The 288,358-nt window shown below is 45.9% G+C and overlaps 4 protein-coding genes and 1 long non-coding RNA gene across 8 annotated transcripts; 2 read left to right on the forward strand and 3 right to left on the reverse strand.

The window, feature by feature from the left end:
• The first annotated feature begins 6,229 nt into the window (after nt 1–6,229).
• Nucleotides 6,230–96,934, forward strand: ENPP2 (ectonucleotide pyrophosphatase/phosphodiesterase 2). 4 transcript variants are annotated; one of them, XM_081012549.1, is made up of 26 exons: nt 6,230–6,504; nt 40,254–40,356; nt 47,513–47,668; nt 49,918–50,043; nt 51,348–51,408; nt 52,962–53,059; nt 53,789–53,868; nt 55,459–55,578; nt 58,206–58,261; nt 60,508–60,573; nt 61,675–61,747; nt 68,596–68,748; nt 70,908–71,016; nt 72,396–72,521; nt 74,472–74,503; nt 76,344–76,471; nt 77,773–77,860; nt 78,469–78,556; nt 79,487–79,659; nt 81,374–81,422; nt 82,814–82,953; nt 86,078–86,213; nt 88,560–88,637; nt 91,268–91,400; nt 92,230–92,386; nt 96,253–96,934. In XM_081012549.1, exons 1-26 carry the CDS (start codon nt 6,484–6,486, stop codon nt 96,424–96,426), a joined length of 2,724 nt encoding a protein of 907 aa, XP_080868675.1. In that variant the 5' UTR covers nt 6,230–6,483; the 3' UTR covers nt 96,427–96,934. The 4 variants fall into 4 exon arrangements, with proteins under 4 accessions (XP_080868675.1, XP_080868674.1, XP_080868677.1 ...); XM_081012548.1 differs by lacking the exon at nt 6,230–6,504 and adding an exon at nt 39,785–39,949; XM_081012551.1 differs by lacking the exons at nt 6,230–6,504; nt 47,513–47,668 and adding an exon at nt 39,785–39,949.
• Nucleotides 96,935–113,438: 16,504 nt separating this feature from the next.
• CCN3 (cellular communication network factor 3) lies at nt 113,439–129,270 on the reverse strand. Its single transcript, XM_081012750.1, has 5 exons — nt 129,133–129,270; nt 128,776–129,001; nt 123,190–123,441; nt 117,384–117,592; nt 113,439–116,209 (listed from the first exon to the last, which is right to left on the reverse strand). Exons 1-5 carry the CDS (start codon nt 129,253–129,255, stop codon nt 115,928–115,930), a joined length of 1,092 nt encoding a protein of 363 aa, XP_080868876.1. The 5' UTR covers nt 129,256–129,270; the 3' UTR covers nt 113,439–115,927.
• On the forward strand, nt 124,769–136,511 carry LOC308480951. The gene is made up of 4 exons (XR_013988347.1): nt 124,769–127,019; nt 133,207–133,287; nt 134,115–134,260; nt 136,155–136,511. It is a non-coding gene; the product is annotated as an uncharacterized lncRNA (long non-coding RNA).
• Nucleotides 136,512–164,638: 28,127 nt separating this feature from the next.
• MAL2 (mal, T cell differentiation protein 2) lies at nt 164,639–187,747 on the reverse strand. The gene is made up of 4 exons (XM_081012928.1): nt 187,587–187,747; nt 183,430–183,600; nt 173,826–174,014; nt 164,639–166,876 (listed from the first exon to the last, which is right to left on the reverse strand). Exons 1-4 carry the CDS (start codon nt 187,719–187,721, stop codon nt 166,805–166,807), a joined length of 567 nt encoding a protein of 188 aa, XP_080869054.1. The 5' UTR covers nt 187,722–187,747; the 3' UTR covers nt 164,639–166,804.
• A 13,569-nt stretch (nt 187,748–201,316) lies between these two features.
• On the reverse strand, nt 201,317–231,193 carry COLEC10 (collectin subfamily member 10). Its single transcript, XM_081012841.1, has 6 exons — nt 230,852–231,193; nt 221,060–221,131; nt 216,784–216,855; nt 208,344–208,397; nt 203,274–203,369; nt 201,317–202,720 (listed from the first exon to the last, which is right to left on the reverse strand). Exons 1-6 carry the CDS (start codon nt 230,988–230,990, stop codon nt 202,329–202,331), a joined length of 825 nt encoding a protein of 274 aa, XP_080868967.1. The 5' UTR covers nt 230,991–231,193; the 3' UTR covers nt 201,317–202,328.
• Between the last annotated feature and the right edge of the window lie 57,165 nt (nt 231,194–288,358).

Here is a 288,358-nt window from a genome sequence, read left to right on the forward strand (position 1 = left end):
AAAAACAAGATTAATACAATATTAAAATGCAGCCTCATTTCAGCAGAAACTCAAAAATCTTTTTGGGCATGAAAACGTCAAGTCTTCACCAAGGCTAACTATCCAGACTGGTCCTATGTGGGCCAGAAAAAGCCCAAGTAGGAGTTCCATCACAGAAGGAAAAAGGAAAAAAGAAAGAGGGGGAGGGGATCAAGTTAATTCCAAGCCAAAGGCCAGGCGGAACAACTCTGTCTTACAGGCCCTGTGGAAAGAAATCAGATCCTGCAGGGCCCTGGTCTCATGAGACAGAGCATTCCACCAGGCTGGAGCCAGTGTTGAAAAGGCCCTGGCTCTGGTTGAGGTTAATCTGACTTCCTTAGGGCCCGGGACCACTAGAGTGTTGCTATTTATGGACCTTAAGGTCCTCCGTGGGGCAGAAAATAGCAACACAGCAGAGTCTGTCGGTTTGTCTTAATATAGCTGAGACATTGCTGCAACAGACCCTTTCATTCTGGATCCCTCCCAAGCGGACGAAGACTGTGTCGTGGGAGTGAGCTCCTCCTCTGGGCCTGTTTGGTCCGTTGCTCAGCAATGTGCATAACTATCCTCAAGTGGGGTGTCGGAGGGGAGGGGAGTCAGCAGGACTGGGACTGACTGCACTCACACCATGGCTAATGGCCTGTGACTCTGTTCTGGAAGTCCCTCCTTCTCCCGATGCCCCTTGATCGCTCAAACCCCCTGCTTCTAGCAGTTCCCAGCTCATCCCTTCTTCAGAATGGTCTTCAGTTTCCCACCACCAGCCACCAGGCTTTAAGGTGTTGTCTTCTGAGCCCTCCCTGGGGAGCTCTTGGGCTGGTAGCTCCCACCACTCCTCCTCATCCAGCCAGTCCCTGACAGATACCCTTAGGGAGTAGGGTCCCAGTTGCAGAAGATGTATGTGTCCACTCACCAATCAGGACTGGATTACAGAGGCAGCACCCTCCAAACAAACCAAGGCCAAGCACAGAGAATCCATCTATGTCCCAACGTGATCCCAAGGCAGCCAGGCAACCGTCCAAGGTCAATATCACAAGGAGTTCAGGCAAGGTACAACACAGCAAGGCAGGGGGAGTAGCATCAGGAACTATGAGCCAGGGACCTGTATTGATTCCAACATCTAGGAGACACAAGTGGGTGACCTAAACCACAACCTAATCACAGCTGCTGACACTGAGGAAGTAGAAGGGACTCATGAGTAGGGATAGGGAAGAACTTGAATTCAGGTCTCATTTTTAAAAGTGGATCTACCAAATTTGCACTTTCTGAAACAATACGCAAACCGAAACTCAGCCATCCTTCAAAATTTGCCCTTCTCTGAATTTTGTACACATATTAGGGTACACTGTGCAATTGCACACACACAAAAAAGTATTATATTATAAGGCTGTTTGTCATAATGCTTTTTATTATGTTTTTATCATTGATGTTCTGTAATGTGTTTTTAATGCTGACAACTACCCTGGGATCTTTAGATAAAGGGTCTTGCTGCCACGATAGTAGCAGAACAGTTTCCTACTAGGAGGGATAATCCAAAATATCTATAAAATGAGGTTGTTTGTTTATACTGTATAGTGTCATCAGTCCACATGGCATTTTAGCAAAGTAAGTGGGGCAAAAGGAGATAGATGCCCCAATACGTTTACAGTATAAATTCCAGTAGTCAGGAAGACCATGAAAGTAGGGAAAGAATGGAAGCACAGAGAGAGATTGGATGTGTGCAATTGCAGTTAAAAGTATTTACGATTTCATTCCTGGGATGGGACAAAGTCAAAAAGTGTTAAACCAAAGGCTTTGTGGGAAAGATCAGTTTCAAGGAAGGATTTGTTTACTGTAAAATGAGCGGCTGTGCAATTTTGGCACACTGAGGGCATGTTTATGGGTGGACTTAACAACATAATATGAATATATTCGAACGATGATTCACACTGGAAGATTGAATATGGAATTGTTCCATAACACTGGAAGAATATGCATTGACTGTAAGACACAGGCTTGGTTTACTCCACTACAGTGGTACCTTGGGTTACATACGCTTCAGGTTACAGACTCCGCTAACCCAGAAATATTACCTCAGTTTAAGAACTTTGCTTCAGGATGAGAACAGAAATTGTGCTTCGGCGGCGCGGCAGCAGCGGGAGGCCCCATTAGCTAAAATGGTGCTTCAGGTTAAGAACAGTTTCAGGTTAAGAACGGACCTCTGGAACGAATTAAGTACTTAACCCGAGGTACCACTGTACTTTGGGAAGTAAGGCCCCGCTCTGGTATTTTGCTGCCTGAGGCAAAGGAGAAGATACATACAGAATACAATCACAACCTCCTACAGAAACTGACTAGACTGGCAATTGAATTTTATTTCGACACTGGTGATGGGGCAACCATTTCCACCTCACCTGAGACAGTAGGCTAGCTTAGGAGATGCAAAGCAGACTAACTTAGGGGAATTATGGCAAGTGGCCTGTCCCCTCCCACCATCTGCTGCCTGAGGCAGCTGCTTCGCTCTGCCAAATGGTAGGACCAGCTCTGTTATTTCATTTTTCGAATTAAATATTCAAGAGATGGAAGGCATATCCAAGGCCTGTACTATAAAAGCATGAGTGTAAACATTGGGGGGGGGGGGGACAGAAGCAATGGGGTGATACTTTTATGTGAAAATTGTCCAGTCTTAATTGTCCAAATTAACAAAACAAATGGCAACTTTCAAGCACCAGCTCGACTCTTTGTTTGCTCTTCATGGTTTTGCAGACCACAACTACTATATTCCCAAGTCTGTATAAGGCTTCCTAATAAACAGTTGGATTCGAGTTACAATATTGCTGCAGGTCCCTCCCAGCTCCAAAAATTAATAATAACAATAATTTTATTTGTATGTTGCACACCTGACGGGGGTTTCCCAGGCACTCTGGGTGGCTCCCAACAGAATATTAAAAACACGATAAAACTTTGAATTATTAAATACTTCCCTAAACAGGGCTGACCTCAGAAGTCTTCTAAATGATTCTATAACCCCATTCAGGCACCCTAGGTGCCTCAAAGGGAGAGGATGAGCGTCCTAGCTCCGCCCAGTGTTGCCAGCCCTGTCATACTTCACAAGTTGAAGGGATAACTTGGGCTCCATCAGGACTATAAAATTAAAGCAGGATCATGCCACTTTATGGCTTCCCCAAAAGCATCTCCCAGTATGCTAAGAGTGCTGGGAGATGTTAGGAGACCCCCCAGTCCCCTAACAGAACTATAATTCCCAGAGTTTCTCGGGAAGAGGGATTAGCTGTTAAACAATTTCTGCGGAAAGACATCCATGCCGCTCATATTTCACATGTAAGCAGTTTTCAGAAAGAAACTGTGACCTTGTGATGCCTTCTCCAAATATGCAGCTCTGAGTATATTTTGCTCTGCTTCTCAAAATATCACAATGAGTTGGTGACTCATAAATAAAAACAAGATAAGGCAGGGGTTGGAATTTAGTTCCATGTTTAACTCACAAGTCCCTGGAAAACCAGCAGCCACCATGTACTGAAACTGGGTACAAATGCAATGTTCATTCAGCTTTCATGTTTTTCCTTTTTAAGATAGCAAGTTTCTAGCTCTCATGTTTGCAAAGCTAGTAGTGCCTGTTGAAACCTCAAAAGCCAGAGAGGCATGGGCGAACGAGGTTTCCAGGGATTGGGGCTTCGATGCCATACATGGCTGCTTGCCTCTATCCATGACTGGCAAACAAACCCCTTCCTTTTGCACGCCTGGAAGAAGCGGACCATTTGGATCCCTTCCAATCGGGATTCAGGCCTCATCATGGGACTGAAACTGCCTTGGTCGCACTGGTTGATGATCTCCGGCGGGCTAGGGACAAAGGTGAGAGCTGTTTCCTAGTTCTGCTGGATCTCTCAGCGGCGTTTGATACCATCGACCATAACATCCTTCTGGACCGTCTTGAGGGGCTGGGAGCTGGGGGCACTGTCATACAGTGGTTCCGCTCCTTCCTCCTGGGCCGTGTTCAGAAAGTGGTGGTGGGGGATGAGTGTTCAGACCCCTGGGCTCTCACTTGTGGGGTGCCTCAGGGTTCTGTCCTCTCCCCCATGCTTTTCAACATCTACATGCAGCCGCTGGGAGAGATCATCAGGGGGTTTGGGCTGGGTGTTCATCAGTATGCAGATGATACCCAGCTCTACCTTTCTTTCAAATCAGAACCAGTGAAGGCGGTGACAGTCCTGTGTGAGTGTCTGGAGGCGGTTGGAGGATGGATGGCGGCAAACAGATTGAGATTGAATCCTGACAAGACAGAAGTACTGTTTCTGGGGGACAGGAGGCGGGCAGGTGTGGGGGATTCCCTGGTCCTGAATGGGGTAACCGTGCCCCTGAAGGACCAGGTGCGCAGCCTGGGAGTCATTTTGGACTCACAGCTGTCCATGGAGGCACAGGTTAAATCCGTGTCCAGGGCAGCTGTGTACCAGCTCCATCTGGTACGTAGGCTGAGACCCTATCTGCCCGCGGACTGCCTCGCCAGAGTGGTGCATGCTCTGGTTATCTCCCGCTTGGACTACTGCAATGCGCTCTACGTGGGGCTACCTTTGAAGGTGACCCGGAAACTACAACTAATTCAGAATGCAGCAGCCAGACTGGTGACTGGGAGCGGCCGCCGAGACCATATAACACCGGTCTTGAAAGACCTACATTGGCTCCCAGTACGTTTCCGAGCACAATTCAAAGTGTTGGTGCTGACCTTTAAAGCCCTAAACGGCCTCGGTCCAGTATACCTGAAGGAGCGTCTCCACCTCCATCGTTCTACCCGGACACTGAGGTCCAGCACCGAGGGCCTTCTGGCGGTTCCCTCACTGCGAGAAGCCAAGTTACAGGGAACCAGGCAGAGGGCCTTCTCGGTAGTGGCGCCCTCCCTGTGGAAAGCCCTCCCACCAGATGTCAAAGAGAACAACAACTACCAGACTTTTAGAAGACATCTGAAGGCAGCCCTGTTTAGGGAAGCTTTTAATGTTTGATGTAACATAGTATTTTAATATTCTTTTGGAAGCCGCCCAGAGTGGCTGGGGAAACCCAGCCAGATGGGCGGGGTATAAATAATAAATTATTATTATTATTATTATTAATTTATGCAGGTTGCAGAATTCCAACTTCTCTGCAGAACCGGGATTGTGCAGAATTGGTTTCCTTTGGGAAGGAAGGGTGGGATATAAATTTAATTAATCTATCTATCTATCGTTTATGCAGCTAGAAGAAAACAGTGCCACTGAAGCATCACAAAAGCACAACATAACGTTTACTGAGCCTAGTCTGCCCCTAAAGTTGACTTCACCCATGCTTTTAGTTTCTGTCTGGTACTTGCTAACGCACCAAGAGGCGAATGCATGGAGCATCTCCTCTCATCCTCCCCCCTTTTCTATACAGGTCCAGCTCCTGTGCTTTTAAGAACAGCTTGGCAGGCAGAAAGCCAGGTGGTAAGGGGGTAGGGGAAAATCCATCTCTGCACCAGCAAAAAGCATCACCTGCTTATTTTCTGCAGGTGCAAGTCCGACTGCTACTAAGACCCAGGGACAGGTGGCTGTTATAAAATGCTTGCAATCCTAGGGGCATTATCAGATCTGCCTCATCACATTTCTGTGTGCATAGGGTTGTAGCCTTAAGCCTTACTTGGTAGTAAATACCACTGAACAGAGTGCAACTTAAAGAGAGCACACCCTATGTTTAAACCAGGTCGCCTGCTGAGAAAATGCGGGGAACTGCAGTTTACCCCTCACCGTGCTACAGTTCCCCAGTGTGTTTGGGGTTTTTTTTGCAGGGAGGGGATGCTCTAAATGTATGGTGTGTGCGTGGCCTGAGTAAACACGCGTAGGGTTGTGCTGTTCAGGTACTTTTGGTTCCCTCTACAGGGAGGGTCTGCTATAAAGCAGTCTTTGCATTTTTCAGTCTGGGCTGTTGATAAGTTGAGGACATTTTACCACAAAAAAAGGGCTTTGAGCAATTCTACCAAAGGTCATCCCGTGAAACTATTCCAGTGGAATCCGGCTAGCTATGCATTGTGTTACCTCTGGATAAGAGACCCTCCCTTGAATTTTGCTCCTGCTGCTGTTGCTGGTGGTGGTCAAACTCATTAAACTTGCCTAGCCAGCTTATGCTTTCAAAAGCCGGCCTCTGTGGGGGGTGGGAAGCGATGACACTTTTTTCCACGGAGTCATTTCAGGGAAAGGTTGTGTGTGGTGTGGGTCTGGGGAGAGCGAGTGAATCAATCCTGCAAGCAGCTCCTTTGTTTGAAAGACATCTTCCCATTGAACCATTGTCCTTCGGGGACAGCTGGCACCCTGAGTTCATCTGCACCGGACCAGTCTCAAACGCAAACGATACACTGGACAAAACAACACAAGCCAGACTCAGGGTGGCCGCATCTCACACGAGGAGAGGGAAAGCTTTCGGAGACCACCAGAAAGAGAAAATAGGGCTGATCAGCCTTTTGTTCAACCCATGGATAAGAAAAGCAAACTGGTAAGACACACATATGTCTTTTGCCTTGTTCTGTTTTTCGTTTAATTGCTACACCATGAATATGTGATGCTGGGGGGGGGGGGGTATTGCCTGTTTTACTGCTTTGAAGCGGCACTCTTATTACACCCCTACTTTGGGATTTACTTTTGAGGAAATGTTAGGTGGCTTGCAAGCAGACCTCTGCATAGGCAGAAATGGCTTTAGGCTAAGAGGCAAGGCAGGAAGCATTTACAATTGTGGGGATTGCTTATTGCATCACGAATATGTGGAGAATTTAAGGCAAGCCACATCTAATTGTAGCGTAGTATTAAGAACAGTAGTCAGAAAAGCATTCCACGTTGGATACAGTGAATGTCGCAAGCCTAAGTAGGCTTATTAGGGACGGAGTCCAAACTATTGGAGAGAAATTAATCTTTTCCGAGTTGATTGTGACTTTTAGATTTATATCACTGGCTTCGAAACAACTTTCTTGCAGAGCACAAAGAATTTGGAGGCAATGTTCTGGAGTAAAATTGCTTTAAAGGTGGTCGGCCTATATCTGCTATGTCTGATGTTGGAGGGTTTAATTTGCGCAAGAGCTGAGTCGGTGATCCCTTGTAGTTAAGCTTATTTTATCAGAGAAATGTGTGCGGACTTCCTTCCCAAAGTGATAATGCCTTCAAACAGCAGTTAAGCCTCTTTCCTACCCTAATATTGTGCTCCTCTGATTGCTAGGAAGCACAGGAATCCTTATTCTAAAGTTTTTTTCACATAGGTACCCATGTAAGGAGAATCTGTCAACATTTGCATCTGTCCTTAAATTGCGGTTTCTCGCCAACACACTGCTTAAGTAATTAGCAGTGGTGATGTGTGCCCCTCCTTTCTTTACAAGAGAAGACCAAGGATAGCTTCATAAGCTATTTATCAGCAAAACCTGAGAAGCTGGTGGGAAATAGAAAAAGAAAGAAATTTTTAAAAAGTGTAGAAAAGAGGTTAAAAGATCAAGATAGAAAAATAATATTCAAGAAACAAAGAACTTCTGATTCTTTATGTGTCCACTATTTTTTAAAAATAAACCACTTCATCCAATCCATTGCAACACTCAACAAAGGCACTTCCTATAAACAAACATGATCTCCACTCCTCAAATCCAGATATCATTATTTCCATTTTTTTCCCACGCAAAAAGTCTATGAGAGGTTTCCAATCTTTAACAAATGTTAACTGTGACTTTTCTCTGATTTAAACATGTCGGCTTTGCCATCTCATTGAAGTCCCTGCAGAGTTCTTAACCACCCATTTTCATGGCCCATCACTGGGTGTAGCGCCGGCCCACCCATGAGGCGAGTTGAGGCAGTTGCCTCAGGGGGCAGATCTGGGCCTGAGGAGCACACTGCTCACTGCTGCCGGCTCCTCCTTTGCTGTGGCAGCGGTGGCATGGCTTTGGCAGGGCAAGCTTGTGGCGATGGAGGACGGGGCAGGAGGCAGCAGCAAGGCATTTTGCCTCCAGCAGCACAACATCCAGGAGCTGCCCCTGTCTGGGTGGGTTACCTCACCGGTAAGCTGTGCTGACATCATGTCTACTACTCCCTTGGTATTTTCCATCATAGGAAAATTCCTTACGAAGGGGAACTCCAAATTGCTTCTTGCTAAGGGACTGGTTTGCTCTGCTACCCAGTTCTTAAATAATGCCTTTTCCGTTGTTCTCTTGGAGCCCTTGTCCCGAAAGATGCAGTGCAGCACTTTGGTTAAAAGCTATGAATCATATCCAGGAAACTCCTAGTTACCCTCAGAAGTAGATTGTGTTTCACAATAAACATGAGTTTGATCCGCAAAGAGTAATTTTTTAAAAACTCCCAACTCTAGAGGTGCTGTATGTTTTTTACTGGATGGATTTTTTGGGGTGTGGTGTGGGTGTGAGGACTTTACCTGATGATGTCTTTCCTCAGCAGCTAAATAATAAGTGGCCTAATTTGTAATGACTTTTTGCTACCAGATATAACCACATGGCATGGGAGAGAAGGAAAACCTGAGCACAAAACAGCAATTATACTCAGAGTAGACCCGTTAAAATTAACAGGCACATCTACATTAGGTAGATTAGTTTCAGCAAGTCTAACTTAGTTCTTAGTGGAACTGGGCCTTTAAAATATTTATTACTCTCATAAAGGAATCGTACAGTATGAGTGATTCTTCGCATGTTTATTTTTTTAGGAATTCAGTGGGACTTGTTCCCAAAACGGCACGCAGCCTTTCAGCTCGGAAGACTGCTATTATACCAGAGCTTGGGCTAGCAAGAAATGCTGCTTCCCTTGCTGCTCTAGCAGCTATGTGAAAGCACAATAGCCACAGTTTCCAGTGTAGGCTGAAAAGGGCAACTGTGTGTTTCCATCCACCGATCACAATAGCACTTGCTGAGGGTGCCTAGGAAGCACTAGTCAAAACAGTGGTACCTTGGGCTACATACGCTTCAGGTTACAGACTCCGTTAACCCAGAAATATTGCTTCAGGTTAAGAACTTTGCTTCAGGATGAGAACAGAAATTGTGCTCTGGCGGCGCGGCAGCAGCAGGAGGCCCCATTAGCTAAAGTGGTGTTTCAGGTTAAGAACAGTTTCAGGTTAAGTACGGACCTCCGGAACGAATTAAATACTTAACCCGAGGTACCACTGTACATGGTGAGGGCAGGAAATCTGTGGAGATGTTGGAGTTCCTGTTTCATCCATACCTCTCCCACACAGTCCATGCAATGTTTCTCAAACTTGGGTCCCCCAGCTGTTGTTGGACTACAACTCCCATCATCCTGGACCGCTGGCCCTGCTGGGGACCCAGGTTTAAGAAACACTGGTCCACAAGTATGCTGCCAGGAAGAGGAATGTAGGAAACTGCCTTAATCTGAGTAAGACCGCTGGTTCTCTCTAGCTCAGCATTGTTTACACTCATTGGCAGTGGCCTCCAAGGTTTCAGGTATGGGGCCTTCTCTCTCGTACCTGAAGATGACTGGGGATTGAACCTGGGACCTTCTGCATGCAAAGCAGGTGCTTTACCACTGAGCTAAGAGCCTACATTGCGCCCACTGAGATACCCCAGCATAGGCTCTATACACATTTTAACTTCAAAGCATTTGAATCACCTTATTTCCTTCAAGGGACGTGGGTGGTGCTGTGGGTTAAACCACGGAGCCTAGGACCTGCCGATCAGAAGGTGGGCGGTTCAAAACCCCGTGATGGAGTGAGCTCCTGTTGCTCGGTCCCTGCTCCTGCCAACCTAGCAGTTCGAAAGCACGTCAAAGTACAAGTAGATAAATAGGTACCACTCCGGTGGGAAGGTAAACAGTGTTTCCGTGCGCTGCTCTGGTTCGCCAGAAGTGGCTTAGTCATGCTGGCCACATGACCAGGAAGCTGTACGCCGGCTCCCTTGGCCAATTAAGCAAGATGAGAGCCGCAACCCCAGAGTCGGTCACGACTGGACCTAATGGTCAGGGGTCCCTTTACCTTTTTTATTTCCTTCAAAGAACTCTGGGCACTGTAGTTTAAGGGTTGCTGGGTACTGTAGCTGTGCAACAGGTAAACTACAGTAGCCAGAGTTCTTTGAGGAACAGAATATGATTTGAATGTGTTCTAAAGGTACAGTGCACACAAAGTTGAACAACTACAGACATCTCCGACAGCAGTGCAAGTCCCACTGTGGTTCAAATACATCCACTCGCATGGAAGGGAGAGAGGGATGGGAGCCACATGGGCAAGGAGGAAAGCGCTTTACAAGCACATGGGCATAGGAGAAAATATGGACCCAGCTTAGTAACTCAGAGGGAAGTAGCAGCGTGTGAAGAAAAAGGGGGGGGGGTGTCAAGTGGTTGTGTGGGTGCTTCTGGCCTGGTTAGGCTCCCCACTTTCTCCAGTTCAAGTGTGCTTCTAATGCCTAATTAGCCCAGGCTCCCAGCACACCCCTAAAAATGTCAGAACAACATAACAATGTAGACTTCAAACAAAGGTTAGTTCTGTTTCAGCACCATGCAACCAAGTAAAACGACAGGTAGGATAGTTCTTTACAATACAAAACACTGGAACGTGCAGAAAACTTTAATAAAAGTAATGGGCGATAATCCAAAAAAAGGGGTAAACTGGGAGGTGACAAGGCCATAGGAACAATCTGAAGCTGACAATTGTTATACAGCGTCAGGTTACAGATGCTTCAGGTTACATACGCTTCAGGTTACACACTCCGCTAACCCAGAAATAGTACCTCGGGTTAAGAATTTTGCTTCAGGATGAGAACAGAAATCATGCTCCAGCGGCGCGGCGGCAGCGGGAGGCCCCGTTAGCTAAAGTGGTGCTTCAGGTTAAGAACAGTTTCAGGTTAAGAATGGACCTCCAGAACGAATTAAGTACTTAACCCGAGGTACCACTGTAAAGTGAAAATGCAAAAAAGAAGAAGCAACTATTTACTTCAAAAGAAGATATATTCTTTTCTTGGCTTGGCCAAGTGGAATATAACACAGTTTACTCATTGCAAATGGATAGCTGCACTCATTTACCCAGGGAGTCCCTCACCAGGTGAGCAAATTACTTAGTCCTTTGACCATACTTGTTTTATAAGCAAAACCCACACATTTTTTGAATTTTAAAGGTCTTACCACTCAAGTGAAAAAAGATTTAGAAATTTGGTCAAATTTGAAGCTTTCACTGCTGAGCCGTATTGCTGCGATAAAAATGAATGTATTGCCTAGAATGTTGTTTTTGTTTCAAACACTGCAAATTGTGGACAAAATGGATTGTTTCAAGAGGTGGCAGAAAGATATTTCTAGATTTGTCTGGCAGGGCAAGAAGCCCAGAATAAAATTTAAAATATTAACGGATGCAAAGGAAAGAGGTGGATTTGCCCTGCCAGACCTCAAACTTTATTATGAATCAGCAGCTTTTTGCTGGTTGAAAGAATGGCTGCTTCTTGAAAACACTGACATTTTGGACTTAGAAGGTTTTAACAATGTATTTGGATGGCATGCATATCTGTGGTATGATAAGATCAAAGCACATAAAGCATTTAAAAACCACATTGTCAGGAAAGCACTGTTTAATGTTTGGATAAGATACAAGGATTTATTAGAAAACAAAACTCCAAGGTGGCTGTCACCAATGGAAGTGAAAGCCTTGAAAAAGCTCAATATGGAGGTCAAATGGCCGAAATATTGGGAAATTTTGGAACAAGATGGAGATAGACTGAAATTGCAGAGTTTTGAAAAACTAAAAAACAAAGTGCGAGACTGGCTTCATTATTTTCAGATAATGGAGGCATTTAAATTGGACAAGAAAATTGGCTTCCAGGTGGAAAAATCAAAATTAGAAACTGTTAGAACCCAAAACTAAGAATTTGTCAAGAATGTATAACTTGCTGCCAGACAAATCTAGAAATGTCTCTCTGCCACTTCTTGAAACAGTCCATTTTGTCCAAGATTTGCAATGATTGAAACAAAAATAACATTCTTGGCAATACATTCATCTTTATAACAGCAATTCGACCTAACAAGGAAAGCTTCAAGTTTGACCATATCTCTAAATCCTTTTTCACTTCTGACCAACATTTCTCATAATTGTCTTTAAATAGGTTTAAATTCTTAGCAGTCATGTTAACCCCCAGGTATTTTACTTTCTTAACCAATGTTAAACCTGTCTCCTTCTGAAACCTCTCTTTCTCAATCAGTGTTAAATTTTTCTCAAGCACCTTAGTTTTTAACTTGTTCAACTTAAATCCTGCCACATGACCAAATTCCTGAATCAATTCTAATACTCTTTTAGTACTAGATTCTGGCTCCTGTAACATCAATACTAAATCGTCTGCAAAAGCTTTCAATTTGTACTGTTTAGCTCCAAACTGTATACCTTTAATCAGACGGTCCCTTCTGATCATATTTAGTAAAACCTCCAGGACCGAAATAAAAAGCAATGGGGAAATTGGGCAGCCTTGTCGTGTCCCTTTCTCTATCTTAAACTCCTCTGTCACCACATTGTTAACTATTAGTTTAGCCTTTTGTTCTGAGTAAATTGCACTTATACCATTTTCAAACCCTTGACCAACCCCCATCCCCTGAAGATTTTTCTTCATAAAACTCCAAGAAATATTATCAAAGGCTTTCTCCACATCTACAAAAATTAAAACAGCTTTAGTATTAATATTCACTTGTAGCATCTCCAAAATGTTGATTATATTCCTCGTATTGTCAGACAAGTGTCTACCCGGGAGAAAGCCAGCTTGGTCTTTATGTATCTCCTCCACTAATACTTTTTTTAACCTTTTAGCCAAAATATCTGCAAAAATTTTATAATCCACATTAAGCAGGGATATGGGGCGGTAGTTCTTAAGTTGTGTCTTTTCAGACTCATTTTTCGGTATTAGTGTAATATAAGCTTCCTTCCACGACTCTGGCGCTTTTTTCCCCTCCAAAATTTCGTTGCAAACCTCCTTTAATGGTTGAATTATCCAATCCTTCAAGGACCTATAATATTTTGAGGTTAAGCCATCTGGCCCTGGAGATTTGCCCAACTGCATGTTCTGAATGGCACCTTCCACCTCCTGTTCTGTTATTTTGTAATTCAACATTAACTTATTTTCTTGAGAAAATTTTTGAAGTCCATTTGTTTTTAAAAAATTGTCTAAATCACACTCTTTCTGTGGCCCTTGTGTATATAGCTGTTTAAAGTGCCTCTGGAAGCATTTTCTAATTTCCACTGGATTCTGGATGTTCTTTCCTTCCACTTCCAAGTTGGTAATGGTGTTAAGTTTTTGTCTTTTTTCATTTGCCACGCTAACAGTTTTCCACATTTATTAGCCGATTCAAATGTCCTTTGTTTCATCTGTTTAATTTTCCATTCTATTTCCTGATTCATCATCTTCATATATTGAACTTGGTATAACTTTATTTCTCTCAGAATCTCTTGTGATTTTGGTTTCGCTCTCAATTTCTTCTCCCCCTCTTTTATTTTTTCCAAAATTTTATCTTTTTTCTCATTTTGAGTTCTCTTCTTTATTGCATTCTGTTGAATTAGAAACCCTCTCATAACTGCTTTACTTGCGCCCCAGATTACTCTTTTTTCGATGGTAGTGTTCATATTTATCTCAAAGTAGTCTCTCAAGGTTTTTTGGGCCTTCTTGGTAACTTCTTGATCTCTAAACAAGGTGTCATTCATCCTCCATCTGAAGGAGCCGGTAGGTGTTAATTTCATCTCCATTTTCACAGCATTATGGTCGGAGCAGGTTTTAGGGCAAATTTCCACTTTTCGAGTCTTAGGTGCCAGTCCTCTAGTAATCCAGATTTGGTCAATTCTTGTCCATGTCATTTTGGCTTCAGAGAAGAAGGTTCCCTCCCTAGCCAGGGGATTCTTTATTCTCCAAATGTCAATCAAATCCATATTGTCAGTCATCTCAAAAAAGGTTTTTGGTAGTCTGCCATCTTTGGTAACTACCTGTCTCTACGACTTGTCCATATTTGTAGATACCACTCCATTCATATCTCCCATCATGATAATGTTGTAATCCATATAGTCTAACAATGTCTCATGCAACTTCTTAAAAAAATTTGATTTCCCCTCATTTGGTGCATATACTCCTACTATCAGAAATTTTTCTCCTTGTGTTTGGATTTCAATTGCCACATATCTTCCTTGGTCATCTTTAAAAATAAATTTCGGTGATAGGCTCTTTTTCGCGTAAATTACAACTCCTCTCTTTTTAACCTTGTCCGATGAAATAAACTCCTGACCCAATCTTTTATTAATCAATACTTTCCTATGGAGCCTTATCACATGTGTTTCCTGCAAACAAATCAAGTCCAATTGTTCCTTTTTCAATAAATGAAAGACTTTTTTCCTTTTCTCCGGGGAATTAAATCCATGAATATTCCAACTTAATAGTTGCAGGGACATGGTGTATTTATTTTATGACATCACGGCACTTGAGCATATGGCTGGTTCCACCAATGTGTATCCTGGAGAGTAGGGGAGAGGTTTCTTAACCTACCTGTCTATTAAGTCTCCAAGGTGAGCTTGGAGGGGAATGCACAGGTGAAGTGCACAGGTGTCGTTTTAACACTAGGGGGACTTACAAGCATCCTTAAATAGCACAACAATTCTGCCTCCAGACTGTCACTATTTTGCAGGAGTGCATAGAGGAAATTTGGGTTTGCGCCATTAAAAATCTGTCGACATAGTGCAACCATGTTTATTTATTGACATATAGCAACAAATACAGATAAACCATACTGGAAAATTAAATTACTGGAAAATTAAATTACATTAGAAGCGCAGGACATCTAGTACCATAGGTACACACAAGAATAACTCAAGAAAGCCATATTTCCTAAGATGGTACAGATAGTGAGTGTTGTGCATCTGAATGCAAAACAGGAAATAAAGTCATATAAACATTCTGGGATTTCCATCCCTCTTCAGACCTGCAGCTTATGGTTTGGGGCTTTTTTTCTGCATCAGCCAAACCCCACAAGTTTTTGAACCGTAAAGAAAGGTGTACATTTTGTAGTGTTTTCCATTGTTGAGCTATGGAAACTCTGGCTGTAGCCAACACCCTACCGGAAGTTCTTTAGAAGGAGAAACTTGCATTTGATCATCCCACATGTTCAGCAAAGGAGAGACTTGGTTTGATTATATTTCCTGATAGAAATCAGACCAAAATAATGAAACCAGGGGATATCCCCACCATAAGTGGGAAAAAGTCCCTCTCTTCTCACAACCCAGCCAACAATCCTGTGCTGTTGCACAGTGCAACAAATTTTATACTATTCCAGGACTGTCAGCTTATCCTAATAAATTGGGTACTATGCTATGTGTTGCTGTTCTTTGATGTGAGTGGCTATGCAATGGATCAACACAGCTGCATTTCTTGGACTCTTTGTGGAGGGTTGTAGTTATGGGGGCTGTCACAAAAAATTGCCTATACTATACTTCAAAGCTGACCACAACACCAGTGGTCACACAGCTGGGTAGCCTTTGTTACCATAAAGCACCAATGCTGCAGCAAGCAAAGGCACTAGCAGCTCAGCCAGCTGCTTGTGGCTGGAAAGCCAGACAGGATGTTTGTGACTGTTGCCATGGGAACAAAGGGGCAGTCCATTCTGTACTGAGCACCGGATGTTAGCTCAGTGTGTGTGTGTGTCATATGACCCGTACTGGATGTACTTGGGAGGAGTTTTCTCCTTGCTGTTGTTGAGTGCAGACATGATTCTCTGTACTGATGGAAGAGGCAGAAATAAATGATGTAAATAGTTTTCTGTCTGCTTCTTTCCCCTCCCTGGGGACACCAAAGGGGAGAGAGGAAGAACGGTGTGTTCCTCTCATACATCTGAGAAGAATCGCCGGACCTCGCCTGCTTATCAGCAGAGGTTGGGAGACGCGGGGAGGTCGACAGGAATATCTGCCGGTGCCTACGCTTGTGGCACATTCCTCTGACCCAGGCAGAATTCCAACAGTGGTAGCAGAGGATGGTTGCGATTCATCGGACATCTGCATGAGAGGCTGGTGGATTGTCCTCCTCTGCTCCAAGGAGGGAGAAAAGCGTCTGAAAGCAGCCAGAGGCTCCACAGACAGCTGATGGAAAGAAGAGGTGTTTTCCAAGCAACAAAGCTCAAGGTATGCTGCATTTCGGGCTAAAAGTGTGAACGCAGGAAGATTAATTCCCTGGTTCACGGAGCTGCGTTTCAAAGAAAACAAAAGCTCCGGAGGAAGAGGCCTGCATTCCACAAATTTTTGTGGTAGATAAGAAGTCCCATTGAAATGCATTGTTGCTAGGTAACGGTCCTGGAAAGTTACTGGCAAAGGGGCTGGACTCTGCGTGTAAGCCTGGGAAAGCGAAACAAAATCAGAGAATGTTTTGGCTACAAGGTTTACGAGCTCTTGGAAGGGACTTTTCAATAGCAGCCAGAGTTTAGCTGCCAGGTGCAAAGAGCGTAAACAATTTGCAGTTTGCTGCGTGAGAAAGAAAAAAAACAACTGTTGGATTTTACAGTTTGTTTGACAGTGTTAGAGAGGCTTGGCTTCAAGATGGATGCCAAGAAAGGGGAAGGTTTGCCTTGCCCTCCTTCCTTATCCAATGACAATTATTCATCTTGGTCTGTAAAGATGAAGGCCCTGCTGCAGAATCAGAGGCTTTTTGATGTAATTGAAAACCCCATCCCTGCAGCACCAACCAGAGGTTGGGAGTCACAGAATGTAAGGGCCAGGACTGCTATAATTCTGTGTGTCTCAGATGATCAGTTGGTGCATGTTCAGCATTTAGAAAATGTGAAAGAGGTTTGGGACACGCTGCGTACAACGCATCAGAGAGATGCTGGTTCTTCAGCGTTGCTGTATTTTGAGAAATTGACCAATCTGAGACTTGCGCCTGATGGAGATGTTCAAGCACACCTGACAGAAATGAAGTTTCTGCGTCAACAGATGGTGGAACGCAATTTCCGTCTTCAGGAGGAAGTGTTTTGCTTCATGATGAAAAACAGCCTTAGCCGCACCTACAAGGTTGTTGCCAGTCAGCTTGGTTCCCTACCGGCCGCGCAGCTGACCGCGGAGAGAGTTTGTGCTGTGGTCCTGAATGAACACGACAGACTTGCTGCACTGGAAGAAAAAGACAGGGGGAGGGAAGAACAGAGTTCTAATTCCCCCACTGCTGATGCTACTGGAGAGCATGGTGTAGCATTGAGTGCTGTCCGATGCTACAATTGTGGACAGACTGGGCATCTACAGCGAAACTGTAAGAAGCCGCGCCAGTCAAGAGGAGCAAAGAGCAGCTCTACGAAGCCTCAGGCGTCAGGCAAAAGCCGTACCAAGTGCCAGGTGAAACCTGCAAAGGCTATGATGGCGAAAGGAACCACGCCAGATGTTGGGAACGCATTCATAATCGACACGGGCTGTACAAAACATTTGTGCCCGCACAGAGGACTATTTTCGACGTTGAAGAAGCAAAGCTTCACTGTGAAACAGGCCAACGGTCAAGAGCTGGAAGCGACTGGAATTGGGACTGTGTATCTTGAGAGTCTGAACTTGACTATAAATGATGTTTACCTGGTTCCAGAACTGAGATTTAATCTGCTGAGCGTGTCGCAGATTGCAAAGAAAGGACTGAAACTGTCCTATGATGCTAAAAGCTGCAAGATCTACAAAGATGGAGAACTGTTTCTTACTGCCAAAGAGAAAGATGGACTGTATTTGTTGACTTTTGATCAAAGTGATTACATGAAATGTAATTCTTCTGATGTTTCTAACGAAATCTCTCTTGCAGGGGTGACCATGACCAGTGTGAGCACCAGGAAGATGACTAAGACGAAGAAGGTCAACAGAGCATTTCAGCGGGTGTATGCTGATGTGATTGGTCCTCTAGAACCATCTAGAGGCGGTGCACGATTTTACCTTTTGTGTGTGGATTGTTTCACTAATTATTCTTGGGTTTATATGATGGAGAAACCGCAAGAAACTTTAGAAAAGTTTCAGGAATTTTGTGACAAGGTTAAAAGTATGCATGATGCTGACATTGATTGTCTTTTCACAGATGACAAACAAGTCTTTCTGTTACAGAAGTTTCAGAAGTTCCTGGATGAAAAAGGGATAGACCACAAAGTGGCAGTTTCGCAAGAAGCGTGGAACAGGGCGGTCTGTGTAAGAGTGAACAAAGAATTGCAAAAGGGGATGAATGCGCAATTGCTGAGTTCACATTTGCCACATGAATATTGGGCCGAATCGCTAGCGTCCTATCTTCATGTGTGGCTGAGAAAGGTCTCAACAGAGTTGGGATGTTCTCCTTTTGAGAAGCTGTTCAATAGAAAACCTTCTGTTGCCTATTTTAAGGTTTTCGGGTCTCATGTGAGAACAGAAGCTCCAGGTGGAGTAAAGAATGCCAGAGGCATTTTTGTGGGTTATGAAAAAGGTCTCTACAGAGTAATTTTGTCTGAATCTGGTCAGGTGATTCTCACAAAGTTCCTAGAGAGTGCTCCAAAGCAAGAGCGGATAGTACAGACATTTCCCACAGGAAACGATTCTGATGATGATGATGATGAGTTTGATCTTATTGAATTCAGTAGTACTGATGATGACAGCGATAGCTCAGACAGCTCAGTTGTCACAGTCATTGAAAGGAAATCTCACACAATGGATAGACCTTCACAGGTGAAGGAAGAACCACTGATTGCTACTGGTTCTCGACAGAGTCCAAAGGTTGAACCAGTGAGCACAGAGGATCAGAACCTCATACGTAAGTCTGAGAGAGCAACGAAGGGTGTACCACCCAAGAGGTATTCAAAGGAGTTTGCTAACCTTGCATATGTTGCTATTGTAAACGACCAAGGACAGATTGAAGCTGTGTCTGAGTCAGAGACAAAGGCACAACAGAGAGTTGTTAACCAAGGTAATGCGAAGTCACACAACCAGAGAGGTACATTGGTTAAACCAGTGGCGGGTAGTTCCAAGGGTGGAACGGAAACAACAGGGGAATGTTATAAATATAACAACTGTTTGTTTTCTTCTCTGGATGACGCTTTGCTCGCAGCACACATTGATACTTTAGGGGGAGTATGTTACCATAAAGCACCAATGCTGCAGCAAGCAAAGGCACTAGCAGCTCAGCCAGCTGCTTGTGGCTGGAAAGCCAGACAGGATGTTTGTGACTGTTGCCATGGGAACAAAGGGGCAGTCCATTCTGTACTGAGCACCGGATGTTAGCTCAGTGTGTGTGTGTGTCATATGACCCGTACTGGATGTACTTGGGAGGAGTTTTCTCCTTGCTGTTGTTGAGTGCAGACATGATTCTCTGTACTGATGGAAGAGGCAGAAATAAATGATGTAAATAGTTTTCTGTCTGCTTCTTTCCCCTCCCTGGGGACACCAAAGGGGAGAGAGGAAGAACGGTGTGTTCCTCTCATACATCTGAGAAGAATCGCCGGACCTCGCCTGCTTATCAGCAGAGGTTGGGAGACGCGGGGAGGTCGACAGGAATATCTGCCGGTGCCTACGCTTGTGGCACATTCCTCTGACCCAGGCAGAATTCCAACAGCCTTGAGGTAGCCTCCTTGATGTAAAGGCAAGCTTCAGAGAATCCTGTAACTAAGGACCATCCGCACTATACATTTAAAACAGTACCATGCCACTTTAAACAGCTGTGTTCCCCCCCAGTTAATATTCGGATTCATTGTTAAGGTGAGTTGTTAGGAGACCACTATTCTCTTCCCAGAGAACTCTGGGAATTGTAGCTCTGGGAGGGGAATCTGGATCTCCTAATAAATCTCAGCACTCTTGACAAACTCCCCTGACATCCTAGCAGTTCGAAAGCACGTCAAAGTGCAAGTAGATAAATAGGTACCACTCAGGCAGGAAGGTAAACAGCGTTTCCATGCGCTGCTCTGGTTCTCCAGAAGCGGCTTAGTCATGCTGGCCACCTGACCCGGAAGCGGTATGCCAGTTCCCTCGGCCAATAAAGCAAGATGAGCACCGCAACCCCAGAGTTGTCCGTGACTGGACCTAATGGTCAGGGGTCCTTTTACCTTTGCCTTTACTCTTGACAAACTACAGATCCCAGGAATCTTTAGGGAAGCCATGACTGCTTAAAGGGGGATGATGGGGCAGATTGGGGCAGATGGGGCCTTGGTGTTCTAGACTGAAAGGAACCAAAAGCCTCCCATGCTAGAGAGAGCAATGCTGTAACCATCCAGTAACAGTAGGCCAAAGAGAAGCAGTTGGCATTCGTCTTTTTCCTAGAACCATTGAATTCTAGAGTTGGAAGGTACCCTGGCGATCATCTAGTCCAACCCCCAGCAATGCAGGAATATGCTGGTGTTCCATACGGGGATCAGACCTGCAGCCTTGGCTCCAACCAGCTGAGCTATCCTGTTTCAGTAGACAAAGGAGGAGTGAAGGAATGAATTTTATTATTTCGGTCACAGACCAGTTCCAGCCCACATACAATATCAAGGACGTCATAAAACACAATAGGGATACATTTGAATTTGCAATTAGGGATAACATGGACAATACAGATATAGCAACAGTTAAAAATATATATAAATTAAAACTTAGTCACTAACATATAACCTAAAATTATCATTTAAGGCCTTAATCATTACAATAGCACAGCTTGTTCCCTAAGTTTTATGAAAATCGCACAGAATTTGGCTACCCTTAATGTAATCTCAGGATCCTTGAAGGAAGAGTGAAGTCAAACTGTTGGAAGGTTACGGCGCCTGCTGTGGCTGTTGAGACCGATACAGGAGAGAGATGTTTTGTTGCAGCTGGGGCAAATGAAGGCATCTAGTTGTGCTGCTGCACATGCACTCTTGGCAGCTCCTGGGATTCTTTGATCCTGAGCTAGACTGATGGGCTGACTTTGTTTAAGGTAGAATCCAATGGTTCTCAGCCATAAAGCCCAGTAGTGAAGTAGCCCTAGGCGGTTCATTAGGACAGCATCCAAGATGGCGTAGGTATGGGTGGCTCCAGGCTCAACTTCCAGGGTTGGTCTCCAAGGAGAAGGTGCCTGCGAAAGCTGCACACAGTCGAGACAGTACAGTGCTGTAGCCAATTGGAATGTTTTTTTTTAAAGGAAAAGTAGAGAGGGTTGTAAAAGATGCAAAGGAGCTGAAAGCTGTCCATGCCCCAATTTTGGACCTGGTTTTGAAATTCCCAAACTGGTGTTCCTGAGGAATGGTGTGCAGGAGAGTTCAAAGAGGAGGAATTGTTGTTGTTGTTGTTGTTTAGTCGTATCCGACTCTTTGTGACCCCATGGACCACAGCACGCCAGGCACTCCTGCCTTCCACTGCCTCCCACAATTTGGTCAAACTCATGCAGTTGGATAGCTTCGAAGACACTATCCAACCATCTTGTCCTCTGTCGTCTCCTTCTCCTTGTGCCCTCAATCTTTCCCAACAACAGGGTCTTTTCCAGGGAGTCTTCTCTTCTCATGAGGTGGCCAAAGTATTGGAGCCTCAGCTTCAGGATCTGTCCTTCCAGTGAGCACTCAGGGCTGATTTCCTTAAGAATGGATAGGTTTGATCTTCTTTCAATCCATGGGACACTCAAGAGTCTCCTCCAGCACCATAATTCAAAAGCATCAATTCTTCGGCGATCAGCCTTCTTTATGGTCCAGCTCTCACTTCCATACATCACTAAGGAGGAATTAATCTGAGTTATTTATATCTCTCCTTTCAGGATACCAATCCTTTTAAGGCAGGCTGAGTAACTTCAAAATGCATTCTTTAAAGCCACGAAAAAAAATAGTTTCCACATATATAAAAAGGGGTTTTGTATCCTCCCCACGGAACAGTTGGTGACCCCATGTGTGCCAGGGGCCAGTCCAGCTGGGCTTGGCATCTCTGCCCTCCTGCCTCTGAATACCAGTTGCTGGAAGTCACAAGAAAGGAGAGTGCTGTTGCACTCAGGTCCTGCTTGCAGACTTCCCAAAAGCAGGGTGTAGCTAGGAGTGGGTTAGGAGCCCATCCGCCTGTGCACTCGGACAGATGGGCCAAAGGAGGTGGAGGAAGAAAGGAAGGTGGAGCAGAGCAGATCTGACCCCGATGGCAGCAATGGCAGAGCAGGAAAGGCATCAAGAAGCAGACTGGTTCATGGTCCCTCCCGGCTTTGAAGGAGCCAGTAAAGCCCTTGCTGAGGGTTCAAGGTAGCCTAGATATGCTTCTGCCCAGGGGCATCTGACTGTGAGAACAGGAAGCTGGACTAGTTGGGTCTCTGGCTTGCCCCAGCAGGTCTCTCTTGATGTTTTCAGTACTGGGATATTTCCCACAGGGCAGCTGGGGGATGGGTGTAAATCAGGGGTTGGCAAGGTTTACCTCTCCTGGGCTGGTGCACTCCAGAGGAGATCCCTTCGTGGGCTGGATCGTGAGTGCATGTGAACATGCACGGCTGCGATTTCTGGCGTCTGTGTCTGTGCAGACACGATTTTCGCCGACTGAGCATGCGCAGATGCGATTTCCGGCACCGTGGAAGCGAGTCCCCGTGCCACGCTGCACCGGTTTAGCACAGTGCACGGGTACTTGCCGAGTGGGCAGCTCGGTTTGAGGGCGGCTCGTGGTGCGGTTAAACGGCCCCCATGGGCTGCTTGTGGCCCACGGGCCTTAGGTTGCCTATCCCTGGTGTAAATGGACGTCTGGAGTAGGCTCAGAGGTGTTCTTCACCTGCCTCCCCCTTTCTATTTATGTGAACATCTGAGCAATAAAGGAATAGAACAGGAGGAATCTCCCGACCTCTCTTATGGGCAAGATGCAGATGTTCTGCGCTGGTGTTAGGTTGTGTAGTGAACCCACCTCTCCTCCTCCTGCTGCAGCAACATGAAGATATCTGCTATACCAGCCTCTCCAGCTTGTTGCCTTCTAGATGTTGTTGAACTGCAACTCCCGTCAGCCTCAGCCCAGCATGGCCAACGCTTAGGGATGATGGGGATTGTAATTTGCAACATCTAGAGCAGCAGTTCTCAACCTGTGGGTCCCCAGATGTTCATAGAATCATAGAATCATAGAGTTGGAAGAGACCACAAGGGCCATCGAGTCCAACCCCCTGCCAAGCAGGAAACACCATCAGAGCACTCCTGACATATGGTTGTCAAGCCTCTGCTTAAAGACCTCCAAAGAAGGAGACTCCACCACACTCCTTGGCAGCAAATTCCACTGTCAAACAGCTCTTACTGTCAGGAAGTTCTTCCTAATGTTTAGGTGGAATCTTCTTTCTTGTAGTTTGGATCCATTGCTCCGTGTCCGCTTCTCTGGAGCAGCAGAAAACAACCTTTTCCCCTCCTCTATGTGACATCCTTTTATATATTTGAACATGGCTATCATATCACCCCTTAACCTCCTCTTCTCCAGGCTAAACATGCCCAGCTCCCTTAGCCGTTCCTCATAAGGCATCGTTTCCAGGCCTTTGACCATTTTGGTTGCCCTCCTCTGGACACGTTCCAGTTTGTCAGTGTCCTTCTTGAACTGTGGTGCCCAGAACTGGACACAGTACTCCAGGTGAGGTCTGACCAGAGCAGAATACAGTGGCACTATTACTTCCCTTGATCTAGATGCTATACTCCTATTGATGCAGCCCAGAATTGCATTGGCTTTTTTAGCTGCCGCGTCACACTGTTGGCTCATGTGAAGTTTGTGGTCAACCAAGACTCCTAGATCCTTTTCACATGTACTGCTCTCAAGCCAGGTGTCACCCATCTTGTATTTGTGCCTCTCATTTTTTTTTGCCCAAGTGCAATACTTTACATTTCTTCCTGTTAAAGTTCATCTTGTTTGTTTTTGCCCAGTTCTCTAATCTGTCAAGGTCGTTTTGAAGTGTGATCCTGTCCTCTGGGGTGTTAGCCACCCCTCCCAGTTTGGTGTCATCTGCAAATTTGATCAGGATGCCCTTGAGTCCATCATCCAAGTCGTTGATAAAGATGTTGAATAAGACCGGGCCCAAGACAGAACCCTGTGGCACCCCACTAGTCACTCTTCTCCAGGATGAAGAGGAACCATTGATGAGCACCCTTTGGGTTCGGTCAGTCAGCCAGTTACAAATCCACTGAGTGGTAGCATAGTCAAAACAGCATTTTACCAGCTTCTTTACAAGAATATCATGGGGCACCTTGTCAAATGCCTTGCTGAAATGTTGTTGGACTACAAGTCCCATCAGCCCTGAGCTCTGGCCTTGCTAGCTAGGGGTGATGGGAGTTGTAGTTCAACAAGATCTGGGGACCCACAGGCTGAGAAAGGCTGATCTGAGGGTGTCGTGATTTGGGAAGGCTGTGCTAACCGGTGGAAGAAGGGAGGTGGCTTTTATTGAAGAGGAAGTGAAGCATAGAATGGGTTCTGACAGCATCATGCAGGAATTGGGTCGCCAGCTTCCTCCCCATTCTGTTCTTGCACTAATTTTGCCCTTTGAACTGGAGAAATTCTGGGCGTATGGCAAGCCTACTTCATCACTACTGAACTTTCATGCTAAGTCTCCCTGTTTCCGCTAACGTCCTCATCTGACTTGCACCTTTTTGAAATGCATAGGAGGAAATAGTGGCAGCCCTGCGAGGAACTGGTTCTGCCATAGGCCTTGCTTGTGGGTTGCATGATGCTGTCTTTGTGGGGCATCTTTTGGCCTGTTAGCATTGGATGCCTGCCTAGTTGCTGGAGCAGGGCAGGAGAAACATGAGGATTGTGTGAAGCACAATTGCTAACAGCTGCAAGTGCATGTGATTGCGAACCAGCTGAATGAGGAATTGAGAGAGGATGACATCACCCAGGTTCTTTTGCCATCCTGCGTGTCCCAGCCCAACCTCCTCTGATGTCTATGTTGGTGGAAGTAATGACATCATGAAGATAATGCTTGTTTATCCAAGAGAAGCAGTAATATTCGAGCTGTTGCCGCCAGATGGTTTTTCTTTCTTTCTGCTTTGTCCACTGCCTTTGATCCTGGAAGGAAGAGTGAGCCATGAGAGTTTGGTGCCAATAGGAGTGTTCAGGACTTACCAACAAAGGTGTCTGTGCTCTCCATTGCATGCCTGGTGGGAGCTGATCTCCGTTAGGGGGTTGTGGTTAGTGGGGGCACCGTTTAGAGCTGGGGGGGGCAGGGAACCAGTAGCCCACAGGTTGTATGCAGCCCATGCTGCCTCCCCATCCAGCCTGCAGCATCTCTAGGTGCTGTCATCCTCCCCCTCCAGAATCACCCCCATGCTGCAAAAAGGCTTAAGTAAAAACTCCTAATAGAAAACCTTTTTTGGACCCTAAGTGTTGTGTGGTATCTGTATATTTCCCTTACAGAAACCACTATTCCTAGAGCTCCCCAAGGAAGAGAATAGGGGTCTCCTAAGAACTCTAAGCAATTGGGATGCAGGTGGCGCTGTGGTCTAAACTTGCCGATCAGAAGGTCAGCGGTTCGAATCCCCGCAACGGGGTGAGCTCCCGTTGCTCGGTCCCAGCTCCTGCCCACCTAGCAGTTCGAAAACACCTCAAAGTGCAAGTAGATAAATAGCAGGAAGGTAAACGGCATTTCCATGTGCTGCTCTGGTTTGCCAGAAATGGCTTAGTCATGCTGGCCACATGACCCGGAAGCTGTACACCGGCTCCCTTGGCCAATAAAGCGAGATGAGTGCTGCAACACCAGAGTCATCCATGACTGGATCTAACGGTCAGGGGTCCCTTTACCTTTAAGAACTCTAAGCACTCTTCGCAAACCACAGTTCCCAAGGTCCTTTGGGGAAAGCCATCACTGTTAAAGTGGTGCTTTAAATGCCTGGTGCAGATGGGCTTGGAACGCTATTTGCTGATGTGGAGGAAAGCGACACGTGTTTGTTTATGCCAATGTTCTCCGACCCGTTCCATAACTCTGCTGGCTGGGGCTGATGGAAGTTGTAGTCTAAAACATCTGGAGGACACCAGCTTGGGAAAGGTTCAGTTGTGCCAAGAAACAGCCATCTGTTTGGGGGCAGAATCGGGTGAGAGATTTCGGATTTTTTCCCAGGAAAACTGAAGTTTTTAAAACGCTTTGCTTTTTTTAATTTGTGAAATAAAAAAAGGTTGAAGGACCTGCATATGTTTAGCTTGGAAAAGAGGAGATTGAGAGGAGATAGGAGAGCCAACTTCAGATATCTTAAGGGCTGCCACATGGAAGATGGATCAAGCTTGTTTTCTCCTGCTCTGGAGTGTAGGACTCATGGCAATGGCTTCAAGTTAGAAGAAAGGAGGTTCTTACCCAACAGCAGGAAGAACTTTATGACAGCAAGAGCTGCTCAACAGTGGAATGGACTCTCTTTGAAGGTTGTGGATTCTCCTTCCTTGAAGGTTTTTAAGCAGAGGTTGGATGGCCATCTGCATGGATGCTTTAGTTGAGACACCTGCATTGCAGGGGGTTGGACTAGACTAGATTTTTAGAAGAAGGCAGCCCTGTTTAGGGAAGCTTTTAATGTTTAATGGGTTATTGTGGTTTAATATTCCATTGGAAGCCACCCAAAGTGGCTGGAGAAACCCAGCCAGATGGGCGGGGTATAAATAATAATAATAATAATAATAATAATAATAATAATTACTGTTGGGGTCCCTTCCAACTCTACAATTCTATGATTCTATAAAACAGTACAGTCTCTTTAATTATTCTTGCACCCTATTGACATACTGTTCTAGATTTCTCTTTCAATTTCTCAGTTTCTCCTATGACAATAGGAGATATGGCGCAACTGCTCTATTGTGTGTCTTTAAAAACAAACACATTTGGTTCCCAAAACCAGCCAATGGTAGAATCCCAGGTCAATTATGTAAAGAAACAGTTCCATTTGTTTTGTTTTGCTTATATATATGTGTGTGTGTGTGTGTGTGTGTGTGTGTTTGCTTAACTGGGCAGCAAATCTTGGGCTGTGGACATTTACAGCACCTCCCCAACCCCAACCCCCCCCCCAAAGAATACTGGGAACTGTAGTTTATTGAGAACTGTAGCTCTGTGATTAGCAAACTGCAGTTCCCATGATTATTTGGAGGTGACAATGTTCTTTAAATGTATGGTTCGTACACAACATTAAAATCAACTGTTTCAGTGACCAAATGGCTCAGCTCTTAAACTAGGACCGAAAAGGTGTCACTTTTGTTTCTTTTTATTTAATAGAATAACATCTGCAGGCACCCTGCCATTCTTCATCTTGGCAGTATGCAGTTATAAGAAGCTCTGGTGTCCTTGGATGTAAATTCTGGGGACTTGCTGGGATACAATAAAAACCACACAGCTTGTCTCTTAGTTACTTCCATGTGTGCACCATCTCTTCTTCAGGATATGAAATACAATTGAGTAGATTCTCTGTTACAAATTATTTTAAAAACCAAATAAGGAAACATTATCTATTGTTTTTGCCAACAATGTTTCAGTTATTTTTCTTTCTCGGGGAAAACAAAAAGTATTGTTCTAACCAGCAAGAGGCATGCTCTTCTAAGCTTTGCAGTAATTGGGGAAAAAACAAACCCCACATATATAACACAAAGATAAACTGAGTCATGGTGACTGTGATGTTTGTAAAGAGCGATCCTTCTGCTTTAGGGATGGGCATAGCTGTCAACTTACAGATTTGAAAATAAGGGACCAGCAGCCTCGAAACGATCAGCAACCAAAATAAGGGATTTTCCGGGCACAGGTATGTTCAACTTCTGAGCCCCTCTGAGCCAAAGGCAGAAAGCCCAGCCAGCAGCCAAATGAAGCCTCATCAATAAGGGACAGCAGCGGGACATGGTGCTGGGATAAGGGACTGTCCCGCCAAATAAGGGACACTTGACAGCTATGGGGACAGGCCAGGGGAATTCAGTTCAGTTTGTGCTGTGAAGGTGAACCTATCCAATTCTTAGTTTCTGAAATTACATATGAACCGAAACACAGCCATCCTTTGAAATTTTGTTTAATAGTCAGCCCCTCTTTAATGGGAACTAAATTTTGGATGTGGAGGACAGGTTAGGGATTTCTTAATAGCACTCTTAGCACCTTTACCAAGTTAGAGATTCTAGGATTGTTAGATACAGGTGAGGGGTGAACATAACAGGTGTTTATTTATATCCCACCATGGAACCTGATTTTGTGTATCTGGGGCTTCAGTTGATCTTCCACATCCAAGCACTGAACAAGTCCAGATGTGTTTAGCTTCAGCAACATGGTAGCCTCACATGCTTCAGATCATGCCATAGTATAAAACCAATGCACACTTGTAGATAAGCCTCTGAGAGTCATTCAGCTTCTTCCATAGAGTCTGCGTGTCCCAGAAAGAAAGGAAGTTTTTGATAGGGGATTGCTGTGTCTGATTGGCTAGGGAATGTGAAGTCCTTCAGATGCCTCGATGACAACTCCCATCAACCTCTATCACTGGGCATGGTGGGTGGGGCTGGAGTTGATGGAAGTTGGAGTCCAACAGCACCTTGGAGGGCTGCAGGTTTTCCAACCAAGGTCTATGCCAGGGTTTCCAGCTGTTGTTGGACTACAACTCCCATCATCCCTAGCTAGCAGGACCAGTGGTCAGGGATGATGGGAACTGTAGTCCAAGATCCAAGTTTAGGAAACCCTATTCTGTGCTAAGGAAGGACCACCAGTTTCCAGGGCCATTCCTTACGAAGAGACTTGTTTTAATAGACCAAATAAACCATCAATAAGAGAGTGGCAAATTAAACTTTGTGAATATATAGATTTGGCAAGATTAGCGGTAGCGCTATGAGGACAATTAGATCAAAAATTAATAAAAGAATGGGATTGTGTAAAAGCGTATATGAAAAAACATTGTTCTGGGGTAAACATATCGATACATAATGCTTGCAGGGTTAAGAGAAGGAAGAAATGGATACAAGAGACATAAAGGAAAATCAAGGCTGAGAACACAACAACCAAGATAAAAATGAAAGATTGAAGTCACACATAGGTGGAGGGGAGTCAAGATTGTATGTATTTCTTTTACATTAGATCTGTTAAGAACAAGGACTATGTGAAGAATTGAAAGGAATTTTAGGTTGTCACAGTTGTAGTGTGATTAATCTTTGTTTAAGGTACAGTGGTACCTCGGGTTACATACGCTTCAGGTTACATACACTTCAGGTTACAGACTCTGCTAACCCAGAAGTAGTGCTTCAGGTTAAGAACTTTGCTTCAGGATGAGAACAGAAATCATGCAGCAGCAGCAGGAGGCCCCATTAGCTAAAGTGGTGCTTCAGGTTAAGAACAGTTTCAGGTTAAGTATGGACCTCCGGAACAAATTAAGTACTTAACCCAAGGTACCACTGTATTTGCTTTTGTTATGTTTTGTTTTTCGCAATAAAGAAAAAAAATCAACAGATGAATACGCAGAAGTGGCAAGCAATCTGCAGCAACACTGTTTGTGAGATGTTTAGACAAAGGGCGATTTATTGCATCCAAAACCAATGCTAGTTCTTAGCACACTTTTTAATGTAACTTTTACTCCCCTCTTTCAAAACAAAGTTTCAGTTTTATCCCCTCCTTCAAGTTTCTTATTGCGGTAGAAGTGGCACAAAAATTACAGATTTCCCCATGACCTTGAGCGAGGTTTCTGGCGGTTGTGGGGCTCTTTAGGAATGAGCTCCCTAGCAGTGCCCCACTTTGCAAGGCTTTGCTTCTGAAGCTGCTACATGTGCAACCTTTCATCAGATGTTGCAGAAATTATAGGGGAAACGGGAGTTTTGTGTTCACAGTTACGCAACAGCTGCAGCAGGACTGTATGGAGAATCCAGGGTCAGCAAGTTCAATACAAGAAGAGTTGTTGGTCCCGTCACCAGAAGCGTTACACTGATAGGGGCTCAAAGGCACACAGCAAAAATCTTCATCTTGTGGAATGGTAGGGCTGGCACTGTTTTGGGGTGAGGGCAAACCTATACTTCCATTTGTCCCTTGTTTTCTTCTGCTTGCTCCGTGATTTGCCAAAATGCTTATTGACATTGGTGCTAGCTATTTGTGATAAAATAGACACCTGACACAGGACTTGAAGATATAGCTTTACTTGCCAGGTTGGCAACAGTTGACGACGACGATGATGATACTAATAATATATTATTTATACACCACCCGTCTGACAGGGTTGCCCCCAGCCACTCTTCTTGGCAGCTTCCAACAAAAGAAATACAGTGGTACCTTGGGTTACAGATGCTTCAGGTTACATTCGCTTCAGGTTACAGACTCCGCTAACCCAGAAATAGTACCTCGGGTTAAGAACTTTGCTTCAGGATGAGAGCAGAAATCGTGCTGCGGCGGCACGGCAGCAGCGGGAGGCCCCATTAGCTAAAGTGGTGCTTCAGGTTAAGAACAGTTTCAGGTTAAGAACAGACCTCCAGAATGAATTAAGTTCTTAACCGGAGGTACCACTGTAGTAAAAACACAATACAGCATCATACACTAGAAACTTCCCTGAACAGGGCTGCCTTCAGATGTCTTTTAACAACAAATATTATTCATGTGTGTGTATACAATGCGTTTCTTTCTTTTGAGTGCAAGAGAGGGTTTAATCCATTTTGTTTTCAAAACTCCTTCATAGCAGTGCCCGAGTTATTAATACATAGCTTGCTTGTCCTCACAAACTCCTCCGGACAGCGTCTGCTTGAAGTCACCACACTTCCATATTCTCAGTAAAAGAATAAACTAACAGAATAACCAGCTGCCAACTGCCATATCCTTTCCCCAGTACCCTTTATTCTTTGTGAAATTATTTACAATGCAAATGCAAATACTAATATTAACAATCTCATGCTCTACCCACTAAGCCAGGGGTAGGCAACCTAAGGCCCGTGGGCTGGATGCGGCCTAATCACCTTCTAAATCCGGCCCACGGATGGTCTGGGAATCAGCATGTTTTTACATGAGTAGAATGTGTGCTTTTATTTAAAATTCATCTCTGGGTTATTTGTGGGGTATTTCCCCCCAAAAAATATAGTCCGGCCCCCCACATGGTCTGAGGTGGACTGGCCCATGGCTGACCCCTGCCCTAAGCTCTCCCACAAGCTCTGTTAGGTTTGGTTTCATTTGGAGGAGAGATTACTGGAGACTTGAGGCCTTTCTGCAGTACTTGGGGTTTTTATTGTTAAATAAACAAGTCAAGTGTTGGTGGAAACAAACTACATAGCACTTTTGCAGACCAGCAAATCCACAGCCGCGCTTCATATCCTACAGAAAGGCAACCCCAGAGCTGGAAGACATCTTCTCCGCCGCTCCACCTCTCTGTCCCTTCCTTTTACTCAAATCACACTTTTCATTTGGAATTGTTGTTGTTGTTTAGTCGTTTAGTCGTGTCCGACTCTTTGTGACCCCATGGACCAGAGCACGCCAGGCACTTCTGTCTTCCACTGCCTCCCGCATTTTTAGTTACTTATATACAAATATATTTTTTGACCAGTGTTCTCCAATCTGGTGCCATCCAGATGTTTTAAAGTGAAACTTCCATCATCCAAGCCAGCATGGCTAATGATTGGGTATGATGGCCATTGTCCAAAATATCTGGAGGGCGCCAGTGGGCGGGGGGAGAAGGTGACAGGAAACATTTATTATAGAGCACAGATGATGTAGATAAATATAATAAAATATACATTCTTACTGATTATTCAACGAAACAAGAGCTTCCATTTAAACAATGTTGGCCAATTCATCATCTATGTGAAATGACAACAAACGAGAAAGTTTTGGATTGCTATGAATGATTTGGAAAGTGAAATCATTCCCTGCTTCCAGTAAAGGGCCAGTTCATTAGTAATGCAACCCCCTGCAGTAAAAGTCTGCTTACATAAGAATTAGCACTAGTCGGACTCATGTTTAATGAATTCCTTCTGTATTGCTGAGATGTCTTCAGCTGTATCCTCACTGGGGCCTTCTAAAGCACAAATCATGCTATTCCGTACCTTTGAGGAGAGCAAGGGTACTTTCACACCAGGCATTTGGAACTGCTGCGCTTGTTTCACTCGCCATGTTTGCACACCATACAATTAAAGCACACGGCTTCGCCCTAATGAATCCCGAGAACTGTAAAGATAAAGGTAAAGGGACCCCTGACCATTAGGTCCAGTCGCAGCCGGCTCTGGGGTTGCGGCGCTCATCTTGCTTTATTGGCCGAGGGAGCTGGCATACAGCTTCCGGGTCATGTGGCCAGCATGACTAAGCCACTTCTGGCGAACCAGAGCAGCGCCATTTACCTTCCTGCCAGAGCGGTACCTATTTATCTACTTGCACTTTGACATGCTTTCAAACTGCTAGGTTGGCAGGAGCTGGGACTGAGCAACGGGAGCTCATCCTGTTGCGGGGATTCGAACCACCAACCTTCTGATCAGCAAGCCCTAGGCTCTGTAGATGACACCTAATAGAGGCACAACCCAAGAACACGTAACAAACTACAGGTCACTACTTTGGGTGAAGTCATGTTCTTTAAACATTTGCTGTGGATGCAACCCAAGATTAAGGAGAAGGATGACAGTCTCATTGCCACCGCCACAGTTACCAGGATTTTTGCAGTGGAAGCCTGGACTCTTAAAGTATAATAAATGCACTCTAAATGTATGGTATGGATGTGACCTCAGCGAGGCCTTCCAGAGTGGTTTAATTCTGAATTCTGAAAATTGTGGGAGAAATAGGGTTCTCCAAACAACTCCCAGCGCTCTTAACAAACCCCAGTTTCTAGGATTCTTTGGGGAGGAAGCCATGATTGTTTATAAATGTATGATACTGCATTAAATGGATAATGTGGTTGGGATCCTTAAGCAAGAGCAGTTGAGCAATGGACTCAGTTGCTCGCTGGAGTCTTTTTTGCAAGCAGAGGCTGAACAACCATCTCTCGGAAAAACTTTAACTCCAGGACTCTGGAAGCAGGCAGGGAATTGGAAGAAATGGCCTACAATGCACCTTCCAGCACTTTGATTCTAATCTGGTTTTCTGAATCCTGAAATCATAATACTGCGAGGTAAGAGGGCAGTTGATGCACCATTTAGGGGTAGTTCCCTTCCCCATTGTGGTTTCAGGCCATGGGTAGGCAAACTAAGGTCTGGGGGCTGGATCCGACCCAATCACCTTCTAAATCCAGTCCATGGACGGTCTGGGAATCAGCATGTTTTTACATGAGTAGAATGTGTCCTTTTATTTAAAATGCATCTCTGGGTTATTTGTGGGGCATAGGAATTCATTCACCACCACCCCCAATTTAGTCCGGCCCCCCACAAGGTCTGAGGGACAGTGGACCGGCCCCCTATTGAAAAAGTTTGCTGACCCCTGTTTCAGGCCATGTGCAGTTATAGATCCTGAAACTGCTATCCAAGTCCAAAGAGGTATCAAATGCTCTTTAAATCACACAAATGCGTCAAATGGTGGCATCTTATCTAAAAGCAGCCCTTGGAAAACTAGCCTCAACCATTTCCGCCGCCACCTTCACAGCTGGATATAAGTGAGAGCGTTTTTGTTTTACTTCAGGGAGGAAAGAAGACCATGCTTTCGGATGCAGATTTTTTTCTCAGCTTAATTTATGCTTTAGAATTAGCAGAAACAAGAAGGCCACTGCAGAAGAAGACGCACAGCAAGTTTTAGGCACTATAAAAACCTAAGAAGGCTAGGTCAGGGCTGAGCATTGCTGAAGAGCACATACTTGCATTTAAAAGGTCCTAAATTCAATCCCTGGCATCTGAGACCCTGGAGATGAGCTGCCGGCCAGAGTTGACAGTACAGTACTGACATAAATGGGCCAGTGGCCCAACTTGGTATAAACCAGCATCTATATATTGCTAGGACTAGGAGCCCACCCTATGAGCAGTACGCCCTGGCCTGGGTCAATGTTGCCTTTTTCTCAGGTGGGGGAAGCAAAATGAGAAGTTGTTTATTCGTCAATTTATGAATCACCTTTTACATGTCTGGCATATAATCTTGCTCAAAGTGAATCTTGGCACTGTATTTGTGTTGACACGGGCTGCCTACATACTGTGGATTTAAAGTACAGTCATACCTCGGGTTACAGATGCTTCAGGTTGCGTTTTTTCGGGTTGCGGATGCGCCAAAACCCGGAAGTACTGGAATGGGTTACTTCTGGGTTTTGGCGGTCGCGCATGCGCAGAAGTGCCGAATTGCAACCCGCGTGTGCGCAGACGCGGCGCTGTGGGTTGCGAACGTGCCTTCCGCAAGGATCACGTTTGCAACCCGACTGTCCACTGTACATGCCTCCCCACCCCACCCCCAAGAACCCTGAGAACTGTAGTTTGTTAAGGGTGTGGGGAATTGTAACTCTGTAGGGAGAAGCTACAGTTTCCAGGATTCTTCCAGCTCTCTCTCTCTCTGCATGTGCTTTAAATGTGTGGTGTTTATGCAGCTATGGGTCCTGCGGTGGGTGAACAGCAACTGGGGCAGTTACGCCCCCCCAAAGGAGGTCCTTTCCTTCCTGCAATGAACACATGACTGCCCTCAAGGGATTGTAGCTTTTGTGATTGGATAGACCTTAGCAGGCCACTCCACTTCTATTTAGGAGTCCGTTCTCGCCTATGAAACATCAAGAGCCACATTGTTTAACATGAGAGCTCCTGCAAACGGGTCATCTGAAAGTAAACAGCATTTTCTGCCAACGTGCCGTTTAGGATCAGCTTGCCAGAGAGAATGGGTCTCCCTGTTTTCAGCGCATTCCCATATAAGAGCCCAGCAGAGAGCAGCTGTCAGCTGTCCCTGCTTCAAATTTCTTCTTGCCGACAAATGCACCTTATAGCAAATTCCCACTTTCTTTGTGCTAGTCATAGTGATCTACCTCGCAGGGTACTTGTTGGGATAACTCAGAATATACCCAGAGTACTTTCAGTTTGTTAAATGCAACAACAGCCAGGCGGACAGGTGGTCTTTTCTAAAGCCAGCATTGAGATGCTCTCGCTTAGCTGGGAGATTCTGCAATACCGTCTGAGCAGGGGCGAAGAACCCGAGGGCCACATTCATTTCTGGGAAATCTCCTAGGGGCCACATTTCACTGACGGATGGGGTCAGAGGCAAAAGTGGGCGGAGCCGTAGTGTAAGCTTTATGCAGGTACAGTAGTAGGCTAATCTCTATATGCACTCACACATTCTTCCCCATCCACCACCCAGACAAGCCAGAGGCATTGTCATAATTCATGGAGCCATTCCAGCCAGAGAGTGGTGTGACTTGAGGAGTGTCCTAAGGGCCAAACCGAGAGGCTTGGGGGCCATATTTGGTCCCTAGGCCTGAAGTTCGCTCAACCTTGCATAGAAAGGAGCGACAAATCGTCAATTCACCGTGGTAGCACCTGAGGAGGATTTCTGATATCACAGACCCTCCAAATCCCCCTGCTTTGCCAGAGACAGCCCTGGATTTACAGAAGCCATCCTGGTTCCTGGTTTAATCCCAGAATTGCCCACTTTTACTTAGGACGACCCTATTTCCATCAGAGAAATGCTGAAGGGTATGCAGTTGTGCTACTCCTGAGCCAAGGAAGATGACTGAAGGCAGTCCTGTACAGTGGTACCTCGGGTTAAGAACTTAATTCGTTCCGGAGGTCCGTTCTTAACCTGAAACTGTTCTTAACCTGAGGTACTACTTTAGCTAATGGGGCCTCCCGCTGCCGCTGCGTGATTTCTGTTCTCATCCTGAGGTAAAGTTCTTAACCTGAGGTACTATTTCTGGGGTAGCGGAGTCTGTAACCTGAAGCATCAGTAACCTGAAGCGTCTGTAACCCGAGGTACTGCTTTATAGGGAAGGTTTTTTTAAAAATGTTTTGTTGTGTTTTTATATCATAGAATCATAGAATTTTAGAATTAAGGGGCGCTGAGGATCATCTAGTCCAACCCCCTTCAATGCAGGACTATGCAGCTGTCCCATACGGGGATCGAACCTGCAACCTTGGCACCACACTCTAAACAACTGAGCATATTGGAAGCTGTCCAGAGTGGCTGGGGCAACCCAATCAGATAGGTAGGGTATAAATAATAAGATTATTATTATTATTATTATTAAACAGGATGCCCCTATTTTCAGCGGAGAAATGTTGGAGGGTGTGATATCAAACGGCTTGGACCACCTATAGCTGGTCTCTTTCCCTGGCAAGCCAATTGACACCAGTTGTTCTGTGTGATTCGATGCCAAGGGTGAATATTTTTCAAAATGGCTCCCTTCTGCCCTAAAACATAGACATACACAGTGTGAAAGAGATATAAAGCAGGCTTGGGATTCTTGTTGCCTTCCATCATCTGATTGCTGTTGGGTTCCTAACTCCCTTCAGCCTCAGTGCCTTGAGGGCACAGGTTCCTCATCCTGGGTACAGAGGCTCTTCTACGATGTGAGGAAAAGGTTTATGCCTTGCTGAGCCTCTGCAAAGCCTTGTGCTGCTTTAACTGTATGTGTTTTTAGGCTGTGCCATCCAGCATAAGCAAATACGAATGGTTTAGAATAAACTGGGCATCTCTTTGTAGAATGCAACGTATCATTTGAGCGAGAAATCTTGGCCTCTGCTGAATTGTAATTGCTCTGCCACATAAACCACAGGGCAAAGGCACAGCTGCACAATGTGGATTTGTGTGTGTATAAAATATATACGTATACACTAAGAGCTGCCTGGGGAAGGAGGGGAAATGACTTGTCAAGCAGGAGCAGCTTCTGTTAATTGCCGTTTGGAAGAACCCAGCAGATGGCTTCTGCCAGTGCCTGCTCTGAAAGTCACAGGCGTCTTGAGTTTGCAGGGTTGCATGAGTGTGTTCGGTTTAGGGTTGGAGGTAGTGGCGAGTCTTTGAAATATCGTGGGCTACCAGGCATCCGGTTAATGAAGCTGCATGGTATGATCTTGACCTTGGGCTCGTTGCAATCATTATCAAAGCTCCCTTTGACTTCGGTGGGCCAGACTGGGTGCCTGCCTATGCATTGCAGAAGCTGCAATTGACTTCCATTGAAAGCACACAAGCCGATTGTACCGGGTTCACTAGCACAAGCTCTATGTCTGATAATTATTATTAAATAATCTGGGAAAGTAGCCTTTCCTCCACCCCTCCCTGCAGGCTCGACAATCACAAGTCTGTCCCTTCTTAAGTGTGGTTGTTGGTAAACAGTTTAGTGAAAGATGTTTTCATCAGGCCGGGAAGAAAAAGCTGCCACTACCTTGGTAAATTTGCCTGAGCAAATAAATTTCATAACTGACAGTTTGGGCAGCAACTGTGTCCGCAGTGGTGATCAGCTTTGTGCATACGATTGCTTATCAAAGGCAGGTTTTCTTTCTTTCTTTAAGAATGAATAGCAGTGTTTTGAAAGCATGGGATGCTCTCTCACAAAATCCATTTCTTTTAATACACAGTTGTGTGCGGCATTGCGATTCCGATCCATGTTGGTAGGCAGGCCACATAGCTATGGAATATCTGCTGGGGAGAGTTGTTCAGTTTGCCATTTGTCAGGGTTGAGATGTGCAACAGGACTCCATTCACAAATGCTTCCCACAAAGAATCTGGTGTGCTGTGTAGTTTGTTGTTAGTAGATTCCTATTGACTATCACACCAACTTGCTTACTGTAGCTCTCCTAACAACTCACTGCACCATTAACAAACTATGCTTGCCAGGGAAGTTTTTAATGGTTGATGTCTTACTGTGTTTTTAATATTTTGTTGGGAGCTGTCTGGAGTGGCTGGGGCAACCCAAGATCGGATGGGTGACATCATCATCATCATCATTATTAAAGTGGTGTAGTACTTCAAATATTTATTTGATTTGATTATTTTATCTATTAAAGTTATATGCCACTCTTCATTCGAGGATCGTAGGATTCATGAAAAATACATACTACAAACAAAACTAACAATAGCCCTGCTCCAGTTTAAAAGGCCATAGATTGTTTATGCTGTTTTTTTTGTAGCATCAATTAAGTGTTTTAAATTTGTTGTTAGCCACCCTGAGCCTGGTTTCCTGAACCGGGAAGGGCAGGGTATAAATAAAAATTTATTATTATTATTATTATTAATCAGCCAAAAGCCTGAGAGAAGAGGAATGTTTCTGCCTGACACCTAAATATATGCAAGAGAGGGCCTTCTCGGTAGTGGCGCCGGCCCTTTGGAACACCCTCCCATCAGATGTCAAGGAAATAAACAATTATCTGGCTTTTAGAAGACATCTGAAGGCAGCCCTGTTTAGGGAAGTTTTTAATGTTTGAAGTTTTGTTCTGCTGGAAGCCGCACTGAGTGGCTGGGGAAACCCAGCCAAATGGGCAGAGTATAAATAATAATTTATTATTATTTATTATTATTATTTATTATTAATGAAGGTGCCAGGCAAGCCTCCCTGGAGAGAGCAATCTACAAATGGGGAGCCACAACAGAAAAGGCTAGTTCTCCTGTTGTCACCCTCTCATGAAGGGGGCACACGAAGAAGACCCTCAGATGATCATCACAGGTTCTGGGTTGGTTCATATGGAGAGAGGCGGTCTTTGAGGAATTGTGGTCTTCAGCAATTTAGGATAGATGCTAGAGACAAGCACACATTTTTCTTTGTTAATTGTTAGATTGACCTCTAATGAAGGTCAAGGTGGCAAACATGGTTCTCCTCCTCACAACCCAGCGAGAGGTTGAGTTGAGAGAGCTTTGTGGCTGAGCAGGGGCTTGAACCAGCTCTAGCAGGTTCTAGTCCACCATTACCTCACCAAGCTGTGCACACCTTGCTCGTGTATTGCAGGTACCAAGGTAGGTTTGATAACACACTGTAGGAAATGTCTCGTGTGGAGAACAGTACAGTGGTACCTAGGGTTACAGACGCTTCAAGTTACAGACTCCGCTAACCCAGAAATAGTACCTCGGGTTAAGAACTTTGCTTCAGGATGAGAACAGAAATCGTGTGGCGGCAGCGAGGGGCCCCATTAGCTAAAGTGGTACCTCAGGTTAAGAACAGTTTCAGGTTAAGAACGGACCTCCAGAATGAATTAAGTTCTTAATCCCAAGTACCACTGTATGTGTTTGTAGCATGGCTTTTAGCAAAAAGAATAAACACCTCTTGGCTTTAAATCAAGTGTGGATAAGCTCTTGTAAACACATGACAGTAGCCGACATTTAGCAAGGAGTCTTCAGCAATATGTAACAGGGGGGGCAACGATGACCTTTTGATATGAGAATTGGGGAAATGTTCATTCGCTGGCGGGTATGAGAAAGTTGTAGGTGTTACAAGAAAGGAGATTCTGACTAAACATACAGAAAACGTTTACACTCGGGAGATTGTAGACTCTCCTTCCTTGGAGGTTTTTAAGCAGAGGTCGGATGGCCACCAGTCGTGGATGCTTCAGCTGAGATTTCTGCCTTGCAGGGGGTTCGACTAGATGACTTTATGAGGTCCCTTCCAACTCTCCAATTCTACGAATAAAAAGTGCATGAGAGTGCAATCCAATGCACAATATCTTCAACAGGGCTTACTCCAAGGCTTACCTCTGAGAAGACATGCTTTTGGGTTGCAATGTGGACAAACTTTTAAAAACGTTTGTTGTATTGTAATTATATTATTAAAGTTGTAGTGCAAGAGGTTTTTCTCTCTGCAGTTTGGCCAGGATAGACACACACACACATTTGGTCTCTCTCTTTCTCTCAACCCATATATTAGTGAGAAGAATAAAATGAATATGGGCTTATTGGCTACAGTAACATAAGAAATCCGTGCGTTGCCAGAAGAGGCCACATGAAAAGAGTGTGTGTGTGGTTGGTGTGTGTGTGTGTGTGTGTGTGTGTGTGTGTGACTGTGTGTGTGTGTTTGTGGAGCGAGGGGGGGTGGGGAATCGAGAAGGAGGATGCCTTCAGCTCCTTGCACTGGAGAGCTGCGATTTGTGCGTGGAACATGATGAAATCTCCCCCTGGACAAATCACATCGAGGCTGTCAGCCACTCCAGGTGGGATTAGCTTCAGCTAATAGACTGAGCAAACAGAGTCCTGCGCTCAGTTTTAAAGAAAAAGAGAACCCACTGTGGAGGCTTTTCAAGAATCCTCTTGAGCATGGCTAAGAAAAACGGTCTCCAGTTACATCAGGTAGGAGCGGGGTTTCTTTAAGGAGGAGTAAAGCGATCTCTCTCTCTCTCGAGGGTGCTGGTGGGGGGAGACCTTGCGCGAAAAGAAAACGCACTTAGGGAAGTCCGAGATGGTTAATATTCTGAAGTTTCAGACTCGGTCAGCTTGCTTTTCCAGCAGTTAGGAATTGTGGGCAAAGGGGAATATGTTGAAACTGCTGGTTTATTCTATTTTAATTGTAAATGTATTTTAAAAAAACAAAAAAACAGATCGGCTCCTGGGTGGTTTATTAACTCCAGCTCTCTCTCTCTCGCCTTGTTCCCAGGTAATATCCTTCTTCACTTTTGCTGTTGGGGTGAACGTGTGCATTGGATTTACGGCCAATAGAGTCCGGAGATCTGGCGAAGGGGAAGAGTTCCCATTTCCAGGTACAATGATGATTTAATTTGCCCGTTTTGCAACGCCTTGATGTATCGGGGTGGAGGAGCAAATGGCTCCAAAATGTAGTTTTCCTGCGTCCCCCCTCCCTCCCGTTCTGGATTATAGCAAAGGTTATGTGAAAAAGCCTGAGTCTGTTGACATTCTTGCTTATAGGTAACCTATTTACTTCTCTCTCTGCGTGTGTGACATAGAGAAAGAGAGAGAGAGAGAGAGAATGAGACCATATTTAATTATGGTCTGGGGTGATATAGGGTTTTGTGTGTGTGGTTACATGGAACAATGCATTCTGTCACTTAACAAAAAAAATTATACATACACCGACTGCAGCAGAAAATAAAAGTGAAGAGGGGTGGTTTATTTAAAGATATGCGCTGTCTACCCCTCTGGCGCTGCAATTCTTGTTTGATTGGGACCAGTTTGTGTTTACTGATGGAAAGAGATTTCCTATTATCAGCGAATCACGCTGACTTCTGAACTAGCAGAGGAAATTTTGGGAGGCCAGGGTGGGGGAGAGGAAGGGGGACTAAGGAAAACAGGTGCTGCACGAAACAGATGTTCTCTAATGGTTAGGTTTTCGTTTAAAGTTGCATGGTGTTAAATTTCAAGAGGGATTAAAAAATGGTGGTATGTTGGGACCTCAACCATGTTAGGATGCACGCAATACATATTTCAGATGTGGAAAATGGGGCAGTGGGTGTGCTTTGCCTTATCTGTGCTGTGACTGCAGCCATGTGCATGTTTACTTGGAAGTAGGACCTGGTGTGTACAATGAGGCTTATTCCCAGGTAACTGTACATAGGATTGCATTCTACATATCCTCCAGCAAATGAAAATGGGGTGTTTGTCAGCACTTCCCTAAATCTCATAACATCGCAGCGTTGGAAGGGACCTCAAGGATCATCAAGTCAGTGCAGGGATATGTAGCTTTCCTATATGGGGATCGAATCTGCAATATCTTGGCACTATCTTGATCATTGCCCCCCCCCCCCCCTATTACATATTGCTAATGGCTCATTGCTGGATGTTGAATACTCTGTGTTTCCAGTAGCCTGTCCACACTGATTTAAAAGGGTGTTTGCTGTTTTAGCTAAAAGCTGTACTAGAAAACACAATGGGAGGTGGCTTCTAGCATGGCAATCAAATAGAATCTCCATGGTTAAAAGCAGCATACTGCTGAATATCATTTTTGCTAGGGGAAACATGAGGCAGGGAGGGCTGTTGCCTTAAGGACCGGGTCAGACCAAGGACCTATTAAACTTGTTATCTTGTTTCTAATGATGGCTAGCCAGATGTCATTGGGGAACCTTCTGCCACCCCCCTTTTGTCTGATCCCAGCAGCTGGTATTTGGGGGTACATGGAAGCTTATGCTTATCAACTTCCAAGAGGCTTTTGTTGACCACTGTTAGAAGCTCAGCCTCCATTTCCTCCTTGTTCTGCAAAGTAGATTTCAGACCTTTATGCCCACATGGCTCAGTTAGTAGAGCATGAGACTCTTAATCTCAGGGTTGTGGGTTTGAGTCTCACACTGGGGGGAAAAAACCCCTGCATTGCAAAGGGTTGGACTAGATGACCCTTGCGGTCCCTTCCAATTCTACATTTCGAAGGTTCTAAGATTACATATCTGCCCTTCCTTCAAGGAGCCCAAGGTGGCATTCATGATTCTCCTCCTGAATTATATCCTTGCATCAATCCTGTGAGATGTATGGTAGGCTGAGAGATGAGCTTCATAACTGAATGGGGATTTAAATTCTGATCTCTTGGGTGTGAGACCAGCTCTCAACACACAGTATCTCATTCTAGTCCCGTGTTTCCATCCTTTCAGATCTGCAGTTCTCAGTGTTTTTCAGAACTGTTGACTCCATACTGCTGTCACTTTTCTGCAACCCATTAAACTCATACCTTTAACTTTTGAGTATATTACCTGAAAGTGACTTTAAAGTTTCAGAGAATTCGCTGTTATTTAGAGCGGCGAGTGTTAATAATTAGAGAAGTTGAAGATGGATTGTTTCATCCATAAAAAGTTTTGTGGGGGAACTTTCTGGCTGTCAACTACCAATGTGATTACAAATGTCTATAGTGTCCTTAGATCTTCAATGTTCCCTTGTGGACCTTTCCGGTGGACGCAAACATGCCCTCGTTTCGGCTGCAGCATCCTCTTTCGTTTTTTAAACTACCCCAAGCCTGTTTGCGTTTGAGAAGCAGAAACTGCAGCCAAGTTGCTGTTTATATTGCAGTGGTGTGTAAGTGTAGGTTTGTTCGCTTTCCTTGCCAAAGTTGTTTCTAACGTATCAAAGTAATGGAAGCAGGATGTAGAAAACTCGAGATCAGAAAGCCTTGTGTTCCAGCGTCATAAATGGGAGAACTGAACGATGGTCTGTGAAAAGGAGGGCGTGCTGTTCTGCTGGATGACTTGCGTCTAACTGGTAACAAATGCTCTGATCAAAGGAGCCTTCTTCAGGCTCTGATAAGCACATATGATTCCTATTATTAGTAATGGAAGTTGCAGATGGGGCAGAGCCTCTTATAAACGGCAAGTTGGACGTTTGCGGCAAGAGGCCTCCTGCACCTCTGCTGAGTTGGCTTGTGCATTTAAGTACTTAACATCCCTTTTGACCAAATTCTGCTGTCTGATCCATCTGTTTTCTAAGCTCACATGGAAAATGTTTTCTCCAGCTGTTGCAGAAGATAGCCTGCACCGTCCTTGCAGGTGCTGGATACAGTGCTTGCAAAACACACACACACAAAACACCCAAGCATATGGCCAGAGTTATTAAAACAGACCAGCTGACATTGGAAGGTTACTGCTTTCTGGATGCTAACCACCTTTCGTAAAGGGGCTTTTAAACAGTACCCCCGGCTGCATTTTGCTACTCTCTTTGCTAACAGAGTCTGAGCTGTGTGGAAATGTGTGCTGAAAGGTTGCGGCAGCTTGGCATGGCTTGCAATATACCTTGAGCAGTTTTCTTGACTTGCACATGTCGTGGGTGAGATTTTCCAAGTTTCTCGTTTGTCTGTTACATTTACTGGTAAAGGACAATGCGACCGAACAGCCTTTTTGACTCTCTCTCCCTTTAAAGTCGCTCATTTAGATATAGGCATTATATTGGCTTGTTAAACCTACATTTTCATGGCCACCAGATGAGTAGTTTTATTGTGGCTAGCACCTTAAGTACTGGGAAGTTTTAAACACCAAAGTGAACCTGGATCTTTGTGTCTCTCCTGCGTGCTTTGGAGCAAAATAGTAATCTCTGCTGCTTGAAAGTATGTGCCTTACTGGCGCTGCATTATTATCAGTATGCAAATTATAGTGGTGTGTTTTTTTTATGCCATGCATCATGACCTTACCTGTCTTTTTTACTGCGTTTTTGCAGATAGGAAACTGCTGATCTATACGTTTGTGAAACCAGCCGTAGTTTTGCCCTTGACTTTTCCCTCTGTGGTGATACAGGAGACTGTAATGTTCAGCAGTATTCGTACTGTGGATGTTTGTGCATAGCAGTTGATTTCTTGTGCCCTAGTCCTGTAAGGTAAACCGATATTACACAATCGCCCTAGGTGGGAGAAGGAGACCAAGCAATGCTATTTAAAGCTTATGTAGCTACCGTATATAGTCAGCTCCTTGGGCCCATCTAGCCTCGTATTTTGTCTTTGCTGACGGCCTGCAGTTCTCCAAGGTCTTGGGAGCAGGCATCTCCCAGCCTTTAAACTGGAGATTGAACCAGGACCTCCTCCTCACAGAGCCCATTTGTCAGTAAAAAGCAAGTAGCTGTTATTAAAAGGAGCGATTCTTACTGTTTCGGCCCCTTCCCTACCATAAAACCAAGGAGGCATTATTAAAAGGATTGATTTGTATCCTTAAACCACTTTGCATTGCCAGGAGTGGGGCTTGGGTTTTCTCTGCCTGCAGAATATTGCCATTTAGCAGCATGGGCAGTCTAGATCTTGCAGAATCTTTTGGCTCACCCAAAGCCTTGGTATAGACCATTGCATGTACTAGAGAACTTGAGCTGTTAAGAATGTTTGTTATGAATGAATAGCACTTTTCTTTTACCAAACCCATGTCTGTTGGGCTCAATTCATATGTTACCTTCATGGCTGCTGCTGCCACAGACCCTACTCCCTTACAGAAGTATAGTGGTACCTCGGGTTACAGACGCTTCAGGTTACAGACTCTGCTAACCCAGAAATAGTACCTTGGGTTAAGAACTTTGCTTCAGGATGAGAACAGAAATTGCGCGGCGGCAGTGGGAGGCCCCATTAGCTAAAGTGGTACCCGCGATGTCATCTAGCGAACTCTGAGGGCAACCCATGATGTCATGTGCTGTATTTGCCACCCTCTGTAGGGACTTCCTGTCCGTGGCTGTCAAACCAGTGTACCACACTGTTATACAGTATGAAAGGACACTTTCTATTGTGGCCCGGTAGAAGGAGGTCATCATTTGTTTGACATTGTTCTTATGCAAGACCCTAAGGAAATGGAGTCTCTGTTGGGCCTTTATAACCACCTGGGTTGTATTGATTTTCCAAGTGAGGTCTCCACTAAGGTGAACTCCCAGAAATTTAAAGGAAGAGACTCTCTCCACACACACACACACACACACACACACAACAGGGCAAGTTCCTCTCTCTTCCTCCGAAAGTCCAACACCATCTCCTTTGTCTTGCTGATATTTAGATGCAAGTTGTTCTCTAGGCACCATGTGGAGACTTTTTGAGCCTCCTCCCTATATGCTGATTCATCTCCACCTGTAATTAGACCCATTATGGTGATATCATCTACAAACTTAATAATTGCAGTGGATCGATCGGATGAAATGCAGTCATATGTATACAACAAGTACAGGTAGGGACTCAGCGCCTGTGGGGTGCCAGTGCTGAGCTTTAGAAAGTAGATGTGACAGGCCCAATCCTCACTATTTGTGTGTGATCCCTCAGAAAGTCTTTAATCCAATCACAGATGGTAGGGGGAAAGTCCAGGTCCATCAGCTTTTTAATAAGAATGTCCGGAAGGATGGTATTAAAAGCTGAGCTATAATCAATAAACAGCATTCTGACATAATTCCCCGGTCTCTCCAGATGACTTGCTGCAAGGTGAAAAGCTGTGGCTATGGCATCATCTGTTGACCTATTTCTCCTGTAAGCGAACTGGTGTTCATCAAAATCTGGTGGTAAAAACATGCCCTAAGGTGTTGAAAAACCAATTTCTCAAAGCATTTCATCACTACAGATGTTAATGCAATGGGTCTGTAGTCATTTAGACAGTTAATTGCTGTTTTCTTTGGGACTGGGACAATGGTGGCTGCTTTCAAACATGATGGTACACAAGCAGTCTGCAGGGAGATGTTAAAAATCCTTGTCAGGACCCCTGCTAGTTGATCAGCGCAGTTTTTTTACCACTTTCCCCAGCACCCCATCCAGACCAGCTGCTTTGCTGGGATTCCTCCCGTGGTATTGCACTTTTCCTGGTACATCCATGTAGCAAACACTGGGAACCTACAGACCACAGCTGCTTTTTGTCACTTGGTTTTTAAATCCTTTATCAAGTGGATGCACAGCTGTCCGACCTGTTGGCCGCACAATATTTCTGACATGGAAAATATTAAAAACCATTCTTCACACATAGCTAGTTTGTGTGAGTGTCACAAGCAACAAGGCTGTCACTTACGTGAAATGCAATAACACTTGCTGAGTTTTGCTTCCTAAAATAAACAATTGTGCATGGATTTCAATGGGACACCCCCCCCCCCCAAGCCGAGGGTGTTTGAGGTGTTCTTAGCTGTAAAATCAGGCTGGCTGGGTTCCAAGTGCAAAGACCTCTGCTGCTCAGGGTTTGCCAGTAAGCCAAATGAAATGGATAAATGAAACCATTGAACTAACCCTTGAAAGACAGTGAAATGGCACACCGTGTCATCGTCTTGTGAAATGTCACACTGTAATTTGGCAGGAGATGATGCAAGGGAGACTAAAAGCCAAAGGGGTAACCTAAGGAACCCAGCGATGGAGCACCCACTTCCATTTTGGTTCTGGTGCTGTTTTGTCTAATGTGGTACCATCCAGATTAGGGAAGGCGATGCTAAGCTTAGCAATTGATTTCTGTGAAACTGGTAGGATGCTTCCTAGGGAATATGTAACAAAAGTTGTTGGATTATGCTACATAAACCAGTAGCTGCGGGATTCTCAAATCTTTTTAGAAAAACAAATTTAGCCTAACGGACAACTGTGAAACTGTTCCTTTAGATCATGGTAGTGACACTGTTTTGGCTAGGGCTGATGACTTGTTGTCCAAAATGTCGGGGAGGTGCACGTTATCCATCCCTGTGCAGGACAACCTGAAAGTAAAGTGCAATGTTTCTTAGCCAGCACATGGTATAAATGAGTTAGATTACTTTCCCTGTTCACTTTAGTCATGGCAAGTCAAGAATGACTTCAGCTGAATGCTTCTGCTCTTGGTTTAACTCGACTGACTCTTTTGCTTGAATACCCAGTTTTCAATGTTTTATGCTATGATCCATTTAACATGCTTCTTCCTTGTCTCCAACTCACATTGCCCATCATCTCCCTCCCTGTCCCTCACACCACCCCTGAAACTTGCTACAAGCTGCCAGGGTTGGTTTTGCTGTGCTGTAAACTTGCATCCTACCTTCCTCATAGATGGTCCATGTGACTGGCTGGCCAAGACTTCTAGAGGGTTTGAGCCTTGACGCCTTCCAGGTCCTTGCCTGTTCTCCTGTCTACAACTTGGTCCCCATCTCCATGTTATTCTCGCCTTCCATTCCTCCTGTCTTTGCGAAATAATTCTCAGGTCTTTGACAGTTTGTTTTATGTCCAGTATCCGGAGTTTCCAATTACCATAAGTTTGGTGAAACTGGGGGGGTTTCAATGCAAAACTTGGATTTTTGGTTTGGCACAAAATCCAAACAGCTTTGATTCATTGCAGGTTAATCCAGGATAAGAAAATGTGACTGGAGAACACACCAGCTCTTAGATTGTTTGACGAGACTTAAACAGTCTCTTTTCTCCTCTCTTTCATTGGGCAGTGCAGTGGGCCTGTTAGCTCAGATTGGCAGTAAGTAGTTATCTTTAGCCAGCTACTGGTTGCTTGACTCATGGTGTCCTCTTTCTCTTTTTTGCCCCCAACACAGTCTTATCCGATTCCTCTTGGACCAGTCCTTCTGGATCCTGCAAAAACAGGTGCTTTGAACTTGACGAGGCAGAGCCTCCAGGTTGCCGCTGCGACAACTTGTGCAAGAGCTACTTCAGTTGTTGTGCAGACTTTGACGAACTGTGTTTAAAGACAGGTAGGAGAGCTCTTAAGTGCCTGCTTTGTACAAATCGCTACTGCTGATGAGCGTTATCGTGGCCTTTTCTACCTCTCCATGTGCGCTGACACGCTTTTAAGACTTCTCAAATGCATGGTCGTGGATTCTTCTCCATAACAGTTTGGGAAATTTAACCTAAGTTTCCTCAGAAATAGGAGCCAGAGCACTAACAGTGGGAAGTACATCTCCAGACCTTTTTATGTCTGGGAAAAGATTCCCAGCACTACAACCAAAGCACTTGACAACACACGTTTAGCATCCTGAAGGAAAGGGTTACCTGCTCTCCATCACCTCCAGTCTCTAACCACAATCTTGCATCCCAGTCCATGTCTTCCGACCTGCTTTCAGTTAGGCTCCTATCCAAAGAGTCAAAAGAGCACCTGTCTGTAATCTGAGGTGGTACAGTTCAGGTACAGTTTCAGCACCTCGGTGAGAGCTCAACCATTGCTTCTGTCCACGTCTCCCAGATCTGAGCATCTTTTAACACAGTGGGAAATGCAGCTTGTTGAAATCTTAGGACTCATTTTTGCTACTATTTCATATGGGCACGATCCTAGATTTCAGTGGGGGAAAGAATTAAGCATGTGTCGCCTTTAAGCCTCTCCTGTTGAAGGTCCTTGAAGTTGCTTGAATTGTGTCCTTGTTTGGCATTCAGTGCCTACCGATCCACTTGACCTTACACTCTGGTTGCAGGATTGGTTCATAATCACTTAATATCCAACTTGTAGTAGGACAGTGGTGTGTGTGTGTGTGTGTACACGTGTGTGTTAAGAATTGTATGCAAGCAGAATATAAGCAATCTCTTCCATCTTTTTTTTCCTTTTGTGTGTTTTCTTGGAATTATGCCACAACATGGCTTGGATTGTACGTGAACAGAGGGAAGTTCACAGGAGAAAAATGGCCCCATTTTCCTTCCCACCCCCTTCGGTTGACTGCCTCTTCAAAAAACAACATACACACATACCTTCTTTGGAGGAAAAGGTGGCTCCCTCCTGAACAATCATGAATGAGGCATAGGCAGAGGGGAGGGGAGGGGAGGTGAAACTGTCCAAAGCTTGGAAAGGTTTGGGGCAATTCTTCTTCACTCCACCCCACATGTTGAGGAGGGAGCCTTGGCATGGACATAGTGCTAAACTACAATCCAGTATTGCAAGAACAAGTCAAAGCGAGCGCCATTCTTGCACAGTCACTCCTCCTGTGGCATAATCGCCAGGTGGAATTCAGAAACATTCACTTCTGTTTTAGACCACCATGTAATCTTAATGATGGTTAGTGGAAACAAGCCAAATTCCAGCCCATAAAACTGGTTTGTTGTCACTAACCATAGGAGGAGGGCCAGCTTGGCCCTGCAACTGTGGGTGCCCAGGGTCGTGCGTGTCATGCAGTGTGCAAGGTCCTAGTGCCAAAATTTGTGGGTGCCTGGACCCTTCATGGGGAATTTGGTGAGTGCTCAGGGCCCCAGGGAGCTGGCACCTATGTACCATAGTTTAATAACAGATTAACCAGAGTTTAGAGTTTAGCTGAAGCTTCCCATCTCTTTGTATGGATGTGCTAGAGAAGGGAGGGAAAGGTATGTGAGTCCATGGCTAGCCTGGCCTCATTTGTAACACTAAACTATGGTTTGATGCAGCCAGTGTACATATTACACCCGGCTACTTGATAGAACTGCTCAAACATGTCCTTATGAAAGAAAAGAAGTGCAAGTATGGAATGCTTTACAGTCTTTACTCCATTGCTTCTTCTAACATAACATTTTATAGATTGGAGGAAGTGTCAATCTTCTCAATGAGCATGGCTGAGCTGGGATTGAAATAGCTCTCTCAAAGTTCTGAGTCTCTGGATACATTTAAAAGTACATATTTACACTGGTTCAACAGTGAGCCCTTCTGTGGGGGGTGGACAGCATGTATCTAACAAACTGAAACCCCCCAGGATTTTGGGGGATAAGGCCATGGCATTTAAGCTGGAAGAAAGGCAAGAGCAACGTAGTGTAGATAACGCCCATGTCCTGGACCCTGCTACCTTTTGAGCGCAACTAAAGCATCAGTGGCTAAACTTGGACCCTCCAGACATTGTTGGACTACAGCCACTCCAGGTTCAAAATGAAAACATCCAATAAGGTGAAAATTGCTGTGGAATTGTTTTGCCCCAAAGGTGTGGGGCACGTGTGCATAGTTGTCTTTAAGAAACCACTGTCTTCATGTTTTTTGTTTTTGTGATAATGTTAGCTGGAGGCTGGGAATGTACGAAAGAGCGATGCGGAGAGACGAGGAATGAAGATCATGCCTGTCACTGTTCTGAAGACTGCTTATCCAGAGGCGACTGTTGTACTAACTACCAAGTTGTTTGTAAAGGTACTTGTTTTCGTTCTTCTATCTGCAAAAGAAATCTAACCATTCTGGATCATGCTTCTCCTAAACATGTTTTGGAAGGGAGATGTGAGTCACCTAGTCCAAGCTGACTGATGCTTCATTCCTTCTGCGATGCTTCCCCTAAGTTAGCGCACTGCTATCTGGAGAGGCTATAGTGCGACAAAAGTGGGAGAAAACTTCTGGGATGTTTTTGGTGTTACTAGTTATGGATTTCAGCAGGAAGTTACAGAACATGCACCAATTGGAAATGAAGCAATATGACCACCCCAAAACATTTGCGGGCACAAATAATATTGAGAGTGGTTATTTAAAAGCCCAATTAAAGACACCACTTCGTAGATGTGTACCCATGTAGAAACTGTTGACAAGTCCTTATTTTTTTCCATGAGATGGTTCCGATATTTTTGTACTTAGTGACAGAATAACAACAACAACAACAACAACAACAACAACAACAACAACAACAGTGATAGTCATGCTGTTCTATAGGTGAAATAGGATCTCCCAAGTGGCCTCCCATCTTTTTCCTTGTGAACAGCCAATAGCATAAGGTTTCTATGACTTGATGACCTGTTTGTTGAGCATCCATCCTGATTTGTTTGCGGGGAGGTTAGATGATGGGTTTGCAGCAAATGCTACCCAACAGTTTCCAGGGCATTTTCCCACCACTTTCCATCTTGCAAAAAACAACAACAACACACTTTATTTTTATTGCTCCAAACACACTTTAATTGCGCAACCTGAATTTGCTGGGGTGTGATTGAATCTCATCTGAAAATAGCAACAGAGGTGCATTGTTTGTATATGCTTCCAGCCATACTAGTCAGGCAGAGTATACTGTTGTGAAAGATGCCGATGAAATTTTTAACTGTTAAAAAAGGGGCCTTGGATTGTGAAACGGTGAAATAATTCTTTTCAGGATTTTGTCACCATGAGGTTAGGCATCCAAAGCTGCAGTGAGCACACACTGGACAATGAACATGCAGCCAGAAAGAAGTGTTGAGTTAAAACACACACACATTTTGGCAAACCTGCACCCTACACATCTGTATACAATAAAAGATTCTAAGATTGGCTATGATCATTCAAGGATTCATGAAAACAAACAAGGCAGTGCAGCTTCAATCCGGTGTGCTCTTTACTCGAGAACAAGCCCTGGTAATCAGTAGGACTGACTCCTGCAGAAACATATAGGATCCAGTTGCCTGCCGTCACCTTTGCTGTAAATGGAACTTGCAACTGTATAGGGCGTGTACAAAATGGTTTTTATTATCATCCCTCTTTAGGAGAGACTCACTGGGTTGCGGATGAATGTGAGGATACACGGACGCCAGAATGCCCAGCAAAGTAAGTGCTTTGTTTTATGTGCTTATTTTATCATGTATAGGAGATCTATTAAGTGTTGGCTGCCACTGGTGGTCAGATCAACTAAGCGGTTCGTTTTTGTGTCCTGTTGTGAAAACTGAGGCTTGTTGCAAGCATCTAAAGAAAGGAGAACCATCATACCGTATACATTTTCTGGACGATATCCAGTTGCGGCAGACCATTTGCAGAACAGCCATTCTGCTAGTGAGAGCACTTATTTACGATTATATACAATAGCCAAATCAAATGGATGTCTTTCGCTTGCAGAATGCATTGTTCAGCCCATAGTGCAGCAGCTACTATTATACTCTTTGTCGATTTAGCTTTGTGCTGCTGCTACTACTTGTGCAACAGCACAGACTCTTGCACAACATGGTGCTAACATTGCACTGGATCTCTCTCCATGCCTTTACATCAAAATCTTCTTGTTGTTCTTCTTTTTTGGCAATCACTCGCAGCCGTGTAAGATTGTCTTCCATTAACATGGTCTTAACAATGAGTCTGTAAGTGACTGTGGAGGCCAATTCTGGATCCACACATCCTTCCACAGTGGGGACATTGGGTTCCGGATGGGAGTTGATCACGGTGAGGGTTTGCCAAGCGTGCCTTCCTCTTAGCATGTTTCTTCCTTTCGTCCTGAGTTCGAGTGTCTTCAAAGCCCATGGCACCTTTGGTAAAGGCTGCTCTCCAATTGGAGCACTTGCAGGCCAGTGCTTCCCAGTTGTCGGTGTTTATACTACATTTTTTAAGATTTGCCTTGAGAGAGTCTTTAAACCTCTTTTGTTGACTACCAGCATTACGCTTTCCATTTTTAAGTTTGGAATAGAGTATAGTAGTTGCTTTGGAAGACGATAATCAGGCATCCAAACAACATGACCAGTCCAATGAAGCTGATGTTGAAGAATCATTGCTTCAACACTGGTGATCTTTGCTTCTTCCAGTACACTGGCATTAGTTTGCCTGTCTTCCCAAGAGAAATGTAAAAATATCAAAATATAGGGTTGTATTCAACTAAGTCCTACTTGAAGTAGACCCTCTGAAATTACTGTTTTACACTGTAAAACTGCCCTGTGATCTTCAGGTGAAGGACAGTATATAAATTTAATAAATAAAAATAATGAACCTAAGTCCTGTTTATTAACCTCAATGTGTTGGCTCTGAGTAGGACCAGCAGTGAATACTACCCATATATTACAAACTTATAATGACACCATTTTCTGATGGCAATGGGACTAAGTTTCCCTGTGGATTTTTAACGAAAGATAACTTATCTGCATGGAAGCATAAAGGTAACAAATAAATTTAAAAAATACTTATAAGATGATGCCTTATTTATTTATATAACTCAAATGAGTGAAGGGCATGTGTGCCTGGGATTTTTGGCTCTGCTCAGGCATAAAAGTTGTCCTAGGTCACTTTGACACCAAGTGAAGTTGTCCTGAAACCACAGAGAAGAGGCTTTCTTTCCCAGTTTGTTTTGCCACATCTTTACTCCAGCTTTTAAGTTCATTAGTAACATGCTTTGCCTCCCACAGTTTCGTTCGCCCCCCATTGATTATCTTTTCGGTCGATGGCTTCCGTGCATCGTACATGAAGAAAGGCGACAAAGTGATGCGCAACATTGAAAAACTAAGTAAGTGCATGTGCTTTATTGGGACAAAAGCCCTTTTTTGTCTTTGGCCCTTCCTAAACTGCAATTTAAAATGTATTTAGTAAGCCCTACTGAACCGAGATAAGCTGGAGACTGGAGACTGGTGACGGGGAGCGGTTGCCGAGACCACATAACACCGGCCTTGAAAGACCTACATTGGCTCCCAGTACGTTTCCAAGCACAATTCAAAGTGTTGGTGCTGACCTTTAAAGCCCTAAATGGCCTCAGTCCAGTATATCTGAAGGAGAGTCTTCACCCCCATCATTCTACCCGGACACTGAGATCCAGTGCCGAGGGCCTTCTGGCGGTTCCCTTGCTGCAAGAAGCCAAGTTACAGGGAACCAGGCTGAGGGCCTTCTAGGTAGTGGCACCCTCCCTGTGGAACACCCTCCCATCAGATGTCAAAGAGAACAACAACTACCAGACTTTTAGAAGACATCTGAAGGCAGCCCTGTTTAGGGAAGCTTTTAATGTTTGATGCATTGCTGTATTTTAATATTTTGTTGGAAGCCACCCAGAATGGCTGGGGAAGCCCAGCCAGATGGACGGGGTATAAATAATAAATTAATATTATTATGATAAGCATGTACAGGATTGCACAGTTAGCGCAGCGAAACACCATGTTTCATGATTGACTTGAATGGCATCTGCTGTATGTAAACATCACAGCACCGATCTATATTAAAACCACACCACAAACTTCATTTTCAGGGTCCTGTGGAACACATGCGCCATATATGAGGCCTGTCTACCCTACAAAAACCTTCCCTAACTTGTATACCCTGGCGACGGTAAGTTTTGCTGCTGGTTTTATGAGTATATAGGAAACCTCCTGCTTTTCTGTAGATATCAAATGAGTGGTGGTTGGTGATGAGGAAAGCCTCTGAGATATGTTGTTGTCCTGCTTTGATGCGGGGAAGGGAATGGTCACTGAGCCGAAGGGCAAATTTGCATATACCTGTGTCATGTGAAAAAGACCATGGAAGGGCTTAGGTGAGAAGCTGGTATTTAACCTGTTGAGCTTTGTGAGAGTATAAAAAAGTTTTGACTTGAGCTATCCTCCCCTCTAGCAGGCATTTGACCATCCGTATTTGCTATCAGTTTGGAAGTGAATTGGGTTCATGCCCTTCTACATACTTGGACTCATTGGTACCCGCCATAGTTGTTGCTAAATTTAAAAAGAGAAATTTCACACACACACACTGAAAAAAAACAACACTCCAGCTCTCTGTCAACTTCCAGGATCTGTTTGATTTCAGTCCTTTGGATCACTGAGAGTAAAGAGATTAGAGTAACTAATCTTATTGTCTGGAGAAGCAACTTCAGGAATCACCTTGGACTCCGAACCAAAACTCCACTCTTTGCTCCATTTTGGGGTGGGGGTGGGGGGCAAGGCCAGGCTACTTCTCAACTACAGCTATGCTTAAATGTTCAGTAGAGTTTGCTATGAGTAGCAGGCTGTCTTCCATACTAGGGAAGGGGAGGTGTAAAATGGGGTCTGGAGGAACTGGGTTCTGAAAAACTGTGAGTCTGGAAATGGAAGTCTACGGTTGAGCCATGAATTGTTAAAGGCACCCATTTCTTTTAAAGGGGAGCATTTTAGTTAATAGTATTCTGGAGGCAAGATTATGACTGTGGAGGAGGCATGACATGAGGTTAAACTTGCCTCTAAAGCATCCTTGTTCAGGATTCACAGCTTACCCCACTCCATTACTCTTTTGCACATGGGGGGAAAGGGTTGGAGGGATCCACTGCCAACTTCAGATGGTATTACAAGACTTCCATTCTAGACTGGCTGGAAGTCAGTTAGTGATTAGGGATACAGCTGGCAATATTGCATATAACTAGATTTGGACTTTGTTAGGGCAGCAATCAAGTAACCATTAACTGCATTATCTCTCCTGCTCTTTCTTAACTCTTGGGCCGTGTCCTGATTCATGTGTTGCTTACACTGGTGTATACCCACATAATCAGTGATGAGGAAAGCACTAGTGTTGGGGAAACCCAACAGAAAAGAGCTTTTAAGTTCTCTGCCTTGCTTGGGAGGCAAGGCCCCCTTGGTGTACCAGCACTGGAAGGCTAGGGATGCTCGCACTGGGCTATTTGAGTATATACATTTTGCATAAATGTGTAATCCTCAGAAATATAACCCCCATGTAAGATGTGATTGTACTGTATTGCACAAGATTAGTCAGCAGATTAGCATAGCGAGATGGAGGCCTTAACTTGGAAGACCAGTTTTTAGCACTTCAACAGAAAAATAGAAGTCTTCCCACGCACTATGATTTCCACTGAAACTGCTATTCCCCCCCCCCCCCCATTATAAGGTCATATTGAATAGTTAATAATCTGTTTTATTTTTCAACATTTCCAACACAAAGGGCCTCTATCCTGAATCCCATGGAATCATTGGCAATTCAATGTACGATCCTGTATTTGATGCTGCTTTCAGCCTCAGAGGCCGAGAAAAATTCAATCACAGGTGGTGGGGAGGTCAGCCGGTAAGTTTCTGTTTTGTTTGCCTTAGCGAAAGTGAATCAATAAAAATAATGGACATTTTGTGTGTGTGTGTGGTATTAAATCTTCTGGCTTTTATGTTGGCACAATTGGGGCCAGCTATATCAAAAATTAGTCATGACTCGGCTTCAGTGGGAGTCGGGGATAATGTCACTTTTACTCTATTGGTTTTGAGTGAGACTTTGTCATGGCTAACTTCTAGCCGGATCAGGGTTGCTAGATTGGTTATGCAGAAAAGCCTATTAAGGGAAGTCCTTGCTGAAAATTGGTTCTGATACTGCTAAATATAAAGGTAAAGGTAAAGGGGCCCCTGACCATTAGGTCCAGTATGGACGACTCTGGGGTTGCGGTGCTCATCTCGCTTTATTGGACGAGGGAGCCTACGTACAGCTTCCAGGTCATGTGGCCAGCATGACTAAGCCGCTTCTGGTGAACCAGAGCAGCACAGGGAAACGCCGTTCACCTTCCCGCCAGAGCGGTACCTACCGGTATTTATCTACTTGCACTTTGACGTGCTTTCGAACTGCTAGGTGGGCAGGAGCAGGGACCGAGCAACGGGAGCTCACCCCGTTGTGGGGATTTGAACCGCCGACCTTCTGATCAACATGCCCTAGGCTCTGTGGTTTAACCCACAGTGCCACCCACGTCCCTTCACTGCTAAATATAGCTTTAGCAAAAGACTGGGATGCCCATCATAATGATACTCTGGTTTAAAATTTGGTTTAAATTCTCTTTAATTATTTTTAGAAATACAGTGGACGCTTGGGTTGTAAACGTGATCTGTGCGGGATGCACGTTTGCAACCCGCAGCGTCCGCAACCCGCAGCGGCGCGTCTGTGCAGGTTGTGATTCGGCACTTCTGCGCGTGCGCAAAGCGCGATTTAATGCTTCTGCGCATGCACGTCTGCCGAAACCCGGAAGTAACCTGTCCCAGTACATCTGGGTTTCGGTGGTCCACAACCAGAAAATACGCAACCTGAAGTCTCTGTAACCCAAGGTATGACTGTATCCCTGTGGCAGTGTGTTTCTGTAGCTATAAAATGCAGTCTCCACCCTCCTTCATTTTAACACTTAACAATAGAACTTGTTCCAGCTGGTTACAACCCTTCTATTGCCAATTCCACCTGGCAACGCCAAGAGTGTTATGGGTCAAAAGCTTTTTGAATAATTTAAGACACCACCATGGCAGTATCCTGCTCGTGTAAACAGAGCCTTATTAGGAACATCAGAAAGGTGTTTTACACTTTCAAAAAGTGAAAGCAAGTGCAAGGGACCCGTTCACCCGGGGAGATTGATCTATGGCTCTTGTTAGTACAGTGTCCAAAAGGAACATGGTGCTCCTACAGGCAATAAGGCAAAAGGAAGCATTTTTCTTGTGCAGTGTTCCCAGAGATGACATTGAACTCCTATTGAGTCTCTGATTGCTCCCATGGCCCAGCCCTACTGTTAGGCAAAAGTCAGGCAGCAGAAAAGATTCAACCGCAATTCTGATTGGGTTGCATATGTGGGATGGGGAGTCATTGTATCCTTGGCCTTCAGCAGCAAAATACAGTGGTACCTCGAGCTACAGACACTGCAGGTTACAGACGCTTCAGGTTACAGACTCTGCTAACCCAGAAATAGTACCTTGGGTTAAGAACTTTGTTTCAGGATGAGAACAGAAATCGCGTGGCGGTGGCACAGCAGCAGCAGGAGGCCCCATTAGCTAACCTCAGGTTAAGAACAGTTTCAGGTTAAGAATGGACCTCCAGAACGAATTAAGTACCACTGTACTGGCTGTGGCTGGAGGTGCTGTGTTTTTTGCCAGGCTCCCAAGAGGGGTTCCTTAAGATGCTTTGAAGCTGAACCTTCTAACTTAGAATTGCAAGCTCGGGGTTTAACCGGGCAGCAACTGCTAATGGGTAGATCACGGAGGATAAATGGTTGATGATAGTCTCAACCATTGTGCGCAGCCCAGTACCACACCTCTGTCCTATAATTTTGTTCCACTGCAAGATATATTTTTTCCTCTTATGTTTTTTCATTCCTGCGTAGGTGGCATGTGGGTGTTAAGGGGTGTACAGTGTTTGAAGATAGTGTAGAGCCTTCATGTGGTGGTCCTCAGCCTGTGTGGTGATCTTAACTTGCGCAACCTGTGTTAAAAGCTGAATTCTTTGCATGACAGTGAATACTCACATATGCAACCGGCTTGCTGTTGTGAGGCTGGAAGCTGACATTGTACTTCAGATGTTTTTGTGTGTGTGTGTGTGTGTGTGTGTGTGTGTGTGTGTGAACATCATACTGGTGACTTCAGAGACTGAAATTTTCAGCATCTGGAAAAAGGCACCAGCTTGCACAATCAGGATTTTAGCTCTGTTCTTTTAATTTTTTTCAGTTATTAAATAACCATGACACTGATTCTCTAACCTGTTAATCAAGGAAACTATTCAGATTTCTGCTGCTAGCCCGGTTGGATGCAAATGCTCAAATTCTAATCTGTAGAACTGGAAGCCAATGTTTGGGGCTGAGGGTCGGGGGAGGTTTTATTTATGACATTTTCTTTTAATAAATGTACCGTCATGTAGCCGACGGTCTGCCGCTCTTTGTAATCGCCTTATATTTTCCTAATTAGATATGGATTACGGCTGCCAAGCAAGGGGTGAGAGCTGGTTCATTCTTTTGGTCTACGTAAGTATACCCGCACAAGACAGAACTGGTAACGTAACCACAATTAACAAGAACTGGGAAGCAAATGCCATAGAAATCGACAGGTCTTAATTTTCAAGGAAGGATAGAATCGGGCTGAAAAATGTCCCTGGCTTCATCTCTTGAGAGCTTTCAATTCAGGCAACCTCTGTTTTCCAATTTGCCCACCACTGATACATGTGATGAAGTGTTTTGGAAAAGCACTGTATAAGTAACTATTAACTAAGAGCCAATGTAGAGGATACACTATAAAGATAAAGTAAAAAATGAAGTGAGGAGGGGAATGCAATCTGTGTGGCCTTCCAGATGTTGCACTGCAGTGGTCAGGCATTATGGACAATGTAGCCCACCATATCTGGAAAACCTGTTGCCTACCCCTGCTTTACACCATTGACACTCCAGAAATTACTGGTAAACTGGAGTAGATGGTGGAGGCTCTATCTGTGGGACTAAACCCACCTACGATAACACCAAAAGTTATTTCCTTAGCAACTTGGTGTACAGAATAGCATGAAAGTGGGATGAAAGGAACCTGTTGAAATTGCCTTGGGTCAGAACAGATGGGAAAGTCACATTTATTATTTTAACATTAACAGCAAATGTCTGTTTCTAGCTTAATGCTTCCTAGGTGGTTTTAACATAGGCAGGGGAGCCTGGGGTCCTCCAGGCATTTACTGAGCTACAGCTGCCTTCAGCCCTGACCATTGGTCATGCTGGCTAAGGCTGATGGGAATTGAGAGTCCCAGCAACATCTGGAGAGCTGCAGGTTCCCCATCTACATGGCCCAGGCGCATAAGGTGCACTGCTGGCTGGTGGGGATGTGGCAGTGTAAATACGACACAGGAGACCATTGGATGGGTTAAATTAGGATGCAACTTTATTGATGACAGGTGTAAGCCAGTTTGGCATAAGGCATTGGGTAAGCATCTGCCCTCAACTAGCCTGCCTGCTGGTTGCACCCAGGGTGAGTTGGACCTGGCATGACGACTAACCCTAGGCATGGATCAAGAGGGGCATCCCTGACAGTGTTGTCTGGTGCTATGGCCCATTGGCCTTGGTGTGGGCACCCAGACAGTTCTACCCCTTCCAGGACCCATTTAACGGGGTACCCAGCTGTTAAAAGGCTGCCTTAATTGCCCAAGTCTTGACGTTTGCTCTGAGGCAGGCAAAAAGCTGTAGAAGGGCTCATTTGTCTGCAGGAAATATTCCTCCCTGGCAGTGCTGTCTTTGGCATATGTGCCACCGGGGTGCAAAGATCCGCCCAGCACGCCCTTTGTGAATGACAAGTGCTGCCGCTGGTGTGGCATGTCTTTGGTAAATGAGCGCACAAAGTTGAAAGTCCTTTAGTGAAACAGTAGGTATACACTTTAGTAAAATCTAGGTATATATGTATTTTGTTTTTCTAGCTTGATCAAAATTATGTGTATTTTTGGTCTTTGTTGGAAGCTGCCCAGAGTGGCTAGGGAAACCCAGCCAGATGGGTGGCGTAGAAATAATAAATTATTATTATTATTATTAATTTTTTATTTCATAACAGGTAGATAGTTAAGAGATTAGGCGGCTTCAGCGGTGTCTGCCTTGCTCTTCAGCGGTGTCTGCCTTGAATTTGGCGCCCGGGTGCCCCGCACCCCTTGCACCCCCGGGTAAAGATGGCCCTGCTCCTTGGCTCTCAATAGGGTGACCAAGTAATTCGTAGTAAGGTCCATACCACCTCAGCTCACTCACCTTTGGGCTGAAACACATGCACATGATAACATGGGTGGGAGGGCAGGTGACCCACCGACAATCAGGTACGTGCTGGGCACTGGGCACCACTCCCTTTTACTGCCCTGGCCTCTGCCCTTTGCCTAGACCCCCCCAGCTCCCTCCTGATTGGCCAAGAGTGTGGCCCAGATTCATGTGGCTGGACGAAGAGGCCAAGCCTCCTCTGACTAACCGCATGGACCCCTCCTTCCCCAGTTCTCAGTCCCAAGCTGCACTGGGCAGCAAATGGGAGCCACCCCCTAAGCAACGGTAAGCCTATTCTATCATTTAACAGGCTTTGTTACGGGAGAACCCTAGCCATGGTTATTAGCAGCAGTGTCTACGTGCTCTCAACATGAACCACAGTATAGAACTCAAGCATAGCACACCCATGCTTTGTGACGGTATTGCGTGTGAATACGGGCCAAAAAATAAAATAAAATTGTGCAGCTGTTTCTTACTCAGTTTGCTCTGTTCTGTTCTAGTATGATCCCTCACGAGCGCAGAATATTAACAATCCTGCAATGGCTAACCCTGCCAGACAATGAAAGGTAAGTCATATTTTCTTTTCCCTTCTAAGTGTGGCTGAATGCCAGCGTTGCCAATATTCTCTGTAGATCGCAAGCTTTGATCCACTATCCTGCTCCTTGTTGACCAGCTCATGACGTGAATGCCCTGTTATTGTGGACGTGGACGCTCTTGTTATTAATGACATGGGCTAGGGTCGGTTGGCACAGAGTGTCTGTGTGTTTGAAATGCTGTTTCATCTAATGTGGCTTAATGAGTGTTGCACCCTGCAATTTGGGCTGATGTCAAGATTTTTAATTGTGTCGCTGAGTACACACAGCTCTAGACCCTGCCAGCGGGCACAATCTTTAGCTGTTATTATTGTTGTCCCTTTCTCCTGACCTCCGTTACACAACTGTGGAATGTTTCTTCCTGAGTCTTTGCTCAGCACCTCTCAGCATCCCTTCTAATATTTTTAATGAAGTTGCGGTACAACGAAGGGCTTAATCGGACTGTGGAAAACTTGCAACAGAGTTGCAGTCCTCTTGTTTCTCTCCTTCTGAAGGCAAGCTTTGTTTGAAAGGGTTGGTGTGAGCTAACCTGCTAAGGGAAAACTGTTCAGACAACAATTTTCTTTTCTTTTAATAACATTTTATTGATTTTCCAAAAATAACAAAAATAAAAACAACAACAACAATACAAAAACAAATTGACTTCCCTCTAATCCCTTCCTTGGTTCTGTTATCAACATACTGCATGTCTATTGTTAAATTTTAACCTATATAAATCCCTATTATCCATTCATAATAAAATTACAAGTAATCTTAAAACCCTGCGAATGTATTAACCTGTGTACATTGCTTCTGTAAATATGCAATAAACATCTTCCATTCTTCCTTAAATTCGTTGCTGTCTCTTCCGCTTAGTTTCATAGTCAATTTTGCCATTTCAGCATATTCCATCAATTTAACTTGCCAATCTTATTTTGATGGGACACCTTCTTCTTCCTAATGTTGTGCTAGTAAGGTCTGTGTGGCCGTTGTTGCATACATAAACAAGTTCTTTTGTGATTTTGATAGGTCCGCTCCTATAATACCCAATAAGAAAGCTTCTGGTTTTTAAAAACATTTTTCTTTTCTTTTCAGGCCTTACGCTTATGCGTTCTACTCTGAGCAACCAGATATCGCTGGCCACAGATATGGTCCCTTTAGCTCTGAGGTTAGTATAGTTCCTCTTCCGTAAATAGCATGGCCCTGAGCTCAGAGTTGGGGGAGCCTGTTGCTCTCCAGATGTTGCTACACTCCATCCTCCTTGGTCATTGGATAGTTGGAGGCCATGAACATCTGGAGGGCCACAATTTCCTTACAATTTGCATTACAGCAAAAGCCATAGAAAGGCTAACCTTTGGCTGAATTGTGTGTGTTTGAAGCTGATGGTTTAATCTGCACATTGGTAAGCATCCAACGAGAGGAGAGTCTGTGGAAAATAGGAAAGCTATATAAGTAAAAGGACAGGAAAACAATCCTGAGAACTTCCAGCTCTAAGAAGTCCCTCATGGAGTGTCATAAAATCATAGACGTGTGGCTTTAGGCAGGAGCAAAATTTATCATTGACAGGCCACCTCTTGGATATATTCAAAGTTAAAGAGTTTTAAAGAGCAGTGTGTGGAAAACAGCATTTCTTGTGGTTAGGTTATGTTTTCTGCTATATAATAACTATAGCAGTTAATGCTATAGCAGCTCTCTGAGGTTCCCTCCTTTTCGTTTTTAAGGAAATGGCTTTGCTTCATTTTTTGCATTTGGCAGATGTGTACCTAATAATCAGGCCGATTTTAATTGTTAATAAAGAGCATCACTCAATAGATAGAATCAGTAAGTTGGCCAGAAATATTGGTGCTCCTGATGAGCAACTAGATGTTTAAAAATGCAACTCAACCCTCTTTTAGATTGCATTTCTGGAAACCCCCTCTCTGACCACAATCCACAGAACCACTCAGCTAGCTCCAGCGATGGGTTTTTGTGTGTTACGAATGACTGCCTTCCTTTGCATGTCAAACCGCTTGTGAAATTTAGAGGAGTTTCACAAGTGCTTTGATATAACAGGGTCTCTTTAAACGATAACGACACTGACTGTTTCCTACAGTGCTTTGAATCCATTTTCTCACTTCTAGTCGCAGTGAGAGCTTTGCTCCAGGTGGCAGAATGATAAGGGTGGCAAATTTGTACACTGCCACCACAATTTACCACTCTGGAAGTGCCAAATTAAGATAGGATCACCTAGCAGGTAGGTTGGGGGGATGACGGATCTTCTCTGTCTAAGAGGGATCCTGGCACATACAGCAGACAGTGTTGGATTAGATAGACCAGTGGCATAAGATTACTTCTTGTTTTCCTGTGGGTGTGAGTCTCAGGAGATGAGAGCCTTGTTAGAATACCTTTACATTTTTTATGCCATGCTCTCAGGAGATGGGTGGTGTCTTGACTAATGCACAATCTTGATTGGGTGACACCAACTCCAACCAAAATGTGTGGAACCCTGCATATATCAGCCCCTGGGTGGCGCTGTGGGTTAAACCACAGAGCTTAGGACTTGCCGATTAGAAGGTCGGCGGTTCAAATCCCCGCGACAGGGTGAACTCCCGTTCGGTCCCTGCTCCTGCCAACCTAGCAGTTCGAAAGCACATCAAGTGCAAGTAGATAAATAGGTACCATTCCGGTGGGAAGGTAAACGGCATTTCCGTGTGCTGCTCTGGTTCACCAGAAGCAGCTTAGTAATGCTGGCCACATGACCCGGAAGCTGTCTGTGGACAAATGCCGGCTCCCTCAGCCTATACAGTGAGATGAGAGCCGCAACCCCAGAGTTGGTCACGACTGGACCTAGTGGTCAGGGGTCCCTCTACCTTTACAGGCAATTAAAGTAGCAGAGGGTCCAACCTAGAAGTGACACTAGAGATCAGTCATGGAATCGCCCCCCTTCATCTTTCTTTTACAGGCAGTCCCCCATTTACGTGGGGGTTATGTTCCGAGGCACCACACATTTAAGTAAAATTGTATATATGTGAAACACCATTGGAAAAGCCTGCAAACACCCCGTCGCACCCCTGCACCACCCCTTTTTGTGATGTTTTTGGATCACTTCCGAGTTTGGCGTGATGCGGTTGTGCGTGGTTGTGCACATACTGAACATGCTTAAAGGAGGAGTTGCCTGTATTCACAAGCAAAGATTGTGAGGGCTTCATATTGAGAGAGGGGTTTAACCTTTCACATGCTTCCACCACCCCTATTTAATCATCCCCCCAAAAAACATGCTGCTACTTTCCTTGTTTTGTGTGCGTGTGTGTGTGTGTGTGTGTGTGTGAGAGAGAGAGAGAGAGAGAGAGAGAGAGAGAGAGAGAGAGAGAAGACAGGTACCCAGATCTCCCATATCGCTCTACGTTTGGCCTGAATTTTCTAAAGAACATTTCAAGAAGTCAGTACAGCTGTGCACGCTGCACAGATGTCAAGATTTACTAGTGGCAGGATGTTTTTTTTTTCTTTTACAAAAGGGATAGGAAGCATTTAATGTTTCTCCTTTTTCAGGTTTTTCTTTTTTTTTTAAGAGTTGTGAATGTCTCATAAATCAGCTGGGAGGAAGACCTCATTGGGGACCCCTCAGGGTTGCTTGCTTAGCAATCATAGTAGTTTGGCTATTGCATGCAAACCGCTTTCTCTCCACCCCCAACGCTTCCTTTGTACAGAGCTGGCTGCTCTTTAAACATTTGGAACAGATCTGGGCCTTTTCTGTCCATATGGTATTTGAGCAGCACATTAGAGCTTGGAGGCAAACGTTAGAGGGATGGAAATCATGTGTTCGGCTTTTAACCCGCCTACGGATTCGGGGTAATCATAAAGATAGACTCAAACAATTATGTAAAACTTCTCCTCCTAATCCAACATTTCCCAACCTATTGTGCTCCGGGTCCTAGTTGACTCCTATTCGCTTTATCCCTGTGCTGGTTGCGGTGGGAGCTAGAGTACAAAACAGCTGGAAAGGCCCCATCTTGGAGGAAGCCCACCTAACCAAGTGACACTTCATGTATTCTCTGCTTAATAAAGGATCCAGCTGTTCTGTGATGTTTCAGCCTCTGACTCATTGTGTGCGAGAGGTATTGGGGGGTACATTAGACCCCACTTTAAGTGATTGCAGGTGGAAACTGTTGCATCCAATATATTGGTTGTAAAGGATCTCTCGTGCCTAGTAAAAACAGTTAACACAATAGCTGCGTTGTGTTCATGCTGCAGTTATATAAGAAGGTGGTGATATTTCAGTATGTATTCGACCCCAGTGTTGCTCCTGTATATTTACACAATTTGTTGAAGATATTGGGATTGTGTGTGACTGTGCAGAACAGATAATATAGTAGATCATTGATCATAGAGTTGGAAGGACCATGAGGATCATTTAGTCCAACCCCCTGCAATGCAGGAATATTTTGCTTCATGTGGGGCTTGAACCCACAGCCCTGAAATTACCTAGGTCTCATGCTCTCCCAATTGAACTATCCCTCAATTTCCACTAGGGAGTTTTGAGTTTGGGAAACACATAAAAGCAGGGTTGGGGCAATTAATCTATTTCTGACCCATTTCATTCTTGCATGTGTTCATTTCATGATTATGTTTTGACCATTTTGGCATTAATCACTGGTTTTTGTTTTGTTTTGTTAAGTTTAGAAAGGCATGGGTTGAGACACACACATTTAAAACTTATTTCTGCATGCTCATTTTTGGGGACTTTCTTCAGCAGAGAACTGCGTTGGAGAAGTGTGAAGTCTGTAGCATCAATGCATTCTGATCTGTGTGTGTTACAGTCTGGTAGGTGTGAGTCAGGTCTGTTTGCCTCAATATTCAGATGGAAAGACGTTATCCTTCATCGATACATGCAACACACTGGGCTCCAAGAGATTCTTGTTGCTCGGCTCAAGAAGATAGCTCAGTGGGTAAAGCATGAGACTCTTAATATCAGGGTCATGGGTTTGAGCTTCACGTGGGGCAGGGGGTTAGACTATATGAATCCTGTGGTCCGTCCCAACTCTACGGTTCTAGTAATCAGTGCAATACCTGCTTTAGACTGATGCCTTCATTAAGATACTGGCTTTCCAGTACAGATTTTACTCATAGGAAGATCCAAACTGCTTGGCTTTAAAACTGTGGCGGGATCATATCTCACTAGTGCTAACCCAGAGTCATCGACACTCTGCGAATTTCTGAGCTCAAGTTCAAAGTGCTTGAAGGGGAAGATTTAGGGCTGTGTGAATGGTGCACACTAGGCACTGAGTTGAGGGGGAGCAGTCTCAATGCCCGGAAAGCAAGGCGCTTTGGGAAGGGGGCGTGACGACTCTGACAGCTCTCTAGAATAGCAGCATGCAGAGAGTAAATTCCTCCCTTGTGGTTGAGTTCACTGGTAATCCAAGAGGTAAGTCTTGGGGATGTGAGGAAGTGGTATCTTTGTCCTAGAACTCCAGGCTTGGTAGTGCATTGCCCCTAGTGAACCTGCTGGACCCCAGCCATCAGTACTGGGTTGCCAGTTGCCACATGGCTTGTAGATGACAAGGCCCAATGAATTAGTGTGCCAGAAACAGAATTGATGCAGAGGATGCACGACTGGTTCTTCCAGAGTATTTTTTTAAGCAATTGATCTGAACTGAGACCCCAGTGAGGGGGAATGTTGAGAGATCTGGTCACAGATATCTTTTACTTTCTTAGCTGTACCCTTGAAAAAACCCTCCATCATCTGAGAAGCATCCCCAAACCATGTGCTTGCCTTTTCCATCACAACCGTCATATTTGCATGTAACACTAAACCGTGGTTTAGTGTTACACACACACAGTTGGGAAGGAGCTGCCATGGACCTTGAGCTAGCACACTTCTGACCCTGTTCTCCTTGCATGTATCCAAGTGGAGGACTTTGGCAGAGCAGCATAAAACTAATTCTGACCAGCTTTCAAACAATTCATCGGCAAACCATGGTTTATGAAGCGGGTTCGTTTAACTAACCAGAGCTTGTTGTAAACCAGAGCCAAGATTCATGGAAAGTGAAACTAAGCTGCCAAAAGTTGGTGTTCTGGCTATCTAGAAGGAGGCGGTGGGACGGGAACATAGCCATAATGTTGTCTACTGTTGTGGGAAGTTATCCTTTGAGGTAGACCCTTGGCTGACCAGATTCTGCCTCCTTTGTGGGTGTGATCCTATAACTCTTAATTACAAAGCTAGAGATCTTATGCATCCATCTTTCACCCCTTGTACTGATAGTCCTTGTTCTTCCTCTTTTGAAGTGATGCCCTGGCTGGTTAATAGAGACTTGGCTTTCTTCCTAGCTCTAACTTCTTTGGAAAGAGAAGCTATCACTTTGCGAATGTATGTACGAAATGCGCGGTCTACTAGGTGAGCTGCAAACCGGACAACAAACTCATGTGCTTATGGACTGTTCTGCTGCCCCTCTAACATGCTACCCTGGGATGGCAATTCTGATTTATTTAGAACCACTTGGTGGCCCAGTTTAAAGCTCTGGCTGTGCTTCTTTTAGAAAGAGCGAGTAAACTATGAGAATCCTTCCTTTCCTCCCTCCTCTGCTCCTCTCCTCATCAAGACTGCACGAAGCTTGAACTCTTCCTCCTCTTCTATGTATATATATTTTTAAAAAAGAAACTCTGAAGCTGCTTTTTGGAGAGAGACAAATGGAACTGGATTAGCATCTCCCTTCCAGCTGCTTGCCTGGGAAGCAATGAAACAGCATGGCAGATGGTAACTCTGTTTTTCCTTCCAAGAATGCGGGTCTGCGACTGAAACAACAAAGACGGTGGATGGCTAAGCGGATAGGAACAAACGGCGTTGTAAATCACTGCCGAGTCTGAACCTCCTTCGCTGCGTTTCCTTTCTTCATCTTTTTTTTATTTTTTTAAATGAGCTGCACTGCACTATCTCCCTGTATGTGTCATCTTGCACTCTTCTGAGAAGCTGATCCTAAAAGATGCCAGAAACTCTCATTGGAGTAGTCAATTGGAGTTGCATGCCATGTGGCTTCTTTTAAAGATCAATTTAAAGTCGTCTCGGACAACTGCGCATTGCTTGCCTCTGAGGCTGTTCTTTCCCCCCAAATGGTTTTCTCCCTCTTCTTAACGCAATGGACCATTCACTGTTACCTCCTGTCTCCGGCATCTATCTTTAGGCCCTTTCCCAACAGGTGCCACGGTGATTTTGCCCAGCAACAAAAATAAGTCCAATGTTGATGAAAACTACCTGGCTAAAAACAAAATGGTACCCTACAGGTGGCAACTGTGGGATTACATCTCATTCAGAAATATGTGTGGGGTTGGTGTGTTTTTTTACAGAAAAGATCAATATTTACAGAAAAGTTCAATAGTGTAGTGCTACTTCCTGCCAAGAATATTGTGCCTTCTGGTTTTTTAAAAATAACAATAAGAATTGGGCATGCCCCTTGGCGCATGGAACATATAGATACAGACTAGCATGCTGGCCACATGGAAATAAAATGTGAATCATTTTTGTGGCCTCTTATACATTTGGCTCACATTTTGTGGATTATCAATATTTTAAGGCATAAACGCATTAAAAAATCTGATGAAATCAAATTTTAGAGCATAAAATGGGGCCCTTTATGAACACAGAAAGCTGTTTACTGAGAGTATAGCTCAACATTGACTACACTGACTGAAAGTGGCTCTCCAGAGTTTCAGACAGGACAGGAGTCTTTTCATGCCAGGGATTGAACTTGGAACCTTCTGCATTCAAAGCAGATCCACTACCACTGAGCCACAGCCCTTTTCCCACTAGAAAATAAACCTCTGCTTCAGGGAATTGTTGTTTCTGTTGAGCTCTAGTTCTATTCTTATAAGTAACTGACTGAAGTAACTTCGCCCTGACTTGACCTCTGAACTACCTCTGGTGGCCTTAACCAAGACTTGGTGTACTGATTCCTAAATCTGCTGCTGGCACAGGTAGTTTTAACCATCTGGTGTTAGACGAGATGAGCTTTTTCTGAGTCCAGGCATCTCTCTCCGCCAGTACAGGAGAGTAGTTTTGGCTCACCTCTTACTCCATCTAAAAGACCTAAGAGAAAGATCACTCCCAAGAGGAGACAGAAAAGACGTGTTGATTCTTCCAAGAAAAGAAGAAAAGCGCCAAGAGCGGAACAATACTCTGCGGAATCCCGTCGGAACAAAGTAAGTTTACAAAATTGACACGCACCAAATTATGAAGCTCTTGTACCATTTGATTCTTTTCCTTTTTTCAACTTTGGAATTCTCTTCTTCAGAGTGGAACTTCCATTGCCACCATCTTGAAAATATGTCAACAGACTGCTACTGTTTAATCAGCAACGGTAGTCTGTCTCGTCTCCCTCTTTTTTGGACTTGTGTTCTCCTTGTACAAGCCCAATCATCATAACTGTTACAAAATATGTGTATAAATGGTACAGACAGGGCACACCAGCAAATAAATCCTGCTGGAAAAAAGTTCATCCAAAGTTCTCTGTCCACAGATGGAAATGTCTAGACAAGCCCTTAGAGTCAAGCTTTTTGCCAGACTTCATATCATCCTTTTCGGCTAAAAATCATTTCTTGAAATGGGTGTATTTCCATCTGGAATAGTCTTACCAGTAGTGCCTGAGGGTTCCTGAGGAAATATTACCAGTTGACTTCCTTTCTTAGCATGGCACAAGGCTGCTCTTAGCATCCCCTTATAATGGGGCATCAAAGGAAAAGCTGGGTCACAAGAATTGGTCTGTAAAATCTTTTCAATTTCATGGCCATCAGCTTAATATTTGATGTCAGCCATTTGTTTTGGAGACCTAAAATGCCTCCTCAGAACTCGAGGGATGTTTTGAGGTGGTGAAAATTGGCAAGAGATATTGGGGCATCTCTTTGAGCAATCACAGCCCAGGATTAGCAATCTGCACTTGGACATCTGTGGGATGTCTTCACTAAAGCTTTAGGTTCTTCATAGGTCGTAGAAATGGCTTGGTTTGACATTGTGGAGGCTTGCCGAAGGTTCCCTAACTTTTGAACCTGCAGAAGTAGACTGAAGTTGATGTTTGTGTGTGCTTTATTTTACAGTATTAAAAATGCCTAGTTTTGGATTATTTCGGTCAATCTGGACATAGGACGTAAATGTATGTGACTGGTTGTCTTTTTCATCTTGCCAATGCCACTGCTTCAGGTTTCCTCAGAGGCAAATATTCCCGCAAAAGCAAACAAGCAAAACCCACCCCAAGCCGCTCATTTGAAATTCATGAGTACTCCAAGTCCGAACTCCCAAGTTTAAGGCTTGTGCATTAGAAAAGGTGGTGGTGGTGGGGAGCTGTTTCTGTGGTTCACTAATAAATAGGCAAAATGCAGTGTTGTGTAGGAAAAGAAGCATTTGCCCAGTAGCTTTCATTCTTAAATAGACAGTCGCTCAACTTCGCTCTAAAACTAATTTGTTAGATGGTCAAACATGAAGGCTATGCAGTCCTCTGCTTGCATTGTCCCACGAGGAATCTGAGTGAAGTATATTTTATTAAATACAGGCATTGTATTTGTTTGGAGAAACATATTGGCAAAAAACCTCCATGCTAGGTCTTGGTAGTGCATTGTGTGGTGCTCGGATATTTTGATTGTATATGTCTATTGTTTAAAAGTATGGATTTCAGGCATCTTTAATATCTTTAGCCAAGGCCTTTTTAAACAGTTTAAGCAAGTGGACTAGGGGCTCACTTAAAATTTGAAGTCTTCTGTTATGTTACTTAAGAATACGAGTCTACAAAAGACCTGTGTTCTAGCATACTTCACAAGCTGGTTGGTATTTCCATATGATCATCTCAGTTTCTTAGATCAGTGATTTCCATACAGGGGCTCAAGCTTCACCACCATTTGAGGGATTTCGCAGAAAATCTTACTATCACTTTGAATGTCATATATGAGAACGCTCATGTGAAAAACATGGAAGGATAACATCATGGGGAGTGCAAATTAGTGGAGATGAAGTTTATAGTCCTATACACACTTATCTGGAAGTAAGTCCCATTGAACTCAGTGGGGCTTACTTTTTAGTAGATATGTGTAGGATTGCACCATAAGCCTCATCAGTGACTACTAAACATATGGAAAATGGGGTGCTGGGCTTGCTAGTCCCTTGGTCTGCTCCAACACCAGATTAGACTATGTTCTTTATCTTTCTGGACTTTATTTCACTGACACTATACATTTGAAAGCATGGTGATAATGCCCCAAGTCCAAAGCTGGGCTTTGGCTGTGTAAAATTGAGCTGGAAAATGAACCAAAGTGTGAGAGTTGGGTGGGAAAGATCTGATTTTCATCCTTTGTGTAAATATATGCATATTTAGATGTTGCATCCACTAAGAGAGATTGACAAGATCCTGGGACAACTAATGGATGGGCTGAAGCAGTTGAACCTGCACCGATGTGTCAACATTATCTTCGTTGGTGATCATGGTAATTATTTATTTTATTTTATTTTTTAAACTTAGTGCAAAAGTCTCAGCTAATGTTTTTTTAAATACTTAAAGGTATCCAGTTAGCAAAAGATGTCAAGGGAGTGTTGGTAAATGAGAGAGCTGCTTCTTTAGGAGTCGTTCAGCTTCCAGCGTGTGTCTTCATGTTTTTAAGGCATACACATATCGTTGTGTGGAGAATAGGGAGAAACATGTGAAATGAGTGCAAACACAAATATCTAAAGGAAGGAAGAGGATGAGGTGTTGTCTTGCAGTGGTTTGTTCCCACTTCAGGCCTTCTGAAGTCTAGTCTCATTTGGCAATTTGTATTTCACTTTATCACATTTATCATGAATGTGTCAAACAGTGTGCTGAGAGATGAACTACTGAAAGGTTAAAAGCAACAACAAAACAATCTGACCAAAGAAGGATAGTTCAGATGTCACCCGCCTGAAGAGTTCACTGCTTGTCTCGCAAACCTATTAATTTAGTCATAAGAACTGAGATTCTGCTTGGGCTGCTGGAACAACTTTTGAAACAAGCCCACACAATACGAGTTCAGTCTAGGACAGAGATGATGGCAATCTAATTCCTTATTTGAGCATAGGTTGTTGATGGGTCAGGGCTGCAGCCCCCAGAAGTGAATGTCAAAACCAGTTTGAGATTATTCTAGGCAGATAGGATGACCTCATACAACTTTTTGATTCTTTACGTTTGGTGAGTGTGTGTGAATTCTTTTTACTGAAGTCTGGCCAGGGTAATGTGCAATCAATCATTTCTAAGAGTATAAAGACAAGAATAACGCCAAGAAGCTACAACTATAACTACAGAAACCTTGACAAGGTTGATAATTTAGTCATGGACCTCAGGTGTATTCAGCCACCTCTTATTGCTAACAGGTGTTTTGTAGGGCTATTTTACTTTTAAAATCCAACGCATTAGTATTTTCAGTGTTCAGGTTGCAGTCTTAAGTATACGTTCTAGAGAGAAGAATCATGCAAGTCAGCGGAGCCTAAGCTCTGAGTAAACATCCTGAAGATTGGGCTGCAAGTCTCTGTTTTTAAATTTGCTTGAATTCCTTAGCAGAGGTTTACTGTGCTTGTCATAGTTCTTTGATATTCTAACTGCATTTTATTTCCAAGCCTGATTTTATGCCTTTATCTTCACCACAATCACCATCTTAGCAAAATCTTAGACACTTCTGGTTGGTCTTATTTATGACTAGGGGTGTTCTCAGGGAAGTTGCCATTGCTGTGAAGTTAAAGAAGCAAACTGTTAAGGGCTCCCAGAGTCTTAACCTCACCATCAGTTTGCTCTCAAGTAACAAATATTGATGCCGGAGTCTCCCTACCCCCTTCTAAATCATGTTTCTTGGTACAGGGATGGAGGATGCCGCTTGTGAAAGAACTGAATATTTAAACAACTACCTGTCTAATGTGGATGACATAATTCTGATACCAGGAACACTGGGGCGCATTCGTGCCAAAGCTAACAGCAATGTCAGATGTAAGTTGATCTTAGCAGTGTTCACCTTGCACCTTTGCGTGTGTCCCGATATATATACTTTTCCTGCTGCCAGAAATGATGTTAGTATGAAGATAACACTCTTGCTGAGAGCGATCTTGTTTTAAGAGACACTTCCTAACTCAGGGATTTTGAGATACCGGTGATGTTTAAAGGTAAAGGTAAAGTGACCCCTGACCATTAGGTCCAGTCGTGACCAACTCTGGGGTTGCAGCGCTCATCTCGCTTTACTGGCTGAGGGAGCCGGTGTACAGCTTCCGGGTCATGTGGCCAGCATGACTAAGCCGCTTCTGGCGAACCAGAGCAGTGCACGGAAATGCCATTTACCTTCCTGCTGGAGCGGTACCTATTTGATGTGCACTTTGCACTTTGATGTGCTTTCGAACTGCTAGGTTGGCAGGAGCAGGGACCGAGCAACGGGAGCTCACCCCGTCATGGGGATTCGAACCGCCAACCTTCTGATCAGCAGGTCCTAGGCTCTGTGGTTCAACCCACAGCGCCACCTGTGTCCTACCAGTGATGTTTAGGAATGACAAATTCCCTGTTTATTTTCTTGCATTTATCTTCCACTTTACTTTCTTCATGGAACACAAGGGGGCACACATTTATTTCTCGCATGATTGCCAATCCCAGTACTGACCAGAACCAGACTTGCTTAGTTGTAGCAAGCTGTAGCAAGCCTTGAGTGCCTTCAGATCATAACCTGCTGTCTGTTGTTTGACAAGGAATGGGGAACCTATAGTCTAACAGGTGTTGATGAGCTACAACTTTCATATATAATATAATTTATTATTTATACCCCGCCCATCTGACAGGGTTTCCCCAGCCACTCTGGGAGGCTCTTAATAGAATATTAAAAACATGAGAAAACATCAAACATTAAAAGCTTCCCTTAGCAGGGTTCCCTTCAGATGTTTTCTAAAAGTCAGGTAGTTGTTTATTTCCTTGACATCTGTTGGGAGGGCGTTCCACAGGGCGGGTGCCACTACCGAGAAGGCCCTCTGCCTAGTTCCCTGCAACCTCACTTCTCGCAGTGAGGGAACTGCCAGAAGGCCCTCAGCGCTGGGCCTCAATGTCCGGGCTGAACGATGGGGGCTGTGCTGCTTGGAGCTGATTGATTCACCACAAGGTTCATGTCACCCAACCCCCTGCAGTGCAGGAATCCTTTGTCCAACATGGGGCTTGAACCTACGGCCCTGATATCGAAATCCTCATGCTCTACATCAGTCATTGGTTATTGTAGTTGAGCAACATTTGGAGAGTCACAGGCTCTCTATACCTGTCCTAACAGGTCATTATAATATTTCATCCAGTGGGTTGGATCTATGGAGCTGAGAGTAGAAGTGTCGGGAGCAGCTGGCATTATTCTGCAAATAGGCAATAGTCCCCACAACACTATAAACCAGTAAGTTTTAGAGTACCATAGTTTTTGCTCTATAAGACTCACTTTTTCCCTCCTAAAAAGCAAGGGGAAATGTGTGTGCGTCTTATGGAGCAAATGCAGGCTGCGCAGCTATCACAGAAGCCAGAACAGCAAGAGGGATTGCTGCTTTCACTGCGCAGCAATCCCTCTTGCTGTTCTGGCTTCTGAGATTCAGAATAATTTTTTTCTTGTTTTCCTCCTCCAAAAACTAGGTGCGTCTTGTGGTCTGGTGAGTCTTATAGAGTGAAAAATACAGTAGTTATGTTTACCCAAGTAGAACATCATCCTGCCTTCTTTGTTTCACTTTTCTTGTGCAGTGCTCTAGCACAAAGCATAAATGTTTCTTCCACAAGCAGGGGACCCTTTCCACACGTCTAAATGCATGGTTTGGATCCATCCCAGGATGCAAAATAAAAGCATTTTTAATACGAAAGCTAATTCTTGTTCTGAAAACTTTTTCTCTAGCTCAAGGTTCAGTTGATTTCTTTTTTCTCCCCTTTCTCCAACAGATGATCCAAAAGCCATCGTTGCTAATCTCACAGTAAGTATTTGCTTAGCACACACTCTTGTGGCTTCTAATTATGGGCTGAGCATTTACAGTGCTTAACTAACACGGGACTTGGTCAAGAGGATGCTGATCAGACCATCATAAAGCCTCCTAAATAGGACCGTTCATGGGTGTGGAAGAAAGCTCATCATGATTTCCACTGTTTTGTTGCTGCTAACAGATTTTTATAACTTTTCTGGATAACATGCACCAACTTAATGCCTTAATTCTCTGAACACAGTCCCTTTATCCCATCCCTTTGGAAATGGAAAAAAAACCTCTTTTCCAAGTAAATATTTTGCTAGTACTCCATTGAAAGAATTGACATCTCTGTTTTTAAAAAGTGAAGAAGAAAAAAGAGTTTAGACTTGGAATTTGGATCCTTGGAAAATGGAAGTCATCTCAGCATTGTGTTAACACAATTTCTTTCCACCCTCAGCTCCCCAATCTTAAAGATTTTGGTGGAAGAAATTAAGCAAACAGTCTACAACTCACTGCAATCAATTGCAGATGAGAAACTCTCAGCCCAAACTGTGGTGGTTGTATCCAACCAAGTTATACTCGTAGGAGACCCATTTAAATTAATGGATCTAAAGTAGGTATGCCCATTATTTTCAATGACTCTAACACTGGATTTGGGTTGTAAGAAGGCTGCTATTTCCCTCCTGCTCTTTCTTCATCACAATTGGCGCTGTTTCTGTTTTGCCACGGTTCGGTTTCCACCCAACACTAAACTTTTCACGTTGCTGCCTGCTGTTTAGTGTCACCTTTGCCACTTACAAATTTAGCATAATCAATTCTGTAATTATTTGCACACTGTTCATTTCAAGGTGAAGGAAGCATCAAAACAAAGTGGAAAAAAGTCATTCATTGTGTATTGGCCGAGGGAGCTGGCTTTAAAAAAACATGGTTTTCAGCAAATACAAATTGTATTAGCTGGATTGATACCGATCATATTCACTGGATTAATTTCCTTTCTAGACCTGGGATGGTCAATTTGTGCTTCTGTTTCCTACTGGAATTCTCTGACATCCCTACATTAGATGTTACTGTAGGTGTTTGGGTCATGAAGCCTCAGCTTGCTGCTTATGTGCCTGTAGCCTCAAGTTAAGTTCTCACCTGAGCATGGGTGTTTGGCAAGCCTGCTGCCTGAAACCCTGTGGAGCTGCTGCCAATCAGAGTAGACAGTACTAGTAAAGGTAAAGGGACCCCTGACCATTAGGTCCAGTCGTGGACGACTCCGGGGTTGCGGCGCTCATCTCGCTTTATTGGCCAAGGGAGCTGGTGTACAGCTTCCGGGTCATGTGGCCAGCATGACTAAGCCGCTTCTGGAGAACCAGAGCAGCACACGGAAACTCCGTTTACCTTCCCGCTGGAGCGGTACCTATTTATCTACTTGCACTTCATGATTTTGAACTGCTAGGTTGGCAGGAGCAGGAACCGAGCAGCGGGAGCTCACCCCATGGCGGGGATTCGAACCGCCGACCTTCTGATCGGCAAGTCCTAGGCTCTGTGGTTTAACCCACAGCGACAATACTAATAGAGGTGGGCAAATGATCTGACTTGATATAAGCTTTATAAGAGATAGAGGGTGCACTGCTATTAAGTAAGGATAGGTTTAGAAAGTGTTCCTGCTTCTGGCGGCAGATGACTTGGATGACGACCTGCCATTCCCTGTTATAAACTCCATAGCTCAGTTGGTAGAGCATGAGACTCTTAATTTCAGGGTTGTGAGTTTGAGCCCCGGACTGGGCAAAAAGGTTCCTGCACTGCAGCGGGTTGAGCTTGATGACCCTCATGGTCACCTTTCCAACTCTACAATTCTGTGTTTCAGTGCAGGAAGCCTGACCAGCACTTCAAGCCATATTTGAAGCAGCATCTCCCTAAGCGTTTGCATTACGCCAATAACCGAAGGATCGAGGATATTCATTTGCTGGTGGAAAGAAGATGGCATGTGGCCAAGTAAGCAGACGTCTTCCTCCGCTTATGACTTTTTGCCTTTCGAGATTTCCAATGATCTACATTTAACACCTGTTAAAAAAAGCAGTAAATTGAGCTTGGTTTCTTATCCATAGCTAAAGAAACCAACCGTGTCTGTATCAGTAGCTGTTGACATACAGAATTGCTGCATGGTTACTCATTAGTCTCAAAAAGAGAGTCCTATAGAGAATTATAAAAACGTACATCTTGCAAGCTGGACTCGATAATATTGAAGAGTTTCCTATTGCAATAGTTTTTCTTTGATTTCCTTAGCGGCAACAGCTATAACAGTATGAATGATCCTCAGAATTATAAAATAATATTGCTTAGACCAAGGTTGCAATCCTAGCCTTGCTTATTTGTGGTTTACTTGTGAGTAGCTGTTGCAAGGATTGCAGCATTAGTTTTTCAAGAGTTGAGAAGAGGTTTCTTGCTAAAAAAAATTCTAATGGTGTGTTAGATTTTCATTAACATTTAACTAGGGTGGCTGATTGTCTGTCTGGGGGCAGGTTGATTCAGTTCACAATTAAAGTTGAATCTTTCAAATTTGTAGTTCCTGGAACAATATGAAAACAGAAACGCAGCCGTCCTTTGAAATTCACACCTATCTGAATTTTTAGCTGCCCAATCAAAAGAATGTTTACAAAAATGCATATATTAGCGGGGAAATGCGAGTGAAAGCAAATATATTGGTGAAAATAACATGCAAAAACGTGTGGTATTAGGATAAATTGCTTGCATATATATATACATGTCAAAACACCATACAAAAGCGTGTGTGTTGGGTTTAAAGTCGCACAAAAATGTTGAATAATTTTCATGAGGTTTGGGTTTTTTAAAAATTGCAAATTGCTGCAGAAATGTGAAGAACTGAATTTGAATTGAAAATGAGAAACAGAGAGAGAGTCAAAATTAACAGATCCTTTTACCCCTACCTTTGCGTAAATAGCTGTCTTTCTGCAATCGGTCATTTCCAGCATTCAACCTGATTTATTTAAAGTTTATCCAATGGTTCCGCAACCTTGTATCAAGCCATTGTTATCTCACATTTTAGTGTATTGTTGCAACGTTTCCCTTGCCGCTAAAAGTTAGGTTTGTGGTTCTTTTTTTGGCGGGGTTGGGGAGCAGGCTTGCTTCAGTCCTGCAACCTTAATTTGCTGTGATTGAATCCCACCAGTAAAAAAAGTGGCATATAAAGGTGCCCTCCGTGGGGAACTGAACCTTAAGCTGCATTTGAACTCCTTTGTGGCAGTAAAAGAACAACATATTCTTAAAACCTCTAGGAGACCTGGAGACGTGTTTAAGAAAATATCAGGAAAATGCTATTTCCACGGAGACCACGGCTACGATAACAAGATCAATAGCATGCAGGTAAGCGGTAGCAAAATACTCAGAGGTGGCATGGCAAGTGTGGTTAGCACAAAAGTAACATTCCTGAATTAGCTTAAAGGGTAGGCAGAATGCTTTGTCTCCCAGCTGGGTAGTAATATTGCTCTCCCTACTCATTAGAGGTTCAGAGGGGTTGTGTATTTCCTCTCTTGGTGCTAAACAGCATGGGGCTGAGATTGGAAATGAAGCCTCTGGCTACTGTTTGAGATGAGAAGCCGACATTACCTTCCCAATCCCTATTCCAGCACAGGAGTGGAAGTAGGTGGGAAGTCTCAAAGTAGAAGGCAGCATTTCCAGACATTTCACTCAAGCACTGGAATGGACAAGGCTGGATATTGGGGGCGGGGGGTGTTTGTGTGTAGGAGCATCTGGCTGCTTGTGTTTGTGACAGAGGGGAGACTACAGGTCTGGTGGGCATGTGTGGACATTGTGTGTTTAAGCGCAGACATGGGCCACAAGCAGCTGGAACGTGGCCCTCAGAAGACTGGTTTGAACATCAGCGTGGCCCTCTAGACAGCCGCTCCCAGATTACAAAATGCATTCGGCCACAGTGACGCTACTGTTTCTTCTTTTCTGTCTTTTTCTCTTAGACGGTCTTTGTAGGCTACGGACCTTCGTTTAAATTCAGGGCAAAAGTGCCTCCTTTTGAGAATATAGAACTTTACAATGTGATGTGTGGTAAGTGGAAACACTTTTTCTTTCTTTCTTTCTTTCTTTCTTTCTTTCTTTCTTTCTTTCTTTCTTTCTTCTGTTCTAGGACCACATTTTTCTTTTGAGCAGCTCTGTTGCAGGCTGAAGAGCAGAATCCTATATTGTTGCCTCTTGCAGGGCAATCTGCCATGCTTCCTTAACTCCCGTTGCTCTGTCCCAGCTCCTGCCAACCTAGCAGTTTGAAAGCACACCAGTGCAAGTAGACAAATAGGTACCGCTGCGGCGGGAAGGTAAACGGTGTTTCTGTGTGCTCTGGTTTCCGTCATGGTGTCCCATTGTGCCAGAAGTGGTTTAGTCCTGCTGGCCACATGACCCAGAAAGCTGTCTGTGGACAAATGCCAGCTCCCTCGGCCTGAAAACGAGATGAGCGCCGTAACCCCATAGTCGCCTTTGACTGGATGTAACTTTCCAAGGGTCCTTTACCTTTACCTTAACCTTAACCTGCCCTTCAGCAAAAGTGCTTTCTGTGTGGCTAACTAATAATAATAATAATAATACCCCAGCAGTAATTAAAATTCACATAATGTCACAATGGCCAGGAGTAAAACATGGTGGCCAGGTGAAATTGTCTTAAGCAGAGATTGAAAAGATGTTCACCTGATGCTGAAAAGACTGTTTTTGTCTCTCTGGCCGTCTCTGCATCATCTATCCCTTTCCACACATGCCTCGAGGCATTGTGTGACATGCAATAAAAACAGTTAAAAACAGCACAAGCAGTAACACCAGATGAACAATGCGAAGTAACAGCCATGGCAGAAAGCTCTTCTAAAGAACAATTTCCTGGCGACACACCATAAGTTGCTGCCTCGGGAGACAAGGGGCCATTCAGTTTGCAGTCTTGAAAGTGCCACAGCGAGCTGGCATGCGGAACTTAGTTTCATTCTATGCACCTTCCAGATCTCCTTGGATTAAAGCCTGCTCCTAATAACGGGACCCACGGAAGCTTAAATCACCTCCTGCGGAGCAACACGTATAAGCCAGTCATGCCAGAAGAAGTTACTCGGCCGCTCTATCCTGTGGCCACAACACCTTCGTCTGACTATGACCTGGGATGCACCTGTGAGGACAAGGTAAGGGTGTGGGAAGCTCTGGCTACTGGGAAAGTCCACCAGGCAATCGCCTCTTTGAATGTCTGCTAGCAATGTCTGAAATGCTTCATGGTGACCAGTGTGTAACGTGACCTGACAAGTGATACGAATCATTCTCTCCTGGACCGCCATTGAATGTGTCTCAGGTTGCCTGTAGTAGGCTAATTTCCCCCCTTGCAATGAGCAATGCTCTGAACTGGTCTCCTCCCTGCCGCTGCTGATAATAATAATAATAATAATAATAACAACTTTTTTTTTTATTTATACCCCGCCCTTCCTGGTTCAAAAACCGGGCTCAGGGCGGCTAACAACAAATTTAAAACACTTTAAAACACTTAATTATAAAAGCAGCATAAAATACAGTATAAAAACATGAATAACAATAAAATTCAAAATTCAATTAGATAATCCCCAGGGCTAGCTGGCTGAATTAGTCCTACTTGGGCCAGCGAGGAGGCCAGGGGAGAATTAGCTGTCGGGTCTCAAAGTGGGTGATCTTCATAAAAGGGGAGGGGGAGGGAAGAGAAGGGAGATAAAAGATCAGGCTGAATTCAAATTAAAGGCCAGGTGGAATAGCTCTGTCTTACAGGCCCAGTGGAAGGAGGTTAAATCCTGAACGGCCCTAGTCTCATGGGACAGAGTCTCATGATGATGAGTAGGAGGCAGAAAGCAAGTTCCACTCCCTAGACTGGTTGTAAGGAGATGGGCGCTGGCTGAGGTCGATCTTGCTGGGTCCAGTGGCACCCAAGAAACCTCCAAGCTGCACCCCTTCCACGGCAACCTCACTGAGTTTTCCTCGGTTTTTCTCCCTTAAAAAATACATGGAGCTGAAGGAGGTAGATGGAAGAGTGATCCTCTGTCCCGCTTCCTGTTTCAACTCTATGTGCCTTTCAATGATCAGGTTAATTCTACTGGATCTGACTTTTACCCAAGTTCATTGGGAAAGTGTTGCCTGTGTGTGCGTTTTTGTTTCGGCGGGAGCCTGGGAGGTGATCAAGGGGAAGGGGAGAGTAGTCACAAAAGCAGCTGGTGCTTACAGCACTTGCTGAAAAATCCAAATGTCACAGTAAGCCCCCAAAGGTTGGCAAACCCTATGACTTTGGTTTTTAAAAAATCTAAGCCTTTGTATGTTTTTTGCTGCAAAGGGAGCCAGTTTTCAAATGCTAAGATGATGTGGCATGCAGATTCCTGGAGAGATGGGGCATGGAGTCTTGCCTAATGAAAGGTTCGTGCCCGTGTCCTGCTATAAGGAGGCCTGCAGGGCAAAGCAGTTGACTTGACTGCAGCTTGAACCTTGCACAAATCCATCCAACCCGTATGGTCCGTCTTCTCAGTTTAGCTGCATGGATTGGCCTGGGCATCCTACCAAGTAGAGGACTGTTCAGACACTCATCAAGAGAAGACCTTAGACAAAGAACTGAGTGGATTTTTATAACCCCTTTTGATTTGGCGTGCATGCAGAACTTTAGCAAATTCTTTCTTGTCAGTAGTTGCTTGCAAAGGGGTATAGCAGAAACATGTCCTTACAAATTAGGAAATCTTACCCAGAGCCCTTCTGACAGGACAAGTCTTGCTTTGCAAGGTAAATATTGAGAATGGGAATAAGAGAACGTTCTCTTAGTCCAGCTGCCGATCTTTTAGTTCAGCTGCCAATCTCCTATGTGCTCTCTGTGTGTGCTTTCTCTTTTTTTAATAGAATAAGCTGGACGAACTCAATCGGCGTCTTTATGTCAAAGGAACGGAAGGTGAGGACACAGGGGCCGACTCAGTAAAATGAACCATTTTATTTCTCATGCTTAGCTTTACTAAACTGCCAGTTTAACATGATAAGAAAGCAGCCCAGCATCTTGTGCATTTCTAACCAGGCAAATTTTGCTAGAAGTTGTTTAGGGAGCTTATGCACCCCTCACCCAAATCCCTTGCTAACTATCTGGTCCCATCTCTTCTGCCACACTTAATAGCTGCCGTGGCTGCAGTGCTATGGTAGCAGCAGGCATGAGCCAAAGGGCAGGGCACTTTGATTCCCCTGGGAAATGTAGTTTTATAATACTAGGTCCTGGGGAGATGCCTTGCCTGGAAGCCTGTCACTGGTGGAGCAGTTCTTGCGCACATGCGCACATGTGGAAAATCAGTGGGGGGGATTGAGTGAGCAGAGCCTGAACCAGATAAGAATTTTTGGGTGTTGTAATACTTGTTTCTTATTTGAGGTGTGGGAACCCGGGAATGCAAGTTGCAGCAACGCTGGCTATCTTTAGAGCCCTTCTTAATGTTCAGAGGGAACCCCCATGCTGTTGCGTGAAAGCTTTCAACCCTGGAAAGCAGACTGATTTTACTTCCAGTGTGCTTAAAGACAGCTGTGTGTATCTTGTATTTTTTTAAAGGTGTACACAAGTAGGGTCTTGCAGACGTTGATTAGACCACGAGGTTGGTTGTAGCTCTCTGATGAGTATACACTCGGTGGCTGGCTAACCTAGGTTTGCCATGACATAATGTTTGAGCAGGGGTGGAGAATCTGTGGTCCTCCAGGTGTTGGGCTCTAACTCCAACCCGCCCCAGCCGGCATGGGCTGGGATGATGGGAGTTGCAGTCCATTAACTCAGCCACAGGTTCCCTGGCCTGAAACGCCCCCTAGTCCAATGTGGTGTAGTGGTTAAGAGCGGTAGACTCGTAATCTGGTGAACCGGGTTCGCATCTCCGCTCCTCCACATGCAGCTGCTGGGTGACCTTGGGCTAGTCACACTTCTCTGAAGTCTCTCAGCCCCACTCACATCACAGAGTGTTTGTTGTGGGGGAGGAAGGGAAAGGAGAACGTTAGCCGCTTTGAGACTCCTTCGGGTAGTGATAAAGCGGGATATCAAATCCAAACTCTTCTTCTTCTTCTTCTAGTCAGCTTGCAGCAGAGAGGACTACCCAGTCATACTTTATGCTGCTTTGCAATTCTGCTCCCCAAATTACTGTGGAAAAGCTGCCTAGTATTGGGTAGTGGTGCAGAGATCATAGGTGTGGCTGATTATTGTGGTTTGGAGGGGTTTAATTTTTATATATATATATTTCTTTGCAAAGTGGCTTTTATACATTTATGAAATGTATGTATTGTATTGCGTGGGTCCCACGCACAATCTTCTGTACGTTGCAGATAACAAGCACCTCCTCTACGGTCGCCCAGCTGTTCTTTACCGTACAAAATACAGCATTTTGCACCACCATGACTTTGAAAGTGGCTACAGCGAAACATTCCTGATGCCTCTCTGGACGTCCTACACTATTTCAAAGCAGGTGACTGTTTTCCTGTATCTCTTAATGCATCCTATCAGACACATCATGGACTCAGCTGGATTGGTAAAGAAAAAACAATTTATACGTGTTGTATATGTGATATAACATTGTGCCACCAGATGGTGACGTGGAGCCCTGTTTTTCTCTACCTATTTTCCCTGTTTAAATTTACAACGCTTTAAACTGAAACGCTTCTTTGATGTGTCGAAATCCAGCCCATGTTTAAGTGGTTTTCCCATAGTAAGACAGCCCTCTGAATACTAATGGACCTGCATGCAGCAGGAGAATATTTTTTTCTTCCATACAGTATTACATTTGAATTGTGGACCTTTATGCCATTGCCAAAGTCCTGAAGGCGAACATTGCAAATGAGCAAATAATGAAGGCATGTTTTGCATTGAGAGAGAGAGATTATTTGGCACGATTGATTTGTACAGCACCAACTGTGTAGGTAGAACTTTACTGAATAGCACAGAGGTTGTCCTCTGGCCTGAGCAGAGTTCAGTCCACATTTTGACAGAGGAAAGGTCAAGGGAGGAAGGGAGGACAGAGGCAAGGAGTAATAGGGAGGGAGCTTTTGAAGGACACAATGCCATTCAAAGGGCATGTTTCCACCTTGAGGGTTTTTTTAGGATGCCTTTTGTTATTTAGTCATCTTAGTCGTGTTCGACTCTCCGTGACCCTATGAACCAGAGCATGCCTTGGAAACTCTCACTTTCTTCTCAAAGCTTCTCCTTTTTTATGTCCATGGACTTTTCTTGGCAAAATACTGGAGTGGTTTGCCAGTTCCTTCTCCAGGTGGATCACATTGAGTCTAAACTCTCGGCTATGACCTGTCCGTCTTGGGTGGCCCTGCACGGCATAGCTCAGAGCTTCTTTGAGTTATTCAAGCCCCTTCGCCACAACAAGGCAGTGATCCAGGAAGGGGTTAGGATGCCTACTCGGGTCCAAAACACAGGAACACACCATCATGTGTGCCCTGATCACTACTTCCATGGACTTCAGGAACAAAGCTAGAAGGAGGCCCCCATTTACTGAGTCAGACCATTGGTGTATCTGGCTCAGTATAGTCCGCACTGATTGGCAGAGGCTGCCCAGGGTTTCAGGCAGGGAGTCTTTGCCAGCCCTACCTGGGAGATTCCGGGGATTGAACCTGGGACCTTCTGCATGCAAAGGAGATGCTCATGTGCTAAGCTATGGCCCCCTTCCCCCAAAGACTACCCTCCATTTCTGTAAGCAGAACGCGACTGAAAGGGGTTTGCCCTTCTTGGAAGCATTTAGCTAGCAACTGCCTCTCCCCTTATGAACCAACACACGGGCCCTGCAATCATCCTCTGAGGCCCTTCTTCATGTGCCTCTTCAACGAGGGTGGAAGTCCAGAGTGGGCCTTTTCTGTGGTGGCTTCCCGTTTGGGGAATGCTCTCCCCAAAGAGGCTCACTGGAGGCTCATTCCATACCTTAAGGCTCCAAACATTCCTCTTCTCCCAGGCCTTTGGCTAATTACAGAATCTATGGCCTTTTAAACTCTGTGTGGGTGGGTGGGTTTGGGGTGGGGTATCGTTTTTGTTTGTTACTATGTTACATTTTTTATTTATTTTAACATTGTAAACCGCCCTGTGATCCTTGAATGAAGAGCAGTATAGGGATCTGATCATAGCTATCAACCGTCCCTTATTTGGCGGGAAACTCCCTTATCCCAGCGCCGTGTCCCGCTGCTGTCCCTTATTGATGATGTCCCTTAAATTTCCCGGGTTTCAAAGGAAGCAGCTCCTCTCCCTCCCTCCCTGCCAGCCAGGGAGGAGGGAGGCTCCAACTGTGTTGCTTGGCTGCGTTGCTCACCCAATAAGGAGTCTAAGAACGACTGGGGGGTGGAGCTTGCATGCCTTGTGCCGATCAAATTGGCCGCGTTGCCTTTGCTCAGCGCTTCCCAATGGAAAGGTGACGGTGGTTTTCTTTGCTGCATCCCCTTTGCTGGGTTGCTGCGCTGTAGGAACCACCGCTTGAGGCTTCATTTGGCTGCTGGCTGGGCTTTCTGCCTTTGGCTCGGAGGGGCTCAGAAGTTGAACATACCTGTGCCCGGAAAATCCCTTATTTTGGCTGCTGATCCCTTATTTTCAAGGCTGCTGGTCCCTTATTTTCAAATCTGTAAGTTGGCAGCTATGGATCTGATAAATGAATAAATTTGTGGGTAACAGGTTTCTGGGTTTTCAGTCTAATCCAACAGGGCTCTCCTCCTTTACTCCAGGGTGCGAGACGGGGAATTGGGTTTGCATTGCATATCTAAGTACGAAACATGCAAGAGAATAGGCTCTTTTAAGAAGTGGTGCACTTGGGTCGGTCTTTTTCTGAACAACAATGGAAGAGTAGGCATTAGATTTCTGTGCTTGCTAGGGGATCCAGAAGCTCCATATTTTCCTGCTGAGAAATTCTGAATAGTAAGCAGCATCTAAGTAAATGAAATAAACAGAAGTATTTCTCCTCCTCCTTCTCCTTCTCCTTCTCCTTCTCCTTCTCCTTCTCCTTCTCCTTCTCCTTCTCCTCCTCCTCCTCCTCCTCCTCCTCCTCCTCCTCCTCCTCCTTCTCCTCCTCCTCCTCCTCCTCCTTCTCCTCCTCCTCCTCCTCCTCCTCCTCCTCCTCCTCCTTCTCCTCCTCCTTCTCCTCCTCCTCCTCCTCCTCCTCCTCCTCCTCCTCCTCCTCCTTCTCCTCCTCCTCCTCCTCCTTCTCCTCCTCCTCCTCCTCCTCCTCCTTCTCCTCCTCCTCCTCCTCCTCCTCCTCCTCCTCCTTCTCCTTCTCCTCCTCCTCCTCCTCCTCCCTTCTCCTCCTCCTCCTCCTCCTCCTCCTCCTCCTCCTCCTCCTTCTCCTTCTCCTCCTCCTCCTCCTCCTCCTCCTCCTCCTCCTCCTCCTTCTCCTTCTCCTTCTCCTTCTCCTTCTCCTTCTCCTCCTTCTCCTCCTCCTTCTTCTCCTCCTCCTCCTCCTTCTCCTCCTCCTCCTCCTCCTCCTTCTCCTTCTCCTTCTCCTTCTCCTTCACCTTCTCCTTCGCCTCCTCCTTCTCCGTCTCCTCCTCCTCCTCCTCCTCCTCCTCCTCCTTCTCCTTCTCCTTCTCCTTCTCCTTCTTTCAATGCAGGCAGAGGTGCCTGGAGCCACAGAGCAGCTGGCCAACTGTGTGAGGCCTGACCTACGCATCTCTCCAAGCAATAGTCAGAGCTGCACAGCCTACAGAGTGGACAGACAAATGTCTTACGGATTCCTTTTCCCTCCCCGTAAGCTTAAATTTGGATATAGGGCACGGCGGCTACAGATTCTGATGCTTGCTGGCCATCTGTGCCAGTCCGAATGATGGTGATGGAACCTGAACAGGGCTCCAAACAAGGGGAAGCAAATCCATATGGGAGAGAACTTGCTGCTTTTTGTTGCTGCTGTTCCCACCGCTGAAGAGGCAAGCTGCTTCATAAGCTTGAGCAGCAGCAGGTCTCTTTCAGTTTAATATCCTCCCAAGTGATCTCAGGTGATGCTGAGCACACACATACTCTTCCCAGTGCAGAGTTCTGTGAAACCCTGCATCCTCTAACACTAGCTTGAGATGATGTTAATTTACCAAAAGTAAATCTGATTTATTTTATATTACCTCTCGGTCTTCTGTTCCTTGGTACCAAGGTATATTTAGCACTGTCCCTTTAGGGATACAATATTATTTCGATATTATACTATTGTTTTGCTGGTGGTGTGCAAAAATCTATTCTGCAGTCAGACCCAGGTACATGCCACAGAAAGGAAGAAGTAGGGAGGTGCAGATTTCATGCAGCAGCAGAAAAACCTGAACCCAGAAAAACGCGCCCAGGGGGTCCATGGCGTTAGGGCAACCCAGTCAGATGGGTGGGGTACTTATCATCATCATCATCACCACCACCACCACCACCTGCCAGGGGACTCACTTATCTTGTTAATTGCACAGTGAATTAACCCCCCCAACTAAATCTTTGTCATTTTTGCGTGGTAATATCACAAATTTGGTGGTCTGTTTTTCGTATACCTAAAATCCTTTGCTTATTAGGGTCTACCCCACATTTTATTCAAAAAAAATTGCTTTGCACAGGTAGAAGGTGAAAAGATAAGTCCTTAGGATCCCTTCCCCCCCAAATTTTAAGATACTATGCTGGTTGTATTGGGTACATACACGCTTTTGCTGATCTTGCAGTTCCTATACTGGGGACTAAAAGGAGCTAATGTATTGGGGAAAAGAGGGGTTTCTAACTGGATCTGTGATGGGGGCAAAGGATTAACCCCCCCTTCCACAGTCCAGCTCCACTTCCCCTTGTCAATTGCCCCAACTATTTAGGTGTGAATTTTAGTCCCTTCTACTGTGGCACTGTGGGTTAAACCACAGAGCCTAGGACTTGCTGATCAGAAGGTCGGCGGTTCGAATCCCTGCGATGGGGTGAGCTCCCGTTGCTCGGTCCCTGCTCCTGCCAACCTAGCAGTCGAAAGCATGTCAAAGTGCAAGTAGATAAATAGGTACCGCTCCGGCGGGAAGGTAAACGGCATTTCCGTGCGCTGCTCTGGTTCGCCAGAAGCAGCTTAGTTCTGCTGGCCACATGACCCGGAAGCTGTACGCCGGCTCCCTCAGCCAATAAAGCGAGATGAGCACTGCAACCCCAGAGTCGGCCACAATTGGACCTAATGGTCAGGGGTCCCTTTACCTTTTTACTATGGCAAACATTGCATTTAGTTTGGCTGTCTGTTTTGTGGCCAAAATGAGTCCTTTTCCAGTGGACCAAGAACCAGCCAGTACTGTGTGTGCAGAGGCCTGGCCTTTATAGAGTCCAGGTGTGCCAACTTGGCCTCGCGACTGTGGATACCTGGGGTGCCACACTGCATGCATTGCCCTGGCGCTGAAATTTGTGGTTGCCCGGACCCTTCATGGGGATTTTTGTGGGTGGGCAGGTACCCAGAGCCCCAGGGAGTTGGCACTTAGGCCAGAGTCTTCCCACAGGGCAACTCATTGAACGAGTTAAAGGAAGAGAAGCTCTACTTGCTAAGGCGTTACCTACTAGCCCCTGGGATTAAATGCCTGTACTGTCCTCTTGTCTTAGGAAGAGCACACAGAAGTCATAGAGAAGCATGCATGCATAGCCAAATATCGGAAAGAGTGTCATCTCAGGTGTTAAGGTCATCAGAGGGGGTTCTCTTGGTGGTTGCACCCAGGAATTTCTGGAAGTGGTGGCTGTTGCCCAGGGCATTTTCTGTGGCAGCCTCCGAGCTGTGGAGTCCCTGCCCCACAGACGTGTATCTGACACCTTCCTTACGTAGTTTTCATATGACGTTTGTCCTGTCCTTTAACAACTCATTTATCTATTTGTTTTTAACAGATTTTTATACTGCATTTTTTTCTATTGTTGTAGCCTGTTCTGGGACCTTAGGAAGGGTAGAGGGATGCTCAAGAGACCATCACTATTTGTGGGTGTGAGGGGGAAGAGGGCTAGATCAACTCTCTCCCCATTCAATGTTTTCTCCAAGAACAGGGGATATCTGTCCTTGCAGCGTCTCAGTAGATACCATATCCACCAATATAAAGTAATCCCGACAGAAGGTATCGTTTTCTCTTTCAGAACTCAGTTCCTCAGCAGATGCAAAATACGATGCTTTTCTAATAACGAATGTCATTCCGATGTATCCTGCCTTCAAAAGTACGTACCTGGTTCTGACCTGCATTGGTAAAACTCTGCTTCTGTCTCTTCGGTGCATGTGCCTTCCTTCAGAGAGGCAGTGAATAAGGAAAATAACTCATTTAGGGTGCAAGTTCTCTCCATGGGGCTTAAAAGCTGTATGAGAACTTACTAGGTCTTAAGCCCCAGCATCTGCTTTCAATGCCAGGGCAGAATCCTTGGGGAAAATGAGTCAACGTGGTAATTTCATCTACCTGGTAATTTCAATGTGCACCAGAAAGCAGGGAAAGATCAGATTGTGCGTGCATGTTTTAAATCAGTACTTTTAATGTTACGTTTTAACAGTACCGTTCACAAACCTTCTCACAACTGTAAAGTTCATGGAAGCATCAATCATAAAAATAACTCCCCAGCTATGAGTTTATGAGGGGCATTTGCATGCTACCCCATAATGGAATTTGATTTATTAGCAGCTTGCAATAAATAAATAAAGTTAACCATAAAATCAAACTACAGAAACAAACATCGCAAAACTGTCTTCCACTGCCCAAAATTAAAACATAGATTTAAAACTTAGCTGCCCCCATCTGACTACATAAGTTTGTGTACAAGGCCTGGTCTTTATGTGCCACTGAAAAGACCACAGAAATGGCACCAGGCAAGGCTCCCTAGGAAAGCTATTCTATAACCAAGGTGCCATTACTGAAAAGGCCCTCTCCCTGATAACTATCTGCCTCACTTTTCTTGGGAGCTCCACCCAGAGCACAATCTAGGAAGAGGATCTTAAGGTTTGGGTAGGTATATTTGAGAGAAGGCAGTCTTTAAGTAACCTTTTCCCAAGCTCTTAATGGCTTTAAATTGGGCCCAGAAACAGACTATGAATACAAAAGCCAACATCATGCAAACCGGAAATAATAATAATAAATAACAACAACAACAACAACAACAACAACAACAACAACAACAACAACAACAACATTGTTGTTTATATGCCTCCCATCTGACGGGGTTGCCCCAGCCATTCTGGGCAGCTTCCAACAAATTAAAACATCATACACAGTAGAACATCAAACATAAAAAAATTCCGTATACAGGGCTCCCTTAAGGTGTCTGCTGAGAAGGAGGCACCCTGAGCTGAAGAAGACAGCAGAGGCACTCCTCCAGATGAATTGTTTATTTGAGCATTCATCCTAATTTGCTTGCACAGAAGCTATATGCCTTCCTGTCAATCAGTTGCCGTCCCATACTTTTTAATGTGCTTCCCCATCACTTTCCTAACTGCAAGAAGCCTAGATTATTATTTTTTACAAGTGGATTTGATGTGACTGAGCACTTTTAAACCACTTGAATTGCAAAACCGTGAGTTTCCAGTGTGCAATTTAATCCCTCCCTAGGAACGCCGACAGACTGGCAGCGACTCATGAGCGAGTCTGTAAAAGCCTTGGTGCCTAAATGGGGCCATTGTAGGCACTGCTTGCCTGCGGAAGGCATCCTTAAAAAACACAAAAAACAGCACAGGGCAAATAGCATGATCCACCTAAAAGCACAATGTTGGGGAGCTGCAGTTGGCATCTATGTGTGCTTGCATGCGTAAGGTCATGTGTAAGGACAGCAAAAGAATCCCATCCTGTTTTTGTAGACAAGAACAATGTGATATCTGTGTGGTGCCCATTGCAATGCCAGTCTCAGAGTGGCACTGTGTATTTCCTTTGTTTTGGACTGGCCAGAGGGAGGGAATTGAGAGAACAAAACATGGGAACAGGAAAATAAAAATAAAAACAGAAAAAAATAAAATGAATTTGTATGATCTGCTGATCTTGGATACTTGACCCAAAAGCATGGGAAGTGAATCTTTGAATACTGTGCCAGGTTACTGAATATGAATGCATAAACACAGAATTGGTGGACTATGTACTATGTTTTTTAAAAGAATTGTCCTTGAGAATTATGGTTTTTATTAAAAGTTTTCAACGTAAAATACAATAAAAGCCAAACTAATCTAGAGAAAAGAAATATGAAAAGGGAGAAAATAAAGGAAGAGGAAGAAAAGAAGAGGAAGTAAATACAAGGCCCTTTATCACAATTATAGCTTAACCCTTATTCCACAAACAGAAGAGTGATACCTTCCAACTATCACCTGGGAGCTTCCCCCTCTTCTCCCAGCTTGGGAGGTGCTCTCCGCTCTGCCTCTCATTCAGGGCTCTTCATCGTCTGCCAATCCCCTTCCTGTGTGCATCTTCATTAATCCAAGATAGAAGACTTCAAAAAAATCAAAGCATAAATAAATGCATATACAGTGGTACCTTGGGTTACAGACACTTCAGGTTACAGACTCCGCTAACCCAGAAATAGTACTTCAGGTTAAGAACTTTGCTTCAGGGTGAGAACAGAAATCATGCTCCGGCGGCGTAGCCGCAGCGGGAGGCCCCATTAGCTAAAGTGGTACCTCAGGTTAAGAACAGTTTCAGGTTAAGAACGGACCCCCAGAACGAATTAAGTTCTTAACCTGAGGTACTACTGTAGAATCAACAGAAGTTTCTCTTTCTTAATCCACATGAGAAGTGACTTTTATAAACCACATTTCCTCTTATTGCTTTTAAAGATAATTCTCTCTCTCTCTCTCTCTCTCTCTCTCTCTCTCTCAAATTCAGAGGTGTGGAATTACTTTCAACGGGTTTTGGTGAAGAGATATGCCATTGAGCGGAACGGAGTCAATGTTATAAGTGGCCCGATCTTTGATTACGACTTCGATGGTTTGCATGATACGCCGGACAAGATAAAGCTGTAAGAATCTTCTCCTCTAGGCTGGAGTCTCTTTTGAATGCCAACCTAGGAGTTGAACTGAACACTGGGACTTAGCTATGCATGCATAAAGTTAAAGTACCCCTGACCATTAGGTCCGGTCGCAGATGACTCTGAGGTTGCGTGTTCATCTTGCTCTATAGGCTGAGGGAGCTGGTGTTTGCCTGCAGACAGTTTTTCCGGGTTATGTGGCTAGCATGACTAAGCCGCTTCTGGAGAACCAGAGCAGTGCATGGAAATGCCATTTACCTTCCCGCCAGTGTGGTGTAGTGGTTAAGAGCAGTAGTCTCATAATCTGGGGATCCGGGTTCGTGTCTCCGCTCCTCCACATGCAGCTGCTGGGTGACCTTGGGCTAGTCACACTTCTTTGAAGTCTCTCAGCCCCACTCACCTCACAGAGTGTTTGTTGTGGGCGAGGAAGGGAAAGGAGAATGTTGGCCGCTTTGAGACTCCTTAAAGGGAGTGAAAGGCGGGATATCAAATCCAAACTCTTCTTCTTCTTCTTCTAACATACCTGTTTCCTTATGTGTGTGAAGAGGATTTTGCCATCATTCTAGAAGGAACCTTCCAAGTGTTGTTGAACTCCCAAACCCTCAGCATTCCTGCTGGCCATGGTAGCTGTTGAAGTCCAACAACATATTCTGGAAAACCTAGTATCCCAACTTTTGTTGCAAAAACCTGATATACTATAAATCCTTTTTAATAGGTAGCTGAACTGGGGGCTGTTATTTACCCAAAATCTGTTTCAACACGTCCTTTAGGTATGTTTGTAATTTTTAAAAATAACCAAAACCCCTCTCCTTTCTTCTAGGTATGTGGAAGGAAGTTCAATCCCAGTCCCAACCCATTACTATAGTATTATAACAAGTTGTTTAGATTTCACTCAGCCAGCTGACAAGTGTGATGGACCACTGTCTGTTCTGTCATATATATTCCCACACCGTCCAGACAATGATGAGAGCTGCTTTGTAAGTTCGAACAGATACCTTTGCTTTTTTTCCTTCTGAAACCAGGAAACAGGAAGAAAAGAGGGAGTAACTTCCAGTCTTGTTCGGCTGCAGTGATGTTCTGTCTCTTTGTTCTACCTGATGCAGGTCAGGAATTCTGTAATTAAGCTAAAAGTCCAAAAAGTGAAACTTCCAGCCCATGCTTTGGAGGTGCGGAATTTCGCTCCCTTGCATTTTGGTGCGGGGGGGGGGGCAAATGGGGTGAATTTCAGAAGACAGGGAGCAAAATTTGCTGACACAACACCTGCTTTTCAGATATTGGCAACCAGTGTGTAGTCGTTTAATCCTGAAAGAGAAAAGAAATAGGAAAGAGCTGTATTCATATTTCATTTTGATTTCATAAATCGGAATTAAATTCCCACTTCAAATTTTAATTTGTTTTGACATTTTTTGTCAGTTTGGAAAATTATTGAGAACAATGAAACAAATGTGACTGCAGTGAACATGGTTTGAAATGAATTTAATGACCAAATACTGAAACAGAAGCAGGGTTTAATAATGGGAAAAAGTGATGCCACAAGAACAGTAGCAATCTTATATGCCCAAAGTTCTAATAACCTGAGAATTATCCAGCACTAATTTGAATAATTCAGGGTGATAAATTGTGAATGTTCACAAACATGGCCAACCAGGTTGAAAACAACAAGAAAATGACTTATAAAAACATGCTAGAATTCTCTATCTCTTTCTCTTTCTCTTTCTCAGTAAAGCATGTTAAATCACTGAACTATGCAAAAGTATGCAGTTCATTAATTTTTATATACAGGCAACTCTGAATTTACGTGGGGGTTACATGTTGGGGATGGTACATAAAGCCAAAATTGCCTATAGTCAAAACACATTGGGCGCTGTGGCGGGTGGGATGACCAACACATATATATTTATTTGCATTTCCAGATGTTGTTAGACTGCAGCTTCTATCATCCAGCAGGCCAATGGTCAAGAATGATGAAAGTTGCAGTCCGACAACATCTGGGGAACCAAGACTGGGAAAGGCTGCTTTTGAGATGTAAGACTCCCAAGGAACACAGGTAAGCAATCACAGACTACTTAACACTGTAAGTGCTCTGGGCTTGCTTACCTGTGTTCCTCACAAGTTATGCTTATTAAGCCTATTTACACAGCAGAAGAGTTCCATTGTGAAAACAGGCATAGGCAGCTGTATTTGCCATCTGCTTCTGTTGATTTAAACATGTAGAGATTTGCACTCAGCTTCTTTTCGGATGGGAACAGTTTGGTGTGTGCGTCTCTCCTCTAAGCACTCTTAAGGGCTTGGATGAGCCATTTAACACATCCATACTTGGCTAGAGAGGTGCTACTTCTTCACAATTAATCATTGCAAGTAGTAGCAATCATCTCTAGAGTGCTATCAGTAAAGAGGAGAGGAAGTAAAGTCGTTTCTCAAGGGGAGAGGAGAGGTAAAAAGAGATGGAGGCAAAAGCAGTTTATAGACTCTATAATAACAAATTGTAAGTTTTGTGTGTGAGTGAGAGAGGTGTATACACACTTGTACAAGTATAATGTATGCAAGGTATATTTTGAGCAGAGGGTCAGAAAAGAGCAGGTATTTAGCTGTTCTATTTGCTGGTGGTTTATTGTTTAAAACAACCCCCTTCCACAAACGCAGAACTGTGTGTCCCCCCCAAATATGTTTGCTTGTGTGTGCTTTTACGGAGGCGAGCAGAAAACAGCAAGCAGGGAAAGAGCGCAAAGCAACCCTTTTCTTCCTGCCAGACCTCAGTTTTATAATCTCAGTAGTTGGAGCAGGTGGTGCAGGTTTTCTGTGGAAATTTTTTATTTTCAGTTTGCATCAGGGTTAACATTCTGATGTCCTGGAATGTCAGGTGGGGGGAAATATTTGACTCACAAAACAATGTCTTAAATATGTGAAATATACTCGGAGTCCTGTAGTGATTTCATGCTCTTTATTGTAGCTTGTAAAACAGTGATTGAATTGCCCCCCAAACCTTAGGCTTTTATATAAAAGCCAAACCTCAGGCTTTTATATATATAAAAGGATGTCACATAGAGGAGGGAGAAAGGTTGTTTTCTGCTGCTCCAGAGAAGCGGACACGGAGCAATGGATCCAAACTACAAGAAAGAAGATTCCACCTAAACATTAGGAAGAACTTCCTGACAGTAAGAGCTGTTTGACAGTGGAATTTGCTGCCAAGGAGTGTGGTGGAGTCTCCTTCTTTGGAGGTCTTTAAGCAGAGGCTTGACAACCATATGTCAGGAGTGCTCTGATGGTGTTTCCTGCTTGGCAGGGGGTTGGACTCGATGGCCCTTGTGGTCTCTTCCAACTCTGATTCTATGATTCTATGATTCTGTATACATTAGTTACACAATGAGTCCTGTCTGATTGGCTGATTCTGCTTCCCTCCTGGAACCTGACTGGTCTTCTCCTGCAAGCCAATCAGTTGTTGCATTCTAGGATCCTACTTGCCTATTGTTCTAGGATCCAAGCTTAGTACATAACAATATGTAACTGCTCTGGATTTTCAAGATGGTTTCAAATGACACAGCACCACCTGGTGGCTGCGTACAACCTTCCAATATGGCAGTTGCATCCATGTGGGGAGCCAGTCGCCTTCTGTAAGGCCTAGAGATAAACCCAACTGTTGCTAGCCTCTTGCAGTGTGGTTGGAATCACTTCACAGCCATGTAGAACCAGGCTGCGTGACGCTACGTGTTGTGTGAAATACAACATTTTGGTTTAGAAGGCAGCCTTAAACAGGGATCCTTACATTTTTTAGTAGTCAGCATCTTATATTAAATATTGCCATGAAATACCAAAAATCTGGAACAAATGTAAAATAGTGAATGGGAGCTGAAGTATTCAAAACCGACCTGGTGCTTGGATAGCATGAGACAATCTTGGGGTTGTGTGTTTTAGCTCCACGTTGAGTAATAATAATAATAATAATAATAATAATAATAATAATAATAATTTATTATTTATACCCCACCCATCTGGCTGGGCTTCCCCAGCCACTCTGGGCGGCTTCCAACAAAGTATTAAAATACATTAATGCATCAAACATTAAAAGCTTACCTTTTAATGCCTTCAGATGTCTGCCTTCAGATGTCTGCCTTCAGATGTCTTCTAAAAGTCTGGTAGCTGTTGTTCTCTTTGACATCTGGTGGGAGGGCTTTCCACAGGGCGGGTGCCACTACCGAGAAGGCCCTCTGCAAATTCCTGCATTTGCAGGGGCTTGGACTAGATCACCCTCATGGTCCCTTCCAACTCTACAGCTCATGAGTGGGCAAACTAAGGCCCGGGGGCCAGATCCAGCCCAATTGCCTTCTAAATCCAGCCTGTGGACGGTCCAGGAATCAGCGTGTTTTTACAAGAGTAGAATGTGTCCTTTTATTTAAAATGCATCTCTGGATTATTTGTGGGGCCTGCCTGGTGTTTTTACATGAGTAGAATGTGTGCTTTTATTTAAAATGCATCTCTGGGTTATTTGTGGGGCATAGGAATTTGTTCATTTCCCCCCAAAAAATATAGTCCGGCCCCCCACAAGGTCTGAGGGACAGTGGACCGGCCCCCAAGTTTGCTGACCCCTGCTACAGCTCTATGATTCTATGAGACGCCAACTTTCCCTGTGGATTCATCTTAACAAATTGCAAACGCTCTCTTTATAAAGACCATAGTTTAAGTAAAGTAAATTATGGAGAGTGGGACGCTCACTTTAAGAAGGGAGAGTGCATGTCTGAATGAACGAATGAAACTTTATTTGCGTCAGCCATCGGCCATAGCAACAAAAGAACATTGCGGTATACACAGAACAAAATAAAATAGTCACATTGCCTTTCCATTCCAGAACTCCTCCGAGGACGAGTCCCGGTGGGTTGAAGACCTATTGAAAATGCACACCGCCAGAGTACGCGACATTGAGCAGCTCACAAGCTTGGATTTCTTCCGGAAGACCAGCCGAAGCTACACAGAAATCCTCTCTTTAAAGACATATCTGCATACATTTGAAAGCGATATTTAACCTTCCTCTTTAAACTCAGCCCATCCATCCTCTCATGAAGTGGTGTATATTTTTATATTATATTTATTAATTTGAAACAGGACATTAAAATTATTAGTCGTATTTTTTGTTTGTTTGTTAATCTTGCATCAAATCTTAAAATATATTAAAGTCTTGTGTCAGTTGTTTTTGATTTTATTTTATTTTTAACATAGGGTGTATGTTTTGGTCTCTCCCTGTCTGCCTTCCCTTGCCCCCGAGCTGAGATTTTTTGAGTGCTTGCTGACACTCAAGTCTCTTGGTCAAAGCTTTTTCAAATGGTGCTGCAGAGTTGATTAATTACTTGGAGGAAAGCTTTTAATTTTTCCAGCACTCCCTTACCTTCTGGTTTTGTTTTTTGTTTTTTGTTTAGTCCTGTACTGTGTATCAAACATGTAAAATGACAATTACTGTTAACTATGTGATAGACATATTTAAGCTCCATAGAGAATAGAAACTTAAATATAATAAAACCACACATTCAGGTTTTTTTACTTTGTGTTCCTTTCTCGCACAGTGTTTTGAAATTCTGGATGTCAGATTCTTTCCCCTTAGGATGGGTTTCCAGTCTGTTACTCTGTGGCTCCAACAGGACGTAAACTTACTGCATGGACTTAAATATGACCCTCCAGTTTTAAATGCAGCAGACTAAACATCTGTAGAAAACTTAAATTAATTCAGGTAACATGGTGAGGTCAGGGGGTGGAGCCCTAAACCAGTGTTCCCCAACCTTGGGCCTCCAGCTGTTTTTGGACTACAACTCCCATCATCCCTCGCTAGCAAGACCAGTGGTCAGGGGTGATGGGAATTGTAGTCTCAAAACATCTGGAGGGCCGAGGTTGAGGAAGCTTGCCCTAAACCCTTTGTAATGCTGCTGTCACTCTCAAGAAGCCCTGCCCAGGGATAGGGGGATAAATTTGATTCAATTCACATTGATAGGCAAATCTCTACCTAATTCACACTTCCCAAAGCATTACATGAACCAAAATGCAGCCATCTTTGAAATTTGCACTTCTCTGAATTCTGAGGTGCAAGTTATCCAGCCCAAGGAATATCTACAAAATTACATATATTAGGGTAAAGTGAGCATAAAAGTGCATGTGTTAGTAAAAAGAACCTACAAAAATGCATTATATTATGCAAACTTTCCTTTGACAAACTATGCATGTTGAGAGAAATTAATACTAAAATGATGATGGATTTCAGTGTGGAGCAACTAAGACAGACATATTCACTCATCCCTAATATAGAAGGGCACCCTAATTCCTTCGTGCAGAGCAAATCCTGGGTTTGCTGGAACTTGACGTGACCCGATATACCGTGGTACCTCGGCTTACATATGCTTCAGGTTACATACGCTTCAGGTTACAGACTCTGCTAACCCAGAAATAGTACCTCGGGTTAAGAACTTTGCTTCAGGATGAGAACAGAAATCGTGCTTCGGCGGCGCAGCGGCAGCAGGAGGCCCCATTAGTTAAAGTGGTGCTTCAGGTTAAGAACAGTTTCAGGTTAAGAACGGACCTCTGGAATGAATTAAGTACGTAACCACAGGTAGCACTGTATTGCCATGTATCCCTGATCCAGCCTGCCTACATTTTCCTCTGGCCATGTTTGCCATGGCATTCAGAAGGTGGGGAATGTGGACCTCAATTTGAAAAGGATTCCTTGCCACTGTCCTACCAGGAATGATCCAGTTCAGCCCTCCAGCTACCTGGGGAAGGAACTGAATAGTGATGTTTAGGGCTCCTGGGAAAGAGGATGCAAGAAGTGAGGAAATAGCACCCATATTTCTTTCCAATGTTCCTGAAACCCTACGCTGCTGTGGTGTGCTTCAAGGCTCAAAATGGCGGCTAGCCATGAAGGGGAGTTTTCTAGAGATGGGAAATAGGATCTCTGTCCCTCTTTATCCTTGCAACCACGCTCACTATTGTGCTCTCTATAACCTCCATGTTGCAGATCCACTTAACCCTAATTCCTTCAGGATACTGTCCATCCCTCTTTTCCTTTTAAACTTGTTTCCATTTTCTCTTCTGTACTTGACACCCTCAACATTTTGTCAGCTCAGGAAGCAACTGGATACAGGCCCTTAAAATAATAATAATAATAATAATAATAATAATAATAATAATGTACAAACCAACATTCTCAGAGTATGTGAAAACCATGGTTTGTTTCATGTGCCCTGCTTGCAAATTGATAAGCACTTCACTATATAAACTTGATATTTAGAGGGAATGCTGAATTCTGACAGACGTCTGTGTGTTTACAAGAGAATAGGTGTCGGACATTTTGTGGGCATCCCTCCCTCATTTATGAGTGGGTGGGTGGTGTTTTTAATAGAGTAGTAAAGAACTCTACATCATTTCCAAATACAGGAGAACATTATATAATCTATGGCTGTGTATTCGCCATACATTTAAAGCACATGACTTCTCACGAAGACTCCTGGAAACTAGTTTGTTAAGGGTGCTGGGAATTGTAGTTTTGTAAGGAGTAAACTACAGTTCACAGGCATATTTGCGGGAAGTCATGTTTTTTGAATTATGGTATAAATGCAGCTTAATTCTCCACACCAAGGCAGGGTTTTCTGTTCTCTGTTCCCTAGCATACTGGCCAGTTCCATCTCGAATTAAAGCATGCTGTGTTAGTTTTAACAAGGGATAACAGAGATTTTAATTGGCACCTATGCTGACCGGGTCTCGTAGTGCTACTCAATGAATGAATAATAATGTTTTCATGTCCCAAAGTAATAAGGTTGCCCACGGAAACTCTAGCCAGGTCAGTTTTCTTTGGAAGAGAAAGCACTAGAGGCAAAATTACTGCATTAATAAATAAATAAAAACCCCAGGTAATTACACACTTCCAATATTTCACAGATAAAAGTAGAGACACTCTATGGTGTACTTGCAACACACTTATTTACAGCTAGACTGCATGTGATGCTCATTTGCATTATTTCCCAGAACATTTTTAAAGAAGATAGTCCTGAGGGAAGCATTGAATGAGAGCACAAAGAGCACGGGTGGGAGGTTGTGCTTGACCCCTTCCATTCCCATCATTTGATTATTCAAAAGCCCTTCTCAAGCTGGTTTTCCATATGAGGAAAAGACACATGACCCCGCTTGGTGAAAAACAGCTTGGGGAACAGCAGAAAGAAAAATGAGTAAACCACACCTCTCCGCCCTCTGTGCTTTTATTTGCAGCCACCAAGACTGCTTTGTGTCTTAAAAAAGCAAAAGCTAAACATTGCAATACAGTCGTACCTTGGTTCTCGAATGCCTTGGTACTAGTACATTTTGGCTCCTGAACGCCCCAAACACGGAAGTAGTGTTCTGGTTTTCAAACGTTTTTCGGAAGCCAAACATCCGACACAGCTTCTGCTTGAGTACAGGAAGCTCCCACAGCCAATCAGAAACCGTGTCTTGGTTTTCTAACAGTTTTGGGAGTCGAATGGACTCCCGGAATGGATTAAGTTTGAGGACCAAGGTTCCACTGTATGCTGATACATCACAATGACTGAAATAAGGATAGAGCTATGTATGTAGATGCGGGTGGCACTGTGGTCTAAACCACTGAGCCTAGGGCTTGCTGATCAGAAGGTAGGTGGTTTGAATCCCCACGACGGGATGAGCTCCCGTTGTTCGGTCCCAGCTCTTGCCAACCTAGCAATTCGAAAGCATGTCAAAGTGCAAGTAGATAAATAGGTACCGCTCCGGCGGGAAGGTAAATGGTGTTTCCGTGCTTAGTCATGCTAACCACATGAGCTGGAAGCTGTAAGCCGGCTCCCTTGGCCAGTAAAGCGAGATGAGCGCCGCAACCGCAGAGTCGCCCGCGACTGGACTTAAAGGTCAGGGGTCCCTTTACCTTTATGTATGCAGAAGCAATGGCTAGCTTCATGGTTTCCCCTACATTGTGATTTTTGCATTAACACACACCCATCAAGATTGGCAATATATTAGCAGGTCAAAAATTATGAAACCAATATTGCGATATGGACTTGAAATCAGTTTCGGATGATAAATCGCCCAGCCCAATTGTAACTATATAAATATGGTGAAAAACAAATTCATCAAACCGTTAATACATCTCAATGCAAACTAATCGTGATTCAGAAGGTCAGAAACAGCTGCTAAGTACCAGCGCTATCCCAGTTGACATGACACTCTCTGCAAAGGGACTTCTTCACCCAGAAGAAAACACACTCCCAGGCCACACGATCTCCCATAGTTATCAGCCTCAAATAAAGAGTTTACATAACTCTTTTATAAAGACATTAAAAATAACACTTCTATGTTGTCTTCAGAGAAGTGAGGCAACATGTTCTATAGAAGATATAGAGCATCTACCATGCTTTTTCTCCATGTGGGATAGTTAAGATAACACCTTTCCACAGCCCCTTTTGGAAGACTGATTGATCGATCGATTGATTCTATTTCTTTGCCGCTTTTCATTCAAATAAATCCTAAAGCGGCTTACAAACAAAAGATAAAAATAGCATAATGGAACATCACGAATACAGCATAAATCGTATAGAATACTTAACAAGTCATCAGTAAGACAATCACAAATAAAACAATTACCATCTACGTAACACTATTAACAGAACAACTAAAAAATAAGCTAAACATCACAGTTACACCAGTTACAGGATTCACAAAGTACGACAGCATTCATATTTATAAAACAGTATTAAAACATTAACAAAATAGCAACAAAACAAACAAACAAAGCCCTGTTGAATTTGTTGAAGAGTATTCTGGACTCTCTCCTTGCAGGGACACAAGCCCCAGACAGCAAGAGATGCGTCCATGTGATAGCCCAACTATATTATTAGACGGCCCTTTTCACTCCGTTTTATAGGGGGAAGTGCAAATATTCTCAATTTCTGAGGACATTCGGTGGTCTGACTAATCCTTATTAAAGGAGACATCCCAGCGGGCCTGTGATTATAGACCTCCTATTAAAGTGAGCATTGATTCTCGCAGACATGGATTAAAAGCACAGAGCTCCCCTCAGAAAAGTGCCAGCAGTTGACTGCGATACACTTCGCCTTTGGACGGGAACCACAGTTTCCAGTTTTGAAAGTCTGTCTGTCTCACCATGTTCTTGGCAAAGGGCTTGGCCGTTTGCTCACAGCTCCTAACCCGGCACTAAAAATAATGCCGATTGATTTTCCAGAAGCAGAAAATATACCGCTGAAAACAACCTTTGATCTTCAGAAATAGGTCTGAGGCCCGAGCGCACATAAATTACTTGCCTTTTGTGCATCTGCTGTCTGGAAAAGTAATTGTACGTTTCGGCAGCTCGGCTGTGAGTGGGCTTCTTTGTTTGTGTCTTAACCATTCACAGGTGGCTAGTTTCTACACACACACACACACGCACGCACGCAACCCTTTCTGTTCTCCATCCAAACCACTGAGAGGCATTATTAAGAGTTCAAGGGGACATTCTAGCATGACTGGGGCTTGCTGAGGTCTCATAGTCACCTAGAGAGGCCCAGGGAGACTCCACTGTTGAGCCAAGGTCCTTCTCAAGCACAGAAAGCTGCCTTATAATGAGCCAGATCATTGGCCCATCTTGTTCATTAGTGTCAACACTGACTGACAGTGTCTCTCCAAGGTTTCAGACAGCGAGCATTCCCAACCTGACCTGGAGACACCAGGGATTGTGAAATATACTCGAGAGTGGATTTCATGCTCTTTATTCAGCTCATAGCAGTGAGGAGAAATGGAAGTTCCCCCAGAATGTCTGCTTTATATACATTATTTACACAATGGGCCCCACGTGAGTGGCTAATTCCGGGATTCACCTGTAGGCCAATCAGGTTGCGGATTCACTTCCACCTGGAGCTGGATTGGGTGGCTCCTGTGGACCAATCAGACTGCTGCATTCTGGACCCTATTGTTCTATGACCAATCAGACTGCTGCATTCTGAATCCTAGTGTTCTAGGACCAATCAGACTGCTGCCTTTTGGATCCTATTCAACTCAGTACATAACAGATTGGAACTGGCAGCCCCTTGGAAAATATGGAGCAACAATCCAATTATTTGGATGGACAGCTCCCTTCGATGTTCAATACATCAATAAAAGGGACACATAGATCCTCAGAGTGTTCTTATTTTCCAGGGACAGTCCCGGATTTACAGAAGCCATCCCGGTTTCTGATTTGATCCCAGAAGGTCCTGATTTTCCTTAGGATGTCCCTATTTTCATCAGAGAAATGTTGGAGGTTATGGAGTTATTCTGAGTTCTGAGCAGAGGAGATAAGTAACTTTACAACCTCTAGAAGACAACTGAAGGCAGCCCTGTATAAGGAAGTTTTAAAATGTTTTATTAGGTTTTTACATATGTTGGGAGCCACCCAGAGTGGCTGGGGCAACCCAGTCAGTTGGGTGGGGTATAAATAAAAAAAATATTGTTATTGTGGGTTAAACCACAGAGCCTAGGACTTGCCGATCAGAAGGTCGGTGGTTCGGATCCCCGTGACGGGGTGAGCTCCCGTTGCTCGGTCCCTGCTCCTGCCAACCTAGCAGTTCGAAAGCTCGCCAAGAAGTGCAAGTAGATAAATAGGTACCACTCCGGCGGGAAGGTAAACGGTGTTTCCATGTGCTGCTCTGGTTCGCCAGAAGTGGCTTAGTCATGCTGGCCACATGACCTGGAAGCTGTACGCCGGCTCCCTTGGCCAATAAAGCGAGATGAGCACCGCAACCCGAGTCGGCCATGACTGGACCTAATGGTCAGGGGTCCCTTTAGCTTTACCTTTACTAGCTTTAACCTTTTGACTGCATTTTAGATGCAGTTCAATGACCATCTGATTTGCTTCCAGCATTTGGCTGAATCCTAGATCATTGAGTTTGTTGTTCTAGCTCAGAAGTTGGGGTACAACCTGTGGCACTTGGGTTTAACATTATATGTTATTATTATTGTTGTATTCATATGCCATTGGCATAACAAAATGTCTTCTAAGCAGTTTACGACTATAAAATCAAGACATAATGAAAATGCACAATAACTTTGCATTGATGAAGATGATGATGAATAATTAAATTTGAATACCGCCCTTTACCCTCAAGTCTCAGGGCAGTTCACAGAATAAAATTACAAGGAATACAGCCCCTGAGAGAGAATAAGAGATTCCCAGCCCCTGTTCTAGTTTCACATTTGGTGTTTGTTTTTATTGCTGCTTGCTGTCTTGAATAGTCCTATGGAAGCTGCTGTTTTAGGATACAGTGGTACCTCTGGTTACGTACTTAATTCGTTCCGGAGGTCCGTTCTTAACCTGAAACCTGTTCTTAACCTGAAGCACCACTTTAGCTAATGGGGCCTCCCTCTGCTGCTGCGTGATTTCTGTTCTCATCCTGAAGCAAAGTTCTTAACCAGAGGTACTATTTCTGGGTTAGTGGAGTCTGTAACCTGAAGTGTATGTAACCTGAAGCGTATGTAACCCGAGGTACCACTGTACTGTGATTAGTATTATGACTGACGTTATTGCAAGCCACTTTGATCGTGCTTTTTCGGGAGGAGTAGTGGAATAAAAAACGTTTAAGTGGGATGTTGCAGTGCTGTGTTTTGCACTAGTATTTACTGAATGCATAAACATAATAAGGTGGGGAAGATAAAGGGTTACTGTCCAAAATTTCTCAGAAACTGCAATGGTCCTCAGATCTAACTGCTTAAATAAGATGTTTGTCGTCACTTGAATGCCTTACTAGTCAATTGTTCTGGCTGCTCCCATGGTGGAAAATGTAGCCATATTGCGATTGTATACAAAAAAGTGGCCCTCAGTTAACTTTCTTGTGCTGGGATTTGGTATGTGTGTACATAGGTGTGTTATATACGGTAACCCAACAAATTGCTGGATAACTGGAATCATTGGAAGTAGAAGTATATTTAAGACTATGAACAGCACAATCCTATATAATCTCCTCAATGTGCTTTAGCCCTATATACTGTATTTACTCGAATCTAATACTCACTTTTTTTGGCCAAATTATGTTGTGAAAATTGAGGTGCGCATTAGATTCGATGGCGCATTTACATTCGCCAGCAAATACTTTTTTTGGCTTCAAGGTTCTGAAAATTGAGGTGCACATTAGATTCGATGTCACATTAGACCCGAGTAAATACGGTATTTATTTGGTCATTTAAAAAACCCTGCCTTGCCATATTTCCCAAAGAAACTCAAGGCAGATGGCAATAACGCTACAATATAAAACAAATAACATTCCAAACCCAATAACACAAATTGAAGTTCCTGGGAGTAAGTCCCATTGAAATCAATAGGGCTAAAACTGCACTGCAGTGGCCAGTATTTCTGCAAATACGTGAATTAAAATGTCCTGTTTACAATCTTTTTGTATAAAAACATTACCAGTGACTTCTTCTTTTTTCATTTTGCACCATCTAGTGGCAGCACAAAGGAAAACATTAGTGAAAGCAGCCATTAACTGTAAATTGTTAACGCTATACTGTGTAGTATTTATAAAGTTCCCTGTATTTGCCCTCTTGGGACCAGCGATCCAGTTCAGGGTAAGGATGCTACCAAATTTCCTTGCTTCTCTGGGCAATTGTTGATTTGGTTGGAAACCTTTTAGACCAGGCATGGGCAGACTTGGCCCTCCAGATGTTTTGGAACTAAAACCCATCATCCCTAGCTAACAGGACCAGTGGTCAGGGATGATGGGAGTTGTAGTCCCAAAACACCTGGAGGGCTGAGTTTGCCTATGCCTGTTTTAGACAAGTCACCAGACTTTAAATAAGTCACCTTTGCATCACCAGAAAAGGGAACACAGATTTCCATCAAGTTTTCTTAACCCAAAGGTAAAGGTAAATGGACCACAGACCATTAGGTCCAGTCGTGGCCGACTCTGGGGTTGCGGCACTCATCTCGCTTTATTGGCCGAGGGAGCCGGCGTACAGCTTCCGGGTCATGTGGCCAGCATGACTAAGTCACTTCCGGCAAACCAGAGCAGCGCACGGAAACGCTGTTTACCTTCCCGCCAGAGCGGTACTTATTTATCTACTTGCACTTTGACGTGCTTTTGAACTGCTAGGTTGACAGGAGCTGGGACTGAGCACCAGGAGCTCACCCCGTCGCAGGGATTCGAACCGCCGACCTTCTGAACGGCAAGTCCTAGGCTCTGTGGTTTAACCCACAGCGCCACCCGTGTCTTAAACCATATATAGCTGCAAATTTAGAAATGGGCGATGTCTAGTGATGTGCAAGTGAAAGCATGTTTGTGCCAGGAATCGTTCCCTCTCCTCCTCACCTGTGCAGGCCAAAGTAACCCCCCCTAAAAGCCTCTCTTGAGGGTTGGGGGGACTCTTGTGGGATGAGTTGGACATTGCTGCAAGGAAAGAGGGAGAACTGCTCTCAGTTAAGCAGAGCAACCATGTTTCAGCAGAGTGCATGAGCTGTGTTTTGCATCAGGTTTTTCAAAGCCAGCTTCACTCGATGACTCAAAATCAGCTTGCATTTTGAGTACCCAGGGTGCATACCCCATGTCAGGGGTTCAGGAGCAGAGGCACAGGAAAGGGAGGAAATAGAGAGCGAGGGGGAGGAGTCCGAAGGAAATGTTAGCGATGACAGCGGTCCGAGGTCTCTGAGTCTTTCCAGCGAATCGGAAGATTCACAGAAAGGGGCTCCCATGGTCAGAGCAAGGGGGGTGCCGAGGGGGACACCCCAGGAAGAAGGGGCCAGAGGGGACTCAGAGAGCAGCAGTTGGAAATCAGGACCAGCGTCCACACCAGAGTGCAGTAGGGGGGAGGAGTCCCAGGCATCGGGATCAGGCGGCGCACTGCCAGTGGGAGGACATGAGTCAGGATTGGCCACGCCTCCATCGGGGAGCGAGGAAACGGTCGAGAGGAAGGTTGAAGGCTGGGCGCGTGCGCCAAGTTCAAATGTACAGGAGGGCGGCGCAGTTGGCAGCCCGGATAGGGAGCCAGGTCCCAAAGCCCGCCGAAAAGAGGGGGAGGAGTCAGGGGGGTCAACGTCAGCGTCAGAAGAATCCAGGAAGGAAGGGACCCCGGGGGGTAGCAGGACCCAGAGGAGAAAGGAGAGACGTAAGAGGTGGAGTAAGGCTAGAATCTTAAACTGGTGTACAGGGGGCGGAGACTCAGATGGAGCTTCGCCGATCTAACCCCTAGACGTAGAGCTGGGGCGCTGCGGCTTGAAAATGGAAACTGTACTTCAATAAAGACTTTTGTACATTACTGCCGGCTAGCGTTGGTCCTCTGTGAGCTGGGACCTGGAGCCAGCTCTGACAGTAAGCTCCATCTCAGTAAGTTTTGCACCAAAAACCTCGTAACGTGAGTGGACGCAGCGAGGGAAGAAGATTGGTGCTTCGCGAGCTCACAAAAGTCAGGCAAGATGACTACAGAACAGCAACTAGCAGCCCTGCAAGATGCAGTGACACAACTCAACGCGGAGGTACTCGCATCCAGGAAAAGGGAAGAGGAAGCGGCTGCCGCCTGCAGGGATCTCCAAGCCAGGTTGGAAGTGCTTGCTAAGCAGGGGCAACCGGGACCCAAATCAGAGGGGATTGGGCTGGGGAAAAGAGGAGGCAGCCTGGTATCTCATTTCGATGGGAATTTGCAGCAGTACCCTAACTTCCGAGCAGACGTGCTGTTTGCGCTGGAACTGCTGGATAAAGACTTTAGAGATGAGCAAGAGAAGGTGGGGTTTATCTTGTCCCATTTGCATGGGGAAGCTAAAGCGTGGCTGCGCAATCTGTGGAGAGATAAGGATCCGGCGCTCCAAAATGCGGATGCATTCATTAAAGCGATGGATTCGTGTTTTTTATCAAATATAGACATTGATATCGCCAGAAAAGACATACATGGGCTCAAACAAGGCAGAGCCAGTGTAAGGCAGTACCATTCCCGCTTTTTTGCGTTAGTCCATGCGCTGGGATGGGAGAAGGATTCTGCCCCAGCCAGAGACCTTTTTTGGGAAGGCTTGAATGCAAATGTGAAAGATGAGATTGCAAGGGGGGAGAGACCAAAGAGCACTCAGGAGGTTGTCCGGCGGGCGCTGCAAATTGGGGTGCGTCTGGAAGAACGTCCATGGAACAGAGAAGAAGGACGTTGGGGACGTACGCCAGTGAGAGCACCTCCCCTCTTTCCCAAGGATGCAGCGCGTGCGCAATCCACACCTCCGCAGGGAGGGGGAGAGGAACCGATGGAGATTGGAAGCGCCAGGGCTCAGTCAGCAACCAGAGCCCTAACACCGGGAGCAGTCAAAGCGAAGCCTCCTAGAGGGAACAGGAAGTGCTACATCTGCGACAGTGCTCAGCACATGGCGAAAGAGTGTCCCCAGAGGCTCCACAAGCACACTGCAGCCTCAGCAACAGTAACAGACGCAACTCAGCAGAGAGAACCACAGCAGGGAAACGACAGAGTCTGGTTGGAGGAAGAGGCACTGGGGCCCAGCCAGACAAGTCAATGAAGCCGTCCCCAGAGATTTTGCAGCCCACAGACCCCCTCCCGCCCAAACCAGTGGTGCAGCTCACAGCATCGCTCCAACTACCCAATGGACTCACTATGGAAGTGCCGATTACCATTGACTCTGGTAGTAACGCAGACTTCATAGGACTGGATTTCATTCAAGAGCACAACATAGCACTCCTGCCAGCCACGCTGCCTCTGAAGGTTGTCACGGTGGATGGCAGGGAATTGCTGGGGGGGCAGGTGGTGCAGCAAACGCCTCCGATGGTGATGCAAATTGGGAATCACCAAGAAGTCATCAGCTTCAATGTCACCCAACTGTCGGACACGCCTATAGTATTAGGCATGAGTTGGCTGCACAGGCACAGCCCAGCATTGGCGTGGTACCAGCGACAACTGACCTTCGGCTCCTCATACTGTGCGGAACATTGCATTCTGCCTAGCCCGGAAGGGGAAGAGGATGACCCGCAGCTACAATTAGGCACGCTGCAAGCAGTGCCACTCAAGTACGCAGCGTTTTTGGAGGTTTTCTGCGAGAAGGAAGCGGACAAGCTGCCTCCCCACAGGTCCTATGACTGCAAGATTGACCTCCTGCCAGGGGCGACGCTGCCAACCGGGAAACTGTATTCCATGTCTGAAGACGAGCTGCAGGAACTCAGGGAGTTCCTAGACCTCAACTTGAAGCGCGGTTTCATCCAGGAGTCGAAGGCAGTGGGGGGCAGTCCTGTATTCTTTGTGAAGAAGAAGGACACGCCCCAAAAAAGGCTTGTGGTGGACTATAGAATTTTGAACTCGAAAACCAAGCCCACAGCCTTTCCCATGCCCAAGATAGATGACCTGCTCGCAACGGTGAGGAAAGGACGCGTTTTCACAAAGTTGGATCTGCGAGGGGCGTACAACCTGATTCGCATACGGGAGGGCGACGAATGGAAGACTGCCATGTTCACGCCCCTGGGCACCTATGAATACAGAGTTATGCCCTTTGGATTACAAAATGGCTCCCACTGTTTTCAAGCCTTCATGCATCACGTATTGGCGGGTCTCCTCTACAAGAAATGCGTCTGCTTCCTGGACGACATCCTGATATTTTCAGAATCAGAGGAGACCCACGAGGGAGACGTCAAGGAAGTTCTGCAGAGACTGCAGGAGCACAGGCTGTACGCCAAGCTGGAGAAGTGCCAGTTCGACATGAAGGAGGTAGATTTCCTGGGCTACAAGTTGTCGGACAAGGGGCTCGCCATGGACAGCGCCAAGGTTCGCTCAGTGTTGGACTGGAAGAGCCCGCGCAATCGGAAGGAGGTCCAGCGGTTTGTCGGTTTCGCCAACTTTTACCGCAAGTTCATCAAGGGGTTCGCGATGCAGACGGCGGCCATTACCGACACGCTCAGCTCCAAGAAGAAGAAGTTCATCTGGACGGAGCAAGCGGAGCAGTCCTTTCAGAAACTCAAGCGTCTCTTCTCGTCCGAAGAGCAGCTACTGCATGTGAATCCCAGCAGACCGATGAGGGTTGAAACGGACGCCTCAGACAGAGCCGTGGGGGCAGTACTGTTGCAGCAAGACCCGCATGGGGACTGGAGACCGTGTGCCTTCTACTCCAGGAAGCTCAGCAAGTCAGAGCAGAACTACGCCATCTGGGACAGGGAGTTGCTGGCCATTCATGCAGCATTCAAGGCGTGGCGGCACTTCCTCATTGGAGCCAAACACACAGTGCAGGTCCGCACGGACCATAAAAACCTGGAGTACTGGCGCACGGCAAGGTTCCTGAACCAGAGGCACATACGATGGGCGGAGTTCTTTGCGGATTTCGACTTCAGGATAGAGTACATCCCAGGCGACAACAACATCATGGCGGATGCACTGTCCAGAAAGCCGCAATACCTCGAGGAGGCGGCACCAGCAGCGGCCAAGCACATTTTCGCACCGAAAGCGTGGGCGTGCGCTTCAGCAACCGTGGACCTGGATGCTGTACGTCGAGCACTGCAGAAGGACCCCTTCGCACAAGCCAAGATGGAGGAGGTGCAAAGGGGCACGGCGGAGGACGACGAGTTCCAGATACGCGACGGATTGCTCATCCGCAGAGGGGCCCTCTACGTACCGGGAGACGACCTCCGCGCGAAAGTACTGCAGCAGTTGCACGACGCACCCACCGCCGGGCACTTTGGCAAAGAGAAGACGGTAGAATTAGTAGCCAGAGATTTTTGGTGGCCCAAGATGCGGGGGGAAGTCGCGGATTATGTCTCGAGGTGCGACACCTGCCAAAGGGCCAAGTCAGTGCACAAACCGCCGGCGGGACTGCTCGAACCGCTGCAGACACCGCTCGAACCGTGGGAGAGGGTGGCCCTGGACTTTGTCACGGATCTACCCAGCTCGAGGGGCAAGACGGCAGTGCTAGTGGTGGTGGACATGTTCACCAAAATGGCCCACTTCATTCCGTGCGCGAAGGTGGCCACGGCGGAACAGACCGCCAAACTGTTCATAGACCACATGTTCAGGGTTCACGGTCTGCCACGGTCTATCCTGTCCGACCGGGGGCGACAGTTCATCTCGAACTTCTGGCAGAAGCTGATGGGTTTCCTGAACGTCAAGATCAACCTAGCGTCGGCGAGACACCCGCAGACGAACGGACAAGCGGAGCGAGTCAACGCCATCATGCAGCAGTACCTGCGATGCTACGCAAATCAGCAGCCGGCAACATGGGTGGACTACCTGCCGCTCGCTGAGTTCGCCTACAACAACACGAAGCACGTGTCCACGGGGGTGACACCGTTCTTCGCCAACAACGGGAGGCATCCCAGAACCTTCCCGGGATTAGCGAGAGCGGGGGAGGGGGAGCCACAGGCAGCGGAAGCCTTAGCATCAGAGTTGCAGGAGGTTCACGAACAGCTTCGGAGGCAGTTAGAACTAGCAAAGCACGCATACAAACTGCAGGCTGACAAGCACAGAAGGGTTGGGGAAGACATACAGGTGGGAGACTGGGTTTGGTTAGCAGCCCAGGCAGTGCCGGCCAGATCGTTAGCGAAGAAGAAGCTAGGGCATAAGCAGCTAGGACCCTACCAAGTCGAGGCACAGGTCAATCCAGTGGCCTTCCGGTTGACACTGCCGGAGGGATCCAGAATGCACCCAGTTTTCCATAGATCAGTGCTCACGCCCTACAAAGCACCTCATAGATTTCAGGAGCCAGGCACGGCACCAGACCCGTTCAGGGAAACGCCCACAAGGGGGGGGTCGCCAAGGCGGGAACCCGTCAACGAAGTCACAGAGATTTTAGACTCGAGATGGGGGGAAGAGGGAGTAGAATATCTTCTCGCCAGAGAAGGTACCCCGGCCAGCGCCAACAGTTGGGTGCCAGACTATGCCTTGGACGAACCTCTTCTCAAGGACAAGTTTCATGCCCTTTTCCCACACAGGCCCATGCCAACCGAGTATTTCGACGACTGGCTTTTCACACCCACATTTTCAGCTAGCACATTCCAGGGGTTCACCTCGGACGAGGAACCGGCACTAGAAACACGTTCCCCGGAGGGATCACCCTCGGGGTCTGCCTCAGACCGTTCCTATTGGTGGGACAATCGACCAGAGGAGCAGTGGCGCAGGAAGTGGCTGGGGGGTCCTTGGCAGGCAACGTCCCCGGAGGAGACCGGGGGAGAGACGGACATGGACGTGTTGGGGGAGGACCTTGGGTTCGAGCACGGCGGCAAAGAGATGGAAGCAGAGGAAATTGAGGTCGGCGAGAGCACGGAGGATGAGCCGGACTTATCCGGCTGGATGCACGCCACGGGGGACGAACTGTATCCGGCACTCACCCCCACAACGACGGAGCACCCAGTACCCACACCTGAAGGAGGGGAGGGGGGAAGGGGGGGCTTCGAGGGGGGGATGGATGTCAGGGGTTCAGGAGCAGAGGCACAGGAAAGGGAGGAAATAGAGAGCGAGGGGGAGGAGTCCGAAGGAAATGTTAGCGATGACAGCGGTCCGAGGTCTCTGAGTCTTTCCAGCGAATCGGAAGATTCACAGAAAGGGGCTCCCATGGTCAGAGCAAGGGGGGTGCCGAGGGGGACACCCCAGGAAGAAGGGGCCAGAGGGGACTCAGAGAGCAGCAGTTGGAAATCAGGACCAGCGTCCACACCAGAGTGCAGTAGGGGGGAGGAGTCCCAGGCATCGGGATCAGGCGGCGCACTGCCAGTGGGAGGACATGAGTCAGGATTGGCCACGCCTCCATCGGGGAGCGAGGAAACGGTCGAGAGGAAGGTTGAAGGCTGGGCGCGTGCGCCAAGTTCAAATGTACAGGAGGGCGGCGCAGTTGGCAGCCCGGATAGGGAGCCAGGTCCCAAAGCCCGCCGAAAAGAGGGGGAGGAGTCAGGGGGGTCAACGTCAGCGTCAGAAGAATCCAGGAAGGAAGGGACCCCGGGGGGTAGCAGGACCCAGAGGAGAAAGGAGAAACGTAAGAGGTGGAGTAAGGCTAGAATCTTAAACTGGTGTACAGGGGGCGGAGACTCAGATGGAGCTTCGCCGATCTAACCCCTAGACGTAGAGCTGGGGCGCTGCGGCTTGAAAATGGAAACTGTACTTCAATAAAGACTTTTGTACATTACTGCCGGCTAGCGTTGGTCCTCTGTGAGCTGGGACCTGGAGCCAGCTCTGACACCCCACAACGGTCCCAAATAAATCGGGACATCTTGTTTTTTGAGTGCTGCAGCTCCGAAAGGCATTCAGGGTACAATCTTTCACAGGTCACATGACTCATGTGGGAGAAGATGTGTCTCCTGGTTTTCCACTGTGACATGTTGGAGGGTATGAGTGTAAAGCAAAAAAGGTAAAGGAGCCCTGGACAGTTAAGGCCAGTCAAAGGCGACTATGGAATTGCAGCACTATGGAATCTTGCTTTCAGGCCAAGGGAATCGGCGTTTGCCCACAGACAGCTTTCTGGGTCATGTGGCCAGCATGGCTAAACCATTTCTGGCACAACAGAACACCGTGACAGAAACCAGAGCGCATGGAAACACTGTTTACCTTCCTGCTGCAGTGGTACCTATTTATCTGCTTGCACTTGTGTGCTTTCAAACTGCTAGGTTGGCAGGAGCTGGGACAGAGCAACAGGAGATCACCCTGTTGTGCAGATTCGAACCGCCGACCTTCCGATCGGCAAGCCCAAGAGACTCAGTGGTTTAGACCACAGCGCCACCCGCGTATAATTGAAACACACCAGGGATGGCCCCAAATCTGACGTCATCAGGGTATGTGTGTAATCCCACTTCCTACCTGTAATTTGGGATCCTCGTGCAGCCTCTGTTTCACAGACTTGCAGATAAACAAAATACAGCACTCTTTGGCAGCTATCTTTGGGGGGAAAGTTGACCCAGGAGAGGAGAAAGGCATGGGGAGCGTGGAATCAAACGTTAAGGTGATTTGGTATCCTTTTATTCAATTTGTTAACAAAAGTCACTCAACTGGTGTGAGGTTCTACCATCCCCGGACATCCCAGCCACAGCGGAGGCCCCCCTTTTTCTTTCCTTTCTTCCACTGTTGTAAAGAATGACACTGCCGCTGTAAATTTATTGTTCTATTTATTGAAAATGACATTAATATATATATCTAAAAACACACTCTTTCTCCCAACCCCTTTACAAAACAGCTCACCAGTGACTTCAGTTCCATCAGCTGTGTTAAAACATTCCCCCTCCCTCTTTAAAAATTTGCCCCTCCTCACTTGAGCCCAAGCAAGTAATGGGGTCTGTGATGGTTTGGCAGGGAGCGCAAAGCCAGCCCAGCTTCTACATCCTGATATAAAAGACTGCACTTCAACCACTGAGCATCTTTTGAGCTGAATAACAGCAGACAGACTTACGGATGCGTCACAGCACTCTCCTAATCATACGTTTATAGCTTCAGTATTGTTTGAACATTTACAGACGGCTTAGATTGTATGGCATACACTTATGTTTGCATTGCTGTTTCCATAAAACGTGGAACTACTTTTTTTTATGAAAGGTGGACCAGGAGATTTACAAGGTTTGCTTTCTCACCTAGCAAGCGGGTCAGTCCACATCCTTCAGAGCAGGACGCAAACAGTCCAGTCTAAACTTAAAGTGGGGAACTGTACAAAAATGGGTCATTTGCCATCCAGAGGCCCGTTGAAATATTCTGTACTGGGGCTCCACAATGTACATGCTTCATAAGTAGACCAACCTTTGGATGCTCATGTGAATTAGCTCCTAACATCACCTTTACCTCCACACAATTCGATTTCAGCTAGCTAACTAGCCCAGCACACATTTCAGTTACAACTTCTGTCCTGTTGCAATCTACTTTTTAAGTATTAGAAGCTTTTTCTTTTGTCAGGACACTCTGAAACCCCCGCAGGAACCAGTTCATAAGTTGAGACCAACAGGAGAAAGAAAAAGAGACACTAATCTTCCTTTGAATACAAGTACCCAGTGCTAGTCTAACCGTGAAGTGGCATAACAGCAGTCAGGGCCTGCTTGTGACATTTTGGCACCTGAGGCAACCCCCCAAAATGGCACCCTGCTCATCACTAGGGAAGAAGGGGTCAGTGAAGATCTACATCAGGAATGAGGAGGGGAGCGGAGATTGGCATTGGGATTTCCTCTGTGAACCCTGCTGCCTGAAGCAGTCGCCTCACCTTACCTCATGTGTGGGCCGGCCCTGACATCCGTGGTCCAGAATCTCCCACTCCTGGCCATATTACCAGCTGCTCCAGGGCAGGGGCGCCCCCTTGGCAACGTCATACACCAGCAGAAGAAGGTGAGTTGGTAGCAGACTGGGAGGCAGGGACGTACGAAGTGGGGGGTGGAGGGGGTGGGCCACCCTGGGTGCCACTCAGGGGGTGACAAGATGGCCCCTGCCTTCCACCAGCTGTAGAGCGGCCGATGGCACACACAGTCCATATAGGCGCTGCTTGCGTGCTGTCCATACAGGCTCCTGCACATGGGACTCCATATGGGCTGCCACACATGTGCAGTCCGTACGGGATGCCATTTGTGTGACAGCCTGTACGGACGCCATGCAAGAGGCAGCCCGTATGGAGTGCGCATGGCATCCTGTATGATCACCACACATGCACAGTATGTATAGGATGCCACACATGCGCAGTACGTATGGGCTGCTGCACATGTGCACTCCGGTCGCTGTGCAAGCACCAGCCCATACAGCCATGGAGCATGAGTGGCAGCCCGTGCGGCCGCCGCACATGCACACTCTGTACGGGATGCCACACATGCACACATGGGCTGCCCCACCCCGGGTGCCGGAGAGGGTTCCTCCGCCATTGCTGGGAGGAGGCAAAGAGAAAGTTTGTGTGCACCAGCTGCAGCTGGAGCAGAAAAAGGATGAGCTGGTTCAAGGGGCAAGTGCTTTGCAAGGAAGAGGAAATAATAATAGGAAGGCATGTTTTCGCCTGCTGCAACTTTGATTGGGAAAAAATACGTTCCTCCTTAAAAACTGGCTGTAGAAGGACTCACGTGCCTAACTTGGGTTTTGTATCAGCATTAAGATCCTTGGCCCATCACTCTGCAAGAAACAAGCTGTGCTCAACTCCTGGCTGCAGTTATCGGGGCGACAATAAGGCCAGTGCTCATCCAAGCATCTTGGCCCATGAATTTTGCAAACAGTTTGTTCAGCAAGAAGAACGTAGAAACATGACCACAGGCAAGCAAATACATGAAGCTGAGGAACAAGAAGTTTTAGTGCTTGCAGAGGTTCTAAGAAACCCTTATACTAATAAAAGAAACCCATGTTGAGCTGTTACATTTCTCCCCCAGGGACTAATATTACAATGGGGTGGCAATGCTTGAAGAAAGATTTCAGGGAACTCCACAGGAACTGAACTGGGTCATTTACGGAACCAGATGGAAATCGCATTGCATCTTAAAAGTACTTTTCCTTTCCCAAAAGAAAAAAGAGACACCCAGCAGGGTAATATTGTTCGCTGCTGATTTCCACGCTTCGCTTTTAAGGAAATTTTAACATATTAAATATTCTCCCCCTTTTGGAAATCGTCATCAGTTTTGTGTTTTCAATCAGCCCGCTCGGCGGAGCTTTCTATAGAAAGTGTTGTTATCCTGAGGACAGTTGCCATGGCAAACACAGTTCGTGACGGACATCACAGGGTGCCTGATGATGTTGCCTTCAGGACAGCGGAAATCCACGTGGATGGTTTTCGTGGCCCGGGGGGTGCAACAGCGTCCGTCACTGCAAATGCCACAATAACGGGGTTTATACAGGTGGATGCTGGTGCAGTTGTCGTACTTCAAGTGGACAGGTGTCGGAGACTTCTTGGTGCGGACGCACCTCTTCCCCTTCTAATAGGGAGAAGAAGACATGACACAACAGACATGCAAAAGTGAATAGTGACCTAGCACCGCCATGTCTGAAAGAAGCTTTGAGGGAGTGAAGCAGCGTCTCCATCCCCATCGTTCAGCCTGGACACTGAGGTCCACCTCCGAGGGCCTTCTGGCGGTTCCCTCACTGCAAGGTTACAGGGAACCAGGCAGAGGGCCTTCTCGGTAGTGGTGCCCGCCCTGTGGAACGCCCTCCCATCAGATGTCAAGAAAATAAACAACTACAGTCATTCCTCGGGTTGAATGTGCTTCAGGATGAGCGTGTTCAAGTTGCGCTCCGCGGCAACCCGGAAGTAACGGAGCGTGCTACTTCTGGATTTTGCCACTTGCGCATGCGCAGAAGCACCGATACGTGACCCACGCACGTGCAGACATGGGTTACGTTTGCTTTTAGATGCGAACGGGGCTCCAGAACGGATTCCGTTCGCATCTAGAGGTACCACTGTATCTGACTTTTAGGAGAAATGTGAAGGCAGCCCTGTTTAGAGAAGTTTTTAATGTTTGATGTTTTATTGTGTTTTAAATATTCTGTCGGGAGCCGCCCAGAGTGGCTGGGGAAACCTAGCCAGATGAGCAGGGTATAAATATTATTATTATTATTATTATTATTATTATTATTATTATTATTATTAGACTACCAACAGCAATGAGGTAAAATCAAGGATCACCTTGCTCTAGGCATGCAATGAGCATTAGAAGCAAAAAAAAAAAAAAAAAAGTACTTATTTCACTAAATGCCCCTGCTTGATTGGCTGTGAGGGGAGAAGAGGCAGGCAAAATCGACTTTGAACAGATCTGCCACTAGCAACACCTTGGGAGGAAAGGCCTCGTTTTTGAGAAAGGCAACAGACAGCTCCTTTGAGACAGGAATGTTGTGCTCCTGCTTTCTAGACTGAAATTAGTAAGGCTACAATGGTGCGGCTTGAAGCAGAAATGATGCTTGAAGCTCGGGTGAAAGGTGGTATATAAATTTAATAAATAATAATAATGATATTACTAAGGGTCTCAGGAAAGGATGCCCACCTTTCTTCCCTCCAAAGCCAGTGTTTTATGGTGCTTGCCTTCTGGGAGAAGTAGCTAGTGCAAAAGGACCATGCAGCGGGCTGGCTGCACGCAGCGAGAGTCTGATCCGTACCTTATCCGGCAGGCGAGCGCTTTCGCAAGGCCGCACCTCACAGAGCCTGGTCTGCTTCACCATCTCGCACGCTGCATTCTTGTTGGTGACCCGAGTGGAGAAGCCCGTTCCGCAGCTCGTGGAGCACGCACTCCACTCTGTCGTCTGCTCAATGCAGTTGGAACTCAAATCGGATGCGTCGATCCCAAGGGTGGCTTCTTGTCTGTACGCTAAAGGGCAGGTGGTGGTTAAAAAAACAAACAAACCTGGGTTACTGTCAGGCTTCAGGGAATTGGCTTCCTCCTCCATGGTGAAGGGCAGGAAATAAATTGAATATTACACTGGGCAACAATTTTTTACTTTTTGAATGTTGTCTAGATTTCTACAATTGATTTAGGGTATTTTTGCCCTGCCGAATCAGGAAATGGCATCCGTTTCTCTCCATCAGGTCAGGTTTTTGTGCTATGTTGATATGAAAAAAATCAGATCTTGTGACAAAATCGATTACATTTTTGTGGCATTATCAGCTGATTTTTCTCAACAGATATCATCCTAAATATGTTTTTAAGAGGAAAAAATGTTTTTCCAACAACATATATTGATCACCTGATAGAAACATTGATTACTGTAAACTTAATGGTGGGCATTGATAAAGGTAAGTACACGTAAATTGCATGTTGCTTCACCATTTTTCAAACTTCAGGGCTTGAACTTCCATTTCTTGGAACTCCTGGAATGCTCAGCGGCAGGGAGGTCTCTCTTCAGAGTCCAACAGTAGTCAGCCATCATGACTGCGTCCCAGCGACCCTGATACCTGGTCTCCATCTCTTTCATGTCCTGATGGAATCTCTCCCCCTGCTCGTCACTCACTGAACCCAGTTTCTCAGGAAACCAGTCCATATGTGAAAATAGGTAGTGCATCTTGACGCTCATGTTGCAGCCCAGGTTTCTGAAAGCAGTCAGCATGTTGTTGACAAGTTCTGCATAGTTTCTGGCCTTATTGTTGCCAAGAAAGTTCTTCACTACCAGAACAAATGCCTTCCACGCTTCCAGTTCCACTTTGTTCATTGAGTTTCCGAACTCTGGATCTCTGATTAGCTGACGGATCTGAGGACCGTCAAAGATGCCAGCTTTCAACTTCTCCATGGTCAGTCCTGGAAAAGCCTGGCACAAGTAAGTGAAGCAGTCACCATCCTTGTCCAGAGCCTTGGTGAACTGCTTGATTAAGCCAAGCTTGATGTGCAGCGGTGGGAAGAGTATTCTGTCTCTGTCCACCAGAGGGTCGTTGATGACGTTCCTTTCTTTGCAAGGCACCAATTCCTCCCGCACAGGCCAGTCCTTCTTCGTGTAATGCTGAGCACGGTCCCTACTATCCCACATGCACAGAAAACATGGGTACTTGGTGAAGCCAGACTGTTGTCCCAACAAAAAGTTCACCATCTTCAGGTCAACACAAATAAACCACTTATGCTGATCATAACCAATTTTCTCCAGCACATACTTCACTGCTTCATAGTTCTCCTTCAGTGTAGTCGAGTGAGCCAGGGGTATAGAGGCAAACTGGTTGCCGTTGTGTAGCAGAACACATTTCAGTGATTGCTTGCTGCTGTCAATAAAAAGTCTCCAATCTTTGGGTTCGTACTGTGGCACTCCAAGCTTGAGCAGAAGCTGCGCAATATCTGCACAGTACACCAAGTCCTTCTCTTCCGAGAAAAAACGGAGGTACTCTTGATGCCTGTTGCGGAAGAAGCTGATGCGAGCACTGTCAGAGAGGAGGTTTTTTTCCTTCAATCTGAATGCCAACAGTTTGGCAGAGTCCTTTGACAAGCTGAAGTCGCGAACTAGATCATTCAACTCCTTTTGGGAAAATGGATGTGGAGCATCATCTTGAAGAACCACTTCTTCTTCTTCATGTCCTTCAACACTGGAGGCATCTTCGTCACTAATGTCAGGAAGTTCTCCGAAGATAGGCACTGGAATTTCATCACAATGAGCTACAGGACAACGTGCTGATTGAAGATCAGGATACTTGAGGCTGCTCCAGTTCTTTCTGTTGATCCCAGTCACATCAACAGCGCAGAAGTAGCAGTCAGTGACATGGTTTGTCGGCTCCCTCCAAACCATGGGAATTCCAAAGTTCAGACTCCTCTTGCCATTGGTCCACCCACGTAGAGTCTCGGTACATGCCTTGCACACCATGTGTGGCGCCCAAGCTTTATCCTGGTCACCAAGTTTAATACCAAAATAACTTTATGCTTTGCCGCACCAATTTATGGAAGATTTCGAGGTTTTATGACTTCAAACTGATCCCTTTTCGACATAATCACCCAGAACTATCGGACCTGAATACTTCGTCATTAAAATAATCATTTCCAAGCAAAACAATTATTCAACATGGCATTTTACCCCCACCAACTTCTCCTAAAATGCTCCACACAAGCGTACATTTGAACAAAAACGTAAAAAAACTACATTTGGCCATAGCTCAAAAACGTGACCTGATTCAGCAAAACCAATGTGATTTTTGGATTCAGCACATCAGATTCGTCCTAAATCAACTGAAAAAACGCAGACAACAAATTTGTTGTTGACCAGTGTTATTAATCATTTACATTAATAGTGGTGAAATATACTCGGAGTCGAGTGTGGATTTCATGCTCTTTATTCAGCTCATAGTAGTGAGGAATGGAATTTCCCCCGAAATGTCTGCTTTATATACATTATTTACACAATGGGCCACACGTGATTTACTACGAAACTAATGAAGCTTATGCTTTAAGGCCCTAATCTGGAGCGGCCCGAGATGCAACTCTGGTCCATGTTGCTTTAAAAAAAAAAGGGTCTAGTAGACCCAATTTGAGTCACGTGACTTAAACTGATTATCTTCTTGTTGTGTATATTTCAACAATCCCGGAGTTTGAGTCAGTAGCACAGATTGTGTAAAGTGTTGCAGTAGGTTGACTAATGTCATTCCCCTGCCTTTTAAACAGAGATCAAGAAGAATAACAAGGAGTTTAGGGAAGTACTTGTGTGGACACCGAAAACATAAACTCCCGGAAAAATTGTGGCAGACGATCTGTCGTGAAACAACCGCATTGAAGGTGATAACAGTGGTTAACCCAGATCATTGCTGGTTGTGAAGGTGGACCCCATAACAGCTCAGGCTTCAAGGCCCCCCAAATGTAGGTCCACCATGGAGGAGTGGAGGTACACCTCTCAGCTTAACCCACATCACAAGGTTGGCGCATAGCTGTCAATGTTTCCCTTTTTTAAAGGGAAATTCCCTTATACCGAATAGGATTCCTTGCAAGAAAAGGGAAAAGTTGACAGCTATGGGTTGGTGCAAGGGGAGAGTGTGCGTCGGAGGTGGGGAGAAAAGGCCCATGCATTTCAGCTCCTTGGAGGAAAAGGTAGGAATAAAATAAACAGTTATCTCCACCTTCTGCATCTGTTTTTGTCAGGGCAACTACGCATGATGCTCACCTTTCAGCTTAGCCAGCCATATCTGCTGTGTAAACTTCCATCATGGGATTTCAGCTATGCTTGTTTATGGTTTGTCCAAACGTAATAGAACTTGATTTCTTTATGTCTAGGGCCATAAAGTAATTCCACTAAATAAAATTATTACTTGCCAATTTTTAAAACCCACGCACACTTATATAGGCAAACTCTTGCCCAATGATGAGAAAGGACTTCCAGAGGGTTTATTACACTGTCCCACTGACATCATGGCATGCTCTTTAAGCTGTAAAAAATGTAAACATTACTAAGGTTTTATGGGCAGGGGAATCAAGAGATAGGAAACCAACTGGATGTGACAACCGTGAGAAGTGACCTTGAGAAGGCTATGATGCCATAAGGCTTTTAAAAAGACACATTTGGACTTATGGCCTCCTTAAGGAGTCTGAGAAAGTTTTGTGTAAAGCTTTTTTGCTCCTCTGAAACCAATATAAAAGTATGTTTCCTCATTCTCCTGTACGTAGCGTGGTGTCCAAAAACACCATAGCCTCCCAGACCGACTTCTGAAAGCACAGGAGGATGTTTACTAAGTTATAAGGTACCTTACTCCATGGGGCAAGAGAACAGAGCCTGTTATCTGCATAAGCAGCAGAGTGAAGTGGTAGAATCGACAGTGCCACTTCGAATTACAGATGGGGAAAACCGAATGCTCACCTAAACTGACTCCTCCATGTAACACCATTTAACACCGGTCCTAAAGGATCTTCACTGGCTCCCAGTGCATTTCTGAGCACAATTCAAAGTGTTGGTGCTGACCTTGAAAGCCCTAAACGGCCGTGGCCCTGTATGCCTGAAGGAGCATCTCCACCCCCATTGTTCAGCCTGGACACTGAGGTCCTCCTCTGAGGATATTCTGCTAGTTCCCTCACTGCAAGAAGCGAAGTTACAGGGAACCAGGCAGAGGGCCTTCTTAGTAGTGGCTCCTGCCCTGTGGAACGTCCTCCTATCAGATGTCAAGGAAATAAACAACTATCTGACTTTTAGAAGACATCCGAAGGCAGCCCTGTATCGGGAAGCTTTTAATGTCTGTTGCTTTATTATTTTTTTATACATTCTGCAAGCCACCCAGAGTGGCTGGGGAAACCCAGCCAGCTGGGCGGGATATAAATAATAAAATTATTATTATTAAATTATTATTAAGCAGAACACCAGGGGGGGATAAGGCTGGAATTTCTCCAAGGTGGGGAGCACTGTAATAGCAAGCGTAAGAGTGGCCCAATTGATGTGGGATGCCTTGCCAGGCACCGGGCCCCAACATTGTACTGTTTTAGGCAGATGGGAAAGATGCAGCTGTTTCAAAACTGCCTGCAGCAGATTATTTTTCTGGTTTGTTCTGATAACTTTTCTCCCGATGATTGCTGGAGCAACCCAGTCAGATGGGCGGGATACAAGAAATTTATTATTACCATTGTCATTGTTATTGCAGTATTGTGGTTTTCATCTTTTAATTGGTTTTCTACTTCATGGGTGAGTTTGGAATGGGGGGTTAGTATATTTAAGATTGATGTGACATCCTGGTTCATCGGCTGCCCTTTGAGTTGATTTTGGAAAACTAGGAAAGAAACATTTCAAAGAAAACACCTTCTGTTAAGTTGAACCAGATGAACCAGAGAGCCAGTGTGGTGTAGTGGTTAAGAGCGGTAGTCTCGTAATCTGGGGAACTGAGTTTGCGTCTCTGCTCCTCCACATGCAGCTGCTGGGTGACCTTGGGCTAGTCACACTTCTCTGAAGTCTCTCAGCCCCACTCACCTCACAGAGTGTTTGTTGTGGGGGAGGAAGGGAAAGGAGAATGTTAGCCGCTTTGAGACTCCTTAAAAGGGAGTGAAAGGCGGGATATCAAATCCAAACTCTTCTAAGTTAAAAAGGTAAAGGACTCCTGACAGTTAAGTCCAGTCGCAGACAACTCTGGGGTTGCAGCGCTCATCTCGCTTTACAGGCCGAGGGAGCCGGCGTTTGTCCACAGACAGTTTTTCCGGGTCATGTGGCTAGCATGACTAAGCCACTTCTGGCACAACGGAACACCAAAACCAGATGAGCACACAGAAACGCCGTTTACCTTCCCGCCAGAGTGGTACTTATTTATCTACTTGCACTTTTGGGCGTGCTTTCAAACTGCTAGGTTGACAGGAGCTGGGACTGAGCAACGGGAGCTCACCCCGTCGTGGGGATTCGAACCACCGACCTTCTGATCGGCAAGCCCAAGAGCCTCAGTGGTTTAGACCACAGCACCACCCGCATCCCTTCTGTTAAGTTAGGCCATTGCAAAAGAACCCAGAAGAACTAGCTTTCGAACTCCCAGATGGCTCACCTGCCATTGCAAATCCTCCAACGTCCACATCTGCTTTGGGGTCGCATGACCACTGCTCACAGCACTCCTTGGGGACCTCGATTTTCCTTGGGAAGGGGCAGTCGGGTCCAGGAAGCAGCAAGTCGAGGCTGCAGAGGGGTATGCAGCTGATCTGCCCATCTTGGCAAGTACAGTGGTATTTGCAGCTCGGCTGGAACGTCTCGCCACTCCGGTAAATAATCCCACCGAACACGCAGTTGTCTCCTTCGAGGTCTGAAGCAAAGAAGGGAAACATTCCAGCTGCGTGAAGACCTAGCACACACCAGAGCATGCATATAGCTATGAAAGCAAACCCTGTGACACAGAGAGTCAGAAAAGAGTTTGTTTGGAAGGCTCGCAGGTCAACTACGGCAGACCTAGGTCTTCTCCAGCTGTGGGTGCAATGTGGTGATGTGGGTAGAATGCCAGACTAAGACCTGAGAGACCAGGGTTCAAATCCCCACTCAGATGTGAAGCAGTTTGGGTGACCTTGGACAAGTTGCTGTCTTATTTTTACAGTGAACCTGTGAGGTAGGGTTAGTCTAAAATGGAGACTAGGAAAACCACGTATGCCACCTTGAGTTCCTTGGAAGAAAGGTGGGATATAGCTCAAATGAATAAATTCTTATTTGCATTCTTGGGAGTTTCAAAGCATTTTCATACAAGAGATCTTAAAGTTTGCTCTTTGAGATCTTCATAGGGGCTGCAGTGTGTGTGTGTGTGTGTGTGTGTGTGTGTGTGTGTGTATGATTTATACGCCACTTTTTATCTTCAGAATCTCCCAAATGGAGTCTCCAGCTGTTTTTGGACTACAGATCCCATCATCCCTGACCACTGGTCCTGCTAGCTAAGGATGATGGGATTGTAGTCCAAAAACAGCTGGAGACCCAAGTTTGGGAAACCCCGCAAGCAGCACAGAACAGAATAAACTAGGGGTTCCCCAAATTGTGGTCCATGGAGCTTCATTTATGTGCTTTGTGGCTGAAGACAGGAGATGGTGCGTGCATCTGTTGTATTAAATATTCATATTGATTTTAATTTTATTTTTCATTATGGTAATGCAGGAAATATAGCACATAATAAAAAAGCAATTAAAAGGAGATTTAAAAAATAATATCACATCTAACAATGAGCACTGCAATTGCTACAACAGGCAGAAAAATCATTAAATGGTTTGCCAAGACCTCCAGCAATTTCCTAGAGGTATGAGAGAGAGAAAAGTCTGAGGACCCCTAGAATTTGATACAAAACATCTCTTGGATGGGGAGGGGGCACCAAAGGGATTCTGGTACAAGTGTAATGTTAAAGCCACTCTCTGGAGTTCCAGCTGCCAGGTTTATGGGTACTATTTATTTACATATAAATTATTTCCACCCCTCTTTTTAGCTACAAGGACTTGCAGATGATTTTTTTAAAAAGCAGCCCCTGCCCTCAGGGACTTGTGATCAAAAGGAAAAGCGAATGAGGAGGGAGAAGGGGGGGAAAGCAAACTCAAGACACCCAACCTTAAAATTACAAAAATATTCTCATGACAAAGTTGGAAACTGTTCAGGGAAAGAAGAAGTAGTGTTTGGATTTGATATCCCGCTTTATCACTACCCAAAGGAGTCTCAAAGCGGCTAACAATCTCCTTTCCATTCCTCCCCCACAACAAACACTCTGTGAGGTGAGTGGGACTGAGAGACTTCAACGAAGTGTGACTAGCCCAAGGTCACCCAGCAGCTGCATGTGGAGGAGTGGGGAATCGAACCTGGTTCACCAGATTGTGAGTCCACCGCTCTTAACCACTACACCACACTGGCTCTCCAGTAGTGGCCCTGCTTCCTTTCTGTTCTACTTCCGGATCCCAACGAAATGGCTACTGCGAGGCGATCACTGAACAAAATCTCTAAAGACGTCTGGTTCCCCAGCAGAACTGATGGAATAGCATTCTTCCCTTCTCTCCTCTGTGCAACCTTAGGGCAAATATTCCTATCCAAGAAGTCTTCTGCCAGGCAGTACCTGTTCCTCAGGGTGGGGCAACACATACAAGCTGGAAGGAATGCAATTCCCTTCTCATGTTTAGATAGCAAGACAGCTAAGAGATTGATTTCTTTTCTAAATTCTGCATCATCTCTTGCAAACATGAAAACATGAGAGCAAACCATCGCCTATGAGCATGTTCTCTGTCTTTGGTAACAAACACAACCAAAATGTTCCCAAAATTAGACTGGTCATGTAACCAAATGGTTCCAGAGATGGTTTCAAGCCAGGTCGTTTTCTGATGCTGTTCCTTCCATTAAATGTCCTGCACTAAGTAGTATAACACTTTCTTTACCAAAGCATTTGAAATAAGAAAACCAATCCAACTCAGAAGCAGCTCTGCAAAATCAAGAAATCTGCATTTCCCTCCTAATTTGAGTTCAGTACAGATTTTAAGTATGCAATCAGTTTAGTTTTGTTTTTTTTAAAAAAATGAAATAAAATCCCTAAAATATGGCCCGGTTCACACAACTCTAAAACAGGGTTCATTATATTATGAGTTAGCATTATTTGTGAACGTTTGTCAGGATATAGCTTGCTTACTGCAAGTAAACCATGTCCTGAAGCCATGGTTTGTTATTATTGACTTAGAAACCTTGGTTTGTTTGGCCTCCCCATTCCAGATGCTCATCAAGATACAAAGGCATGTACACTTGGAAAGCAAGCCCAACTTTTTTTGGGGGTGGGGATCCATGGTTTGTCTGATCATCTGTGGGACAACTCATGGTTTACTTGTGGTTTGTTAAACAAGCCACAGTTTAGTGTTATCTGTGAACCAGGCCAATACCTTCAAATATCTGTATTATTTCATCTGTGGTTATTCAGAATCCCTTCCCCATTGCTCCTTTTTATTCCTTTCAGTTCCTTGTTTTTCCCAGGATCTCCTTATCCTTTACACCCTCTGATGTGCCATTGCTTCTGCCTCCATCCCCAGCGAACGCCAAGTTTTGAAGTTAAGGCTGCTAACTAGACTCATGTGTGCCTCCCTAGTTAGTAGAGTTCCAGTTGCAGATTGAAGCGTTTTTGCATGAAATTCTTGATCTCCAGATTGGAAACTGGGTCAACATTCCTCAAAACATGCAGCAAATACATGTTACAAACACAAGATACATTCCAGAGTTGTGAAGTCATCAAGTATTTGGAGCTGGGAAGGAATCTAGATTACGCACTGGGATGTCCACATCTGACTAGATCCTGCTCAGTTAAGGCATATCATACAAAGCTCAGCTGTGGACGCTTTTAAGTGGTATTAACGGAACCCATCAAGCCATCCCTGTGTGGCAAAATGGGGAAAGGAAGCCTTAGCAGGAAGTTGTTCTACTTTAAGAAGAAGAAAGATATAGGTTCTTGCACCAGCCTCCCAAGTAGTTGTACACAAACCACGCTCAGCTCCAGCCCCCATCTGACCATAAGGACGGCTGCTTCAAGACTAGATAGATAGATTACACGTATTCTACAGCTCCTCCAAGCAGCTCAGAGTGGCACTAATGACCACACCAGTGCCCATTATGACTGGTAGGGTGGCAGGTAAGGAGGCCCACAGTAGGTGGCGCCAGAGCAAATGACAGACAGAACCAGCTGATTCTACTTTTGTCCCCAGCTGCCTCCTCTTTGCTGAGATCTACAAGGGCAACACTGAGATTAAAGAGGAAGTGGACAGCCAGGTTGTTGGTAGGGAGGCAGGAAAGTGGGGGTTGCCTGAGGTTGGTGGGGCAGAGTCCCATCCCACTTTCAGACCAGCCTCCACTGCTCCCCATCCATTCCATCCTCCTGAGTACTCTACAAGGCAGGTAAGGTAAGCCCAAGTTCACCAGGTGAACTTCTAAAGGGGGTCAAGGATTTGAATCTGGGTCTCCCTAACAAGGCACTCTGCAAATGCCAAGTGTTGCTGTTAACGTTATAAATTGTTCACCACTAAGCGCCTGTCTCCTTTGGCACCTGGTCACACCATTCGTTACACAAATACACCTTCCCTCATTAATGAGAGGAGATATGAGATCCATCCATCTTCAAAGATCTCAAGGGCTGTCACATGGAAGATGGAGCAAGCTTCTTTTCTCCTGCTCCGGAGGGTAGGATTTGAATCGAGGGCTTCAACTTACAAGAAAGGAAATTCCAACTAAACATCAGGAAGAACTTTCTGAAGGTAAGAGATGTTAGACAGGGGGCAGTCTCCCACGGAAGGTTGTGGACTCTCCTTCCTTGGAGAATCCTCCAGAAAAACAATCTCTCAAAGGACCTGTTGATGGCATTTTACCATTGTACTGTTGAGAGTGTATTAACTTATGGTCTCTGTGTGTGGTTTGGGAGCTGTACGGTCAGGGAAAAAACAATGCTGTCCATTGTTGTAAAGACTGATCCCACCTTGGATCAAATCTATGCTTCCAGGTGCCATAAGAAAGCTGCAGAGATAGTGCAGGATAGTGCACACCCCGGAAATGATCTCTTTCAGCTTCTGCCTTCTGGAAGAAGATACAGGGTTATAAAGACTAGGACTAGCCATCTGAGAAACAGTTTTTATCCAAATGTGATTTTGGTTTTTAAGGTAGTCTCTGTGGGAGTATATTGTATTTAATTATGGGGTGTCAGAGTTTTTAGGGGGTTAACCAGGCTGGGATAGCAGGCTTGTTGGTTTTTGAATGTCTATTGTAGGTTTTTTTTTCAATTTCGTTGTTCTGTATGGGACAATGACAATAAAGATTATCATATCATAAAAGCAGATGTTGGATGACCATCTGCCATGGATGCTTTAGCTGAGATTCCTTCATTGCAGGGGGTTGGACTAGATGACTCTTGGGGTCCCTTCCAATTCTACCATTCTATGATCTTCTACCATCAGAGGAAGGCAGAAAGCCCAGGTTTCATTCCCTGCCATCTCCAGGCAGGATTTGGGAGAGAACCCTATCTGAGAGCCACTGCCAGTCAGGGAAGACCATACAGCACCAATGGTCCTAGAATCAGAACTGTAGAGCTGGAAGGGACCCCATGGTCATCTAGTCCAACCCCAGGCCGCTACACCATCATTTTAGAAATTAAGTAGTGATGTATGGAAGTGAGAGCTGGACCATAAAGAAGGCTGATCGCAGAAGAATTGATGCTTTTGAATTATGGTGCTGGAGGAGACTCTTGAGAGTCCCATGGACTGCAAGAAGATGAAACCTATCCATTCTTAAGGAAATCAGCCCTGAGTGCTCACTGGAAGACCAGATCCTGAAGCTGAGGCTCCAATACTTTGGCCACCTCATGAGAAGAGAAGACTCCCTGGAAAAGACCCTGATGTTGGGAAAGATGGAGGGCACAAGGAGAAGGGGACGACAGAGGACGAGATGGTTGGACAGTGTTCTCGAAGCTACCAGCATGAGTTTGACCAAACTGCGGGAGGCAGTGGAAGACAGAAGTGCCTGGCATGCTCTGGTCCATGGAGTCACGAAGAGTCGGACACGACTAAACGACTAAACAACAACAACAACAACAGTGGGGGAAGAACAGAGAGAGATCGAGGGCGGGAGGAGGACCTGTCCCCCACCCCAAAAACCTGCCACTTACCCACGCAGACCCCCAAGCCAGCCTCGCTCCCTGCGTCCCGGTGACAGTGGAGGGCGCTGCTCTCATCGCAGGGCATCAGCCGCGAGCAGCTCTCCCCGCGCTGCCGAGCGCACGTCGGGCAACACGAGCAGCCGTCTAGCAACGTCGGTACGCCGGGGGCGCAAGCGGGCGGCTCGGCGGGGCAATCGCACGGCAGCCGGCACTCGGGCTCCTCGTGGCCGCGCACCTGGAAGGGAGGGGCGGGGAAGGAGAGAGATACAAGCACCGTCAGCAAAGGCCCTTCGTCCCGCGGGTCGCACGTCGAGCGAGCGGAGGGACTGCGCTGCTGCTGCGCGCAAGCAAGCAAGCCGCATTCACCTTGCACAGGAGGAGGAGGAAGAAGAGGAAGGGGAGGAAGGCGTGGCGCAGGGCGATCCTGACTCCCCGCGACGGCGCCGCGCACTCCGGCTCCGCGCTGCGCTCCGCATCCCCCATCGCCATGGATGCGCATCGCCACACGCGCGCATCCGTCGGGGCAGGTTATATACAGCGCCTCGGCGCTCCTCGCCCTGCCATTGGACGGTGCCGGGGCGACTTGAGTCCAATCCCAGGTCTTGGTGTCAAGTTCGGGGGAGAGGAGGGGCGGGAGGTGATCAGTAAATGATCAGCAGAGGTTCTGCTCTCCCGTGTAACTGTGGAAACGCGCGTGGTACCTGGGATCAGGGAATCGACGCCTCTAATTTTTCGAAAGGGAACTCGTCCTTTCTTAGGGAAGGGGGAGGCGGCGGAGTAGTTCCTGAAAACTAAAGTGAAAGTACACTGTGGCTAAGACGTTGGGTTTGAAGATCTGGGAAATCCAGAGGATGGGAGATGTTCCTGCTTGGTTAATAAAATGGCCAAGCTGATCTACACACTGTTGGCCCAAGAGGGGAAAGGAAAAACATACAACCAGAAAATAATAATAATTTATTATTTATACCCTGCCCATCTGGCTGGGCTTCCCCAGCCACTCTGGGCAGCTCCCGACAGAATATTAAAACACAATAAAGCACCAAACATTAAAAACTTCCCTAAACAGAGCTGCCTTCAAATGTCTTCTAAAAGTCAGATAGTTGTTTATTTCCTTGACATCTGATGGGAGGGCATTCCACAGGGCGGGTGCCACTACGGAGAAGGCCCTCTGCCTGGTTCCTTGTAACCTCACTCCTTGCAGTGAGGGAGCCGCCAGAAGGCCCTTGGAGCTGGACCTCAGTGTCTGGGCTGAACAATGGGGGTGGAGACGCTCCTTCAGGTATACTGGGCCGAGGCCGTTTAGGGCTTTAAAGGTCTGCACCAACACTTTGAATTGTGCTCGGAAACGTACTGGGAGCTAATGTAGGTCTTTCAGGACTGGTGTTATGTGGTCTCGGCGGCCACTCCAGAAAACCCCCAAACGGCACAGAAATGGCAGTCCTTGCAAACTCCACCGGTGCCAACCCTTCAGGAATCGAGCTCACAAGGGAGCCAAGGAACTTAGAATGGCAGGAGATTCTCCCAACAAGGGATGGGTAAATCTGTCAAGTTAAAGGCTTCTCTCGCTTTCTCATTTTTTCCAACGTAAATTTCAGTTCTCCACAATTCCACATCAGTTTGGGGATTTTCTCCTTTCAAAGGTCCTCGTGAAAACCCTTCAGCATTTTTGCATGACTTTCTCCGCAAATACGTAACTTTGTATGCAGTCTTGCCTAATGAACACATTTTTTTACAAAGCAGTATAATGCATGTTTGTTTGTTATTTCCACCAATATATGCACATGGCCTCTGCATCACCCCACACAAAACAGAGCAGGTCTTTTGCAATCTGTGACTGTATTGGAACTGTTTTTAAGATTTTTTGTTTGTTTTATAATTTGGTTGTTTGTGTTAGAGTGATGTTGGAATGAAAATAAGTGGTTTCCAGCTGTACAGGATAAAGTTATAGATAGATCAAGATTAAAGATTAGGATTAAAGAAGTTTAAGGAAATGGAAATTTGGTATTTAAGAGGTAAAATTTTAATGTTGTATTACAGTAAGATTAAAGATTAGGGTTAAAGGAATCTAAGGAAATGGAAATTTGGCACTTAAGAGGTAAAATTTTGATGTTATATTATATTAAGATTAAAGACTGGGATTAAAAAAGTGGAAAAGAAATTGCTGGACAAACAATTTGGACTGGAATACAAAAGAGGGAGGTATGAGGAAGTCCAGAAAATAAGTAAATTTAAAAACGGAAATGAAAAAGTGATGTTGTTTTTAATTGTTCTGTTGTTTTTTCTGCTTTTTTGTGTGTGTGTTTTTCTTCTTTTTTTGGATTATGTATTGTGTATTTGTGTATTTCTTTTTTATGTCTTTTTGTCTAACTTTTTATTGAAACCTTAATAAAAATCATTTTTTTTAAAAAAAATATAATTTGGTTGTTTGCTGCCCTGAGATCCTTTGGGCGGAAGAGTAGGATAGAAATCTAATAAACAAATGTTAACATGCAAAATGATGCCCCAATCCACCAGCCCCAGAGCACAGCTAGCAATGACCAAATTCCTCTATGCTCCTCGCGCTCCTAGATATATATCATATTTAATGCACCATGCAATTTCCCCCAGGCTTTGAAGTTGCAATTTAAATCCTGCTGACTGTTTTGTGGGGGCGTTTTTTCATAGCTTATTTGGTTTCATGTTTTGCTTTGTAATTGTTTAAGCCTTTTGGTAAACCACTCCGACTGAAAGGAAGCATAAAAGTCTTCTAACAAATGAAACACTTGTTCAATATTGAGCTTAAGTGGATTCACATGTAATAATTAAGAAGAAAATGTTTGTGGACAGTAGGACTGAACTAGAATTATCCATTCATTTCACACACACACACACACACACACACACACACACACCTTCTTTCCTACAATAGTCCAAGATATCTTGTGGGCTTTCATAATGGTTCCAAAACCACAAAACAAAACAGTAGGTCTCCCTGAAATTTCTCAGAACATAATTTTCTATCTCCTCTCTCTCTCTCTCTCTCTCTCTCTCTCTCTCTCTCTTTCTTTCTTTGAAAATCTCCATTCTGGGAGGTGCTGTTGAAGTGCTGGAGACTTCTAGTCTTTCCCTGGAGAATATTAAATGAATGTTGTTGTTTAGTCGTGTCCGACTCTTTGTGACCCCATGGACCAGAGCACGCCAGGCACTCTTGTCTTCCACTGCCTCCCGCAGTTTGGTCAAACTCATGCTGGTAGTTATGAGAACACTGTCCAACCATCTCACCCTCTGTCATCCCCTTCTCCTTGTGCCCTCCATCTTTCCCACCATCAGGGTCTTTTCCAGGGAGTCTTCTCTTCTCATGAGGTGGCCAAAGTATTGGAGCCTCAGCTTCAGGATTTGTCCTTCCAGTGAGCACTCAGGGCTGATTTCCTTAAGAATGGATAGGTTTGATCTTCCATGATTAGGTTTACCTAATTTCACCCTCCATGAATTTTGGGTCCTGTTTTAATCTTGTTTCAGTTTATTTTAATATTGTCTTTGGAAGCAGTGGGGATGGCCCCTAATCCTTCCTGTTCTCCCCTTTAACACAAGCCTTCCTTCATCTACCAGTAGGAATTAAAAATGGAGTTTCGTTCAGCATTAAGTGATCCAAGATTTGAAAGAGAATTTTCTGAAGGAAACAGTTGGAGAATTTTACCTCTCCCCACCAACAATATTCAGCAAAATGCCTCTCTGCTCCCTATGCACATACAGTTGGGCCACCCACCAATAGCATGTTCTACTACCTTTTTCACTAGTACAAGAATTAAGTGTTCTGCAGGGGGGGGGTCCCCCCACTCTCCTCACCCTTTGCATGCCCCACACCCTCCCCAAAATCTGCTCCAGTTGGTTGGGGGAAACCCCAGAACAGATTTAGCAGGTCAAGAGGGGAATAACATTCCATCTTGCAAGAGGGTAATTCTCTTGCTGACATAGCCCTAGCCCTAGCACTACGGTGAATAAAACCCAAGAAGAATTTTGCAAGGCCATTTCTCTCAGCACGGAAACAAAAACCCAAACAGCTCTTCCACAGCCATTTTCTGTTGAGCAGAACTAGTGAATGGCGCCAGGACTGCTAATCACAAGAAGTATTCCCTCCCCCCCTTTAAAAACGGCCTTTTCTTAAAAGATTCCTCTTTGAGAAGAGGTGGAAATCACGCATCAGTCATTTGTGAGATTCCTGGCAATGGGAATCGAGATTCCAAGCCACAGCGTTGCCTTACCCAACCTAAACCCAATCTAGATCCAGAAGTGAATATTTGCTTCCTTGACCTGCCTCCATCCATAACACATCTGAGCTAGTGGTGATAGTTCTGAATCAAGCCGTGCCAAAGGATTAGAGAGCAAAATCTCTCTAGCCTGTCTTAGGAAATAAATATCTCGCACGCTGTAATTTATTGCTGGTCTAAATATGTGTTTCAGCACTTTTCAAGCTTTCTCGTCCTCATATTCTAAGAGGAAGAGGTGAAGGTGGACCCATATTCCAAAATGCCACAATATCAGGTATAAATCAGCATTTTAAAAGAGCTCTCTTGGTTCAGACAATAAATCAATTTATCCCAGGGATGGGGAACCTGCAGCTCTCCAGATGTTGCTGGACTACAGCTCTCCCCAATCCTGACCATCCTGACCGTGCTGGCGGCAGCAGGTGAGACCTATAGTCCATTAACATCTGGAGGGCCATAGGTTCTCCATCCCTGATTTAGTCTAGGGCTATGTTTCCAGTAGACACCAGCCAGATGCTTTTGGAAAGCTTGTAAACAAAGCAAGAAGACCAACAGCCCTCCTTTGTTGTTTGTCCCGGTATCAGGTATTTAGAGATATACTGCCTCATAACATGGAGGTTTTGTTGAGCTATATCATCACATAGCAAACGTAGTTCTTCAGCTGCTCAAATGGCACCATCCATGCATATCAGAAGGGTAGGAGGAGCACCAAGTTTTGCAGAAGTAGAAGCAATATTTAAGGGCGGAAATGCTAAACTGGGGGTGATGACTGAGCATGCTCAGTGGGCACAAAATGCTGGCTGGTTATTGTAGAGCAGGGTGGGAAACTGGGGGTGGGAAAGGGCATAGCTGGCTGGCTAGAACCCTGACAGGAGAATTCAAGGCGGCAGCATTTTGTTGTAGGTCCCACTTGAGATGGTTTGTAGTGTGGGGAATATGCAGTCAAATCTAACAGTGCGCATTCATGCTAGTTAGTATGTGAAGGGGTTAAGACCCACAGAGTTCTAAATTACTAGAGTAGACTCTATGATGTCACATCCCCTCTTCTTCAAGGAGGGAGGAAGTATTATTTCTTCCCCCCCCTCTCTCTCCTTCAAACTAAAGAAGCTGAGCAGACTTCATGAGGCAGAAGCTCCTGTGCCCAGACTCCATGGTTGAAGATATCTTTTGCATTTTGCAACCAAGAATACCTTGCCTGTGTTGTTTCTGCTGTAGCATTGGTGAATGCATGAGTGAGACCTTTGAGTACTGTGAGTAAAGCATTTTAACTTACTAAACATTGTGGTCTATTCACTCCAAGAGGGGTAGAGTTGAGGGAGCACATTTTAAGCACTTAATACTGAGACATTTAAAGGCCTAACAACCTATATTTTCTGCACTTTGCACACGCTGCATAGATCTGTGTTCTAAACTCCTCTGGGGGGCTGTCTTGGCTAAAGAGTGAGTCAAGGTCCACACTTTAAAAATAAAATCAGGCAGCCAACCGTTTTTTCTTTGCCGTTCCCCACACATGTGGGAGTTCAGGATTAATTGGAATCCCCCCGTTATTTCCCAACATAATGTAGACACGTCTTCACACATCACATTATTAAGCTATAGAATTCGTTCCCCTAGAAGGCTGTGGCAGTCACCAATTTAGATGGCTTTAAAAGAGGATTGGGTGAATTTGTGGAGAAGAGGGCTATTCATGGCTACTTGAAGCCACTGCTCAAAGCCATTGTGCTTGGATCTTGTTTAGCCTGGTCCAGCAGGTTCTTTTTATGTTCTTATAAGTCAACTCAGGGGCTCATCTTCCAGCATCATAACTTTTGGAAAATGAGCATCATTTTAGGATGCTAGACAGCATCCTAAAAAGCAGAGACATCACCTTGTCAACAAAGATCAACAAAGGTCAACAAAAACCGTAGTTAAAGCTATGGTTTTCCCAGTAGTGAGGTATGGAAGTGAGAGCTGGACCATAAAGAAGGCTGATCGCCGAAGAATTGATGCTTTTGAATTATGGTGCTGGAGGAGACTCTTGAGAGCCCCATGGACCGCAAGAAGATCAAACCTCTCCATTCTGAAGGAAATCAGCCCTGAGTGCTCACTGGAAGGACAGATCGTGAAGCTGAGGCTCCAATACTTTGGCCACCTCATGAGAAGAGAAGACTCCTTGGAAAAGACCCTGATGTTGGGAAAGATGGAGGGCACAAGGAGAAGGGGATGACAGAGGACTAGATGGTTGGACAGTGTTCTCAAAGCTACCAGCATGAGTTTGACCAAACTGCGGGAGGCAGTGGAAAACAGGAGTGCCTGGCGTGCTCTGGTCCATGGGGTCACGAAGAGTCGGACACAACTAAACGACTAAGCAACAACAACAATTCAACTCAAATCATTGCACAGAAAACTAGCAAAGGGGTAGATTCCAGCCAAGCTAGCCCCCCGATGTTCTAAATGGAGGGAAGTGGTACAGTCCAGGTACTGTGGTACAGTCAGCTTGGTAGAATCACAGTGAGAGCAAGTTGTTGCTTGTATCTTTGCAAGTTGTTAGTATTTGCTAGGGGTGGAAAGGGAAGTTGAGTTGTGCTCAGAGGAAAATTGCAGGGGCCGAGGAGGGGAGGAGATGCTTCTAATTCAGAAAGAATGTTGTTTCATATTGGTAGTTTACAGGTTCAGTTGCGTTTGGAACTTGACCATCCCCGCCTCCAGTCCCCAAACTCTCACAGCAATAATAATAATAAAATAAATGCTGTGATTTACAAGGGAAAAAAGTCTCCTTGGCTGCCTCTTCTGTAAAAGTTTTTTTTACTACCCTTGTTGACCATAAACCAGAACTATGTGGCCAACCAAATGATGGTTTTGGCCCAACAATTTTTTTTTTCAGGACAAAAAAAGAGAGAAAAGAAATAGCGTGGAATTGTCTTGGCTTTAGAAAAAGAAGAAGAGAAAAGGAGTTTCGCTGGAATGTTATTGCCATGCCAAGATCAATAGGTCTCTTTATAAATAGCTCTGTGCAAATGTATGCCTTTGATGCCTATTTCAGTTGAATTTAGAATACTTAATGTGGAATTTGCCTACAGATGTTTAATGCTATGGGTTACATATAGACTATGATGTCTTGTTGTGCTTTCAAACATATTTCACACAAATTCTCCTTCTTTCCAGGGGGAGAATTATGACTGCAAAACCCAGCTCCATTGGCTCACAGCTGGGATCAGTAGCTTCTTGACTCCTCCTAGCCCTTCCCATCCTGGCTACATAAGAAGTGGGAGGTGAGCTAGCAAGGCCCACTCCCTTACCAGTTGAGGGCAACTGCAATTTGGCCACATCTCTTAGAACAGCCTCCATCAATGGCTGCATCTGTGGGACAGGTGAGACATCAAAGCACCCTCCATCAGCCTGGCCTATGAGCCAACTGTCCCTTGGCTCCTCTCCTCTCCTCCCAGAGCTGGCTGTCATCTCAGTAACCAAACCAACCGTTCGTTATAACGACAGCTTCATGGAACGTAAGAATTGATATCTGAATTTGCTGGTTTCCTATATTAGATTGTAATAATATACTATTATTCCTTTGTAAAGAACATCTTAGGTGTCCTTCCAGATACACACACACAGTGGTACCTCGGGTTACAGACGCTTCAGGTTATAGACAAATAGTACCTTGGGTTAAGAACTTTGCTTCAGGATGAGAACAGAAATCATGTGGTGGCGGCGGTGCAGCGGCTGCAGGAGGTCCCATTAGCTAAAGTGGTACCTCAGGTTAAGAACAGTTTCAGGTTAAGAACAGACCTCCGGAACGAATTAAGTTCATAACCAGATGTATCACTGTATATTGCACATTCGTGATTATTTGTTGTAATGAAGGTACAGTGGTACCTCAGGTTACAGACACCTTGGGTTACAAACACTTCAGGTTACAGACTCTGCTAACCCAGAAGTAGTACCTCGTGTTAAGAACTTGCCCCAGGATGAGAACAGAAATTGTGCGGTGGCAGCAGGAGGCCCCGTTAGCTAAAGTGGTACCTCAGGTTAAAAACAGTTTCAGGTTAAGAACAGACCTCCAGAATGAATTAAGTTTGTAACCAGAGGTACCACTGTATTGGGGAAGTTGGATGTGATCCCACTTTCAATACTGGTTTCCTTGCCAAACTTTCAGGGTGGCCATACCGCTTCATTTCCAATTGGTGCATCTCCCGTAACATCCTGCTAAAACCCTGTAACTCTCTTTACCACAAATATTCTGGGGTGCTTTGTTGTTTTGTTGCACTGTGGTGCAAGAGTCTCTTTTCAGATGGCAATAACACCGGGAAGGCGTCACAGAACAACTAAGAACGCAGAGGGATGCATCGATGGTGCATTACCTGAGAACAAAAGCGCTCTCTGCTCCTGTGGCTTCCAGCAACTGGTATTCAGAAGCATTATTGCAGGCTTCCTCAACCTTGGCGCTCCAGATGTTTTTGGCCTACAACTCCCATGATCCCTAGCTAGCAGGACCAGTAGTCAGGGATGATGGGAATTGTAGTCTCAAAACTTCTGGAGGGCCGAGGTTGAGGAAGCCTGCGTTATTGCCTTCACCTGTGTCCATTCCAACTGGTAATGGCAATGCCACACTCACTCTAATGGACCAGCCTCCACTATCTCAGGCCCTGCAAGCAATGACCGGATTCCATGTGATAGACCTGAGCTTCTGATGCCTTCAGATGAGTTGCCATTGTCGCTACCTTTCTCTCTATGCAAGCCTTTTATGATTAGATGTTGCTTTACTGCTGCCCCTCTGTTTTTAATAATCTGTCCCAGTTATAAGGTTTTATTATTATTGCTGTGATTTTTATTGGCGTTTTATTATTTCCTTGAAAGCTTGCCCACTTCTGGAGAACAAAGAGACCATTGTTGAAAAGTGACCTATAAATTATCCAGTAAACAACCAGGAACGGTTGTTTGGTTGTTGCAGAGAAGAAACATGTCACATGTTTTCCGCCTGCAAGAAAAAGGAATGTATTGATCCAGGGAACCCCTTACTTCATGCCAAGTGCAACCCATATGTTATTGGAGGGGTGGACAACCTACAGCCCAACAGCCACATGTGGCCCTCTTTGCCTAATTTCTTTTCTTTTCAAGAGCCACTGTGGTGTAGTGGTTAAGAGCGATAGACTCGTAATCTGGGGAACCGGGTTCGTGTCTCCGCTCCTCCACATGCAGCTGCTGGGTGACCTTGGGCCAGTCACACTTCTCTGAAGTCTGTCAGCCTCACTCACCTCGCAGAGTGTTTGTTGTGGGGGAGGAAGGGAAAGGAGAATGTGAGCCGCTTTGAGACTCCTTCGGGTAGTGATAAAGTGGGATATCAAATGCAAACTCTTCTTCTTTTCTTTCTTGAAGTTGAGATCACACATATAACTTTAGGCAGTGTAATATTATACTGCAATACAGCAAGTGACCTAGAGTACCATAGACTTCCTTTTGTCCAAACATTGAAAGTATAGAACATGCATTGGGTGACTAAAGGAGCATATTCCTATGATGATCCTCCCAGTCTTCTCCTTCTTCTCCCTCTGACCACTCCTTGTCATCCCACCACCAATCTCCTGGCTCTGAGCCTTCTTCCCTTGGCTTCTCCAGCTGGTTCCTCCCACCATTCCTCTGGGTTCAACCAATCCCTGACAACAACCCCCAAATGGGCACCTCCTGTTGTTGCCCTGGTACTGTGGAATGCCTTTCCCTGTGTGAAGCAGCAACCACCAGCTCCTTCAAGGGTCCTGTGGAGGTTTATTGTTTTGCTCAGCTACTGCAGAACAAGGAGAGAGTGTATTTTTTCCCCAACCCAAGGGCTGCCATTGCTTCTCAATGCCACTTGCCAAAAGTGGACCAGGGGTACGCATACCCCTAAAACATTTTGTGAATCTAACAGGAGAAGAAACAACAACAACAACAAAGTTTCTTCTCTAGCACGGTGAATCGTCAGTTCCATTGCTAACCCCTCATTTCCTGTCACGGTGTTTCCTGAGTCTCAGACAGAAGCGAGCGTTTAATGTGAGAAGTAGGTGTTGGAATCTAGCACAGTGATTGGTCAGTTTCGTTGTTTACCGCCTCCGATGGAGGCTTCATGTCCTTTCCTGGTGTTTCTGGGAGGAATAGGGAAGATGTTAGTGCACATAACCTCATGCCAATGTTCAAGTTACTGTGAGCTGTCAGCTGTGTAATGTGAGGTCATGCATGTTCTTTGTACTTTTGTCCATTTACTGTATTTATTTTTCCCAGTTTGAACTATAAAATGGTGGTTTTCTTGAGTCAAAATGAGAGTACCCCTAAATGTTTTTTTTAAGAAAAAAAAAGCACTGTACATGACTATCACCTTTGTACAGTAGGATAGTTTCCACAGCAACACACCTCTCTCTGACCACCGTCCAGACAAGAGGTATGATCAAGAGTCCAGCGAGGCAAAAAGACTTGCGATGCGAAGGGGTGTGGCCTGAGGAGAGTTCTGCAGATGCCCATAATTGGCACCCAAGCCTGAGTTTCCCCACTTATCAACAGCGTTGAAGTAGGACTGAGTCCCCCGTGAGATTGGCTTTCATACTTGGAACTCCAGTTCCAAGTATCCTCTTACTATCTTTTGTCTCAGGCGCCCAAGTCCCAAGCCTGAGAGGGCTGTAAACTAACACTTCAGATTGCATTCACTGGAAAGGCAGAGAAGTTCTTCAAAGTTCTGCTCATGAATGACCCCTGAGATACATGTATGTACGACAGCCCGTTCAGAATCCTGGAAATAGCCAAGGTGACGGAAACGCCGAAAAGCATGTTGCTTATTAAAAATGTTCCCTTTCCCCCTTCAAGACGTGCCAATAGGTGTTCCCTTTTGTTCCTGGTATTTGAGGATTGCAACAGTCTTCTTACATGTACAGCCAAGTCGGGCCCAGATGTTGTGTTCATATTTATGGGGTTCCCCCCTTTGAATAAATATTCCCCTGACATACCTAAGGAATAAGCGCATCATGTCATCTTAAATTAAGTTCTGCTGAACGTTGTTATCTCTTCCCCACCCCTCAGAGTTATTTAAATTGCTAAGTTAGCTCACTCTGAACGTTAGCACACTGCCAGCATAGCCTTTCTTGAGGGGAGAACTGTGAATTACTGACGATGCCCATGGTACAGAAAGTTACCTTGTTATGAGAAAGACCCCTTACCTCTTTGGGGACAGTGGTGGTTGCGGCCAGGTGCAGCTGGGGGGAGCCAGGGGGAGGGGGTCTGTCACTCGCACAGCTGGTTGATGTCATTATTGGCTTCAGTCAACCAAGGGGGCTCGTGGGATTTCCCACTAAAATTTTATTTGAACTGGCCAATCATGGTATTTGGAAGGTGGAGCTGAAGACAACGTAAGTGCCAGCTGCTCCTGGAATGGCCAGCGCAGTTGGCAATCAAACAACTCACCTGCCCACCCCATAAGTTTGGGCTGCCTGGGGATAAACAGGAAGCATGGCCTTGATGTGGAATTAATTGGTCACCATATTTGAGGCCAGGAAGGAATTTGTCTGCAGACAAATCGGGTTGCCTTCCTGATAGCAATTGTCGCAACTTTGTTGGAAAAAAGGCATTGGGTTGGATCCATAGTCTAAGTCAGGCACCCCCAAACTTGGTCCTCCAGATGTTTTGGTACTACAATTCCCATCATCCCTGACCACTGGTCCTGTTAGCTAGGGATGATGGGAGTTGTAGTCCCTAAACATCTGGAGGGCCGAGTTTGGGGATGCCTGGTCTAAGTTCTGGGCTGGGGAGAGAGCCCCACCCCCTCCCTAATTGGGATCGAAATTCAGGGGTCCAGAGTGAGGCTTTTGCCCAATGGTCCAGATGGACCCTAATGACATTCTGGCAGGATCACCTCATTTGATCTGCTTCATGGGCTGATCCCTGAACCCAGGATTGACCCTGAAGAAGTAATCAATCAGCTGATTGGCTGGTTGATAAGGATCCATACCCAGTGCCTATGCCAAAGCCTACTCACATCTGTAATCAATAAAATTGTGGCCAATGCTAATCCCACACTACTGCCTTGTCACAATTTCTGCTATTACAAATCTCTCACTCGGGTCACCAGCCCACTGCACTTGTAGCCATAAAGCTCATGTGTGCCTCAACTTCCCAGTCCAATAGAAGTCCACACCTCCATCCATTTACATCAGGAGTGGGCACCTATTCTTCTTTTGAAGGTTGCATTCTTTTGTGGGTAAAGATGGAGAAATCTGTGAATTTTCAATTTCTCTCAGTTTCTCATTCTTCCAGCTTTTAAGTTCAACTCACTCCACGCATCAATTTGCAGTTTTTAACTTCTTCTTTTTTATATAAAAAAAAACCCACACAGAAATCTGTATGCATCTGGTTTATTTAATGCAATATTTGATCCTGATCTTGAGGCAAAAGTACTGAATGTACAAATGTAATGTCTGGTAGCCAGCATTTCCTTGAACTTCCTTGGTATCAGTGTGTATGCCTGTGCGTCTTCTCAATTATTTACTTGAGGGTAATTGACTAGTTACAGGATTGCAGCCTTTATGCTTTGTTATTAGTCTGTTCCCAGGGGTGACTTTGTAGGTACACAGCTGCCTCGCACTCTTGGCACTCTGGGCAAAAATATAAATAGCAGACGTTGCTCTTTGTCCAAAGTATTCAGAGACCATTTCTCGAGAAAATGCATATGGCATGAGGCATAGAGTGATGACAGATTGAAGTGACCCACATTTCCAAACCTGGAAGTGTAGCGCCACGTTTGTTGAGCTACTTAAATCAAAGATGTCTCAATGAAATGGTTTTAAGGAACATCAGCCTATGCTTCATTCCCAGACCTTATTTAGGAATGAATCATAGAATTGCAATGCAGGAATCTCAACTTAAGCATCCACAACAAATGGCTCTGCTTAAAAACCTCCAATGAACGAGGAACCACCAGTTGAAGGAGTCTGTTCCACTGTCAAACAACTCCTAGCATCCTGATGTTTGGTTGGAATCTGTTTTCCTGTAACATAAATCCATTGGTTCGGAGCAGAAGAAAAAAGCTTGCCCCATCTTCCATGTGACAGCCATTCAGATATTTGTTTTTCACCGACATTGTGAACATACTAATGCCAAGATTCAATTTTTTAAAACTAACCTGTTTCAAATGTTAATACAGTGGTACCTCGGGTTAAGAACTTAATTCGTTCTGGAGGTCCGTTCTTAACCTGAAACTGTTCTTAACCTGAAGCACCACTTTAGCTAAGAGGGCCGCTGCACGATTTCTATTCTCATCCTGAAGCAAAGTTCTTAACCCAAGGTAATGTTTCTGGGTTAGCAGAGTCTGTAACCTGAAGCGTATGTAACCCGAGGTACCACTGTATATGTTGTTGAAATCTGGTTGTGAGTAGAGGACCCGCCACAAGGGCACATGTATTTTAGGTTAATTGGCTAAATAAGGCCACAACTTTATTGGTTACAGCATGTGAGTGGTATTGGCTTAGGCACTGGATCAAACTATCTATGCATGACTCCACCCCATTCACCGGGGAGTCATTTTAGGGTTAACAACCAGTGGGAGGAGCTTGTTGATGCAAATACAATTTGAAGCTTCCCCTGACATCACCGGGGGTTGTGCCATGGCCCTAGCCACCAGCAGGGCATTGGACAGGATCCACGACTGCCGGATCCCTTTAACGGAATACCCAAACAAGGAGGGGGATAGGTGATGGCCACAACCTTTCTACAACACAGTACACATATTCCAATGCCTAACCACCAATACCAGAAAGTTGTGACGATTTGCTACTAGGTAGGCGGAAAAGAGCCTAGGACTTGCTGATCAGAAGGTCGGCAGTTTGAATCCCCGTGACGGGGTGAGCTCCCGTTGCTCGGTCCCTGCTCCTGCCAACCTAGCAGTTCGAAAGCACGTCAAGTGCAAGTAGATAAATAGGTACCGCTCTGGCGGGAAGATAAATGGCGTTTCCGTGTGCTGCTCTGGTTCGCCAGAAGCGGCTTAGTCATGCTGGCCACATGACCCGGAAGCTGTACACCGGCTCCCTCGGCCAATAAAGTGAGATGAGCGCTATAACCCCAGAGTTGGTCACGACTGGACCTAATCGTCAGGGGTCCCTTTACCTTTACCTTTAGGCGGAAAACCAAGAGGCTGGTGCCAATTTGCCAATTGGATAAAAATTCCTACCAGGCCCCTTGGGCAACCGACCAAAGTCCATAGCAAGGTCAAAAGCAATGACATGACCTAAGGGAGGGATCCGACGAAACAGGGAAATGAATGGAGCCCCAGCGCTGCTGCTGCTGCGGCTGCTTAAGTGTGGCTAAATCCCGCCCACACACCAGCCCTATTGGCTGGTAGGAGGGCTTGGTGCAGCAGCTGGGAAGAGCTGACACAGGGGGCTGAATATGCCCCCCCTGCTGACGCGGGAACCGGCTCCCGCTCACAACCCCTCCCCTCTGGAAGGAGGAGAGGTCCTATATGGCAAAAGGGTGCACAGCGTAACATATATTTTAGCTTGGCCCAGGAAATTGGACTCTGTTATTCCTGAACCTCTCTGTGCGTGTTTTCATAATGCTACATTACATTACTGTTTGGTAGCTTTTCTGTTTGCAGCTCAGATTTTATGATGCTGTTTTATGGCTGCTTATGCAGTATTTTTGCATACTGCTTAAGAGATCTTTAAATATTAAGCCGTTTCGTAATCAATGGAGTACAAGTATAAAACAATATCAAGTACAATAAAAGCACTAAAAGCTTCGGTATTCAAAAGAGAGAGAAGTGACAGGCTACTGGGTGGTGGGAAGGGAGAGAAGAGTGGTTCAGGAATTTTTGGGAAGCCCCTAAAAGCAATTGTCAAACAAAAGCACACAGGAGGGGTGTGGATCATGACTGGTGAAGTTTCTGGCAATGGGAGAGGACTGAGGGGTGACCTATAGAAGAGCTGTGGCCGGGGAAGGCCCTTAAGGGCCTGGCAGAGTGTCCTGGAGGGCCACATACAGACCCTGAGCCAGAGGTTCCCTGTCACTATTCTATGATATCAAGCACCTTTTCATGGGATCAGATACAGCCTTCCTTCTCCCTTGCCATTCCTTTGGAAGAGGTCAGGACAGCGCTCCGGGTGCCACGATAAATAGCCAAGTGCAAAGGAAAACAAATCTCTTGGATTCTAAAACGAAAAGAAAAGCACACCCCTTGGCTATTAGTTGATAGGACTTGGCTGAGCTATCACACCCATCATCATAAATCAGGAACTCTAAACAAACTTGCAGAGTATTTTGCCTGAACAATGTCTCCGTCATGTTCGTTGGTTGCGCACATGACAGAGAACGAACTAGGCCCTGGACTGAGCATCCTAGCACAGGGGTTTGTGAAGAGCACCACATGGAGCCATGTTTTCAGAATAAGCAAATGAGCACTGGCCTCTCCTCAGTCCAGAGTTGGGAGTTGACTTTGGTTGCTGAGCTGAAAGGCCTCTATCCCCTCCCTCCTTCTCCTGAGAGATGCTACTATTTACTGGAGAGTTGACAAGGCATTATAAACATCATGGGACATCAATGTTCACATCCTGTTGAGAAGGTAAGAACAAGTGAAGGTTCCTTCTTGTCCAGCATCCTGCCTAATCTCAGACATCACCCCCAGGAAGCCCTCAAGATGGACATGATCCCTCCAGCTGTTGATCCTCCAGGGATTCATATAAACTCAGCTGAATACTGCCTCTGAACATGGGGATTCCTTATAGTCATCATCACTCAGATAGCAAACTCAGGTGCTGAGCAGCACTGGCAGGCTAGGAGCCAAAATGGGCCACCAAGGTGGTCTTAGGATGCTCAGGGAAACCCTGAGGCCAAGGACAAGAATGTGGTGTCCGTGACTCTTGACAGCTGTCCCTGTCATTGAAGAGTCATAGCTCAGTGGTAAGGAATAAATAGCTGATCTCCAGACTTCACATGAAGGTCACAGGATCTTCAGGTAGGATCTGGCACAGATTCCTCTTCGAAACCCTGGCAGCCTTGTGTAATGCTGAGCTAGGTGGAATCAACAGACAGACTCAGTCTAAAGCAGGGGTCAGCAAACTTTTTCAGCAGGGGGCCAGTCTACTGTCCCTCAGACCTTGTGGAGGGCAGAACTATATTTTTGGGGGGAAATGAACAAATTCCTATGCTCCGCAAATAACCCAGGGATGCATTTTAAATAAAAACACACATTCTACTCATGTAAAAACACCAGGCAGGCCCCACAAATAACCCAGAGATGCATTTTAAATAAAAGGGCATATTCTACTCATGTAAAAACACACTGATTCCTGGACCGTTCGCGGGCTGGATTTAGAAGGCGATTGGGCCGGATCTGGCCCCCGGGCCTTAGTTTGCCTACCCATGGTCTAAAGCAAGTTTCTAACTGACAGGCATTGAAGTTTCTGCATGTGTCGATTATCTGAATCCCATGCGAGGCAGAAAATGCGCTTTTAAAAAATCTGCCCAAATTTCGTCGAGGAAGATTTAATGCCAATAATGCACAGCCTCCTAGGATGTGGAAAAATGTGCACGTGTTTCCCTCCCCCAAAAAGAACTTCCATCACAATGTGAAACAGAAACTGAGACTTTGTGGTCATTCATGAATTCTTTTGTTGGCCTTGATTCCCCCACCCCACCCCCTTTTATAAAAAGGATAGGGGTTTTTCCTATTAAAAAGAGAATATCTTGAATCACAGCACATAAATTTTAACTCTTGTTAGATAGGATTGAAACTATTTTTGAGAGGACAGCGTGTTCAATTCGCCTCCTGTTTCTGATTTTTAAAAATGCCTTTTCCATAGAGAAAAGAGAAAACTCCCTACATTCCTTACCGCACTTGGTCTTTGATGTCAACTCCAAAGAAGAAGCACTAAGAAAGGTATCGCATCTTAATGAATGCCTTTTATTCATAGCTATGCCAGCCCTTCATTCTCACAGGCTCCTTGCTTGCTTATAAAACTTGCTTTGCACCCTGTTCCAATGTGCTGGAAAGAATGACCACAACATCAATGTTTTCGGGGAAGCACTGTTCTTCCAGGTGCTATGGGCAAATGGCTTTGCTGCATAGCCAAGGCAATTTCAAATTGGTGTTGTTGTTGTTTTTTTAAAATAGAGTACTATGGATTTCAACTAGGGAAGGGCGAGAAAGTTAATATTCTTTCCATTTTGATGGGAAGCTACCTAAGGGAGCAGTCCCATGCTCAGGAAGCTGGCATAAAGCACGCTGAAGTAACTTAAGCTTGTGTAAAATTAACACCTGATCCAAAGCTCATTCTGTAGCAGGGCCTAAGCCTGGCGGATGGAAAACAAGCCTTTAAAATAGTGTTATGGGCCAATTTTCCAGGTGACGTGACCAAACCGGATGGGCTTAGTAAGTCCTCCCTCTCTGATCCTGTCCTACTCTTGGAACAACCCTTTTGCAGACCAGTAAATCTAATAAATTGGCTGTTAGACTATGAATGGATGCTCCTTGGGTTGTGTTGGGAGTATGGGTGCTTTGGTGGTCTCACACTTCAAATCTTACCTGCCTCCCCTCCATTCCTCTCCACCTGTGTCAAATTTTAGATTGCAAGCTCCTTCCAGCAGGGACCTGTCCTTTTCTACCCTAGAATGTCATGCACAACCAGGAAACTGTTGTAGCTGCAGTGGCAGAAAACCATTGCTCACACAACCAAGATACAATGGAAATAATTAACAATGGTCCAAGAGCTTGACATTCGTTGTGATTCTTGTAATTGCTTTTACTCATTAATCATTAGTTAGTCACAACAGAAAGTGGCATTCTGTCACTGGCAAATGGGCCTAATTGCAGGGGGCAATCTCCATCTTTTGCTATTTGTTGAGATGGATGTCAGCTTTCCTGGAACTGCCAGTGTCCAAAGGCCCATATAATGTTGCATGCACCGCAGTCTCCGAGCAGTAGAAGACTTCAGGGTTTCCAAGGTTGTTCCCTTGAAATGAAGGTCAGTGGAGACTGTGGTGTCTTCAGGATATATGGTTTCATTTACACATACAGTGGTCCCTCGGGTTAAGAACTTAATTCATTCTGGAGGTCCCTTCTTAACCTGAAACTGTTCTTAACCGGAGGTACCACATTAGCTAATGGGGCCTCCCACTGCTGTCGCACCGTCGCGGCGTGATTTCTGTTCTCACCCTGAAGCAAAGTTCTTAACCTGAGGTACTATTTCTGGGTTAGCGAAGTCTGTAACCTGAAGCGTCTGTAAACTGAAGCGTCTGTAACCCAAGGTACCACTGTATATACAAGCTAAACATGGGATGGAGAGGCTCACAGCATCTACACATCAACAGATCTTGCTTCTTCATTAAGTTTCCAGGGAGACCTCCATGCCATAGTTTGGTTTCCAGCTCAAAGCAGGACCAGCCTCTGTGTCTCCTGCTTCCACCATCAGCCAAACTAACCCCCCACAGCCTCCCTTCACCTATGGTTCTCCATCCTAACATGATGTGGCATCCAGCCAAGTGAGCTGGGGAAAGACACACCAGTTTGTCTCTCTGGCAGCAGGGCAACCTCTTTAAGATGATGATGGATGCTTAGCTGAGCAGCCATTACCTTAACAAATGACAGGTAAGTAAGGCTCTTCTACTAGAGTCTAAACCTCAGGGACACAGAACCACAAGCACAGACCCAAGGATATCATCCAGACAGATCCCCCAATCCTATAAAGATATTGTGGGGTCACTGGCTATTATTGATGCATGGGAAATAGTGTTTCTGGGTGCAAACTGGCACCTTCTTAGTTATTGAACTGTGTTTCTGCCCCACCAAAGTGGGGTTATTCTGGTGGAAATGATGTCTGGCTTGCAGCTCCTAAAATGTTAGGGTAGCCATCTCAGACCCAGTGTCCTCCAGATGTTTCGGATGATAACTCCCACTGGCCCTTGCCGTCCAAAACATCCAGAGGGCACCATGTTGGGCACCATGTTGGGGAAGAGATTCAAAGTCAGCAGATGAATGCCCCCAAGCTCTCCAGAGAAAACACCCTTTGGCCATCCTGCAGATAATAGGGAAATACTTTAAACAAAAGATGCTCCAAGGCAAGCACTCCGGTGACATTTTGTTTGGAATCCACCATCATTTAAAGAGGCATCATCTGGTGGTGAATGGAATGGAAACGTGGATTTCTTTCGGCTGCTGGTGACTCATCAAGAATAATATCAGCTAAGCCCCTTTAACTCACATACTCGCCCCAGCTCCATTTCATGATAACTGGAAGCTCTTGCTGAAAAGGAAGCATCTTGACACATTGCAGGCATCGCTTTAACACAGGAAACGGTCTCATCTGAGGCCAGGCGCTTTGTCAATCAAGTGCAGGATTGTCCTTCCAGGGTCCCAGGCAGAGGCCTTGCCCACCACCTGCGACCTGATGCTTTTCATTGCCAGGGATTCACCTGCATGCCAGACATGTACTCTGCGGCTGAGCAATCATCCCTTCCGCAAACTTCAAGTGGTGACCACTGGATGTTTCCGTGGCAGGTGGTAGCGGGTGAGCTGGAGGTCCGCTGCTTGCTGGCAGCAGGGAGGGCAATGCCATGCAAAGTTGCCAGCAGGAGCACCAGGTGGGCTCTGCTGATGCATTTGCACTGCGCTGACCTTGCCACTGCCTCTCTTCTCCTTCTCCCAGTAAGAAGCAGTGACTCTCCTGTTGGGCAGTTTTGTAAGCACCTCTGCCCTGCCACTTGGTCTGCTACTAGTGGCTGCAGGGGGCGGGGGCTAGCTCATGGGGGCTAGCCTAGAACCCACTCACACATCCCTTGGGTATATGGAACTCATCTGAACACCCTCATTGGGTTAGCTCAAGTTACAGCAATGCTATTTTTCCCAGTTACATACCCACTAGTGGGGCTTTTCCCCCCCAGATGGAACGCTCCGGCACCTCTCAGGTAGGAACCATAGCCATTATAAGAGAACAAGGGAGGCATTCATGGTGAGTTTTGGCACCTCCTTTTCTAGAAAAATACCTGTTATGTACTGAGTTGAATAGGATGCAAATTGCAGCAGTCTGATAGGTCCTAGAACAATAGGATTCAGAATGCAGCAGTCTGATTGGTCCTAGAACAATAGGATTCAGAATACAGCAGTCTGATTGGTCCGCAGGAACCACCCAATCCAACTCCAGGTGGAAGTAAATCTGCAACCCGATTGGCCTACAGGAGAATCCCGGAATTAGCCAATCACGTGGGGCCCATTGTGTAAATAATGTATATAAAGCAGACAGTTCAGGGAAACTTCCATTCCTCACTACTATGAGCGGAATAAAGAGAATGAAATCCACACTCTGAATATATTTCAATTCTACTGCCCACTAATAAAACAAGAAATCAACACCTGTCCCATGCATATTTTGCCTTCTTGTTTTGAGGTCGAAAGATTACCCAGATTGGGGTATCACATGCATGAAGGGGGCCTGGGTTCGCTCCTCCACCACTAGCATTAAGGACACAGACCTAAATAGCAAATAGAAGCTGTGGTCTGAGTGATACCTGCAGAATTTTTTATTTTTTATTTTGCAGTATGGAGTGCTTCTGTTTGGTATCTTAGACAGCCAGCCAGGCCCTCCAGCATATTATTCCATTCCATTAGCCTTTCCCACCCATTTTTTCCTCCTCCACCTGATCAACAGTTAGTCATTGCTTCCTTTCTGCTGAGCCCATGCAGTCTTCTTTGGGGTTTTCCCCCTACTTAGGGTTTTGCCCCCCGAAACAATGTTTTGGTTTTATGCAAACCTTGGAATTCCCCCCCAAGCTTGCTGATACTTCCCTCCATGACATGGGTGGTGCCATTCTGGCAACACAAGCAGTGGCACTCGCCTCAGAGCATCAGAAATGGAAGGGGATGATATATGTGGAAACCCAGATTGGCAACCTGTTGGCTAAATAGGCAGCTGTCCCGGATGCCTAGATGCATTTGCACCTTGATGAACATCCCCATTAGGCATCTTGGCTCTGCTGAATCACACCTGAGCAACGTGGAGTCCCATTAGCCCAAGGCTGATCAATCCCCATGCTTAAGAAGGTGCAACAAACACTTCCGCACAAAACGGAACTAGCCTACAGCGAAGCCTCGTGAAATTAGGGTGAAACTGATGCTGGCATTAATTCAGTCAACTTGGTTTACCACAAAATGTTGGAGCAATATATTATTGTTCCGGAGAATAATGTTATCTGCGTATCTCTTTGTTGCTGTTAAGTGATTCATTTCCTCCCTGGTTTTCTCAGCTACGAACAGTGCAAGGGTGTGCGGATAGTCACTCATACCTATCAAAACAATTACGGTAATAAGCTTTCCCCAAAATTCTTCCGATATGAGGAGAAACCTCCTTAAAAACTTCACCTTGGCTGAAATCCAGTGGCCATTCCAGCCCTGTTTCTGCTCAGCACATTGAGAGACACAGAGATGTCTTGGGCTCTGTGTACACACTATGCCCTTAAAGCACATTCAAAGCTCCCTCCTCAAAAAGTCATGGGAACTGTAGTTTGATAAGGATGTTGGGAACTGCAGCTCTGTGAACGGGAAACAATGGTTGCGTGGCAAGGTTCCAAACCCTCCCAGGAAGTGGAATAAAGACACATGAAACTGTATTTTAGGTTAATGGGCGAAAAAGGCCACAACTTTTTTGGTTACAGAATGTGAGTGGTATTGGCTTAGGCACTGGAAACCACACAACTATATCTGACTCCTGCCCGTCTGCAGGAGTCTTGGAAGGGTTAACCACCAGTAGGGGGAGCCCTGCTGATGCACATCAACTAGGAACTCCCCCAGGATCACCGCTAGGGGTCGTGCCATGGCCCTAGCCCCCCGTCTGGGGCTTCAGACAGAGACCACGCCCCCCAGATTCCTTTAATGGAATACCCTTGAATTCGGAGGGGTAGGTGATGGCCACTACCTCCCCTCACCTTCAACCTAATGCCTAACTGCCAAACCTTACAAAGTTCTGATGATTTGCTACAAGGCAGGCAAAAAACCAAATGGCCGGTGCCAATTTGCCAAGTGGAAAAAAAATCCTACCAGGCCCCTTGGACAACTAAGGCAACCAACCAAGGTCCATAGCAAGGTCAAGAAATAAAGAGCCTAACCTAAGGGAGGGAGGGTGGGAGAACCGACAGAGCAGGGAGAGAAACAGGGGTGAGTCTTCGGCGCCGGGCAGTTTAAATAGCCCGCGCCACACCCCCAAACTGTCCGGATTGGACGGCCTAAGGATGACATGGCTGAGGACCATCCAATGACCCAGGGGCTATCCTGCCCCATGTGCATCGGGACATCTTGCTCCCAGCATGCAATGTCATCTCCCCGGGAATGGGAAATGGCTTTCTCCGAATTCTTCGCTTTGTTACTGTTTATTTATATGCTGCCTTTCGGCCAAAAAGAACCCCAAGATTGCTCACAAAGAATAAACACACAAATACAAACAATGTAAACCATTAATATTCAGAACAAATTCTTAAACGTTTAAAAAATATTAAAAACCAAATGCATTCATGTTCCTGCCAAAAGGGCAAAGGGTATGTCTGTGTGTCGAGACATAATTTTTACCGAGAGCAAGAGTAAATACCAGTGCTTTTTTTCTGGGGGGGAAAGGTGGGGGAACTCACCACAAAGTTTGTTTGCTTGTTTGTTGCGGGCCCAGTCGCAATGCCCCACACCCAGGCTAAATGTAAGATGTGATTAATAAACTCTAGCTGACAATGATCTGGATTAGAAATGGCCACAACTTTATTGATTACAGATATAGGTGGATTCTTGGCTCAAGCATGGGGTGTATATCCGTTTCCGTCTCCTTGACAAAAAAAATTATTTAATTTTAAAAAGGTAAGGAAACTCAGTTTCTCTAAGTTCCTGCTAAAAAAAAACAACACCCTCGTAAATAACATCCTGATCTCACAGGCTTGAAGAAAAGCCTGCAAACAGAAAATGAAGGAAACAACCTTCTGCTCAGTTGTCATTCTCAGCAATTCAGAAGCATGGTGCTCCCAGGTACATGGAGCTAGGATTGCAACAAACACCACCAGCCAGAGGATCTGCAGTGCAGGATTGTGCCTTAAGTGCATTGTTTCAATCTGTGTTTCCCATTTAATTTCTTCTACGCTTTCAAAGAGACCAGCTGGTTGGCTTTTTGTGTGTGCCACCCTCCTCCCTTCCCATGTCTTAGCTAAAGTTTATTACGCTACAGGCAACACATCAAAGGAAATAGTTGGAGAGGCCTTGTGGAGAAAACCACAAGGGGCACACTATAACATTTGAGCCTTGGGAACAGTCAATATTTTTTCAGATCCTAGCAATAGGAAATATTTTAATTCTTGCTTTTCGACTTCCCTGGATATGTTTCTTCATAACACTCCACCCTTCTCCCCTCTGCTAGCAGTCGCCAGCTATCTTATGGTTGGAATTCGAAACCACGTCCAGCTCCTATGGACAAGTTCCTATGAAAAGCCACAAAGGTGCAGGCTGAGCTTACCTGTGGTGATGATGTCATCAGGGGATGACACCTACCAGGGATGGTGATGTCATTGGGACTATATCAGGTCTACTTATGATCTAGAAACCCCAGATGAATCTCATGATGGGCAAGGCTCTTCATACCAGATGCTACTAGAATCACAATGTTGCACCAAGGTAAGCTAGATTCTGTACAAACGGACATATATATATATACAGTGGTACCTCGGGTTAAGTACTTAATTCGTTCCAGAGGTCCATTCTTAACCTGAAATTGTTTTTAACCTGAAGCACCACTTTAGCTAATGGGGCCTCCTGCTGCTGCCGCACCGCTGGAGCACAATTTCTGTTCTCGTCCTGAAGCAAAGTTCTTAACCTAAAGCACTATTTCTGGGTTAGCGGAGTCTGTAACCTGAAGCGTATGTAACCTGAAGCATATGTAACCTGAAGCATATGTAACCCGAGGTACCACTGTATATATATTGGCTCTAAATACAATAAGGGCAGAGATGATAAATTTCCACCCTTAAAATAAAATAAAATAAAATAAAATAAAATAAAGGAAGCTTGGGAACATTGCACAACTTGTCCGTTTAGTCCAGCATCAAGTTCTTATAATGGCCAACAGGATGCAAATGAGAAGCCTAAAAGCAGAATATGAGCACTTTTTCCCAGAGGCACACGACCTCCGACAGTTTTTTGTTCTTTTGTATTTCTATTTATTTATTTATTGAATTTATATACCACCCTATACCCAGAGATCTCAGGGCGGCTGGCATAAAAATATCACAGTATATAATATAAAAATAAAAGCAATAACCCAACAATACCCCCCCCACACACAAACTAGAGCCACATTTTAAAAGGGTATGGGATGTTGATCAGGTCAACCAATGGCCTGGTTAAAAAGGAACGCTTTTGCCTGGTGCCTAAAGGTGTGTAATGAAGGTGCCAGGCGAACTTCCCTAGGCAGAGCATTCCACAGAAGGCCCATTCTTGTGTTGCCACCCTTTGAACCTCTGATAATAATAATAATTTATTATTCATACCCCGCCCATCTGGCTGAGTTTCCTCAGTCATTCTGGGCGGCTTCCAATCGAGTGTTAAAACAATACAGCATTAAATATTAAAAACCTCCCTAAAAAGGGCTGCCTTCAGATGTCTTTTAAAGATAAGATAGCTGCTTATTTCCTTCACATCTGAAGGGAGGTCGTTCCACAGGGTGGGCGCCACTACCGAGAAGGCCCTCTGTCTGGTTCTCTGTAACCTCACTTCTTGCAGTGAGGGAACTGCCAAAAGACCCTCGGCACTGGATCTCAGTGTCTGTGCTGAACGATGGGGGTGGAGACACTCCTTCAGATATACAGGACAGAGGCTGTTTAGGGCTTTAAAGGTCAGCACCAACACTTTGAATTGTGCTCGGAAACGTACTGGGAGCCAATGCAGATCTCTCAGGGCTGGTGTTATGTTGTCCTGGCGGCCACTCCCAATCACCAGTCTAGCTGCTGCATTCTGGATTAATTGCAGTTTCCGGGTCACCTTCAAAGGTAGCCCCACGTAGAGCGCATTGCAGTAGTCCAAGCGGGAGATAACTAGAGCATGCACCACTCTGGCAAGACAGTCCGCAGGCAGGTAGGGTCTCAGCCTGCGTACCAGGTGGAGCTGGTAGACAACCACCCTGGACACAGAATTGGCCTGCGCCTCCATGGACAGCTGTGAGTCCAGAATGACTCCCAGGCTGCACACCTGGTCCTTCAGGGGCACAGTTACCCCATTCAGGACCAGGGAGTCCCCCACACCCACCCGCCCCCTGTCCCCCAAAAACAGTACTTCTGTCTTGTCAGGATTCAACCTCAATCTGTTAGCTGCCATCCATCCTCCAACTGCACTTGAGAAGGGGGCACACGAAGGAGGGCCTCAGAAGATGATCTCAGGGTCCAGGTAGGTTCATATGGAAAGAGGGTTTCCCCAAGCCTGCTGCTTCTGCCTCCTCCTCCATGGGTGGTGCTGTTTTGGCTATATAAGCAATGGCACACACAGCCTGAAGATCGGAAGGAGGATGGGTGGGGTGGATTATTTCTTCTATGGAGTTCCTTGTACTTTGTGGCATGGGACTAGTTACCCAGGTGGGAATGTGCCTCTGGATCAGATACAGTCGCCGCATCCAGTGGTGAATTTATGAGCACAACCCAGATAGAATGAAGAAGTGTTGTGGCTGAGAAGGCTAGGAAGCAATTCTGGGAGTCATAGTTTGTTAAGGGATCTCAATCCCCCTCACAGAGCTACAATTCTCAGGCGTGAAGATGGATTGGTTTTTAACCCACTCTGGGAAACGTGGCTGTGAATGGCATAGGAGCTTGGAGATTTAGACAGCCAATTGTGTTGAGGGTGGGAGTGGCCCAGGGCAGTCAAACAGCAGTTGCTTTGCCCCTGTTTGACTGTTCTGTTCTGTTAGCCAACCTCTCAATAAAGTCTCTTGCTGTCACCACTGTGTCTCGCCTTGTAGAAACCCAAATACACATCACATTATGCACCCAGTAGGTTGCTGCATTCCTCAGGAGAGTTGCTCCTCCAAGACCCCAAAATATTGGAAGCTTGCTCCATCGCAACCTTGAAGCAGGGCTTTCACTGTAGCGGCCCCTGTTTTATGAAACAGAATTCCTGTCAAGATAAAACGGGTGTCCACTACCTCCACTTTCCAGAAACAATGGAAGACATTTTTGTTTCAACAAGCTTTTCCAGCTGGATGAAAAGTTCTCTGCCATAGGTGCTCATTCTGCATTGTTTTCCAACCTATCTTCAGTTACGTTTCGCACTGTTTAAAAAACTATTTTTAGCTGCTTTTGTGATATGCTTGTGAATCGCCTTGACACACAGGTGATTCAGAAACAACAGCACATATCCGTAACAACTTCCCATCAATAAAGCACATTCCTAACCCCCAGAACCGACTCGACATCATTTAACTGTACCAAAACAACTCGGCATAAAAGAAATTGTCTGTGTGCCATCCCATATGAAACAGCATAAACAGTCAGAGTACGCTGTGTGCCTATAAATGTAGAGCATGCAGTGACCTTTGGACTGCTCACCTTTCATCCTCCAGCTCAGGATGATTCTGTGCAAACAGATGAGTATTTATGTCCTAAGAGGAGGGGTACACACCTCACCTCTCAGAAACAAATCAGTAGGATTGCTGCAACAAAACCAGGGGAAGTGTGCACAGAGCTGCGAATTTAATCCCAAACAAAAGAGTTTGGGACCGGGGTGTTATTTGGATTCAAGCATGACGAAGGTCTCATCCTAACCTCCAAGGTTGCAAGGGGTTGGACTAGATGACCCTCAGGATCCCTTTCAACTTGAGTCTATGATTCTGTGATCCACACTTCCGTTTGCCCTGCCACCTTCCTGAGGTTTAGCACTGAATCGAAGCAAACAGCAGTTGGGTTTCCTGTGGATTGCCCTTCCTTCCAATAGATTGCTAAAGAGTGGGTTTTCCAGGGGAAAGTTGCTGGGGAAAGACAAAACCATTTGGTCCCATGAGAAAAGCAGAAGTGTGTACGAGCCCTTAGGTAGCAAGAAACTGGTGTCAGCAAGTCAGTGTAAATGAAAGCAGCAGGGCTGCTGCTCTCGCCTAAGCCTGGCAGAGGGAATAGTGTTCTATTCCAGGTTGTCCAGTCACAGGATTGATTTGAATAGGCTTAGGACCCAGCCTCAGTTTCCCCTCTCTGGTCTTGCCCCCTCCACACACACCCCATTTTGGGGGACCAGCTTTGATTCAGTCAGCTTCGGTTCAGCTGGCTAAGCAACTTAATGCCAGCAAATATTTGGCTGAGCCAAGGCTGAGGATTGAATGCCGGTTTTTATCATATGTGGTGGGAATGTAGAGAAATTTAAATTTTTTGGGAAATAATATATAATGAATTGAAGAAAATGTTTAAAATGACATTTGTAAAAAAAAACACCCAGAAGCATTTTTGTTAGGGATTGTAGGACAAGACCTGCCAAGGAAAACAAAGAGCTTATTCATGTATGCTACAACAGCGGCAAGAGTCTTGATAGCACAAGGATGGAAGAATGAGGAAACCCCGACATAAGAACAGTGGCAAGAGAAATTGATGAATTATGCAGAACTGGCTAAACTGACATACAAACTGCAAGATAAGGACAACTGTGACTTCAAAGAAGAATGGGAACTCTTTACAAATTATCTAAAAAGACAACAAAATGAACTAGACTCCTTGGCAGGTTTTGGATAAACATACACAAATCTATTGATGGTTAATATAGTGGATAGATAATATAAGGATTTATATAATTTTACAGTATGCAGAGAACAGTATGTGTTGAGAAATCAGAGAGAGGAGCTGAGGGAAGTCTTTGGGAGGGGGAAGGGTTTGTTGGGGAGGTGGGGGAAGGGGGGAAATAATGAAGATGATATGTTCTGATATTTTGTTATGTTGAAATTGTTAATTAAAAAAAAGGAAAAAAGAAAAAAAAAAAGGATTGAATGCTGGAGATCTGCTGCATCTTTAGCTGCCCTTCCTGGCAGATCTTGCCACCGGATTGCCCTTTAAGACGTCAGGCTGAGGCGCTGTCACTTCAGGACCCTGAGAGAGGGGCAGAACTTATAGCAATGACCCTTGCCATCACTCTGAAGGAGAAGGCACTGCTGCAAACCTACAGAGCCGGGTGGGTGAAGAAAAAGCTTGAGTGGGAGAACTTCAAGGCTGCTAGTACAAAGCCACCTGCTTCCTCTCCACGTGCTAAAAGTGGCCGAGTGGTCATTTCCGCAGTTAGCAATTCTGCCTATGCAGCGCACGCTTCTAGGAAGGCCAAGTTGCCCTTCCCTTTCACCTTAGGAAAAGGCCTCTTTAGAATCTTCTTTTTCCAGCCAGTGTTCTGTAAAAGACACTGAATGTGACCAGAAAAAAGTGCTAGGCTAGGTTAGAGCTCCATCTTGTGTTGTCAAATGGGAAGAGAGCACACATGCTTTTAACATTCAGTCTTCCTCTTTTCCAAACGATGCAGGAAACACATTGAGAACATAATGAGAGCCTGCAGAATCATGCCAGTGGCTCATCTAATCCATCATGCTTTTCTCACAGTGGCCAGTGTAATAAACAAAAATCTGCCCTTATTCCTTTATGGGGGAATAAGAGCCCTTTTAGAGTCCTTTGTAGGTTCTCCATTGGTTGGAGAAAATAACAGAGGCCAACCAGAGAATATTGAGAAGCAAAGCAGCTAGTAAGCCTGATCTTTATTGAACTATTGCAACAAGGTGCTCCCCTCACATGCAGGAAAGGAGGAGGACCCTGAACCAAGGTGTGCCTGCCCTTATATAGACATTTTAAATTGCTCTGCTCTGGAGCTCAAGACCACCCCCAGAAACATCATACATACAGCACAGAAAGGGGTGTAGCTCAAGACCACCCTCCAGATACATCATACCTACATCACAGAAAGGGCGGTCTACAACAGAAATCTGAGTGTGTTGTTTATCTCCTGTCTGGCAGGTTACCTGTTGATGGTCACTTGATTGGATACCCTGGGGAGCCTGGCCAGTCTTTTGTAATGATAAATACAGTGATGCCCCACAAGACGAATGCCTCGCAAGACAAAAAACCCGCTAGACGAAAGGGTTTTCCGTTTTTCGATGCGCTTCGCAAGACGAATTTCCCTATGGGCTTGCTTTTCGCTTGATTTTTTTCGCTCCCCCCCCTTTTTCTAAGCCGCTAAGCCGCTAATAGCCTTTTAGCCGCTAAGCTGCTAAGCCTTTAATAGCCGCTAAACCGCTAAACCGCTAATAGCGCTAATCCGCTAATCCGCTAATAGGGTTGCTTCACAAGACGAAAAAACCGCTAGACAAAGAGACTCGCGGAATGGATTGTTTTCATCTTGCGAGGCACCACTGTACATAGTTCCTGAGCCAGGTGACAGGCTCACCCTATTCATACACAGACATACCCTTAAGACAGGATTTGTGAAGGAAAAGACAATGGGGAGGCTTTTCCATTTCCCTTCAACTTTGCAGAGAAATATTTGAGGTCAATTTGGGAGGGACAAAATGGTTTCAGGACTTTTTCTGTGGGGTTTCAGACATGTGGTTTATATATGCAGTTATGAACATTTATTATATATATAGAAGACCTTAATTTTTTTTTATTTCACTAGCCAGATGCCCATTATGGGAAACCTACAAGTAGGACTCGAACACAAGATTTAAGGTCCCAGGTAGGGCTGGGGAAGACAACTGAAAACCTGCTGGCTGGGTGGAAGATGTCTGTGTGAGAGAGAGAGAATGAGAGGGAGGGGTCCTTTGATGGTTGTGGAAAGGGAGAGAGAAGGAACTGGAGGGGACTGGGAGGTAAAGGAGGCATTTGGAAGAATGAGGAGAAATATGGGAGAAAGGGAGGCATGTGTGTGACAGTTTTTAGGCCTCTGAAGGGAGAAAGCTGGAGGGAAGGAGGAACTGGGGCTGGGGCAGGTGAACATGGTTGCAGAACAAAGGAGGCATTTTGAGGGGTGATATGGGAAGAGGGAAGGGAGGAAGAGGCATGGCAATGGGGTGAAGGTACAAAGAGGGGGTGGCTTCAGAAATGTTCTTGAGAAAGTAAAAAGGGGCCTTAGAATTGTTGCAGGAATTTATGTATAGGTTGGGGGGGGATTGCCCCTCCAGCAGATATCATGCACATGCAGCCCACTACCAAAATCAGCACTTGTGACTTTTGTGATTTGTCCCCACAAAACACTTCATCACGGTTTCTTCCTATCTATTCAAAGGGCCTCTGCTGCACAATACCAACTGTAACAATTCACTGATAAATGTATCTATGTACTAGCTCACTGGGAAAACTTCAGAAATTCATATAAACATGTGAGCTCAGCTACTCAGCAGCCCCTCTGCCTGAGTGATAATCCCTGGCATCCTGATACCTGAGTGCCAGACAGGTAGCCATTCCAGAAATAACAAACCCAGATGTAGGCAAAAGGGTGTGATTAACTTGACTGGGAAACAGGGAAATATAAATATCTATTTTGTTACACTTGATGGGTGTTTGGTGGAGGGCAAGGGGAACCATGGGGCAGGGTCCAGGATGCTCAAATTACTGCCACCAGACCTCCCCTTTCATGATGTAACCATGATGTAGTTTACCTTCTCAACCACATTTATCATGTTTTTAATATTCTGTTGGGAGCCGCCCAGGATGGCTGGGGAAACCCAGCCAGATGGATGGGGTATAAATAATAATTATTTTTATTTTTTAATAATAATAATAATAATAATAATACAGTGGTACCCCGGGTTAAGTACTTAATTTGTTCCAGAGGTCCGTTCTTAACCTGAAACTGTTCTTAACCTGAGATACCACTTTAGCTAATGGGGCCTCCCGCTGCCACTGCGCCGCTGCTGCACGATTTCTGTTCTCATCCTGAAGCAAAGTTCTTAACCCACGGTACTATTTCTAGGTTAGCGGAGTCTGTAACCTGAAGCGTCTGTAACCTGAGGTACCACTGTAATATACTGCCCTATACCGGGAGGTCTCAGGGTGGTTCACAGGACAGTGTGTGTATCTCTGTCTCTGCCTCTATCTCTCTATCCCTATCTATCGCCGGTCCAGTATGAGTAGTTTAGTCTGTGCTTTTTCTGTGGTCTGTGGTTGGCTAGCAGAGTGAGCAGGGGGCTGCTCCCCACCTCAGTAACAACTACAAAGACACAGCAACAGGCGACACCTGTCACTTCACCTTAGGAACATAGGAAGCTAGCTCAGGGTTGTCTACAGTACCCTGACTGGCATTAGCTCTCTAAGGTTTCAGACAGAGGTGTCTCCCAGCCCTACCTGCAGATGTCTGGGATTGCACCTGAGACCACCGGCATGCAAAGCTACTACCTGTTCCCAATGGCTGCTTATGAGACCAGTGGATATGTCAATGTTTATGGCACAATAGCAGCAAGCCCAGATACTACAGTACACATCAGTAAGGAGGAAAAGAGGATGCAACCTTGGTACAGTGGTACTTCGGGTTACAGACGCTTCAGGTTACAGACTCTGCTAACCCAGAAATAGTACCTTGGGTTAAGAACTTTGCTTCAGGATGAGAACAGAAATCGTGCTCTGGCGGCGTGGCAGCAGATAGAATGAGGAAGTGTTGTGGATGAGAAGGCTAGGAAGCAAGAAGTCCCTTGTTTAAATCCTGCCTCTGAATTCTGGGAGTCATAGTTTGTTAGGGGATCCCAATTCCTCTCACAGAGCTACATTCTCAGACATGAAGATGGATTGGTTTTTAACCCACTCTGGGAAACGTGGCTGTGAATGGCATAGGAGCCAAAACTACAGCTCCTATGATTCTTTGGGGGAATCCATGACTGTTTAAAGTGGTATTAGGTACATGTAAAGGGACCCCTGACAGCTAAGACCAGTTGCGGACGACTTTGGGCTTGTGGCGCTCATCTCACTTTATTGGCCAAGGGAGCCAACGTTTGTCCGCAGACAGTTTTTCCGGGTCATGTGGCCAGCATGACTAAGCCGCTTCTGGCAAAACCAGAGCGGCGCATGGAAACACTGTTTACCTTCCCACAGGAGCGGTACCTATTTATCTACTTGCACTCTGACGTGCTTTCGAACTGCTAGGTTGGCAGGAGCAGGGACAGAGCAACAGGAGCTCACCCCGTCATAGGGATTCGAACCGCTGACCTTCCGATAGGCAAGCCCAAGAGGCTCAGTGGTTTAGAACACAGCGACACTCGCGTCCAAAAAGTGGTATTATAGTGCTTTAAATATATGAGGAGAATGTGGCCTAAGTTGCAGGCTACAAAACAAAAAGCCAACAACAACAACAACAACAAAAACCTCCACCAGCCTGGAGGTACATTTTCACTCGGTGTATTTCACAATACAGTGGTACCTCGGATTACATATGCTTTAGGTTACATACGCTTCAGGTTGCAGACTCCACTAACCCAGAAATAGTACCTCGGGTTAAGAACTTTGCTTCAGGATGAGAACAGAAATTGTGCAGCGGTGGCATGGTGGCAGTGGGAGGCCCCATTAGCTAAAGTGGTGCTTCAGGTTAAGAACAGTTTCAGGTTAAGAACGGACCTCCAGAACGAATTAAGTTCTTAACCCGAGGTACGACTGTATAAGGCAAGGGGGAGGTGTGCAGCTGGAGAGAATCCTCACTACCTCAAACAGCACTTTTCCAGGATCAACAGCTGCAAGTTGATTCTTATTTCGGGGAAGAGCTGAAGTGCACTTGGCACTCATCTAACAGCTCCACTTGAGGCGGCTGGAAAAGGGAGTTTGACAAGGTCCTTGTCTGCGGTTCAATCAAGTTTCTATCACTTGAGCTGAGAGGGGGCGTGCGTCTTGGCCGACAAACTCCTGCTTGGAGAGAATCACAACAAACTCTTCATTCACGGGCCGGAGGCGTTTGCAGCTAGGGTGGCGCAATAATGAAAAGCAGCCACAGGAGAAGATAGTGGCTGCAGGAATCCATGGGAACCACAGTGCCTAGGTTGCGGCTGACCACGGGGGTGCTGGGAATTGTAGTCCAACAACATCTGAAGGGTGCCACGTTGGCAAAAGCTGCAGCAGGGAAAGCCCGAATGCTGAGTTTATTGGAATGGCCAGCGTTCAAATCCCTGTGAGCCAGTCACTATCTCTGGGTCTACCTCACAGGGGTGAGGGCTGCCCAGCCTCTGCCTGAAGACCTCCAGGAAGGGGGAGGCCCAACTGGTAACTAATCCCATTGCCAAGTTTCTGGAAGATTCTGCTAGCATTCAATCAAAGTTTGTCCTCCTGTAACTTAAGACCCACTAATTCGAGTCTGTATCTTTTTCTTCTCCAGTATCAACAGGAGGTTCCTGCTGTGGAAAGGCCGCTACGAGTCTCATCTTCCATCTTGCAATTCCGAACTGTTTCTAACTAAAACATTAAAAAGAAAAGATAACACTTTTCTTGTGCGTCTTGAACTCCTCAGTAGCTTCAGCCACCAAATATTTGGGTCACTTTTTAATGGAGCTCAGAACATGTATGAGTAGTGCGGAACATATAACGAAACATCATTTTTATACAACACAAAAAACAAAGTCAGTGTTTAGAGTTCTGGTTTTAATAACTTTCTTTGTGAGCATTCAAAACTTGTTTTTCACAAGATTGGTGTTTGTTTGTTTTTTAAAAAACAACAACACCAGTCCAACATGCATATGCGCGCGCGCACACACACACACACACACACACACACACAAAGAGAGAGAGAGAGAGAGTAGGGCTGGAATTTTTAGGGATTAATTTTTTTATAAAAAAAAACAAGCCTGGGATATGCACAATGAATTAAATATACAAATCAGGAAAATAAATGGCAACTCAGTTTTCTGGTGGTGCATTAGCTGTGACAGCATTAATGGCAAACACTCACCTTGGCAATTGAGGAATAAAAACACAAGAAGAATCAAAGATCAACTGTGTGCTGTGTGAAAACTCTTTCTTTTGCCTGTCCTGAACCTTCCTATCCACTGAGCTCCGTCCCATGGCTTGGAAAGCTCCTACAAGTCCTCAAGTTTCCTTTCTCATTGGCACAATATGCCACAAGCACAAATGCTTCAGCAGCAGCAGGATTATGAGGTGGGAGAGTATTATTTAACTGGAGGGAGAGGCCTTGGCAGTTTATTTTCCTGGCGCTCCCAGGCCAAACAGGAAATGCTTCTGCTGAACCATCCAGGCTGGAGGCAAAGCAGACGAAAAGGTTAATTCCCTTCTTCCTTTTGAGAAAGTCTCCCCGCAGCAGCTGTGGTTCAGTTAGTTGAGTCACAAATCCAGTTTGAACCTCCTGACAACAGAGCTCCCTTTCTCCTCACCCAACTTACTAGCCCAGGTTTAAGGCGTTGGTGACTCGAGTAAGGTACAAACGACTTCGCAAAACTTCAGAGCCAGCTTCAAAGGCAAGAGGGAAACCTGAACGCACCAATCAAAGAGAGAGGGGGAGATTCTGTCTTCGCCAATACAGTCATACCTTATGTTGCGTTTGCTTCAGGTTGAGCGTTTTCAGGTTGCATCCTGCGGCGACCCGGAAGTACCGGAAAGGGTTACTTCCGGGTTTCGCCGCTCGAGCATGCGCAGAAGCTCAAGATGACGTCACGCGCATGCACAGAAACGGCGAATCGCGACGCGCAGGCGCAGGTTGTGTTCTGCTCATGTTGCGAACAGGGTTCCGGAACAGATCCCGTTTGCAACCAGAGGTACCACTGTACATTTGGATCTCTTCGTCTCCTTTCTGGTACCCTTTCTTTGTGAAACATATGAAGCTGCCTTATACTGAGTCAGAGCAAAAAAAAGGTAAAGGACCCCTGGACAGTTAAGTCCAGTCAAAGGCAACTATGGGGTTGTGGCGCTCATCTCGCTTTCAGGCCGAGGGAGCCGGCGTTTGTCCACAGACAGCTTTCCGGGTCATGTTGCCAGCATGACTAAACCGCTTCTGGCGCACAGAAGACTGTGATGAGTGCCAGAGCGCACGGAGACACTGTTTACCTTCCCGCCGCAGTGGTACCTATTTATCTGCTTGCACTGGTGTGCTTTCGAACTGCTAGGTTGGCAGGAGCTAGGACAGAGGAACGGGAGCTCAACCCATCGCAGGGATTCGAACCGCCGACCTTCTGATCAGCTAGCCCCAGAGGCTCAGTGGTTTATACCACACCGCCACCCGCGTCCCCTGAGTCAGAGCAGTGGTGCATCTAACTCAGTATTTTCTACACTGGCTGGCAGCAGCTCTCCCAAGATTTCAGTTGGGGGTCTCTCCCAGCCATACATGGAGATATCGGGGATTGAACTTGGGACCTTCTGCATGCAAAGCAGATGCTCTAGCACTGAGCCACAGCCCTTCCCTTGACTTGTGAAGCTGTTTATTGCTTAGGTCCCTGCTCCAGTCAATAGGACTCTGCCGCTTCCTCTCAAAATTGCACTCCAAACCCAATTACTACCTTTATCTTGTCTAGGCTGCCATGCCTAGACTGGATCCAGCCTGTTTCCTATCCAGAGCCCCTAATCCTCTACCAATTGCCTGTGTAGGCTGCATTTTCCCATTTCAACATTGGTTGCAGGCAGTGGCGATGCCTTCCTTTGGTTCGTGGTGTCTTGCAGCACAACAAAATGAGGCAATGCAAAGAAGTCAAACTGGAGATCTGGGCTCAGTTCCATTCACATGATCTTTAAGAAACTTTCATTAGAAGAAAGCGTAAATGCCACACTTACAGAAAGCATAAATGGGTTAAGAACTTGCCCATCCAGGTGAAATAGTGCAAACATTTATATTCAAGGAAGAAATCTGCACAACAGTTGACCACAAATATACATTTTTGCCCACACTGAGAACAATGCTTTAGAGGTGCTCTGCAATATAAATACATGATGCTGAAACAAAATTTGTCAATGCAAGAAGTTATTGGCTTTCAAAATCTAAAGCCGTTTCTGATAAGTGCAGGAGTCCACATTATAAATTAGATAATATGAGTTTAGACATTGGCACTTTCCAGATCTTGCCTCCAAAAGTTGGAAAGGGACTCCATATTGTTGCAGTAAGACACGCAGGACCAGGAGAAGTAAGAAATAAAATCCAAGTTTATACAGCCCACACAGAGTTGAAACAATATGCCTGTTTTGTGAGTGGATCATATGAACTACAGTGCTAATCAATACAGGTATGTATTTTAAAACTGAATATAACTATTTCCCTTGAAGAAACACAAATTGTTTCAAAAAGGAATTTTGATATACAATTTAAATTCAGAGCTGTAAAATATATTAATATTATCAGCCCAACAAATACCAGATAGAAAGAGCCCGACTTTTGAGATCTATATGGTTATTGAATTAGCTAGTTGTCATGATTTCAAATCCAACCAATTAATATTCCTGGCTTGCCTTTTTTAAAAAAGTACACTTTCATTCTCTGCTAATGTTAAAGCTTTGAGTATGTTGCTTACCTAACTCTTTCCTCTTAGGCAAGAAATTTTTTATCTAAAATGCCTTGAAGATTACAGGTGAAAGGTACAGTTTAAAAACTAAAACTAGATCCTTATATAAGGACTGAATGAATATTAAAAGACTCCCCCACCCACCCACCTTTCCATAAATTACTTTCTTTTTAAAGTAAAAAAAAAAAGGGGGGGGGGAATCAACTTTCTGAAAAAATATTACATTTACTGCCTGCATAGATATCAGTTCAAGAGCATTAGGAGAACCCACCTAGCATGCCTTCTGAGAAATTGTTAAATGATTTCAAGAGACTTCCACGGAAATCCCACATGGCGTTGGACAGATCTCTGGAATCCCAACGCCTCAGAATGGAGCTGCCAGTTCATGAAAAGAGAGCTAAAAGGGGCTCAGAGTGGTGGCACTTACAGATGTGAAGATCAAGGGAAACAGGGGAAAATTAATATGGGGTTGGATAAATTTCCTCCCTGGTTTTCCCACTGGAGAAACTGGAAATGTGGGGAAACATTGATAGAAAAGTTTACACCTTTTCTCTTTCAGAATGGTAAGCTATTTTTATACTGTTTTAGAGGAATACTACTGAAAACCTCCTAGACTCAAGATTCAAAGGCAGCAGTTTGACACTACCCAATGGCCTCGAGAATTGACTACAAAACCCAACTCGGGGACAAACCCAGGGAGTTGGTAGCCCTAGTCCAGCACAGTCCCCACTGCACCTTTTGCCAACCTACAGATGTTGTGGAATGACAATTGATAGGAGCGGGACCAAAACAACATCTGGACGGAACAAGGTTGCCAAAGGATGCCGCACTGAAATAAATGGAGGTTGTGTTTAGCTGCTGATGTTGGCAGGCCTGCGAACACAGTTAGCTTTCAGGCGGATGCTCGGCGGGTTATCGTTTCATAGCTGCCTCCCTGTGTTTGCGTGTGTGCGAGAGACACAGCCCGTCTGCAGAGATGTTTGCTTTTCTTGCAAGCAGATGTTTAGCACCAAAAAAAAAAAGTACGCAGTTGTCTGCCGACGATAACCCTATTCCATCACTCAGCTTTATAATACTATCTGTAGCAGAGGGTAACGCTCCCGGGAAATCAGTTAACATAAGCAACTGAAAACTGGAGAAATAAACAAGCAAGTTTCCCCCCACCCTTGTCCAAATATATATTATATATATATATTATATACACACATATATAATTATGACATAGACTTCTTGTGTATGTTTGTGTGTGTCAACATCTTAGAAAAATATAAATGTGTTCCAAGCATCCTTTGCAACTCCACAAGTAGTACATCATTTGATCATCGGAACAAGTACGCAAACGAGACGGGATGCCCTTTAGCTGCCTTGTCGCTTCTAGTGCTATAGCTTCCATCTTCGTAGAGCCAGGGTAGTGCTGCAGCCATAACACACAGTTGTTGCAAAGGCAAAGATCTGCAGAGGGAGGAAGAAAGCGCCAGGTGAGTTTTCCTGTAGAAAATTGGCTGTTCCACTAGATTTCAAATCCCTCTTCCCTCCCAATCAGAAACTCAGATATATGAGCTAATCATCACATGGCTCCTTAAATCGATGTTATGCTTGCCACAACGGAATGCCTAGGCACTTTTTTGCAGTGAGATTTATTATTATTACAGTCGTACATCGGATCTCAAATGCCTTGGCTCCCAAACAAATTGGCTTTCCGGAAGTGAGTGTTCCGGTTTTTGAACTATTTTTGGAAGCCGAATGTCTGACTTGGCTTCTGCGGCTTCCGATTGGCTGCAGGAGCTTCCTGCAGCCAATCAGAAGCCGTGCTTTGGTTTCCGAACGTTTTGGAAGTCGGAACGGACTTCCGGAACGGATTCCGCTTGACTTCCAAGGTACGACTGTATTATTATTATTATTCGTTTCATTTCTATGCCACTTGATATTTTAAAGAAAAAAAACCTCAAAGCGGTTTACAACACATTAAAACATCAAATAAAACAATCCAGAACAAAACAAATTCCAGCTACAAGAGAAATATTTCAGGTCCTTCTCTAACTGACTTTTCCCTTTCCCCATATTTAATTGCCTGCTTAATTTATACAGCTGCCTCATAGCATAAGTTCTTTAGGAAGCCAGTGTGATGCAGTCATTAGAGCAGGGGTAGGCAACCTAAGGCCCATGGGCCACAAGTGGCCCACGGAGGTCGTTTAACTGGCCCACGAGCCACCCCTGAACCAAGTCGCCCACTTGGTGAGTCCCCGCGCGCTGCGCTAAACCGGTGCAGCGCGGCGCGAGGACTCACTTCTGCAGTGCCGCAAATTGCGTCTGCGCATGCTCAGATGCTGAAAATCGCATCTGGAAATCGTGTCTGGGCAGATGCAGATGCCGGAAATTGCGGCCGCGAATGCATTTCAGCCCATGGAGGGATCTCTGCTGGAGTGAACCGGCCCAGGCGAGGTAAACCTTGCCGACACCTGCATTAGAGTGTTGGACTAAGACCTGGGAGATCCAGGTTCAAATCACCAATTCGGTTATGAAGCTCACTGGAGTCAGTCACAACCTCTTAACCTACCTCACAGGGTCATTGTAGGGATTAACTAAGGAGGGGAAGGGGGTGAACCACGTTCTCCTTGGAGAAAAAAGATGTTTTAAACAGAAAGTGGAGTGATGCAGAAATACTATTTGGCAGGACTCACTGTGGCTTTTTTTTTGGCCTGCAAGTCTGGGTTCTCCCTATAAATGAATACATACGAACACAAAGAGCAGTTCCTGCTGGATCAGGCGAGGACCCATTTAGTCCAGCATCCTGTTGGATGCTCATAGGAACCCCACAAGCAGAATCTGAGCAGATCAGCACTCTTTCCACCTGTGATGCCCACCAACTGGTATTTAGAGCTATACTGCCTCCGACAGGGGAGGGAAAACATCATGGTTAGCAGCCACTGCATGAGTCGGTCCTTCAACAAATACGCCTATGGGCTACTATTAAAATGAGGCTGCATTTTAAATTGTATTTTAACCCGTACAGTGGTACCTCGGGTTACATACGCTTCAGTTTACAGACTCCGCTAACCCAGAAATAGTACCTCAGTTTAAGAACTTTGCTTCAGGATGAGAACAGAAATCGCACGAAGGCAGCAGGAGGCCCCATTAGCTAAAGTGGTACCTCAGGTTAAGAACAGTTTCAGGTTAAGAACGGACCTCCAGAACGAATTAAGTTCTTAACCCGAGGTACCACTGTATTTCAATAAACTGTTCCCCGCCCCCCATTAGGTTTTTTTGTAATTTTATTGGTGTTAGCCGCCCTGAGCCCAGCTCTGGCAGGGGAGGGTGGTGTATAAATAAATAAATAAATTATTATTATTATTATTATTATTATTATTATTACTATTATTACTATTATTACTTTTAGTGACCCCAACATTGACCACAGTGGCTTGCCCACCTCAGTGGCAGAGCTTCATGCTCCGGCACTGGGGGGCAGAGAGCAGGTGGGGGCAGGGCTGGCGCGCGTCCTGGGGGCGGGGCGTGCTGCCCAGTGTGGGGGCAGGCAGCCACAATGGCACCCTACCAGGATCACGCTGCCGGGGGTGGTGCGCTCCCCCCTCACTCCTCTTCCTCCGCCAGTGGCCCACCTCCAAGCTTTAGGCAGGAGCCTGCTCTCTTCCAACCCCAACCTCCCATTTCCCCTCACCAAAAGGGCACTTAAAACATCATGACTTTAAAAGGAAATAATGGGAAGAGCAACACATTTTTAAAGACCTGCAAAACTGCTCCTGTTGGGTTGGTGGGATAGTAAAGTATTCCTCAGGTTTCACAAAGGAAAAGTGTGTGTGTGTGTGTGTGTGTGTGTGTGTGAGTGAGAGAGAGAGAGAAATCTTGCTGGGAGATTCCCTGCATAACATGTTCTTTGATCTACCTATTCATCAACGCCATTAAGGTGAGTCACCCTAAAATAATGTGGATGACATCAACTTTGGTTATATAAGTTTGGCATTAATTCTCAACCTGAAACCTCTCCAAGGGTTAAAGGGAAAACGTAATCCAGGTTTCTTTCTAACGTTGGGACTGTGCTCCATAGATTGCTTAATGGCTTTGATGTCTCCCTAATGCCTTGGTAATAAAGCAGATCTATCTGAGCCCCAGCCCCACCAAGTTCAAAGTGTATCCTTACGTAAGCATGCTTAACAATGCAACCCAGGTTTTGTTCTTATAAAAAGATAACTAATCCCTGATTGCGCATGATATTCGCCCCTTTTGGGTCACAAGGAACCAGGGCAGTGACTCAAGTGGGTGTCCAAGCAGACATTGAGGATTTAGCCTTACTTTGGCCACCTCATGAGAAGAGAAGACTCTCTGGAAAAGACCCTGATGTTGGGAAAAATGGAGGGCACAAGGAGAAGGGGATGACAAAGGGCGAGATGGTTGGACAGTGTTCTTGAAGCTACCAGCATGAGTTTGACCAAACTATGGGAGGCAGTGGAAGACAGGAGTGCCTGGCGTGCTCCGGTCACGAAGAGTCGGACACGACTAAATGACTAAACAACAACAACATACATTTTAGACAGGTTTAACTAGTCATGGATCCCTCCAAAGAATCTTGGGTGTTGTAGTCTGGTGAAATATTAGTATTCTCTAGTATGTCATTCTCAGAAACATTGCAACAGGAGTACTCTACACAGCACATTTCAGATGCTGTGGGATTTCAGATGTTGTGGGAAGTCCCAATGGCAAGGGATGATGGGAATTGTAGTCCAACAGAATCTGAAGGACGCCATGTTGGCTACCCCTGACTTACAGCTTTCAGGGTTTCCTGGAGAGGAGAAATGATTATTAATCTGCACTGTGTGTCCCCAGGGGTCCACCTTAGGGGTGGATTGAGGACTGGAGTCCTATAAAAGCCATAATGGGAGGGAGAAAGCTCAAGAGGACCCTTTGAAGAAACAGACAAAGAACAGGAGGAGAACCATGGATAGTCATGTGTCAGTGTTTGGATAGCCAGACATCACCAGAAATGGCCCATGTGTCAAGCATTAATGGGGAAGGGGGCCCAGGAAGCCTGGCTGGACATTAGAGAAATACTCCAGCCCTTCCCACAGCCTCTCAGGGGAAGGAGTGTGGCTCAGTGGAGAAACACATACTTTCCTCAGAGAAGGTCGCAGGTTTAATAGCTGGCACTTCCTGTTAAAGGGGTTGGGTTATAGGAAGCGGTGGGATAGATGCTGGAGGGTTGCTGCCTGTCTGAGCAAGCTGCATTGGGCTTGATGGGCTAAGACTATGAGCCAAAATAAGGCAGCTTCCTATGTAGCCAAGAGGGTCAGTCGCAACTCCTAAGGGGGCACAGCTCCTCTCCCTGCCCTGCCCCCAATTTAAGCACTGCAAAAGTGGCACAGGCAGCAGTAGTGAAGAGCAGTAGCTTGACCCATGGGGTCAGCTCAGCATCAATTCAGCTCCACATTATGGATTTCCTACTCACTCTTGCTCTGTTAACCTGTTTTGCAGCTTCGAAAACCACAGGCAAAACCACCAGGGTGTGGTGTTCTCTCTCTTTCTCTTTCCCTCCCTCCCTCTCATCCATAGCACTGACACTTGCCAAAAAAAAGCCTGGTCATCACTAGTCAAGGCTTCCCAAACAAGGAAGTGTCATAATCCTGACACTATACAGCAGGGACGCCCACTATTAAAAAAAAAACTGGCAGTGATCTACCCATTGTCATTGGAGGATAGACCAGAGTTGTTGAGCTTTTTTTTGAGAAGGCGGGTGGCGCTGTGGGTTAAACCACTGAGCCTAGGACTTGCCGACCAGAAGGTCGTGGTTCGAATCCCCACAATGCGGTGAGCTCCCGTTGCTCGGTCCCTGCTCCTGCCCCACCTAGCAGTTCGAAAGTTCGTCATAGTGCAAGTAGATAAATAGGTACCGCTCTGGCGGGAAGGTAAACGGTGTTTCTGTGTGCGGCTCTGGTTCGCCAGAAGCGGCTTAGTCATGCTGGCCACATGACCCGGAAGCTGTACGCCGGCTCCCTCGGCCAATAAAGTGAGATGAGCGCCGCAACCCCAGAGTCGGCCACGACTGGACCTAATGGTCAGGGCTCTCTTTACCCTTTACCTTTACCAAGGTTGTTTTAGGAAGCAAAAGTTGTTGAACTTTTTTGAGGGGGAGGGAGATCGACCTGGGGGGTGGCGATTGACCTGGGACACCCCCGTGATCTACCAGTAGATTGCGATCTACCTGTTGGAAATGCCTGCTATACAGCAACTAAGATTCTGACAGAGAGCAGAAAGAACCAGCTGCATCAGGAAAACCAGCAGTGCAAGCCATGGAGGGGTTGAAACCAGGTTTAGGCCTGGACTCCAAGTTTGAGCTGCAACCCCTCCAACCCGAGGCCTTCAAACTACCAGTGGCGGAGTGAGCTTTAACTGCGCCTAAAGCGCATGTGTGTGCCCAGGGAGGGGGACGCAAAGCAGAAGGAACCCGTTGCATGACATACCAGCTCTCACCGCCAGAGCGACACCAGGACTGTGCCACTTTGTGAAGCTTTGGAAAGCGGCCTGGAGAGGGCGGCCTGAAAAGAACGCCATGCGCCCCTTGCATGTGGCTTCGCCACGGAGGAGCTGGGATCGAAGGGCGCAAGGCTGTTACGTCCTTTTCGCTCCGCCCTCCCTGAGCCAGCTCTGCTTTGATCAGATTCCAGCCTCACAAGATAGAACAGGGGTGGCTCGGGAACAGGGGTGTGAGCAGCACCCCCCCCAAATGCACCTGGAAAATCGCCCTGGCAACCTCCCCCCACCTGCAAACCACCAGAGACACCAACCAATAAGTTGTTCTTCCCTGAGAAAGCTGCCCCTTGCACACTGAGCACCTCAAACTCCCTGATGCCTTCTCAGCAGGCGATGCTCAAGAGCGCTTTCCAATAATAATAATAATAATAATAATAATAATTTATTATTTATACCCCGCCCGTCTAGCTGGGTTTCCCCAGCCACTCTGGGCGGCTTCCAACAAAACACTAAAATACAATAACCTATTAAACATTAAAAGCTTCCCTAAACAGGGCTGCCTTCAGATGTCTTCTAAAAGTTTGTTAGTTATTTTTCTCTTTGACATCTGGGGGAGGGAGGGCATTCCACAGGGTGGGTGCCACTACCGAGAAGACCCTCTGCCTGGTTCCCTGTAACTTGGCTTCTCGCAGTGAGGGAACCGCCGGAAGGCCCTCAGCGCTGGACCTCAGTGTCCGGGCAGAATGATGGAGGTGGAGACGCTCCTTCAGGTATACTGGAGGCTCTCTACTTAAAGTGGGCAAAGCTTGGGTAGGGTACTCCCAGTGGAGTACAGGATCAGGTTGAAGGTGCTGGTTTTAACCTTTAAAGCCCTATACAGCCTAGGACCCTCGTACCTACGGGACCGCCTCTCCTGGTATGCCCCATGGAGGACCTTATGGTCTGCAAATAACAACATCCTAAAGATTCCGGGCCCCAGAGAGAACAGACTGGCCTCGACCAGAGCCAGGGCCTTTTTGGCTGTGGCCCTGGCCTGGTGGAACACTCTCTCACAAGAGACTAGGGCCCTGGGGGATTTGACATCTTTCCACAGGGCCTGCCGGGCCTTTGGTCAGGGTTCAGTCTGACTCATTTTCTCCTTGTATAAGAACAAGCACGAAGGAGGTTCCCAGCCCGCTCACAGGTGCTTATAATATCAGTGGAAAACAGTTGGTAACCGCCTTCAGTTTTAACCTGAAGATTGCCACTTGTCCAGTTTTAATTTTAATTTGTTTGAATTAATTGTGGGATGTATCTTAATTTATTGATCGCTTGTTTTTATGCATTGCCTTACTTGTATGATGTTAGCCACTCTAAGCCCGGCTTTGGCTGGGGAGGGTGGGATATAAATAAAAATTATTATTATTATTATTATTATTATTATTATTATTATTATTCCGGCCTGAAAAAGATTAAATGTGGGCCTCCCCAGGGAAACCTCCAGGACAAAGAAGTAACTGCTCGGACACAGAGCTTTAAAGCGTGGACCACTGTCTAGGAACACAACACAAAAGGAAGCCTGAGTAAGCCCTCAAGGCATTGCAGTACAGTGGTACCTCGGGTTACAGACGCTTCAGGTTACAGACTCTGCTAACCCAGAAATAGCACCTTGGGTTAAGAACTTTGATTCAGGATGAGAACAGAAATTGCGGTGCAGCGGCAGCGGGAGGCCCCGTTAGCTAAAGTGGTGCTTCAAGTGAAGAACAGTTTCAGGTTAAGAACGGACCTCTGGAACAAATTAAGTTCTTAACCCGAGGTACCACTGTATCCCATCAGAGCCCTCTCATGGTCAGGAGAGGAAGACAGGTCCAAAGGAGAGAGAAGAGGAGGGAGAAACTTGTCCCCTCTCCCTTTAAGGATGCGCCTTTATAATACTTACGGCAGCTGCGATGCTCAAGTTGTATTCGTGTTCACTTAGAAGCTTCTCAAAGCTAGTGGTACTGACGTTCCTGGTGGTGTCGAAATTGACGGTGTACTTCACCGGGTGAGAATGCAAAGAGGTGGTTGCCGCTTGCAGTAGAAAGGTCCCAAAATAGCAGACAAAGACACCTGCGTGGTAAATGAAATCCTGAAAAGGAACAAAAATAAAAATAAAGAGTCGGTTTGAGCGGAACAATAAAATAAAAGCAGGATTAATATTTGTTATTAAATTTATACCCCACCTCTGCTCCACAGAGCTCAAGGCAGAGGCATGTGCATCTCGATTTTATCCTCACAACCTCTGAAAGGCTGAAAGACAAGGACTGGCCCAAGGTCACCCAGTGAGCTTCAGGACTTGAGCCTGCCAGGTCCTAGTTAGACACTCTAACCACTACTCCACACAGCCTTTCTCTTTTGGAGCAGGCAGGGCACCACACGTGGGTTTTTCCTTTCTGCAGTAGGCTAATTCCTACCTACCCACCCCCACTCTGTATGCTCCATCTAGGGAGACAAGAGGCATTATACACACACCTCAGTATTTTCCTGGGAAATACTGAAATTACAGAAGACATCCTGGCTTCTGATTGGATGGCAGAATGTCCCAATTTCTCCCTCTCCAGCACTGCCACCACTGAGTTCAGGGAGATCTTTCAGAGCTGTGCTCTCGCATGAGCCTGCTGAGTTGAATGGAAGCACAGCACCGAAAAGACGCATTTCCTGATTTTCATCAGAAGAATATTGGAGGGTATGTTATGTTCAAGGACACAACTCAGCCAAGCAAATACACTTGGAGGTCCAGTGAGGGCTGTGGCCTGGGGAGAATTCTAAGGGCCAGAGACAGCAGCCTAGAGGGCCATCTTCGGTGGAAAAAATACAGTCATGGAACCAAGAAATTACACAAAACAAAACAAAAGAATTGCTGTGAAAATCCCTGAAACGAGATGTAATCAACTATAGAATTGAATTAAATAACAAAAATAACAAAAAATTAAGGAAAAATTAACCTAGAATTAAACAAAGACTTTATGAGATTGTTGTTGTTGTTGTTTAGTCGTTTAGTCGTGTCCGACTCTTCGTGACCCCATGGACCAGAGCACGCCAGGCACTTCTGTCCTCCACTGCCTCCCACAGTTTGATCAAACTCATGCTGGTAGCTTCAAGAACACCATCCAACCATCTCATTCTCTGTCGTCCCCTTCTCCTTGTGCCCTCCATCTTTCCCAACATCAGGGTCTTTTCCAGGGAGTCTTCTCTTCTCATGAGGTGGCCAAAGTATTGGAGCCTCAGCTTCACGATCTGTCCTTCCAGTGAGCACTCAGGGCTGATTTCCTTCAGAATGGAGAGGTTTGATCTTCTTGCAGTCCATGGGACTCTCAAGAGTCTCCTCCAGCACCATAATTCAAAAGCATCAATTCTTCGGCGATCAGCCTTCTTTATGGTCCAGCTCTCACTTCCATACATCACTACTGGGAAAACCATGGCTTTTACTATACAGACCTTTGTTGGCAAGGTGATGTCTCTGCTTTTTAAGATGTTGTCTAGGTTTGCCATCGCCTTTCTCCCAAGGAGCAGGCGTCTTTTAATTTCGTGACTGCTGTCACCATCTGCAGTGATCATGGAGCCCAAGAAAGTAAAATCTCTCACTGCCTCCATTTCTTCCCCTTCTATTTGCCAGGAGGTGATGGGCCCAGTGGCCATGATCTTCGTTTTTTTGATGTTGAGCTTCAGACCATATTTTGCGCTCTCCTCTTTCACCCTCATTAAAAGGTTCTTTAATTCCTCTTCACTTTCTGCCATCAAGGTTGTGTCATCTGCATATCTGAGGTTGTTGATATTTCTTCCAGCAATCTTAATTCCGGCTTGGGATTCATCCAGCCCAGCCTTTCGCATGATGAATTCTGCATATAAGTTAAATAAGCAGGGAGACAATATACAGCCTTGCCGTACTCCTTTCCCAATTTTGAACCAATCAGTTGTTCCATATCCAGTTCTAACTGTAGCTTCTTGTCCCACGTAGATATTTCTCAGGAGACAGATGAGGTGATCAGGCACTCCCATTTCTTTAAGAACTTGCCATAGTTTGCTGTGGTCGACACAGTCAAAGGCTTTTGCATAGTCAATGAAGCAGAAGTAGATGTCTTTCTGGAACTCTCTAGCTTTCTCCATAATCCAGCGCATGTTTGCAATTTGGTCTCTGGTTCCTCTGCCTCTTCTAAATCCAGCTTGCACTTCTGGGAGTTCTCGGTCCACATACTGCTTGAGCCTTCCTTGTAGAATTTTAAGCATAACCTTGCTAGCATGTGAAATGAGTGAAATTGTGCGGTAGTTGGTGCATTCTTTGGCACTGCCTTTCTTTGGGATTGGGATGTAGACTGATCTTCTCCAATCCTCTGGCCACTGCTGAGTTTTCCAAACTTGCTGGCATATTGAGTGTAGCACCTTAACAGCATCATCTTTTAAAATTTTAAACAGTTCAGCTGGAATACCATCACTTCCACTGGCCTTGTTATTTGCAGTGCTTTCTAAGGCCCATTTGACTTCACTTTCCAGGATGTCTGGCTCAAGGTCAGCAACCACACTACCTGGGGTGTACGAAACATCCATATCTTTCTGGTATAATTCCTCTGTGTATTCTTGCCACCTTTTCTTGATGTCTTCTGCTTCAGTTAGGTCTTTACCACTTTTGTCCTTTATTATGGTAATCTTTGTACGAAATGTTCCTTTCATATTTCCGATTTTCTTGAACAGATCTCTGGTTCTTCCCATTCTGTTGTTTTCCTCTATTTCTTTGCATTGCTCGTTTAAGAAGGCCTTCTTGTCTCTCCTTGCTATTCTTTGGAAATCTGCATTCAATTTCCTGTATCTTTCACTATCTCCCTCGCATTTTGCTTGCCTTCTCTCCCCCGCTATTTGTAAGGCCTCGTTGGACAGCCACTTTGCTTTCTTGCATTTCTTTTCCATTGGGATGGTTTTAGTTGCTGCCTCCTGTATAATGTTGCGAGCCTCCACCCATAGTTCTTCAGGCACTCTGTCCACCAAATCTAAATCCTTAAACCTGTTCCTCACTTCCACTGTGTATTCATAAGGGATTTGATTTAGATTGTATCTTACCGGCCCAGTGGTTTTTCCTACTTTCTTCAGTTTAAGCTTGAATTTTGCTATAAGAAGCTGATGATCTGAGCCACAGTCAGCTCCAGGTCTTGTTTTTGCTGACTGTATAGAGCTTCTCCATCTTTGGCTGCAGAGAATATAATCAATCTGATTTCGATGTTGCCCATCTGGTGATGTCCATGTGTAGAGTCGTCTCTTGTGTTGTTGGAAAAGCGTGTTTGTGATGACCAGCTTGTTCTCTTGACAGAACTCTATTAGCCTTTGCCCTGCTTCATTTCGATCTCCAAGGCCAAACTTGCCAGTTGTTCCTTTTATCTCTTGATTCCCTACTTTAGCATTCCAATCCCCTATAATGAGAAGAACATCCTTCTTTGGTGTCACTTCTATAAGGTCTTGTAAGTCTTCATAGAATTGGTCAATTTCAGTTTCTTCAGCACCAGTAGTTGGTGCATAAACTTGGATTACTGTGATGTTAAAAGGTCTGCCTTGGATTCATATCGAGATCATTCTATCATTTTTGAGACTGCATCCCAGTACAGCTTTCGCCACTCTTTTGTTGACTATGAGGACTTTATGAGATGCCGGCTACAAAACTTGTTTCACTGAACCAATCAGTTTCCTCAGAAGGAAATAAAGAATTTTATTAACCTGAAATGATTTTAAGTGATTTCAAACAAACTCAAGAGCAGGGCTGAAACACTTCCTTGAGTTTACAAAAAAGGTATAAAAACCTCAATGACGTTTTAAACATAGCCCTATTTATGAGAACATTGTAAACCTTAAATGATTTTAAATGATTTTCAGCAAACTAAAGAGCAGGGCTGAAACGCTTCCCTGAGTTTACAAAAACGGTTTTTAGAAACACTTACAAAGGAATAAGAGATAAGCTGTTTAGGTTTCAAACAAACTCAAACTTTTGGCCCACAGACCCAAAGTTTCCCAACCTTGATTTATGTGGTAGAAACAAAACAGGAATGAACTCAGGGCCTAACCCTGTGTTACAGGGGATGTTGACTGCTGTCAGCCAATGTTCCTTTGGCAACCTTTTGCAAAAGGAAAAATGGGATGTCGCTGTGCTTAGGGTTTTGGTAGTTACTCACTCCTGCAGCAGCTGCCAAACAATATTGTCGGGAAATGCCAAATGTGTCCCGCATACTCCCCCCCCCCCCACCAGGGAAAAAATCAGATCAGGGATGGTGTAGGCTGGCAGATTTCCTCCTAACATTTAGCAAACTCCTCAGGTTTGCTTCTTTAGTTTCTCTCATATGAGTGAACAGCTGCTGTTCAACCCTGCAGAGATAAAGTGATGTGTACTGCATTTGAGGCAGTTGGAAGGAGAGTGTGGCAAGATTTGTGGTTCCAGTGAGTGGAAACGCAGGCTGTGTGTGTGTGTGTGTGTGTGTAAATATGTACATAATGTGCCTCTGTGTGAAATCTCACAGAGAACCACTGCAATATCCTCTTTGAATATAAGGCCTTCCCTTCTCACACAGGCACCCACGCCGTCCAACATATAAAAGGGCATTCTCCTGGAGTACGATAGATGAAGCCACAAGGCAATTCACAGAAATTCAATTACTGTTCCTGTCTTAGGAACACACAAGGGAACCAGGATCCTTTGAGGAAACAAGCAGCACAATAAGCAGTTTGTAGTGACCATGGACTAAGGACCACCATTCATCTCCTAGGCCTTCAGATGTCTGCTGGGCAACACCTTTGCTCAAACTTCTGGCCGAAGAAGGGACCACATACATCCCGTATGAGTAGCCCAGTGTGTGCAGGTCTTTGTGGGTGTTTTCAGAAGGTAAATGATCTCATTTCCTCTACCCGCCTGGAACTTCCTCTGCCCCTTGGCAAGCAGTACAATAAAGTTCTCTGTCACTAGTAGAAGGACGGAAACCTTTGCCAGAGGGAAAGGCATGTTTTTGTTTTTTAAAGATTTTGGGGGTCCAAATTCAATAACCCACACCATTATTTGGACACAGACAAAACCAGAAAACCACTGGAACAGAAGTGACAAAATGAGGACCTACCCATTCCAAAAGGGTGTTGCATTGTGGGACAATTAAAATGGCAGCCATGCCAGCAAGCCCACTACTTCTTTCTCTTGTTGCCCTCGACACCTCTGGATCACACCCACTAGCTTCCCTATGCCACTCAGCTGTCTTGCCCCTCACAACTGCTATTCAGGGGCAGAGGAAGGGGTATGTGGCGGGTGTGGGCCGCCCCAGGTGTGACCAGGGGTGACAAATGGCGGACGCCACTCACCATGGGGCCTGTAGCACGCCCGAGCCATGCATCTCCCCCGGGAGAGACACGGTGGCTTGGGGGCACGCAGGCTCCGCATTGCCCAAACAGTCCGCCCGCTGCCTCCCCCCCCCCCAGCTGTAGGGCGACTGAGTGGGAGGAGGCAGGCAGACTCTGGAGGCCCTGCGGTGTGCCCCACCCCTATGGGCGGCTCGCCCCGCCCCTGGGCGCGCCACCCCAGGCGCCCGAGCGGCTTCCTCCACCGCTGCTGCTACCTCCTCCACTCTGTAACGGAAACAAGGAATCCCAGGTGGAATTTGCACATGTACAAAAAAAATTCTGAAAATGCTTTTTTGTGCATTTCATAAAAAATACATTGATTTTTCCATACGGCTCACCATTGACCACCGAGTGTAACATTGGATATTGCACTTAAAACGTTTTATTTGCAGCTGTATAGCTGAGTCCCCAGACTGCCAGACATTTTGCCCCATTCCCTTATTTATTCCAGTTGCACCACTGAAGAGTCTCCATACTAGGACAGACTCTACTGACAGCTCCAAACTTCAGAGAGAACAGCTCCCTCACCAGGATTGGCTCCCACTTCAGTGAAGCCACACTAAAGGAAATGTAAGGTAAAGGTACCCCTGACCGTTAGGTCCAGTTGCGGATGACTCTGGGGTTGCGCACTCATCTCGCTCTATAGGCTGAGGGAGCCGACGTTTGTCCACAGACAGCTTCCGGGTCATGTAGCCAGCATGACTAAGCCGCTTCTGGTGAACCAGAGCAGTGCACGGAAACGCCGTTTACCTTCCTGCCAGAGCGGTACCTATTTATCTACTTGCACTTTGACATGCTTTTGAACTGCTAGGTTGGCAGAAACAGGGACCGAGCAACTGGAGCTCATCCCGTCGCGGGGATTTGAACCACCGACCTTCTGATCGGCAAGTCCATGGCACTGCTGACTGGGGTGTGTTGTGCAGGCGAAGCCATGGGCCTTTCTTGTTTGCTGTGCAAGCAAGGAAAGGATGAATGCAAACATACATGGAGGTGTTTGTGGCTTTCCAGATCAAAAGTGCTTTCAGAGTGCTCCCACTCTGCGCACACACAACAGACAAAGAGATGAATATAATGCCACAACAACACCGAAGGAACACCCAGATAAACCACAAGGGTTCCATCTCTGCAGGCATGGCGTAAACATTGAGGAGTAGGTGTTGACAAGCCTATCCCCAGCTGAAATTTGCTTCCATTGAAACTAATGGAATTGTTCACTCCCGGGAGTGATAAAATTTCTAAGTGCTTTGATTTGGGTCTGAAAGGTTTACAATCTCTCCAGTGGCCCTGTAGCATAGTGCGGTCTTGAAAGCTGCTAGTTTGCACAGCCTTCACAGAGTTTCTGGGTTGCCGCCCATATTAGTCCTACTCTGAGTAGACTCACTGGAATGAATGACCATGAAGTAGACACTTTCAATAACTTGCCTGGGTCTGCTCTGAGCAGGAGCAGCATTGTAGACAATCCAGTGTCCACAATACTTCAAGAGCAACACTATGTGCCCTCCAGATGGTAGAACCGTAGAACTGTAGAGTCTGAAGGCACTCCTAGAATCATTTTGTCCAGTGATGGCCAAACTTGGCCCTCCAGCTGTTTTGGGACTACAACTCCCATCATCCCTAGCTAACAGAACCAGTGGTCAGGGATGATGGGAATTGTAGTCCCAAAACAGATGTGGAGGGCCACGTTTGGCCATCGCTGATTTAGACCAACCCCCTGCAAAGGAGGAATCTCAGCTAAAGCATCCATAATAGATGACCATCCAACCTCTGCTTGAAAAGCTCCATGTTACTTGACTCCAGCTCTCATCATCTCCCAGCTCGTGGTCAGGGATGAAGGGCATTACGGATGCAACATCTGGAGAACATCACCCTGGCTACCCATCAGGAGGGTTTGACTTCCTTAAGAGCAAAACATTTTTGTGGACTTGATCAGATGACATAAAACTGCATCAGAAGCTAATTTCTGTCCACCCTTGTTCCAGAATATTAGCGTCCCAAGCAATCATGCTCACAGCCATAGTAATATAGCCTTCCCCAAAACTGGGTCTCCAGATGTTTTTGGACCACAACTCCCATCACCCCCAGCCAGTATAGGCAATGGTCTGGGATGATGGGAGTTGTAACCCAACAATGTCTGAGGACGCAGGAAGGCTGCTTTAAGTCTTCCTGGACATCCACTAGCCAGCCAAACGCATGTATGTTCATCACTCCCTTATGGCAGCATCAAGTTATGACTTGCATAAGTATGAATGAATCATCACAGAACAATCCCCACGGGGAGGAGAAGCCATACCACTCCGTGTCATTTCAAATGCACTTTTCCCAGTTGAGAGAGTTCACACATTCAGCAAAGAGCCATGATGTGATAAGTGATGAACTCACACTTGTGAATCAGCGGTGATGTGCAGTTTACAGGAAATTTTGAATTGGAATATGGTAATTCGCACTGTAAAATTTTCACTTTGAAAGGGTGGTTTCATCCCCTGATGACCTAGAAGAGAGGTAGCCAATGTTGTGCCCTTCGTACGTTGTTTGACTACTAGAAGCGATCTAACGTAGCATGTTTACTTTACTTGTGCTCAGTAAACAAAGCTAAAAGCTCTGAAACGGCCAAGACTGGCCAAACACTGTATCTGCAACTGACATCTATTCGTTACTGATGAATTTATGAAATGGAAAATGTTCTGCCCCGCGTAACTGCTAATTAGTCGTGAAAGATGCACAACTTTTCCTCCTAATAAAGCAGAGATTTACAAAATGCTAGTGGGAAAGTGTGGCTGTCACATTGTCACCTTGGAGCTATTTGCATGCATAATAATAAACTAAATTGTTTCAGCATTAATTTACGCATTGGTTGAAGAAATCAGGCACTCTAAGATGGGAGGAGAGTCTTTTTTCCAATGTTGCAGTAGAGGCTTTAATAAAAAAGGCATGTCCCCCGCCCTCTCACACAAGAATGGATACCTCTCTTAAAAATTGAAGTTTATCATCCACCATCATCATCATTATCATCATCATTTTTAATTTGTATACCGTCTTTCTATCTTACAATACTCAAGGTGGCTTACAAGCTGAAGAAAGAAAAAATGTACATCTTATAACAATCTAATGCAATACAAAAATGTGATAATAAAACATAACTTTAAAATAGGTAACCGATATAAAAAAGTAACATTCAACAATCATTAGAATAGTATTAAATAATAATATCCATGGCTTTGGGAGGTACTTATACAAAAGAAAACATCTATATCTATACCTCTAAGTCTATGTCTATATCTATCTGCTTTGATTTAACTGGAGGGACATTTTAAGTAAATTCTGATTGCTCCTATACATTACTGCTGCAATGCTATGCATCCATTACTTGGGAGTGAAAACATACAAAATATTGAGCTGTAAATGTTAAGAGCCCTAGGGGGACTAAAAGGTAGGTAAAGGACCCCTGGACAGTTAAGCCCAGTCAAAGGCGACCATTGGGTATGGTGCTCATCTTGCTTCAGGCCGAGAGAGCTGGCATTTGTCCACAGACAGCTTTCTGGGTCATGTGGTCAGCATAACTAAACCGCTTCTGGCACAATGGAACACCATGACGGAAGCCATAGCGCACAGAAACACCGTTTACCTTCCCACCACAGTGGTACCTATTTATCTACTTGCACTGGCATGCTTTCGCACTGCAAGGTTGGCAGAAGCTGGGACAGAGCAACGGGAGCTCACCCCATCACGGGGATTTGAACCGCTGACCTTCTGATCGGCAAGCTCAAGAAACTCAGTGGTTTAGACCACTCTCTCTCCTGTGGGATCCCAGGACCTGGGAGAACAAGGTTCAAAACTTACTGAGTGGCCGTGGGCCACTCTCTGCTTCTTATCCTAGCCTACCCCACAGGGATGTCGTAAAATGCAGAGAGGGGTGAACCACGCAGAGAGGGGTGAACCTTCAGTTCCTTGGACAAAAGGTGGGGTTGAAATCAAATAAATAAAATGTGTTTTTTCTAGCTTTGTTGTTTTGTACCTGCTAACAAACTTGAGACTGCATCTGCAAATTGGGTCCAACTTTCCAGAGAATGTTACAGCCCCTGAAAACACTATTAACTGATTTCTATTTAATAATAACAACAACAAAGTGCTGCCTTTTAAATGCTTACCAAACGGTTCCAATCAATTGCGATTCTTTCTCTGTAACTGAAGAGGAAAACGCAGAGGAAGGAGATGGAGGTGAAGCAAGCCGTCACCGACACAAACATCACCCAGCCCTGCAGCAGCGGCAGAGGGACGTGGGTGGCGGATACTAAAATCCAGACAAGTGCTCCGAACAGCTGAGAACACAAAAGGAAAACACAAAACAAAAGAAGGTCTTAAAACCGAAACGTATGTGCACAATAATCACACTGTATTTACAAAATATGTGTCGTCCCGGACTTCAGAAAGTCACCGTTTGCCAGAAGTGAGGCTTCCCTCACTTCCTGGAGCATTGCCACTCCATTCTGAATATAGGAAGCAATAGCCAGACAACTGATGTGGGCAGCACATGCCATGCACCAGCTTCAAGGCTTTTGTGTTGATAGACAGAGCCCTGAACGATTTGGGCCCAGGATACCTAAGCCCAAGATTTGCCCCCTCAAAAATCCACGCCTGGAGCCATGGGCCCTCTGGCACTCCCCAACCACCCACTAATCCTCTGGTTTATGGTGGATCCAGTACTCTCCTGGCCAGGGATCAAATGACACAGACTGCAGGGTGGTCGTTCTCAGCCCCTTCCGAAGGGCAAAGCAAACGCTTGGAAGAGGAAACAGGGAGTACTTTGTAGGACTAAGTCAAAACGAAACGGCTCGGTTTTTTTGCTAGCGCTTCTGCACACCCTGAAAAGCACACCTTTCCCCCTGTGATTTTTTTTCCAGGGAAGGCAGGAAAGGGTGCAGCAGTGCATTGGGTGTGCATGAGAAGAAATGTCCCTGTTGCCAAGGCAACTGGACCAATGATCCTTGTCATGCTGTGAGAGGAATCACTGCATCCTGCCAGGGAGCCTTGCCTTGGCTGCCTCAGCAACGGAGATACGCTCGTGGGCTACGTGGAGTTGGGGTGTCATCGTGCTCGCTGTGTGATAGCTGATTGGTTGGAGAAAAGAGCGGAGCTGAAGGAGCAGCAGGGAAGGGGGAACCCGCCAGCTGCAAAGAAGGTAGGGCATTTTGGTGAACCATTTCCACCAAGAACACTTTTGCAGGCAGAAATTAAGCGCAAACCCGTTGTATTACATACTTCTATCTCTCTATTCCTCCAGGGAGCTCAAGGAGACATTCGCAGGGTTCTCAGACAGTCTCCCATTCAGGTACTAACCGCACCTGTTTAATTTCAGCCAAACTGTGTGCTCCTTCTGTCCATACTTGCTGTATGTCAGAACTGTCCTGGGTTTGTTAGGCCTTGTAATAAACTTCTTAATGGTAAGAGCAGCTTCCCAATTATTTAGGAAGCTGGTGGGCTGTACCTCACTATAGGTCTTCAAGCCATCAGTCAGGGATGCCCCAGATCTGTTTTTCTTGTGTTGAGCAGGGGGTGGAAGTAGATGGTTTTTGAGAACCATTTCAATTCCATGGCTCTATGACCAGGTGCGGGGGAACCTTTGGCTCTCTGGCTGTTGCTGAACAACTCCCATCATCCCTGGTCAGTGCTGTCAAGAGCTGTTGGGAGTTGTAGTTCAGCACTGCCTGGAGGGCCAAGGGTTCTCTACACTGCAGTAGTCCATGATCTTGCTTGGATAATTCACTAACTCCGCCACCTATCTGCATGATCCTGTGCTCCTGTTTTACGCCTTCTGTCTAACTTGGGCTCTGCAAGGCGTTCGCTTCCCAGTCGCTAAATATTTATGACCCTACTAAGCAAACAAGGAGGGAATTTACTTTCGATCTCAAAGAGGGAAACACTGTTCTGCTCTTAATCACTTGCTTATTCTGGAAAACTCTAGGCACATACAAGATAATCCTATGCATGTTTACTTGGGAGTAGGTCCCAGCGCATTCAATGGGGCTTACACCCAGGTTATTTGCATAGGAATTTGCAGCTTTGGATTTCAAGCAGGCAATCTTGCTCCATATCCCTGCATCTCTACCAAGAGAGAGCAACACAAAAGTTAATTGATTTCACAATTGCTCCCTGTCTCTAAGGAGTTACAAATCTGGAGTGCAAGAGACAACCGTCCACACAAACAACGTATGGATCGCTTCAGTATAGTCTAGATGTACTTTATTTACTTGTGAACCAGCAAGCGTTTTAATGTTTTTTTAATTCCTACAGCAAACAATTAGCATGCAAACTTGTACAGGAAACATGAATTTTAAAGAGAAGGGAGAGAACAGATTGAAATCCATTACTGAAATTATTTGTGTATGAGCAGCGGTGGGAGAGAGTTCAATGAATCTACCCTACAATTAAATGGCAGGTTTTAAGAGAGGGAAGCCTGTGACTGGATTTCCAGTTTGGCTTGTTAGGCAAATGGTATATGATGTCCATTTTGTGAATCACATTCTGGATTTAAAGCGCCTTCATGGGCTACCATTAAACTCCTTTGGGGGGGGGCAGTGTTTGTCTTTAGCAGGTCCAGGGATGTGGGTAACAGGGAGTGGAAGCATCGTGGAGCTGAGCGCATGAGGAAGAGTGAAGTTCAGGAAGGCGCATGCATGATCCCGAGAAATAATGAGAGCAGGTGAGAATAGTAGGGAGAGGTGTTCCTGTAATGTGGGTGTGTCTGCGGAAGGTGTAGCAGACTGGGTACATCCACACAGGTGAGAATAAGAAAATAAACAAGGTTGCCAACCCGGTTTTTTGGCTGGGCTCCTATGGATTTTAACAGCTGCATAGAAGGAAGAAAATTTTCTCGTTGCTGCAGGAAATGCCACTCTTGATTTTTTGCATGCCGTTACAGGAACTGTGCCAGAGGAACTCTGAAACTAAACCTGGCTTAGCAGTGTCTATGATAGCACAGAATAGGTCTGGAGAACCTGTGGACCACCTGTGGATTTCCATCGTCCTCAGCCACTAGCTATCCTGGCTAGGGCTAAGTCCAACCACATTTGGGCAGGCAGAGTTCGCTATCCATGGTACAAGAAGGTTGCAATCTGTAGTTGCGATGAGCCACACCCAAGACTGGCTGTCACCACACATTCTGCGGCTGCTTTGACAACAAGCCAGTTAACCTTGAATGGAACGGGTGTATGAACTGGTCAGGATGAGAGCGTTGCGGTGGAGGGATGCGACACCTGCTGAAATTTCCTCTTCTATGGAGTGCCCTGTCTCTTTTGCATCTGGCCACCTTGGGAAGGCTGGATGGGGGTGGGGAAGGGGGAGATTTGTGGGGAAGGGCCATAGCTCAGAAGCAGAGCTTTGGATGCATGCATAATGTCAGAGGTTAAGGTCTTGGCTCCTGGTTAAAAGATCTCTGACTTTTACTTTGAGACCCTGGGAAGCTGCTGCTATTCAGACAGCGTGGGGCTTATACAGGCAAGGCAGGAAGCTTTTAACTAAGATGGCATGGGTCCAAGCAAGACGTGTAGGGTTGGGAAGAGAAATAAGTATTAAGTGAGCAATTAAGGGGGCTCTAGGAATGAAGCCGTGTCGCATGATTTAAACCCATAACTGGCCCTAATGCAGCTATCATTTCAAAGACCAAGTAAACATGGAACATTGATTGAAGACTATATAATTTTTTAAAAAATCCAAATCAAGGAGGAAATGTGAAAAGCTGTAGCTAGGAAAGATTTGAGGGAATAGATAAACACAATTCTAAGAAGTGGTTAGGGAATCTCATGACTAACAGCTGTGTTTGGTAAGCGGCAATCGAACAGGTACACCTTTCACCCTGGTGTCAGTTTAGATCTCTCTCTCTCTCTCTCTCTCTCTCTCTCTCTCACACACACACACACACACACACACAAACACACACATATTCCACCTTTCTTCCATGGAAGAACTCAAGGTGGGGATCCATCTTGCTGAATTCCAGCAAACTATGTGCCCTGGTTTGAGAGGCGAAGAGGGGCAGGTGTGGGACAGACATGTCACCTGGTGGATTTTTGCTAGGGAAGTTCTAGGAAGAGAAAAAACATGCATGGGAAACCTATATTTTTCAACCAATGTTAAAAACTGCAACTGGTGGTGGTTGTTTTTTTTAGCGCCCAGCGAGGCAACACAACTGCATAAAAACCCCTCCGGCACAATCATGGCAGAGAGATCCCGGAGTGCTTTCTTTCTGCCTCCCACTTGTTGCTGCCGCCCCGATCGCCTCTCGTCCCACCCGCGCTCCCCCACTTACGATCTCCAGGCAGATGAAGGCCCCCGAGTAGGTGCGCAGGATCTCCAAGCCGGAGGGCAGGGTGATGCGCGGCGGCGGGTAGTAGGCGGTGGCGTTGGGGGGCGGCGGCATGGCGCCCCCTCGGGAGGAGATCATGGTTCCTCCGGGGTAGGTGGGGGGGGGGGTCCCAGAGCAGGGATCGAGCGATCGGGCGAGAGGGAGGGAGGGAGAGAGAGAGAGAGAGGCAGCAGAAGCGGCGGCGGCGGCAGCAGGAGCCCCTGACGTGGCCGCGGCCAGGTAGGGAAGGAAGAAGGAGGGACCAGAAAGGGAAGCGCGGAGGCGCAGGTGGCGGGCCGGGAGAGTGTACTCGCTGGGCGCCGCCCCGCTGATCGCCCGCCCCCTTTCGCCGATCGCCGACGCGGCCTTGGCGCCCACCTTCCCGCGTCCGGTGCCGAGCTAGAGGGGGCTCCGTCTTGATCAAGACGACGCAAACACACATGTGCGCGCATGCACACGCACACGCCTCTTTAATCAGGGCAAAGCGTGTGCTCGGCGCTGTACAGGCTGACACAGACTTGGCCTGCGTCAATCTTGGCCGACTTTAAGCACCGAGTCCTTTTTAAGGGGTTTTTTTTTCTGGTGGGGGCATCCCTGGTGCCCGATTTGTGTTTGGGGGAAGGCTAGGAAAGAAGGAAGGAAACAGAACTTTGCACTTTGCACACGCTCAGGAGCATAGGAAACTGAGTCGCACAGTTGTCCCGTCTAGCTCTGCATTGGCCACATTGAGTGGCAACAGGAATCTCCAGGATTTCAGGCGCGGATCTCTCCCAGTCCATTCCGGAGAACGCACCCGGAACTTTACACATGCAAAGCTGATGCTAAGGCCCCCTTTTAAAAAGCATTGTGCACCCTTGTTTGGGAGTGATACCCGTTGAACTCGATGGGGGCTTACTTCTGAGTAGGGAAATGCTGTTGGAATGACCCCCCAGCTAAGTCACACTCAAGAGTAGACCCCTTGAAATCAAGACTAAAGTTACGGAAATGCACTGATTTCAACAGGTTTGCTCTGAGCTGCAGCAAAAATCAGCCAAGAACCTGGTGGTACTGTAAAGATTAGTACATGTTTTATTGCTGCCTGATAGCTTTCATGGCCTTAATCAGGTGTGGGAAACCTTTGAGCCTCCTGATGCAGCTCCCATCATCCTTGGGCATTAGCCATGCTTGCTGAGACGGATGGGAGTTGTAGTTTAGCAACATCAGGAAGGCCAAAGGTTCCCCACCCCTGGCCTAGATGCATGGAGTGTTGGCCACTATTGATATGTAAATATATGCACGTTCCTGTTGTGTTAAAGGTAAAGGGACCCCTGACCATTAGGTCCAGTCGTGACCAACTCTGGAGTTGTGGCGCTCATCTCGCTTTATTGACCGAGGGAGCCGGCATACAGCTTCCGGGTCATGTGGCCAGCATGACTAAGCCGCTTCTGGCGAACCAGAGGAGCGCAGGGAAACGCCGTTTACCTTCCCGCCGGAGCGGTACCTATTTATCTACTTGCACTGGCATGCTTTCAAACTGGCAGGAGCAGGGACCAAGCAATGGGAACTCACCCTGTCGCGGGGTTTCGAACCGCCAACCTTCTGATCGGCAAGTCCTAGGCTCTGTGGTTTAACCCACAGCGCCACCCGCATCCCTCCTGTTGTGTTACTATTGTAGTAGAATAGTAACACAGTAATCTCTTACTGTTTCGTTCTCTTCCTGTTCCAATTGTGCCTTTGAAAGGGGAGTGAAATAGCCAAGGAGGTGGGAAGAGCAGCCAGCCAGGAGTCTGAACTTAGGTTGGCCAGATGCAAAAGAGGACAGGGATGATGCTACAGATGAGGGAATTTGCATCTCGCCTCTTGCATCTTGTGTATGCAGCTTGCAGGATGCATAAAGGTTACCTGGTATCCACATAGATGCTTCTTCAAGTATGCACCTGAGACGGGGAAAAGATGCTCGGTCTGCCCCTTTGCACATTACAGAAGTGAGCTTTTGCACATTCCTCACAATGGTGATTTGGGAGTTGTCGTCGTAGCTCCATGCGGATATATGTGTTTCACATTCATCAGAATCAGATACTATTCATGGTTCAGCAGCGGAGCAGAATTCCATCACTCCACCCATAATTCGAATGAATGGAGGGAATGGGGGAAAGTCTTCTTGTCCATACTGAAGTTAGGTTTCCAGGATCCGCTTCAGACTGCAGAGCTTTCTGTGTGTATGGACATGGTGATAGGTTCTCCTTATGTCCTTATGTTCCAGCAAGGAAGAGTGCTCTGCAGAAGCAGGCTTGTGAGCTCACAGGCATTTCTGACGCAGGTGTGCCTCTAGCATGGGTAGGCAAACTAAGGCCTAGCGGCCAGATCCGGCCAGATCGCCTTCTAAATCTGGCCTGCGGATGGTCCGGGAATCAGCGTGTTTTTACATGAGTAGAATGCGTCCTTTTATTTAAAATGCATCTCTGGGTTACAGTGGTACCTCAGGTTACAGACGCTTCAGGTTACAGACTCCGCTAACCCAGAAATAGTACCTCAGGTTAAGAACTTTGCTTCAGGATGAGAACAGAAATTGCGCGGCAGCGGCGCAGTGGCAGCGGGAGGCCCCATTAGCTAAAGTGGTACCTCAGGTTAAGAACAGTTCCAGGTTAAGAACGGACCTCCAGAACTAATTAAGTTCTTAACCCAAGGTACCACTGTATTTGTGGGGCCTGCCTGGTGTTTTTACATGAGTAGAATGTGTGCTTTTATTTAAAATGCATCTCTGGGTTATTTGTGGGGCATAGGAATTCGTTCATTTCCCCCCAAAAAATATAGTCCCCCCCCCAAGGTCTGAGGGACTGTGGACCGGCCCCCTGCTGAAAATGTTTGCTGACTCCTGCTCTAGAGGCTTACGGATATTCATCCGGGCTCTGTTGATGAAGCAGGATGCGTCTCTTCATCCATGACCACCAGTTCTTACATTCAACTCTTTGGGTCTTTGCATCAGGTAAAAAGGTAAAAGTAAAGGACCCCTGGATGGTTATGTCCAGTCAAAGGTGACTATGGGGTTGCAGCACTCATCTCACTTTCAGGCCGAGGGAGCCGGTGTTTGTCCGCAGACAGCTTCCTGGGTCATGTGGCCAGCAGGACTAAACCGCTTCTGGTGCAACAGGACACCGTGATGGAAACCAGAGCACATGGAAATACCATTTACCTTCCTGCTGCAGTGGTACCTATTTATCTACTTGCACTGGCATGCTTTCGAACTGCTAGGTTGGCAGGAGCTGGGACAGAGCAATGGGAGCTCACCCCGTAATGCGGATTCGAACTGCTGACCTTCTGATCAGCAAGCCCAAGGGGCTCAGTAGTTTAGACCACAGCGCCACCTGTGTCCCACTGTCTTTGCATTAGAGCAGCAGGAAGGGGACACTGTGGATCTTCAGATATTGTTGTGTTGCAACATCTACCGTCCCTGATCATTGGATAGGGAATCCATTGGAGTCCCACCAATTTCTGAAGGTTTCCCATGCCTGCATCTGAGTCTTTTGATTTCTACAATCCTGAAATGCATCACACCATTTGTTTTTTCTGCATTGCTTGTTTTCCCCATTATTTTTTTGAAAAATTATTGCTTGTAAATCCTTTTTTTCAAAACCACCCACCTAGCCTGTGTTTGCACTTCCTCCAGCCTTATAAAAAGGCAGGTGGAGCAGCCATGAGGAGCCGCTCCATAAATGCAATGCCAGCCATTAGCTCCACTCTCAGAAGATTGTAAGCCATTTTGAGCAGATTGCAAAAGCATTATATAGATATGTACCAATGTTTTAATATTGTTGTGAGGCTGTGGGTTGGGACAGTAATCAATGGAGCCAGAGACAGCTTTAACCGCCCTAGCATAGTTGCCAAGTATCTTCCTTTTCTTAGGGAAATCAGCTGATGGTTTTCAGTGGATTGGAAATAACTGAGAACTGGATACATTTCTCTGGACGGATCTATACACAGGGGGAAAAACACTATAAATAAGTCAGAAATAAAATTGTTATAACAAAAGAAAAAAATGCTTTGGAAAATCACATAGATTTTTTTTTTTTACTCTCCAGCTCCATCTGGTGTTGTATGTTTATAACACATTCAAAAGTTGTTTTTTGACTAATATAGCTAAGTCCTCTCTCTTTTCTTTCCACCCTTTGCTAAGGATGATGTATAATCTAGAGCAGTGTTTCCCAAACTTTGGTCTCCAGCTGCTTTTATTGGACTACAATTCCCATCATCTCTGACCACTGGTCTTGTTAGCTAGGGATGATGGGAGTTGTAGTCAAAAAAAAAAAAAAAAAAGCAAGCTGGAGACTCAAGTTTGGGAAACGCTTATCTAGAGGTACTTCCAGGCTTTCACTATTTTCAGGTAGGATTCAACCACATAGCAGCAAATTAAGGTTGTGCAATTATGGTTGACTGCAAACTCATGCACAACAAATCTGCTTTATCCAAAAGATCGGTCTATTTGTGGCAGGAAAATGCTCTGGAGAGCATGGGATAATGCTTGCTATGATCTGGACTGGACTGGTTGGCATCTATCTGCCTTGGGAGACAATGGAGAAGTGTGCCTTTAGAGGTGAAGTCAAAGTGTTGAAGAGTTACAGCGCCTGCTGTGGTTGTAGAGACCAATGTGGGAGAGACATGTTTTGTTGCAGCTGGGGCATCTGGTTGTGCTGATGCAGGTGCACCATGGGGTTTCTTTCTGCGATCCTTCCAGCGGTCATTCCTTCTCTGGACACTGCTACACAACCTGACCGATTGTCTCCAGGCGCTGAAGAATCTCCCCCACAAACAAATCGGAATGAATGTTCAATAAACAGGCTATCCGGAAGCACCGTGGGCTGTGCTTGTGATTGCAATTTGAGAGAGCGACAAAGGCTGAGCTTGGGCTGTGTGGGCAACTTAGAGTGTTGACTGTCTCTCTGGAGATCTGATGTGGGGGCTGTGGACTTTGAAGTGTTCAAGCTGTGCCTCTGTTGCATAGGCTGTGCACAACCTGTATATTTGCATATACAGTGGTATCTCGGGTTAAGAACTTAATTCGTTCTGGAGGTCCGTTCTTAACCTGAAACTGTTCTTAACCTGAGGTGCCACTTTAGCTAATGAGGCCTCCCGCTGCCGCCACTGCATGATTTCTGTTCTCATCCTGAAGCAACGTTCTTAACCCGAGGCACTATTTTTGGGTTAGCAGAGTCTGTAACCTGAAGCGTCTGTAACCTGAAGCATCTGTAACACGAGGTACCACTGTATATGTTGTGTGGATGCCTGATTATCGTCTTCCAAAGCAACTACTCTATTCCAAACTTAAAAATGGAAAGCGTAATGCTGGTGGCAAAAACAAAAGAGGTTTGAAGACTCTCTCAAGGCAAATCTTTAAAAATGTAGTATAAACACGAACAACTGGGAAACCCTGGCCTGCAAGCGCTCCAATTGGAGAACAGCCTTTACCAAAGGTGTCGTGGGCTTTGAAGACGTTCGAACTCAGGACGAAAGGGAGAAACATGCTAAGAGGAAGGCACGCTTGGCAAACCCTCACCGTGATCAACTCCCACCCAGAAACCTGTGTCCCCAATGTGGAAGGGCATGTGGATTCAGAATTGGCCTCCACAGTCACTTACGGACTCACTGTTAAAACCGTGTTTATGGAAGACAATCTTACTCAGCTACGAGCGAGAAGAAAAAGAAGATATATTTGCAAGCATTGAAAAACACCAACAAGCCTCCAGTAGTAGTAGTAGTAGTAGTAGTAGTAGTTATTATTATTATTATTATTATTATTATTATTATTATTAATACCCTGCCCATCTGGCTGGGTTTCCCCAGCCACTCTGGGTGGCTTCTAGCAAAATATTAAAATACAATAATTAATCAAATATTAAAAGCTTCCCTAAACAGGGCTGCCTTCAGATGTCTTCTAAAAGTCAGATAGTTGTTTATTTCTTTGACATCTGATGGGAGGGTGTTCCACAGTGCGGGTGCCACTATCTTCTAATGGATGCCACACCTGGGTAAGTTTTTTGTCCTTGGAACTTCTTGCTACTCAGAGAGCAGGAATGAGTGTGTGTCTCTCTTTCTCTCTCTGTATGCATATACTCTGCCTAGCCACATTCAACAAAATGAAAGGAAATGGGATTAATTTGAAAGCCTTGGGCTATTTTTCTCATTAAATGGAATGAAAAAGACTTCCGGAAGATAATCAGAGGCCTGTTCTCCAATCCTGTTTGCAGCACTCTGCTAGGTTTCAGAAACCTCCAACAGGATTTCTCATTTTTGTACCCAGTATACACACACACACACCCTAGTAGGTGTGGCTATAATAAGTGCCTGTGACTGTGTATCAGGTTTCAAGATCCTTTTAAAAAAATCTTTATTCATCTTACTCGTGTTGTGCCAAACCAGCACACCACATTCTGGTTGGACTGCATAGTTGCAACTCGCTATGGAGTCATGTTGCAATTTTCAAGCATGAAAGAGGTGCTTGATAGTAATAAAAATGATACAGCATAGGTCTGATCCTGAACTGGGATAGGAATTACCCTGACGTAGAAACTCTGGTTTCTGGTGTAGGAGGGTTTCAGAGATGAGCCGCCAACAACGAAATTGTGTCAACGCTCGAAAAAGGACTTAAAGGAGCTTGTTCCAGACTAGATGAGTCTTTGCTCTGCTCTAGCAGGGCTATTCTTATGTTTTTAAGCGGAGGCTGTAAAATACACTTATATGTAGATAGAAGGCAACCCTTTTGGAGCAATAATACTAATCATAATCATAATTTATTATTTATACCCCACTCATTTGACTGGGTTTCCCCAGCCATTCTGGGCGGCTCCCAACAAGAAATTAAAAATACATTAAAACATCAGTCATTAAAAACTTCCCCAAACAGGGCTGCCTAGATGTTTTCTAAACATCAGATAGTTGTTAATTTCTTTGACATCTGATGGGAAGGCGTTCCACAGGGTGGGTGCCACTACCGAGAAGGCCCTCTGCCTGGTTCCCTGTAACTTTGCTTCTCGCAGGGAGGAAACAGCTAGAAGGCCCTCAGAGCTGGACCTCAAAGGAGGAATAGGATGGGGAGAATTAAAGGAGAATAGGATGGGTCTTGATCGTCTGGAATGCACTACTGCAAAAGCACCACTCAGAATGCATTCAGACCAGGCATAGACAAACTCGGCCCTCCAGATGTTTTGGGACTACAACTCCCATCATCCCTGACCACTGGTCCTGTTAGCTAGGGATCATGGGAGTTGTAGTGCCAAAACATCTGGAGGGCTAAGTTTGCCTATGCCTGATTCAGACATTGCGATTATTGTGTTTGTTTTCCTGGTTAGAGTGCTGCTGCTTCTCTCCTGGTTTCTATAATTCTGTTTACACAGGAATGCCTGCTGCATTATGGAACTGCGGCTTTTTGATCAATATGCCACCATGTTGCCATAAAATTCATTCCAAGTGAAAATTCATTCTACCCCACCTGGTGGGCTTGCTGTGATGCAACAGCGGGCATCAGTGGGCATCAATCTCCACCGTTCTGTGCCTCCATGAATCACCCACAGGAAATAGCTGTAAGCTGGAATACAATCCTAAATTTTGTCGCATGGCGAGGTCCATAAAAGCAGTGGGGAAATTGCGGCACAAAACTCCCACGATTTTCCAGGTTAACCAAGTTGCAAACTCCCCCTGCCCTTCCCCTTAATATGCATATGAGCACTAAACTTCACTAGTCTTTGTGTTGTGTGAAAAATCACATTGAACACAGAAGTTAGGTTAGGAAATTGTCGTGAAAATGGAATCGAGTGCTGCCTCAATGCACAGCTATGGTGTTGCCTATATGTTGGTTGCATTGATCAGTCCCAGTTTATTGAGAACAACAACAACAGCAAAAGGGTTGCTCCAATGGAATTTACCGTATTTTTTGCTGTATAAGACTCACTTTTTCCCTCCTAAAAAGTAAGGGGAAATGTGTGTGCATCTTATGGAGCGAATGCAGGCTGCGCAGCTATCCCAGAAGCCAGAACAGCAAGAGGGATCGCTTCTTTCACTGCGCAGCGATCCCTCTTGCTTGGTTGCTGTTCTGGCTTCTGAGATTCAGAATTTTTTTTTCTTGTTTTCCTCCTCCAAAAACTAGGTGCGTCTTGTGGTCTGGTGCGTCTTATAGAGCGAAAAATACGGTGAATTCATCTTTGCAGATTTTCAGCAATAATGCTTGCTGGATCATGTCCTTCTACGAAGGAAGGCAAGTGAGGAATGTCATTAGACAGGTTCCCCTTGCAAGTGGCAGCTGTTCTGTGGTCCTCTGCTGGCACACGGCAGCTGCAAGTCTTTTTCAACCGGGCACTTAAGCCAGAAACACACTTGCTTGAGGCATTCAGACAATAGTCCCATGCAGATGGTGTGTTCCAGAGAAACTGGTCCTCCGTGCTTCTATTCACGGCTGTTTAATTTCAGTTTTGTGCTCCTGAAATCCAGCAGGGCTGGAGTTCTGCAGCAGTGAAGCGGCACAGCCACAAATCAGCCCCTGCCAGATTTTGCTTTCGTCAAAGATAGCCGTCTCATCAACGTCAAAATTTAATGGCGACCCAGTACCCTGCCAAGATTTTGCAGACACCTAAAATGAATAAAGGGACGCAGGTGGCGCTGTGGGTTAAACCACAGTGCCTAGGACTTGCCAATCAGAAGGTCGGCGGTTTGAATCCCCGCGATGGGGTGAGCTCCCATTGCTTGGTTCCTGCTCCTGCCCACCTAGCAGTTTGAAAGCACATCAAGTGTAAGTAGATAAATAGGTACCGCTCCAGCGGGAAGGTAAATGGCGTTTCCGTGCGCTGCTCTGGTTCGCCAGAAGCGGCTTAGTCATGCTGGCCACATGACTCGGAAGCTGTACGCCGGCTCCCTTGGCCAATAAAGCGAGATGAGTGCTGCAACCCCAGAGTCGGCCACAACTGGACCTAATGGTCAGGGGTCCCTTTACCCTTTACCTTTAAAATGAATAAAGTTCACTGTGACTGTAACTTCTCTTCCTTGTGCATACAAAGTGCACTGTTTCATTTAACCCAACTGTGAGGAAGCTTTGGCTCTTTCAGATGATGCTGAAGTACAACATCCATCAGTCCATGTTGAACTCCCCCCTGGAAAAAAGGACCTTTTCGCAATGCAGATTGAAGGCATGGGTACCCTGATCTGGATTGCGACTGCAGTGGGATTGGGGGGGGGGGTGGAGAGCAAAGTTTTAAAGATGCCACGCAATCAGCTTCCAGAATTTGTTCAGGGAAATCATGACTGTATCATAATTCTTTAAAAGCATAGTGGACATGCGGGTGGTGCTGTGGTCTAAACCACTGAGCCTCTTGGGCTTGCTGATCAAAAGTCGGCTGTTCAAATCCATGTGATGGGGTGAGCTCTGTTCGTTGCTCTGTCCCAACTCCTGTCAACCTAGCAGTTCGAAAGCACACCAGTGCAAGTAGACAAATAGGTACTGCTGTGGCGGGAAGGTTAACGGCATTTCCGTGTGCTCTGGTTTCCATCACAGTGTTCCATTGTGCCAGAAGCTGTTCAGTTCTGCTGGCCACGTGACCCGGAAAACTGTCTGTGGACAAACGCTGGCTCCCTTGGCCTGAAAGGGAGATGAGCACCACAACCCCATAGTCACCTTTGACTCGACTTAACTGTCCAGGGGTCCTTTACCTTTAACTTTTTACCTTTTGTTATATATGCATGCCATATAAACTTCAGCAGGAATGACTTTTACACAATGGACATGATCCTGCTCAATTAAGCCCTTTTTAAAGTTCTGTTGGTTTCAGTTGGAGAGTTCAGCCTGTGTTTAACCTTCCGGTCAAAATCACCGAGGCTGTATAGGACTGGAATGTTTGGCACTGGGATGCCAAATGCACACTTAAAATTAAACACAGGCTTAAGTGCTGAATCATCTCTTAAGAATGGACATGCCTTTGTACAGACCTGTGCCCCTTCCATTATAATATTTGTTAAGGGTTTCTCTGTTGATCATTGTTTCTTCCTGCTAAACAGGACTCTGCAAGTCGTTCCAAGATTCCACCCTTTTAATGAAAATCAAGAGAGTAAAACACTGGCTGTGAAACTGCATGGTGCAATATCGCAGTGGGGAAATATTTTGGGGATGGCTAAGGGTGTGGCAGGAAGGCAGGCAAGGTGCAGCAACAGCACTTGAGGGGAATGTGCATTTGCTCTGCCCTGGAGTTCTCACACACCACACAGATCTAGCATCAATACAGATCAACATAATCATCACTGAACTGAAATACCTCTTGGCCATATTTAACACCAAGGAATGAGCCCCCAAAACATCAGTGTGTTTTTCAGGGTTGCCATAGGTCTGGTTTTTCCTGGACAGGTCCGGAATACTGCAGTCAGCAGCAGTGTCCGGGCAGAAATCAGGAAAATTTCCGGGACAATCTGGACATATGGCAGTCCATATTGGCAGTACCGTTTTTTGCCATTTCCCCATAAAAATAGCTCAAAACGGGCTGTTTTTAAAAGCAATTTTGCCCCCCCCCCCAAAAAAACTGCCCAACAACTTTGGGCAAAACTAATAAAAGCTCAACAACTTTGGCCCAAAAAAACCACACACAAAAACACAGCTCAACAACTTTTCTGTCCAGATTTTCGCTGTTTGAAATATGGCAACTCTAGTGTTTTTGAGCTTGAACACATATTGCAGGGGTACCATATGTAGTTCTGCCGGTGCTGCCCTCCAGTTGTTCTGGACTACAGCTCCCATCAGCCTCTGCCAACATGGCTAATGGTCAGGGATGATGGGAGTTGTAGTCTACAAGTCTACAACATTTGGAAGACACCATGTTGACTACCTTCATGTACTGAGTAGAAGATACTCCACAAAACAATTGCATCTAAACTTCTTTGCCTAGGGCATTGTGGAGGATGCTGTTTCACTGTTATTTGCTCAAAAAGAAAAAGAAAACAGGGAGGAGGAGAAGAAGAAAGAAGCTGTGCTATTTCTGCCATTAGCCCAGGGACACTTTTGGAGAGTTTCTCATTTTCCTGCAGAAATTTGGTGAAATGGCCCCTCCAGTTCCTCTGCCCACAAATAGGATACGAATTTTGAGAGCCCATTCACTCGCCAGTGTGGTGTAGTGGTTAAGAGCAGTAGTCTTGTAACCTGGGGAACCGGGTTCGCGTCTCCACTCCTCCACATGCAGCTGCTGGGTGACCTTGGGCCAGTCACACTTCTTTGAAGTCTCTCAGCCCCACTCACCTCACAGAGTGTTTGTTGTGGGGGAGGAAGGGAAAGGAGATTGTTAGCCACTTTGAGACTCCTTAAAGGGAGTGAAAGGCGGGATATCAAATCCAAACTCTTCTTCTTCTTCTTTTTCTGCTTACAGATAGGTAGCCGTGTTGGTCTGCCATAGTCAAAACAAAAAAATTCCTTCCAGTAGCACCTTAAAGACCAACTAAGTTAGTTCTTGGTATGAGCTTTCGTGTGTATCTGAAGAAGTGTGCTTGCACACGAAAGCTCATACCAAGAACTAACTTAGTTGGTCTTTAAGGTGCTACTGGAAGGAATTTTTTTGTTTCTTCTTCTGCTGTTTGTGAATGACTGTATTTCATTGGTATTGTTGCAGAAATGAGGCGTGTGATTCACTGGAACCAAAGGCTCTGTGCAAAACTGAAGAGCCTTCACCCTTGTTCTTACTCTGCCCCAAAACTGACAGCTGATGCTTTTGACGAAAGAGGCAGCTCCTGCGTTTGAGGAACAAAGTGTGCAGCTATATCCGAAGCTTTTCATGTTGGTGAACGCATCAGAGAGAGCTTCCAATATTTGGATGGTAAAGGCCTTGGTTATATGTGATGGGACGATGAGCTGCTTGTGCGTAAAATCCAAGTCCCTCAGAGTTTGGTCAAGTTTGCAAACCTCTGTCTGTAACGGAGCCCCTTAAACATGGCTCTGTCAGTCGCTTGCAGATTCCGACAGTGGTTGCTTTCGGAATCGCTTCCAACATAAAAGCTCCTTAACGGAAACACGTCTTCTGGACTCTCTGCGTGACAGTTTCCGGCGAGGAGTTGGTGTCCCTACAGGAGGTCCTGAAACCTCCCCACTGTTTTCGCTGGAAGTGTCTCGGAGCCATCCCTCCTGCTCACTTTCCCTCAGCTCAGCTCTTCTCCCCCTACTGGTTCCCTCTTCAGCTGCTGAGTCTCTCCCAACCTGTGTGAGCCCTTCCACCTCCCTTCCTTCCGATGGCAGTTCCCTGACATTATATATCTTAGAATTGCTCCATGATCCTCTAGGGATTTACCTTTGGCTTCACTGCTCTTGGTTATATGACACGTGAAAGTAGCCCAAGGCAGAAATCTTATGCACAACTTACAAAAGCAGCTCTCGGATTTTCTGCTGAGCAAACATGCTTCAGATCCAGTTGCAATAGGCATGGACAACTCAGTATCCAAAGACGATGTATTAATTTCTCTCCCTCTTGTGTTTTCTTGGTGCATCATAATGGGGTCCTTCTGATTAAAGGACAACTAGACTTGGACAGTACTTGGTCCTTTGCTATTTTGTCATTTTTGCAAGCCATGGAGCCGTTCCTGTCTTCTCTTTCATCATCTCTACCTCCAGTGGTGCTAATTTGGCAGGCAGATGCCCGCTACTAGTCAACACCCATCCCAGGAAGCTCGTGACTCAGGTGATATCTCCTGAACTAACCTGTGAATCAAGTTTCTCTGCTCATTTAAACTCACAATTATTGTGATTCATTAACTAGCTCTTGGCAAAAGTCCCTAAGAAGAACAGGAAACTAATAACCCATTCCCCACCCACGAGGGTTGGAATTAGGGATGGATGAGTCTGTCAATCTTGGTTTCTCTCAGTTTCTCATTTTTCCAATCTTGATTTCTCCACATTTCCACATCGTTCTGCAGTTTTGGTTTTTTGAAGTCCTTGTGAAAATTGATCAGGGTTTAATCATGATTTTTGCCAAATACAGTGGAGCCTCAGGTTACGTACTGTTCTCCTTATGAATGCTTCGGGTAACAAGCTCTGCTAACCCGGAAGTAGGTGCTCCTGGTAGTGAACTTTGCCCCAGGATGCGAGCAGAAGTTGCGTGCCGGTGGCGCGGTGGCAGCAGGAGGCCCCATTAGCGAAAGCTCGCCTCAGGTTAAGAATGGTTTTGGGTTAAGAACAGACCTCTGGAACGAATTAAGTTCGTAACCAGAGGTACTGCTGTATACATAATGTCAAAGCAATTTCCCCTAACACATTTTTGTGTGTTATTTCCACCAGTATATAAATATGCACACTTTTTATGCCAGTACAGTGGTACCTCAGGTTAAGTACTTAATTCGTTCCGGAGGTCCGTACTTAACCTGAAACTGTTCTTAACCTGAAGCACTATTTCTGGGTTAGTGGAGTCTGTAACCTGAAGCATATGTAACCTGAGGTACCACTGTATATATGCATTTTTGTACACATCGCTTGGTTGGAAAACTGCGTCGCAAGATTCAGAGAAGTGTGAATTTCAGGAGTGTTTCAGTTTTGCATATTGTTTTGCAAAATGCGAAGTATGTTGGTTTGCCTTGAAATGTGAACTGAATAAAATTTCTCCTCCATCTCTAGTTGGGACAGGGAGACGAGTGGGAGGTGGGTGCCTGTTTTTTAGGTGATTGTAAGAAGAAGAAGTGGGATTACTATAGAGGACTACTTATCATGCAGTACATCATAGTGCACCATGCTATAGTCTTTATTGTGTCTTAACCTTCACAACAATTCTGTGATATAGTACATGGCATGAGAAATGAAGCCCCAGGAATAATCTCACTGACATCGCACTGAAATTTATCAGGAGCAGCCAGGCTGCTGTGTCGGAGGAAAGGTAAAGTCCTAAATATACTTACGCTGGAACCAACATGCAGGGGAATGAGTTCCAGTTGTGGTGGTAGAACAGATTGTGCTACAGCCAGTAAGGGATAATAATTTTGATTGCTTCCGTGTAGAAAAACAAAATCAGTCCTGCCTCCAAACAGAAAACCAGACCTTTACTTGTTACACTGGTTCTCTATTTGCTGGAGTTTCTAAAATACAATAATTAAGAGGGGAGCAGAATTCATAAGCATTCACTCCACCACCTGCTCTCTGAAGCTGTATTCTATTCTCATTTTTCTATAGGTGTAGACCAAGCCTAAGTCCTATTGAACTCGGTGGGACATACCCCCAAGAAAAGCCGCTTAGGACTGGCCTGTAAGTATTCTGAGGGTCGGTGCCATATAAGGATATGCATACGTCGAGGATGCCCTTTCTTCTATCACTTGTGGCTTTGGCACTCGTTGTGTTTGCCAGTGGTTGTCTATTATCAGGCCTGTGGATGAGCTCCAGATGTTGGAAGCAAGGAGAAAGGACGAGAGGCAACAGCTTAGGATGTTGTGTCTGAAGATAATGCAGAGACCTAGCAGAAGGCCCAGATCTCAAGCTCCTGTACTAAAAGATTTATTGAGTAGTAAATATCCAAATTATAGTGTCATCATTAATGTCCCTCCAGAGTTTGTTGAACTCCAAGGGCCATCAGCCCCAGCCAACATAAGGATGAGGGGATTTGGAGTCCAACAATTTATGGAGGGCCACCAGTTCTGTATACCTGGTGTATTGGAAGCAGATTCTTCTCCTAGACTCTTAGTTCAATAGCTGACCAGCACAGGGTGATCATAGGGTGTGCCACAGATTCCCTCTGGCGCCTACTTTCTCTTCTTTGGGAATTCGCAGACAAAGTACATCGTGTGATGGCATTCCGTGTCATTCCACTGCCCGGTGCTGAGCATTTCCACACAGTCTTCCTGCCCGGAGGTGTCCTGAGGTTCTCCTTCCTTCCAGTTGCTGTAGTTCTGCAATGGAGTACGGTCAGCATACACGAACTGCCCTTCGTTCTCCATGTCGCTCAGGCCAATGAAGACTCGGAAGAGGCCGCTTTGGGATACATAGTCAGAGATCACGGCGTTGGCAGCCTCATCCTTGGGCATCGCCAGAACCCCATCTCGAATCCTGCAGTGAGTGAGCGCTTCCTTGTAGCTCTTTTCTTCCTGTACGATGTAATAGTATTTCTCCTCTGTTTCCCTGATACCTGCTAACACTTGGGGAAGAAAAACAAAAAGCCTGTTTTAACAAAGCAGACTTTTTCAGGATATCCTCAAAAGCCCCGAATCATTATTGTTGTGATTTATTAAATTTCTACATGACCCTTCATCCAACGATAACAGGGAGATTTACAATGTAAAAACAAAAAGATACATATCAATCAATCAAATATTTATTACAGTCATAGACCAGCATAAGTAGGGTGGGGAACAATCATTTAAAATCTGTAAAACATTTTGGAAAGCTAAAATTATTAAAACAGCAGGTGTATATAAAAGACTATTAGATTCTAAAAGAGGCTAAAGGAATGTAAAAGAAGGGTTAGGAGCATTAAACGGATGTGGAAGAACATAAAAGGTTAGTATATAAAAGGCTATGGTATAGTCACAAACAATAGCAATAAATTCCCACCCACAATTTAAAAGGCCGTAAGTTGATTAATTAGCCAAAGGACTGGGAGAAGAGGTATGCTTTTGCCTGGCGCCTAATTACATTTTTATGCCACCTTTCCCAAATGGCAGTTTTAGAACCAAGGAAATGAAACATACCATTTTTCACAAACTTGATGGAACTCTTGAGCCGAGCAACATTGATGTCCAGTTGTCCAACGACTTTGCGATATTTCCCGCAGTCACAGACAGCACCTAACCCCATATAGGTATATAATCAAATAGGCTACCCAAAGCATCAAAGTGGGTAAGCATTACATAGCTGTTTAAAACAAATATACATATGATAAAGTCAGGAAGGACCTGGGTGTGGTCTGATGCCCCACACAACTCCCGGGAAGGAGTTTTCCCCATGCAAGCTGCTCTGAAGGTTCTCGCAACCCGTTCGCCTGAGTCAGTTTGGGGTTGCAGGGGTAATGCCCAAAGGAAAGGAGGAAAACCCCTGTTGCATGACTGGAAGTCCTTGTGCTGATTTCCACTAGTGAAATGAGTTAGTTGAGTCCATCCCATGGAATTGCACTGACCATTTGCAGCACCCAAAGCATGGAGACATGTTGGCTAACCTTTAACTAAGGTTAAAGGGGACATCTGAATTATGGTGCTGGAGGAGACTCTGGAGAGTCCCATGGACTGCAAGAAGATCAAACCTCTCCATTCTTAAGGAAATCAGCCCTGAGTGGTCTCTGAAAGGACAGATCCTGAAGCTGAGGCTCCAATACTTTGGCCATCTCATGAGAAAAGAAGACTCCCTGGAAAAGACCCTGATGTTGGGAAAGATGGAGGGCACAAGGAGAAGGGGACAAGAGAGGACGATATGGTTGGACAGTGTTCTCTAAGCTACTAGCATGAGTTTGACCAAGCTGCAGGAGGCAGTGGAAGACAGGAGTGCCTGGCGTGTTCTGGTCCATGGGATCACGAATTGTCAGACACGACTAAACAACAACAACAAAGGGGACTTTTGCCATGCAAAGCCAAACTATGGCTCAGAAGCATGAATGCAGAAGCATACAGGCTCTGGGAAGGGAAATAGAGGCCGCCTCGCTCCTCCCATGCCATTTTGGTACTGTGCCGCACTGAGCTAAGCCATAGTTTGTTGTAGCATGTCGTCCATTTTCCCAGCCAAACCATGAGCTGTGAAGCAGAGGACAAAGCTTGCATTTAGAAGCAGTCTTGAGACTGGGAACCGTTATAACACAAGGTCCTCATTTGTAAGACCTCCTTCCCTACAGACCCTCTTGGGCACTAAAATTGGCAGAAGTGGCCATCGTGGCAGTTTCACCACACTCAGGATTTTGTGGGTGGGTGTGTCCCTGAAAAAGGCATTCCCTGTGGCAGCTCCTAAATTGCAGAATTGCCTCTAGACAGGACAATGCATGTGGCATTTTCAGTGCGGAGTTTCTGTTGTATGGTGAATGTGCACCTTTTTAACCTCATCCTTTGACACCTGAAAGTCATGTTTTTGAGGATCCAGACTCATCTTGTGACTGCAAATTGTTTTAAACCCTTTTTAATATTGCATTTTTAAGTTGCTGCAACCCAATCCGGGACCTTATGGCAAAGGGCAGCTAAGAAATTGAAATAATCGTTATAATGCTTCTAAGTGTGTTCAGTCAGATGCACACGGAAGCCCCGTTTTTGTTTAACACTGGAAGGTCAGGGGTAGAATGTGCAATGGGATAATTTGGACGTAACAATCCTGGCTTATTCGGCCACTGCTTCTTAATTCAGGAATGAGCATCATGCTGGGAATGAGCAGTGACGAGGCTCCAGCTAACATGTCCACACTCTTCTCTTTTACCCACCGGGGGAGATCAGAAACTCCTGCTTCAAGTTTTAAACAACTCATGGTTCCACATTTTGTCAGGGGACTGTGGTTTGTTTAAACTCCAGTGAGGGTGCAAACCAGACTCGGAAGCCAAAGAAGCCCTGTTCAGGTGCTCAGTCTGAAATGCGAAGGGCCCTGAGTGAATATGCAGGGCTATCTCTGCCCCTTTGGTGACACTGTCCTGAGGCTACACATGATTGGGCAAGTCTGAAGGAGGCTACCATCATGACAGAGTTATCACAAAAACCTTGACTGGCCAGAATTCCTGCCCCCATGTTGGAAAGTCTGTTTCTCCTTTCAGATTCGGCAAGCGACACACTGGATTGGGAATACTTCTAGTGTACTTGATGTCATTGAGAAGCGCAGAATTAATCACACACATTCCAATGGGCCTCTTTGCATGTTCGGAAGTGAAAGCCCGGATAGGGCTAGTTTGATTCTGGTTTGTTCTTACAAATGTTTGGACGTAACAGGAAACCGTGGCTTCCATAACAACAGCAGCAGCAAGAAAAACTTCCCCTCTTCTCTGGTATGTGAAGGGGGGCGGACCTGCAGATATGATGCTCATCACAGCATGTTCACATAATGGAAAACATGCTTTTTCATTATATATGAACCAGGCCTCTGACTTGAAACACAGCAGAACATTTAACATAGGCCTGACTCCCACAGCAGCCCAGCGGTGTTAGTCAATGTTTTGGCAAAAGCATGTTTATTGCCGCTGTGTGTCCTCTGTCTTTTATAGGTTTCAACGTGATTATTTTAATGCAAGCTGCCTCAAGCTCCTGTGGGAGTAGGGAGGATAAAAATACTTTTTTTTGTGGGCTGGGAAAATAGGCAAGCTGTTATGGAGGAAAATGCAGAAAGCGCCTTTGCTTTCTGCCACCTGCAATCTCAACCTGTGTTCTGCTGACTTTTGCTGCTCTGTCTGCTAGAGTCAGGTGAGGCTACAGGAGAGCAAGTAATTTCTTTTTTGTGGTGGTGGTGGATTTTGTCCACTGTTACTGGCCACACGCTAGAGCAGCTGTGAGAAACCTTTGCCCCTCCAGATGTTGCGGCTGAACTACAACTCCCATCAGGCTGAGCAAGCATGGCCAATGGCCAGGGATGATGGGAGTTGCAGTTCACGTCAGCAACATCTCGGGGAGGACAAAGGTTCCTCATTCCTCCTCTGCGGCAGTGTTTCCCAAGCTTGTGTCTCCAGCACTCCCATCATCCCTAGCTAGCAAGACCTGTACAGTGGTACCTCAGGTTAAGTACTTAATTCGTTCCGGAGGTCTGTTCTTAACCTGAAACTGTTCTCTTAACCTGAAGCACCACTTTAGCTAATGGGGTCTCCTGCTGCTGCTGCGCCGCCAAGAGCACGATTTCTGTTCTCATCCTGAAGCAAAGTTCTTAACCCGAGGTACTATTTCTGGGTTAGCGGAGTCTGTAGCCTGAAGTGTATGTAACCCGAGGTACCACTGTAGTGATTCCCTCCCCCTCTTTCTTTTTTCCTTTCTCCTCCTGCGATGAGGCTACATTTTAATATTTTAATGTTTCCATATTTTAATGTTGTATTTTAATTTTGTTTTTAAGTTGTATTCATTCAACTTATTTTTATTATTACTTGTTAGCCGCCCTATTCCCGGCCTTGGCTGGGGAGGGCGGGGTATAAATAAAATATTATTATTATTATTATTATTAGTCAGGGATGATGGGAATTGTAGTCCAAAAGCAGCTGGAGACTGGGGAACACTGCTGTAGAGTTTTTGGTACTGACGACTCTTTGGTAACTGTCCTCTCTTGCAGCTGCTTTGTCTAGTGGGCTTCTGTCATCTTGCAGCTTGGGCCTATTAGCACACTGTAATTTCAAATACACACAGTTTATCACAGCCATGCATTCGGGTTGAACACTTGTTGCAAAATGCTGAGGGCTGTTTCGCTGGACTGCTTTAGTCCTCAGCACGTGCTTCAGCTGGGCTGGCAAGAAGCACCCAAAATATTCAACCTTGCAAACTGGCCTTGGATTCTGTTTGGGCCTGGCAAAAAAAAGGCCAAAACGAAAACACCCGGGCAACCTGTACTCCTGAACTCTTTCTAATTCCCCTGTTGAAAGGAGAGGGATTAGAGTTTTACGCAAGATCTTTCCTTTGTTTGCATAGTACTCTCTCTGCTTTAGGGAGAATGTCAATATGTGCTTTAAAAAATAATTTGGTGCCCTTAAGAAGGAAAAAAACTGGATTTAGAACAGAAAAGCCCTTGTGTGACGACAACAACAACAAAAAGAGTTATGTCTTTCTTTAACAAAAGTTTTCAGTGTGTTAAGATAACAGAAATCAGGACTTAATGTGTGCCAGGTTTTAATGTTGCACCACTGACCTGGGGTTTTGTATATAACTGTTTGTTTGTTTGTTTGTTTGTTTTCTATCTCTCCTTTTTCTCTGCCTGCCTTACGCTGTCCTGCAAATTTACAGCCTGCATTCCTGGACAGGAGGGTCTCGCTTCTCTCTCTGCATGTGAAGAAAGCAAGCCTCCATCTCTTTCTGCCTGCCACCCCCCTTGGTCCTCAGAGCCCTCGCTGTCACTCCGGGAAGGAACATTCCTGACAATCCCATTGCCTCTCCCTGGCCATTGCCGCTGGCCACCTCCCTTGGGCAACTTGTAGCAGTTGCTGGAGAGTGGGCAAGGAGGAGGAGGAGAGGCTGTAGCCAATGAGGCCCAGCCCTATGACTACGAGGACCAGGCAGAGGGCAGGACTGCCCTGGGCAGGAAGAAAAGGGAGCAGAGTGGAGCGCAAGGAGTCTTGGTTTTATTTTAAAACGCTTTGTGTGTCCGCGTCTGATATTGTCTCTTTCTAAAGTTTACAGTGGTGCCTCTGGATGCAAACAGGATCCGTTCCGGAGCCCCGTTCGCATCCTGAAGCGAACGCAACCCGAGTCCACACGTCTGCTTGTGCATGGGTCACGATTCGCCACTTCCGCGCGACGTCATTTTGAGTGTCTGCGCATGCGTGAGCGGCGAAACCCGGAAGTATCGCGCTCCGTTACTTCCGGGTCGCCGCGGAGCACAACCCGAAAATACTCATCCCGAAGCTACTTCAACCCGAGGTATGACTGTATTTGTTGGTGTGTATTTTTCAGTTGTGGGGAGGTGAGAAGTGTCTCTATTTTCATCTGAGGAATGCTGGAGGGTATGAACTCCCATCATCACTGACCATTGGCCAGGCTAACTGGGCTGATGGAAACTGGGTGGCCAGATTGGGAGAGCCACAGATTCTCCATCCCTGGCTTACACGCACCAAGGAATCACTGCCCGCAGACAGGAGCTACTTGGGAAGCCAAAAAGAAATTGAAACGGCCTACCTGCTTTGCCCTTTCCTCCAGATACACCAGATAACCCCTTCAGTCCTTTGTCACCTGATTAAAGGAAGAAAACACAGGATGTACACATAAGAAAACAGAACTGCTCTGTTGAGTAATGTTTGCTGAGTGGGTTTGAGAGATGGACAGGGCTAATAATAATAATAGTAATAATTTATTACTTATACTCCACCCATCTGATAGGGTTGCCCCTGCCACTCTGGGAGGCTCCCAACATAATAAAAACACAGCAAAACGTCAAACATTAAAAGCTTTCCCGATACAGGTCTAAGCGGATGTGCCAAATTAAACAGGTCTGCTTCAACCCTACCGGCCCGTTCGGATGGGAGTAAGTTCCACTGAACACAGTGAGACTTATTTCTGAGTAAACACACGTGGAATAGCTCTCTCGGGCTTTTGTTTTAGTGGACAAAGCTGCGAGATTTTAATAGCTGACCCATTAAAAGTTCAGAGGCTTCGTGGCTGGACGGCGCCTGGTACTGCCTTCCTGCATGCGTGAGCAGCAGGTAATGGAGACAGATAATAGTTTTTCGAGGAGTTGATGGGGGTATTGTGAGAAAATCACAATTGCTTGCGATGTTCACACACACACACACAGCCATTTCTTGGGAATCTCACTATCGTTTCCAACTGAAGAGTTCTGAAGCATCCCGATCCAAACCCGACATGTTGCTAAATGTGTCATGACTGCAAACCACACCTGTGTTTCTTAAAATATTAATAGCAGGCACTAGTGGGAAGGTTTTTTGTTTTTGTTTTTTTGCTGGAACCTCAGTGTGTGGGATGGGGAGATTTTTTTCCCCCTTGTTGCAACCTCAGGCGAAAAAAATCCTCCTCCAGTTTTTATTAGCCCTGGGGTAAAAATGTCCCACTTGCCCAATAGGAGTATCCATTTATTTATTTATTTGTCATTTATTTAAGGTATTTCGAACCTGCCCTTCATCAGAACTGATCTCAGGGCAGAGTACAATGGTGTTATGCCATGAGATAAATCTCATTAAAATGATTACAAACCTGAAATATGTGAAGTGCAAAAACAGGTAAAAACAGCTGTAATTAAAATCAGAAATTCTTTTTTTAAAAAAAACAAAAAACAGCACCCCTACAAATCCTTGCAAACTACAAACAGGCATCCTTCATTCCTGAAACTAACAACCTATGAATACCTGGGCGAACTAATAGGCTTTCCGCTTGGTGCTGTTGACATGAAAGATGATTTAAGTGCCAAGCGTACCTCTAAAGGCGTCCCCCAAGGAAGATGCACAGGTGTTCTGTAGGAAATTGCCCCCCACCCCAGTGCATACTATTAATTTTTTAAGAAAGACAGATGTGGTTTGTTGTACCTGCTTAGGGCCACGTCTGGTTTGTCTCTGACATGGGGATTGTCAATGTGGTGCCTGGTGGTAAGAGAAAGCTCAGTAGTACCTCCTACGGTGCCTGTGAAAGCTTTCTGTAAATATTCCCTCACAAATTCACAGTGCATGAGAAACTGCTTCCTCTTCCTGCTCAGTTCTTGCCTGTAAAGGGCAAGCAGGGAGGCACATCTGGTATGCGTTACAAGAATTTTAATGTCTCAGATACAGAATAAATTTTAAGGTCTCAGACACAGAATAAATATCCATAAATGCACACATATCTAAATATATGAACCATGTGTCTGAAATAGTATGGGGGAGCAATCCTGTTATGTACTGAGTTGAATAGGATCCAAACTGTAGCAGTCTGATTGGTCCTAGAACAATAGGATCCAAAAGGCAGCAGTCTGATTGGTCCTAGAACAATAGGATTCAGAATGCAGCAGTCTGATTGGTCCTAGAACAATGCAGCAGTATGATTGGTTGGCAGGAACCACCCAATCCTGCTCCAGATAGAAGTGAATCCACAACCTGATTGGCTTACAGTAGAATTCCAGAATTAGCCAATCATGTGCAGCCCATTGTGTAAATAATGTATATAAAGCAGATACTGTGAGGGGACATTTATTCATTCCTCCTCACCACTATGAGCTGAATAAAGAGCATGAAATCACTTTGCGACTCTGAGTATATTTCACTGGCGACGAGGATGGGATCCCGCTGAGCTGACTGCCACACACAGCACCGCAGCACCGCCAACTGCCGCACCGCTGCCTCGCACCGTGTATCCAGGCTTCAGCTCCGGGGCACAAGGAACTCAGAATGGCAGCCAACAGCAGCTTCTCGCCATTCAACCCAGCATCTGGAGACTGGGAAGCGTACGCCTCCCGTTTCACCTTCCTCCTAGAAGCCAAAGGGGTCACCGACGAAGAAGACGCCAAGAAGAGGGCGATATTCTTCAGCGTCTGCGGAGAGGAGACGTTTGAAATCGCCCGGGCTCTCCTTGCGCCTGAAGACGTCGCTACTGTTCCATACAAAACAATAATGGAACAGCTGAAGGGGCACTTTTCGCCGCAGCCCTCAGTGGTGGCTCGTCGAAATGCCTTCTACGCAAAGCGGCAAGCCCCTGGGGAAACCATAACTGGGTTTGTGACCTCTCTCCGCCAAGCCGCCCGGTTCTGCAACTTCTCAGAGCTGGAGAACATGCTTCGTGACCGCCTCGTCGGTGGCCTGAAGGATGAGAAGCTGCAACGGCGCCTCTACGCTAAGAAGGACCTAACGTTCCAGGTCGCTCTGGAGGAGGCCCTGGCAACAGAAGCTGCCGAGAGGTCGACCCAAGAGGCACGGCCGAGCCTGCCATCCCAACCGAGGGTCCACCATGAAGACCTCACCGACGACTCAGGATCCGACAGGGAGGAGGTGCACCGAGTACAGCAGCGCACTCAAGCAGCGCACAGACCACAGCTGCCTCGACGAGAAGGAGGGAACTGCGCAAGCTGCGGGGAGAGTCACGAGAGGAGGACCTGCCGTTTCCGCAACGCAGAGTGCAGGCAGTGCAGAAAATCGGGACACATCGCCCGGGTGTGTCGGGCTCGGCCCACCCGACACCAGGCATCAGATGACCAATCCAAGAGCCCCAGGTCCCGGGGCCCAACGCACCAAGGCAACTCGACGGAGCTCACGGACTTCCAGGTATACCAGTTGCCCCACCCCAACGTAGAGAAAATTTATGTAGAGGTACAGATAGAGGGGGCCCCATGCCGCATGGAGCTTGACACGGGTTCAACTCTATCCATAATCTCGGCAAGGACCTTAAGGAAACTGTGTCCCACTGGGGGTCCCAAACTCAGGCCGGCCCCATTCACCCTCCGGGACTTCCAGAAACGTAAGGTCCCCACAATGGGGGTGGGGACCTTCAGGGTGCAATACCGAGGGCGGACGCGGCAACTGGACTTGCTTGTGGTCAAGGGCCCCTACATTAGCTTACTGGGATTGGCATGGTTTGGACCACTGGGGCTAGCTGTCACCGGGGTGAACCACACTAGCTTACAAGTGGACGTGGACGCCATATGCAAGGAATTTCCAGGGGTTTTCGATGGGAAATTGGGACAGTATACGGGCCCCCCCATTGCGCTACAGCTTGACCCCGCAGTACGACCGGTCAGGCTCAAGGCCCGCCGGGTCCCGTTCGCCTTGAAACCCCGTATAGACGAGGAATTGGACCGACTCGTAGAGCAAGGAGTGCTGGAGCCGGTGCCTAATGCTCCCTGGGAAACCCCAATCGTCACACCCGTCAAGCCTAATGGTTCGGTCCGCATCTGCGCAGACTACAAATGTACCATAAACAAGGCCCTCACGGCCCACGCATACCCAGTGCCAGTGGTCAGCCATGTCCTTGCCACCCTGGCTGGGTCGAAAATTTTTGGCAAGCTGGACTTGGCCCAAGCATATCAACAGCTGCCAGTAGATGAGGCCACAGCAGAGGCACAGACGATTGTGACGCACAGAGGAGCGTTCAGGGTAAAGCGGCTGCAATTCGGTGTCAGCGTGGCACCAGGCATATTCCAGAATATAATGGACTCTCTCCTTAAAGGGATTCCTGGCGTCACCCCCTTCTTTGATGATGTGTTGATTGCCGGCCCCACACCAGAGGAGTTTGAGGACCGCCTCCGCACCGTTCTGCACCGTTTCCAGACGGCGGGTCTCAAGGTGAAGCGGGAAAAATGTCTACTAGGAGTGCCTCAGGTGGACTTTCTGGGATTTATGGTGGACGCAGAAGGGGTCCACCCGACTGGGGACAAGGTACGGGCCATTTGTGATGCCCCAGCGCCCAAGAGCAAGACTGAACTTCAGGCCTTCTTGGGACTATTGAACTTTTACCATTCCTTCCTTCCCCACAAGGCGGCGGTAGCGGAGCCCCTACACAGACTCCTGGACAAGCGGGCCCCTTGGGTGTGGGGCCAGCTCCAGGAGGCCGCATTCCAGGCAGTCAAGGACTTGCTTGTCTCAAACTCGGTCTTGGCACACTTCGACGAGAGGCTGCCGGTGGTGCTAGCATGCGACGCCTCACCCTATGGCATTGGAGCTGTCCTGGGGCACCAACTCCCGGATGGAAGAGAGGTACCGGTGGCGTACTTTTCCCAGACACTCAACACAACCGAGCGGAACTACTCGCAAATCGACAAGGAGGGTCTGGCAATCGTAAAGGGAGTAAAAAAATTCCATGATTTCTTGTACGGGCGGCCCTTCACCGTGGTGACTGACCACAAGCCGTTGCTTGGCTTGTTTGCCCCCGAAAAGCAGACCCCCCAAGTGCTGTCTCCTCGCGTCCTCAGGTGGTCAATTTTCCTTGCCAGCTACCAGTATGCACTGATTCACCGACCTGGGAAGGCGATGGGCCATGCGGACGCCCTCAGCAGGCTACCACTACCGGAAACAGGCCCTGACCCAGCACCTGCACAAGAGGTTATGAGCCTGGAGCTGCTTCCCGACCGCCCCATTCAGGCACAAGAAGTTGCACACCATTCCAAGAAAGATAGGGTCATCTCCCGGGTCCTGGACTGGGTGTGGAGGGGATGGCCCAGCAGCAGCCCCGGGCCAGAATTCGCCGGCTACACAACCCGCAAACATGAACTGTCGGCCCACAAGGGGTGCCTGTTATGGGGAAGCAGAGTCGTTGTTCCCCAGCCCCTCTGCAAAAGGGTCCTCACAGCCCTACACGAGACACATCCAGGGGTAGTAAGAATGAAGGCCCTTGCCAGGAGTTATGTGTGGTGGCCGGGGATCGATGGAGAGATAGAGGCCTGGGTCAAACACTGCCAGGCCTGCCAAGAATCCCGCCCAGATCCCCCAAGGGCCCCAGTCCAGTCCTGGGAGTCCGCCCGAGCACCATGGTCACGCCTGCATGTGGATTTCGCTGGCCCCTTTCAGGGGAAAACATTCTTCATAGTGGTGGACTCCTACACCAAATGGCTGGAAGTCGCACTGGTACCGTCCACTTCCACGTCCGCAGCCATCCGGGTACTACGCAGGCTGTTTGCAACCCACGGGCTCCCTGACACTCTCGTCTCAGACAACGGGACTGCATTTACGTCAGGAGAATTCCAAACCTTCACAGCGCAGAACGCCATCCGCCACATCCGTTCGGCGCCGTTCCACCCTGCCACCAATGGCCAAGCAGAACGCATGGTGCGGACCACCAAGGACACCCTTCGCCGCATGACGCAAGGGGACTGGGAGTACCGCCTTGCCACATTCCTTCTAGCACAGCACAGCACCCCCAGCTCAACGACTGGCCGGAGCCCCGCTGAACTACTAATGGGTCGGCGCCTTGCAATCAGATTGGACCGCCTTCACCCCGATAGAGCTCAGGATGAGGTAGTGGTGGGGGAAGGCAGGAACCCCCGGACCTTCGAGGCCCAGGACCCAGTGTACGCAAAGAATTTTGGGGCAGGCCCAGCATGGGTACCCGCCACAATCACCAGGGTCACTGGCCCCGTGTCGTACGAGGTGCTAACGGATGGGGGGCAATGCTGGCGCCGCCACTGCGACCAGATACGGCGACGATTCCCGGGAGAAAACCAGGAGGAGGACAGGTCAGAGGAGTCCCAAGGGAACAGTGGGGCAGTGAGGCCCATAGAGCAGGAGGGGCCAGCAGGAGAGGCAGAATCAGTAAATACAGAGAGGACCCGCGAGGCCGAAAGGACACCGGAACCAGAACCACGACTGAGCGAGCCGGTTGCACCAGACCAAACAGCCGCATCACAGCCAGCATCCTTGGAACACGAGCCAGAACCCGGAGCCCGGACCAGGGAACACCCCAGGCCACAACGCACACGTAGGCCGCCGGCATACCTTGAGGACTATGAATGCGACCTCCCGGGCAGGACTGGAACTTAGAGGGGAGGGGTGTTATGTACTGAGTTGAATAGGATCCAAACTGTAGCAGTCTGATTGGTCCTAGAACAATAGGATCCAAAAGGCAGCAGTCTGATTGGTCCTAGAACAATAGGATTCAGAATGCAGCAGTCTGATTGGTCCTAGAACAATGCAGCAGTATGATTGGTTGGCAGGAACCACCCAATCCTGCTCCAGATAGAAGTGAATCCACAACCTGATTGGCTTACAGTAGAATTCCAGAATTAGCCAATCATGTGCAGCCCATTGTGTAAATAATGTATATAAAGCAGATACTGTGAGGGGACATTTATTCATTCCTCCTCACCACTATGAGCTGAATAAAGAGCATGAAATCACTTTGCGACTCTGAGTATATTTCAAATCCTGAAGCCATTTTGACTCATTTAACCTCAAATATTCCTCTTCAGTAAGGGAGGCAAATGGGGAAAGCCTTCCCATTGTCTTTTTGCTTGCAAATCCTGTCTTTAAGGGCGTATTTGTGTTCGAATAGGGTGAGCCTTTGACCTGGATTCGGGGAATGAAGTATTAACCATCACAAAAGAATGGCCAGACTGCCCAGGTAATGCAGTCAGTGACCATTTTTAGGTATCCTGGCAGGCAGGATTTCTGCTGTAGACTGCCTCCTTCTGTGATGTATATATCATGTTTTGGGGAGTGGTCTTGGGCTACAGGGTGGACAATTTCAAAAGCTGTTCAGGGTTCTCCTCCCTCCTGCGTGTGGTGAGTGGGGACCATGTTGTAGCAGTTCCCTGAATAAAGATCAGGCTTACTAGCCACTTTAATTCTCAATATACTCTGGTTGGCCTCTGTTATTTTCTCCTACCTATAGGGAACCCCCTTAAGGACTCTATAGGGGGTCTGGAATATCCCATAAGGGAAAGGGGGCAGAACACATGGAAAATGACAAAGTTCAGAAAACAGCAGGAGAACATTTCCCTCTCTCAGGACATGCCACTCGTGGCTCTAAAGTTCCCGCTCTCCAAGAGAAGAACTTCAGAGGAGTACTTCAGCTTGAGTGTGCTGAACGGGCATTGTTAGCTAGTTTGATTCTATTAATTTAGGATTCAACCAGTACCAAGAGTTTCTCTCTGACCACAGGTATTAAATTAGCACACTGAAGCTAGCAAATTGGGTCCTCCCTTAAAGAGGGCATGTATTGCGGTGAGACCTGGACAACTGACACCCTGTGTTGGGTGGGTACAATTGGTTAGCCACAACACCTGATTGACACAGAGCTGCTTCTTTCGGCGTGTGCATTCGGAACACCCACCCACCTCTCCCTATATTTAGGGCAGTGCGCTTGAGCTTGCTATGCCGTCGTGTGTCGTCTGTCATTCGGACTGGGGCACGGCAGGAATTTTCCCTGATTGGCTGGTGCCATTTGGGTTTTGCCTGCTGCGTAGCAAATCATCACAACTTGTAAGGTTGCAGATAGGCTCTGTTTCAGGTGATGGGGTGGGAGAATGCTCTCTCCATCCGTATGTGAAGGGTATTCTGTTAAAGGAATTCAGGGACTTGATAGTTTGATAAACCCCTGTGAGGGGGTTGTGCCCATGCCTGAGTCCAGGGGGACATTTGGGTGACGGAGTTAGCCTGTGCCCGGCTTTCCGCTTATCCGGGTGTTCACCCTTTGTTGACTTATGCTGGTGCCCTGAGTCAGCGCTACCTGCATGGCAGGGAGCTAGTCAAACCAGAGCCTTTTCAACCAGTCACTTTCTGTAATCAATAAAGTTGTGGCCTAAATTCTGCCAAAAACCAAACCAACATTTTGAGTCAAGTGTGAATTTATTTAGGGGGGAGGTTTCTGGGTCTGAAAACGCAAAGAGTGTGTTATTGTCAATCACTGGTGTCATGAATGATCACTGTGTGCTTGACCATTGCATAGAAATTCCAAAGAAATGAATAAATGAATTCATATAAGATGTATTTTCGAAAACTTTTAGGCAACCCTGGTAAATCTCAGGTCTTCTACTCTGCCAGTCATGGGTTGAAGGCATAAGACCTAATGTAATTCATGACTTTATTTTTTCTTTTTTTCTTTGGCAATAAAAGCCATCTGTTTAATTTGGGAAGCGTAAATAGCAGATGTTCCACATTTTGCTCTGCGCCATCACAACACAGTCCAAAAGTATTAAAGGCAAGCCTACCCTTTCTGCCAATCGGTCCAATTTTACCCATGATCCCTTGGTCGCCGATATCGCCAACCGCTCCTTTGTCTCCTGCGAAGGAAATACAGCGACAAGTTCCCGTTTTATTCATTCTCACGCCATTTTCATATGACCTTATGTAACTAGATGACCTTACCGCCTTCTTCCGAGAGGACTTCTGTTCTTGTTAATAGCCGTGTGACAGGCAGAAATTCATCAGGGCAAATCTTTCCCCAGTGCAGTGATGGGAAAGATTTCCCTTGTTACGTTTCTGATTGTCGCTCAGAGGCCCTTTAAGGGGTGGTGGTGCCAACAACAACAACACTGTTGTTGTTTTTTTAAGAAGTGGGGACATTTAGTTTCCTCCAGCAAGCCAAGGCTTCAGCCATGACGCTGAAGCCATCTGTAGAGCTGAAGCTGTGAACATTCATGCTTTCCCTTGTTTCCCAGCCGAACAGTAGGTTTCCCATATGTTCTGAGAGCCCAATCCAACAGAGGGACTGTCTTTGATTCACCGGCACTGGAGGTTCTGAGCCGACTGGCAACAGATGGCTCTGCGCACCCGCCGCCGGCACTCTTGCAGAAGAAACAGTATGAAATTTCAAAGCTTATTTGCCAAACTAAAAGTTCCCAGTTGAGGAGCCTGGAGGCATCTTTTTTTTGTTTTTTTTTTTTTGTTATGTTTTTGTTTCATAAAGCTTTTTCTTTTTCTTTTTTAAGGACGATGCTGAAACCAGAATGTGACAGTCGTAATCCACAAGCCCCTTTAGGAATGTACCGTATTTTTTGCTCTATAAGACTCACTTTTTCCCTCCTAAAAAGTAAAGGGAAATGTGTGTGCGTCTTATGGAGCGAATGCAGGCTGCGCAGCTATCCCAGAAGCCACAACAGCAAGAGGGATTGCTGCTTTCACCGCATAGCGATTCCTCTTGCTGTTCTGGCTTCGGAGATTCAGAATATTTTTTTTCTTGTTTTCCTCCTCCAAAAACTAGGTGCGTCTTGTGGTCTGGTGCGTCTTATAGAGCGAAAAATACGGTAATTCTCAGCGCTTACTGATTACCAGCAATGTGCTTGCCATAATGATGATGCTCAGGTTTGTGTTTGTGTTTGTGTGTAAAAGGAGCATTGATGGGTGGCGTTGGTAGTCCAAAAAGCATCTCGATGACACCAAGCTGGGAAGACTGTTATTCATGTCTCCTTGGAAGCAAACCTCATTGAGATTAAGAGAGTCTTGTGCCACCCTTTGCAAAAACTGGATAAGTGTGAATTTCAAAGGATGACTGTGTTTCTGTTCACGTATGGAGGGGGAAAGGGAGACCTTAATGCAGGGATGGTTGCCCCACTCCATGGCAGCTCTATGTCTTTTTAAAATATACTTTAGACCCCATGTGCACTATACAGTGGTACCTCGGGTTACAGACGCTTCAGATTACAGACTCCGCTAACCCAGAAATAGTATCTCGGGTTAAGAACTTTGCTTCAGGATGAGAACAGAAATTATGCAGCGGCAGCGGGAGGCCCCATTAGCTAAAGTGGTGCCTCAGGTTAAGAACAGTTTCAGGTAAAGAACGGACCTCTGGAACGAATTAAGTTCTTAACCCGAGGTACCACTGTATTTTAAAGTAGTATCATGCCACTTTAAACAGTTATGGCTTCTCCCCTGCAAGAATCCTGGGAACTGTAGTTTGTTCAGGGTGCTGGGAGCTGTTAGATCTCTACTACCCCTTCATAATTCCCATGGTTTCCTGAGAGGAGGGGTTGATTGCTAAATCACTCTGGGAACTATTGCTCCGTGGGGCTGGCTGGGGGAGATAGGGGTCTCCTCACAACTCTCAGCACCTTTAACAAACTACAGTTCCCAGAATTCTTGGGGGGGGGGGAAAGACAAGACTGTTTAAGTATGGTACTGCTTTAAACATATAGTGCAGACGGGGCCTTAGTTTGGCTCCAAACAATTTCACAACACTTGAGAGGAATGTCCCAGCGTCTTCCTTCAGCATCTCCTAAAGCTGCAAACCACGTGAATAAATGGAGCAGCCCTGTTTTTGTAGAGGCGGCAATTTAGGTTCTTTTAAGAGCCAATAAATGTGTATGGCAGGCAGCCTATCTCCCCCCACCCCACGTCAAATCCCATTTTTGCAATATGAAGCAGCGTCGCACCAGTGTTTTATTATAGCTGCGTATTGAACGTATTTTGGTCGTAAAATCTTATTGATCAAAAACCTGAAGCATTTAGGGCATTATAAATGTGTGGACAGAATTTATATGGCCATTATTTGCGCCCAACTAGCTGTCAGCATCGCCCTTGAGCCAGTGCCACCAGCTGGACTCATCCACTTCAGCCCCGACTGGGCTAGGCGAGCTGGGGTAGCACTTCCAGAGACCACCTTCTGCACAGGAACAGGTCAAAGTGCTGTGGAATCACAGCTTAGAGTTGTGAGCACCGGATTCACTCCCACAAGAAGACAGTCGTTGCACAGCAGAGTACAGCAGACTCTAGCAGAGTACATAAACAACTCGGAGAGCAGCTCTGTAGAATATCTTCTTTATTCTATAACTACAACTATTATACAACTATATACAGAGCTAAATAGGTCTAAGCATAAATGAATGCTGCACTGAGTGTCTGCAGCTGCTCTTAGCAGCAACCTTATCTCTTCACACGATCTCTTACACTCAGTCTCTCTCCCTCTCTCTCCCCGACACTGACTGACTGACTGATTTGGTGCTGGAGCAGAATAAGTAGAGAGCAGAACACGCCTCCTCCTCTCTGGAGAATCAGCAGACTCCTCAGGAGATTCTTGGATATGGGAGGGGTGAAATCTCCTCACTAGCTGTCTGAAGTACGAAGCAATTTTGCCGTGAAATTTTACGCTGAAGTCCACAGCCAGCCTACGGAGCTGGCATGGGGGCCATTGGTACAATAAATGGCCTGTTTAGCACCTTATGTTCTTTGGTCACCCTTTGCCCTATTTTATCCAACTTCCTAATACCTCAAACTGTGGCACCTCCTCCCTACACCTTGCTGCATAATGTATTTGATGGGTGCTCCCTTTCTGTATCCACTGTGGGGCATGCCAGCATGTGGCCAGCTGCTTCCTCTAAACAAACTGCTTCCTCATCCTGGTGTCCTTCAGATGTTGTTGGCCCAGTGGTGTAGCATGGATTGCCAGAGTCCGGGGCAAGACAAGTATTGCTCCCCCAGAGATCAACAGCTTCTTCTACAGAGCCAGAATCAGCTTCCCTTTGCAGATATTCTGGTGTGGCAGGGACACTCATTCTCCCTTGGCACGAAATTCTCCTCCTATTCCATGTTGTCGCTGGCACTGCCAGCAGCACCAGCTGCCAAGGGGGTGACAGAGCAGGGTGGGGCTCTTCTTTACCGCCTGCTGATAGGCTGGAAGGAAGTGTCAATAGCTCGGCAACCTACCCGAGTGGCAGTCGCAGCGACCCATGAATATCAAGCACACTAGAGAGACGAATGGGGGGTTGGTCAGGAGTGGGTATCTTTCTAAAGCCCTGCAGAGGGCACCCTAGCAACTGGCTGCCACCCAAATCCATTCCTCAGTCCATCCACGCAAATATTAGGAGGTTTACTGTGTGAGGGGGAGGGTGCGCTATTTTTTTAAATATTATTTTCCCTCTTCTTTTTTCCTTTTGAAATTTTGCACCCCTAAGAATTTTGCGCCCAGGGCAACCACCCCTGTGGCCCTGCCCACACGATGCCAATGGAAGGCACCAGGATGGTGAAGGCTGCTCTCAAGTCTCAGTAGGCCCATTCAGTTTGGCCCATGGAGCTGTTCTCCACAAGCCCTGCCCACCTGCCCCACACCAAACTGACATCAGATGTGGGACAGCCATGGCTGCAAGGGAAACATCTGGGAGGCTTAAAGTGTGCTTGATTGTTCCTCAACCATCAGGGCTAGCTTTTGGTGCTGAATTTGAGCATCTCAACCGCTGAAGGAGGCCACAGAGAATTAAAAGCCAAATGGCTGGTGTAAAAGAAATGTTTTTGCTGGTGCATAATGACAGCAATGATGGCGCCGGGTTTGGGGAGAGCATTCCACAAGCAGGGAGCCACCGCTGAAATGTCCCATTCTGAAGTTGCGTCCTAATGCACACAGAAAAGGGCCTCAGATGATGATTGCAGGGTCAGAGCTTATTCTTTTCCCCCATTAATCCAGAGGCATTACTGAGCACTTGCGAGAGCATTCCAAAGACAGAATGAATATGGGAAGGTGGAGGGGGCAAAAGACATAACCACGCGCACCTTTACCTTTGGATCCGGTGGGGCCGAGTTTCCCATGCTTGCCCATTTCTCCTTGGTCTCCCTTTTTGCCTTCATCTCCTTCAAAAACAAACACATAGGGTGAGTGGGCAGAGAAGGAGAAAACAGACACTCTGATACAAGTCACAATGCAGGTTAAGAAAGAGTATCCTGGCCTCATTTTGAAAGGAGAAACTGCAGAGAACCACTGGCCTGCTCACCTGCCCCTCACCTGATGTCAGGTGTGATACAGGTAAAGGCATAGCTGCAAAGCAGTGGCGTAGCGTGGGGGGTGCAGGGGGGGCCGGCTGCACCGGGCGCAACATCGGGGGGGGCGCGCTCACCGCCTCCGGAGTCGCCGAAGAGCCTCGGGCGCAGGCTGTAGCAGAGCCCCATGTCTCATGGAACCGACGAGCTGGCAGCGGCTCTCAGCGCTCGCCGCGGTCCCCGCGCGTCAGGGCTGTGGAGGGCGCGCCAGGCAGCCCCTCCTCACAGCCCCGCCGCCGCCGCTGCTGCTGCAGCTGCTGGGCCATGTTGCATTTCCCTCGCCTCTCTGCCCTCCTCCTCCTCCGGGCAAGCGGCGTCGTTTGGGTGGCAGCGCCAGCGGCAACTCGCCTCAGATCACTTGACACGGACCCACCACCGCCGCCGCCGTGGCTACCTTACCGTAAATACCCCAGCCCAGGCAGCAGCAAGAAGAAGCTGGCAGCGGCGGCAGGTTAGGGGTTAGGGGGCGCAAATTACTTTCCTTGCCCCGGGTTAGGGGGCGCAAATTACTTGCCTTGCCCCGGGTGCTGACAACCCACGCTACGCCACTGCTGCAAAGGAAACAATCAGACGCCTTAGAGTGCTGTCTTAATTCTTGCATGCCAGCATACTGTTTAAGGCATAGCTATCAACTTTTCCCTTTTCTTGCGAGGAATCCTATTCAGAATAAGGGAATTTCCCTTTAAAAAAGGGGAATGTTGACAGCTATGGTTTAAGGTAGAGGGTTAGGGCAAACAGAGGAGGTGCCAACCCTGCTGGCAGTGTGTTAGCCAAGTTGTTATTGTCAGCAAAAGAAAAAAGACTAAACTATGACCACCTTGAATTGATTTTTTTGTCCCTGGAAAACTATCCTCTCCAAAGAACATTCTCTCAACACAGAGTTTGAAGATGTACCAAGAGTTGACTCTTGCTGCCCTCTCGTGGTGTCTTTTGTTGGTCTAAAACTCACCCATTTCCTTTTTCTAGAGCTGTGTAAAATTATTCCTTGAAATTCTCCACCCAGGGGTAGATCTATTATGAACCTAACAAAGTTTAACCTTCAGGGCCTCCGATCTCAGAGGGGGCCCATAAGTGACTTTAGTCTGCCTTCAGCTTGACCTCACCCCCCAAAGGCACAGTCCTCCATTGTATTCCGAGACTGACAGAAGCCAACCACAACACTAGACCCAGTTTGAGTCGCATTGAATCGAGAGATTAATTTTCGTCTTTGTCTATATTTCAACAAAGGGACGCGGGTGGCGCTGTGGGTTAAACCACAGAGCCTAGGACTTGCCGATCAGAAGGTTGGCGGTTTGAATCCCCGCGATGGGGTGAGCTCCTGCTGCTCGGTCCCTGCTCCTGCCAACCTAGCAGTTTGAAAGCACGTCAAAGTGCAAGTAGATAAATAGGTACCACTCCAGCAGGAAGGTAAACAGTGTTTCTGTGCACTACTCTGGTTCGCCAGAAGCGGCTTAGTCATGCTGGCCACATGACCCGGAAGCAGTATGCCGGCTCCCTCAGCCAATAAAGCGAGATGAGTGCCGCAACCCCAGAGTCGGTCACGATTGGACCTAATGGCCAGGGGTCCCTTTACCTTTACCTTTATATTTCAACATTCCCAAAGCTTGAGAGTCGGTAGCACAGATGTTGTAAAGGTGTGGCGATCTGTCATGGAACAACCCATTGAAGAAGATAACTGTGGTTACCCAGAACTCGTTGCTGGTTGTGAAGGGGTCCTCATAGAATTGTGGAGTTGGAAGGGACCATGAGGGTCATCTAGTCAACATGACAGTTCAAGCTTTAGGGCCCCCCAAATGTAGGTCTGCCACTGCCTGCACCCACTTTGCTGGCAGATTGGTAGCAGGAAAGTAGTAGAACTCCATTTCTCCAGGTGCATAATAAATTATCCCAATGGTGATCCTTATATCATGTCTGGTGGGGATGTGATAAAATTTAAAAAAATTGGGGAAATATACATGAGGAACTGAAAAAAATGTTCAAAACAACAATTGGTAGGAAGCTAGAAACATTCCTTTTAGGAATTATAACAAATGACATCCCCAAAGACATGAAGAGAATCTTTTTATATGCAACAGCCGCTGCAAGGGTTATTGATTGCAAAAAATTGGAAATCAGAAGAAGTACCAACATTGAAAGATGGGCAACATATTTTTTTTTGAAATGACTGAATTAGCAAAAATGACGGCAACAATTAGAACGCAATCTAATCAAAATCTCAAACAGGTATGGAAATGTGTAGAAGAATACATGACCAAAAGATGCTCCAACAAGAATTTATTGATATGTATAGACTGATTTCACAAAGTTAAGCTAAGCAGATATATAAGATTGAATGTTTCATTATTAAGATACAAAATTACAATCGCAGTAATAAAGTTACAAAATAATAACAAGGAAGTCACGCACGGGTGGAGGGAAGACACAGGGCAAGAAATAAAGAAATGGATAAAATGTTGATACATAATGAAATGTGAAAATGTGAATTTACGAATACATAATGTATATGTATCACTATGTAAAGATCTCATATATGTATTGCAACATTATTAATAAATAAATAGACTAAATAAATAAATTAGCCCAATGGTTTCTGAGGGCAACTGCGCTGCCAAGAGACACACACACACACACACATACACCGCTCATCTCAACACCAGTATGCTACTGAATACCATTTCCTGGGGCAGGAGGGACAGCGACATTGAGGGAGTACTGTTGCCTTTGTGCCTTTGGCCAACCCAAGGCATAGAGGCTGCACAGATCAGCTGTGGAGAGAGGCCACATTCTTGTGTTGTGCACTTGCGTGTGTGCTCGAGCCAAAATAAAGGTTAGCCTTCATTACCTGCTCTTGGGGCTTCTGTACTTGAAGGGAGACCCAGACCGAAGCCACAAAGATCACCAGCGTGACTTTGGGACCCACACTCTTTCTCCCTCAGCCTAACCTACCGACCTCACAGGATTTTTGTGAAGATAAAGTGCAGGGAGGGGTGGACTTCTGCGCCTTGCACCTGCACCAGAGGGTCTCAAGCTATCATCTGTAGAACATAGGTGGCCTGGAAGTCCCATTCTGGTGGCATGTGGAAGGGTAGTCAAAGAGTTGAGAATAACCTGTACTTGGCTTTGAAGCTGATTTTGTTTTTTCCTGACTCAAAAAGTTGATTTCACAGGCATCCTTGTTACAAGACGACTGTTATTAAAATATTAGTAGGAAGCTGTCTTATCAGAGCGTTGGTTGATCTAGCCTGGTGTTGACTACACTGCCTGGCAGAGACTCTCCAGGGTTTCAGACTGAGGAATATTCCCAGCTCTAGGTGCTGGTTTTGATTTTTAAAGCCCTTGTGGCTTAGGGCCCTCATATTTACAGGACCGCCTCTCCTGGTATGCCCCGCAGAGGATCTTAAGGTCCATGAATAATCATAGTTTAGAGGTCCCGGGCCCTAAGGAAGTCAGATCATCCTCCACCAGGGCCAGGGCCTTCTCAGTGATGGCTCTGACCTGGTGGAATGCTCTGTCCCATGAGACCAGGGCCCTGCAGGATTTAACTTCCTTCCGCAGGGCCTGTAAGACAGAGCTATTCCGCCTGGCTTTCAACTTGAACTTGGCCTGATCTTTTATTCCCCTTCCTTCCCTCCCTCTCCCCTTTTTATGAAGATTACCCGCTCTGGGATCCCACAGCTAATTCTCTCCTGGTCTCCTTGCTGGCCCAAACAGGGCTAATTTAGCCAGCTAGCCCTGGTGATCATCTAATGTTTATTGGATGGATTTTCCACCTAAAGTGATTTTTGAATTCTGAATTTATTGTTATTCACATTTTATGCTGTATTTTATGCTGTTTTTTGTTGCATCAATTAAGTGTTTTAAATTTGTTATTAGCCGCCCTGAGCCCAGTTTTTGAACCGCAAAGGGCGGGGTACAAATAAAAAAATTATAATTTATTATTATTATTACGTAGCAATACCAGAGATTGAACCCAGGACCTTGTGTGTGCAAGCCAGATACTCTTCCACTGCAGGTTGCAGAATGTGGCTTTTCTCGTTGCAGAATTTGGCACGGAATTCGGATTTTTAATTAAATATTATTTAATCGTCATTTTTAGCACGGAGAACACATAGGTCAGAAGAGAAGGGAGTGATGACAGAGACCACAGGAACAAGAGTCCGGCCAGCCTGGAGGATGTGGGGTGAGGTCCTTCTGCACTTCCAGCGGAGCTCAGAACGTGGAAAACTCCTCTTCAGACTGAGCTCGTCCTTTTCCAGAAGCAGAACTGTGCAAGTGCCACTATTAGGTCTGGAAGATGGTCAGCAGCAGCAGCGGTGACCACAAGAAGCAGGGCTTGGAGGCACTGACTGATGTCAAGGAGTTTATAATTGACATTTGTCAAAATAATGAAAGGGGAACATTCCAAAACACACCACACAGCTGCAGGGTGAACTCCCATTATTCCCCTTCAAATTGCCTTCCATTCCAGTTACTGAACACATAGGACCCAATTCAGATTCCTTTGAAGTTCTCAGCAACAAGCCTGCCAACCTTGGCTGAGGTCACCCATTCCTTTTCTTTTCGACGCGGTCAACCGATTGTGCAATTACTTCAATATGTTTCCAGAGTCGCACCTCTCCTACGTCCTCAGGAGAGTTTGACGAGGACGCAGCATGTTGCACTTTGGATAGTGCTTGAAACAGCAACACGACTCCTTCAACACGTTCTAGGCGTGTCGCCGTGCTGGTTCGTTACAGACAACGCTGCGAGGAGTCGTGAGGCACCATTAAAAATGGAGGAAGATATTGTGGCGAATGTGCTTTGGGTGATGCCATGCATTTGTCAAAAGGGGACTGTGCTGGTCCCGGGGGGTTACTGTGCGGCGAGGTCCGTGTCCAGTCCGGGGTTGAGGGTGTGGTGTGTAGGCTTTCCATCAAGGCTGAAGCGGGGTCCAAGGTAAGGAGTCAGGTGTGGTCAGGAGCTATGGCAGAAGAGCAGGACAGGGTGCCAGCAGGAACAGGTTACCAACAATGTTGCTCCCACAACCTGGGACTGGGCTGGCTGGCTTTTATCTGCCCTGAGGCCTAGGGTGGCCCCGGTCCACAGGTGACTCGCCTCTCCTGGCCTGGAGGCAAGCACTCCTCCTGAGAGAACTTAGTTCCCTCCACCTCTCTGCCCTGAGCCTCTGCAGCTCAGGCGAGGCTGGAGGGTTACTGGACCCAGAGGCAACCTCAGCTTCCCCTGACAGGGCTGGGAGAGGAGCACCTGCAGGCAATGGGTCCTGGATCACCTCCGGAGCCAGAGCAGATTCAGCTGGTGCCTGCAGCACAGGCGAGGGCCCTTCAGGTTCAAGCCCCAGCCCCGGCTCAGCTGGTCCTGGAGGCGGGGACTCCTGTGCAGGCAGGGATTCCTCAGGTTCAACCTCTGAATCCAATTCCAATTCCCAGGTCATCACAGGGGCTCTGGCTTGTGAAATAAATTGATTATAGTCTTTTGAGGATGCCGTATGAATGTAAGAAAAGCCTTTCCGGATGAGACCAAAAGCCCATCTTGTCCAGCATCCTGTTTCACACAATGGGCAATTGTTTATTCCATTAGATGATGATGATGATGATGATGATTTTATTTTACTTGTACTTCGCTCATCTGACTGGGTTGTCCCAACCACTCTGGCTGGCTTTCAACTTATATAAAAGCAGAATAAAACAACAAACATTAAAAACTTCCCTATACAGGGCTGCCTTCAGGTGTCTTCTAAAAACAACTGGTGAACTCCTTTTACCGGCCCACAATAGAAAGTGTCCTTTCATATTGTATCACAGTGTGGTATGCTGGCCTGACAGCCATGGACAGAAAGTCTCTACAGAGGATGGTGAATACAGCACATTATATCATGGGCTGTCCCTTGAGTCCGCTAGATGACATCGCAAGGGGTCGTTGCCTTAGGAGAGCGAGAAAAATTCTCAGGGATGACTCACACCCAGGTCATCACCTCTTTAATCTTCTACCCTCGGGCAGGAGATATAGAAGTACAATCAGCCGTACCAACAGGCAAAAAAATAGCTTCTATCCGTGGGCTGTTAGGCTGTTGAATGAGAAATAACATAGCGAAATTGACTTGCGAGGTGGTGTGTTGTTTCATAAGAGATTGAGTGCTTGGGGAGGGAGGGAGTCTCGTTTAATTTCATTGTACACAGGTTGCGTGGGAGGGTGGGGGGAGGGAGGGAGGAAAAATGAGGGAAAAAACAAGGATGATATGTTTCTGGATAATATGTTTTGTTTTAATTTTGGAATAAAAAAAGTTTTTTTTAAAAAAAAAAAGTTTGACGCCATGCAAGGCAGCTTGGTGTGTTCATATGAATGAATCTTGTATGTGAGGCTACCCGCAGTTTGGAGTTGAGGGTGAGTGAGATCAAGGAAGCAAGATGGGATGAAAGGGTTAACCGACTCTCCTGCAGCTGCTTTTAGGTGAAAAAAATGAGACCTGGATCTCTTCTGGCTTGATCTTTAATGTGTTAATAATCTCCCAAGTGCTTCTCAGTGGATGAAGTACAATTCTTCACTCATTTCTCCATGCTCATAGCATTCCTGAGAATTAGGCTAAGACAATGGAGGTCACCAGACCACCAGTGGCCTGCAAACTTTATTCAGGTGCTCTGGACCCCTGACCATTAGGTCCAGTCGTGGCTGACTCTGGGGTTGCGGCGCTCATCTCGCTTTATTGGCCGAGGGAACCAGTGTACAGCTTCCGGGTCATGTGGCCAACATGACTAAGCCGCTTCTGGCAAACCAGAGCAGCGCACGGAAACGCCGTTTACCTTCCCGCCGGAGCGGTACCTATTTATCTACTTGTACTTTGACGTGCTTTCGAACTGCTAGGTTGGCAGGAGCAGGAACTGAGCAACAGGAGCTCACCCCGTTGCGGGGATTCGAACCGCCAACCTTCTGATCGGCAAGTCCTAGGCTTTGTGGTTTAACCCACAGCGCCACCTGTGTCCTCTGCAGCATACCTGCATTAAATACCCGAGCTTCCTTTATGGCTAATGTACAAAAGACACATCAAACCAGCGGAACCCATCTTATTAGAGTCTCAGTCATTTTGTTTCTTTGATAAAGAATTTAATCGTTTCACAATTATTGTATGAGCCTGGAAAAAAGCTGCAGAGGCCAAGGTTGGTCTTGCCTGCAGGAAGTGAGAGTAGCACATTTAATATTGAAACAGGGCTGTTGATATGAAGGTCTGCAGTACAGGTATCTCTCGTGGCCACCTGGGGGCAGCCTTGAATACCTATTAAGCAAGGGGTTTCATCAGTCCTTTTTATTAGGCACTTTTTAATTCCAACCATATCTTCTCAGAAGCGAGTCCTATTTGATTCAGTGCTGCTGACTCCCAGGTTAGTGTGCCTGAGCCATTTGCTCTTATCAAGGGCTGACTTTTAAAGCCAGCTTGGGCCACTGAGATTATCAGGCCTGCCCTGAGTAATCCTTGCAGTGTATTTTTAGCCCACTGACTTTTATCACAACCGTAACTTCTGGATGAACACACAGAACTGAGGAGGAAATGCACCTTGTTTAGCAGCTTGCAGGGTGCTTTGCAGAATAAAAACGTAAGCAAAAGGCAGGTCCCCTGCCCCAAGGAGCTTACAATCAGAAACTTGCAGGGAAGATGCTGTTCAACGTCTGAGGTCTTGTGCTCCTCTTGGGGTGGCGTGGAACCTGGAGCACTTACGGGAAATGGGAAGGAAATTCTAGTTTTGGTATTGTATCTCGGTCTTCACAAGACTTTGGTTGCGTTTATGTTGTATTTATGCATACACTTACCGGATTTTAAAATGCGAAGCGGTTTAAAAATAATAAGCAAATAAATAAATAAAAGTATGAGGGTTCCATGTGTACTACAGTGAGACAGACTAAGGGAGCGCTCCTACTCATGAGGAGTTGGCGTTAAGCAAGTAAGCCGGGATAAAGTTGTGCCAGATCCAAACCCCATTCAGGAGCAAGACTGCTGCTGGCTAAGCAGTTCCAAGCCTCTCAGAACGAAAACAAGTCTTTAAAATAGAGTTTGGCTGTAAAAACACCCTATTTGCCAGGTCATGTGACTGAGCTGAACAGAGTTAGGATCCTGCATAAGCCCCACTGCTTGGTTTTGATACTGACATATTCCCAGAATGGTCCTTTCTTTGCCAAGACAACAAAGCTGTGCTGGTGTATCTCTGGGACTGCTCTTCCTATCCAGAAATTTCTCCTCTTCTTGTTCAACTGAAAACGACCCCTTTGATCTAACCCTGCCCTGTGGGGCAACAGTGAGCACATGTCTTTGCCCTCTTATTTTTTTTATCTACACAACGGCCTTGTGAGGTAGTCCAAGCTGGGGCAGACTGATTCATGGGGTTCCCCAACAAGCGGCGTAACTGGGCAGGGATTTCCAACCTCAATGTTTCATATGCTAACCAAACAGCCACTGCTACCACTGTGCTGCACTAGCTTTTTTTATACGGTGGAAGCGAAATCATAATCATAGAACACTGCTGGAACTGAGGCAATGTGGGAAAAAGAATAGTTGTCTCTCTCCTCCAATTGGGTTGGCAGGATAATTAACTACAGACCCCAGAATTTCGGGTCCCCTCCAAACCTGTACCAAAGTTTTGCAGTTGTTTTGCAGCGTTAAAAAACCCATGTTTCACAGCACCCCACAAAATGGGTGATTGATACATCAAACACAGGGTTTGTAGTTAACACCATCCGTGTCAAAATCACTCCAAACCAGTGCCAACAGTTTTGCAGCAAAAGTCCCATATTTTGCAGCACACCACAAACTGAGTAACTGCTCCTCAAACCAGGGGCATAGCCCTGGCGTTAATTCAAGTTAAAATATTTCCAACTACAGGGGGCAGGGAGGTGCTTAACCCTTTATAACCCAAACAAACACTACATATTTCTTCTGCTCCATTATAATTTACAGTACTTTACTTTTCCCCAACCAGATGATTAGATCAGGGGTGGGGAACTGTTGTCCCTCCAGATATTGCTGGACTCCAACTCCCATCAGCCCCAGCTAGCATGACCAGTAATCTGAGATGATGGGAGTTGTAGTCGAGCGAGAAAACAGAACAAGACTGGAGGGCCACCTGCTTCCCACCCCTGGTTTACATAATGAAACACTGATTAAGCATTGTACAACTGACATTTGAATTATTCTTCCACAACAGGCATTGTCTATCAGATTAAAATGCAATTAAGTTTCCCGCCTGCTCTGTGAAGGATTGCCAACTGACTAGCAAAATGCCTGAGTTTGGACCTTCAGTGGCACCAAATCTGATGCAGCAAAAAAATATATAAGCTCTCACCATGATTAGCTGCAGAAGCCTGCAAGGTTTTCTGCTCTTAAAGGCACAGTTGCAGAAGCAGCCAAAAAGTTGGCAACCTTCCTTCCCCAATCCTATGTGACACAAGAGCTGGGGGGAGAATCATAAGCAGTGTGTTGGTTTCCCCTGAAGCACACACTACTGTGTCTCTTCAGCAACAGCAAAGATGTTTAGCACACAGAAGGCTCACCTTTCGGTCCTGGTAGAATGGTATGAGTGGAACAGATCTCCGTCGCTGACCGGTTGTCGTCATCCAAACCAAAAATCTGCGCTAGGAGGACAAGAAAAAGCAACAGGGAGGTTTCGTGTTTCCAAAGTTGGTTCTTCATGCTGCTTGCGCCGTTCAGCTCCACAGGAAATGCCCTTCCTCGTTCCAGCCTTAATAATTGCTAAAATAAGATTTCCCATATAACTCTGGAAAGCAAGCTCAATTGAAGATCCCGCTTGATTAGAGCTAAATAGAGAAAGACCATCAAGAGGCCCTGTGTGGGGTGTGTGTGTGTGTGTGTGTGTGTGTGTCTGTCTGTGTGTGTTAGCATACACTGTGCAATATATTTATGCAGCAGTGACAGTTGTTTATTAAAGTTTATCTCTTGGCTGTGAAATAATTAAGTGCACTGGCCGGAGGAGATGTCTTGAATGCACAAGCCGGCCTCTGTATTTGCCTGCTGGAATCTGAGAGCTGATTTCTTATGTTCCTCAGAGAAATATAATAGAAAAGGCATTAAGGCAGCCATTCTAAAGACACTGCCTGGAGAGTAATCCCTGTTGGAGATAATGGGACTCCAGGATGTGTAAACACACCTTGCACTCTAAGGCTGACACGGCCGTCTCTACCATTGGACGGAGAGAGACATGGGCACTTCAGAAAAAAGGATGCTGGGGAGTCAGGGAGCAGAATGAGGTGTCGGAGGACAGAGCTGCCTATGCCATTGCCTGCTAAGGTGACCTGCGCCTCTCAAGTGCAGTGGAAGCCCCATTGCCATTCTGCCACATCTGTGCATAGAATGTGAGAAAAGCAGTGCCATCTTGCTCTCTGCCCTGGGCTGCAAAATGGCTTGGACTGGTTCTCAGGGGACTCAGCTACATTAGTTAAAAAACGGCTGTCAGGGCTGCCTCAAGTCTCAGCTCACAAAAGACCAACGCCTTTCTTTTCTTATATACAAAAGTGTTTATTGCAGTTCATTGTTTGCTTCAGATCCGAGGCGCGCAGCCCTACGTCTGCTAGGCTTAGACCGCTGAAGTCCCTTCTGAATCTGTCCCTGGCCTGCACCAGTTTAAGAGGCTTGCGCTGCTCCACCTCTTTCTCTCTTTCCTTTTCCGCAGGGTCTTTCTGCCCGCTGGGGTTTCGCCCCTCCTGGATTCCTCCGACGCGGAATCAGACTGCTCTTGCCCCCTCCTGCGGGCTTTGGGACCTGGCCCCTCCTCCGGGCTCCCTGTACTTCCGCGCGCCTCTACATTTGAACTTGGCACGCGCCCCCAACCTCTAACTTTCCTTTTGACAGCTACGCTACTCCCTTCACTACTCCCCTCCCCTTCCGGGAGGGTGGCTTGCTCCGACCTCCCTCCTTTCTCTACTGCCGGAGCCGCCTCCCCTGATACACTGGAACCTCCACCCCCTTCGCTGCACTCTGGCGGGGAGGCTGGTCCTGATGCCCAGCTGCCACTTTGGGATCCCCCGCTGGCCCCCTGCTCCTGACAAGTCCCCCCTGGGGCTCCCCTGGCCTTGACCACCGGCGCCCCCTTCTGGGAATCCTCTGATTCGCTGGAAAGACTCATGGAATCTCTAGAGTCATTGTCATCCTCTTCCTCGCTGTCCTGGGATTCATCCCCATCGCTCTCCATCTCCTGCCTACCCTGTGCCTCTGTCCCTGAACCCCTGACATCCATCCCCCCCTCGAAGCCCCCCCTTCCCCCCTCCCGCTGCTCGGGCGCAGGTTCCGGGAGCTCCGTTGTAGCGGGGGTAGACGCTGGATACAGTTCATCGACGTCGATCTCCTCTGCTTCCAGTTCAGTGTATGCGTGCTCGAAACCGGGGTCCTCCCCCAACACATCCAAACCCTTCCCTCCCCCTGTTACTTCAGGCGATGCTGCTTGCCAAGGCCCCCGTCGCCACCCCACTTCTGGTTGATCGTCCCACCAATAAGAGCGGTCCGTGTCCACCCCCGAGCACGATCCCCTTGGAGGGCTCGATTCCGGCGTGATCTCCTCTGCGGAGGAGAACCCCCGGAAGGTGCTGCCTGAAAGTGTGGGCGTAAAAAGCCAGTCGTCAAAATACTCCTCTGGCATGGGCCTGTGTGGGAAGAGTGCATGGAACTCGTCTTTAAGAAGAGGTTCCTCCAGAGCATAATCTGGCACCCAACTGTTGGCGCTGGCCGGGGTACCTTCCCTGGCGAGGAGGTATTCCACTCCCTCCTCCCCCCATCTCGAGTCCAGAATTTCCGTGACCTCGTTGAGTGTCGGGGTCCTCGGTGACTCCCCCCCCCGGTGACTCTCTACATGGGTCTGGTGCCGTCCCTGGCTCCTGAAATCTGTGTGGGGCCTTGTATGGTGTAAGCACCGACCTATGAAAGACCGGGTGCATTCGGGAACCTTCTGGGAGGGTCAACCGAAAAGCTACGGGATTGATCCTGCCCTCAACTTGGTATGGCCCTAACTGTTTGTGTCCTAGCTTCTTCTTAGCTAACGACTTGGCCGGTACCGCCTGGGCTGCTAACCATACCCAGTCCCCCACCTGGATGTCTTCTCCTGCCCTCCTGTGCCTGTCTGCCTGCACTTTGTAGGCGTGTTTAGCTAGTTCCAAGTGCCGTCGTAGCTCCTCGTGGACCTCCTGCAATTCTGCTGCTAAATGCTCAGCTCCCTGCGACTCCCCCTGCGTCGTTGTCTCCAACGCCGGGAAGGTTCTGGGATGTCGCCCATTGTTGGCGAAGAACGGTGTCACCCCCGTTGATGCGTGCTTCGTGTTGTTGTAGGCAAACTCGGCCATCGGCAAGTAGTCCACCCAAGTTGCAGGCTTTTGATTGGCGTAACATCGCAGGTACTGCTGCATGATGGCGTTGACCCTCTCCGCTTGGCCGTTGGTTTGCGGGTGTCTCGCCGACGCTAAGTTGATCTTGACATTCAGGATGCCCAGGAGCTTCTGCCAGAAACTGGAAATGAATTGGCGACCCCGGTCGGACAGGATGGACCGCGGTAAGCCGTGCACCCGGAACACGTGGTCTATGAACAGCTTGGCGGTCTGTTCCGCTGTTGCCACCTTCGCGCAAGGAATGAAGTGCGCCATCTTGGTGAACAGGTCTACAACCACAAGCACCGCCGTCTTGCCCCGCGAACTGGGCAGATCAGTAACAAAGTCCAGCGCCACCCGTTCCCACGGCTGTAGTGGCATCTCCAGTGGTTCCAGCAATCCCGCTGGCTTCTTGTGCACTGGCTTGGACCTCTGACAAATGTCACACCTGGCGACGTAATCCGCGACCTCTCCCCGCATCTGGGGCCACCAAAAGTCTCTGGCTACTAAGTCCGCCGTGTTTTCTTTGCCGAAGTGACCCGCGCTGGGTGCGTCGTGTAACTGCTGTAAAACCTTCGCGCAGAGATCGTCTCCGGGCACGTAGAGAGCACCTTTGCGGGTCAGCAGACCGTCGCGTATCTGGAATTCGCCGTCCTTTGCTGTCCCTCTTCGCACCTCCTCCATCTTGGATTGTGCGAACGGATCCGTCTGTAGCGCGCGTCGTACCGCGTCCAGGTCCACGGCGGCGGAAGCGCACGCCCACGCTTGCGGTGCGAAAATGTGCCTGGCTGCCACTGGTGCCGCTTCCTCGAGATACTGCGGTTTCCTGGAGAGCGCATCCGCTATGACGTTGTTGTCTCCCGGGATATACTCTATCCGGAAATCGAAATCCGCAAAGAACTCCGCCCATCTCATGTGCCTCTGGCTCTGGAGCTTCGCCGTGTGCCAATACTCTAGGTTCTTGTGGTCCGTGCGGACCTGCATGGTGTGCTTGGCTCCGATAAGGAAGTGCCGCCACGCCTTGAAAGCCGCGTGGATGGCCAACAACTCCCTGTCCCAGATGGTGTAGTTGTGTTCCGACTTGCTGAGCTTCCGGGAATAGAAAGCGCAGGGCCTCCAGTTCCCTTGTGGATCTTCCTGCAAGAGGACGGCCCCCACTGCTCTGTCAGATGCGTCAGTCTCAACCCGCATGGGCCTGCCGGGATTCACGTGTAGCAGCTGGTCTTCGGACGCGAAGAGACTCTTAAGTCTCCTGAAGGACTGCTCCGCCTGGTCCGTCCAGGTGAACTTTTTCTTCTTGGAACTGAGGGTGTCCGTGATAGCTGCCGTCTCTTTCGCGAAACCCCTGATGAACTTGCGGTAAAAGTTGGCGAAACCGACGAACCTCTGGACCTCCTTCCGATTGCGCGGACTATTCCAGTCCAACACTGCGCGGACTTTGGCGCTGTCCATGGCTAGTCCCTTGTCGGACAGCCGGTAGCCCAGGAAATCCACCTCCGTCACGTCGAACTGGCACTTCTCCAGTTTGGCGTAGAGCCTGTGCTCCCGTAGCCTCTGCAGGACCTCCTTTACGTCTCTCTCGTGAGTCTCCTGCGATTCTGAGAAGATCAGAATGTCGTCGAGGAAGCATACGCACTTCTTGTAGAGGAGTCCTGCTAGCACGTGGTGCATGAATGCTTGGAAACAGTGGGAGCCATTTTGGAGACCAAACGGCATAACTCTGTATTCATAGGTGCCCAGCGGCGTGAACATGGCCGTCTTCCACTCGTCACCTTCCCTCATGCGTATTAGATTGTATGCTCCGCGTAGATCCAACTTGGTGAAGATCCTCCCCTTCCTCACCGTCGCGAGCAGGTCGTCAATCTTGGGCATGGGGAAGGCCTTGGGCTTTGTCATCGAGTTGATGGCCCTATAGTCCACAATGAGCCTTTTTTGGGGCGTGTCCTTCTTCTTCACGAAAAACACAGGACTGCCCCCCACGGCCTTGGATTCTCGGATGAATCCCCGCTTCAAATTGTGATCTATGAACTCCCGGAGTTCCTGCATTTCATCTTCAGACATGGAATACAGCTTCGCAGTCGGCAGCATCGCCCCTGGTAAGAGGTCAATTGCACAGTCGTAGGGCCGGTGGGGTGGTAATTGGTCAGCTTCCTTTTCACAGAAGACCTCCAAAAACCCCTTGTACTTGTGGGGCACTGCCTGCACCATGCCTAGATGCAATTGCTGCCCTTCCTCCTGGCCCTCCTCCTCCTGGCCTGTCTGGATGCAATGTTGTGCGCAGTAGGACGAGCCAAAGGTGAGCTGCCGCTGGTACCACGCTAATGATGGGCTGTGTCTATCCAGCCAACTCATGCCTAACACTATAGGCGTGTCTGACAGTTGGGTGACATTGAAACTGATGACCTCGCGATGATTCCCAATTTTCAGCAGCATGGGTGGCGTCTGTTGTACCACTTGCCCACCCAGCAACTTTCTGCCATCTACCGTGACGACGTTCAGAGGCAGCGTGGCTGGTAGTAGCGCTATGCGATGCTGCTTGATGAACTGCATCCCCACGAAGTCTGCGTTGCTCCCTGAGTCAATCGTAATGGGGACTTCCAGGGTGAGTCCATTAGGTAGCTGGAGAGTAGCAGTGAGCTGCACCACTGGCTTGGGTGGTAAGGGGTCTGTAGGTTGCAAAAGCGCTGGGGACTGCTTCACTGACTTGCCTGGTGGAGCCCCAGCATCTCTGCTTCCATCCAGGCATTCTCGTTTCCCTGAAACTGTTCTCCTTGGAACTCTTCCCCTGTTACTGTTGCTAAGGCTGCAGTGTGCTTCTGGAGCCTCTGGGGACACTCTTTAGCCATGTGCTGTGGACTGTCACAGATGTAACACTTCCTGGTCCCTCTAGGAGGCTTCGCCTTGACTGCTCCGGACGCTGAGGCTCCGGCAGCTGACTGAGCCTTTGCACGACCCAGCTCCATTGGCTCCTCCCCTCCCTTCAGCATAGGCGAGGGATTTGTACGTCCCAGGTCCCTGGGAAGAAGAAAAGGAGGCGCTCTAGCTGGTGGGCGGACGTGACGCCCCTCCTCACTGTGCCAAGGGCGTTCTTCGTGGCGCACCCCTATCGTGAGTGCCCTCTGGACGACGTCTGCTAGGGTTTGAGGTCTGTCTCCCCTAGCCAGCTCATCTTTTACTGAGCCATGAAGCCCCTCCCAAAACAAGTCTCTCACTGCCAGGGAGTCCTTTTCCCAGCCCAACACATTCAGCAATGCAAAAAAGCGAGAATGGTACTGACGCACTGTAGCCTTGCCCTGCCGCAATCCATGCATCTCCTGGCGCGCCACATCAACGTCAACGGTAGATTGGAAGCAAGCGTCCATGGCTTTGATAAATTCGTCAGAGTCCCTGCGGGCAAGACCATCTTCGCGCCACAAATTGCGTAACCAGGTTCTAGCTTCCCCATGCAAATGGGACACAATAAAGCCTACTTTCTCCTCCTCATCTTTGAAGTCTTTTCGAAGCAAATGCAGCGCGTATAGGACGTCTGCTCTGAAATTGGGATAATGCTTCAGGTTCCCATCGAAGTGGGCTACTAAATTGCCCCCCCTCCGTCCGAGAGCGATTCCCTCTGATCTGGACCCCGGGAACCCCTGTTTGCACGCCTGATCCCACCTGGCTTGCAGATCCTGGCATCGCGCTTCTGCTTCGGCAACTGTCTTCTGAGAGACCCGTACTGCAACGGAGAGTTCAGCGACTGCGTTTTGCAGGGTCGTTATCTGCTCCTCAGTAGTCATGTCTGCCAAACTTCGTGAGCTTTGGAAAAAAATTTTTTTTGCAGTTTTTTTTTTGAGAAGGGACTTACTGTCAGGGCTGCCTCAAGTCTCAGCTCACAAAAGACCAACGCCTTTCTTTTCTTATATACAAAAGTGTTTATTGCAGTTCATTGTTTGCTTCAGATCCGAGGCGCGCAGCCCTACGTCTGCTAGGCTTAGACCGCTGAAGTCCCTTCTGAATCTGTCCCTGGCCTGCACCAGTTTAAGAGGCTTGCGCTGCTCCACCTCTTTCTCTCTTTCCTTTTCCGCAGGGTCTTTCTGCCCGCTGGGGTTTCGCCCCTCCTGGATTCCTCCGACGCGGAATCAGACTGCTCTTGCCCCCTCCTGCGGGCTTTGGGACCTGGCCCCTCCTCCGGGCTCCCTGTACTTCCGCGCGCCTCTACATTTGAACTTGGCACGCGCCCCCAACCTCTAACTTTCCTTTTGACAGCTACGCTACTCCCTTCACTACTCCCCTCCCCTTCCGGGAGGGTGGCTTGCTCCGACCTCCCTCCTTTCTCTACTGCCGGAGCCGCCTCCCCTGATACACTGGAACCTCCACCCCCTTCGCTGCACTCTGGCGGGGAGGCTGGTCCTGACGCCCAGCTGCCACTTTGGGATCCCCCGCTGGCCCCCTGCTCCTGACAAGTCCCCCCTGGGGCTCCCCTGGCCTTGACCACCGGCGCCCCCTTCTGGGAATCCTCTGATTCGCTGGAAAGACTCATGGAATCTCTAGAGTCATTGTCATCCTCTTCCTCGCTGTCCTGGGATTCATCCCCATCGCTCTCCATCTCCTGCCTACCCTGTGCCTCTGTCCCTGAACCCCTGACAACGGCGTTTTGAATTCGTTATAAACATGCAACAAAAATTCTATGCGATATTTTCATAGTGTTTTCTGTCCCTTTGTTATAACGATTTGATTTCTGACTTATTTATAGCATTTCCCCCCCGTGTGTAGATCCACCCAGGAAGCCCTGCTGAACTCAGACCACATCTGCACGATACGTTTTAAGCAATATTTTGGGGGGTCTTGTCATCTGGGCAGCTCAGGACCTCCATACACACTACCCAGGTTGCGCCCCAGGGAGGTGCTGGTAACACAGCAGTTTGCCTTCACCCCCAGATGCACATTCCATTGCCTCTTGAGACAGATGGATGCCGACAACAACACTTTAATAGTCATGGCTTCCACTGAAGAATCCTGGGAGTTGTAGATTGCTAAGCATGCTGGGAGTTGTTAGGAGACCCCTGTTCCCCTCACAGAGTTGCATTTCACAAGCCCTCTAGCCAGGAGATTCTGGGAAGTGTAGCTCTGTGAGGGCAATGGGGAGGGTCTCTTAACAGCTCTCAACACCATTAACAAACTGCTGTTCCCAGGGTGCCTTGGCGGAAGCCATGACTCTTCAAAGTGGTATTATAAATAGTGTTGCTAGGGTCTCAATAATATAATTAGTTCCTTGTTCACAGGACCAGCATACAAATAAGCAGAGTGTGGCGGCTGCTTCAGGCAGCAGATATTGGTGGTCATGACAGGGTATCAAACTGTTGGTCATTTAATTCATGGATATATAATTTATATTGCCTGAGAAGTGAGGGGAGGCTCTTCTGCGATTTTGTGCCTCAGCTGCCAAAATAACTTGACCAGCCTTGGGTGCGATGCCCCCTTAATGCATGTTTCCATTTGCTGCTGTTCCTCAGACAGCAAAATGTCTTGAGCCGGGCCTGCCTGTTCACATTTCCTCCGTAATTCTGCTTGTGGGCTATTTTCTCCTTTAGAAGCATAAAATGGAGACTCCGTAGGCACACAGTCCAACCAAATAAGGGCCAATGGAGCTGTGATGTTGTTTCTGTTGACATACAATGTACAGTGGACGCTCGGGTTGCGAACATGATCTGTGCGGGAAGCACGTTCGCAACCCACAGCGTCCACAACCTGCAGCGCCGTGTCTGCACATGCACTCTCCACCTTAGAGCAGATTTATGCCACAAGGTGCCATAGGAAGGCACTGGACATAGTAAAAGATCCATCGCATCCTGGTCACTGTCTCTTCGAGCTCTTGCCGTCGGGACGGAGATACAGGACGATGAAGACAAGAACGAGCCGTCTTAAGAACAGCTTCTTCTCCAGAGCGATCTCGGCCCTGAATGGGAAGCCCGGACTTTGAAAGTCATCTAATCTCCCTTGCTGTATTATACTGTATTGATTAATTAGTGTTTTTATGGAGCAGTCAAGTAATTTCGTTGACCCCGAAGGGGGACAATGACAATAAAGATATTATTATTATTATTATTATTATTATTATTATTATTCAGCGCTTCTGCACATGCGCAGACCTGAAATTGCGCAACCCGAAGCGTCTGTAACCCAAGGTATGATTGTAGTGATGATGGAAGGGGGAAGGGAGGTTTTCCCCATGTGGGGAGGAAGGAACATACAGCAGAGAACTGCTCTTTTTTGTTCAGTACAGAGGTTTTCAACCGTTTTGAGTCCACGGCTTCCTCCCTACATTCTTTCTGCGGCACCCCTGTGGGGCTCAGGAGCCCAGTTGTGTCACCCCCGCCTGCCGAGCTGGCAGCCTTTTTCAAACACCCTCCCTTGTGGGGTGCTCCCTCAGCCCCCTCTCCTTGGGAGCCCTCTGAGCAGTCGCTGCAGCCCCCACCCCCCCGGTCTCTGAGCCGCCTCAGCTCCTGGCAACCAGCACCCCCTGGCCAGCCCCAGAGGCAGCAGTAGCCAGGGCTGCTGTTTAAAGACTATTTAGTTAAATTAACTTAACTGGAAAGCTTGCAAATACCAGATAGCCTTAGGATTAAAATATGCAATGTGACGAATTAATATGTTTAAAGTTGAATTGTAAAGAAAGAAAGATGTTAAGTGTTTGTCTGTCTTAAAAATTTTTTTATGGAAAATTAATTTTAAAAAATGGGGGGGGGGGGAGTAGCCAGGGCTTCTGCAGCAAACAGCTGTGCAAGCCTTTAGGAGCCAGAGATGTGAGAGGGCAGCAGAGGAGGGAGGGAAGGTAAGAGGGACATTGACCAGTGTTGCCCATGGCACCCCTGACCATCATTCAAGGCAGCCCAGGGTGTCACGGCACACTGGTTGAAAACCACTGGTTTAGTAGATTTCTATCCCGCTTTCCAACTGGAGTTGTCAAAACAACCAACAACAGCAAAGCGGATACACCAAGAACCACATGCTCACGAAATAAAACAGGCCTAGAAAGGTTGCCAACCCCTGCTGTAAGGTAATCAATGTACACGTCCCAGCTTAGTTTGTTAAAAGGCAGCCCTTTCCCGTGTCAGAGCTCTTAGATCTAAGTTTAAAATAAACGCTAACTTCCACGACCCGATAAAGCTCTGAAGAGAAAAACTACCCTGGGAAAATATTTCCTGCTTCGTTTTCATAAATATTTATGCAATTCCTTCTGGTGCACCCGTTTCGCCTTGAGAAAAGTGAACACACATCTTCCTGTCGCAGAGTTAACTGTTTAGATTTGAAGCGGTTTGCTTAGGCTGAGGGGAGATTTAGGGGCAAATGCTAATGCCCACCTTGAACAGGTTCAGAAATTTTGTGATGGTGCTGGAAGGCTGTTGCGTGTGAGGGAATCTAATAATAAACGTGTGTTAGTTATTCATGTTCACATTTTTATCCCCTTCTTTTTCAGTTTATGATAGATAGATAACAGTGCAAGAAATACAAAGACAGCGTAAACATTAAAGGGGAAATCCTCTGGGAAGACCTGTCAGAATCAGCAGCTTACAGTGCAGAGGATCTCCAGCTCAGATGGCCGATTCCCAGATTCACCAGCTTGGGTCCTGCTTGTGGGCTTCCCAGGGGTATCTGGTTGGCCACTGTGAGAACAGGATGCTGGACTAGATAGACCTTTGGCCTGATCCAGAAGGGAGCGTCTTTTTATGTTCTCATACCCCCGAGAGCCGAAGAATTGATGCTTTTGAATTATGGTGCTGGAGGAGACTCTTGAGAGTCCTATGGACTGCAAGAAGATCAAACCTATCCATTCTGAAGGAAATCAGCCCTGAGTGCTCACTGGAAGGGCAGATCGTGAAGCTGAGGCTCCAATACTTTGGCCACCTCATGAGAAGAGAAGATTCCCTGGAAAAGACCCTGATGGGAGGCACAAGGAGGGCACAAGTAGGGCACATGGAAGGCACAAGGAGAAGGGGACGACAGAAGACGAGATGGGTGGACAGTGTTCTTGAAGCTACCAGCATGAGTTTCCACTGCGGGAGGCAGTGGAAGACAGGAGTGCCTGGCGTGCTCTGGTCCATGGGGTCACAAAGAGTCGGACACGACTAAACGACTAAATGACTAAACAACAACAACCCCCGAGAGCAGCCGCTTTCTTTTGTGCCATGCCCCATTGCATCCATTTTGTGACTGGCACCCACTTCACTTAATTTGTAAAATCAAATTAAACAAGACTAACAGGATCAGCTGCCCGAGGCAGACACCTCACTCTGTCTAATGGTGGGGCCAGCTCAGTTGCTGCAGTTTACCTGGCCACCATTGGGCTAGGTTGTCTGATGCAGCAAAGCAGTTCTTACTTTCTTATTTACCAGATCAGAGAGATTGGCAGGCTAGCGAGTGAACCTTAAGCAAATACAGTGGTACCTCCGGTTAAGTACTTAATTCGTTCTGGAGGTCCGTTCTTAACCTGAAACTGTTCTTAACCTGAGGTACCAATTTAGCTAATGGGGCCTCCCGCTGCTGCCGGAGCACTATTTCTGTTCTCATCCTGAAGCAAAGTTCTTAACCCAAGGTACTATTTCTGGGTTAGCGGAGTCTGTAACCTGAAGCGTATGTAACCTGAAGCGTATGTAACCCAAGGTACCACCATACCAAGTTCCATTGGAGGACCACTGAGCAAAACATTTTGGAAATGCCCATGTAGTACAGAGGTTAGCAGAAGGTAGGTATGAATCTAATGGTAGATCTTTGGGTGACTTTTTTTTGGGGGGGGGGAGTCTTTTCCACCTGGCTCTGGCTGGTGGATCTAGTTGGATTAAAAAACCCAAAATGTATCCCACAAGCCTGAAATCTGTCCACCCTTGATATAGCAGATGTAACTTCAAAATGTTTCCTTAAGGGTCAAATTAATATTAGATACAACAGCAGATCACAGGAGAAGCTCAGAGCTAAATCTGTTTTCCAGCTATGTATCACAAGCCAAGATTTTGTTAGGTCCCACAGGGACAGTAATTTTCCTTCCACTGGAAACCCAAGAGGAGCATGTGTTCAAAATCAAATGAAGAAAAGCTCCATTTGATGTATAGCTGGGGTGAAAATCCAGATGTTGTTGGACTACAACTCCCCTAACGTTAGACCATTGGCTTTGTTGGCTGTGGATGATGGGAGTTGGGAATTCAACAACATCTGGAGCACCACAGTCTCTTGCTATCAGGCCATAGGGCAAGTGGAGCCCTTTTCATAAGTAGTTCCACTTATAAGTATGTCCTTCAGCCTGCCAGTTGATGCAGCAAGCTGGGACGCCTGCAAGTAATTTCTCTGCTGCTGTTTTGTGTGGCCAGCCCTACCATTAGGCAAGGTGAGGCAACCACCCTCAGGTGGCTCTGTGTGCCTTATGCCAGTCATACACTCCCTTAACTAGCAGGCGGCCCTCAGGTGCACTGTGGGATGCCATCCCATTCAAGTAAATTTCAAGTGCTAGTCCAGTCAGCTTCTACTCATGGAGGAGGGTGGGTGGGGTACAATCTTGCCCTTTGGGGTACATGAGAGTAAGGTGTAGACTGTGGGGCCCTACACACCACCATACATTTAAAGCACATGACGAAGAACCATGGGAAATGTATTTTCTCTGTCACAGAGCTACAATTCGCTGCTCCCTTAACAAACTACAGTTCTCGGGATTTGGGGGGGGGGACATCATGTGCTATAAACAGCCCCCTCGGTATGTAATGTTTTGTCTCCATATCCCCCTAATAAGCCATCCCACCACATGCCTTTTGAGGTCCCTCGCAGCACCTTTGAAGATCTCATGACTCTATTTAAAGGTTATCTGATGTGTCCCATGTTCCCAATTCTTTGGCGCGCCAATTTGTCCAGTACAGAGTGTCGTTCGCCTCCCCGCTCCCCAAGTTCTTCTCTGTCTCGGTTCTGTGCATGCATTTTCAACATTCAGCAGGCTAGGTGCCCAAAGAACGCTGCTTTGTAGGCCGATACACAAACATTCTTTTTTAATGTCAGCTTCCATACCCTTGCTGACCTCCCGCTGTTCCCGAGTATGTTTGGAGAGGGGTGGCCCTGTGGTTGAATTTCTAATTGGCTGTGTGCCACGACTGGTGCTGGGCATTACATTTTGGTGGTGTGAGGCGGGATAGGAAAATGGCACAGGGATTCCCAGGGGGCATGGCATCATCAGCACACACGCCGCAGCGTTATGTGCTGGAAGATGAGCTATTTCTGAGCATTCATGGAGGAAGCTTGTAATTACAGCACTCATTCAGAAGGTCACACAGAGGTCAGATTGTGGCACCCTAAAAGACGAACACATTTTATTACTACACAATCGTTTGTGGACCAGGATGCACCTCATTTATTTGTTTATTGCTTTTATATCCAGTGGCACCTTGGTTCTTGAACCTAATCCTTTCTGGAAGACCGTTCGACTTCCAAAAGCAAAGGGCTTCAATTGAGAAAATTTAAAAAAACACGCAGCAGGAGCCGTTCAACTTCCGAGGCACGTCCGAAAATAGAAGCATTTGCTTCCGGGTTTTCAGCATTTGGGTTCCGAGATGTTCATCAACTGAGATGTTTGAGAACTGAGGTGCCACTGTACTTCCATTCGTCAGAAGATCTCAGGGTGTTTTGCAAAATAAAATACAATACAAAACACAAGTAAATAATTAAACCAAAACAATAACCCCTCCCTTCCCACAGACTCATTTAAAAGGCTGTATAATAGTAATCGGGACGCGGGTGGCGCTGTGGGTTAAACCACAGAGCCTAGGACTTGCCGATCAGAAGGTCGGCAGTTCAAATCCCTGTGACGGAGTGAGCTCCCGTTGCTCGGTCCCTGCTCCTGCCAACCTAGCAGTTCGAAAGCACGTCAAAGTGCAAGTAGATAAATAGGTACCACTCTGGCAGGAAGGTAAACGCATTTCCGTGCACTGCTCTGGTTCGCCAGAAGCGGTTTAGTCATGCTGGCCACATGACCTGGAAGCTGTACGCCGGCTCCCTCGGCCAATAAAGCGAGATGAGTGCTGCAACCCCAGAGTCGGTCACAACAGGACCTAATGGTCAGGGGTCCCTTTACCTTTACCTTTACCTTTACCTTTATAATAGTAATCAGCCAAAGACCAGTTGAAGAGGAACATTTTCGCCTGGCACCTGAAAATATATAATGAAGGCACCAGGCAAAACTCCATGTGGAGAGCATTCCACAAACTGGAAACCTCTACAGAAAAGACATGTTCTCAAAAAACAAACAAAACAAATGAGAGTACTTTCTGTTGGGGATAACCCAGACTGAAATTCCCAGGTTTCAGAAAAGGTTATTCATGTATGCAACAACTGCAGCCCGTGTTTTGTTAGCCATAAAATGGAAAGCGAGTGAGGTCCCAACTAAAGAGGATTGGCAACTCAAGTTGATAGAATATGCACAACTTGCAGATTTAACATACAGAATAAGAGAGCAAGAACATATGTTTTAAAGAAGATTGGAAAACATTTATTGAATGTATGGAAAATAACTGTGTACAGCTGAAAACGCTGGCAGCATTAAAGTTAAATTCAACAGAGTGAATAATTCTTGATGGATGTAATAGTGGAAAATTGATTTGAATGGTTATATAGTAAAATATGCAGGGATGTAAGATATGCAAAATGAACCAAGGGAAGGAAAGAAAGGAAGCCACAGGATATTTTAAAGTTTGTAAAATGTTTGTTTGAAATTGTAAAACAGAAAATATAATAAAAATTATTATATATAAAAAAGACACATTCTCATGTTGCCACCCTCTGGACCTCACACAGAGAAGGCACATGAAGGAGGAGCTCAGATGATGAATGCAAAGTCTGGGGCAGTTTATATGGGGAGAAGCAGTCCTTGAGGTCAAAACCAACACTTCGAATTGGACCTGGAAGTAAATTGGCAGCCAGTGCAACCAGGTCAGGATCAATGAAATGTGCTCAAACCATCTCGTCCCAATGAGCAACCTGGTTGCTGAATTCTGCACCAGCTGAAACTTCTGAAATGTCTTCAGTTTAGATTAATAAAGGTGGCAGACGTAAAATGGTAGGTAAGTAGTGAGGTTCATAGGGAAACGCAAAAAAGGACAGATGGTGATAATTCAATTTTAGCTACACTTTTCAGCAGCAGTGTGATAGGTAATAAACCGATCACAGCAGCGTTAAGTGGCAAAACAATCAATGTGACGATGCAGATTAGCATCTGTAGGCTGGCCCAAGACAAATTGGCACCTAAGGTGGATCCCAATGGATCCTGATGTTGGGAAAGATTGAGGGCACAAGGAGAAGGGGACAATGGAGGACAAGATGGTTGGACAGTGTTCTCGAAGCTACCAGCATGAGTTTGACCAAACTGCGGGAGGCAGTGGAAGACAGGAGTGCCTGGCGTGCTCTGGTCCATGGGGTCACAAAGAGTCGGACATGACTAAACGACTAAACAATAAGGTGGATCCCAAAATGGCAGCCCCCTCCATGCCAGGGAAAAAGGGGTGAGGGAAGATCTACATCAGGATCTCGTTGCCCCTGGGAATCCTGCTGCCTGAGGAGGTCACCTCACCTTGCCTCATGGGTGGGCCGGCTCTGTGTCGAAAAGTAAACCAGTGTCTCTGTTCAGACCTAAATAAGTTGTAATTCAGCAATGCCATGCTGGGACCTCCCTTTGGAATTCTGACGCCAGATAGCAAAGGAAAAGGAGGCATTTGGAGGCAGTAGACTGGATGCAGGGATGTACATGAGACTGAGGTAATGGCAGAACAGCAACGGGAGAAATTATATGCAGAAGGGGAAATGGCAGGGACAAAAGATAATTCGGGATGGATAAAAGAAAATACGTGCATAATTTAACTATGGGGTGAATATGCTCCTACAGGGGGCAGTGTTGGCCACCAACTTGCGTGGCTTTCAAGGTGAATTAGGCAAATCCATGGAAGATAAGGCTGTCAACAGCTGCTAAGAATGGTGCCTATGTTTTACCTTCACATTATCTCTTAGAGATCTCCAGTTCCTATGACTGAGCTTTTTCACGAAACCACTGCAAGCCTGTGGCGTGTATCTGACCAATCAGAACATTGGATCTGTGCTTTGATGTGCATCCAGCTACAGAACTATTGTTGACCATGTCCTGTCAATGGCCATATATGTGCAACAAAACCCATCCATGCATCTTCAGCCACATTTCTGGGCTTGGAACTCTTCCCCAAATACCGCTAGGCAATGCCCACATATGGCTATGGAGCGGCACACTCCACGCCTGGCGGGAAACGTGGTATGAAGCCTTCGCGCTAGTGTGGTAAGCCAATTCCTGTAGGGTGCCGATCTCCACCAGAGATGGATTTTGCTTGGCAACTGGCAGCGAGAGCAACCCATTGTGGCTCAGCCATTCTCCGGCCTCCTGCATGCTTCACAAGCAAGCACAGCACCAGAAAGAATTTCCCCAAATGTGTGTGTGTGTGTGTTCTCCTCTACAGAGTATCAGCTACAACCGGCATGAGTCAGTAACCCGCAGAGTCTTTCCCCATCATGTGTGGGCGACAGGATACCCACCACAGCACAGCACTTTGCTTTCTCTCCATCGCAGCATCATTAATGTGGACTTCTTTCATATGGACTGGGCACTCTGACAAAGTGTATCTTTATCCTCTGTGGTAGCATTCCAAATTGTTGTAGCAATGACTTTGAGACTTATATGGTCAGGAATGAGAAGTCAGCTTCCCTCGCCTTTAAACATTGCTTTTACCCAGCGATGCGCAAATATTTTACTGAAAGGACCCTCACAACATCTTCTGTCCTTGCCCCCATCCTCTAACCCGTAAATATGTATTTTGCATCAACTCACAAGACCAGTGGACTGTTTGATAACTTGGATATTCCTGAGAGCAGCCTTTCTGAACCTTGGGTCCCCAGAGGTTATTGGACTACAACTCCCATCGTCCCTGACTGCTGGCTCTGCTCACTAGGGATGATGGGAGTTGTAGTCCAACGGCATCAGGCAACCCAAGGTTGTGAAGGCTGCCCTAGAGTTTCAGATTGATCATTCCCAGTCTAAAAATCAGGGACAGTAGAATTGCAATACCTCTCCTAATTTCGCCACACCTTTAATGCGATGCAAAATTGGGTGATGTGTTTTTGGAGATGGGGAGTGGAGGGGCATGGCAAGGGGCAAAGTTTTTGTCCCACTTAGGGGTGGTAGCTTCAAATTCCCTGCTGCTATTGAGTGCCAGTTTTCTTTGGAATCTCTTCTACCCAGAAGACACCAGGGGAAAGGAAGGAAGCAATAGTTCCATTTCCTGCTTCTGTCCTCCCTCTGCTTTAGTTTCAGAATAGCACAAAACTTCCTGCTCTTGGCATAGGCAAATCTGTCAAATTCGGTTTCTCATTTTTCCGATCTTATGTTCAGCTCTCCACATTTCCACAGCAGTTTGCAAACTTATTTTTTTAAGTCTTCGTGAATATTTGTTAGCATTTTAGTGCAAATTTATCCAAATACAATATACACATTTTTTTTTGTATGAACTTTACCCTAATACAGTGGTACCTCGGGTTACATATGCTTCAGGTTACATACGCTTCAGGTTACAGACTCTGCTAACCCAGAAATAGTACCTTGGGTTAAGAACTTTGTTTCAGGATCAGAACAGAAATCATGCTCCGGCAGCAGGAGGCCCCATTAGCTAAAGTGGTGCTTCAGGTTAAGAACAGTTTCAAGTTAAGAACGGACCTCCAGAACGAATTAAGTTCTTAACCCGAGGTACCACTGTATACACATCTTTGTAAAGGAATTTTCCTAATATATGCATTCTTGTGCACACTTTTGCACACATTACTTGGCTGGGGAACTGCATTGCAAAATTCAGAGAAGTGTGAATTTAGAAGAATGACTTAGTTTCATTCACATATTGTTTCAGAACAATCTGTGAACTGAATCAAATGTCTCCCCCATCCCTATCCTTCCCTCACTCTGGCATCTTCTGGGTTAGAGGGAATTTTGATGGTTTGTGCAAACCTTTTAGTAATATTTTCTCCGCTCAGTCACCAAATTGAAGCCTCAAAAGCTCTGTTAAGTACTTTCAGCTCTATGGCTGACTTTTCTCAGTCAGAGATGTATTATTATGAACTGCAGAATATCTCTATTTCGTACTACTAGAAAACAGTTTTTTATTTCACTGTGAGTGAAGCCAAAGACAAAAATTTTGCCAGAACTTAATTAAAATTGATTTGACTGCCTGAGGCCACATGAAATTTATTTCTATTATTTATTTGTTGAAATTAAATCCCACCCCTCCTCCCAAAAGAGCCGAGGGCAGCAAACCAACAAGTGATTAAACAATAAGAACATCTTAGAAACATCTTTAAAACAATTTCAAGACAGATTAGTACAGTAATATTATTTAATTTATATACTGCTTATATGCCAAAATGGCTTCGAAGTCATTTACAACTATAAAATCCATCCATGATTAAAATACACAGTAACTTTAAAAGATCATCAACTCTTCATATCTATATCTATATCTATATCTATATCTATATCTATATCTACAGATATAGATATATATAGCTATATATATCTCACAGAGAGAGAGAGAGAGAGGGAGAGAGTAATAAACAGCAACAACAAACAAACAGCATTTTTCTTGACCTGGACAGACACTGGAGTTAGTCAGTTGCATGAGTCATTACGGAAAGAAATCAATGTTGAGATGGCATAGTCCCTTAGGGCATGACTAGTAGCTGCATGCGGCTTGGGTAAACTTTCACTGCCGCATCAAAACAAACCCTTGAGCCCGAAAGGTAACCACTGAAACAGCTACCGCTCAGCCAAATTATAGTGCTTTTAATTGGAGCGCAACATAGAGCAATGTGAGTCACCCTACCGTTACTTTTCAGCAAATACCACTGCATTGTGGATAACAGCTTCAGTGTGTCCCAGTGGCAAAGACTCAACAGACTTTGTGGAAACAAACCCTGATCCAAATAGAAGTTCCCTCACTTTGACCAACCTTTACTCATCACAGCTACTAGTAATTCCTAGTGGTCTACACATATCCAGAACTGGAGGTCTATAGCAATGAAAGGCTCATGCAGCTATATATATATATATTTAAAATGCTTTATTTAAATAAGTTTATACACACAGAGAGAAAACCAATCGTGATTCATAGGAAGACACAACAAACATTGTGAACGGAACAATCCAATAATGCTAAAAAATAACATCTCAAGTTAGTGAGCCACTACAATGACATGCATTTTATACAGGTGTAGTATGTTTTTAAATTTATTCCAGTCCAATATACATCATTCCCATATCTCCTTCTCAAATATATCTTGCCCATAACAGGCTGAGGAGGTTCCTGATATGTCTAGATAGGGCTGAGAAAAACTCCCAGCCTGACACCATAGCACTTTTTTGTTCCAGAGCTTTTCCCTGCTCTTTACTGCTGAATCGGAGCAAACAGCAATCCATGGTAAACCTGAATTGCTGTCCGTTGTGCTTCAGTTTTAGCAAGCGGGTTTTCATGGGGAAAGCTCTGTGATGAAAAAAGGAGTGTTCTGACACAGAGCTTTAAAGTGCAGACCTGTGTCTGCTTTCCTCTTTCTCTGGCGATCACTCGTAGCCAAGTAAGATTGTCTTCCATAAACACAGTTTTAACAATGAGTCTGTAAGTGACTGTGGAGGCCAAATCTGGACCCACACGTCCTTCCACAGTGGGGACATTGGTTCCTGGGCAGGAGTTGATCACGGTGTGGATTTGCCAAGTGTGCCTTCCTCTTAGCATATTTCTCCCTTGAGTCCTGAGTTCGAGTGTCTTCAAAGTCCATGACACCTTTGATAAAGGCTGTTCTCAAACTGTAGCGCTTACAGGCCATTGTTTCCCAGTTGTCGGTGTTTATAGTACATTTTTTTAGATTTGACTTGAGAGAGTCTTTAAATCTCTTTTGTTGACCACCAGCATTATGTTTTCCATTTTTAAGTTCGGAATAGAGTACAGTGGTACCTCGGGTTTAGTACTTAATTCGTTCCGGAGGTCCGTTCTTAACCTGAAACTGTTCTTAACCTGAAGCACCACTTTAGCTAATGGGGCCTCCCACTGCCGCCACGCCGCTGGAGCACGATTTCTGTTCTCATCCTGAAGCAAAGTTCTTAACCTGAGGTACTATTTCTGGGTTAGCGGAGTCTGTAACCTGAAGCGTATGTAACCTGAGGTACCACTGTAGTTGCTTTGGTAGACTATAATTAGGCATCTGCACAACATGAGTTTGGATGAGTGCTTAGCCATGTTCATTCATTTCAATGGGTCTACTCTGAGCAAAAGCAAGAATATGCCGAATAAGTGGACTGACCCTAGCAGATGGAGACATTCATTTGGAGCATATTTGAGCCTCACCCTCTTTTCTGTTTCCCATTTTAGAGAGATGCTTTTGAAGCTCCTCACTGTCTGTTTGAGATTTGTCCAGAGCTCATGCCAGCTGAACAAGGGCTTGGTAGGCTTTAGCATCCAGCAATAACATCACCATCATTTAAGAGTCAACTCTTTCATAGAAAAAATATTCTCTAAATGGCCTTGTTTGGAAACCACTGAAACACATTATGATGGTGAAAGACGTGCTCCTTACACTCAATAGGCCTAGTCTGTTTCTACTTTATCTTTTCGGTTAGGAGGCCTGAGGTCCGACCATTTTTGCTTACTGCTGCAACTTCTCCCTTTCGACTTGTTCCAAAGCTATTTGCATTGGTGGCTTTCAGTTTTCCACTGGGTCTCTCATGTGGTAAGACTACCAAGAGGTTGCCTGTCCTCAATAAACTCCCTACTGTTATTCTATGCAATGTCTGGTTTTCTTTCTTTTTTTAAGAAGTGGATTTGATGCTCTCCTTTCGTGATGCAGTTACCCGGTGCAGAAGTGTGTACAAAAGTGTGTATATTGGAGGAATGCAAGTTTAAAAATGCAGGTATTGATGAAAAAATTGCAGACGACAATGCATTCCATTAGGCAAAATTGCATAACAAAATGTGCATAAGAAGAAGAAGAAGAAGAAGAAGAAGAAGAAGAAGAAGAAGAGGGGTTTGGATTTGATATCCCGCCTTTCACTCCCTTTAAGGAGTCTCAAAGCGGCTAATATTCTCCTTTCCCTTCCTCCCCCACAACAAACACTCTGTGAGGTGAGTGGGGCTGAAAGACTTCAAAGAAGTGTGACTGGCCCAAGGTCACCCAGCAGCTGCATGTGGAGGAGCGGGGAATTGAACCCGGTTCACCAGATTATGAGTCTACCGCTCTTAACCACTACACCACACTGGCTCTCGGGAAATGCATGCTAAAATTCTCAGGAATTTTTGTGAGGACACACACACACACACACATTCCAAATTGATGCATAAATTCAGCAAACTGAAACTAAGGTTGATAAAACCTTTGATAAGGTTGGTAAAAACTTTGAAAAAGCTATATTGACATAGGATTGTAGCTTAAATGCACTTCACAGAAATACAGACAGGAGTGAGAAAGATCTACCGCAGGCATAGGCCCACTCGGCCCACCAAATGTTCTAGGACTACAATTCCCATCATCCCTGACCACTGGTCCTGTTAGCTAGGGATCATGGGGGTTGTAGTCCAAAAACATCTGGGGGGCCGAGTTTGCCTATGCCTGAGGCCCTGGGAAGCTGCCTTCTGCCAGTTAAAATAGACCAGAGATGGGGAATTTGTGGCTCTCCAGATCATTCCTAACTCCCAATTCCCATCAACTCCAGCTACCTTTGCCAACCATTGGGGATGATAGGAGTTGTAGTCCATATAGAAGGCCACAGGCTCTCCATCCCTGATGAAGACAATGCTGAGCTAGATAAACCAGTTTCAAACATTTCCTTCTTTCTACGCCTCCTGCTCATTCCCCTCCCTAAACCCTTCCTCTGTGTGCTTTTCTCCTGCTCCCTCGAACCCTGGCTCTGAGACTGGGAAGTATCCCAGCTAGAAGGAAAATGGTTCAAAGGAGAATTATGGGAGAAAAGCTGCTGGTGGGAGAAGGTTTAGCACCCTGCGTCTTGCCCTTCTCCCCTCTCTTCATAGAATCATGGAATTGTAAAGTTGGAAGGGACCCTACTCTAGTCCGACCCACTGCAATGCAGCAATATGCAGCTGTCCCATACGGGGATCAAACTTGCAACCTTGGTATTATCAGCACCACACTCTAAACCCATGGATAGGAATCCTAAGGCCCGGGGGCCAGATTCGGCCCAATCGCCTTCTAAATCCGGCCCAGTGTCGGTCCAGGAATCAGCGTGTTTTTACATGAGTAGAATGTGTCCTTTTATTTAAAATGCATCTCTTGTGGGGCATAGGAATTCATTCATCCCCCCCCCCCACACCCAAAATATACTCTGGCCTCCCACAAGGTCTGAGGGGGGAAGAAGAAGAAGAAGAAGAAGAAGAAGAAGAAGAAGAAGAAGAAGAAGAAAAAGAAGAAGAAGAAGAAGAAGAGTAGTAGTAGTAGTAGTAGTAGTAGTAGTAGTAGTAGTAGTTTGGATTTGATATCCCGCTTTATCACTACCCGAAGGAGTCTCAAAGTGGCTAACATTCTCCTTTCCCTTCCTCCCCCACAGCAAACACTCTGTGAGGTGAGTGAGGCTGCGAGACTTCAGAGAAGTGTGACTAGCCCAAGTTCACCCAGCAGCTGCATGTGAAGGAGCGGGGAAGTGAACCCGGTTCACCAGATTATGAGACTACCGATCTTAACCACTACACCACACTGGCTCTCTGGTGAAAAAGTTTGCTGACCCCTGCTCTAACCAACTGATATTGTATTTGCACTCTAACCAACCGCTTATGTCAAGTAGAAAACACAGCATTAGGAATCCCGAGTCTGCTGCAGCCTGAAATATGTGTGTGTGTCTTCTTTCTTTTCAGAAATAAAGAATTTGTTGCAAACAGGACATTAAGGCCCATGAGAATCATCTGGATGAATCCCAGTTAGAAGAAAGTTCTAAAAGCGTCCTTATTGACACAGCACATGCATCTGAGTTAAGTTTAGGTCAGAAGTTCTGGAGGCCAGTGGAAAATGCAGAAATGTAGGCCGGCTTCCAGACAAGATGTCCCAAAGGCCAATTGCTATGAAAAACAATGTATTCCCAAACAAGAGTGTGTGTAAGCAGCTATCCGCAATTGTGGGTGGGGAATCGGTAAATTTGTCCATGGGTTTGGCACACTCATGGGATACCAGTAAATGTCATTGAATTCTACTCAGTACTGATCCAGAGCAGATTCCAATGTATAGTTAGCAGAGTAAAAACGTAAACACGTTGCAGGATTCCCAAAAAATTGACCAGAGGAAATTTATATTTCATCCAGCAGAGCTCTACTGCTACTGAAGGCAAATGAGCATAATCCAATACAGTCAGGATTGGCACTGTCCATAAGAAATCCAGTTGCAGCAGACTTGACTTAAACTTACAATGACTTATACTAAGTCTAAGCCTTAACACTAAGCATACTATGTACAGAACACCACACCAGAAGGAAGAGAGATAGAAAGAGAAAGTGAAACCTAGGCTCCTTCTGGCCTTACTTTGATAGCATGACATTGACAGAAAGAGATAAGAGAACCAGTTTGAATCAGCTGTACTCAGCTTCTCTGAAGCTATAACCCAAACATTATGAACCTTCTGTTTGTTTCTTTCACGCAGAGAAACTTCCAAAACCATCTTGAATTAATTAGAATAGGAAAGATCTCTACACATCAGATCAATACTTTCTGCACTAAGAATGCAAACTGACAGAAAGGATCTATTAATTTTGGTTCTCTCCATTTCTCATTTCCCCAGTCTTAAATTCAGTTCTCCACATTTCTGCAGCAATTTGAATTTTTTTAAAAAAAAAATCTTCATGGAATTTCTTCAGCATTTTAGGGTGAATTCAATCTAACTGAAACATTTTGGTATGTAGTTTGGACTGATGTCGATGTTTTTACTAGCGATTTGTCCTAATATCATGCATTTTTGTATGTTATTTTCACTAATCTGTTCATTTTTTGTGTACATTCCCCCCTAATATAGGTATAGGAGGGGGTAAAAATTGTTTGGAGAACTTCACTCAGGAAAATTCAGCTAAGGGTGGATTTCAAAGGATGACTGTGTTTTGGTTCTCATAGTGTTTCAAAAAGTGCAGATTTGATAGGTAAAGGTAAAGGGACCCCTGACCATTAGGTCCAGTCGTGGCCGACTCTGGGGTTGCAGTGCTAATCTTGCTTTATTGGCCGAGGGAGCCGGCGTACAGCTTCCGGATCATGTGGCCAGCAAGACTAAGCCACTTCTGGTGAACCAGAGCAGCGCACGGAAACGCCGTTTACCTTCCCGCTGGAGCGGTACCTATTTATCTACTTGCACTTTGACATGCTTTCGAGCTGCTAGGTTGGCAAGAGCTGGGATTGAGCAACGGGAGCTCACCCCGTCACAGGGATTTGAACCGCCGACCCTCTGATCAGCAAGTCCTAGGCTCTGTGGTTTAACCCACAGATTTGATAGTGTGCTTTAAATACACACTGAACTGTGTATGCATGTGTATCCGGGACCAGGGAGAAGAGTCGGTGGAAGAAGATTGGAAGAAATTTAAAGACTATTTACAGAAATATTGCAAAATTAAAGAATGTTAGAGTGATGTTGGATTGAAATTAAGTGGCTTCTAGCTGTACAGGCTTTAAAGTTATATATAGATTAAGATTAAGGATTAGGACTAAAAAAAGTCAAAAGAAATGGAAAATTGGTTTTTAATAGATAAAAATTAATGTTATATTATATTAAGATTAAGGATGGGATTAAAAAGGAGGGAAAGGAATTGCTGGACAAACAAATTGAATTGGAATACAAAAGAGGGAGGTATGAGGAGGTCCGGGAAAGAAGTAAACGTAAAAGTTGTGATGAAAAGATGGAATTGTTTTTAACTGTTTTTCTTTTTGTATTTTGTATTTTGTACTTTGTATGGTGTGTTTTTTTCTATTTTCAAATTTCTTTTTTTTTATTATTAAGATGTTTTTTTTATGTGAAACTCCAATAAATATCATTTTTAAAAATAAATAAATAAATAAATACACACTGAACTGATTTCCCCCCACATCATAGCTGTCAACGTTTCCCTTTTTTAAAGGGAAATTCCCTTATTCCAAATAGGATTCCTCGCAAGAAAAGGGAAAAGTTGACAGCTATGCCCCACATTCCTACCACCTGCTTAAAACACCTGCAACCCTTCAGATGTTGTTGGACTGCAAATCCCATCAACCCCAGTTTAGCCTGGTCAGTTACTAGGGATGCTGTAAGCCGCTTTGAGACACACGTGAAAAGTGGGGTATATGCCCTGCTCTGCCCCTCTATAATTCAATCACTACCCCATATACTATTGGCAGCAAGAGAGGCATTCTCATGCTAATCCTCTTACCAAAAAAGCAACTTTCCCAGCAAGAACTGAAATGTTCCCAGCCGGAATGACAGGCACAACGTTTCTTCTTCCCTGCTATTATTTGAGCATTACCAACTCACTGGAAAAAGAAAGCGTAATTCTAAACTTCATTTTGGAAAATCCACATCATCTGTGGAACAGCAATGTGGACGATCCCTTCCTTTCTTGTGTCTGAATTTGGTCTTTGTCTGATGAAAGTCTCTGTGCAAGCCCTAGAGATGTGCCAAGTAAGAAGAACCGGCCTTTGGGAAAATGCCTCCACAGACATCAAAGCTCCTTTTCACGGAATGGGGCGTCATGTTCGCTCTCGCTTTTGTTTTTCCTTGAAATTATAGAGTTCAAAATTTGCTTTTCGCCACGGCGAATTTTCATCAGACATCGGATCAGTAATGCTCTTGCCGTAAATGGGCTGGGCTCAGGATACAGACTGTCTGCAGCTATTACATGAACCTCCCCATGTATGGAATCCTTCTTCACCCATCAGACACCATTGCAGGCAATGAAGGCTTATTGCAAAACCACAAATTTTGAATTCATTTCTCGGCAAGGCCCACCAGTTTTCTTTTTTTAAAAAAAATAATATTTTTATTAATTTTAACATATAAATTATAAAATGTACCACAAAACTTATCACTTATACAATCTTTTTGGACTTCCATCAGCACCTCTGATGATCCACTGTTTTAACCACTTCTTATGCATTTCTTAACTTTATATTGCCTTTACATCTCTTAACAAATCATCCTCCCCCTTATCCATTTTTACAAGACTTCTAATAATACTCCTCACCAAACTTCTTGCAACCCTACAAACATCGTCTGTGCTTCACAATTACTTTTCAAATAGTCCATAAATTTACTCCAGTCTTCCGTGAATTTCTGGTCTCACCGGTTTCAAATCCTTCCTGTTCGTTTATCTAATTCTGCATAGTCCATTAACTTCCTCCATTCTTCAATTGACGGTAACCCTTCTTGCTTCCATTTTTGGGCCAATAATATTCTTGCTGCTGTTATTGCATATAAAAAGAGCTTACATTCCTTTCTATTTAAGGCCCAACAGTTTTCGATGGTATGGTTGAGCAGTTTAGGACAGGTGTTAAATCTTTTGTTGTTTTGCCTTTCTTTTGAGAGTCTGGTTTGTTTGAGGCAGCTGTTTTAATGGTCTGACACAGTATAAGGCTGATTCCTCTGTATCCCTTCACCCAACAACTGGAAGCAGTGTATCGAAGAGTAGGCACTCATCCCAACATCTTTGGTGAGGCTCAGACTCTCTTATATAGATATTTTTATTTGGTTTTTCAAATTAAAATTTTACAGAGATATACCAAACATAAAACATAAAAGCAAGATTCCAAAGAATCTCCTGGACTTCCCTTCTCCCCTTTGTGGGTCCCATTGTAAATCATTTCCTCCTGCATCTTTTATGATGATCCAAATCTTTTACATCTCCATTGTGCCCAAAATTCACCATTAAACTACAGTGGTACCTCGGGTTACAGATGCTTCAGGTTACAGACACTTCAGGTTACAGACTCCACTAACCCAGAAATATTACCTCAGGTTAAGAACTTTGCTTCAGGATGAGAACAGAAATCGTGCAGCAGCGGCGCAGCGGCAGCAGGAGGCCCCATTAGCTAAAGTGGTACCTCAGGTTAAGAACAGTTTCAGGTTAAGAACGGACCTCCAGAACAAATTAAGTTCTTAACCCGAGGTACCACTGTACAAGCTATATTCCAATCCTACTCACGATTTTAACGGCTTACAATGGTCTTTAAGATAAGCTATAATTTTTTCCCATTTCTTATTAAAATGTTGGTCTTCCTGATTTCTGATTCTTCCTGTCCTTTTAGCTATTTCAGCATAGTCCATCAACTTGATCTGTCATTCTTCTCTGGTAGGAACTTTATCTTCTTTCCATCTCTGGACCAATGACATCTGTGCAGCCGTGGTCGCATACATAAATAGTCTTTTCTGCTCCCTTGGGATTTTGGCACCCTCAAACTCTCATTTTGTGTCCTGGCCTTGGTAATAAGGCCTTTTCTTCCCCGTGTGGGCCTCAAACCCTTGACCTAAGAGGGCAATGAGTGTGTGTGCTGGGCCTGGTGTTAACCTGAGCAGAGCAGTCCAGGTCCGGTCCCAAATGCAAGGATTCCGCAAAGAGTCAGTCCAACAGGGCCAAGGCAAGATACAAGGCAGGAAACCGGGCTAGGTCATGCACAAGGTCTCAGGCAAGTTCCAGCAAGCAGCAATGTTGTTCCTGCAACCTGGGGCGGGGTCCAGCAGCCTTTTATCTCTGATGGAGTAACGGCCGGTCCTGATCCCCCGGTGACTCACCTCCCTGTCTCGCCCGAAGGCAAGCACTCCTCCTGTGAGTACTCAGGTCTCTCCTTCTCTCAGACCTGAGTCTCTCCAGCTCGGGAGATGTTGGTGGGTTACTAGACCCAGAGGCCGCCTCAGCCACCCCTGACCCAACTGGTAGTGGAGCAGCTGTAAGTGACGGCTCAGTTGAAGGCAACAGGGTAATCCCTGCATCTGGAGCCAGGGCAGGCTCAGATCCCTGACTCGGCCCAACTGGTGCTGTGCAGACTGGGGCTCTTCAGAATCAGGCCCAGACTTGGTTCAGCTGCCGCCTGAGGCAAAGGATCTGGTGTGGACTGAGACTCCTCTGATTCTGAATCTGAGCCCAAGTCCCAGGCCATCACAGTGTGTGTGTGTGTGTGTGTGTGTGTGTGTGTGCTCTGCAGGTGTCTTGCGCCGTGAGCCGTACGAATGTCATGTTGTGTGGCCTATCCTTCCTTCCCTTTGTGTGCTGCATGCTCCTGAAACAGTGTCTGTGAACAACATAAGAGGAATCGAACCCTTGGCTTGAGAGACACCTGGGGATGATTAGCACGGGGACCAGTCAGTCTGGCATCTTGCATGGTGTTTCTGCGGTGATGGAGGTGACGTGGGTGTGGGTGTGTACCTCGTCTTTATGAGTTCATTGGCTCCATATGTGGGTGGCATTGCTGGCTCAGTCCCTGATTGGTGGGCACTGGCAAAGTTTACAGAGATGCCTCCCGTTTTTGTGCTGGTTTTTGTATTTTCTACTTGTGTGACCTTCTGGGCTGAGCACACAGTGGATACATGGCCTTTCCACTGACACAGCGGTGGCATATGTCCAGTCCTGGCATAATATCAGCATAGGATTGTTCCATCAAGTGTGCTCAACTCTTAGTTGCGTTGCTGCCTTAATTAATTGCACATGATGCTTGATTAAAACTTGGGGTCCTAATAAATATGACCAGAGGATTCAGCAAAATGCAGTTAACACAAGCGATGGGCTGGAGGGGGGGGCGGTTCATTTTCACGGATCAGCTACTCGTGTTACATTTTCCTTGCTCCTCTCCAGGTTCCTGCGCCAAGTTATGCAACATTTCTGCAGTAATAACCGAAACCTGTTTTCATTTAAAAAACCATCAGCCCACAAAATCTAAAACACAGCATTGAAATTGTACACGTTCCGTCCTAAGCAAATTTGAGCATTCAGAACTTACTAGTGCAAGCACATCCTAGATGTTTCCCCAAACACATGGGAGTTGGTTATCTGGGAAGTGATGCTCATCAGGTCTTTCTTGTCGAATTTGCTCTCCCTGGTGCAGAATGGTCCTGAGGCTATGCAGAATAACTGAATATCCAGTAGGGACCAGGGGGAGAAATTCAATTCAGTTTGCATTATAAGGAGAAATTTCCTAAGTGTTGCTTTTTTGAATACGTGAACCAGAATTCGAATATTCTTCCAAATTCACATCTCTCCAACCAAACAGTGTGTTATGAAAAATGTGTAGGTAAGGGTAAAAAGTGCATAAAATGCATGTATTAGCGAAAGCAACATACAAATATTCATTGCATATTAGGCAACGTTGCTTGCAGAAACATGTTCGTCAAAAGTAGGAGAAATTTTCATTAATATGCTGGAAATGTTCAGGAGAAAGTGAATTTAACAGATTCATCCATCCCTAATAGGCAGACCTTCCTTGCCTGTTTGGAAGGGTTATTTACACCTTTGCCCAAGTACACAGGAGCTTTTCATAGACAGGTGGCTCCTGTCCAGCTGAGGCCAGTTATACTGTGTGTTGCTGCTGATGCAAGGCTGGCTCCCAGAGGACCTCTAGAAGAGGAATATGTCAGATGACTAGAAGCCGGGCAGGAGCTCAATACAGCCTGGGCTTCACAGAGGCCTGTTTCTATCAGCCAGCTGATATTTCTCAGTCAGTGAATAGTTATCTTTCAATTGTTTTGCCTCAACCACAGCTTCCTGACCTAGAAAGAATGCTATAACCCTGGATATGATATGAATGATATGCTATGCTATATTATAGAGTTGTTGTTGTTTCAATTTATTAGTCACTCGACTCATAGAAAGGCTGTAAGCAACGTAGAACATTTCGAAAGCACTGGCATAAAATCAGAAAAACAACAATACATCCCAAGACAAAAAACCGTATGGCAAACTCAATAACACAGCAACACAAACATAGCAGCAGTAGGCAAAATCACGATAATCCATCTCAACACTAGAAGGAGAGTTGCATAAATTTTGCATATGCTAATTTATGTGTATACACACAAATTAAGGTCCCTGAGTGGCTGGGGTCTCTTCGTGTTACTTTGTTTTTGCAGCATGTTCATCAGTCCTATGAGCTAATTAAAAAGGAGCCAGAAAGGTTTAGGGACCCAAGTAGATGGAACCTGGAGCTCAGTTGTCCCCCCTCTGGGACACCCCCTAACAAGGTAGCCCCTGACTACAATGGGGGTGGTGGTTGTTCATTCTGTCTACTCTGGAGAGCAAAATATTGGAGCTGTGCGAAAGGGTAATTCCAGTAGGTAGATAAGATCTTTGAGACCTAAAGGTGGGGTTTACATTAAAATGATAGAAATGGACTTTGTTCTAAATGGGAAGTATCACGATACAGAAAAATCGGGAAGTGAAATACTGCTTTGTCTCTCACAATGTTTGCTACTCAGTCTCTGTCTGTCTGTCTCTTTCCTTGTACAGTGGGTTTCAATTAAAGGCTGTTGCTTATTCCAACAGGATGTCAGCTTGCATACCCTGCAACATGCCAAAACGAAAAACCGGGATACGCATCTTCCGAGGCCGCGTTCCTGTGTGAGTCACGTGACCCACATGAGATCACGCCCCCCCCAAAAAAGTGCTTTTTCAGAGCAAGATCACAGTGCAAGATCACAACACCCAAAATGGCTACTGTGCAGGGACGGAGGAAGGCGGTGCAGTAGGGGTGGGCCGCCCCAGGTGTCACCCTAGGGGGGTGACAAAATGTCAGGTGGCACTCACCGCGGGGCCTGCAGCGTGCCCGAGCCATGGTGAGACTCGGTGGCTTGGGCGCGCAGACTCCGTGCTGCCCAAACGGTCCACCCACTGCCTCTCCCCCAGCTGTTCTCACATGAAGAAACAGGATAAAACTGGGAAAGTTGAGGGATGGGTATGCAATTTGTGGGGAAGTTCATCTCTTCCATCTCTAGCTGCAACCAACTCCAAAATAGCAACCCATCCCAGCGTAGATACATATGGGGCTTAGTTTGTTCTTTTCCAAAAGTTCTCATTGGTTTCTTAAGGACATAATGTTCATGGTCTTGGTGGAGTCTCGTTCCAGATTGCAAAATACAACGCACGTTAGAGAGTTTTAGGGAGGCCTAGAGAGTCAACTGTAAGCACTTGGAGAGGCTGAGGGCACTTAGCTGGCCTGATAGGAGCCAGAGACCCTGCAGGGGGTCCACCCAGCTGCTTTGGGAACGTGACGCTTGTTTCCTGCTTGCTCCCTTTAGGCTCTCTTTGTATATATTTGCCAATTAAGCAAATATTACAAAGGCGCCATTGTTCCAGAGTTCTCTCTCCCACGTCCAAACGAAGCCCAGCAGAATTATCTTTGGACTTCTCGATGATTGGGGAGTACTTATATAGCACGGCCAATTAAATTTGTTCACAAGAGGGATGCTTTCGCAGAAGACTTGCAGTGTTTGCAGCGCAGGTCTAATTTTATAAGATATAAATGCTGGCAAATGTGTTCCAAATGGCTACAGATCCTTCTTTTCCTTTGTTTCAGTTCATTGGCTCCCCTCCGGTTCCTTCCCTTAAGCATTCCTGCTTCTTAGCATCCTTTCAGGCACATCTTGTTTTTGGCTCTGATATGGTATGAAAAGCAGAAAACATTCATTGTTAATGCGGACAAGCATCCCTAAGGATGTGGGTATTTAATGTGAATGAACTGGCTGGAGCTCATTATTCTGAAATAGTCTACGTGGATTGGTGGAGGAGGCAATAAATGGTTTCCTTCCAGATGTTGTTGGACTCGTAACACCCATCGTCCCTGGTCATTAGGTAAGCTGGCTGGAGCTGAATGGGAACTGGAGTCCAACAACTTCTAGAGAGGACCACATTCACCAAGGGCCTAGACCAGTGTTTCTCAAATTTGGCCCGAACCGAGCTGCCCACTCGGCAAGTCCCCGCATGCTGTGCTAAACTGACACAGCGCAGCATGGGAACTCACTTTCGCGGCACCAAAAATCACGTCTGCACAGACACAGATGCCAGAAATCATGGGGGCGCACGTGATCCAACCCATGGAGGGATCTCTGCTGGAGTGAACCCGCCCAGGCAAGGTAAACCTTGCCGACCCCTGTATGTAGTCCAACAACAGCTGGAGACCCAAGTTTGAGGAACATGGTCTAGGCTAAGGGTTTAATCTACTGTAGGTTTAGAAAACAGTGCTAGAAAACAGTAGGTTTAGAAAACAGGAAGTAGAGCTGCTGGCATTGGTGGCTATTGCTCATTGGGACCATAGTTGTCAACCTTCCCTTTTTTTGCAGGAAATTCCCTTATTCTAGCACCATTTCCCGCTGCTTCCTGCTGCTATCCCAGATTGTTAGATATCCTGTAGACTGTCCCCAGGACAGGTGAGGCTGCTGATCCCTTATTTTCAAGGCTGCTGATCCCTTATTTTCAAATCTGAAAGTTGACAGCTATGGTTGGGACTGGTAGGGCAGAAAGCCAGGAACCCAACAGTAGGTGGTGCCAGAGGCGATTGCAGGCAGAGCCAGCTAATTCTAGTTTTGTCCCCACCCTCCTCCTCCTTGCTGAATTCTACAGGGGGCGACACTGAGACTAAGGAGGAAGGAGCTGACAAGCAGTGCAACCTTCTGGACTGGTTGTAGGTCAGAAGTCAGGCAGGTGGGGGCTGGCTGAGGGCAGACAGGTTGGTGTGGCAGTGCCTCATTTGCCCTAATGGACTGGCTGTTGGTGATTCAGATGCTAACCACATGAACCCAGCAATGGCAGCTTCCTTTGCTTTGCCGTGGGTGGGCGGCGACTTTCAGGTGAGTTGTGAAAAATGAGATCCTGACTCCGAAACCACTTCACAGGAGATCAGACAACTTCTGCTTGCAAGAATAGCAGTGTCTGTCCTGATCTCCTGGCCAGCATTACGCTATGGAAAAATCACCTCAATTCTTTTATTGCTTTAGCAGGCCAGGGCTCGCTCATCTTTATTTCCTTCCCATCCATTTGTGTGGTATTGCTGGCACCATGATAATAGCTGCTTGTGTTCCTAGAACAGCCTGGCTATTCTCAAGGGTAGCTGGCTATAATTTAATAGTTGGTGGAGCGATTTATGGGCACCCTGTTTCTCTCCCCCCAAGGCTTGCAGGCTTTCTGAAACAAAGATAGCCTTGCTCTGTGCTGGGAAAGGGTCTACAGTAGCTGAGAATTTCTAGCAAGCGTTACCATGCAGCAACAAGATGGGCTTTAATCCATCACATGGACACCCTCCCACGTGGAAATGTTACATGGGGGCCTCACAATTTCTCAGATCCTAGATTTCAGGCAGCTCCAAAGAAGTTACCTGGGCAACTCATAACCATGGAATTTGGAGGCACTTGGGCGAATGTTTGAAGAATCACAACTTCAAAAAGAAAATGTCTACCCTGGGGTTGTATTAAGGCACAGTAAAATAACTGCATTCTCTCATTCGGTAGGCTAAACATTTGGAATAACCTTCTGACAGGAAGAGCTGTTCGACTGTGGAAGGGACTCCCTCAGAAGCTAGTGGAGGTTTTTAAACAGAAGTTGGATGGCCATTTCTTTTTTTAAAAAAATAAAATAATATTTATTAATTTTCCAACAGTTTAAACACAACACTACAAAAAAAAACATAAAAAAGACAATACAATACAATACAATACAAAAACACTACAAAGCACTAACACATAAAACTAACAAAACAAAAACAAGACCCATTTAAAACACATCGAACAATTTCATTATCTTATCTTTCATTCCCTTGTTTCCACGACCTTCTCACACCTCCCTTTTTGTATTCCATTTCTGTAGTTTCAGCAAAACCTTTCCATCTTCCTCTGTTTTCTGTCCTATAATTATCTTAACACATTCTAACCTTATTTTTCCCTTTAATACTCTATTAATCTATTTATACTTAATTCCTTATAACATTTCTACTAAAGCCATATAACTTCATTCCAACATTTTTCTAACATTCATTAATTTTACAGTATTTCTGTAAATAGTCTTTAAACTTTTTCCAGTCTTCTTCCACCGATTCTTCTCTCTGGTCTCGGATTCTGCCAGTCATTTCCACCATTTCCATATAGTCCATCAACTTCATCTGCCATTCTTCCCAGGTGGGTAAATCTTGTATTTTCCAATACTTCACGATGAGTATTCTTGCTGCTGTTGTTGCATACATAAAAAAAGTTCTATCCTTTTTTGGCACCAATTGGCCGACCATGCCCAGGAGAAAGGCCTCTGGTTTCTTCAGGAAGGTATATTTAAATACCTTTTTCATTTCGTTATAAATCATCTCCCAGAATGTCTTAATCCTTGGCCATGTCCACCAAAGGTGAAAGAATGTACCTTCAGTCTCATTACATTTCCAGCATTTATTATCGGGCAAATGGTAAATTTTTGCAAGCTTGACTGGTGTCATGTACCACCTATAAATCATTTTCATTAAATTTTCTCTTAGGGCATTACATGCCGTGAATTTCATACCTGTGGTCCATAACTGTTCCCAGTCAGCCATCATTATATTATGTCCAACATCTTGTGCCCATTTAATCATAGCTGATTTCACCATTTCATCCTGAGTGTTCCATTTCAACAGCAAGTTATACATTCTTGACAAATTCTTAATTTTTGGATCTAACAATTCTGTTTCCAATTTTGATTTTTCCACATGGAAACCTGGCCATTTCTTAACCCAGGAGCAATCCATGCCATACATTTAAAGTACATCTAATGCGCATTGAAAGCACATGACTTTCCCCAAGAGAATCCTGGGAACTGTACCCCTCACAGAGCTACAACTTCTAGCAGCCTTAACAAACTCCAAACCTGCATTAGAGCTCTCCAAGAGACCTGAATATAATCCCGTTAAATGAAACTGTTAGCGATATGTGTAGTCAAGGTTCAAGACAGACAAGAGAAAAGCCTGTTCTTTGAATTGAGCAAAAATGCAAAGGAATCCAGATTAGTTAAGCTTCTGAACCAAGCCTGATTTTAGCATGCAAACCTAAGCTTGCAGTATGTCTGGCTGTGCACCTAACGCACTAAAGAATAATAAGCAAAGACTTGTGAAAAAGCAGAGAATCATAGAATCATAGAACTGTAGAGTTGGAAGGGACCCTGAGGATAATCTAGTCCAACCCCCTGCAATGCAGGAATATGCAGCTGGTCCATACAGGGATTGAACCTGCAACCTTGGTGGTATCAGCACCATGGTCTAACCAACTGAGCTATCCAGTATTCACCAGAGGCCTTTCTCCTGGGCATGGTTGGCCAATTGGTGTTAAAGAAGGATAGAACTTTCTTTATGTATGCTACAACAGCAGCAAGAATACTTACTGCAAAGTATTGGAAGAAACAAGATTTACCCACTCTGGAAGAATGGCAGTTGAAGGTGATGGACTATATGGAACTGGCGGAAATGACTGGCAGAATCCGAGACCAGGGAGAAGAGTCGGTGGAAGAAGATTGGAAGAAATTTAAAAACTATCTGCAGAAATACTGCAAAATTAATGAATGTTAGAATGATGTTGGATTGAAGTTAAGTGGTTTTTAGCAGCAATGTTATAAAGGAATATGTAAAAATGGATTGTTAACAGGTGATAATCTAAAGTTATAATATATTAAGATAAAAGATTAAGATAAAATCAAAGAGGGAAAGGAATTGCTGAATTAACTAATTGAACTAGAATACAAAAAAGGGAGGTGTGAGGAGGTCAGGGAAACAAGCAAATGAAAGATAAGATTTGGAAAGACTGATTTGTTTTTAACTGTTTTTACTTTGTATTTTCATTTTCGTTTTTTTCATTTTTTAAAACTTTTTTCTCTTATTTTTGTAATATGCTGAAACTTTAATAAATATCTTATAAAAAAGAAAGAAAAAGCAGGTATGGTGGGGAGGGGAGCGAAAGGAATCACAGCACTGTGAAGTTACGTCTCCTTTTTCCAACTTCCTTCGGCTAGCCCAGCCGGTAGTAAGAGTAACTGCGAGATTTCCAGTATCCACGCCCCCTTAGTTTACAGCCTACAGTTCTTGGAACCAGGAACACTATTTGAATTCATGCTAAAACTGGAGAACAGGAGCTGGGATTTAGTCACTTCGGCCCCTGCTATTTATAACGTCTATTTGTGGAGGACACAGGTGGATGCTTTGACTCACTGCACACCATCACTAAATATAGCCAGGAGCCTTTTGGAAAATCCCATAATGATGTCTCTCTGATGTCCCTGGAAGACAGCGAAGGCACCGACAAATGAATGCAAATTGCACCATGTGAATGCAGAAACCTTTTGTTGCCAAGATACATGCGGCCAGATGGGAAATATTTTTTTAAAAGCAGCATGAAGGAGACTGACGTTCACTGGGTCATATTTTTTTCCCAAATCTCTTTCTTCTTCTTCTTCTGAGAATGCACCTGTTTTTTTGGCTCTAATTGTAGTCTGTCACGGACTTTACACTTGCCAGGAAAGGGAGTTTTCGTTCCTCTATTGATCTAAGGAAATGAGGAATATAGGATGTCTGGGACGGTGCTTGATTAGGGGATATAGCTCATATAGCAGGGATGGGGGCCGCGTTCTTCACCGGGCAACCTATCAAGGGCCAGAGCCAGAGGCCAAAGTGGATGGAGCAACTCATGTAAAATGTTCCTTTATCCCGTAGCCTAGCTTCTTCACACACTTCGCACACTTTCACACCCTTCTCAGCGTGGTGTAGTGGTTAAGAGTGGTAGTCTCGTAATCTGGTGAACCGGGTTCGCTTCCCCGCTCCTCCACATGCAGCTGCTGGGTGACCTTGGGCTAGTCACACTTCTCTGAAGTCTCTCAGCCCCACTCACCTCACAGAGTGTTTGTTGTTGGGGAGGAAGGGAAAGGAGAATGTTAGCTGCTTTGAGACTCCTTAAAGGGAGTGAAAGGCGGGATATCAAATCCAAACTCTCCTTCTCCTCCTTCTTCTTCTTCTTCTGCAGGCATTCCAGAGAGGCAATAAATGCTCAGGGTGCAATGCAGGGCCAGCAAGTGGTGTGGCCTGGGAAGAGGGGGAGTGGCCTAGGGAGAGTATTGAAGGCCGGGCTGAGAGGACTGGAGGGCCACATTCAGTCTCCAGGGGCAGATCTATACACATGGCTTTTAACATTAAGGAAGGGTTAAGGAATGGTTCTGATAACGTAGATGGACACATGATGTCCTACTTTTTACATTCATAACGTGTTATTACCTTGTCTTTTTATTGCTTAATTTTTAAATCATTTTATGCTGCTCTATTGGTGAAACACTGCTCATATGTAGTGTTTTACCTTTTTTTACTGCATTCAAACTCCGACACGCCCTCTCCAATGGTATTCGAGGGGCAGATAATAAAGGACATGGGAGGAGAAGAAGGGAGGGAGGAAGAATTAAAATATGACACCAGATAGATAGACAGATAGACAGACCGACAGACAGAGAGACAGACAGACAGATTAGATAGATATAGATAGATGATAGATAGATAGATAGATAGATAGATAGATAGATGATAGATAGATAGATGATAGATGATAGATAGATGATAGATAGATGATAGATAGATGATTGATAGATAGATGATAGATAGATAGATGATAGATAGATAGATAGATAGATAGATGATAGATAGATAGATAGATAGATAGATAGATAGATGATAGATAGATGATAGATAGATATGAACTCTCCCCTCCTTGGCTATATTGAGACCCAGGTAGCCTGACCTCTGACAGGATCTACCTCTCCTGGCTCAGACTCAGCCCTACCAGAACATTCCTGTGTTTCCCAGACCCTCACCCCAGTCTCCCTATCCAAGCTGCAAGGCTCTGTCCTCTCACTATGGATAGTCTCCTCTGTGTGTACGTTTAACTTAACTCAGAACCAGTTGTCCCTCAGTCAAACCCTATGCTTCTCCCAATCTCATTCCCTAACTGCCCTCTCCAAGACAAGTCCTATACATCTCTCTCCCTCAGAAACTGCTCCTTTTATTCTCCCCCAAAGTGCTGTTTCTTTCCCCCTCTGTGGCTAGCTGACTCTTTAGCTGATCTGCGAGAGGCTAAGCACCCTGGTTTCAGAGTAACAGCATCACCAGACCCTAGTCCGCCTCTGCTGTCCATCACAGCTCCCCTACTGGTCAACATGCTGCGAGAGGATATTTCTGGAGGACAACACGGCTGATTTTCCACCGTTGGTGCAAAAATTCACCATAGTGAGAAAGACTGACCAGGTGACTAGCGCACCTTGCCAGTCTGCTGTTCAGAAGATGGGCAGCTCCCTTCTTGTGGTTCTTTATCTCTAAGCGGATTTGGAGCGAATACTTTTTTGGATAGAGGACACCAACAAATATAGGACTGTTGTCTGTTAGGTAAGACACATGGCCACCACAGTTCTATTGATCCAACCAGGGATTGAATCAGGAGTCTTCTGCATGCTAGACCAATGCTCTGCAGTCTTTCCCCATCCCTTTGACCCTTCACACAGTCCTCTGAATGTCTGAAGCAGGCTAGTGTGTGTGTATGCTGAACTAGCCTTAAGACGTCACATTTGGAATACATTCTAAAAGGAATGGCTAAAAAACAACTGCTTCAACTAACATGTAGGGAAAACAGTAATATATGCAAGACTTAAATGCAATCCAATAAGATAAGAATGTTCCAGAGAATGCGGAAGGAAAGGGAAATCATTATGAAAATGGGGTTGAATGGGAAATGTTGCCTCAGGATCTCCACAGAGCAACTACGGCAACCTTGTCCTATTGTTTTGATAACCAGAACCCTGCTTCTTGACAGGCTAGATTTCTCAGGGGTGCATTCAAACATGTGGCCCCTTTTCTGGATTGTGCTGGGGCGTGGTCCCAAGAACACAGGGAAATTGCCCGGGATTTAAAAGACTTGAGGAACAGGTCCAACATGACACAGATTTGTGCAAGGGAAGGAGAGGAGATCTGGAGACCAGCACAAATGACCTAGGGACTTGGGCTCTGGGGTTGCTCCATGTGGACACCCCTTTCAAGAGTACTGCACCACGTGCCTTTTCTAAACCTGATTATTGGTTGTTGGGAATGGGTTGTTGCCTTACTGTGCGCCTCTGCCGGTGCTCAGAGCTGCAGACTCATTCGCTGCTGTCACAAAACCATTCTGAGAAGATGCAGACCCAGGAGAGAAGGCTGTTTGTTTGCTTCTTCCTTTGTCTCTGGCATTGCCAAGGGATGGTCAGGACCACCAAGGGAGTTCTAGAGACATCATCATCCCTGAAGATGGATAATAGGCTTTGGCAGCATCGGAGGGAGACAATGTTAGCCGTATCAACCTTATTACACATGTTGAATTACAAGGACCACACATGCTAGGACTTACTCAGTACCTAGTATTGAAAATTGAAGGACTGATTTTGGTGTCATCTCTGTAACGTCTTGGATGGGTTTGAGGTTATGGGTGGCGTTGCTTTTTCACTGCTTTGTTTTTATTATGTAACCTGCCACAGGAACTTTTGGTATAGGGTGGGAAACGAATACTATACTATTGTTATTTATTTATTTATTTATTTATTTATTTATTCATTCATTCAATCAATCAATCAATCAATTTATATCCCACTCTTCCTCATGAAGGAGACCAGGGTGGCAAACTTATCAATGATGTAAAACATTTTTAAACAGCATTCTAAAAACAGTTAAAACCCAATAATTAAGACTACTGGGTGTTATCCAGTTAACGTGTCCCATTAGCATAAGAATTTCTGCTTGCACAACAGAACATTCTCACCTCTCCTCCCCCTACATATGCCCCATGCCTTCCGCAAATCTGCTGTGGAGGGCTGGGGGAACCCCTAGAGGGAACCCCCAGAGAACCCTCTAGAAGAGATTTAGAGATTGAGGGGGTAGGGAAGGGAAGAAAGTTCTGTTGCACAAATGGAAATACTTTGGCTGATGATACAATTTACTTAACACTACTTTGGATACAAACCATTATAATGGTGTTGATTATTCCATGGGGTGTATGGAATGTTAGGGAGGAGGAGTATCTCTGGTGTGGGACATGTCATGCTCCTTCGGGGGTAGTTGGTCCACCTTTGGGCCCCACTCAGCACTCACCTGTGGTTCCTAGAAGCTGTCAGTGTGCGATAGCAGGCACTGGGGAATGGCTTCAACTGGCCGGCTAAACCAGGTGAGGATAGCTGATGGATCTCAAATCCTCTGTGACTTAGGGACTTCCCCTGCATGCAAAGACAGGCTCCAGCAGATTGACCGGACAAGACCAATAGTGGGTCCAATGGTCAAGACATGCTGTAGAGGGAAGCAAGGGACGGATGGGACTCGTCAACCTGGGAAGGTATCCCATCTAGGAGAAGGAAGGCACTTGCGGGATTTCTTCAGGAGAAGAAAAGGCTAAGGAGTAAACCCTACACAAATCCAGAGTGGAGTCCCTAAGGCGGTTGGATGGCGCCTCCTTCTGGCAACTCCTGCAGCCAAGCTGGTGCCAAATGTATTCCTTTGGACCACATCAGTGAGACCAAGAGGGGGGTCTTGTTGTCTTTGTTAGGTTTCTGTTATGCCACTGTGCAGTTCTTGGAGTCACAAGACTCTGTTGACATTCCAGACTGTTGGAAGTCTCACAGGAGACGGATGTTGAAGTTACTGGTTTCCTGTTTCTTTGTTCTGTTGTTTTCTGTCTCTCGCAGAGAGCAGACGCATATTCTTTTCTGTTTTGCGTAGTTAGAAATAAAGTAGCAATGTAGCACATATTTCTGGCTCCTTCTGCTGCTAAGCACTCTGCGCAATGGAGAGCATGCCTGAAGTCTCATTCAAAGACTTAGGTCATTAATCACTGTTGGAGGAAAGCCTGGATGGGGTTCCGAAGATACGTCCGGAGGAGTAGCTATTACAGCTCAGTCGTACGGAGGCTCCAACAGTCTTGGCATCCCAGGACCTCCTTACACACTGCCCAAGCTTGCGTACCATGGAAGGTCAATTCGGTACTGCTATGGAGCAGTTTGACTTCACCCGTGGAAGCGCACTCCATTGTCTTTCGGGGCAGACAGATGTCAACAACAATATTATTCAGCATTATAATATAATATGCGGGCACCCAAAGTCTCCACCTTTCTTGCATGCAAACCCTTATTCATCTGCCTAGAGTTATATGCCCCACCATACCCAAAGCTCCCGCTTCCTGCTTGAAGTACAACTGTGTGCAGCACATTGGAAATAAAAGAAACAGCAGTTATGGATGGACAGAATAAGTCCAGAGGCTGGCCTGCTTTTTTTTTTTAATAGGGAGCATGCAAGCATTTACATGAATATTCTGTGGTATAAAACAAATGAACCATTTTGCCAAAACAATTCCCCCATAGCTAGATATGTTTTGACCATTTCTAAGCAGAGGCAGATCACTAGCAAAAATACCTTTGTCAGGACATAGTAAGCTTTTGAGTCATAACTATCTTCTGCATATAACTCTTGCACAAATATTTGAATAGCCACATACAGTGGGAATCTGAGGGCCAAGCTACACATTTCATACAAAGGCCCATAGTCATAGTCTGACATCCGTTTTAAAAAATACTCTGGGAGGCCATTTGAGGAAGGGACAATTGAGGACCAGGAAGCAAAAGAGGTGAAGGTGCATTTACTCACCTCTTATCCTAAATGTTGTTTCCCTGCTCCAAATCATGGCAACCAGCAATAGCTCCCTCTGCTCAGAACTGTTACCAAATATTTGCAAAGTTGAACATGCGCCAGGAGAAGCCAAAAGCAGTTGGAGAAAGTGTTTGGACAACTGCAGTGCCCCCCCCAGCACCCTTGAAGGACCCCTCTAGAGTTGCCAACATCAACCCTGGGCAAACCATGCTAGGTGTCATATGAGTCAGCATGTGATTGATCTATTTATGGAAATGATTTGTCATTGTTCACACTACCACAGCGCCTGGAATGACCCTAAAAGGCAAGAAAACGGTTATTTCCTTTTGATATCTATTATTTATTATTTCAACCTAGCCAAAAAGTGCAAGTAGATAAACAGGTACCGCTCCAGTGGGAAGGTAAATGTCGTTTCCGTGAGCTGCTCTGGTTTTGGTGTTCCATTGCGCCAGAAGCAGCTTGGTCATGCTGGCCACATGACCCGGGAAAACTGTCTGTGGACAAACGCCAGCTCCCTCGGCCTATAAAGCGAGATAAGCACCACAACTCCAGAGTTGTCTGTGGCTGGACTTAACCATCAGGGCTCCTTGACCTTGACCTTTTTATTTATTTACTTATCTATCACCCACTCACAGAACACAACAAGGCTGCACAGGACATAATGTATCATGAAAGAATGCAAAGCTGTCACAAGAATGACTGACTCACCTAAACAAAGAAAATTGAACAACTGAATGGGCCTGTGGGGAATAAAAAAAAGTCTTCAAGAAACGTCCGAAGGTTAAAAGGGAGGATACAACGTAATGTAAAAAACAGCTACTGTACAATTCCCAGAGTTCCATGTGAAGAGAAATTGATTGTTAAATCACATGGGGGGGGGGGGAAGGAGCCCCCTCAGCTCCCTTAACAAACTACAGTTCCCAGAATTCTTTGGGGGAAGCCATGAACATTTAAAGTGTCATCAACAGTGCTTTAAATGCTTCGTGCGAATGTGGCCATATGCAATCTGTGCCTGTAGACATTGAATAAAGCTTACTTACTTTCTGACATGTAAGAGCGTCTACTGAAGCAGTGGGCAGGGAGCCAAGGTAGTATTTCGAGGTTTTCTATGTCAAAAAACAAGCACTGTAAAGCTGGCTTGGTAATGTACTGCCCACTGTGTCCCCCATTGGCCTAGGGAATTGTGGGAAATTTAAATGGCAGCTCCGAGCTTTGATTGCAGTTCTGCTGTTCCTGCCCCTCAGCTGCCATTGCTGCCAAGGAAACCCCCCTTCTCAACCCTGGGCGACTGCCCCCCAACTCTACTGGTGGTCTGCGTGTAAGTGCCCCTACCCAAAGATTCTTTTTGCCCAATAATAAGACACCATTAGATGACAGTTTCAGGGAATTATATGAAAGGTGCCTTTTGGCCTGAATTGCCAGGCATCAAAGTTTCTGGGAAGCAGAAGTTAACTGGGTGCTACAAAAGTGGATTTCAGGTTTCGGTGACATTTTCCCATTAAGAGAGACCTATCAAATCTACACGTCTGACTTCCTCGGTTCCCTAAATTTTTTATTTACAGCTAAACCAACAATGCGAAATAATGAACCGTTGTTATTTTTTAATGGGCATCAACCGAGACGCCCAGAGTCAATATTTGCTTTCCATTTGTGGAATATTCCCACCCCCTTTAGGTAGAACGAGCTTATGTCAGCCCATAAAAGAAGAAGCAATTTCAGGGAAGATGAAGCCTACCAGCTAAGAGAGCAATACAAACCTTCTCTTGCACTGGACTGGAGGGTGTGTGTGTGTGTTAGGCTAAGCCAGCTTTCTGCTGTTAAATCCTCAGCTGTTTTCACTGCTGTTGTGCATCAACATTCACCCCATTCCAGGTCTGACGGCTATCCCAGCTCCAGCCTGGTGTGGTGATGTTCCTAGTCCCCCACCTTCCATCCTGGCCATTGTGTGGGGCAGCGCTTCTGATGGGGTATTGGCCCTGCTCTGCTGCTGAGCTCTGATACTTGGAAGCCAAGGTTTGGACTGCAGCCAGTGAGGTTTAACCGCCAACCACCAAGCCCCTAATAATGAATTTTTGCCTCAACCATGAACTCAAAACTACATCTAATCAATTTGACACGGGTTTCCATTCCTAACTTTTATAAATGCTTCTTTTGAGAGCTCCTGACCTTCAACTAGCCATACTGGGTTTTGGAGGGGCTATATCAGATAGCTTTTTCCCATATTGCTCATCTGATTTTAATGCCCATCACATCCTCCCCAATCATATACTTTAACATACTTTTCCAATCATGTACTTTAACAACGACCCATGAGGGATCTGTAACTATTTGTTTCCTTACTGTCGGTTTTTTTTTATTGTACTACAGTTTAAAAAATAAAGTTATGAAAACACCGCCGCCACCATGAGCTCAGGGCAAAATTCCATGCGATGTTTAACATTGTGCATACCTTTTAAAGTTACAAAGAGCAAATTGTAGTATAATTTATATATACAGTGGTACCTTGGTTTAAGGACAGCTTAGTTTATGAACAACTTGGATTAAGAACGCTGCAAACGCTGGAAGTAGGTGTTTTGGTTTGTGAACTTTGCCTTGGAATAAGAACATGTTTTGCTTCCTGTTGAGTGTGTTCCATTTGTAAATTGAGTCCCCCGCTGCTATGGGAAAGCACGCCTTGGTTTAAGAATACAGTGGTACCTCAGGTTACATACGCTTCAGGTTACATACGCTTCAGATTACAGACTCCGCTAACCCAGAAATAGTGCTTCAGGTTAAGAACTTTGCTTCAGGATAAGAACAGAAATCGGGCTCCAGCGGCAAAGCGGCAGCAGGAGGCCCCATTAGCTAAAGTGGTGCTTCAGGTTAAGAACAGTTTCAGGTGAAGAACAGACCTCCGGAACGAATTAAGTACTTAACCCGAGGTACCACTGTACTTTGGTTTAAGAACGGACTTCTGGAACGGATTAAATTTGTAAACCAAGGTACCACTGTATATATAAAATTGGTGAGGATCCATTATACCCTTGTAAGGCAAATGAGAGGTGGCATTGATTTCCGATCGGCCAACAGCAGAGGATAATAATAATAATTATTATTTATTATTTGTACCCCGCCCATCTGGCTGGGTTTCCCCAGCCACTCTGGGCAGCTTCCATAGAAACCAAAAAACACTAAAATATCACACATTAAAAACTTCCCTGAACAGGGCTGCCTTAAGATGTCTTCTGAATGTCAGGTAGTTGTTTATCACTTTGACATCTGATGGGAGGGCGTTCCACAGGACGGGCGCCACTACCAAGAAGGCCCTCTGCCTGGTTCCCTGTAGCTTTGCTTCTCGCAATGAGGGAACCGCCAGAAGGCCCTCGGCGCTGGACCTCAGCGTCCGGGCAGAACGGTGGGGGTGGAGACGCTCCTTCAAGTATACTGGGCTGAGGCCGTTTAGGGCTTTAAAGGTCAACACCAGGACTTTGAATTGTGCTCAGAAACGTACTGGGAGCCAATGTAGGTCTTTCAAGACCGGCGTTATATGGTCTCGGCGGCTGCTCCCAGTCACCAGTCTGGCTGCTGCATTCTGGATTAGTTGTAGTTTCCGAGTCACCTTCAAAGGTAGCCCCACGTAGAGCGCATTGCAGTAGTCCAAGCGGGAGATAACTAGAGCATGCACCACTCTGGCGAGAAAGTCCGCGGGCAGGTAGGGTCTCAGCCTGTGTACCAGGTGGAGTTGGTAGACAGCTGCCCTGGATACAGAATTGACCTGCGCCTCCATGGACAGCTGTGAGTCCAAAATGACTCCCAGGCTGCGCACCTGGTCCTTCAGGGGCACAGTTACCCCATTCAGGACCAGGAAGTCCTCCACACCAGCCCGCCCCCTGTCCCCCAAAAACAGTACTTCTGTCTTGTCAGGATTCAACTTCAATCCATTAGCCGCCATCCATCCTCCAACCGACTCCAGGCACTCACACAGGACCTTCACCGCCTTCACTGGTTCTGATTTGAAAGTGAGGTAGAGCTGGGTATCATCTGCAATTGATGGACACCCAGTCCAAACCCCCTGATGATCTCTCCCAGCAGCTTCACATAGATGTTAAAAGGCATGGGGGAGATGACGGAACCCTGAGGCACCCCACAAGTGAGGGCCCAGGGGTCTGAACACTCACCCCCCCACCACTTTCTGAACACGGCCCAGGAGGAAGGAGCGAAACCACTGTATAACAGTGCCCCCAGCTCCCAGCCCCTCTAGACGGTCCAGAAGGATGTTATGGTCGATTGTATCAAAGGCCGCTGAGAGATCCAGCAGAACTAGGAAACAACTCTCACCTTTGTCCCTAGCTTGCCGGAGATCATCAACCAGTGCGACCAAGGCAGTTTCAGTCCCATGATGAGGCCTGAATCCCGATTGGAAGGGATCCAAATGGTCCGCATCCTCCGGGCGTGCCTGGAGTTGTTCAGCAACCACGCGCTCAATCACCTTGACCAAGAATGGAAGATTTGAGACTGGGCGATAGTTGGCCATACTGGCCGGGTCTAAAGATGGTTTTTTAAGAAGCGGTTTAATGACCGCCTCTTTCAGAGGATCTGGGAATGTTCCCTCACAGAGGGAAGCATTCACCACCCCGCAGAGCCCATCGCCCAGCCCTTCCCGGCTTGCTTTTATTAGCCAGGATGGGCAAGGATCAAGGAGACAGGTGGTTGGTTTCACGCGTCCAAGCAGCCTGTCCACATCCTCGGGGGTAACGGATTGAAATTGATTCCATGCAACTTGACCAGACAGGGCTCTAGCACTCTCCTGCCCTAGCCCTGCTCCCACGGTGGTGTCTAGCTCCTTCCGAATATGAGTGATTTTATCTGCAAAAAACTTTGCAAAATCGTTGCAGGAGATCTTGGGGTCTTTACAAGGCCCCGGTGGTAAAGGTGGTTCCGTTAAATTGCAGACCACCTGAAAGAGTCTCCTGCTACTATTTTCTGCAGATGCAATAGAGGCGGTGAAGAAAGTCTTCTTCGACGTCGCTATTGCCACTTGGTAGGCTCGACGTTGAGCTCTAACCTGTGTCCAGTCAGATTCAGAGTGAGTTTTCTGCCACCGACGCTCTAGCCGTTTCAGCGATTGTTTCATCGCCCTCAGCTCCGAAGAAAACCACGGGGCTGTCCAGGCTCCATGCAATCGGAGAGGGCGCTTCAGAGCCAGTCAGTCGATAGCCCTGGTTAACTCCGCATTCCAGTGGGCCACCAGGGAATCAGCTGAAAGGCCATCAACATGGGATAAAGCATCCCCTACCACTCTCTGGAAACCATTTGGATCCATTAAGTGGCGGGGGCGGACCATCTGAATTGGTCCCACCTCCCTGCAGAGGGGAAGGGTCACGGAGAAGTCCAGTTGCACCAGGAAGTGATCTGACCATGGCACTTCTTTTGTTTCACTTTTACTTAGTGTCAGATCACCAACATCCATAGAGGTAAACACCAGGTCCAAGGCATGTCCATGACTATGAGTTGGGCCCAACTTATTCAGGGACAGCCCCATGGAGGCCATGCTTTCCACAAAGTCCCGAGCGGCCCCTTGTAAGGTCGTGTCGGCATGGATGTTAAAATCCCCTAGGACAACCAAACTAGGTGTCTCCAGGAGAACATCCGCCACGTCCTGAAGCAGCTCGGACAGGGAATCCTTGGTGCAGCGGGGAGGTCGGTACACCAAAAGGAATCCTGTACTGCCCCTATTGCCCAACTTCCAGAACATGCACTCAGAAAACTGGGTCTTCCCAATAGGACGCCTGATGCAAACTAATGACTTCCTAAAAATCACTGCAACCCCCCCTCCCCGTCCACATGACCTGGGTTGCTGTGCGTAAGAGAAACCTGGTGGGCAAGCAGCGGCAAGGACAGGCCCATCTGCTTCCTCCAACCAGGTCTCTGTCACACATGCCAGGTCCAATCCTCCATCCACAATCAGGTCGTGGATGGCAGTGGTTTTATTCATAATTGACCTGGCATTACACAGCAACACCTTCAGGTCATGTGGGTTTCCCCTGTTGATTCCAGTATCCATCCGGTCAAGGCCAGACCAGGAGGCAGGGATAGTCTTCAAACAACGACTAAACCTGCCTCCTCGGTAATGACGAAGGATGAAACATTGAATGCCCCTGCCAATCCATCACGACCATGATCCTGACTGATGGCTGCTGTTTGCATGTGTTAAGAGTCACATGCAGTTTGGACCTCAGTAGATTGTCTTGAATGTGCTGCTGGTCCTCAGCCCAGCCCGCTCCCTCAAATGCTACACAGAAGGGGTTCTTGGAGATCAGAATACCATATCAATGATGCAGGGAGCTAAGGCAGCAATTTATGCATTGTATGCAAAAACAATAGGAAGTGTGCCACTTTTTTAAAAATGGAAGGGGATGAAAGAGGCCATAAATTTACATATGTTTTTCCCTCCTTGTCATCCTCATGAGATGGGCCACATGAAGATCTATCTTTGCCCATCTTTTCCCACTTTGCTTGGAAGTTTCAGAGAAAACCTACCTTTTTAACACTGGGATTTTCCAAAAGTTTCAGTTCCTTCTTTAATAATAAAAAAAAGGCCCAACAGTTTGGGTAGTTTATACTAGAACACACACACAAACAGCAAATATCCTCCCTCGTCTATTCCAAATGTAAATGAAAAGTATTCCTGCTATTCTTCTGCAAAACAAAGTATACCACAAGACACAGAAATCTGCTGTAGGAGGGACCCACATACATGCCCACCAACAGGCAGCTGAAACCAAACATAATTAGGCTTAAAGCAAACATTTTTTTATAGCTGTCTAACAGAGGCAAAATGACTGTGTTGCTTCTTCCGCTTCTAAGCTTTCACGAACAATCCTTCTCTCTATTACCAGCAGTGGGCTGTGAGTGCTATTGCTTTGTGGATCCAAAATGACAGTGCCCATTTTGGGCTCGGGAGAACCCCAAGGTTTGCAGAAGTACAGAAAATCCTTAGGGGAGACATACCGACGGGGTGGGGGGTGGGGACACTCGCAAAAGAGCCCAGGGAGTACTTAGCATGCTACAAGGGGTCTCTGAATGCCAAGCTGCAGAGACTGGATTGACCACTTATGCTTTGCCAAAATAAATAAAGGAAAAGGATCACCCAAAAAGAGGGTCAAAGAAGATGCATGTGTGCTTAAATTTTACATTTTGTTCTAATTTGCATGTATTGTTGTTGTTGTTTAGTCATTTAGTCGTGTCCGACTCTTCATGACCCCATGGACCAGAGCACGCCAGGCACTCCTGTCTTCCACTGCCTCCTGCAGTTTGGTCAAATTCAGGTCCGTAGCTTCGAGAATACTGTCCAACCATCTCGTCTTCTGTTGTCCCCTTCTCTTTGTGCCCTCAATCTTTCCCAACATCAGGGTCTTTTCCAAGGAGTCTTCTCTTCTCATGAGGTGGCCAAAGTACTGGAGCCTCAGCTCCACGATCTGTCCTTCCAGTGAGCACTCAGGGCTGATTTCCTTCAGAATGGATAGGTTTGATCTTCTTGCAGTCCATGGGACTCTCAAGAGTCTCCTCCAGCACCAGAATTCAAAAGCATCAGTTCTTTGGCGATCAGCCTTCTTTATGCTCCAGCTCTCACTTCCATACATCACTACATACATGATGTATGTATTTGCATGTATGTATGTATGTATGTATGTATTTGCATGTATAGTTGTGCATTTAGAAACAAATTCATCTCAGAATAGAGACCATGGGTTCCTGTGCAGGTACTGCTAACTGCTGATCGACAACTTCAAGGGATCTGTTCTCCTTTCCTTGGGTTATTTGGCATTAAACCTGCCAGCCCTACAAACAGAGGAGAAAAGAGAAGAAAATGGGTATGAAGAGCAAGTGGGAATGAAGTGTCTGGAACCCTGAACAGAAGCACGTCACAGAAGAGGAAGAAGAAGAAGAAGTTTTCATTGGAAATGCAGCAATATGTACTTGAATAGCACAGGAAGGCAGAAGGGAAATTTCTAAAGGTGCCTTCTTATCTTGCTTTCAATGCATCCATATAAAAAGGAGATGCCTGCAGCAAATGCAGCATCCCAGTTTCTTCTCGCCATCTAAGGCAGAAGGAGAGACGCCAGATGTTGCTTGACAGCAAACTGCATTTCATAGCTGTTTCTCCTGCCCTTGTAACAGGGCAGTTTGGGGGGGTTCTGGAGAACTGCAGCATGAGTCATGGTTCAAGAAAGATTCTTTCCACCTTGACCCGTAAAAACAAAGTGAGTGCTTTGGTTTGTTTTTAGCCGGTTTTCCTTTGTGTAGCCCATTTCTGTGCAGCTTAAAGGGAAAGGGAAAGGGACCCCTGACCGTTAGGTCCAGTTGCGGATGACTCTGGGGTTGCGGCGCTCATCTCACTTTATTGGCCAAGGGAGCCGGCGTACAGCTTCCAGGTCATGTGGCCAGCATGACTAAGCCGCATCTGACAAATCAGAGCAGTGCACGGAAACGCCGTTTACCTTCCCACCGGAGCAGTACCTCTTTATCTACTTGCACTTTTTGGTGTGCTTTCAAACTGCTAGGTGGGCAGGAGCTGGGACTGAGCAACGGGAGCTCACCCCATCATGGGGATTTGAACCGCTGACCTTCTGATCGGCAAGCCGTAGGCTCTGTGGTTTAGACCACAGCGCCACCCGCGTCCCTACTGCGTGCAGCTTAGGGTGCAACAAATCTCCATCTCAGCTGAGCTCAGTGGCATTCAGTCCCCAGTCTATCCTGAATCAGAGAAACAGAGTAGGGTTTCATCAGCATACTGATAACACATTGTCCCAAACCTCTTCATGACCACTTCCAAAGCCTTCCTTTAGATGGGGACAAAATAGTGCCCTGTGGAATGCCATGACATAACTGATGTGGGTCCAAGGAACAGTCTCCAAATTTTACTCTCTGCAAGTAAGAATGGAACCACTGCAAACAGCACCCTTAATACTCATCCCACAGAGCTGGCCCAGGAGGATACCATGGTCAATGGTATCAAAAGCCACCAAAATTTCAAGCAAGAGAGGCAGGGCCACACTCCTCTGGTCTCTTTCCCAATAATGGCCATCCATCAGAGTGACCAAGGCTGATTCAATTCCAAACCCAGGTCTCAAATGAGCTCCTCCTGTCATCCTAATGGAGCTGATCTGATGCCCCAAAAGAAGAAAGGTATAGATTATAACTGTTCTCAAAATAACAGAACTCTGCTGCCGCTGGTTAACCAAATCACAGCTTCATGAAGCATAATTTAGCCAGAGATGAAAGGAGGTAGCGGCGGGAGAAATCTGTCAAGAAAATGTACTGGTCAGAGCTTATCTTGTATCACTTCCAACGTCCATAACTTGCAATAGATTTAGAAAAAGATAACACTTTGCTGCTTCTTTTGGATCAATGGCTTGTAACTGGAGGAGATGTTGAAACTGGCACCAGCCAAATCTGGCTTATCAGATACAGCCATGAATAATGAGCTTTCAGTGTCAAAGTAGGTCTTTGCGCAAGCGATTAAAGCTGTCTGGATGGATGGAGACTCTTTGAATCATATTGCAGGAATACTCCTGCCCACTTCAATAGCGCTCATTATAGAGTAAGCAAACCGAGGCCAAGAAGATCAAGAGGGCACTGAGCAAACATAGCAGTCGTTTCCCTGGAATTGGATTTCTCAGATATTTGTGCCATCTCACCAAAGCCAATGCACTCTTTGACCTTCTAGATGGGTAGATTGGAGAAGAATGTTCTGGAAGAAGGTCCTTTCCCATAAGGGCACTTAGGAATTCAGCCTCTAATGGCACAACAAGGTTGACCACATCAGTTGAGCCCCTTGATGAGGAACATCTCTGAGCAGCTCTTTGATCCTGAAGGGTGAGAGTTCATGCCTGCAATGCATACATAACCAATCTCTTGGATTAAGTGGTAGGCCATCACTTTGAGTCTAGAATGGAATGGGCACTGCCCAGTCAAAAAACCCAAAATTTTAACCTGCACCAGGAATTAGTTAAGAATGAAAATAACAAGGACAAAAGAAGAGTCCTGCGAGTTCAGGTCCATGGTCCATCTAGTCCAACATCCTGTTCACATAGTGGCCGACCAGATGCCTATAGAAAACCAAGTTGGTGGACTTTGCTACATCTTGTGGGAGTTAATCCCATGTTTGTTTGAGGTTTTTTTGAAATAATTTTTATTTGATTTTACAAGTACAGAGCTATAACAATACAAAATACATATCCATATTTGGAGATTACTCTGAATCTCTAGACTTCCCACCATCCCCTCCATGGGTCCTATTATAAACCTTTTCAACTGCATATTATTTCATCATCCAAATTATATGCTTCTACTTTTTATCCATAATATCTTCTACATTATAAGTGTTATTGCAATCCTGCTACTGTTTTCATCTGCTTACAGTGGTTGCTCAAGTAAATTATAATTTTCCCCCATTCTTTACTGTAGTTTTGGTGTTCTTGGTTCCTGAGCTTTCTGGTCAGTTTTGCCATTTCAGCATAGTCCAACAGCTCATTTTGCCATTCTTCTCTGGTAAAGATAATCCCATGGTTTAACTATGCAGTGTGGAGAAGTGCTTTCTCTTATTTGTCCTGAATTTTCCAGATTCAGATTCATTGGATGTCTACAAGTTGTAGTGTTATGAGGGAGGGAGAGAAACTATTCTGCATGACTCAAGGGGCATGCATTGCCGTTCAAATGGTGTGTGTGTGTGTGTGTGTGTGTGTTGTGTGGGGTAGAGCTGACCTGCCCTCCCCAATATTTTATTCAAGTTGGCACCCCTGGTAAGAATCATTAACCCAGTTTCAAAGCAGTTCAAAATGCCAGCGTAGATTTATTCTAAAACATTTTTAAGCTACCTTTCCAAAGCTCAAGGATTTTATTTTTTTAAGTGAAAGCACAATTACAGCAGGAAAACAGGCCTTTGTACCTGAAGACTTTTCAAAGAAGAAAGGTTTTTTATTATTATTATCTCCAAAATGCCAAGAGGGGTAAAGAGGTCCAAACTCCTTTAGGAAAGCCTGTCTCAGCAATGGGGTGAGCACTCAGCAAAATGTCTTGTCCTCATGACTTACTATCTTGGCAAAGCAATGGTATTAGGAGCAGGACTCAGTCAGACAAATGCCAATGGTAGGAGATCTCCTATACAGTGGTACCTCGGGTTAAGAACTTAATTCGTTCTGGTGGTCCGTTCTTAACCTGAAACTGTTCTTAACCTGAGGTACCACTTTAGCTAATGGGGCCTCCCACTGCCACCGCGCCGCAATTTCTGTTCTCATCCTGAAGCAAAGTTCTTAACCCAAGGTACTATTTCTGGGTTAGCGGAGTCTGTAACCTGAAGCATATGTAACCTGAAGCGTATGTAATTCGAGATACCACTGTACTAGGGAGAGGCAGCCCCTATTTAGTCCTCAGATGAATGGTAAGCACCTTTGCCGGAACTTAAGGACCTTATACCAGTGTGGTGCCGTGGTTAAGAGCGACAGACTCGTAATCTGGTGAACCGGGTTCGCTTCCCTGCTCCTGCACATGCAGCTGCTGGGTGACCTTGGGCCAGTCACACTTCTCTGAAGTCTCTCAGCCTCACTCACCTCACAGAGTGTTTGTTGTGGGGGAGGAAGGGAAAGGAGAATGTTAGCCGCTTTGAGACTCCTTCGGGTAGTGATAACGCGGGATATCACATCCAAACTCTTCTTCTTCTTCTTTTGTATGGCTCTGCCACAGAGCTTCCATTTGGGAAGAAAGAAACATTGCATGTTCTAATCCCAATAAGGGCTTCCCATGAAAATGGATCTGCCAACCACATGCCATGCCTTGAGATCCTTCTTCCAAGCTTCCCAGGGGCATCTGGTTGGCCACTGTGAGAACAGGATTCTGGCCTAGATGGGCCATTTGCCAGATCCAGCAGGACTCTCCTTATGTTCTTATGTTACCATGTTGGCCCGCAAGCATCTGAGTTGGCCTTGGCTTGCTAAGTTATTTTTAAGGATGCGGCCGGATTCAGGAAAGCTGTTGTTTGGCTGCTGCTTGTTGATAGAGCTCCAGAAATATCCTTCTGGAAAAAAACTTAGTTGCCTTGATGATACAATATTCACCTGCTGCCGTACATTGACTCACTGTTTTCAGCTTCCAGATTCCCTTCACCGCGAACGAAGGAAGGATTAAAGCGCAAGTCCATTTATAGATTCAGTTATTATAATGACAGGCCGGACGGAAAATAGATTTTTTTAACGATCATAACAGGCAAGACGGGAAGGCAAATACTGGGAGCAAGAAGAAGAGGAAAAGCAGAAGATGCTGGCAACATGGATAGTTCTAAATCAATAAGGAGGTTCTTCTACGGACAACACTTCAGAGCAACATATAGCAGGAATTTTCAACTTCCATGCTTCTGTTGTTTTCTGCCTTCGCTTGTGCATCCCAAATAGCCATCCCTGTAGGTGTGAAGAAACAAGTTAAATGGGTTGATGAAGGCTTCCTCTTCCCAGACTCCCCCATCTCCACATCATCCAGTGATCAAACAAGAGAAAGTAGGGCACCTACATCGATCCTGTATATATCTATATAAAATAAAAAAGCAGCAGAGTTACCAGTGCTGAATAGTGTACAGTGGTACCTCGGGTTACAGACACTTCAGGTTACAGACGCTTCAGGTTACAGACTCCACTAACCCAGAAATAGTACCTCGGGTTAAGAACTTTGCTTCAGGATGAGAACAGAACTCGTGCTCTGGCGGTACGGCAGCAGCGGGAGGCCCCATTAGCTAAAGTGGTGCTTCAGGTTAAGAACAGTTTCAGGTTAAGAACGGACCTCCAGAACGAATTAAGTACTTAACCCGAGGTACCACTGTACACTATTCAGCACTGGTAACTCTGCTGCTTTTTTATTTTATATAAATTTTGCAGGGTTTACATAAATAAGAAGCTAGTTAGAAACATCTGTAATGTTGCGATCATTACATTCTTACTGTATTGTGTTCTTTGTACAGTGGTACCTTGGTTCTCAAACTTAATCTGTTCCGAAAGTCTGTTCCAAAACCAAAGTGTTCCAAAACCAAGGCGTGCTTTCCCATAGAAAGTAATGCAAAATGGATTAATCCATTCCAGACTTTTAAAAACATCCCCTAAAACAGCAATGTAACATGAATTTTACTATCTAACGAGACCACTGATCTATAAAATGAAAGCAATAAACAATGTACTGCAGTCGCACAATCAATCAATCAATCAATCAGTAGCTAAACTGGGTTCCACACAGTCACACACACACACACACACACACAAAAGCCACAAAAAAAGCAAAATAAATAGCAAAAACAGAAAGACTTCAGCGTAACACTCAAAACAGAAGTGTGGCACTTGAATCGGAAGCGTAACTCTCAAAACGGAGCACGTTCAGCTTCCAAAAAAGGTTCACAAACCAGAACACTTACTTTGCAGTGTTTGGGTTCCAAGTTGTTTGAGTACCAAGGCATCTGAGAACCAAGGTACCACTGTATTCTTTTGTAAACCACCCGGAGTCACGTGATGGAATGCCCTCTCCTTGTAGATTTGTCCCTTGCAAATACAGTTTTTATTTACTCAGGCATTTAGTCGCTTTGGGGCAGTGTAGAGAATTTGGTGCCATCATCCTCCACATCCCCACCTGTGACTGCATCCCCTACTCTTTCCTGCTCTGCTATTTGGAAATTGTTTGCAGCCCTGGTCTGCTACTGCTTTGCTATCATATTCTACTTAAACGATTGTCCGTTTCAAACTGCAGCCTCAATTGCAAAGCTTTTCAGAGGACACCTGGGGTTGTCAGGGTAGTTATAGGCATTGTGAGAAAAGGGAGATCATTTGAAGAGCTCCTACAGACAGTCTGTATTCACTCTGATTTTCTTGCACAAAGTTTACACTGAGGTTAGACTATGCCTGGTCTTTATTGAGCATTAGCTCTGATTTGCTCGCTGGGAGGTTACACGACAATGAACATTCACACTGAATTCATCCGAATTCACTTGCAGGGTGTTCATCTGTGTCTTCCCATTAATTAATTAATCATTCATCCATCCCACATTCATTTCTTTCTTTTTTTTTAAAAAAAAAACAATCTTTTTAAAAATTTCAGTCATAGAAACATTCAAAAAAGTTAACTTAAAACATAAATAAAATTTCAAATGTAACTGAAGCCCCACATTTTTCAGTGCACCCCCCCGCATCACTTTCTGAAGCACAAAAAGTTCTAAATTTTTAAAGTGGATTTGTTGTGCTTTAAAATCCACTCTAATTATGCAAACCTAAATTTCCGATATGGATCCCTCCTGTAAAATACTGACAGTCTGGAGGCAACCTAAATGTATTATTCCAGTAAATGGTAGTGAATGTTAATAACTGTTTCATTTTCTGGTAGCACCGCCCCTACATTCGTGTGGGATCCTTGCTAGACCAAGCTGGAGAACTATCTGTTCCTATTTCTCAAACTTCCAATAACTACTTACACACCAGCTACATTGTTAATTCAAGTTCCTCACACCCCGAAACTGTGCACTGGGTGGTTTCAGGGTGTAACCAACAATGCCTGATTCATGTTTCATGAAACTTTGGCAGAAGCGACTGCTTGTAGTTTTTAGATGTCTCTCAGCATGTGACCCAGAGAGGCTGCTTTTTCTGCTCCACAGATAACATGGCAGTAAGATTCCATACAGGCCATTTTATTTGCCTAGAATGTGGAGTAGGTTTCCCAGGAAACAAGTTGTCCTGGTTTTTTCCAGGACACATCCTCTTTTTTTCATGGGTAGAGTCGTCATAGTAATCCATAGCTAAAAGTTGGCAAATGTGTCCTCTTTTTTTGCTCTTCAAACTATGGCAACCCTATAGGTGGCTGTCCTTCACACACCCTCCAAAAACTCAGATTCTCTCTGAGTCATGAGGGATTTCAGCAGGGATAAGTTTTGTAGACATAATGGTATTGTTTTATCTTTTCCTTTTCCTTCAGAAACCGCTTTGATGTTTTTTTCTGCAATCGAGCGGTGTACAGTGGTACCTCGGGTTACATATGCTTCAGGTTACATATGCTTCAGGTTACAGACTCCGCTAACCCAGAAATAGTACCTCGGGTTAAGAACTTTGCTTCAGGATGAGAACAGAAATTGCGCAGTGGTGGCACGGCAACAGCAGGAGGCACCATTAACTAAAGTGGTGCTTCAGGTTAAGAACAGTTTCAGGTTAAGAACGGACCTCTGGAACGAATTAAGTACTTAACCCGAGGTACCACCGTATACATTTCATGAAATAAATTTAAAAAATTAAAAAAATACCAGTGGTGTCTATAACCTACACAGGCCTGCTCACAGAAATCTGGTAGGAAATCCATAACAAAAGCCTCCCACCAGCCATTCCGATAACTAGAATGGCAAATGCAAGTAAAATCTATGGCTTAAACACCTGCTAGATCATCCAAAATGATTGCTGAGGCACTACAATGCACTACCCAAAGGGAAGCAGTTGCTTTTGGCAGTGACTGAGTTATCCATAATCCTTCGTGTTTTTGACAGTGCCCGCGCCTGATTAGTATCTTGCATCACAAAGCCAACTTGACAGTATTTCTTCCAAAAACTGACAACGTCTGCACGGTCCAAAAGAAGACTCGGGTGGTGGCCCTGTGCCAAGATGGGCTCATGCGCTGACTCCTAGAACAATTCTTTTGCTTTTACAAAATGATAAAATAAGCAGCATTCTTATATTTCCAGGAAAACGAAAAATTAAATCTAACCTTTTCAGCAACCTGGGTCTCTTCCCCTTTGAGAAGGCATTACAGTGGTACCTCAGGTTACATACACTTCAGGTTACATACGCTTCAGGTTACAGACTCCACTAACCTTGAAATAGTACCTCGGGTTAAGAACTTTGCTTCAGGATGAGAACAGAAATCGTGCTCCGGCGGCGCAGCAGCAGCGGGAGGCCCCATTAGCTAAAGTGGTGCTTCAGGTTAAGAACAGCTTCAGGTTAAGAACGGACCTCCAGAATG

The sequence above is a fragment of the Podarcis pityusensis genome (genome assembly GCF_964106645.2).
Source record: "Podarcis pityusensis genome assembly, chromosome: 7".
Classification (NCBI taxonomy): domain Eukaryota; kingdom Metazoa; phylum Chordata; class Lepidosauria; order Squamata; family Lacertidae; genus Podarcis; species Podarcis pityusensis.

What these genes read in the sequence shown, in the direction of transcription:
- ENPP2 (XM_081012548.1), top strand. Translation starts at nt 39,917, where the DNA reads ATGGCTAAGAAAAACGGTCTCCAGTTACATCAG. An exon ending in GCGCAACATTGAAAAACTAA is followed by an intron (nt 53,060 to 53,788) that starts GTAAGTGCATGT and finishes CTTCATTTTCAG; the next exon opens with GGTCCTGTGGAACACATGCG. An exon ending in CCATCGTTGCTAATCTCACA is followed by an intron (nt 74,504 to 76,343) that starts GTAAGTATTTGC and finishes TCTGTGTTTCAG; the next exon opens with TGCAGGAAGCCTGACCAGCA.
- CCN3 (XM_081012750.1), bottom strand. Translation starts at nt 129,255, where the DNA reads ATGGCGATGGGGGATGCGGAGCGCAGCGCGGAGCCGGAGTGCGCGGCG. An exon ending in TCCTCCTCCTCCTGTGCAAG is followed by an intron (nt 129,002 to 129,132) that starts GTGAATGCGGCT and finishes CCTCCCTTCCAG; the next exon opens with GTGCGCGGCCACGAGGAGCC. An exon ending in GCGCTCGCCTGCCGGATAAG is followed by an intron (nt 116,210 to 117,383) that starts GTACGGATCAGA and finishes TCTCCCTATTAG; the next exon opens with AAGGGGAAGAGGTGCGTCCG.
- MAL2 (XM_081012928.1), bottom strand. Translation starts at nt 187,721, where the DNA reads ATGATCTCCTCCCGAGGGGGCGCCATGCCGCCGCCCCCCAACGCCACC. An exon ending in CAATTGATTGGAACCGTTTG is followed by an intron (nt 174,015 to 183,429) that starts GTAAGCATTTAA and finishes GTTCCTTTTCAG; the next exon opens with GATTTCATTTACCACGCAGG. An exon ending in ACTTGAGCATCGCAGCTGCC is followed by an intron (nt 166,877 to 173,825) that starts GTAAGTATTATA and finishes CTCCCTCTGCAG; the next exon opens with ATCTTTGCCTTTGCAACAAC.
- COLEC10 (XM_081012841.1), bottom strand. Translation starts at nt 230,990, where the DNA reads ATGAAGAACCAACTTTGGAAACACGAAACCTCCCTGTTGCTTTTTCTT. An exon ending in CATTCTACCAGGACCGAAAG is followed by an intron (nt 221,132 to 230,851) that starts GTGAGCCTTCTG and finishes TTGTTTTTGAAG; the next exon opens with GAGATGAAGGCAAAAAGGGA. An exon ending in TGGAGGAAAGGGCAAAGCAG is followed by an intron (nt 203,370 to 208,343) that starts GTAGGCCGTTTC and finishes ATATGGGGTTAG; the next exon opens with GTGCTGTCTGTGACTGCGGG.